At 37.1% G+C, this 245,017-nt stretch overlaps 6 protein-coding genes across 8 annotated transcripts; 5 read left to right on the top strand and 1 right to left on the bottom strand.

The window, feature by feature from the left end:
- Positions 1–25,216: 25,216 nt before the first annotated feature.
- LOC118270408 (uncharacterized) lies at positions 25,217–60,103 on the top strand. 2 transcript variants are annotated; one of them, XM_050697856.1, is made up of 11 exons: positions 25,217–25,430; positions 36,534–36,845; positions 46,324–46,526; positions 47,140–47,267; positions 47,508–47,758; positions 52,726–52,809; positions 55,913–56,080; positions 56,390–56,522; positions 57,644–57,832; positions 58,122–58,260; positions 58,957–60,103. In XM_050697856.1, exons 2-11 carry the CDS (start codon positions 36,601–36,603, stop codon positions 59,100–59,102), a joined length of 1,686 nt encoding a protein of 561 aa, XP_050553813.1. In that variant the 5' UTR covers positions 25,217–25,430; positions 36,534–36,600; the 3' UTR covers positions 59,103–60,103. The 2 variants fall into 2 exon arrangements, with proteins under 2 accessions (XP_050553813.1, XP_050553814.1); XM_050697857.1 differs by lacking the exon at positions 52,726–52,809.
- Positions 60,104–60,201: 98 nt separating this feature from the next.
- On the top strand, positions 60,202–61,351 carry LOC118270627 (uncharacterized). Its single transcript, XM_035585985.2, has one exon. It carries the CDS (start codon positions 60,244–60,246, stop codon positions 61,006–61,008), a length of 765 nt encoding a protein of 254 aa, XP_035441878.1. The 5' UTR covers positions 60,202–60,243; the 3' UTR covers positions 61,009–61,351.
- Positions 61,352–64,074: 2,723 nt separating this feature from the next.
- On the top strand, positions 64,075–73,729 carry LOC118270662 (uncharacterized). The gene is made up of 6 exons (XM_050697858.1): positions 64,075–64,262; positions 65,628–65,759; positions 66,799–67,668; positions 67,999–68,137; positions 72,855–73,099; positions 73,451–73,729. Exons 2-6 carry the CDS (start codon positions 65,631–65,633, stop codon positions 73,715–73,717), a joined length of 1,650 nt encoding a protein of 549 aa, XP_050553815.1. The 5' UTR covers positions 64,075–64,262; positions 65,628–65,630; the 3' UTR covers positions 73,718–73,729.
- A 6,236-nt stretch (positions 73,730–79,965) lies between these two features.
- LOC118270695 (cytochrome P450 4V2-like) lies at positions 79,966–91,140 on the top strand (the record flags this gene model as incomplete). The annotated part of the gene is made up of 19 exons (XM_050697913.1): positions 79,966–80,068; positions 80,682–80,792; positions 81,143–81,328; positions 81,637–81,830; positions 82,228–82,291; positions 82,757–82,949; positions 83,284–83,432; positions 83,815–83,994; positions 84,316–84,466; positions 86,793–86,971; positions 87,319–87,408; positions 87,968–88,078; positions 88,338–88,523; positions 88,679–88,875; positions 89,103–89,169; positions 89,509–89,707; positions 89,804–89,952; positions 90,133–90,315; positions 90,955–91,140. Coding segments are annotated over 19 exons (2,865 nt in total), but the record flags the coding sequence as incomplete, so codon positions are not given.
- Positions 91,141–91,501: 361 nt separating this feature from the next.
- On the top strand, positions 91,502–98,650 carry LOC118270719 (cytochrome P450 4C1-like). The gene is made up of 10 exons (XM_050697860.1): positions 91,502–92,768; positions 93,058–93,147; positions 93,515–93,625; positions 94,146–94,331; positions 94,802–94,998; positions 95,246–95,312; positions 95,404–95,599; positions 97,294–97,442; positions 97,925–98,104; positions 98,372–98,650. Exons 1-10 carry the CDS (start codon positions 92,618–92,620, stop codon positions 98,527–98,529), a joined length of 1,485 nt encoding a protein of 494 aa, XP_050553817.1. The 5' UTR covers positions 91,502–92,617; the 3' UTR covers positions 98,530–98,650.
- Positions 98,651–98,840: 190 nt separating this feature from the next.
- Positions 98,841–226,135, bottom strand: LOC118270366 (cGMP-specific 3',5'-cyclic phosphodiesterase). 2 transcript variants are annotated; one of them, XM_050697848.1, is made up of 20 exons: positions 225,905–226,135; positions 187,510–187,569; positions 156,792–157,511; positions 129,001–129,114; positions 118,721–118,838; positions 110,470–110,596; positions 109,835–109,953; positions 108,361–108,626; positions 107,910–108,086; positions 107,310–107,480; positions 106,936–107,061; positions 106,666–106,783; positions 106,050–106,141; positions 105,274–105,597; positions 104,756–104,909; positions 104,194–104,353; positions 103,436–103,656; positions 102,754–102,934; positions 102,163–102,346; positions 98,841–101,751 (listed from the first exon to the last, which is right to left on the bottom strand). In XM_050697848.1, the coding sequence occupies exons 3-20, from the start codon at positions 157,431–157,433 to the stop codon at positions 101,737–101,739; spliced, it is 3,309 nt and encodes a 1,102-aa protein (XP_050553805.1). In that variant the 5' UTR covers positions 157,434–157,511; positions 187,510–187,569; positions 225,905–226,135; the 3' UTR covers positions 98,841–101,736. The 2 variants fall into 2 exon arrangements, with proteins under 2 accessions (XP_050553805.1, XP_050553806.1); XM_050697849.1 differs by having other exon boundaries at positions 102,163–102,336.
- Positions 226,136–245,017: the final 18,882 nt, after the last annotated feature.

Raw genomic sequence — 245,017 nt, 5'->3', positions numbered from 1 at the left:
CATTTGACACCATAACACACACCTCTATCTGGAAAGCCCTCAAAGTCTGTGGCGTAAGCAAGACGTATGCCAACATCATAAAAAATATTTATTCTAAAAGTACGAGCAGAATCAAAATGGAAAATAAAGGAGAGCAGTTTTCAATAGAGAAAGGTGTCAAACAAGGTGATCCTCTATCACCGAAACTCTTTATAGCAGTACTGGAATGTGTCTTCAGAAACCTTGATTGGAGCCAGAATGGCATATGGGTACTAGGGCATCACCTTAGTCATCTGAGATTCGCAGACGATATTATCGTGTTTGCCAAATCTGCCAAAGAGTTAGAACAAATGATGCAATCTCTTGCATATGAAAGTAAAAAGTCTGGTCTACAAATGAACGCAAACAAGACTAAGGTGATGACAAACAGCATACAAAAACCTGTAAAGGTCTTTGGTCAACAGATTGATTATGTACAAGAATATGTCTACCTCGGAAAACAAGTTTCACTCAACAAAAACAGTAATAAAGAGGAAGTAGACAGAAGGATCAACAGCGCATGGAAGAAGTACTGGCTACATAGGGACATCTTGAAGGGAGACTATCATTTAAAATTAAAGAAAATTGTCATGGATACATGCATAGTTCCAAGCTTAACTTATGGCAGCCAAACATGGACATTCACTAATAAAATAAAAAGCAAAATCATAACATGCCAGCGATCAATGGAACGAAGTATGCTTGGAATAAGGAAAATACAAAAAATTCGCAGCGAAGACATAAGGAGAAAAACTAGGCTTACAGATGCACTTGAACAAGCTCTGCGACTTAAGTGGAAATGGGCCGGTCATTTGTCAAGATACTCAGATAAGAGATGGTCTCTACAAACTACCAAATGGGTAGGACCTGCTGGAAAAAGAAGCAGAGGCAGACCACTTAAACGTTGGGCTGACGACATAGAAGATTTAGCAGGTAAAGACTGGTTGTCATTCTCCCAAAATAGGGACAAATGGAAGGAATTAGAGGAGGCTTTTACCCGAAAGGGGTTCGAATAAAAGAAACGGTTGAAAGATACAAATCAACAATACATAATTATAAACTAACCTAGCCTAAGTAAGTAATCTACTAACACTTTGATATGTAAAAACCTTTATACTGAAATAAATAAGCTTATTATTATTATTATTATATTGGTTAACAAAAACTTGAATAGAACAGAGAAGCAGAAACAAGTCGTCCTTTATTCTCATGACCGTATTCCATGCACATGATGTATTGGAACAGGCACTTCGACTGTCTGACAACTCTAGGACTAAACATAGAGAAAGGCAAATACGAGGCTGATGACACTATATGATGATACTAAATGGTTATTTAAAAATCCCATAGCACTATTTGGCCACCAGTAATCAAAACCATACTTTAGCATTAAGCATAAAAAAAATAAAAAATATATCGTCATTACAATTATTGCATCCTTTTTTTTTTGAGAGGGAAAATCATCCAAAAGCTTTTCTCGCCTTGGGCGAGGCGAGAGGGAGTGTCAGACTCTTACTGATTAAAAACCACCCCGTTCCTACTCCTGCTTTTCGAACCGAAGCCCCGGTAAACCCGCTAGGTAGTCCGCAGCTCCGGATCAGAATTATTGCATCCAAACACTATGTCCCGCTGTATACATAATTAAGCCGACCCTGCTAACCCAGGATGCGTGATGGCGCTGATAACATGCATACACAGTCTCCTATCTGATGATGAGGAGGAGACAGGCGCTACATCAGACAGAGTTACTGCTACAGGACGCAAGTCTCGTAGCCACCATGTCTGGCTTGTTCCAGATTTCGTTTATGTCTACGGAATACTAATTTTGTGTTTGTGGAATATATTGTATTTCTGCAAATATGTGTGGGGTAAGGTAACCGTGTACCTGTTTTCTCTGCCTTTGGGTCGTAGTTTTTGAACGAGCAGTAAACTTCAGTTAACAGTATTTTATCTCACTACTAGTTTTAAGTCACAGAGGGATTCTTCATCATGCGCACGGTGCTGTGCAGACGCGGCGACGTCGTGCATGCAGCCTACATTAGGCTGTATTTTGTGGACTCGAAACAAGTAGAGCTTTTCTTAATATATTTACGAGTGTAAATCTTTGTTCTCACGATAGTTTTTATAAAACTTCTCTATTTGTCGTTATATACCGCCACGCCGTAGGAATATAGGATCGTAAACGAAATGAATATAGTTTGCTCAAGAATGTTTGATGTTTTTAAGTCATTTCACGTCAACTTATAAACACACAACTTATAAACACACAAACATTAAATTATAATTTGACGTCACGCTCTGTAGCATTTCACGCCTCTACTATAATATGGTGTAAGTAGAACAGTAGGTGACATTGACACTCACGTGTTACGGTGTTCATTAAAACTGTAACATGAATCAAATGCTTAACGTTTTATTGTTGCAAGAGTTTATTGTGTGAGGTTTTGACATTACTTTTTTGATAACATTGAGTAAAATGTAGCTAATCTTTCCAGTTTTAATTTCTATTCCATACAGTCGTTTATTTAAAATAAAAGTATTTTTTATGGTTTAAGCCTGTAAACGAGCATACGGATCACCTGAGGGCAAGCAATCGCCACCGCCCATGGACACCCGAAACACTAGAGGCGTTACAAGTGCGTTGCCGGGCTTTTGGGGGTTAGGAATTTAACAATTGTTGAGGAATCGGGGATTGGAAAGATTGGGAAGGTGGGTAATTGGGAATCCGGTAACCTCACTCAAACAATGCCAGCGTTGTTTCATGACAATTTTCTGTGAGGCGAGCCGGCCTATTCGTGCCGAAGCATGGCTCTCCCACACTTAATAAATCTTTTACACAAATGAGTAAAAGAGAGGAGTGGTATAAATAGAGACCGTGGTTATTTTTAAAGGAACTGACTGAAAAATACTACGAGTATAGGACACTAACCTATGGCCTATTGTTTCGTGACTTGATTTAATAATATGTGATGTTATGATAGATAAAGATGTAAATATGTTTGGGTGAGTCATCCCCGCGGTACAGACGAGAAGTGAGGCGCTTTCTACCGCGGGCTCAATAATCCTCGCGGACTGGTTCTAAGTGTGCTATCAATAAAAATAGCTTCGCATTCGTTCAACACATTCCTAGAAACTGTAGTCTTGTAACAGGTAGGTTTTTCCTTAGACAACCAACTAATAAAGCGGTGGTAAGGTAAAGTGTATGTTTGTGAACGCACCTACGAATCAGGAGAAAAACCTAGTGTGGGGCAACGTTAAAAAAAAGTAAGATAGGGTAACTGAGAGGGTAATATCTATTAGCTAACTAGTTTTATTGCTTGCTACTCTGAGACAATAGGAGTGACTTATTTGCACCCATTATATAAGTAAATATTAACTTTGCCAGTTACTTGCATTATAACTATCGTGAGACAATCTAAATTAATTATTACGTTTTTCGGCTTACTCACGTAATTGTTTGTTTAACAAGTAGCTGCGCGACAATCGCCTGGTCAGCGTCGTGTTCCACAATACTGCTCATGAATATGTGAACCCTTGTTATACCTTTAAACTAGTCGAGTTTATCATCAAATAGTAACGTGACTAAGCTCAAAAATATAATAATATTTTACCAGTGACGACATAATTCCAGATTCAGTGCAATGCCTCAAAATGTTCGTCAACACGCTTTTTATCCCCGAAGAGGTAGGCAGAGGTGCACATTATAGTAATGGTTTGAAAATGTTCTCCATGTAATAATGGAAAATGTCAATAAATCGATACTATAGCGTCGTTTTATTGTATGGTGATCGGCATAAAGTACTTTGTAAAGGCGAGTCTCGAGACAAAAGCGAAAGTTGTATGAATATTATGATGTATGGCGAACCATGGTGAACCACGAACCATCGGCTTGTCCCATCGTGTGTTTGGCTTTCCCTCTGCAGGAACTAATGTTTGTAGGTATCTGTGAACCTAGGTACATAGAGGGCTAGATGATATTGTTGACAAGAGATGTTTGTAAGTTCCTATCAGAAGATTAAACTTTTTATATCCAGAAGGATGAGCTGCGTTCGTTCTGCAACACCTACGAGTATGTTTCATTAGTTATTCAGTACATAATTTGGAAATGGCTGACTCGATTAAATTGATTCTTTGTTTGTTATGATTCTCATAGAATAGATTAATACGTTTTTTGTTTTTTTTAAACGTTGCCCCACTCTAGGATTTTCTCCTGTGACGTGCGTTTAGTAACTTACAAGTTCACAAACACATGACACCCAGACCCGAAACAACAATTTGTGCGGGAATGAAGTTTTTAACAATTCTATGAGTTTATACACTCGGTACTCGACTAGGTAATAAGTTTGTATATGTAAAGATGTGAATATTTTCCATAATGGATTCATGTAATTAATTGGAGCGAGTAAGTCATACGCTGTAGCGGGTGAATGTCTGTCGCTACAACAAAGAGGAAGCCAACTGAAAGATTGCACGAGTAAAGTAAAATAATGTAATATTAATAATTTCGAACGAACAATTTTCTTTAGAAACTTCAAAGAAGGAAAGCAATATTTATTATTAATCATGAATACTTAGATAAACCTGCATGTTTTACTGGGGCATACAATCAAAATTAAACGTGAGCAACAGAGTCGGGCCAATAAGTATTAGATTCGTTTAAAAAATGAATCGCTTCGCTCAAAATCTTGTACCACAGATCAAACCAATATTTCTATCATAGTGATAAACTTTCACTTATAATAGCGCGCGGGCGACAGCGGGGGTGAGGTACGGATACACAGATACTACGGAGGGGGGGGGAGCGGCATAGCTGCGATTATTGACATTTTATTTAAATGGCCTCCCAGCCGACACACTTGTCTCACTGGCCAGTGACCTACTCATGTAGTAGTAGTACTATTAAAACTTTAACATAGTTTAAACCTTATTACAAAACGATGAAGTTCATATTCAATTGAAGTAATTTATCAAATTAGGGTAGCTTGATATGCGGTCTGCAGCTATAGGTAATTGATGTTACGAATTGTTTGTATGAGTTTGTTATTTAAGACGTAGAATTTGGGAACATCTTTTTTGGGGAATGTCTAGTTACTGGTATGGGTCAACTGAGTGGATTTTCTAAATGATTTCCTTAGAGAATGCAACAGTACTAGCTAGTAACATATCAATATAACATAACACTACGACGGAGGATTTATAATAATTATAAACAAGTATTCCAGAGCCATACTACACGAAAGGGCCGGCTCGTTTACCATATAAAATGTGTGAAAAAAAAAGCGTTCTGAGAGTTTCAGTAGAGCACTACGTAGCAATGTAAAAGGTCTACGCTACGGAAAACCCGTAGCGGACGAAGCCGCGGGAGACAGCTAGTTAACATGTACCTGAGTACTTGTGGGAACAATAATAGTATGTGCATCCGATGTGCATCTGTCTTTACTACTTTCACAGTACGAAGGTCGTGCGATGGCTCGAGATAACAAGCCGACTGGTACTGCAGGCGAGTTTATAAAACTGCATCTAATATGCATGGGAATATTGGAATGTTTTGAGTGCACACTGATACACACACGATACGTGGCTTGTGTTTGAAATAACATAGGATCGTAACAATATCTAGTGTTATTTGTTTTAGTTTGAAGCAAAACATTGGAGGGAAAATAATGTTATGAGAACTCTAGTTTAATTGTAATATTTCAGTAAAAGTTTTAAGTAGGTTGGTAGGCACCTATTCTATAGACTTTGTTACACGTTCTATACGTCTATATAATAAAAAAAGAATTGCCGTTAGTTAGACTCGCTTAAACTCGAAACGGACTGGACAGATTTGGCTAAAAGGTTTAAATGGTGAGACAAATGAATGTTTGAGGCGGTGCGAAGTTTAGGAAGTAACCATACGCTGAACATAATTACAGACTTTGTTCTGCTATTGTAGAAAATATTTCGAAAAGCCACTAATACAATAATATTTTACATGACTGAATCAAACCCAAAACTCTTTACTCAGCAGTCGTATTTGCGATCACAACATGGCGTATGAGAAAAAAAAACTAATGATTGAATTAAACCAATTAACGATGTTGTCTATAAAAGACAAAGCCCTTCAATAAATAATAAAACATAAACAGGCGTAATGGTTATAAAACACAAACAAGAAAGCCGGCGCACAGTTAGTCTCCGCGCCATCTCAATAATCCGACAATGCGCATAATTACCGATTACAGGGACACGTACGATGGTACTTATGTTTAGAAAGTGGTCAAATTTTGTCACTTTATCAAACCCGCCTCACCAGTAACCAGTGACAGAGAAACCGGTTTGTTATGCAACGTGGTTGATAACCAATCTGGCGATAAGTTGCCGTTACAGCAGTTACAGGTACACTTTGTATCCGCGATCGTATCGTTGTGTGTGTAGATCTCATATCTGCGTGTAGGCAATTATTTTGTCAATCAATATTCACTAATATCTAGATATACGTATAAAATGGAAGGCGAACCATTAATTCTGAACTCCAAACCCACGAAGAGGCTTCCGGTTGTTAGCGTCTCTCATAGACACCGGCAATATCAGAGGATTTACAAAAACGTTGATAGTATTCTAACAAGGACCAGACTCCCTTTCATGAAAGTTTCTAAATTCAATAGGAGTAACAAGTTTCATTAAAAATGCAGCCGTGGACTCCCAACTAGGTACCTAAACGATGAGGATGGAACGGTTGTCGCGTGAAACGATCATGAAAAGATATTGTGATACCTTTATAAACACGTGGGAGCAGAAAAAGGTAGAGGTATTAGCGTTTTTATCGTTTTAAAGAACCCTCTTTAACCTTAAAAATATTCGTTTTACAACATGCATACATAAATGCTCTCATTTTAAAGAGAAATAAATTGTCTTTCATACAACATCAGTTACTAATAAAAAATCTTAAAAGAAAATACTTTTTACAAAAAAATAAACCGACTTCACTAAAAAAGTTCAAAATAACTTTAATTTCGGAAGTCGATGTTTCTCGGTATTAATTGTATGTTACACCGACTTTTTAATTGCGATACTCAGTATCGCAACTAAAAAAGTCGGTTAAAATTCTCTATCTCAATAACTACTTTATTTATTTGTATTGTCACAGTCACTTAATTAACTTTATTGTGATTTCTATGTGAGTATGAAGTTCCATTGGCCATTTCTGGTCTTCTTCATCAGTTCCACCTCTTCAAAGGTTACTTTTTGACTGTAAATGCTTCAATTCTAGATGAATATACCAAAATCACTATATAGTTCCCTATAATATTTGAGGAGTTCCCTCGATTTCTCTAAGATCCCATCATCAGATCCTAACTTGGTGACAATGGGACCACCTCAGAACTTTTACTTTCGAACAAAAAAAGAATTTTGCAAATCCGTCGACAATAGACGGAGTATACGATAAACAAACATACAAAAAAAAAAAAAAAACATACAAACAGCCGAACATAGTACCTCCTCCTTTTTGTGAAGTCGGTAAAAAGAAAACCCCCCTAGGGGCTTCGTATCTTTTTGCTCCCAAGTGAGCAAGTAAATATAGGTATATCATAAAACCAGCCAGTACCAGCTTCAATAGTTCCATAGAGACAGATCTGATCGAACGGAACGGATGACGAGATGCCGTCACGTCACGGTAAACGATGAGTGATGCGTGTGCGCATGCGCGTGCGGCGCTGAACGGACACATTATGTGGTTATGATACTGGACCGTAGGCATTGACATTAGGGCTGATACTTAGTTGATAGGGTTGTTATATTGGTATTATACACTGAGAACTATATAATATAATAATATACTTGTAAATATACAAGGGTTGGGGTAGTTGCTAATCATAGTTATAACTTTATGCTCTGTGCCATTATAAAGATTTTTTGATAAATTCGGATATCATATCCTTGCTTGGTCGTCGCAACTGCGACCACTCTACTAACGGAGCCGGCTTTTGTTTTTAAACAAATAAATCATTACAATAACTGGTCAAAAGGTTGATATATTCAACCTTACCTTAGCCCTACCTTCGGGAAACCTCGGAAACCGTCGTGTGACGTCGTTCTCATGATGTCCCGCCCACACTCCGCATTCTCCACTCAGCACCTGCTTTCCAATCGCTGGCACTTCACACTGAGCAGGTTAAACTAACACCTTTTTATGAATAAGTGTTATACAATTAACTTCCTTATGTGACACGCCTTAACCTACAAAATTGACTGCGTGTAATATATTTGAAAATGTTATCTTCTACGGTAATGGACGTTGTGGATAACAAAGAAGTACAACTTGTTTGATCAGATAATGGTTTTTACTTCAATCTCCTCTACATAAGAATTGAATAGTGGAGATTTAAAAGGTTTATCAGGAAAAAGGATTATCAGAGAGCGCTGCTGCCTGATCTCAGTTACTTTATTGGGGCTTTACGGCAAATCATACCCACAGGAAGAGGAGATAAATGTATCGGCTCTATCACCACTCAGCACTCTGTAATCTGCTCACATCCAAACCCTGGCTAGTCTACTGATGCGGTAGCAAATGTTGCAGTTACACTATTACTCGGTGATCGCGGTGGTTATGCAAATGTCAAGTCGTTTAGATGAGTGGTTCGCACCGTGTTAGCGGTACTTGTAATGGCTGTTCAAAGAAGAGTAGTCTATCTATCTGTTACACAACTCTTCAGAGTTGTGTGCAGTGCATTTTATTTTCCTGTAATGTTATTTGTGGAATGGTCGTTTACAAAAGTAAGGGATTTCGGAATGCTTTTTTATTTGGGGGATGGAAAATCATCCAATGACTTCTCCCGCCTTGGGCGAGGCGAGAGGGAGTGTTAGACTCTTATTGACTAAAAACTACCCCGTTCATACTCCTGTTTTTCGAGCCGGAGCCCCGGTAAACCCGCTAGGTAGTCTGCAGTTCCGGAATTTTAGAATACCTAGGAAAAACTATATTGGGTTGCCAGATTTTCTTAATGATGCACAGAATTTGGAACAACGACTGATGTTACTGCTATCAGCAGTATTATTGCTATTATTTGCTCGCCCTCTTCGCAGAGGACTCACAAAGTATGTGGAGTAAATGTGACGAAACTCAAAGAATTCATAATTACTCTCCAAATAGTCGGAGAGTGTATCAGTCGCTGCCGGCTCATGTCGTGATCTCCGGCACATAATGATGTAGTGGCTACTGCTGCTAGTCGCTAGTCGTGTGTTTATGTCATTACACTTTTTGTTCCACTTACTACTTGAAGGTACATACCTCGGCCGGTGCATGCTTATTATAGTAATTATAGTCTTTGTTTTGGTTTTATGTCTACCTGCTTCCATTATATTGTATCTCTTGCTCTTCATCGTTTCTTGAAACATATCAGTTCAGAAAGAATGATTTGTTACTTTGTTAAATAGTTCTAGTGCGGGGCACAAACAATCGTACTTTAGGGAACAGAGTAAAGGTCAATAAGAAAAGGAGAATCCTCCATCAGTTGTTTATTGGGATTTTCTATCCATGTTCACAGTATTCACATGTAAAGTTCCCATGTGCGATGTAGGATTTTATGACGTCATCCGTTGATGTGTTCGCCGATCGTCTATGTGCGACTTCTGTCATCTGTCACTTTTCATGTGTTCGTATCAATTGTAAATACCTACACATTACAATAGTTACTGGATCACATTGTACTGGCGACACCTTGTGTACCAGCCGATTACCTCGCCACTGAGTCGATTGTACAGTCGAGACATACTTGCATGCATGACTACACAAATAATGCCGATTTCATGTAAATTAAAAATCTAAACTATGGAATCAGTGTGATCTCACCAAATTCCTTTTGTATAGCTAGTGCGTTGCACTCCACACACGCGAATAATCGATACGAAAAGTAAAGAAATCGATTATCGCAAACAATCGTTATAATGGATGAAGTTAATCAATTAGCGATCGAGGTATGTTTGGCTTGTAATGTTTTTTGTTTATTGGTTAGTTCGTTGTTTACGCTTCTTTGGACGAGTGTCAATGACCTTGTGAGTCATTAGTGTACACAACTACACATCAAGCTATACACAACCAGTATAAACTGACCGTTGAATGTACGGGAAGATCATACAAAGCGAGGCCATGATAAACTGGTTTTGTATAGCCGTATGTATATTCAGTAAACTAGGTGCTTATGTATTGTGTATTGTATATGATTTAATATTGCCTACTCGAAAACAAAAGATGATTCAACGAGTGAAAGTGAAATGAATTGAGAACATCGCGTAGCTATACGATATATAGTTTATTATCATCATATATATGTTTTATTTGATAGCTGTATATTTATAGTAGGTATTTATGATGAGTATCATTTACGTAAGTGTACACATGATTAGGTCGCTTGGGTTTCTCTTCTGAATGGATTGTAAATCATCAAATTAGGCTTTAAATATGAATGGACGTGAATAATAAGCTTAAGTATTGGCTTAAGCTGTAAAATTATGCATGTTTTTTTTTTAATAAATAATAAATAATAATAAATAATAAATGAACATTGAATGGTGCAGCAGTTAGGACTTACTTTTGAGATGCCCTATGTGGCGGATCACGGCATGAGCACTTTTTACCTAAGACCTTTATGTAACCTGTGAATCACGAATTTGAATTTGAGATAAGTTGGTTTTTATAATAACAATTGAGTGACATACTATAACTTTTTTCAGTATATTTATGTGAGTAAACCGTTAAATCAGTGTGATCTCACCAAATTCCTTTTGTATTCAGCTTAGTGCATTGCACTCCACACACGCGAATAATCGATACGAAATATAAAGAAATCGATTATCGCAAGCTTATACTTTCATCATCATCTCATGATAGATGTTGGCGAGGGTGTGAGGCTGTACATCTCTAGTCAGCAACCCAACACTGACAGTATAACAGCCACCCATGTCACTAACTAGACAAGCACTTACTGTCACCAGTGACAACTGACGTGTCATCCAGCAATCAGCAATAGCGACAAATGATACAAGAGGAGTGACAGCTGTGATAGACAATGTAATTACCGCGGCGACGCCTGTAATTGTACAAGCAATGCCTGTCTTGTTGCGAACTTGACATTGAATTCTAAGATGACTAAGTATTTACCACTTGACAGGCTATTTGTTCCTTTTGGGACTTTCTCTCTTTTAGTGATGAATTAGGTGTCCATATGAGGTAATGACAACTGGTAAATTAATAAATAAACAAGTAAGTAAGTAAGTACCTTAAACTGAATGATGCAAATTCTATTGTGAACTATTGAAGCGAAAGTAGTTTTTGCACGATTGGTACGGTGGCTGGGCAACTGGCTGCCATGCAACGTGTAACGGGTTCGATTCCCCGCACGGAGCAACGTTTTGTGTGATCCATAAATTGTTGTTTCAGGTCTTGGTGTCACGTGTATGTGAACTTGTATATTTGTAACGTACCCAGGAAAAAATCCTAAGGTGGGGCAAGGTTTAAAAAGAAAAGAAAAATCTTTATGGCTAATTAAAATATCAGATCGCACTTGTTACGTTGTCCATTCTTGGATTGGGTAGAGTCTAGATCTATGTATAAGCTAATTCCAGGCAGTGGTGGGATGAGAAGAGCTGAAGATCGAGCTCTGTGGCGTGCTATTGGGGAGGCCAGCAGTGGTCGAATTCGGATTGATGATGATGATGATGAAGCTAATTCCATGATCAGCGGATTTATTTATCTACTGCCAAAATAAATTGACAAATGGGCGATTGAACGAAGACGAGAGATGAAGTTATTACATGGTACTAATGCACAGACCTCTCTTTTTACGGAAATATCATCATCAGCAACGTTTAGTCCACGCTTCCAGGGGCCTTAGTCTGCTATTACAATTTTGTCAGAATGGTCGATCACTGAGCAGTGCAAGAGGGACGGAGCTATGTAGGTTGTATAGCTCCATCCCTCTTGCACTGCACAGTGATCGACCATTTTGACACAATTGTAAACGCAGACTAAGGCCCCAGAGTGCATGTCCAAACCATCTGCAACTCGGTACCAACGACAGCTGCCAGGGTGGCCACGGCAGTGATGGGTCGCGTATCATCAGCTGGGTGTAATTACACAGCTATGCGATGTGAAAGGTGGCCGCCTACCCGGCTCCCACGGTGGCCACGGAGCAAACACTAATATCTGCAGTACTTTGAATATCATTTGTTAAGATTATAATAAGGAAATTAGCAAGATGACCGACAATTCACGAGACAATGAGAGAAATCTATAATGTGATGAATTCTGTTATTAAGTGTGACTGTTGTGTTGTCCTCTCAATCAAATAATTATATGGAAATACATATTTTAAGTTTTGACAGCTGTAATGGCTTGTTTTAAGAAGAATATTTACAAAAGTTTGTGGAAAACGTCCCTTCTTGGATTGTACTGAAACATTGACATAGATGGAGGATCTCGAGACAATTTAAAACTTTGAAAATAGTAAGGAAATATAATAACCATTCGTTTTAAAGTAGAAAAACACTCTTTAGAAGCCTTTACAGCTTTAGGCTTTACACACACCTGGGTGAAATAATAAAAAATACAGTATAAATATGTGCTCTATTAAAATATTTTGCAAAGAATCCATATCAATTTAAACAAAAGACTGTCAATTTTTGCATGTGTACATGTAGCAATATTAAATAGTTTCAAAGATTGAGTAATGATGGTATGAATATTCATAACTTTTTTTTAACATTGACTGGTAGAGATCACCAGCAGATCCCGTGTCGAATGACCGATTGTAATTGCTGTTGTCTGTTGATGCATATTGCTTCAACTGTGAACGCACTGACGAGTTTACATACGAGGATCTCGTGTTTTTGCAAAATATGACGAGGACATTGCTGTTTATCTTAAGGACTTACTTTTTTCCATTCTGGAATTCAAACCTTTGCAGGCATTAGCTCGAAAGATATTGTTGATTTGTTAAAGTGATTCCATATAACCGGGTATTTAAAGTTTTTACATTATTATAACTAAGAAATTAAGAAACACCAAAGGTTCTCTACCTTTGGAAGTAACCAAAGAGTTTTGCAAATAGGTTACAATGTAAACCTTTTACATGTCAATCTCTTAAATAACTAGATGAAGTTGGCATGGTAATGGTAATGCTTGTAATATTGACAAGACAAATAAAACACAATAATACCACCACGACTGAACTACTAATTATCCTACCAGTCCTACCAGAAGTACCAGTTAGACAGTTGTTGAACCCCCCACTTAATGTCACAGTTAACACATAGTATGACGTCGCCATTTTTCCGCAATCACACACAAAAACATAAAACAAGCGTAGTACCGAGTGAAAGTGAACACACACACACACACACACGGACAGGCGACAATTAATTATAATAATAAATGCGTGGAGTGAAAGGTGATTGATTCGTGATACCGTCGGCGCGACAATGCCGGGCGGGAGACCAACGAGAGATGATGGCTACTGCTTACGACAGTACTGGAGAATGTGGTGATATGATATGGAGCTAGAATGGGCAAAGGAAGGTATATTCCTCAATTTAAAAAAAAAAGTATTGCCCCATGACACCCAGACCCGAAACAACAATTTGTGGATAACACAAAGAGTTGCTCCGTGCGGGAATCGAACCCACTACACATTGCACGGCAGCCAGTTGCCCAGCCACCGCGCCAACCGTGCAGTTGAATTGATAGTCTGCTGTACTTAAAGACATTTGACGATTACTTAAACTATTCCTTAGTGACGATTTTAATCCGAAAACAATTGATAATGGCTAGGTTAACCATCGAATTACCTTGAGTACGGTAACTACCGATATTATTAAACGGTTCTATTTGCCTTTTTGTTTGTTTGGACCTAATTTAGAGATTGGAAATTCTCCCCTTTTCTGACGACAGATTAATCTGATGTTTGGTACACATTGATGATAATTTACATCATAACAGTTTAACATAAAACATCTTTTGGTGTATTACTTGTGGATGAATGTCTTTGAAACTTGTACAATTACTGATTTATGTCATTGATAAACACATATTTTAAAAAAGAACGAACGGAGAATTTCTCTCTCGTTCTGAACGAGCTTTTTTTTTTTTTTTTGAGGGGGGAAAATCATCCAATGACTTTTCTCGCCTTGGGCGAGGCGAGAGGGAGTGTCAGACTCTTACTGACTAAAAACCACCCCGTTCCTTCTCCTGCTTTTCGAGCCGGAGCCCCGGTAAACCCGCTAGGTAGTCCGCAGCTCCGGATCAGGAATCAGCCCTACTGGGCCCCATCTGTGGTGGTCTGATGGCTCTTTGAGGCGCGCGCGGAACGCGACGCGCCGCACGCACGGGTCTGGTTCTGTTCGGGCGGTGAGCTACCCTTTGTCGCCGTCCGCAGGCCCGCACTTACGGTGGCCGGAGATCGTCTCGCGATCCCCGACGCCCGGACTGTCCCTCGCGACGGCTGGGGCGTGAGGAGGTTTGTTCTCTCACGCGCCCCGCCTCCTCCTTAGCTAGCATGACTGCTTCGCAGAAGGAGGAGACGGCATCCCAGTCCCTCTCGCTCCGCACCATGGCCTGAACCAGTGCCGGACGCGAGAGGTCGCCGTCGCCGACCACATCCCTGAGGACTTGGCGGTGCTCAGCCCACGCAGGGCACACCGCCACCGTATGTTCTACCGTGTCCTCCGGGCGGTCCTCACAGTGATGACACCCGGGCGTTTCCTCCCGCCCAATAAGGAACAGGAACCTACCGAAACTCCCATGTCCGGTAAGCACCTGCGTCAGGCGGTAGGTGAGGACGCCGTGGCGCCTCTCTAGCCACTCCTCAAAGAGGGGACTTACCGCTGCGATGACAGCGAGCCCAGCCCTCGGTTGCGACAGTCGTTGCTGCCATTCCGCCATGAGATCGCGCCGGAGCTCGTCCCGCGACGCACTGATCTGGCGCGGCAGTGGAGTTTCGCCCCGGCGACACGCGTCGGCGCGCAGACTGAAGACGCGCGCGAGCACCTTCGCCTCCAAATCCCACGGCGGTAATCCGGCAAGGAGGTTCGCCGCCTCCCCGGAGATCGTGCGATATCCACGGATCACTCGGATGGCCATGACCCTCTGAGACGTGAGCAGCGTCCGAGCTGGCCGCCGCATCAAGTTCGGCGCCCACACAGGGGCGCCGTAGAGGGCCATGGACCGCACGATCCCCGCGTTCTGAACGAGCTTGGAACGAGCACCTAGCTTCACAGACGGACAGACTGATAGACTATTGATTATTTCTTACTTTGTTGACGTTTGATAAGTACCTAAATATTTATGGTTTCATTTAAATAAATTATTAGACTTTGACTTTGACTTGCTAAATAATTTTTCATAGTTCTAAGTTCTAGTATTCAAATTCAGAAACACAATCTGTTACATAACGACTCACTTCTCATTTCTACATCTGCCAACAATACCTATCTCCAACGCCGGCGTCACGTCACGTCATGTGTAGAAACAAGATGGTTTAGATGGTATCTGCAGGTGACAGCCACTTTCATGGCTTCTATACGTAATGCTTTATCTGAACATCCATAAATCAAGCAATTGATGGCACTTGTGGAAGCATTGGCCATTCAATGGTCAGTCATGTTGCGCAATACATACGAGTAGATAGTTATGTACGTATCTATCTGGTCGAGTGGTCGTTAGCGTCAGCTACCGATCATGTGGGTTAGTTTGGGTTCGATTTGTAAGATAAAGACTGAGTGGTATCATTGATTTTCGAAGATTCTCAATAATATTATGGAGTCCGGAATAACGTAAATGAGACGCAATGGGGTCTTTTAGTCTTGTTGTGGACAACGTAACAGGTTACCGGGTCTCCGACTCAAAGCAGGAGAAGGAACAGGGGGTTTTTAGTCAGTAAGAATCTGACACTCCCTCTCGCCTCGCGCAAGGTGGGAGAAGACATTGGATGATTTTTCCCTCTCAACAAAATAGGTCCTTTCGTCTTAGTTTGATTCCTAAATCAGTCAAAGTATTACCAGACCAACCCCCATTGCATAGAAGCTCATAAAATATTTGCTGAATAATGGGTGCAGCATTTCACAGATACCTACATAATCACTTCTGTATACCTGCACCGTTTTGCGTATTAAAAGACTATATAGTGTTTCATAAGCCACATAATACCTATACTCCCAGTACCACAGATCTAATCTCCAGCGGTCGACATATAGAAAGAGTTGCAAGGTACGTCTGTCGTCTGTCGGCGAGTGATTAACTGCTGTTATCGCGAGCTGATCTTGATGTGCACTGACTACCTATATACAAACTATATACTATGTATCTATGTGTAGTGAGGTTATGTACGGTTCAAAATGTAGATGAATGGAATGTTTTAGCTTTGCAAGTGAAACTTTACTCTTTAAGTTTAGATATTGTGCAAAGGTGCTTCATTAGTTAAATTAAATTAGTTAAGTGCATGTGCAATTGGTAAAGGATCAAATAATGTTTCAGAGAAATTGTAAAAAGAAATTACTTTTTTTGAAAAGAATAACGATGGAGTTTCTGCATTCGAAGCTACATTATGGAAAGAGCACCTAAGCTTCACTGACAGACAAATTTGACGGAATTTTTTTATTTAATTTGACGTTTCAAAAGTGCCTAATAAAGAATTAATTGCAATAAATTCTTTGACTTTGACTTTCGTTGTCTAGTAGCTAGGTGTCTCGTAGTTCGTGTTCATCTCTCGGATCGAGCAATACATTTTTAGGATTTGCAATTGTCGAATACTTAAAAGCAAAAGGATTCACAGACGTCTTCCCTGTAAAGGATGATCAAATAAATATATTATTATGTCTCACTAAACAATTAAAACTGCGGAGCACGCACGGTGCAAGAGAGATAAATGAAAGGGTTCGTGTAAACGAGGGCCAATTTTGCATCGTCTTGGTTAGTGAGACATACAGACAACAGTATTATGTAATGTTTATATACCAATACAAAATATAGTGCAAGATACAACTGCAACTTTCCAGTAACTAATACAAATACATATTTTGATTAAACTACAACCACACACACATTCAAATATCATTAATCTTTTTAATCAAGTCTATGGTTGACCACAGATGCATAATCGCGTATCATTTGTCACTGGCGATTAGCACTGAGTCAGTGCAGTGACAGAGATCAGCGCGTTCATTGACTGGGCCATTCACTGTAGCTGCGGATTGACAGCGGTTGCGTAATGAGCTGGTTCATACACTAGTCTAGTCATGGGGTGCTATAGGTCTAGTGTGTATAATTTACATCTACGTTTGATCACTATTTGACTGGATACTTAGATATTTTTCATATTCGGCTTAAAAACTACCTTCTGAAAATACTCACATACATAATCTGGCAAGGTTTAGCGGTTTTAGCGGATGCATCTAGGCATGTAGTGACTCCGGAGTTGCGGACTGCCTAGCGCGTTTACGGCTCGAAAAGCAGGAGTAGGGACGGGGTGGTTTCTAGTCAATAAGAGTCTGATACTCCGTCACGCCTCACCAGGCCAAAAAAGTCATGTAGAGACTAAATAACCTAATCTCAGTAACATGCTGGTGTACGAGTATAATTTGGTATAAATAAACCATTATATAGTATTGTTTATGCTGCGGCTGCGCCTGATCGTCTCTGGAAAGTGTGTGTCGAGAGGTTGCGCGCGCAGCTGGGCGTGTCGTGCGTGACCGAGCTGTTTCCATCCTCTGGTCGGGGTTCCGTATTCAGAAGATTACAGAAGCCAATTAAACATAAGCTTTGAAAATTATTATTTGGCAAAAATTAATAAAAAAAATTTTCAAGTAATTTCTATTTCTAACTCGTTGTTTAAAATCAGCAATAGTTTTATTTAGTGTAGTATACAAACAAATATTTCTTTGCAATTTTCCATTTCGACTGATCCGCCATTCTTCAGCAAAAAACAGCCTACAAAACGTTTGTAGCCATCGTAGATGTGTGTCGCCTACTACAATATAAATAGTTACATTAACCTTTCTTTTATAACAAATGCTTTCTAAGTCCGACATGCATACGGAATCGTACCACCAATAAATAAATGAGTATCTAACGTGTGAGCTGAACCCTCGCTGTGACGTAACGCGCGGTAACCTGACCGCGGTTTGTTGAACGAAAGTTGTCGGTTAGGTAATGTTGGTAACTGACTAACACACATCTCTTGCCCGGCGCTAGGTCCGGTCTACTGCCTGTGTGGCTGTTACCTAACCGATTAGGCTATTATTAGTTATTTATTAATATAAACAAGCTATAATGATGAATTTCCGATTGAATAATTAACTTAAGTGTATTATAATATGTTTCTATTATATCATCCTCAACATGATGATATCAGCCCACAAGCCAAAGACGGCCATGCCATTGCTGCACTGCTGGCTAGTGCTGTGGCTGGGCAATTGGCTGCCTCGTAACGTGTTGCGAGTTCGATTCTCGCGCGATGTAATTCGGTTCGATTCAGTTTTTGTGTGATCCACAAATTGTTGTTTCGGGTCTGGGTGTCATGTGTATGTACTTGTATGTTTGTAAACACACCCATGATACAGATGAAAATCCTAGTGTGGGACAACGTTACATTTTTATTATAGCATACGGTGGCAAACGTACAGTCGGATTCGTGTCACTCATGGGTACTCGCAACACTAACACGATAGAGAAGTTACAAGTGCTTTTAGGGATTGAGAATTTGGTGATTCGGAGATTGGAATTAGGGAGGATTGAGCTCACTACCAAACACAACGCAAGTATTAACTTTGGCCTCTTGTGAATTACCTACATGCATTCGTGGGCAGTAGGCCTTAGTTTGTCAGTCTCACTTGCGGCCACTTAAATTAACACACTTAAAGTAGAACTAGGAAGGTGATGACAAAGCAGCATTGTGTGAGTAAATCAGTTGCAGATCTACTAGATAGTGCTACTAAAGAAGAATGTGAAACAATGTAAGTAGTAGAACAATACCAATTTACGAGCGAGAGATAATGTAAGATAGTGTAAGGCGCGCGGAACAGATGTAAGCCGATACAGCTTTGTGTCAATGTACTTCCGTGACTTGTGGTTAGTATGTACTCTTTACAATTGGAAATGATTATGAATGTAGTCTTATTTTTAGAAGAATTCAGTTTCAAGTTACTTATAAAGAAACTGTTAAAAAGAAAGTAATCTAGGTAAATGCTTCCTTATAATAAACATTTCCATGTTAAGTCAAAGTCAAAGCATTTATTGCAACCAAGTGTGCATATATGATGGTCACAAAATTATTATAGTGCTTAAAGACTCAGCGGCCTTTTACAGATGTTGCAACATTTTAGATAATTACATTCATTGTTATTAATATTGTTGCACTGACATCAATATCTTTAATCGGAAGCTGAACAAGGATTGCTAACTCTGGGTTAATATTAGTTGACACTTTATCAGCGATCAAAGCATCCGCGATGATAATTCTAATGAGGTACAACAAAACTGACAAAGTTTTTGTCGTCTAATAAGTGTACATCCTGTGGCTACTGCCTCCCTGGTAGACAAAACACGATCGGTCACAGGACACGTCTCGCCGTGAAAGTGACTGCATCGTGTCGTGTCCACTGACAGACCGTGTCTGACTAGCTGCAGTTTTTGTCTGTCATCTATTTGTTTGGTCCCGACGTTCACAATTTGTAAACACGCCAGGAAGCAATGACATTTCCTGACTAATCGATTTTTGTTTTTGTAGTTGCATTTTACATCGGTACACTGTACGTCTAGATTATGAACTATTTCCTCGTTGGTTGAGTGATCGCTAGTGGGCCTACCGGATAATGGGGTCTCGGATTCGAATATAGGGTCGGGCAAAGTATTTCTGGGCTTTTAAAATATCTCAGTAGTAGTACGGATTCTGGAATTGTGCCCAGTATATGGCAATAGGCTCACCTCCTATTACATGGGACTTATAACGTGGGTGTAAATTGTACAGTGGCACTACGGGTCGTAATGTGCACCTCTGTCTACCCCTTTGGAGATAAAAGGCGTGACATTGACTTTGATAAATAGTCATTTCGTACGAGAATTTAACTCACCACGACATCTATAGTCGCCGATCAGGCTCCAACTATGTAGACTCAGTTTTAGTAAGACCATCAGACGTTCTTATTTTTGAGTATTTCTAAATCACTGTCAAAATATTTGTTGCCACAAAGTGCTACGTAATCACAACAATACGGATGTGTTCATAGTTCATACGTGTTACAAGTAATTACCCAAAATTGTGACGACGATACGGTCAAGTGTGAAGCCTAAACACATTAACACAACGCACTTCCTATACTTACACAACCTTACACATACTCGAGGATTCACTCAACCGATAATCATCTTTATTAATGATACATTAGTGGCGATTTTTGTATCCAAACCACGTATGATATAACATGGTATTTAGTGGGCAGTGTGCGCGGCTGCTGATGATATGTCGGTCGATTTAAATCACATTATTATTGTTGAAGATACAAAAGCTGAAGTACCTCTGCGGCACACTTTAATAATTACTTTATTCGTGGAATAAAATGGCTAACATTTGGAAACTAGGCAATATGCTGACCTTTTACAAGTGGAAGTCAACAGCGAGTGAATGTTTTATAGATACTCAACTTATGACTGATCAGATAATAGTTCAGTTGGGACTTAAGAAATGACTAACTTGTAACAACAATGAAAAAATTAATGATGTGCCAGTTTTAATTAGGAGTTAGGTACAATTAGTAAAAACTATATAATAAAACACCAGTTTTTGCTACTAACTCTTGGAAGAGATTAACTTATGTGTACATGTCGTCACTTACTACATCTGCAGTCCCATTATAATAAACTGAATGAATTCCCATAAATTATTTTAAGAAGTGCCCATATTTATATGGTAAAAGCTGGTAAACGAGTATACGGATCATGATGATAAGCAATCACCCCTGCCAATAATAAGCAAACACCCGAAACACCAGAGGCGTTACCAGGGCGCGTTGCTGGCCTTTTGGGGGTTAGGAATTTGAGGGTTGTTGGGGAATCGGGGATTGGAAAGATTGGGAAGGAGGGTCATCGGACCTTCGGTAATCTCACTCACACAACGAAAAACAACGCAAGCGTTGTTTTACGTCGGATTTTAGTGAGGACTTGGTTTTACTCCGGTCGAGCCGGCCCATTCGTGTCGAAGCATCGCTCTCCCATGCTGAAAATATTATGCTGAAAAAGTTAATAAGAGTATTATGTTTGCTAATCTTTCCCAATTATTATTTAATTTCCCTAAGTTCAATCATATGATGAACACGTCTACATAAGCGGATTCCCACATTACATGTACATGCAGTACATGTCAGCCGGCGATATAAGTTCACGCCACATTATCACCGCGCGGCGTGTGGCGTGTAATCTCACTTTAATGCGGCTCTTATTACTCACATTAGGTTCGCGGTTACTTGGCTTTGTATCGCGACGTGCTGCAGCCTGCTTACCTGGTAGTGTTGGATGAGTCATCGTGGGAGATCCAACCCATTGATCAGGACCAAGAGGCATAGGGTAGAATGATCAATAAGTTGATGGTCTCAGGATTGAAGGAAGTCGTTATAAGTTTTGAAACTGAAATTATCGCTAGTAATATCATTAGCACCTAAAACTGAATATTTACCATGTTAATTAGTTTTTGTGAGTTTCCGATATTTCGGCACTGTTGCAAGCGCCATGATCACGGATGAACTGGAGTATATGCGGGGTGGATGTTTATGAGCAGACAAATCGGTCTACCCTCTTTATAGTTAGTTTTTTGCTAACGACACCGCTACCACTGTCACTTGTATCACTCATAACTCGATTTGAAGGAAGTCGTGTTTCAATAAATCAATGATAGAGGTTCACGTTCAATAGTGTTTCACGGTTAACGATTTCGATAAACAGTTATTATTTTATACTATAAATGTATTTTATAAAAGGCTAGACCTTTTCAACTAATCATCCATTGACATTTTTTTAAACAAGAACCAGAAACAGATCTTAAAATTTGTTCTTGAAATGGTTTTCATAATTAGATATTGTTTTTCGGCTTACTCAAGTCAGTATTTGACGAGGAACTCGACAAGTTTCAAGTCATGCTAGAGGCTCATATTCATGAGCATTCAAGGTTTAAATAATATACTTATTGCCTTGCAGTTTCGGTATAACAAGATGTATTTCTGTTATTGAAGATGATGCTGATGTTTCATGTTTTTTGTTAACAAGCATTTACTCAGTACTTTTTTTTAATAAGTTTAAGTATTTACAGTTGTTCTCCACGGACTATTGGTCCGCGCCCTTGTCATACAATTTGATTTTACTCAGTACTTAAGGTACATTTGTACAATCTGATCTAGATACTCATATAATTACAAAGTTTTATATTTTCCACCGGATCAAGGAAGCTGAGCGTTGATGTGCGAGCACTTAGCACGCAGTAATTAATTAGTGGCAATGTAAATTTGACCTTGTGGGGAGGCAGTAAGGTCGATATGTAATTACGTTGTTATATAACATTAAGATTTCACGCCTCGTTTGGCTCCAGATATTGAGGTTGAGTATTTTTGTTATTGTTGCTAATAATATGGTAGAGTTTGTGGTAAATATGTAATTACTGTACAAGTGATGGAAGTCAAGGACTTAATTTATAAAAAAAAGTTGCCCCACATTAGAATTTTGTCCTGTGTCGTGGGTGCGTTTACAAACATACAATTTCACATACACATAACACCTAGACCTGAAACAACAATTTGTGAACCACACAAATAGTAGCTCCGTGCGGTAATCGAACCCGCTACACATAACACGGCAGCCAGTTGCCCAGCCACCGACCGCGCCAAACGTGCAGTCAAATTAAATATGTTAAGCGAATTGTGGAGCATCACTTTCTGTCCTCTTATTACGAGTTTGCATTACGATGAGCGAAAACACAACTAAAGAGCGTTCCGCGTTCTGATTGGTTGGTTCATTCGAGCCGGCTAATCAGAGCGCCGAACGTGCTCTCGTTGCATTTTTGGTCTTCGTAATGCAAACTCGTACTAAGGGTACTGTAGTCTAATACACAGAAATTGTTAATTTTTATGTTTACCTATACCTATGTGGTTCTATAGTTATTGGCCAGTGAAGATGTGAGATGGGGACACACAAGTGTAGAAACGATTTAAGTACTGAAGAATAATGGAAATCTTTAAAAGGATAGTCCTATATTGTTTTATCAAACGATTTTATATTTTATGGCCCTGACCTAACCTAAGGGAGCTGAGAGTGGCTTCTAATTGAATGTATTATGGTACTTATGACAATGGGACACACTAGGTACCCAAGTGTATCCGAGTTTTGCTAACATCCAGGCATCCAATGGATGTTTACAATCAGAAGATAGTGTTTGTATGAAATTGTTAGCTTTCATTACTTCCTTCTCTTGTTGTCCAGGTCAATACTGGCTAAACAGTATTTGTTCTATTGTGAAGGTCATGTTTTGCAAACATTGACACCTTCCCTTTGACATAATATATTTTTATTCTCTGGGATCCAATAACATCGGTCTAGTGGCCTGGAGGTTTTAAACGGCTGGCTTCCCATACATGTTTAGGGGTTCGATGCCTACCTGCAAGTACCAATGTGACTCTTTCGGAGTTATATGTAATTCCTAAGATTATTTAGACACCACTGACAAACGGTGAAGGAAAACATTTTAGAGCAACCTAGGCTTATAATTTTTATTTATAAGTCTGAAATCGCCAATTCGCATTGAGCAAGCGTGATGATTAATGTTCAAACCTTCTCCGTGCGATAAGAGGCCTTTGATCAATAGTGGCCACTTATAGGTTGTTGATGTATGGACGTTGGCTCAGGCATTAACACGTTCTATTGTTACGCATCCACTACGTACTTTTGTTCCCACTTCAATAAACAAATGGGATGTAACTACTAGTCATTTTGAGAAGCGTTCCGACTCGGTAATCGAACTGACACCGGGATGCCTCAATCAGGGAGTAAATCATGCGCGGACGCATGGGAAACCGGCGCGGAAGCGAGACCACCTGTCGATAGAGGATGGTATTATGTTGTATGCTAGGAGTTAGAAGTGGATTTTAAAATAATATATTTATTTTATTTTATTTATGTAAATGTTGAACTCACGCTTTGTTCTAATGCACAGTTACTTATATTATTGGATCTACAGAGATAATTTACAATGCAAACTAAGAAGTCAATCGCATACCACAGACAGGTCATAAAGATACTACGAATAATAGACAATGAAACATTCTATAGTAATTTCTTTAAACATTATAATTGTTTTGTATGTGCATTGTGCAGTCAGAAGTCGGGCACTATGTTGTCACACACGTACACACACTTGTAGCAGTGTGCGTGACATTGTTGTGGACACAACACGTGTGTGTGTGAGGTCTACTAGTGTTGTAAACATTGTGACACACTGTGCGTGTGTCCGTGTGTCATACTCGTATGTGCATTGTAGACAAACAATAAAATAATTATTTACTATTATATTTCTTTATTTATTTCTTATACATACTAGTTAATTACATTTTTAATTATGGAAAACAAAAATGTAATAATATAAAAAGCAGTAGCCCTTTAGTAATGGGAGGAATCCAAGCTACCAGCGGCCAGGGCTCATGAGACAGGAATTTCTGGACAGGAGGGGTTTCCACAAATACTGCTTTCTGCATCAGGCCCTTGACCCAATTCTTAGTGAGTTAAGTCTAGAATTGTTTCATAAGTCAGGCTTACTCATACATATTATAGAATTGTTTGACTAGTTAGAAGACTCTATAGGTACTTGTGTCTATAGTTTCCATCAGCAATAGAGCATTGTGACTCAATTTAGGCATCATCATCTTAATATTCATTTCAGTGCACATCTGTTCTTTGTGCATTGTGGTGAAAAGGTTAGGTGTTATCATAACAATCATAATTTCGACGTGACTAATGACATAGATACAATTGGAATAGATGTTCCAACAATAACGTTGAATATGTGAATACAATACTGGTGCCGAATTCTGTAAACAATTAATGATATCACTGGTTTGGTACAGTCACTGTGTTGTAGGATAAATTCTTCAGTAGTGCATGGTATCGTCCAAAAGCTTTCTCGCGTCGCGGCGTCTCGGGCGGGCCGTAAGCTCGTCGCTACTCGCGAGTCGACTCCCGCGCAAGCCGCACGCGCACCGCCGCGCACTACCGCCGACTAATTGTTTTGTAATTAATATTTTTATTTTATTTAAGTACATTATTATCTAACTGTGCACTGTGAACTGAACTCTAAGTGTATTGTGGTTGGATTCTTTAATCAATTTTGGATTTGTCTCGTTAACGCAATGTGAGTATTTATTGTTTATAGAATATTAATTAACTTTTATTTTAATTAATGATGTGTGGAAATTAAGGAAATTAAATGGAAGTGTTGTGGAGAAATAATTATTACTAGGTCACAATTAATAGAATATACCTATAGGTTTATCATTTTAATTATAGGGTCCATTTAGCAAAACTTTCTTCATCTCACAAGTAGGTAATCACTTAACGATTAAACACGATTAATCGTTCCTAGTTATAAGAACAATTGCCGCTTCATCGATTATAGTTTCGCGCGAGTAGAGATCAAGGTCGCGGGTTCGATTCCCCGGCTGTACCGCATCTTACATAGCTTCGATATGAAATTTAATTACAGCCTTTGTTTCAAATGATGCGTTTGATGTATTAGCTCTCTAGATTAGTGTTTCTTATGATGATAGTGGCTGATGAGCACTTAGCATCATCAAGATTGACCATCATTACTTACTCTTCAATTGACTATAAACTTATATAAGATCAACAGGGATACCATTTACTCTGTAGAATATTGTTTACTATTGAATGTTGATGAATTTTCTCAATAATAACCGTGTTATTGGACGAGAGGTCATTCCTGGGTCATGAAGATATTTTCAATTTTGTCATGGTATCTGCTATTAAGCCCGGCTTGTTTATCTCACTTTTGACTGACAGTGACAACAAGAGGTATTGGCTCTGGTTACTCAATCCATCCCTTTGGGATAGTCTTACCATACAATAGCTCTTGTCTTGACTTGACTTCATATCCTATATCCCGCAGTTAAGGCAGAGGCGTCCATTACTGTACTTCATCTCGATAATGTTTATAATGTTACGGTTGCTTGTCCAAAACCGTAAAGACAAATCACTTGCAAACTATGAAACAATAACAATTCGAGTAACGATACACAACCAGCCCATACAGATAATGAAAGCATAGAACATTGAAGTAAAACAGTATCACACACATATAGATTTCCATGTGTTAACGAGTAAAGACGAATGTCCCACACTCGAGACGAATCGAAAGCCCGTCGGGCGGGTCGCAACTCGCAAGCCGCGACGTTTCACCAACACCACTGTTTATACCACTAAAGGGCCTGTTTCACCACTCTCGTATAAGTACCCGATACGTTTAAATGGCAGATAGTTAATATAAAAAAGGTTCTATGTTCAAAATCTGTCGTGGTGACCCGGTGGTTTATGACGCCCGATTCTTATGCATGAGAGTGCGGGGTCGAAACCTACCAACGGCAAGTATCAATGTGATTTTTTTTTTAAATTATTTAGACACCACTGACAAACGGTGAAGGAAAATGTCGTAAGGAAACCTGGGCTTATAATTTCTAATTATAAGTTTCACACCTTTTTCGTGTGAGAAGAGACCCTTGGTCAGCAGTGGCCAATCGATATTGAGTATGTCTGGACACGCGTATGCATAGAATGTGTATGATTTCATACAGCTTCTATAGAAATAAAATATTCATCGGCAATTTCGAGGCTCCGGCTTGTAGCAGGAGTACCAACGGGGTGGGATTTAGACAGTAAGAGTCTGACACCAGACTCAAATGTGACCACATTTGCGACCTGCCTACGGGATACTCCCACAACGAAAGCCTTCGCTTGAAGATACCTGTAGATGTTTCTAGAAAGTTGCCTGATGCTACGGGGTTGTGCCAAGAGCAGCTGATCATGGCAGATACGAGAGATGATTTATTACAAGAGTCGCCACGGGAACTAACAATTTGCATTGTAAATTATAATCGGACTTTGTTATTATCTTACAAGATTATGATCTATGTAGTTAAGACGCTTAGAGAAAACGCTCGAGAGGTTTGCAAATGAAGCGGCGGACTTGTAATTGGTGAATTGGTTAAAGATAAGGCAAAAATAACTCTGAAACCAAACTGACGATAATGGTTTTTTTTTTGTGAGGATATAATCGTACAATAGCTTCTCACCTTGGGCGAGGCGAGAGGGAGTGTCAGACTCGTACTGGCTAAAAACCACCTCGTTCCTACTCCTGCTTTTCGAACCAGAGCCCACATCAGTCCTACTGGGCCCCAACTATGGTGGTCTAGTGGCTCTATGAGGCGCGTGCGGAACACACCGTACCCTACGCACGGGGACAATAATGGCTGGATTCACTTTTGCGAGGAGTGTAAGAGATGACTAAGGCCAAACACAAGAGGATGAAAACTGATTTCTACATACTAATGCTACAGCTTAACTGAAGGACATATACGGGAAACCAGTACTTAGTTATTATCAGTGCTACTACTACGGGCAGTAGTGGATGTATTTACGCAAGGATTCAGTGCATCGGTATGCAATGTGTACTTAAGATTACAAATACTTAAGATACGTTAGTTGTATTACCGTTTGGCTTGTGTTTGTACAGACTATCTTTCCTTCAAGGACATATTAGACTGAAGATAAAGCGAATAATTTAAGGATGAGATGAAGATAAATGTTGAGACGACCAATGGGCCGGCTTCAACCGGAGTGATACCACGGCCTCGAAGAAAACCGACGTGAAACAACGCTTGCGTTGTGTGAGTGAGGTTACCAGAGGCCTAATTCTCCCCAAACGACAAACGTAACGAATAACGAGTTAAAAAATGCCCTAAAACTGACAACAGGTTTAACCAGGAATTAGGTACCATCTAAACAAAGAAGCTGGATGGTAGTCACTTCAGGCAAAATACTGACTTCAACCGAATATCTTAAAGTCGACCTGCGATCTGAGTGTAGTTCAGGAAAGTTCACTCAGCATAAAGGACAATTTCTAACGACACTCAACAACGTTAACTGCCGATAAATTAAATGAGGATATATTTTATTAGGAGTATGCCTTAGTACCGTCTGGTAATTAAATTTCCATAATAACACAGGTGTTAGTTATAAATTACCGACATATCCGACAAGCGAGTTCCCTCGGTATTTCTCTCAATTAAGTTTACTTATAATTCTTGGTCGACGGGATGGAAAGTAGACGAACTATTTAGAGTCATTCCCTTTGATTTAAACTCTCGATTTCTTTACTGAGAATATCCCTTTTTTCCTGTTTTTTTCTGTAACTGTACCTCACCACTTACCTCTCAAATTCCTAATCCTAAAAAGGCCGGCAATGCTCTTGTAACGCCTCTGGTGATTCGGTGGTTCATGGGCAGCGGCGATTGCTCACCATCAGATGATCCGTCTGCTCGTTTACCGGCTTATACCATAAAAAAGTTCATAATATAGATATAAATTGATCACGTATATCTTATATTTTGTTTACAAATTAAGACTATTAATATAGCAAGGTTTCGATTCGAAAAGTTTAATAGTAAAATTACATGGACACAATTCCTTAAAAAGGTTAAGTAAATCTATTTAGTCAAGTTATAATGTTGGAACCACCAACAGAGAATAAAAATTCTGAAATTAAACATAACTTTATTTCAATACGTATATGGTTTAAAATAGCCTTAAACCACATAGACTGTGACACTTACAAACGGGGCAGGCAAGTGAAATCGCGTGACAAACCTAGTGTACCTTTGTTTGAGTGAGTTCGCGAGTATTCCACTAGCAAGACGAGATGGTGTGAGCTCATGCATTATGCATGTCAATGGTCCCAACTAGAACATTAGCAGTGACACCTAGTGCTGCCACCTAAATACCGCGAGGTATCTGCCATGTGAATCATATCATCGCCTACTAATTTGCACCAAAGTTATAGGATCGCCAGTGTTATTGAAAGTATTGAAACGACTGAAGCCGATCGATTAGTATTTATTATTTCTTATTCTACCGCCGTACTTAGCAATTCTCATATCGTCAAAGTTCTGTATCAGATATTTGGTACGTTTAAATTAAGTTCTGCTAGTCCTCAGTCATTCGAAACTACGTTAACATAGTGTAGTAGTGTACGTGCGTGAGTACATTAATGGACAAAAGCTCTACTAATATAATGATAAATTAAATAATTTTTTTTTTCTTTTTAATTTAATATTTAAAAATGTAACAAACAAGTATGAGAAATAAATGAATGTTAAAATTAAATAAAAAATCACAGTTTACGTGTGTAGTATGTGTCACGATAATTATTACAATTGATATGTTTATTGAGAGTTTCTGGAATTATGAAAGTTATAGATCCCATAATTATTATATATTATATAAATATTATGTATTTGGTTAACAGAAATTGTATGCACAAGCAAATATCTATAGAAAACCTTACACCATGAAAGTTTAAACGTTTGTTTTCGCGATAATTAATTGGTCAACAAGTCAACAAGTCAACAAGTAGTCTTGGGTTTGTTTCTATACATTACATAATATGGAAACATAATACGTCACTGTAAAATTGTATGTAACACAGTGATAAGAGGTAGAGTTGGTCAAAAAGTTCTTATTATAGCTAATGATGTTTTTAACCGACTTCAAAAAATAAGGAGGTTCTCAGTTTGACCTGTATGTATGTATGATTGTTATGTGAACCGATTTTCATATGGTTTTCAGCATAGTATTTTTCAGACTTAAAAAAACGGATTCAAAGCTGACTAAAAAAATAAAGGCGATACTAAGAGTTTCCATATAAAAAACATAGCTTAATCCGTAATACGTGTGGTTAAGTAACACATGTTATTGTAATTGAACATAATGACTTGCGTTTTACGAAACGTTACTTAAGATGCGCTTGAGTTTGTTTACAAAAATATGAATCCGGTCAAAACATCTCTCAATGTTTCCGGAAACATATAACTATATAACTAAGGTAGTTAATAATGTGTGTGTATGTATGTTTGTATGTATAACGGAAACGATGTTGTAACGATGCAATTAATTTGTTTATTAATTATGAATGAAATTATCATCGTGAATATTGGGTTGCGTAACTTTATCGTATGCACGCGTAAACGGCTGGTCTGATTTGGATTGTTTTAATACAAAGATAGATGTGATCTTGCAGATGATACATGTGGAAGATAGAACTTGGACTATATAATCTGACGGAAAGGTTTCTGAAAATTTTTAAAAACTTCAAGAGTAATTTGCGATAAATCACTTTTAATTTTAAGGGGGAAAATCATCCAATCACTCTCTCGCATTGGGCGACGCGAGAGGGAGTGTCAGACTGTTACTGACTAAAAACCACCCCGTTCCTACTCCTACTCGTTCAGCCGGAGCCCCGATAGTCCGCAGCTCCGACTCAGCATCATCCCTACTGGGCCCCATCTGTGGTGTTCTGATGGCTCTTAGAGACGCGTGCGGAACGCGACCCATGCATGGAAAGACACAGCAAGGGAAAGAGGGAGAGCAAGCAGATCACGAATTAGGTAGTAAAGTAAAAGTCTCACAATCCATAAAAAAAAACAATAAATGTAATAGTAAATTAAAGTGAGTTAATTAAACACATACATAGTTAGTATACATACAGTTATGCAACCTCTTTAGTACAGAGAGGCAATTCGCACGAAGTACGTGCCGTTCCCACCTACTGTTGGAGTAATTAATATAAATTAATACAAACAGTATCATGTGGAGAGACGTGGACTTCACTCATTGTTACAGTTTCGTAAATATACATATATCAAGTTACTATTGCGTTACTGTTGACATTGGACTGTGGTCGCTATATATTAGACGTTCTTTATACATAATATTGTTTTGGCTTCTAATCATTATGAGACTATTTATAAGTGAGAGTGTATTATATAGGTACAATGTCGTGGTGTACCAGAGGATTAAGATGCCCGCTTCTCATGTATCAGGGTGCGATTTCGATACCTTTTTTTTTGGGCGAGGCGAAAGGCAGTTTCAGACTCTCACTCACTAAAAACTACCCTGTTCTTACTCCTGGTAAACCCGATAGGTCGTCCGCAGCTCCGGGGTTTCGATACCTACCAACAGCAAGAACCGAAATATGCAATACATTAATTTTTAATTTAATTAAATTATTAATTACTTCATTCACTTTATAATAAATTAGAGAAATTATAATTACGGTACAAAGCTGGAACTTATTATATTTTTGTTATAAAAGTCGTGAGCCATGGTCGTGATGGAGGCAAGCTCCTTACCACTCTTAGTTATTCGACTTCTAGTCTGAAATATTATACTTAAGCTAGATACCTACCATTCTGAAAAGTTATTAATAGTGTTTTCTCAAATAGGAAATTAAAACAAACATGCATTTAAAGTGCCTGATCAAGTCAACGTTAAATAATTTGTTTGAGTATTCAAACAAATTATTTATCCAAAATAATTCATTCGATTCGATTCAATCAATTGGGAAATCGATACAGAGGTATCGATTTTTCTCGGTACACTTGTCACTAATAAGGCATTCTACCAAAACATTTGTTTGTTTATAGCTCGTTTAGAAAGACTACTTAAGTAATTAGATAACTACTGATTACGAGTTTAGTCGATTGACTATTTATTTGTACACACATGATGACTTGTATTCTAAGACAGGTACCATTAGCTCAGCGGTTGCGTTAGCGGACATCCGTCGAAATACTTTCACATTTGTTTTTTTGCCTTATAAGATGAAGGTACTGACAGTATTCAATGTGTGACTAGTGATTCAGGAACTCTGTGATAAGGTGCTTGTTCTTCTCCATTCGAAGCTACACTTCGGAACGAGCTTAGCTTCACTGACGGTCAGACTGTTAGACTCCTCCTCCAGTTTATTCCTTCATTTGTTGACGTTTGTTTTGGTTTAATAGGAATAAATGATTTGACTTTGAAGGCAGTGGCAGCAGAAGGTGGTAGGAAAAGATTTGTAAAATTTTACTTAACTAAGGCGAAGACGCTTAACTTTAAAATGGGGCTTATTTAAATAAAGAACACCAAAGCGATGCGATAACCCTGGAAAAAAAATCAAATAAACCTTTTTCGATAATACTATAAACACATCCATGGTTTGAACTTTTAAAGATACGTTTTATTTTAGGTGAAGATATAATTTTTGTGGTAGTCATCATCGTTTTAAGATAAACCACAATAAAACGAGTTCCACTATCATCACTGCTTTAAACAAAACCGTTCCTAGAACTTTCGACCACAAGTCGTCAATACACCCGTTACCATGGCAACGTATAAACTTAACGGTGTGCGCAGTTTGCCGGCTCGTGGACAAAAGTCGCGGCTTCACAACGCACTGACAATGACACTGCTTACAGAATTACGTTTTATGACCAGCCCGGAATGTGTCTACCACAGTGTCTTACGGTACATACATACATACATAACCTCACGCCTGTCTCCCATGGGGGCAGGCAGAGACAATGGAACGCCAATTGCCACGGTTCTTACACACTTCTTTCGCTTCATCAACAGTCATCAGTCTTTTCATGCATGCTCATCGGTTAAAGGTACTTTTAATTTGGCCCTTTTTTAATATATCGCCAATCTGGTCGCTATATGTCCGTCTGGGGCGCCCTCTACCGACGGTCCCACTCATATTCGCCTTGTATACTTCTTTCGTAAATCTGTTTTCATCCATCCTTTCTACATGTCCAAACCATCGTAACATTACGGTATTTTTAAAATATCATTAGATAGCTGGGAGACTAAACTGCATACAAGCATTATGTAGGCAGTACGAGTTGACATAACGTGAGTTGCAAATGTTATACTAACATTGAATGTTGACTTTGTGACATAGTGAAATATTGACTTGCATTACTAAGCTATTTTACGTACTCATTGGAAACTACGGTTTCAAATGATTACTCCGGATATTTTTTGCTTAATAAATAAAATTATCTTTTTTGTTCGGTCATAAAATTATGGATTGGTACTTTTATGGAATAAGTCGGTAAGCGAACAGATGGATCATCAGTCTGATGAAAAGCAATCACCGCCGCCCATAGACACTTGAAATGCATGACACCAGAGGCGTTACAAGTGCGTTGCCGGCCTTTTGGGGGTTACGAATTTAAGGGTTTTGAGGAATGGGGGAAATGGGAATTTAAATATTATTTCAAGTAATCTCTCATAATGATGATTGATGTTGCGCAGTGTAAGCGATTTTCGTCTCGTGTTCTATCGAATCCAAGAAATAATTCCCAAAACAACAACAATTCCAGACTGACTATTACGATAATTATCCAGTATCACAACAGTAGCCGTACTTAATACAGTGCGCATCAGAAGTTCTTCCGACCTCTTCTCCACCGAGGCCCACTTCCTATAAATAACAACAAACTGGTTGGAAACATGATACACCCATAAAGGAGTTCTTATGATACTTTCTTATCGCTCTCAACTAGGAGCGCCTTGTATTAACTCTAGCATCTCTTTCATTAGATTATCAACTTTATCACCAAAACTATAAAGTTGTGATTCTTTTGATGGAGTTTATAAGTTTAGGGTAGCTTGATGTGCTGTCTCAGTGACCCCCTAGCCTCGATAGTATCACTTTCGCGAGGAATCTTATGTCATTATGTTATAGATTATATCCGTAGCCAGCTATTTGCCGACCACCGGGCGGGGCACACCTCGGTGGAACAAGGTGGCCGATTCTAATTGAGATACTTATGTAGGTTCCGATTTCCGAATTGAAATTCCGATAAAAGTGGTCAGTTTATCATGTGACACATATTATTGTTAAGTTTAGTGGTTATTAATACACTATTTTGAAGGCCAGTAAAGATTTAAATATGTGATTGATTGGTGACATTATATTTTAATTATAACTCGTAGTAAACTGCTTACTGCTGCACTTAGATATATTTAATGATCACCTAAACTATACCTTAGCAACGATATTGTGCCAAAAACAATTGCTACAGATTCGGTTAAGTACCTAACCATTAAATGACTCTGAGTACGGCGGTTAATGTAATTTGGCATTAATTGTCTCTTATTAACAAATTAAGTATCGAGTACCGTAAGTGATTAAAGAATAGATGTGTGTGACGTCAGTACTGTCCGAAAGAGGCAAAACATCTTTCCATATACCTACATTAAAATTTACTATCGATTTCAAATCTGATAATGACAGCAATGTATTTCACTGACCTACAGAAAAACAGTCAAAAAACGTGTCTAACATGAATATCTTGGTCGATACAAATCTCATTCGATCGAAGTTAATTACAATCGTTGACCCACAAATTACCGCGGTGGCGCTGCCGTCGCAAATGGAAGACAATCGGCGTAATAGCGAGGAGTCGATACGAGTGTCGATTGTCGATTGTTAGCTGTCATCGCGATACTGTTACATTGGAGAGATGAGTGGTACAAGTTATTAGGAAAAGAGATCTACCGTAGTATTGAACTTACGTATATTAATGCGGTGATTGTACTTTTCTTTTGGTCCGTGCCTAAATAGTACCTAATTCATTTTGTAGTTTATAAGACATTTTATTTAAGTATTAGTCTAGAATTGATTATGTCTAATTGTCCTACTGCTAGACAATTTAGGGCGTTGTCCAACTTCTTCCAAGTTTAGCTTAGGCTTACTTTAGCTTCTGAAGTGTGTTGTGCACTTAAACTGCACGGCACTTGGTAATAAATTAATAACGACTAAGAAATATACATATCAGTTCTATCTAAATCTCTAAGATAATATTGAATTAAAGTGATTACGTAATAGCCACTTTCATTTGAACTAAACTTAATTATTTCTTTCAATTTAACACTCGTACTGGTGCATAATGAAATTCATGAAACGGTTACATTAGTGTACATTGTCCAATGACATTATGTAATCAAGTTGATTAGAAGAAGCAAATCACTGAGGAAATTATTCAGATAATTCTTGAACGTAATTTTATTTAACACCACAATAATAAATTAATTATTATGTTATCGGCTTACTCACGTAACTGTTTCACAAGGAACTCGACTAGTTTCAAGCCATGCTAGAGGCTCATATTCATGAGCAGCATTCCGCGACAATCGCCGCGTCGTGTGTCGCGGAATAAAACCACAATAATACAAATAATTATCAGTATAGAGATGTATATCATCATCATTATCATCATCAGCCGAGAGACGTCCACTGTTGAACAAAGGCCTCCCCTTAGTCCTCCACGTAGAACGACAAGCTGCCACCTGCATCCACTGGCTCCCCGCGACTCTGACTAGATATGTATCATTGCCTGTAAAACCGCGACCTCCCATCACTTGTACCGCACCCTCCAGTTACCATCAGTTACGTTTAGTCACCCTAACACTACATTTCTGTAATTTCTCACAAATCGAACAAACCACTTTTTACACAGCTCATTTTAATCTGGTCAACGGTATTACGAGTTTACGACTTTTTACCGTCCGCCGGTAAATAGATACTCGCACATAAAAACTGGTCTCGCTGTAGGTCACCGAATCACTAGTCGTGGCTTTATTCAATTTTTTTGGAAAAATATTTTATCTAGTGTTTGGAAAAAATACGCAAATTGCAAAAAAAAAGAATGAATGTCGCTAGTTGTAATAACGGTTTGTCTACAAACAGTTGGACGTAACTATTACGATAGCTATTCAATACGACGAGGAATGACTGTTTATTAGATTTAATCCATTTTTTCATTACAAGTAGAGTTTTTTGGCAGATATCTAAGTAGGTAAACTTTGAGAAATCTGGTCATTGCTCTTTTTAACATCCCACTTACATCATTTATTTTTCTGTGTAAGAAAATATTCGGTGTTAGTGTTTTACACTATACGACAGACATTACACCTTGCCTTGCCAATATTACAAGATGACCTTTGGAAATAATTATCACGCCTATTACGCCCACTGGTCAATTTCTTCAATAATTTTATTTTTCGACATGATGTGTAGGTGCGTGCTAATCAAACGCTTTTCTCACATCTATAAAAAGTTAGTTAATTGAGAAATATTTTGTATTTCAGTTCGGTAAGGTACTCTCCATCCTTGAAATATGCATATCTCGTGACCTTCTGTCATTCCATACAATTAAGTAACAATAAGATATGGGCTATGAATTTTTCACACAGTATTTAGCAACAGAGGCTGTGCCATTCGTAATAGTGTTATCCGAAATAAAAAATACAGATTATTATTTCCATAGCGACGTCAGCTTTCATCTGATGACATAACCTCATTGTACTCACAGCTATCAATTTTATTCTTTCACAGATCGAGACGTAACTTCTCAACTTAGTAATACAATGGGCTAGCGCTACTACTGGAACTCGAAGTCAAAATGAACGAAAGTCGAGAGCGAATCCGTCGTGAGCGAGAGAGGGAGAAGAACACATATACCTCTCCTCGTCTTGCGTTGCGTCGCGTGCTGCTATTGGCTGAAGGAAGACAGTTTCGGGAAGCGGCAGCCATTTTGTCCAGACTGGGGCCTGGAGTGCTGCAGAGTGTGGCTTCGGAACTGCCCATAGATTTGTTGGTGGAGGCGCTGCCTCATTCAGCGCATCTGATTGAAACTCTTTTGAACAGGTGAGTTTATGTTTAATGTCGCATTACACTTAGGTATGTAAGTTTGCACCGTGGGGCTCCGGAACAGGTCTATTAAGAGGACCCGGTGGCCCTTACTAGGTGGAGAACCACCTGGTTTTAGTGAGGTAAAAATCCCACACTTCCTAGTTTTTATCCCCAGTGGACGTCTTTGAAGGTCCTCAAAAAAAGGTATGTTAAGTAGAAGTGATTTAATGAGAAAGTCACTCTCGAACTCGATAGGTACTGGTTAGTTCTTATGGTAGGTGCAAATAAATCCATTAATACAAGAAATAAGCATCAAATGACGAATGTACGACAGCAATACAAGTTGTTCCTATCATTGTGTGCACTGCAACAAAACATGGATGACAAGCAACTCACTGACTCAGGTGTTCGGAAGTTTGCGATGATTAACACCCGCGCCCCTTTGTCTCACATTTACATAACTGACTAGTTTACTCACTTTTCTCTTAGCACTTTCTTACACAATCGAACATTATAAAAGTTAATATTCGTAACTTGTACAGCGCATTAACGTAATTCATCGCCCATTCTTCGATTGGCGAGGCCATTACTTCCCATACTCTTTGCTAGAAAGTAGAAATTACAAGTAATATGACACAAGACGAATTTGTAAACGATTTTCAAACAATATTGTGAAGTCATCGACTGTATGGGCAAATAGAATATGTGTGAAATGAATGAAGTAATAGTTTTATTGGATTCTATTATCACTGGATGTAGAAAATTTAACTCAGACCAGTAGTAATATAGCTAACAGTTGCATAATTTAAATAATGACCGTGTAAAGTCTCATTAATTTTGATTTTCGTTGATTTTCAAATGAAAATAATAAGGTACAATACTAAGCCCCTGCATTTGTTTATCATACGTGATGAGTCTACGCAGGTACAAAATTTTCATACACCATTATTGTTTCGACTGCCATATTATGTCATTTTAACGTCAAAGTCAAATCATTTTTTTAATAAAACCTAAAGGTAGGGTAAGGTAGGTAAGGTACTTCAAACTTCTGAAACGTCAATAAGTCAGTCAGTATATCCGTCAGTGAAGCTAGGTGCTCGTTCCAAGTGTAGCTTTTTCGTCTTAATCCTTTACTCTGTTGACATTGAAAGCATATCGATATTGCTTTAAAGCGGAGGGCGCAATATCGAGCCGATTCAGCGGAGTAGTAGCCGAGACGTGACCGTCCGTTATCCGGCGCGGTCGCGGTTGAGAGCCGGTCTCGGTCAGCTGCGCCCGGGCAGGCAGTACCAGTAGGGGGATAGCTTAGGAGCAATATGCTAGGTGGTTTATAGATAATTTGAGTTGGCTGCGTGACGCTGCTCGTGAAAAGGGTGCTTTTCTACCAGAGATGTGCTATGTAGCTATGCTGTGAAACTATGTGACCGTTTCCACTGATACTAAGCTATGTAACGCTGCGAGCAAGATGTACCGCTGCAAGGTAACTGAACGAGGCAGATGTGCAGCTCGAGTATGCAATGTATCGATAGTAGTAGGAATAGGGAAGCCATTAGTACAAGTACGGATATTTCCATATATAAAAAAAAAACATATCTTAGTTGAAGCCGTTTCCATAATGCTAAGCTATGTTTACCAATGAATATGATTGATGCAAGCCAAAAGCAACCTAAGAGTTCCGATGTGATTTGAACTTTTCAACTTCTGCTGATGAACAATGATTTCGGTTATGGGTTTGATTTTTAAATCATATGGTAATGTGAATTATTGGAGAAATAGATAATCAGGATATATCCATCACATGATCATCGCTCAGTAGTTACATTAACGAGCTCCATTAAAATTGAGAGACAGTCAATAGAACTCATAAGTTTGAATAACTATAATTCTATGTTTTTGTGTTAGTTGATCACACATGGCGACGGCAACACATTGGCACGAATCAATAAACAAACCAAACTTAACATTCAACGAGACAGTGACACTAAACTTATGAATAAATTCGCCGAGATTAAGAACAACCAGTTACATATTCATAAGGATAAATCGTTTACCAATTGCGAGCTATCGACACTCGATGCAATTAATTTTCTAACATTAGTCGATTGTCGATAGTATCGCCTCCATTAATATCTTAATACCAGCTAATGAGAACAATCTGTCATTGTAATGGATTCCACGAGTGAACCGCTACAATTTCTAAATTCCTCGTGTCAGTATCATTGTGATCCAATCCAGCTTACCCACTATCTCCGATCTTAGATTACATACATGCTATACTTCAGAACTAACAAACGAAAACAAACTCTAAAACTGCATTATAAAGTTTATTATAACTTGTAACGATAATTGTTTTATATGTTTTTTGATAAATCCATTCAAAAACACTCCTTAATTCTTTGTTTTAAGGTTCAAGGATGTGAACAGGTTAATTTACGGGATTGTGAACGAAAGTGCTGTGGACCGGTCGGTTGGTATTCAGCGTCCCAGACTACTTTCACATGATTTATAACGATAATGACCTTCAAACCGTCGACACTTGAAGGAACGCTGAGAAAGTCCTACGACAGGTTTTAATTCAGCATACATTGCGGAAATTGTGCGGAACCGGTAAACGAAACTGCTGACATTGTTTACAAAAGCTGCAGTGGATATGAAACTTGATAGGTTTGCTAACGGGATTCAAAATATTTTGATGAGATATTCCTACCCTAGGAATATCTACATCTATTTTTAACATCCGGAGCTGTAGACTACCTAGCGGGTTTACTGGGGCTCCGGCTCGAAAAGCAGGAGTAGGAACTAAGTGGTTTTTAGTCAGTAAGAGTCTGATACTCTCACTTGCCTCGCCCAAGGCAGGAGAAATAATTGGATGATATTCCCCCTTAAAAAAAAGAGATTCCTACCCACATATTTGATTGCTAATTAATTCAGTCTAAGTACTTTTTACTTCGAAAATGGTGCAGGATATAATATAAAAGAAATTTAGACGTTAAAAGTAATAGAGAATTAAATTCTCTACAAAATCTGTATACACACAAATGGTATAAAACCCATAGAAAACGAAATATTTGCAATAAATATAATACGAGTATATAGCTTTAAGCTTTTAATATTCATTTTTATCATTAATCTTATGAAGGAAATGCTTACAAACATTCAGACCTGAACAAGTCATAAGAAAACTTGATTAAGTAATAACTTGACGCATTATAACATAACACCTCACGAATCATTACATATATCACAGACATTACATTATGTGTTATTACCGGCATTAAATAACACATTGTTACGCGAGTGATTCAAGAGCAAAGGTCGGAAGCTTATGAGCATATAAGTGCTGTACAATTGTACGTGAGCAATATGATTGATGTACAATACGAATGATGACGGGGTATGAAAATTAAAAATATTACACACGCATTTTTTTTTTATTTTGTCATATAAGATAACAATACTTATATAAAACGAATCAAAGTTTAGGAGTGGGAGCAAATACGTCATTTCTACGTATAAAACGTACCTAGAAGTGATGTCACGCGATATTTATAATCAATATATCTTCGAAAATATTTGTTTCCGTAAGAAAATAAAAAATACGTGTCTAATGTTTTAAAATAAATCGTCTACCTTATTGGTCTATGAAGCGTTCTAAGCGTCTTTGTAAATTTATTACTACATATTACTACAGTAGAATCCGGTTATAACGACTACCAAGGGACCGGTGACATTACGTCGTACTAACCGGAAGTCGTATTAAACGAACAGAAAAAAGTTTTTTTTTATATAACAGATATTACAGTTAAATGCCCGTTTAGGTGATGAGCAGATAAAAAAAAACTCATTTTAATCAAAATAGTTATTTATTAATTATTCAAATTATGTAAGGATGTGTAATGTACGTACATAATGTACCGCTTTCTTATATGGAAGTGTAAATCTATTCTAACAACTTTACATTTAATGCAAATGGTCTGTAATTTTTGTTTATTTCTGGTTTTATTCGCGTTTTATCGCGTCACTTGGATTTACCTACAAATACGTACTGCCATAAAATAAACAGTCAATTTCCAATCAGAGGCGTCGCGCGGGGCGATAGTTGAGATAGCTAATCATTTATTTCATTATTTTCTATGAATTATTTGTAAACACGGCAACGCTCGTCGTTTTGTCGTTGTAACCGGACAATTATGTGTGAAATTCGGTCGTTAAAAGCGGTTGGTCGTTGTAAGCGGAGTCGTAATAAACGAATGTCTATTTATGCAAGTTTATACTAAAACCAAACAAATGCCTAAACTTTCGTCGCTAAAAACGGTTGGTCGCTATATGCGAAGTCGTACTAAAGGGACTACACTGTATGTCTAATTTTAGTACATAGTAATAGTAATTAATATGAAACATTCAATCTGGTAGCTTAGTAATCTCAGCAGTGAGATATCCTGTTATTAAAATGTGGCTAAGTGACCCGTGCACTCTCTTACTCCTTCAATAAATTCATTAATCAACGTCCACATACCTTTAGACGCATCACTAAATAGAAAGGATAATTTAATTTAATAGCAGTCGCAAAATATAATCCGCGCAGCCCAGATATGGGATTGGAAAGCTCAAAAATATTTGCAACTACGATTAATTACATAGCCACGCTCCGATGTCGTCGGATTATTAATAACAATTTATTACGTCTCCCGCCAAAACCCGCCATCTTGTTTTACAGCTGTCTTATAAGATCAAGGCATTCACTTTTACTGCCTAGGTTTTGACAGTTCATATGGTTTCACTTTCGAGAAAGGTCCCTAATGCAGATGATCAGTTTATTGTCAGTTACGCTTGATCGCATGCGTCAGTCTGCATGTTACGAGACCAGTAAATGGCGGATCAAAGTTTTATTTTTATTGGCAGAACATCTGTTATTAGCAATAGTAAACTTGTTTAATGTTTCATTCATTTTGAATAGGAATAATGTTTTAATACTTTTTTTAAGGGGGAAAATCATTCAAAGACTTCTCCCGCGTTGGGCGAGGTGAGAGGGAGTCAGACTCTTACTGTCTAAAAATTACCCCGTTCCTACTCCTGCTTTTTGAGCCGGAGCTCCGGTAAACCGCTAGGCAGTCCGCAGCTCTTAGTCATTTAATTATCAACAAAGATATTATTACAGACATGAGAAAATTGGAAACAGAAACAAATTATGACAAAATAAAACACACTACCCGCACACTGTTTATCCTAAAATTGTAAGCAATTGTCGAAAAAATAAAACTACATGAACAGATAATATTCAATTACCTACAATAACACAAATTGAATAATAATAACATCAAACCACTAATGAAATCGAAGTTAAACACTCTTAATAATCTTACAGTCACCTAATACCACATATAGAACCAAATTACAGCTAGTATTAGCAAATGAACATTATAATTTATACTATAGGAACAAAGTGTTGCCGCCTTTGAGTCTGAGAGTTCGTGAATGGTATCCATAATGGTATAATTATATGTCGGGGTCCGATGGACCCGATGTGGGTGAAAGTGCACCGGTCCAACCTGTTCCCGGACCCTGGGTTTTGGTGGTGCAGTGAAATTTATGGAGCTGCATTGATTGCTTCGGCGTTCTGTTGTTTTGTTCATTATTGTGGCTGGTTTGGGCGGAGATTTATGTGTACCTACGTTACTTTCAGACACTTTTTAAAGATCTCGGTGTTGTTAAGATTTTCCTCGTCTCGACAAAAGTTATGTTATGACTAAATTCTATCTTACTGCCCTAGTCATCATCATCATCAGCCGAGAGACGTCCACTGTTGAGCAAAAGCCTCCCTCTTAGTCTTCCACATACACTCTGCCGTACTCAGTCCTTTAATGGTTACTTAACTCAGTCCTTAGCAATTGTTACAAAATTATAAATCGTTACTAAGGATTAGTATAAGTAATCATTAAACGTCTCTCGGTGCGGCAGTTAATGGTAATATAGTAGCTAAATTCTTCCCAACTACACGTATGTTGGTGAAAAGCGAAAGTGGAAACTGTTGAATGGAACCAAAATACTACACCAGTTAGTAGATAGTAAACTGAAGTGCTAAATACTGGAGTGTGTCATGTAAATCAAACGAGTTGTATTGTCTACACTAGTAGTGTAGTGTAGTGGTTATCTTTTTGGTTAAGTGATTCTGTCAAGACTCTATGGTTCAGAATTAATATATTTTGAGGAAGATTCTTAGTATGTTAGAAGTAAATAAGTAGATGGAAATTGTACTTGAAAAAATCTATATTTTATGAAATACATAACATAACTGGTAAGGTAATATTATAAATGTCAAACATGTTTGTTTGGATGTTTGTCCATCGACCACGCTGAAACTACTGAACAGATTTTGCAGCGGCATTTCAAGTATTTGGGTAGTAGATAGTAGACAGGTAAATGTTGAGTATACAGTCATGGTATACCATAACTTAGGTGATAGGATCGTTAAGATGGGATCGTTATGGTGAAACCGCTGGCAGATAGGTGTAATACTGTTATATATTTGCAATGTAATGTTGTTGTTCGTATCTCAGTAACGTTGTACAGGCCCGCACAACATCGTGGATGTGAATTAGTTGTCCTCCGGAGCGTGACAATGTTGCTGGGGGTTTGGTAACTCGATGGAGATTACTTGCAGTGAGCACAATAAGAGGATCTGATGTCACATGTCGTGATAGGAAAGTAAAAGTAATGCTTGAGCTGTACTTTCGTATTCAAAATTATTATTTTTATTTAATTTTGTATTATTTTCTTTTAATTTCAATGTTGTATTGAGTAATCCAATTACACTAGATTGGATTTTGTATCATTTCATTAAATTAAATTAAATAAATATTTAAATAAAAGTGCCTTTGATACTGTTAACACAGATAACGATAATTGAATAACACAAATGTAATCTGTGTAAAATGTAGGTTTAAAGCTATGATTTGGATCCTCGGATGAGGCTAATGACATAATAAAATTACTAAATAAAACTTTTTTAAAAACGGCCTTTAAGTGTTCAAGTGCAAACCTCCATTTTGTAAGTTGGGTGATATACCTAAAACCTTCTCCTAAGCCTGAAAAATACTATGCTGAAAACCGTAACAAAATCGGTTCAGCTAAACACATAAACATACATACTCGTACATAAATACAGGTAAAACTGCGAACCTTCTTCATTTTGTAGTCGGTTAAATAGCAATGATTAGTTATATCCAATCAATTACAACTAGTAATCGAGGTTTAATAGGAAAACCTATTGAAATGGCATAGGCTATAATGATGACCGTAGTGATAGGTATTTTATCAATAGATGAACTAATGCTTTCACATAATATAGAAATAAGTGATACAACTGCTTATTGAAATAAATCACACAATTATACCGGCGTGACTAATAAAATCAACACTGAAACAACAATAGTTGTGTGAACAGAAATAGAAATTATTGACAATGCTGACAATGACGTGAGAACAGATCGTGTGCCCCGGCTGAACGGTTTCACTCGCCACCACTGAGCGCTGGAAACTAAAAGTATTCACGAATGTGCACGAAATGTGTACGAAACTGCATGACATGATTTATTCGGTTTCGTAGTAATTGATATGGAACGAATGAGAAGTGGAATAAAATGATAAATTGATACTTGTAAGAGCAACTTGTATACAAGTCATTGGGGAGGCCTATGTTCAGCAGCGGACGTCTTATGGCAGATATGATGATGATAATGAATGAAGTGCTGTAGAACTATAGAGAGTTTTGTATGGGTTTGTTTTAAGTTTAACGAGATTGAAATTCGTGCATTCGGCACTCTGTACCCTTAGTACGAGTTTACTTTTGCGTTGAACGAACGAAACGAGACCGCAATCGATATTTTGATTGGCTGGTGCGAAGGAACCGACCAATCAGACCGAGGGCTTAGTACGAGATATCTTTCATTAAACGTAAAGCAAATTCGTACTAAGGGCACAGAACATGAGAACGATCCATGGTAGCAGGTTAGTTCTCAATAGATCTGATACTATAACTATTACCGAGGATATTGTATAGTACAGATTCATTTAATGTTTAGTTAATTTATAAGATGATAGTGACCTCAATTTGCATTTGTTCAAAAAAGGTATGTCGTGGGATAGCGAACGTATTTACAGTAACTACTATCTACATCTGTAGGATAATTATGGTTCCATGAAATACGAAGCATGATTATTAGGTCTTCTCAAGATTTAATCAAAGAACTGATATCTACATAAAGTTTTCCGATTCCCATAAACCTTGGCACAGTATAGCACATCATCCAAGAAGTCATTACCACGGTAACTACACGTAAACAGTAACAGACGAACAATAGACACGCACCGAGATCGAACTAATTGAAACAGACATCGGCGAAGCAAATAAAAACCGCTTCAATTACTATAAACTTTACGTAGAAGCAGTCACATTTCGTACTCACGGTAACACATCAAGTTAAGCAGAACCAGTATAAACTGACCTTCAAATGTGCGAAGAAACCATACAAGGCGAGATCAAGATAAACTGGTTGGGTATAGCTCGATCTGTAGTGTATACTCTCATTGTTAATAGAATATATTATGTGAGAATAGGAGCAACTTTAATGATGTGCATCTGGATCTGAAACCGTTAGACACAGTTATGATGCCACATCTGATGGTGCTTGGTCAATGGGTGGTGTACGTAATGGTGTCTTTGGGACAGACTGTTACTAAAGTGTATAAACGGCATGACATGAGAGTCAGACCGCTAGAGTACGGTAGCCAAGTAATCATGGGTGTTAGTACGACGACTATAATTGTAGGATAACTTTTGTTGATGGCTGTATGAATGAAGACATAGCTGTGGATAGAAGCTTGGAAGATATTTGAACGAAAGATGATGAAAATGAAGACGTGTTTTGATTGAACACTGAATCTGTTTCTGATAGTAAAATTACACACAATAATGTTTACTTTGCTGACTTGAAGGATGTAATAAATGAGTTTGCGGCCATCAAAACCAGTGGCGTGTCCATCCTTGCAACAGCACGGAGTATGCAATATTATAACAAAATTATGTAGCAATGAAGATGCTAGGAATGGGAGCAGCCAGTAATTACTTTACAAAGAATGTTAATGAAGCAGCCGCAATGACTGCGCGTCCTATCGATCCGCCATCTTTTAATATAAGGATGCCCTTAATTTCGAGTTATGTATAATTTGTTTGTGATGCAATATTCGTTTTATAACCCTATTATACGGAGGAAATTTGAACGAAAAGAAAATGCTGGTAATTCTTTACCACGTAACATACATTTAGATTAAACAGATTATAGTTTACACTGCCGATGCTTGTGTTACAGTATAAATACGTTTCCATTTCTTTTGAGAAGTTCTTACAAAACATTGGATCTCTTATCTTAAAGATTGTTCAAGGTCTAGGTCCATGTTATCTAAACTTTTTCTTGATCCTAATTTTTGTCCGCAGACTTATATCCCTGGAAGTAACACCGCGACCTGACGTTCAATGTGAGACGATAGCATGGCGTCTAGTCGGTCTGCTGGGGGCAGACCAGAGTTCTGGCTTAAGAGCCAGGACGTCTCGCCTGGCGAGCTCGCTTGTACACTACACGCCAGACACGAGAGATGCCATCGACGCAAGGAGGAGGCAGCTGGATGCTGCTGTTCAAGGTAACGTGTTAAAGGGAATTGAAACAATATTACAAGCTTTACAAGTAATGAATGCAGTACTTGGGTTGGTAGATAAAAATAAAACGTAAAGAAATACATTTATGATGTAATTGCTCCCATCTAAATAAACCAGCGAACCGTAGCAGATGCTATCATAATATTTAGCCAACACTTCCATGTTAATCGAGGGATGCCGCAAGGTTTGATTCGGAACCGATTAGCTATGAATCAGCCGAGATGGTTGGATAGTGGGCATCCTCGGGCGGATGCCATCATTCAGCAGAACGAGGAAATATTACACTAATTGCGTTTGTTTCCTCTACACCAGCTGGGTCTTTCTCATCGTCCGTGGGTTCTGGTGCGGAACTGTGAATGCACTGTTGTGTTTTGATTTAATGGACTAGCTTCACGTTGTGTTAGTTCAGTGGCAATGTAAACATTAGGTGGAATGTTTACATGTATATTTTCAGTACTGGCATGTTTTAACAAACTTTATCAAAAATCAATAATTTTTGACCTTGTAAAAGATCTGTTTAATTGTATTACTGGTGTTAAATTCAACAATCTGTTAGGCATATCGAGTGATAATTTCCATAAATGTACCTTCCCCCAGGACTCGGCACGCACGGGCTGACAGCCGACGCGAGCGGTTCCTTGATCTCCTTGCACGTGGCCTTGAAGAATGAGCTGCAGCGCCACGTCGATGTCTACAAGCAGGCTCTGCACAAGTTAGAAGAGCTGGTGAGTTCTACCAACAGGACCTTGGGTCATATTAATGTTTGAGTAAAACCTGCTGATAAGGACTTCCTCATCAGCAGGTTTTACTGCCTAGTTTCGGTGACATTAACAATCTAAATGATTTCTAAGTAGCTGCACATTGCTCTCGAATAAATTCACTGTTCTCTAAAATGCCAATATACACGCAATTTACGATTTGCATTGCGATGATTTCTTCCATCTAACACCTGCCATTATTTCCAGTCTCCAGTCACAATCACACAAGACCCCGCAGCATCATCCCACCAGCGTCTCCTGGCGCTATCACACGCTGACGTAGAGAGGCGGTTGATCGACAACAAGTCCCTCCTCACGATCGTCGACAAGCCAGCGCTGAGGCAGCTGCCGACCCTCGTGGATGCCCTCTCTGCCAGGGTCGAGAGTGACAAGGCAGTGCTGGCTTGCATTGGTCAGATTAAGAGGAGTGATCCTACGTTGGACTTGAATGACACGAGGTAAGGTTTTAAACAAAAATCCTCTTACATGGTCTAACTTTGCAGAATTATCAACATTTCAATGCATGGTTTAGGATTGTGGTGTAGAAGTGCATGTTGAATCATCTGATGATGAAAGGATGTCGTAATATCATTCGGGAATTTCACTTTTGTATGCAATCTCATCAATCTTACCATATTCATTACAAATCTATCTTACATTACAAAAACAAATATTGATTCAGTCTAAATCTTTTGCGTAGGAAACCCATTAATCAGTTGACAAAGCCAGTCCTGATTACAATAAAACAGCAATAAATTTAAAATGCTGAACAAAAATCAGTTTCAAAAAAGTTTATTTTTAAATGTTAAATCAAGTAATTATTTTAGAAAGCGGCCGCTCGACTTTCCTTCCACTATATCATTTGTGTGTTGAATTAAATTCTCTCGCGTTTTGATTAAGATCCGTTTGATTTATTTATTGATTATTAGATTACTTTCATCTCGTGCTCTTGTGTCATCTGTTAATGATGTTACGTCATTTTGTTGGCATATTTGAATTGATTGGAAACTAGTTCTTTTCTGATTCGATGGATGTTAGACTCGTCTACTTTTAATTGTATGGGAATCGTAAGTCCCATTTTAATATTAAATTCCCAATTCCGGATTTCCAAACAACCCTTCCTAACCCCCAAAAGGCCGACAACGCCTCTTGTGTTTCAAGTGTCCATATGCGGTGACGATTGCTTACCATCAGGTGATTTACTCGTTTACGGGCTTATACCATAACAGTAGTCACTGTTAATAAATAACTAAACATGTTAAATGATAGTTCTTTTGTCCTAGAGACTTATTCCTGCTTTTATGAGACAGTCACATGTCTTTAAGGAGTGAGTCAGCGAGATATAAACAAAAATTTACTCAGTTTTATATATTTAGTTATGTAAAAGTACATGTAAGTGTAACTGTAAATACCGCTGCAATTTACGATGTCCTTAAGACGACAGTAAAGATCGTTGCAATTAATTGCTCTTTAATTAAAGCCATAATCCCTGATATTTGTGTAAGCGCTTACATCAGTTTTGACGTAACCGTTAACTGTTTAACTGGTTACTTCGATTTTATTTATGGGATTATGAAGTCAGAAAGTATTGTTTTTATTGTAGGAAGAACTTTACGTTACTCCGTATAAGACATCTATTGAAGTGCAGTGTCTATAGGGTCAATGGTTTCTGGTAATGGCTTCTCCTGCCTTAGGCAAAGCGAGAGGGAGTGTCAGACTCTTACTGACTAAGAACCTCGCCGTTCCTACTCCTGCTCTTTGAGCCAGTAACCCGCTAGGTAGTTCGTAGCACAATAATAGGCTTATCAAGTTTGTATGCTTGATTGCATAGTAATTGACATAGTCTAAGCCAAAATAATTAATTTATAAGCACTTTTGTGCTTCAAACAAAATAAAAAGTGTCAGTCCTCTAGTGAAGCTATTTGCTTGATAAGTGTAGATTCCTATGGCGAAGAACCAGTAAGAAACTCCATAGTGGCTATGTAATCGGCTACTAGGCGATCATAAAATACAAAAGCTAGCATTTCTAACAAGGTGCGAACACAATAGTCATACACTTTTTATGAACGGAACAGATATAAGATCAGATACGATTGACAGCCATGCAACAATCGTCGCACTTTCCTCCATTATCTAAGTACAGAGAGACGTAATTTGCTTGGCTAGATACGATCAAGGAAAAGGAAGGCGTTATTTCACACATAATAATATATGTTGTAGGGAAATGTGTGTATGTGTGTGTGTGTGGTGTAATAATTACATGAGCCTTTGTTGAAAATAATTTCGCATTAATTTATTTTTCGAATGAAATGAAATGTTAATTGTTTTGTTTTTTTTTTAAATTTATGTATTTATGTATGTGTGTGGAGTGTCGTTAGTGTTTGTGTGATGTGATGTGATGACAGATAGAGTTATGTAGTCATGTTACGTTTTGAAACACTTTCTAGACACACTTGACTATTTATTTAGATTAGATTTATTTAACCATCTTTGGTTTGATGAAATGTATTTAATCTTTCGATGAAGATATTGGAAAATAAGTCAAAATCAAAGATAAAGTAAAAGCATTTACATATTTCAATTAATCCTTAATTAGGCACTTTTGAAACTACACTACATTTTTGTCAGTGAAGCTAGGTGCTTGTAGATCGTAGAAGTAAGGGAATGCATGTTAAAATTTGAAGAATTTAAAGAGAAAAAAAATGATGATATGAAGACGTAAGAGATGTGATAGTATGACGTCTGATAGATAAAAGAAAAAAAAGAATCGCTTTGCTATTACTAAAAAATATTGAAAAAAAAAAATCACTCAATTTTCAACCCTATTAACAACACAATACAATACATAAAATTAGACAAACCAGATTACAATTAGTGTGGAATGCAACGTTTCATCAATCGACCTCCAATTGCGATGGGTGATGAAAACCAACGAGACTGCTACAATGGCTGCCGTGAGAACATCACAGCGGGCACAATATCACTGATAGCCGTGAAAACTGGCCAATTATGAGTACTCTGTACGTACATACTCCGGTATTTTATGGGAATTCGAGCGATCGTATTGTGTGCACTCCAGTTGTTGTGCAATCTTTGTTTTTGGTTTTAATATCGGTTGGTTAAGTACTTCGTTTTGTTTCGGTTGCTTATAAAGGATGTTAAAGTTGTGAGCCTGAGTTGAAGGTTTGGTCTGTATATTGGATTCTCTGCAACTCATCCTTTATAGATTTACTTAGATGCTAAAACGGTTAGGGTGATTATAGTATAAACATTTTGGACCTTAAACTTATTGTCTACTAGCTAATAAATATAAAGCTAGCCTGTGGCTTCACTCGCGTTATTAGTAACAGTAGTATACCTACAGTTACTTCTTAACTCTTGTCAATATCAGTCCACCAATTTCAGAGATTAGCTATCACAAACAGATAGACACATAGAAAAAATATAAAAATAAGTCATTTTGAGGTTTATAACGTGTGTATGTTCGTATGCATATAGCGATTATTTCAATATTACAAACAGTCATTCCAATTTTATTTAAAAATATGTATAGATTAGGATCAAAGTCCTTAAAATCCATTACTTGAGACTAGGCAGACAAAGACAATTATGATAAACTATTTATTCTACACACAGCACAAAAAAGTATAAGAAAAGGTAACACCATAAAACCATAGTATGTCGTTGTATGTCTATAATAATATGCATATTAACGAGTGAGGTGCAAATTATATGTGAAATGTGAAGCCTAGCAATCATTGTCTCACACAATGAGGTTCCCACATACAATCCACTGTATCATCACATCACACATCACAGACACCACGCATGCGCATACGCATACATTAACGCGGCCATACTTAATATAACGTATCATATCACTACAATTATTTTAAACACCCTGTATCATTTTTAAATTGCCGTCTACCTTCATTGGACTATGAACTTTATTTTGTAGGATATAAAGTTGATATTTGCATAGCATTGTAAATTTTTAAAACTGTTGTTTAAGATTCATTAAACAATGAACTTTATTGAGATTGAAATAAAGTTTGTGGTTTATTAATGTTTTTGAGCGCGTGCATGGAGATGAGTATTTAATAACAGATATCAGAAGTATTATTGTTGGCAATAAAAAACTGATTATGTGGAGCGAATTGTTGAGAGGGTTCTGTATAATTGACGATACTTTAATACGACTGACTGACAAAATAATCGATCAGTTTCGACTCACACTAGGGGCTCATAGCATGAAACATGAAAAGTCTCTATGACCGAGACTATGACAGAGTGATGAGTTAAGCGGGACGCTTTTCGTTAACCGTTTTTTAGCGCCATATCATTATAACAGCTGTTTGGGTCTGCTATTGATTTCAAACCCCGTAACAAAATAAATACTGTAATACAACTAAGTATAGTTGTGGCAAATATATCCCAACTATCCGAGAAGATCCAAAAAGATTGTAGACAGCTACAGTGATCGGACAAAAAGACTTAAAACTACAGTAGAGCCATCTGCCGATCAAAAACAGTACTAACCTTAATTTAAAAAATTTTTAATAACTCTAGGGATCCCTAAATAATTACTTAACACTGACATAAGAGAGAAAGCCAACTGTCGGCACCGTGTGACACATTGCGTCACTTCATCACAAGACGAGTATTTTGTGCGTTCGGTGAAATCTCTCGGAAACGCTAATCATTGATGTTTTGGTTCAAACCTGTTTGTTGCGCGTATGTTTGTTTGTCCATTCATATTTATTATGGGAGGAGGTAGGCAGGGCTGTGGTTCGGTGCTGTGTGTTGTGTAGGGTTCAGGGTGTTTGGTTCGATTTAGGTTGGGGGAAACAAAAAAGCCATGATGTGATTAATATGGAATCGACACAATTAAAGCTCACTAAGTAGGTTCTAAGATCTTTACATACTTCTATACTCTGTATATGGGTTAAAAAAAGTTCCATAAACATCCATAAATGGTCCTATCATTAACATTATCTAACCTACATACCAATCATTCTTTCAACATGATCAAAATCATTTTATTAATTTTAATTTTACTTTCTTTACCATCTTTATTTTATGTATTACAATTTAGACCGCGGTTGCTGGGCAACTGACTGACGCGCAACCTGTAAGGGGTTCGATTCCCACACGGGGCAACTCTTTGTGTGATCTACAAATTGTTGTTTTTCGGGTCTCGGTGTCATGTGTATGTAAAGTTTTCAAACGCAAACACGACACAGGAGTAAATCCTAGTGAGGGACAACACTTTTTTCAAAATTCAAACTGTAACTCAAATGAATGTATATGTAATTAAAAAAAAAATTCCAACCGATTTTCGACTATTTTTAAAACAGTTCAAAATTATTAAAAAATGTATCTATCTGTCTGTATGTATATCTATAAATGAAGTTGTTTAACCCAGCATGGCGGAGTCGGGCTCGAAGGGAGGCACCACCATGAGGCGGCGGAAGAAACTCACAGTAGTCCCCTGTGACTACGACGAGGGGTGAGTGCTACCCCCCCTACCCCCTAGGAGGGATACACGGGGCTCTAACTGGAATTGGGTTCAAAATTTCATTTAAAATTCGATTGGGGATTAAGGGAAGGTCCAAAAGGATACTACTTGTACATTATAGTGTTTCGATCAAGGAATTTGGTTTCACCATTTTATAATTTATTTTTCACTGTATCTGTAGTTTTTGTAAACACCGAAGAAAAGTTTTTAATTTAAACCCGTGGCACTGGTCACTAGATATATTATATACCTAGGTTTGAGTTGATGTGTCCACCAATCGCAGCCCTCACACAGCACGCCACTTAGCTCGTAAACTATCACTTACAAACACATTGCAAATAAATCTCTAACCTTAAACTTTCCACTATAAAAACGATTCACCTATCGGAAAACTCCCACACTTGAAATCAAACCTTACAATCGATATACGAAAGTCGAATTTTCATTAAAACATACGCAGAGAAAAGTAAAAGATGAATTTATAGTGGCATACATCGTATTGTTCGATCGGAAACATGGAAAGTCAGTTTCCACTTTCCAAACTGGTTAGGGAATCACATATAATAATGTAATCTATAGTTTTTGTATATAACCGTCCAAAATAACAATCCAAAATAACAAATACAAATACCAAATCGGTTCAGCCGTTCTCGAGTTTTAGCGAAACCTGTGAGCGAGACTAACGGAGAGCAATTGCTTTTTATATAATTACATAGATACTCGTAGGTGCAATTATTTACGTAAGTTATTTACTATTTTAATAAATACCCAAGATGAAAATACGTCAGGAAGTATCTTTGTACCGTATAACAGTCATTATAAAATTACAAAAACATATTTTATGTAGATAGATTAGTCTTACTATATGTCAACTAAATGGCCGTTTAAGTGTAAACCTTCATTTAGTCATAATATGATAATTTATTGTTCATGTCGAGTGTCGTTTGAGAATACTAATTAGGGAAGGGAAGTAGCTTTGTTACGGAGAGCAGTGGCCACTGTGGCCACTGGCTGGTGGGCAGTAGTGGCCGGCTAATGTGGTGGAGTTAGTTTTAATGACCGACTGGCACGTCCATTAGAAACTTAACAAGTCGTAGTATGTGCTTGTTGTTGTTTAGAGGTAGGAAGAGGGGAAATGATAACGTTACTCCAGTCTTTAAGGTAATTAGTCAAGTTTATAACAAGAATGCTACATAGTAATATTATCTCATGGAAGAAATCCATTAACAAACACAAGAAAATTTAAACACCAGGAATAGAAACTATTAGGCGCCTCGCCCCACCATGGGAGGTCTCCGAGGTTGGTCTACCAAGAAGACCCAGTGCCTCCTTTAGGTGCAGATGGTGGCCACCGGGTAGGGTAATCCTAGGCTATTAAAGGCCGTCAAAAAAGGCCTCTCACCCACTTCGATTTTTTATATCGCACTTCACTTTGTTTTATCTATGCGATATAAAAAGTTTCGCATAGATATAAATATTTAAGTAGCACGTCTGCATCAATACAGTCGCTAAGTGCACATAAAAGTAATTAGGACCAGTAGCGATACTGATAGAGGGGCCTAAGCTGTGAAGCTTAGCATCAATACTTATGATTACAAGATCGTCAATGCAAACCAACCACATGTACCGGTGTCAGTAAGCAAGCCTTTAAAGTGACAAACAACAAAATAAACTGCAATCTCTTTTTTAAGAAGTCGGGGAAAACTCACATAAACCTGCCTCACGTGCACTGCGCCTGCGTCGGAAATGTTCCTATAAACATTACCTACACATACACACGCATGTACTTGTACGCACCTTAGCTTTATATTGCTCAACGTTTTATGAAAGGTTCCGAATGACTTTCGTAATTTAGCGATTTAGTGATTTTATTATGGCAATTAATGAAGGTAGGGTTAAAAGAATAATATTTTTTAGGGAATTTAAACTTTAAAGATTATTTACATTCAGTGATATTCCATCAAAATATCTGGCTTAGTAATAAATCTTGAGATTTTAAACAAATTGCCATCAATACACCATTATGACTTGTTTTTGTCGTACACAAGGGCTTCTCTATTTTCTAAGGAGACATCTCCTTTATTTTTGGCGATAAAGAGACTGTCAGACCCTTACTGACTAAAAACCAACCCGTTCCTTCTCCTGCTCTTCGAGCCGGAGGCCCAGTAAAGCCGCTAGGTAGTCCGCAGCTCCGAGTATAGTACACAAGGGCTGACATGTTCCCAAAACCCACAATTCCCGATGTAAAACCAAACCCCGTTAAACCAACGGAACCACGAAACCAAATTAAAATTCTCCACATCTTATGAAACTCGGGAACAATAAGTTTCCCATACATTTCTCCGTTGTGTAAGTTTTTATAGCCGCAGTGAGCATTGTTAGTGAGTTTACGATCAGCAGCTCGTGGGAACAGGCTAATGCTAGAGTACACTGGCTGACTCAGGTTATATGATGTTTTGGAGGAAAGCTTTGAGAAATGGATGGCATAACTCTAGCTGTTACGAAGAATGGAAGGTGTGGTGCACGCAGTTATCTAATCGTAGATAGAAAATAATGTCTGATTACTTGATTAGTATGTTCGCCTTTATATTACGCACTGTTACTTCCTCCTAAATTGTGTGTTATTGTTTTTGATGATTTTGCAACATTGACGTGTCCATACGACATACGACGTGGGTGGAATTTGTGCAAAGTATGCCACACTGCACGTCGTAGGAATATATTTTTGGGATAGGTTGCAATTTTTCCCAATAGACAAAAGGATGAAATTGATGGGAAATAATATTTTTGAACAAAACATTACTACTTAAACTACTTTTACTTGAACGGTCAGGCTAGAAGTGCACTGCAGACTGCACGGCACGTATCACAAAATATAACATCCACATTTTGCAAGTTATATTATGCATTTCATGCAATGAGGACAAACCTATTGTTCCACACCGAGCACAATTTTAGACACATTGCAACTTACTGCTGATAAAACGCAATAATACTTTGCCCGCCTGGGAAGTCCCAGAGCACATTATCAATTACTTAACAGTCATGCTCAACCAACGGCCTTGTAGATAACCTCATTCCATCTCCATTGCAGGCCAGTAGCTGGTGTGCTGATGACGTACTCCCGAGGATGCGCGGCAGTCCTCAGTCAGATGTGTGAGGACCAGGGCACCAACACAGAGTCCACCACTCCTCGCTCCACCGACTCCGCCAGTGACGGCTACCATTCGGATAGTGATGATTCGCAGCAGCATCCTGACAGGTTAGCAGTTCTTGAATTTGAGCTAGTTACTCCTTGAAACCTAGGTCTCAAGTGCACCAAACTTTGATGGTCCTCATGATCCAGTTAGTATCAGACTGTACAAAGTAAATGAGAGATAAATTCTTGGAGACGGCATGCAGCTGAAACACGAATCAGACTTCATTATGTCTGACTGCGAGGATATGAACATAAGACTAAACGTTCAGCAGTCGCACTTGACGGTTATTGCCAATAACTGACAGTCAAGAATCTGCTATAAAATTATTTAGTGTGTTAAAATTAAGAAGGTTTTATTTGTATGCCTTGCAGAAGTAAGCTAGTATCCCAGTACGCAGCAGTATGGTCCCGAGCAGCCGACGAGGCGATCCCCGCGCTCTCAGCGTTGGAGCCACTGCGCCACACGCCGCACCTCAAGTATAAGATCGTCTTCTCCGTCGTTGTTGTGAGTATATTATATCTGTTTATGTACTAGCTAGTTTAGAAGGTTCCTTTACAAGTAAAAAACGTCCTTGATGAGGGTTTTATAGTGAGGGATAGCGAGAAATATGATTACAATACCATCCAAAGGTAGCATTAGGCCAAGAATTATTTTTTTAAGGTGTAAAAATCGTCCAATGACTTCTACCGCTTTGGCGAGAGGAAGTGTCAGACTCTTACTGACTAAAAAAAAAGTCCAAGAATTCAAAAAACCTTTGCTTGACCTGGGGATCTGAAATCACTTGCTCAGCTTCCTATCATTCCTCAAGGAAGACAGGTCACTTGTATCTCTCTTAAAAGAAGTGTAGATATTCAATAACTATTTATTTTATTAATAAGTAATATCAACTTTCTTTGTGTTATAATCCAAAGGCCGAATTTCGATAAATATATATAAAAATCTATGAATCACCCTCCGAAGCAGCGTCACGTGCGATATCCTTATGTATTGCCTACTTCTATTTGATGATAATGTTTACAAATATGCGTCGGTCATATAAATGCGTCATCGTTTTGTTATTATCAGATACATACGACATATTGTTAAAGCCTGATATATCGATCGAATCCTTTTTCCTTGAGAAGAAAAACATTTGTACTTTCATTTTCATTCGAATCAATAGAGGATCTTTGATTTATGACCGAGGAAGCAGTGATGGTGATTGTATACGGATGGCATTGTTTACTCACACATTGGTACATTGCTTAAAAATCATGGATCATGTATGAACCCAAATAAAGCTCTAAAATTGACCAACTCACAGATATTTTTTCTGTAACCACTTGAGAAAAACTTGAGGAATGTTCAATGTAGTTCGTTACGTAGGAGGCTTGTCCATGCCATTAGGGATAATCATGACAGTCGTGAAGACATTGTCTACCCTAGAAGACAGTAGAACTTCACGTGTGTATGTTTTTGTGAGTTGGCCTTACTAAACTTTTGCAGACAACTTATAACTAGTAAAGCATAAAAAAACAAATTGTATGACAAGGGCACGGACCAAGAGTCAGTGGAGAACAAAAATGTAAATAAACTAAAAAAAAGACTAGTGAAGCATTATGTCAAATAGTCTTTTCCTCTTCCAGTTATCGTTCCGCGCAGTCATCAGTCTCCGCGACCGTCGTCTGAACGAGCTGAAGGCAATGCTGGGAGTGGCGGAGGAGGGGACGCCGGAGCCCTGCGTCACGCGGCTCCTGGCTGCCGCCACCAGGGTGCTGCACTCCACTGCGCACAGCTTCCCGCTCGGAGAAGCTGAGCGAACTGTCATCAATCAGGTTAGCAGGCTTATCACTTGCGTAGATGGTAGAATAGGTGATATTATTGAAAACAGCGATTTCCAAAGAAAACCTAATGGTAACTTTTTGTGTATTGAATTTTAAGGTCATTTACTCCCACAAAGAACGTATTTTATTGTTTAGGATCAAAGTCTTCTTTTGTCTTTTACTGATCCGTCCATTCTTTTCTGATATGAAAACATTTCAACTTTATCTTCATTTCCATACCATTTTATACCCTAATAACCACAATCTTAAAGCACATACTAAATACCCCCCCGACACTCAGGTGGTGAGCACGCTGCGCGAGTACCCGTGCCTGTCGTCGTGCGCGGCGCTGCACGCGCTGGTGGCGGCTGCGTGTCGCGCCGCCTGGACCATCAGCCTGCACTCCCCGCCGCTCCGGATCGACACCGACTTCACACCTGGTGAGACTAATCATATCACTGAAATAGCCAATCATCATCATCATCATCATCATCATTAACATCATATAAGCCATAACACGTCCACTTCCAGATAGGTCGGTTAGAAGCAACCTGCATCGAAATAGCCAATGTTTAAAAAAATAAAAGATTTACATTAATAAGACAAGAATAAGCACTTTAAACACTAAAGCCTCGTATTCATGGTGAACATTTTGCTTAGCGAGAATGCTGCTGGAAACTTTGTTTAAACTAATATAAACTGATGTTTTCCCTCGCCGGGCGTCATATAAGCGCGATCAACAAGACACAAGTCCAACATAGATCAGTTAGAAGAGACATGAATCCAAAAAGCCAATATTAAAAAAAAGTACATTAATAAGACAAGGATAAGCATTTTCAACACTAAAATGAAGATTTGTTTCTGGAGAAAAACAAAATCTACTTGGTTTAAGTGTAAATACGATATTATTTTGTTTTGATGCCTAAAACTGGATTGTTTGTAGGACATAATAAAGTTAATAATATGGGGATATCACTGATTCGTGCAATTAGAAGCTAGTTTTTGCCCTTAAGATAAAGTTTTTAACATGCTCCTCATCTTTGTATAAAACTTTAATAACGTTTATCACTGCTATGAAACTTCATCCTACGCTTTAAGTAAAATATCACCACAATTAATCTATCTCCTCCTTCCAGTGGTGATGAACCCAGAGAAGCACGTGCGTTTCTCGGCGGAGAACCGCGACATCCGCGACCGCCGCTCCGACCTGATCAAGTCGTTCGTGTGGCCCGCCCTCATGGACGGCAACCGCTGCGTCTTCAGAGCCGTCGTCCTCACCTGATACATCTCCACCCAAGCTCTGCTACCCTGGTGACTGATCGACACCATCATTATCCACAACTATTTGGACAGTTTTCCTTTGCAACAGTTTCAATTGTGGATCCTATTGGATTCGGTAACGCTTCCAATGTTTGTGAATAAGAAAACTTGCCTAACGATGTATTATTTAATGTTCTTCGCAATCAGTCCAGTTGTGAGCTCCTGTTTATTGCTAATGTTTACAAAGATATGAGGAACGGATTGGTCTATGACCATGTTCCATTATTTATGATGCAATTTGCTACAAAGCATACAGCCTTGTTTCTTGTCTTCCACGGTACTGACAATTTTTCAAAATTTATTCCAATTAAGAAAAAATGTTAGGAAAATTGTATGTTTTGTCTTTTCGTTGAATTATGTCTACCTTTGTACATTCGTCATTAGTTTCCTTGGTTGTAAGCGGTATTCTTGTGAAATCTAGTCTCATTCAAAGCTGTTCATACAATTTTGTTATTTCAATGAAAACTATTTAATTGTACTTGTAAACAGTTTCTAATATCTTCAAAGATTTTGTGTGAGACTAGATTGACTAAGCACAAAAATGCTGTAAAAGTTGATAAAACAAATATTATTGATGATTCAGAAGAACATTAGTGTCGGAATTAATGACGATGTACACGTGAGTCCAGTGCAGATGACGAAGACAACAATCAGTAGTTCACCGAAACAAACAGGACATACACACCAAATTATCGACACGACAGAATTAGCGTCATTTAGCAAGAATTGTATTATCCCTTGACTAAGCAGCGGATTGTTTGTCTTTTATCAATAACAATAAAATCGTATGACGATTTACATATCGCTAGCTATATTTATATCACGAAGTTTCCTCTTGTACAAAATGTCTTCTAACTTTCTCTAATAAGTGTAAGTGTATCACGTAGCTATTAACTAGGTGTAGTAAATTATTACTTAATTTGTAACATTAACACTGAACAATAAAGAATAATTTAAGCGAAAGTTGTGTTGTTTGATTGGAGTAAGGCGAGCACATGACTCACACACGTATCAGTACGATTAGATAGGAGACACACCAGCTCTGATATAAGCTGTGCACTTGATCGAACATCCATCAGTATTGTGTGAAATACAGTGCAATCATGAGTTATTCTGGATCTGGACATCCCTACGCCTACGGCCCCCCACCCCCCGGTGGCTGGCCGCCACCACCTTCTCAGCCAGGAATGTACCCGCCACCTCCAGACTACGGGTACCCGCCCTCACAGTACCCTCCCCCTCCCTCGTACTACGTGCCTGGTACCGTGATGATCCCCGTCCCAGTACCTCCATCACAGCCACCCCCACCGGAACCCGCTCCCCCACAGTCTACGTACATCACCAACTACATCTACCACGGTGAGACCACTGTCACCCCGTCCGGAGACCAGACGGTGTCGATCGTGGAAGCCCCCGGAGAGTACGACTGGGTGGCCACGACCGCACTAATGGCAGGCTCCTTGACTGGGCGAGCGGTTGTGGGAGGACACGAAGGTTGGGATGGAAGTCCTCTGTGGGTGATCCGCGCTTGGCACAACGGAGATCTGATACCGGGCAAGTTGTCCGTGCGACACAACGCAGCCTCGGTCATGTACGCCGGGAAGGAGATATCAGTGCAGAACATCGAAGTCTTGTGTGCCAGGCCTGAGGATCTGCGCTGGATACCCTCTTCAAATGGCAACGTACCTCCTGGAGCCATTCCTGGAGGTAGGACTTCTTCAGGGGAGACTCTGTACGTCGGCAGAGCCAGGTACCAGCTGTCTGTGACCCCGGGTAAGATCCACCCGAGCCACAACTCGTGTTACATCGGCTTCGCTGGGCAGGAGGTGGCTCACAAGATGTACGACGTGCTCTGCAGGATCAGCTGAGTGACTACTCTACAACTGTGATTCCGGGAACGTGCAACATATGTGATTATAGACTCTAGTACTAAGTGACAAGAACTTGTATGTGTGTATCAGGACCAGTGCCTGATATAGAATGTGTGCTCAAAATATTTTATTTTGCAGCTGATGGAAAAATAATCTTAAAGTTGTGGAGTGTGACTGAGTAACGAAGTTCTCACAATCTAAAATCATTAAACCAGTATACTATGTCATGCAATTACTCTGTTTTGTTTGTACAAAATTACAAAATGATCTTTATTCCCTTCGAGGAAAATTGTGTGTTATATAAAAGTATGAAAAATAAAAGATATGAAGTTTGATAGTATATCGAGTTTTCTTTGTATTGCTGTAAGTAGGTGCCCGATAAGTTATCGCAGGCGGTATCAGATTAGGCGACTATCTGTCGAATAACAATGATAACGACAATCCTATGTGCTGGGTGCGCTCGATTTATTTGCTATATATACATATTTCTATTTCATCATCACATATTTACCAATACACTTGTTTCTCCTGGCCTGCTCCCAATTACTCTAAGGTCGACATTGAAATTCGACTGAACTTCAGGAAGTACATGTTGTGAGTGTTCATATTACACATTGTCTGCACGAATGGGCTGGCTCGATTGGAGTGATACCACAGCCTCACAGAAAATCGACGTAAAACAACGTGAAAATACATTGTGTGGGTGAGGTTACCGGGGGCCCCTTCCTAATCTTCCCAAACCCCGATTCCCCAACAATACTTTAATTCCTAACCCCCAACAGGTAGCAACTGATTACAATCAGGTGATCCGTCTGCTCGTTTATCGGCTTATACCTTATTTAATACTAAAAATATATGTTTTTTACATTGTAGGCAGAGTTAAACCTATTATTAGTATATAGTAAATAAGTGGCAGAGTCTTCTACAACAGGCATTTTTTGTCTAAAAGAGGATTCTCTACACACACACACTATTGTAAAGAAATTTTTGACACAATAAATTATTCTTATTCTTAAATAAAAATTCGTGGCCAGTGACTGAAAGACTGTATTACAGTATTATTGACGTCATTTATTATGTTATGTATTTACCTATACATATATAACAAGCGCCGTCTGCGACAATCAAATATAATGACATCACCTCATCAATTGACTCTCATTCATCACCACAACACACCAATACACCCAACACACTCAATAACCAACCTTACACCAACGGAATAAGATCTATTAAAGCTGCAAAACGATCGTGGTACACCATAAGCAGGTGCACAAAGTTATAGATACAGTTCTGCCAAAGGATTTTACTCTTTATGTCGTTGTGTTAAGGTGAAAGAGTATTGTTATATTTGCAGGTATGTATGTGATATCCAATGACACTATTTGACCCCGTCAAGTGTGTGTGAGATAGGTGCTGGGTTCAGGAGACAGTTTGCAAGCTGCAGCTGTATATTGGGAAACCATAATGCTTGCATTTGGTGGATTTATGATCGAGTAGTTGCCAGATCTACCTTTGAACATTAAAACATTAAACTAGGACACTATTTTGAGGCGCCCATAGACACCCGAAATACCAGAGCCATTGTAAGTGCTTTGCGTTTTGAGGGTTAGGAATTTAAGGGTTGTTGGAGATTTGATGATTGGGAAGATTGGAAAAGGGATAATTGGGCCTCCGGTAACCTCACTTACACTACGAAACACAACGCAAGCGTTGTTTCACGTCGGTTTTCTGTGAGGCCGTAGTGTCGAGCCGGCCCATTCGTGCCGAAGCATAACTCTCTCACACTTAAACAAACAAATGGTACTAAGTGAAAATAGTTAACATTAACTGAGTCGTAGATAGTGTAAATAAGTCCTCAGTTAATACCTACTACTAATCTTTTTTTGGGTGGGGAAAATCTATCAATGACTTCTCCTGCCTTAGGCGAGGTGAGAGAATGTCAGACTCATACTGACAAAAACCACCCCGTTCCTACTCCTGCTCTTCGAACCGGTGCCCCAGTAAACCTGTCAGATCTTCCGCGGCTCCGTACATATTACTAATGCTAATACTAAAACTATAAACAGATAGATAAACGAATGTGTCATTAATAAGTAGGGATCGTCGTTGTAATGACACACGACACGTATGTAAGTATATCTTATCAGTTAATTGATGATTAATCATCAACTATAATAGGGTAGTAGACAGGGTATGAAAATTAAAAATGTAATTAGTCCGTCAGTTACTAAATTAAAAAATATTAGTCACGTATTTTTATATTTTGTCATATAAGGTGACAATACTTAGATAAGGGTGGGAGGTCGTTACGTCATGTTACTGTATAAAATGTAGTAAATCGTGACGTCACATGATATTTCAAATCGATATATCGTCGAAAGTATTTAATTTTGTAAGAAAAGAAAACATCTACCAGATAGACATTAAAAAGAATTTCGATACTAACCCTAATAGGGTAGTATCGAAACTTACATATCAATAGGGTAACCCTATTGATGTGTAAGTTTTCAAAAAGGACAATAAGAAGGTGAAAGAGAGTTTTCCCTGATATGAGATACTTGAAGGGAAGCAATCGTTGTTGTTGTTGTTGAGTTTTCTTACCCAGAATTTTGCTGAGCTATTTCCTTTATTATTATTTATTTGATACCCAAAAATTATGAATTGTGTCATGGACTGTCTTATTTTATTTTTCTGGATGCAGAGCGTGATTCGCATTATAGATTAAATATTTGTTATCCATATTATTGGTACCAGCTATGGGACATTTATCATAAACAAAATGCATCATCTTCATTATCAGCCCGAATTTGTGCATTACTGGGCATACATGAAGAGCACCTCCTCAATGGCACGACCGAACAATGAGCTCCATCAAACCACCGTTAATGGTCACAATACCAATTATCCCCAAATAAACAAAGATAATTTCAATTTTCAATAAACAATAGACGCAGTTCCGAAAATTAAAACTCAAATTCAGATCAAACTGCGAAGTATCCGCGACTCATAACATCTCAACTATACCAGATGACCAATCAAGCTAATTGTGTCCAATCCATTGTGTCACACACGGGTCTGTCGCTTGAGGGTCGGCAGAGAAGCAGGTCGTATCGACCTTACCCACGACAAAGACAGAAATATACAGAAAACTATAAGTGCGAGTGAGACGAAGAACGTTACGTTATTTACCGTGGAAAATCACTTAAGTTGTGAAGTGAAGCAGTGTTTTGTTTTGTAATCTTGTTTTCGTAAGTACTGAATAATATGGAATATTAAATGATCTCGTAAGTCAATACATAGTTAGAGTGTCGCCGACATAATTTATTAGAACATTTTAGGCATGCTGTGTGATACTATAGGAACCAAATACGAATGAACCCAAGAGAGTTATTATTCGTTAGGTTGTTGGTGCAGTTATATGACTTAAGTCTATTAGGTATTAAGTAGAATCATATTATAATATATTTGTATAAGTTTATTTTTCTCCACTCTCTTACATCCCACAAGAAAGCGACCCATACCATGATAAACTAGACACATTTTATTCATATATCCTGACAATTTCATTTCTGTCCGCCGTGGGTTTTTTTCCCATAATATTTGCCATTGACCTTTGATAACATATCAGTTGTCCTCAGTCTTGTCAAACACATACATAATATATATCGACGGTTAAAAGGAAATAGGGTATAAGCGACATTTTGGTCAAAACCGGCCAAGTGCGAGTCGGACTCGCCCATGAAGGGTTCCGTAGCAGTAAGTAGATGCCATAATATAAAACTTATAAAATAACTTGGTTTTACATAGTGTTTGTATGAACGACAAAGTTATATTTGCAGTTTTTGAAAATGTTTTATTTCTTAAAAACTAATGATGGTATCTCGTCCAAACCAATTTTAGTTGAAAGTTTTCATTGAAATCTACAGCATTTTAAAAGATGGGGGGGGGCACTCATTTTTCCACTTTGTAAGCGTCTAACTTACAAACGATTGATTTTGGCGAATGGTTTTAGGAACCTTAATGTCTTTATTTAACCCTATCCATAGACACCCATCAGATATAGGTTAGCTGAAAAAAATTTTTTGAATCATTCTCAAATCAAATTTCTTAATTTTTATTCAAAATCCGAATAGCTGTTACCGAAATACATCATCCTACAAAGTTTCAACTATGTAGGCCCAACAGTTTTGGAAATAAATGCCTGTGACATACGGACGGACGGACGGACAGACAGACATGACGAATCTATAAGGGTTCCGTTTTTTGCCATTTGGCTACGGAACCCTAAAAATGAATTTATTATGCTATCCTACGTAAAGTTCTGCTCTTTCGAATGCGATTACTCTCATGGCTCTACGATGACATTTTAGGCGTATTTACCCTAGCGAGAAAAAAAAAAACATTTCCCTAGTATTCTTACGACGACCGACGAGTTTAAACGGCTCTATTTACTTTTGACCGTCGATATCTGTATGATACCTATAGCAAATAAATTGTTAATACAGTAAGTTCCAATCTTTGACAACAGTTATACAGAATTTAGTCGACAAGAAAATCGAGAAAAGAGTAAATCTGTTTTTCAAAGTAATGGACATACAATGAATGTTTGACAGACAATGGACAAGAAATACAAGCGACTAGAGGAGTTGAATGAAGAAGGAGTGGTCACTCTGTTGGAGAGGTGGGACTTGGAGGAGTTTGTGGAGTTCGCGAGGGAGAGGACTCTGGACGGGAGGAAGCTGCTCGTAAGTAATGGCAGTTAGAAATTCTTAAAGAGCTAATATTAGTTTTAAATCTATACTAATAGATTGATACTAATGTTTGTTTGATTGTTTGTTTGTTTGTCTGTTTGTTTGTTTTAACGCGCTAATCTCCGGAACTACTGGTCTGATTTGAATACTTGTTCTTGTTTTGGATAGTGCATTTATCGAGGAAGGTTATAGGCTGTAAAACATCACGCTACGATCAATAGGAGCTGAGCAGAGCGGTCAATAGGAGCTGAGCAGAGTGAAACCGCGCGGAAGTAGCTAGCGTAGATATAAAAATGTTCATTTAGAAAGCTATTATTCAAAATCGAATAAAGGTATAAGTGGTCTTTAGGCTTAAGGCTCGCTTTGTGAACGCAAATCAAAGAGCTATCAGACCACCATACATGGGACCCAGTAGGGCTTATGTTGGACCTGGAGCTGCGGCCTACCTAGCGGGTACCGGGGCTCCGGCTCGAAGAGCAGGAGTAGGAACGGGGTGGTTTGTAATCTAATCAGTAGAAGTCTAACACCTTCACGTCACCCTAAGCAGGTGAAGTCATTGGATGATTTCTCCCCTCAAAAAATTAGGTTCTCCAAAAGTTGTTTATAAAAAGATATGTTTTTAAAACAACGCGTAAAGAAAATAAGTTTAACTGCAAGCATGACGTCATATTTTTTCATTGGCAGTGTATTATTTATCTGTCATTGGCGTTAGTCATTGTGAGATCAAAGGTTTTTTAAGAACTAATCATTTTCATATATATTATACCTGCTCGTTAGTCATGTAATAAACTTTGAAACAATAAATACGTAGCTTGCGAGGTGGGGCCGTAATTTACGTTATGCAATATGTAATAACTAATAAACAACAATTAACCTGTAACTCCTGTTGGCTGTAGTCTAATTAAGTTAATAAAGTCTAGACCAAACGTTAATTTACGCAAGTATTACAGTTAGGTTTATAAACGTTTATGATTAATATGGAGATAATTTTTCAAATTATTACTAACATGATTTTACTATCTTAATTCCTCAGGATGTCAGCGAAGGAATCGTGAAGCTATGGCGGCCAAAAGCAAATGCTAAGAAATTCATGACATTCATTGAAGACATGAAACTGAATCCAATGAAATATTTGGAAAACAAAGACGATAGCATAACAACGGACAAACTTGATTTGAAAGAAACAACAACAGACATACAAACACAAAATATCTGCGACAAACAGGATATCGAGAGCCAGTACCAAACTGTCACGCACAGGCGAAAGGACGATAATGCACAGACACACTCCATGAGCACAGTCGAAGAACTGATCAGAAGAATAGTCCCAGCCAAGAGCTTCCTATACAGAAACCAACAGAAAGCTGAACGCACACCCTCATACCTGCCTATGGATGCTGGCACCCCCAAGAAGAAGAAACTGTTCAGACTCAGCTCATACGAATACCCTTTCTTCGACATACGAGCAAGATTCTCCAGACAAGAAAGCTCAAACGACAGAGGATACTACGCCATGAAGAGGAACAGCAAATACTACACAGCTAGGTTATACAAGAAATCTGATTCTAGAACTAAATATAAAACTCTATCCACACCAGAGGAACTCAGTGAAAGATGTCCAGAAGACCATTTCTACGAAGACTTGTGTTACAATGAAGTTGATAAAGAAAAAGATAAGCCAGTGGAACCAAGAGTAGTCAGTGTAAAACCTTGCATAGTTAAGATACAAGAACTGTTCCAATCGTTCAAAGTGCCGTTTTTTAAGAAACATGAAATGTTAGAGGATTGTCCTAGGAATATAGAGAGTGAGAAATCGTCGAATATTTATGAGAATGATAGTGTTGCTAACATGTACGACTCGGTACATGTTATTAGACCTGTTGAAGACGAAGTGAAGAATCAAGTAAGTGTGGATTGCAACTCTATAGAATAGGGATGATGACGGGGTGTCAAAATTAACATCTAATAAGTCCGTCAGTTAGGTAATGAAGAATTTTAGACACGTATTTTTTATATTGTCATATAAGATAACAACATTTAAATAAAATGAATCGTTAAAATACGTTATTTCTACGTATAAAAGGTACATAGTATTTGTTTTCCGCAAGAAAATAAAAAAATGTGTGTCTTATATTTTAAAACTGTCTATGAGACGTACATTAAAATAAAAATTAGTCATCTACCCTATTATATTTAAATTCAGACAGGCATTAAATTGTTTCTTCTTCTCCAGACGACGATCCCAGTGGAAGAGTACTTAGAGCCAGTGCAGCTGAACAAAGACTATTGTGATGTCAACTACAAGCAGAAGGACGACTCTCTACTCGGATACATACTCAGCATCTTCGAGAACAGATTCGGGATTCGAAGAGGTAAGGAACGAAAGGAAATATTTTATTAATAGGCTACTTTCCTACTAGTCAAATTCAATACTTTTTTTGAAACGTCAAAAACGATATTTTCTATGAACTTTGTATGAAATACTCTATTATGACGTCATCAGATTTTTACGTCGAATAGCAGACTTATTTCTGGAAATTTAGCTAGAAAACATTTAAAATTAAGTAGTTCATCGAATGTGATTATTTTTGAATATTTTTGACCAAGGATACTACCCAATTAGTAGACGGATTGTACTGCAGCAAGATAAAGGTAATGTAGACTTTAATTATCAAGAATTTAGATTGGATATCGCTTGCAATTCGGCCTCCACAATTCAGAGAAATAGAGATATCGATGAGGAAATTGGTACATTATAATTACCTCCAATAATAGTTCGTGCATAATTTGTACCTATGCCTGTTATGAGGTGTAGACTATAAAAGTTTCAATGTCCAAAACGGGCGTATTTGTGTGATCGCTCTGGCGCTTTTCCGATATAGATATTTAATGGCAATTATGTATCTCATGCTCACAAGGAGATGTTGGGACGAACGTGACACCTATGACAAGGATTGGCCGCAGAAAGCTCTGCACAGAGAGGAGTGGAAGGAGGGTAGGGAGGGCTTTGCCCAACAGTGGGACGACCACGGCTAAAAATAAATAACTGTATCTCATTGAAAATAATGATAATTATTATTAAATATCTATTAAACGAATACGCCCGTTTTGGAGATTGACCCAAAAACATCACCGTCGTAAAATAATTTAGCGCAAGCAAAATATTTTTAACCACATAACCAGTTTTTTAAGTATTAGCAATATAATTCAATTAAGGAAACGGGTCATCAGTTATCATATTAAAGCCGTCACCTAATTTGACAATTGACCTTGCACAGCGCTGCAGCTGCTTATTGCTCAAATACAATGACCCGGTGATGGAGAAATTAGGGCAGTACACGATTTCATTGGAAATTAAGTCGCAAATACGCTTTACGAGTGTTTACAGTTGCTGTCTGTATGTATGTTTGTTACTATAGTACTGCAGATCAGGATACAACTTCATTCAGAAATCATTTGTGAGGGCTTAGTGCGAGTTAGTTTTACGTCCAATGAGATCGAAACGAGAGCGCGTTCGGCGTTCTTATTGGTTGGTTCATTCGCACCGGCCAGTCAGAGAGTCGAACGCAAATGAAACTCGTTCTATGGGTGTAGTTGAATGTATGTAAACCGTACAATCATTCAGATCCCTGAATGAATTTTGATGATGAGAGATGATGATGATGAGGGTTCCATTTTATGTCTATGTGAACTGTCGGCAGCGGTTAGTATTGTTATTCAGTATGGAGAGCACTCATATGATTTAAATGACACTACAAGTAGTACTCGTCCATAGAAGCATAGTAGTACAACTAAATATTAAACTATTATTGAATTTTCAAACAAAACAAATAATGAAATTAATCAAGTATTAAATTCTGTGTCAACAGCTCCATGTTCCTTGACCACAGAAGAGCTGTAATGTTGTAGGTTATCTAGGAATGTTACGGAAGTGCAGCACGGCCACGCACGGCTGTTATAATGCCGTATTTGTAAAAAGTATTCAAGGAGAATAATGCACTTTATGGCTGGACTGGGCCTACTTCGCTCATTTTTCGTATATCGTCAGTCAAGATGATAACAAATATGTGGTTTAAATTAAGTCGTAAGAGGTATATTGATGTCAATGTGTTGGTAATAATAGGTACAATGATACTGGGCGGGTTATACTTTCTCATCACTTTTTTTCTTTTAATTTCTGAACACGTGTTGTGTATGTGACATGTGTGTAGGGATGGGCTACAGCGGTTGTCGATAAACAGGGATCTTTTTCTCTCCGGTTTTTTATGACGAATTTATAGAGTCGGCCTCGTTGGTCGAGTGGTTGCAAGTGCGACTGCCAGACAAGAGGTCTTCGATTTGGTTCCCGGATCGGGCAAAGTATTACTGGGCTTTTCGAAATTTTATCAGTGGTAGCACGGAGTCTGGAATTATGCCTAATATATGGCTATTGCCATTACCAACCGTTAAAAAGATGTTATAATTATTTTGTTGAAACTTAGTGAAAGCTTTGTGTCCATGACGAAAGTAGATATGATCTAATGGTTGTACCAAAATATGCGTTACAGGAAAATCTCATCGATTATTATTATCAGTGAAAGTTATCGGTATCGATAAAAGATTGACTCTGCCTGTTTTATTTGATTACTTCATATGCGCCATGTTCCGCCAATGTGTTTGTTTGTTGAATTCTTAATATCAGTTTATTTTAAATTCTCAACACTGTAATTAAGTATACCTAAGTACTTTTTTATGAAATAAGTAGGAAATGAGCAGACTGTACACCTGTTGTCGTAGATCTACGCGAGACACAATTAGTTTTGTATTGCTATTCATATACCGACAGACAAGAGGTTAAGCGATAAGCGCCTATGGACACCCGCAACACCAGAGAAGTCACAAGTTACAGGCTTTTTAATAACGACTATTGTCTTAAACACAGCAACTTAGAATTCAATTCAACATTCCTAATATTTCCTTATCGATAACTTAATAACTTTCTCATACGAGCATCCCTACGGTATCAAACGAGTGTTTACCAAAATAAAAAAGCTATGGTAGCGTGGAACAATTATTTGTTTACTCCTTATTAGAACCGGAGTTACACCAGACTTAGCTTGTGTCCACGTTCATACACTTACCGCCGTATTCGGAGTCCTTAGCCGTTACTAAGGAATTGTTTAAGTAACCCTTAGATTAGTCTGAGTATGATTTATGATTATAGTAGATAGTGAATTGGTTGTCTTAGAAGATAAATATTTGTGGTGTCCAAGTGATTCTTAAAGTGACAAAGTTGTATAGTTTTCTAATGAAAATTTTGTGCGTAGTTGTTGTGGAGTCGGAATATATTCAGTGTAAAAGTCAGGGTCAATTCGTGTGTTAAATTTAATCTGAATATGCAATGGTTGGTTTCCTCATGAACTATTGGTGTTTTTAGCAGTACCACTATTTATGTTATACTTGTTAAATTGTAATTTTCACAAAAACAGTTTTTTAGCTCAATTGTATCTACGTTATTTCTTGATAGTTGTTCACAAAGAAACGATATTAGTTTTCAGATCAATTCTACGTTATTTATTAATAGTTGTTGATAATACTAATCTGGCAAAAGGTATTAGGAATTTTATTTAATAAATTACTGACTTTTGTCTTCGCGTTCCTGTGGGATAAAAAGTATCCTATCACCCAAGTCAGCTTATACCCTGTCTGTATACCAAATTTCATTAAAATCCGTTCAGTAGTTTCAGCGTGATTGATGGACAAACATCCAAACAAACAAACTTTTACATTAATTATAATATTATAGTGTGATTAAACCGATTCTAAATCCCATCTTAAAAACTATGTAAAGCCAGTTAGTCCTATTTTGTAGTTCCGTAAACTAATACAGATTTTCCATACACAAATCGTTGTTCCTCACGATTGTATTATGTTTTATAACTGGTCCTGTATAGCAGTATCTTATAAACTTGATACTAATGCATATAATTGAATAGTGACAGACTGCGATGGTCGAGACGGTGACTCATGAGCCAAGATATGTGACTAACGTGGTATCATTACAATTGATACTAATTGAACTTCACACGTTAAGTCAGATGTATATATTTAGAGTTTGCGTTTTGCAAATATCCTGCTGTTTTATGGAACTTTTTTGTTAGGGAAATGTTCATTGAAGAGATACAATTTTAGAACAGCTTGTTATCCCTTTTTCCTCGTTGTTGCGGTTTAGTTTGGTTAATCGTCAATGAGATCCATTACTTCATTAAATAGAGAAATGCTTGATAACTTTTTGTTTTTATTAACATAATGTGACCAGATTAAGATGATTTTTTTATACACACAGAAAACAATTTAGCATAATGCAGAATAAACTGTGTGCTAAGTCTCTAACTGTTATACTTTAATTCCTGACACACTGATATCTACTGACACTATCCTACAAGACTATAAAACAAGTTCACCACCAAATCGGTTTGTTTTACTCACACTAAACTCAAAAACTTCTGACCCAATTTACATGTGATTTTCACCAGTGCATAGAAAGACTTTTAAGGAAGGTTTAAGTGTAATAATTCATAGGAATACGAACAGTAGCTTTAATTTGTGATAACATAAGCTTTAAATAGACGAGTGGTGTGAATAGTAACATGAATATGTGCGTGGTATAAAAATGTGCTGGTGGCTGAAAGTGAGCGTCCCTCTGATATACAACCTCGGAGCCAGGGTGGCCACCACCGTGGTGGACCAGTTCTACCATGTCGTGCACTGCCTCACTGACGTGGTCGCAGGTACGGTGCCTAACTGTGTAAATATCATTAACTGTCTGTGGCAGTAGTTCATTTGAAATTAGTTTAATTTTCTGGGTGGTTCAGAAGTGTCTGATAAGGGTCTAATTACCTATAAGATCCGAAAGGCATCTTTCGAATCCTTCCAAATACTAAGTTATAACCAATTGGACGCTAATTCTTTGAAATATTAATTGTACACAAACATGTTAATAGCAATAAAATAGTTATTTATTATACAGAAACTTTAAAGCGAAGAAAAAGCCTTGTAGTAACTAACACCGACACCACAATCCATTAAAGATTGCTGTAAATGTTCCAGAAACAAATGACGATCATCCATCAGAGGAATCAGAAGCAGACTCCCACAAAGCGGAGAGCACGCCGAGCGAGGACGCTCGCAAGTGGCCGGAGCCGCGCAAGTCCGGCGGGACCAACATGGCGGACCGGCCGCTGCCCGTGCCCGTGGAGAATGAGCCTTATTACATGAACGTGGACCGGGCAGAGGCTATCAACTTGTTGAAGGGACAGCCTGATGGCACGTTTATACTGAGGCCGTCTAGTCAGGTAATTGGAACTTTTTAATGGTAAATATTTGTAGGGAAAACAAAAGTGATTCCTTTAGGTGGCTCTACAGCTAACCACTTAGATAATGCCGTAAAACTTAGTAAAAATTGCCTAAAACTTCATGTTTGGGTAGATACCTAATTATTTACTGCGTATATTATAATGGGCTTGGCCAAAGATCCTGGATTAAACTTAGTGTATTATGAGTGCTGTGAAATATCTTAATTTTATCGTATTGGCCAGCTTCTACGCAAAAGGGCTTTATGTGGGTTTCAAGGCACAAGGCAGCAATACCATCCGATTCTTAAATCTGAAACATTATTTTAATGACTTCTTCCCGACCTATTCCAGCCTGACCACGCCTACACTCTGAGCGTGGCGTGCTCCAACGCAGTCCACAACGTGGGTGTCCGCCGCAGACCCGACGGTCGGCTGGCGCTCGGCTTCCCTCGGCGCGGCGAGCAGAGCTTCGTGAGCGTGACGTCACTGCTGCGCCACCATCGCAAGAGGAGGCTCCTCCTGGTGTCCGGCGGTGACGTCATCGGAGCCACCACGCTCAACGAAACTCCTCACTACTACCAGAGCCCTAGTAGTATCCCTGTACCAGTTGCTAATTAAGCTGGATTGATAGATTGGTCACTGGAATGGAAGCTTAAAGACTGTCTATTGTGGTTGAAGACGAGGTGATCCATGACGTCATCACGTTTGTTTTTATCCAACTGCTTCAGAAGGAGGTTTTTGTGTGTTCTTTATCAGGTAAAGGTGATTTCATCAATTAACTGTATGTATATATTTTATCTACCTAGGCCTTTGTTCAGCAGTGGACGTCTCTCGGCTGATGATGATGATGGTACCTCCTCCCCCAAATCATCTAATTGTCAACAATCCTCAAATTTCTGGCTCCCAAACGGGCGGCAACGCATTAGTAACGCCTCTAGTGTTTCGGATGTCCATGGCCGGCGGCGATTGCTTACTTCAATCGTTGGCAGTTTATCCCACAAGAAAATAGTGTACACAATTTCCGATATTTGTGTCATAATAAAACTATAAATAATATAATTATTATACCAAAGAATGCTTTGTAAGTAATTTAGTAAGTTAGTACATAAGATCTAGCCTTGTAGTTATTTATCATCTATCTGGTGTCCCGCCTCTAAGTGTCACTTTTACTATTTTATTCGGTCCATATTGTGAGGTAACCCTTTCCTGATTCCTATCTGTTCAACATTTTGCAATTTATTTTAGTTGTATTGCATTTTGTACTTTTCTGTTAAGAGTTAGGGTTGATTTTACCACTTCTCGATGTTTGGTAATTTCTTGGTTTATTCTGTCAGTGATACTTTCCTTTTTATATTGTCTTGAAGTAAGTGTCGTGTATTGTGGATGTCACGACATCTAAATATGTTTGACTACATCTATATTGATGTACAAAAATAAAAGTTGTACCCACCTAACTAGCATTTTTAATTCAAATTAAGTTAATAAGAATAACTGCTTACCTCGATGGTCGAGTGATCCTAAGCGCGATTGCTCTACAAAGGGTTTCGGTTTCGATTCCCTGGCGAGGCAAAGGATTACTGAGCATTTTTCGGTTTTTCGAAAATTTCTCAGTAGTAGCCGGAATCTGATCCGATTGTGACCAGTATATGGCAATAGCCCCTATTACACGGGATTTATAAAACAAATGGTAAAAAGTGTGTGTACATTGTATAGCGGCATTACATACCGTAATGTGCACCTCTGCCTACTCCTTCGGGGATAAAAAGGCGTGACGTTGTGACGTTGTGTGTAAATTAAAGAACAGTAACATTAACAAATTATGTGACAGTTTAGCAAATGAACTACGCAGACTTACGTGTGTATAATAGTAGACACAGCACCTCGTTAATTACCCAATAAATAGTTATTGAAATCGGATATAACCAATAAGGGCATATTATTTGAAAGTGGATTACTCGCAGTCATAAATTACAACACATACAACACATGCACCAGAGCTGCAGGCAATGTGGAGGATGTTACAACTGCACAACTGCACAGTACTAATGTTGCCTAATTACATCAGCCACGAACAAACAGCAGGAAGTATCTGTTATTAGTATATATGAGGTATTGTTAGCAAATTATCAGTTTCGTCATATAAGTCGTTCGGTATGATTGTTTTAGGGTACCTACTAGGTTATGTTGCCTCATTGCTTTAGTAGGTACCAGCGCAATAACCTAAGCTAAGTGCTGTTTGCTGTAAATTCTGTAAATTTTCTACTTCAGTGGATTCTAAACTAAATATTTTTCCTGTAGTTAAATGGATTTGATGGACAGTGATGACATATGGTACCGAGGTTCTAACTTCGGGCTTTTTAAAGAGACTCAGAGTGGCCCAGGGAGAGACGGAGACAGCTATGCTCGCGTCGCGTTTTTTTGTGCGAAAAAATCCGAAATATGGAGGCTGAAGTGGCAATGGGCAGACCATGTCGCTTGAAAGACTGATGGCTGCTGGGCCAGGAAGCTGATCGAGTGGCGACCGCGAACCTCTTATTAGGTGGACCGATGACATCGCCAGTCGCGGATGACGTGGAACGTGGACTAAAGAGGAGCCGGTGGTGCAGTGGACGTTTGCCGGTTGATGATGATGATGATGACGGATGTGTTTCTGCAAAGTAACGTCTAATTCGTTTCTATATATTAAGTGTTGGTGTGGTATGTGTAAATGCTCGTGTCCAGCAGTTACAGCAGCATATACTTGACTAACGAGCTCTAGGTCAGGAACATGTATGAACACATTCTGATGCACTAGTAACAAGTAGGACAAGTTTAACATTACTTTAGACTGATAGAAGCATTATTTTTGGGACAAGGCCGACACAACCTCCCATACCGCTGGAACTCCTGTAAGCCAGGATCTACAGTAGATACAACCAACAACGGAACATTGATAGAAGCATTATATAAATACACAGTAATTGATGATGCTAATACACAGTAATTGATGATGCTTCCTTATGATATCAACCTCAAAACTACCCCATTACTCATTGCTGAACATAGGCCTTACCAATTACCTAGTTTAAGATCGGTTGTGTTGAAGTGATCTTGCATTTAGCGGCTCCCTGCGATATTCTGTCCACTTTTATGAGTGTATATAACGCTTAATGATGAATACGTCCAAGAAGATTAAGGTACTGGAAGAGTATTATAATATTAATATGATAGAGGATCTCCAGATAGTACTTGAACAATCTTACTAATTAATCCTACCTCCATTACACTAGATCAATATATGCACGTACAAGTATCAGAAATTAATTAGACCAATAAAGAGCAGCATATAAGCAAATATAAGGCCGACACCGGTGACCGCAGCACGTTATGATCCACGCCGCATTACACGCACTGATACACATTGGCTGCAAAAACTGCGCGCACGAGGGAAGTGTGAACATTGTTATAATTAACTTTAGGAAACTGAAAAAATGCTCGACAAATATATGTGGCGCAAGGTTTGTGTGCATAGGGCTAGGGTTATAAGTCTTTCTCGGGTTGGGTAAAGGATTATTATGTATTTTTTCAATTTTATGTGTATGGATGGCTAGTTTTTTGTTAATTTGTTGATGGAGATTTGATTTTAAACGGTTTTATTTAGCATGACCTGTTTGTGTCAAATAGTTTGGGGTCTTTAGTATGTAATTGGAATTCAACTACCTTCCTGACGTCTGCTCGATCTGATATTTGCTGCACATCATCATCTTGATCTTGATGACCATACAACCCGTTTTATACATATCTGTTTATTAATTTGTACCTATATCGAAAACTCTCAAAGTTGTTATAGGAACCTATGAACCAGTCACTGGATCATTCATCAATAGCCCGTTGCAGTTCACTGTGCGACAATGATTCTTCTGTAGTTAAACAAGAAGGTTTGTAATTGCTGTCTTAAATGACGGATTTGAGGTTTATCAGAGAGTGGAACTTCTCGCATGTGTCGTCGCAGTGAGACTGACTGTTTTGTTCAAATTAAATATTCTCAAAGGAAGAAAAATGTAAAAATCATAGAATAGATAAAACATTGGAATATTCATTGTTGTCACCTATGTTTTAGAGGTAAAGTAATTACAATAATGAGAAGCGGCGCGTGGGATTGTTAACACAGTATAAATTGTTACATTGGGGGGATACCCAACTGTTTGGGGAAAGGAGTTAATAATAAAAAATATAATATAATATATTTCGACGATTGCAAGCCGAATCTTAAATAAAAAAAAATATAGCATATCATTGTTAGTTTTATAGCATATCATTGTTAGTTTTATAGCATATCATTGTTAGTTTTATAGCATGTCATGTTTACCACAAAAATGATTGAGAGCTTCCAGGTCTCCTAGTCATTACTGAGAATAGGGATGATGACGGGGTATGAGAATTTTATATCTATTAAGTCCGTGATATTTTTTCATTACCTAATATAATGAAACAATATTAAACACATATTTTTCATTTTGTCATATAAGATAACAATACTTCATTAGATAAAACCATTCGTAGTTTAGGAGTGGGAGCAAATACGTCATTTCTACGTATAAAATGTACCCAGAAGTGACGTCACGCGATATTTCAAATCGATATATGTTCGAAAGTATTTGTTTCCGTAAGAAAATAAAAAAATACGTGTCTAATATTTTTTCATTACCTAACTGACGGACTTAATAGATATTTAATTTTCATACCCCATCATCATCCAAATATTAATCCGGACATTAAAATAAAAATTAGTCAACTACCCTACCCATTACATAAATCGAAAAATCTCCAGAACCCAATGTTTCTTTTTGAGTTGCAATAATTAATACGACACAAGATACTAAAGCTATTTAATTTTACCAAACGTAGTCAGGCACAACCCTGCACGACCGCCTGCCCTTCGGATATATAGCATGTCTTAGGCAATGGCAGTGCAGTCGTATACCTTACCCGGTGTAAATAGGGATATCAAATGATTGGGAAAACTTATCGCCACTTACGAAACTCGGTACATAAGGTAAGGGCTCATACACAGGCTGCTAGCTGGTCCAGTTGGTACTACAGTCGCGGCTGAAATACAATTAGCAATTAATGCAAGATTCCTAATATGTTATTTCGTGTGCAGTTGGATTTTCAACTCTATTGAAAGGTAATAAGTGATGTGGTTTGTGTTTAGTGAAGTGTTTAATATTAATAATTGTGCTGTATTAAATATAGTGTGCGGACTAATGAAGTGTTCCGGTGATATATAAGTATATTGAAGTAAATATCTATTGGTGATTATTTAATGCGTTTAGTATGTATTCATATACTAATTAACATAAATTAAATATTTTAATTGGTTAATGGTGATGTGTTAGAGTTGCCCAATCGTAGTTTGTGTTCATGTGATGTGACATTAACTTTAATTAGGTAATAATGATAGCATAAGTAAATGTGACATTAACTTTAATTAATAATGGTAGCATAAGTGTACTTGGATATAGTTGACATTTATTTATTTATTACTAGCTATTCCCGCGCGGTTTTACCCGTTCTGCTCGGCTCCTATTGATCGTAGTGTTATGTTTTATAGCCTATACATATCCTTCCTCGAAAAGTAGATTATCAAACACATAATTATAGAAAAATAATAATTCAAGTCGGACCAGTAGTTCCGTAGAATTTTTTAAGATTTCACAAAAAGTGAATTTATAAAATACTAGCTTCTGCCAGCAGTTTCGCCTGCATTCCCGTGGGATAAAAAGTATCCTATCACTCAAGTCAGCTAATACCTTGTCTGTATGCCAAATTTCATCAAAATCCGTTCAGTAGTTTCAGCGTGATTGACGGACAAACATGCAAACAAACCAACTTGCATAATTTATAATGTTAGTGTGATAAAGTTACAACAAAATATAAACTAGTCTACAAGTCTTGTAGTGTTACGCTTCAAAAGAGCTAATATTTCAAAATCTAGAGAAGGGCACACTTTGGAAATTATTGCATTTAAACCGAGCAGTATGGCAGAAAAGAGGACTAGTATTCTATAAATTCACTTTCGCGAAATATTGAAAAAATATTTGCAAAATGTTTGGGTGGATTAAGTTACTACTTTAAATTAAGAAATTGTGTGTATGTGATTGCCGCAATGGTCGAGTGGTCACATGCGCGACTGCCGAGTCCTGGATTCGAATCCAAGATAAGGCAAAGTTTCATTGCTTTTTTTTCGTTTCTCAATTTCATATGGTACGAATGGTATGGCAATAGGTTCACTTCCTACGTGTGACGTTATGTTTAAAGATTTGTAAGATACGCTTTAAAGATTATTGAGAAAAACAGGGTAAAATTCAAGTTAGATTTAGTAATAACTTGACCTTATCAGGCGATGAATACCAAGTTCACAGAAATCTTTCCAGAAACTAGAAAAAAGCTGAGGCATCCAGAATGTTCGCGGTGGCGTTAGTGTGCATCGCGTGCGCAGCGTACTGGGCGTGGCTGCGCAAGCGCAAGGCGACCGAGCCGCCCTTCTTCCCGGGAGGATGGCCCATCGTGGGACATGCACCACAGCTCCTGGGAGACAGTTGTAGTAAGTACACTACGTTAACAGATTCACAACTTTAAAGTTTTGTGATTAAGTTCAAAATTCAGTGAAGATACCACAGATGGAGGATTAGGGGTAGTAACTTTCTATTAAGGGGTTTGTGTCTTTTATCTTTACTTTGGAGTTTGGCAGTATATCAAGTTAAGTGATTTCATAATACAAGCTACTTCCGAAAAAAAAACATGGTACATCGGTTACAATAAACACTACCGAAATTAACTTTGACTTAAAGTACTAATTTGGAGCCAACAGTTGAATTGTTTTATATGATTTCGCAGAACTATGGGACGGTATCAACGACCTAGCGCGTCAGAGCTACGACATTGGCGGGGTGGTGTCGGCCAGCATTGGACCGCGCACTGTCTACAGTAAGTATGATTATAATAGGGATATTACCAGAGGTTTCTAATTCCATTTCCTACAACAATATGTATTACTTATTGGCTGCTGACTTCTTCTCAAAAAATAACTACATAATCTAGCCCTGTTCTTTTCATCCCCTGTTCGATGCCTGACACGGAGCTACGTGGGATTCCGGCTCAAAGAGAAGTAGTAGGAACGGGGTAGTTTTTAGTCAGTAAGAGTCTGACACACCATCTTACTTCACCCAAATTGGGAGAAGTCGTTGAATGAATATTCCCCCTCAAAAAAGGGTACAGTGATAGATGATGTAGGAGGCAGAATAAAGTATACAGCAACTAGCAAACCCGCCGAACTCCTTTCCCCATCAATGACTTTCCCTGTTTTCCTTCTTTGCTCTTGATATTTTACCAAAATTTTCTTTCGTGGAAATCGGTTCGTGCGTAGGTACTGGAGTTATAGCGTCAGAAAGGAAAACCCGACTTATTTTTGTATCATAGAATATACGCCACACACAGTGAACTAAGCGACTGAGTACAAAGTGCAAAATGTAAAATACGAAACATTTTTTTTTAATAAATGTAAGGATAAATATAGATATTTTTTTTATATATTTTCCAGTTGTAACGGACCCAGACGACAGTTTCACTATAGCGAACACGTGCCTGGAGAAGGACGGGTTCTACGACTTCGCCAAACCGTGGCTAGGCGAGGGTCTAGTCACTGGGAAATGTGAGCTTTTTCCTTAAGTATAAACCGGCAATTAATGCTATTCTAATTAATGAATTGGATTTTCAACCTTATTGCCAAAAGATATGGTCGGAAATCAATTAGTATAAACTACTAATTTAAGCTACTTTAATTAATGGATTGGATTTTCAACCTTATTGCCAAAAGATATGGTTGAAAATCAAGTTAGGATAGATAGAATACTAAAAATAGAGACACTAGCACGTGTCTCTATTTTTAGTATTTTTCTATCATGAGGTCACTTCCTATTATATCTGCTTCTGAAGCAAAAAAAAACATAATGTATGTCTTAATAAATTACGTTTCCACTGATTTTTATGGGTTCTTTTCAGATTCAATATGGAAGAATCATCGCAAATTCTTGAACCCGGCGTTCAGCCAGATATTGCTGGACACATTCATGGGAGTCTTCAACAGCCAGTCCAGGAAGCTGGTGAAGGAACTGGAGAAGGAGGCTGGCAAGGGTCTCTTTGACCACTGGACCTATACGCGACATAATGCCTTGGAGACCATTTGCTGTAAGGCTGCTATACGATTATGATTTCTAGTTATTGATACACTAGTTCCAAATTGGGATAATGAGTATACTTAACTTGTATTCTATAGAGAGAGCATATGAATTGGTTCTTCTAAGTGTGACTTTGGTATAAATGAGAATCTGGTTCGAATCTAGGGTGGGCAAAAATTTTGGGAAAATAAAAATTACAGATATTTAATGGGACTTAAAACTTAATGGGCGATATTTATAGTATCAAACTGCAATTATATAACATTAAACTCATCAAATTAATAATTACTCACTTCTGGTCTTTCTCCAATGTTTTAGTGACAGCACTAGGAGTGGACTTCACAGACTCCAACCTGAACAGCCAGTACGTGGAGGCGACGGAGGTGATCCTGAACACCATGGTGGAGCGGTTCATGAAGTTCTGGTGGCACAGCCCCTACACCTTCGCCTGGAGCAACGTGAAGAAGAAGCAGGACGCCTGCCTGAAGATATTGCACAACATGTCCAATGTGGTACGGAATATGATAACAACATGTGTAAAGCAAAGAATGAAAACCCATTTATTCCACACGCTAAATAAACAAGTACCTACAGGTTTTTTTATGGAACAAAACAACAAACGGTAAACGATTAGACGTATCACCTGATGGTAAGCAATTGCTGCCGTCCATGGACACTTGAAACACCAGAGGCGTTACAAGTGCGTTGCTGGCCTTTTGGGGGTTGGGAATTTAAGGGTTGTTGGGGAATGGAAAGATTGGGAAGAGGGGGATTAGGCCTCTGGTAACCTCACTCACGCAACGAAACACAACGCAAGCCTTGTTTCACATCGGTTTCTATGAAAGGTATATTCTTAGAAGATTTTAATTGCTAACTAATACTAATAATTCTTTACACAACTTGTTTCAGGTCCTGCAAAAAAGAAAATCTGAGTTCAATGGAAACGTTTGTGCTGAGAGAAGTATAATACCAGGTAAGCTATCTTCGATCATTCGTTATCATCAAACCAGCTACAAGACGTCTGCTCATAGACCACAATTAATTACTTCATGAGCATGACTACCTTGTACGAATTTCTACTAGTCGTAATCTCAGCTCTGAGGAGCGTGGTCAGCATCAGGATTACATCTGAAGCGGATGATCTGCACTTTTGACTTTCATAGAAGCAGCGGTTTCTTGTTGCCTTCTGCCCTAGTATTTTAGAGTTATTTAGACTATAAGACTGCTGTTGCCTCTTCAGTCATTTGATTGATCTAGACAATGGTTAAACCATCATTGTTGGTCTATCATCATCATCTAGCAGGGTGACCAGCTATTGAGGCGCGTGCAGGTGAGGTTGACAATTGGGTGGGGTCAAATCTTATTACCGTTCTCCTCTTCCCTCCCTATTAACAAACAGTTATTTTAATTCAATAATCTGTTTATGTCTTCGTTCCAGGAACCAAGTTCAAAGCCTTCATGGACCTCCTGTTAGAGCTGTCAGTCGAGAAGGGAGTATTCAACGACAGAGAGATCCGAGAGCACGTAGACACAATGATCGTAGGCGGCCATGACACCTCCGCCAACGTGCTCATGTTCACCATGATACTGCTTGGGTCACACCCTGAGGTTCAGGAAAAGGCTTATGCTGAGTAAGTACTTTTCCAATGTAGTTCACACATTGAAAACAAAAATTGCAATATCTTAATGCCAATGTGCAGACATATTTTTTTATTTCTTTAAAACTAACTCAACAGTGGGTGTTTATGTAAACACAGGATTTTGTCAATTGATCTTCAACCTTATGTACTTACACTTTTGATAGTGTTAAGCTTTATGTGGTTTTTGGACCTGGACTGAATAATAATGATGATGATAGGTATACATTTTTGGTAAGATCAATTCTATTCAAAGTCAACAATCCAAAGTTGTTCATTGGTTGAAAATACATTTCTCTAAATATTTTTCCACTTATATTAACTTCAGAGTACAAGAAGTTCTCGGAGGCGACAGAGACGTGGAGAAGACAGATCTGTCCCAGCTGGTGTACCTGGAGGCTGTGCTGAAGGAGAGCATGAGAGTGTTCACCATCGTACCGGTGCTCGCCAGGAAACTCGACAGGGACGTTAAGCTGAGTGAGTTAAATCTAAACGAAAGAAAAAGGTTCAAAGTAAAAAAAGGTTTATTGAAGAGTTAGGCACTTAATATTTTGACTCCCTCGTTGGTCGAGTGGTCGCAAGTGCGACAGGAGGTCTCCGGTTCGCTTTCCGGGTATTACCGAGCTTTTCTTAGACAATTATTAATAGTAGCACGTAGTCTGGAGTTGTGTCCAGTATATGGCGATAGGCTTATCCCCTATTACATGGGACTTATAATACAAATGCTGAAAAGTGAGTGTACATGTATAGCGGCGTGAAGTACCGTAATGTGCACCCCTGCCTGCCCCTTTGGGGATAAAAGGGGTGACGTTGCATTGCATATATTTGCACTCAATATTCAATTCTTCATTTCCCTCAGAAAACTACACTCTCTCTGCCGGGCGCACGTGCTTCCTATTCGTGTTTGGACTGCACAAGCACCCAATCTGGGGCCCAGACGTGAACGAGTTTATACCAGAACGCTGGCTGGAGCCAGGGAGACTGCCTGACAACCCTAATGCGTTCGCTGCCTTCAGCGTTGGGAGACGACAGTGTATCGGTGAGAGACCTTATCTACTTGATATTGTTTGGTAATTTAATCAACAAGAATGAGGCAATTAAAGCTGTGACCCATAAGCAATGGGCTTTTTTATAAGCCGGTAAAAGCAGATCATCCAATGACTTCTACCGCCTAGGGCGAGGTGAGAGGGAGTGTCCGACTTTTGTTGACTAAAAACCACCCTGTTCCTACTCCGGATTTTCGAGCCCGAGCTCCGGAGATGTGTAGGTCAGGTCAAAAGAGTTTCCGAGTCTCAAAACAATGAATTAATTTAACCTACATGGCTTTTCTTAAATATCCTAATTTAGAATGTTTTTTCAGGTAAGGCGTATGCCCTGATGTCAATGAAGACGACCCTCGCTCACCTGATCCGCCGCTATAAGATCAAGGCAGACCACACGAAGGTGAGGCTCAAACTGGACGTCATGTTGAAGCCGGACTCTGGTCACTGTGTCAGCATCGAGAGGAGAACGTAGACTTGAAACCATCGCGCATCGTGATCACGAGACACTTGTCTGATGAACTTAGAACAAATTATTTACTGTTCGATAATCGATAGAAAATTTATAATCGAAATGCTTTGAAGCGTCTTATGTAAATGAACGTGGAAGATAGTACATAATGTCATTATGGTCATCATCATCAAGCCAGCCACAGTCACGCCCATTATCGTCCTGGATATAAAACTCAAGATAGTTACGATATCTGTAGTATCCTCCTGTACCCTTGTACGAGTTTTCTTTATGTTGAATGAAAACGAAACGAGACTACGTTCGGCGTTTTGATAGGTCGGCGCGATTAAACTAACCAGTCAGAGCGCTCTCGTTAAACGTAAAACAAACTCGAATTAAGCCCTCTGTAGCGCGTATATCGTTAACTACGCTAACGTTGTGATGAGTTTTACAAACAGGAAAATTAATGTTTTTCGAATTGTTGAGCCATCCGATTACCTAAGAATAATATTTCGATGCAATAAGTGAACCTTGATGTTGGAAAATCAAATTTATTATTATTTTGGTCAAACATAATTACCTGATTTTAGTGTAATGTTTAGTAAAAATGTACCTAATATTATTAAGATATGTTCAATATGTTAATGTATTAAATAGTTAAAGTTTTGCCATTATATTTTTATATAAGATGGATAATAAAAATAAAGGTTTATTGTACTTATTTTGACTACACTTAAAGGAATGTGTTTGTGTAATAATATATTATGTAAATGTTGATTTTGTCGTAGGCTACGTGTGTCCACAAAAGTATATATATCGTCACGTCATTTATCTCAGAAGGGGTAGAAAGAAGTGCACAGTATGACACGTAATGCGACTGTACTATCTACACCTACTACTTTACAATTAATGTTGACAGTCCCATATAATATGGGGTAAGCATATTGCATACTCCGTGCAACTATTGAGAAATTTTCGAAAAAACTGAAAAAAGGCCCGCCAAAACTTTGCCCACCCGAGAAATGAACCCGAGACCCCTTGCCAGGACAGTCGCACTTGCAACCACTAGGCCAAGGAGGCAGTCCACAAAAGTAAGAGTGTTAAAATAAATATATCAAGAAATAATAATATAAAGATTACTTTATATAACTTACTTTTATTGCAAAAATATTTAAAATAATAATGATTAAACTCGTGTGTAGAAGAGAAACTCAGTATTATTTAAATATTTGATAGTCAACTTATTTATCGAATTGAAATCGACCTTTGATATTTTAACTAAAAACAAAATAATTTTTTGCTTAGACTATTCTGCGTGATTATCTCGCATTTGGCTGAACTGATTTTGATGCGGTATTTAGCATAGTATTTTTCAGACTTAAGATAATGTTTTAGGTAACACTTTCGCTTGTCGCACTTTGACATTTGAAGGTGTTTTTATTTGTTTTAAACGCGCGCTTATTTAAGCTTACGCATGCGGAGTGAGGAGTGAGACACACGGTACACGGTAAAAGTAAAGAACAGTATCATCAGGAAACATTTGGAGATCCACATTGCATTAAAATAAGTTAAAAAGAATGTGGGTCCTAATATACTGCCATGTGGAACCCCAAACGCCCAGGTTAGCTATTCACTAAGAAAATCCCCCACTCTCACCTTCTGTGTCCTATCGGACAAGTAGTTTCTAAACCAGTTCAGAACTGTAGCCCTAACACCTAGGTTTTCTAGTCGAGTCAGTTATATTAAATGGAAGACCGTATCAAATGCTTTCTGCAGGTCCAGTAACGACGCCAATGCAACGCTCACCCTTGAACGAGAAGGTCGACGCTGCTGTTGCCTACTTCAGAACTGCATCTTCAGTAGCCTTGCTAGCCCTGAATCCAAGTTGGTTAGAGTTTATCAGCTTATTTTTTTCTAAATACAATTTTTTTCAAGGATTTTTGAGAGAGTAGTTAATAGTGATATAGGTCTATAGTTTGTTGGGTTAATCTCATCACCAGACTTGGAAACGGGACATACTACATTTCTACACTCAAATTGCAGAGATTAGTGATACGTATAGTGTATACCATAAAAATAATTTTAATGAACTGCTCATTTTCCAAGACCTTGAAGCAGGAACCTATCATTCTATTAATAGTGTATCAATGTATCTTTTAAAATAACCTTAACTATGAGTGACCTTCGAGGGCCTCAATAATTAAGTGTATATAAAACTTGATTAATGTTCTTAAAATTTTAATTCCATTACGACATAGGCCTAGCTATTTTATAAAAAGCAATGGATCAGAGATACTGGTTTGATTCTCAAATTACATCAACTGGTGATTGTGTTGTTAATAAATAAAACTCTGTACTTAATTTCGTATCGACAATGATAGTGACTGTATTAATTTCGTTAGTATGTATATGTTTGGCGTATGTGCTCCTGTGTCGCTGGTACTTCCCAGTGAATGAGCAAGTAGTGACATTTCCAGGGAAATGGCCGCTCATTGGACATGCTCACAAATTCATTTCTTCCGTAGGTAAGTACTTCTCACTTGTCTTGTCATGCTTCTATTGTAGGTAGGGCAGCTACATTAATGTCTTCAATCTCAATTCCACCACTCATAACTTCAAACAACGATGTATTCAGCTAATTCAATTCAATATATTTTTATTTATTTATTAATAAAGGTTTACCAACAGCTTCTGTATAAAAAATATTAAGTGAAGTAAATACATATCTGTTTTGGACTTATACAGTCGCCAGTATATTGTCGAAAAACTTATACCACAGTCGTAGTTGTCCCACACGGATATTTGAAATGGTTTTCTAAATAATAGTCCGAGAACAATATACATGCAACTTAAGACATTTAATTTCTTGCAGAAACTTTTCGAAATATGATAGCGTTTGGGGAGTATTCGGTGAAGATTGGAGACATCATAAAGTTCTACATCGGACCGCAGCCTGGATACGGTTCGTTATAATTATAAGTATTTTAAAACGTAACAACGTCTAACTTTTGATTATCTAATGACTCATCGCTTAGGGTTCACCCATCGAGTGACTTTATAGAAGATCTTGGCACGTTGGTGGTGCTGGGTTCATCAACACTATCAACAACCTATTAGTGTCCACTGCTGGACTGCTACCTAATATTTAAAGAAGGTACTGGCAGGCGGGATGGTGGGCCCCGCACTTAGGCCCCGGCTCCTCTTCTCAGTTGCGTTATGGCGTCGAAGCGTTGTCATTTTTTTTTTATGACAAGGCCCCAATTGTCCATTCCGTCTTCGTGACGGAACGCAGCGTAACGGGCAAGTGGAACCGCGGCCTTAGTCTTACGATGCCCGTGGTGGAACAAATGTATTTTACTCTGCCGTTTTGTCATCGCCTAGGGAGATGTGCCGTAATAAGTTGATTTAAAAGATCCCGATCCCATGTTTTATTGTCTGTCTGTATTTAAAGTAATGGAAGACGGCGGTGGTGGTACGATATGAATGTACCACTGCGCTTAATATGACTAAATATGTTTCAGTTGTGACAGATCCTGAAGACGTCGCTACAGTCCTCAACAAATGTTTGGACAAACTGTTTGTGTACAAATTTGTAAAACCAATGGTAGGCGACAGATTGATTATTGCTGAAGGTAATTTCTTTAGAATAACTATACTAACGGGTGATTTTATAAGTGGTTTAGATTTGATTTTCTTTGAAAAATTTGATCATCAATAGACTTGTAATCCAAATGCTGGCCGCGGCTCTGGTTTAGATGGCATTCGCCCAGCTATGAAATCATTTTGTTTAACACTATTCCATCTAAACATCCTAACTGCGGTGCTGATAACTTATAATAAGTTGATTAAATTGCTCATTAACCTAACATAATATTTTCATAAATTCTCCAGTGCCCGTATGGAAGCGAAGTCGAAAAGTACTAGACCTTTGCTTCAAGCAGCACATATTGGACGACTACCTCCAACTGTTCAATGAACGAGCTGAGCGATTCGTGGAGACGATTGCCGAAGATGTCGGTCAAGGTGAAGTGGACCTTATCCAGAAAATCACAAGGAGTGTTTTAGAAACGTCATGCCGTGAGTATTTTATCGCATGGAATTAACACTTTTCCAACCAAAGATAAAAACGCTAAGGAGTTAAAGTGGATAAAACTCAAAGTGAATCGGAATTTCTTGAGGACAGTTTCGTTTTCAATATGTATAGCATTCAATAATAGTGATTTTTATTCCAGTGACAACTTTGGGAGTGAATCTTGATGGAAAAGATGAACTGAACGATAACTACGCCAAGGCACTCAATGAGTGCTTCCATATTCTCTCTGACAGGATCTACAAACCTTGGTTCATGATCGATGCAATCTTCAACTTGTCCAACGACAAAAGGAGGTTAGACAAGTCTCTCGAAGTCGTGGCAAGTTATACGAAGGAAGTGAGTTTAACAATACAAAACTAACTATCTTGTAATAAAGTGTAAATCTTGGCATTCTCTGCTTGTTGAAACTTTGAGTGATGCAGAAACAAATCGGCAGTAAGACAGCAAGCAAGTACGGTTCAACAATAGATTTGATTGCTCTCTTTGAACACCGATATCGATAGAATATGTGTTTACGTAATGTATAATGAACAGCATGATTAATGATGAAATTACAATTACAGATAGTGCAGCTTAGAAAGAAGGAATATTTACAGCCAGTGCAAGAGAAAGAGGGCTTTAGTTACAAAGGTATGAACTTATCGTTGTACTGTAATGCAACCATCGGTGTTGTTATACCGATTCAAATTAAAGTTAGAAAAGATATCACATATTTTGGCTTTTTTATGGGAGGAAAATAAACCAATGACTTCTCCCGCCTTGGGTTAGGCGAGAGTGTCAGTCTCTTACTGACTAACAATCACCACGTTCCTATTCCTGCTTTTTGAGCCGAAGCCCTGGTAACCCGCTAATTAGGTCGAGCAACAGCCCTACTGGGCCCCATCTGACATATTTTGGCTTAAGAGATACATTCAAATCTGGTTAAGTCTGGTAAGAAAACATTTTAATCTAGTAATTATTTGTTTCCAGGTGGTAAACATCTGAGTGTCCTAGATGTAATTTTAGGAAACTCTGTGTCGGAGACCGACGCACTGTTCACTGATCTCGAGCTCAGGAACATTATGGACACGGTGCTGGTGGGAGCCTTCGACACCACTATCCACCAGATGCTCTACGTCCTGGTCTGCATCGGCAGCAGCTCGGACGTCCAGGACAAGATTATCCAGGAGTAAGTGTATTTAAATTGATTTTCTAACTTCTTCTACTGATCCATGTTATTGTCGAATGTCTCCTTGGTTGGCTTACATGAATTTTAATATTTTAGGATGAACAAGGTTTTGGGTAAAGACGGACAGCTTGAAAAAGAGAATTTATCCCAAATGGTATATTTGGATGCAGTTGTTAAAGAAGTTACCAGATTGTATCCTATCGTGCCCGTGATAGGTCGAGATGTAAAAGCACCCACAAAGTTACGTGAGTATGATTTTGTAAATTATATTTTTTAAGAGATAACACGATAATATGTTAACTTCATTTTGAAACGCCATGTATATATACGGTACACCTACTAATAAAATCTATTTTTGCCAAGACAGCCAACTGTTTCATGATTAAAATATTATTTTGTTTTTAGTCAATTATAAAATTCCTCAGGTAATGTGACGATACCTGCGGGCGGTTCTATCGTAGTACATGTATGGAGTACAAATAGAAACACAAGATATTGGGGACCTGATGCTGAGGAGTTTAGGCCAGAAAGATGGTTGGACTCCACAACTGTGCCGAGCCATCAAGCTGCCTATGCTACGTTTGGGCCTGGGAAAAGGGGATGTGTTGGTATGTAACTTACCTTACTTGTTTAATCAAATACCTCGGTACACGTTGTCACATCTCTAATTTGAATAATTTGGATCTTTTATATGTGGTCATTGAACTGGAGACGTAATATTTTATTTGTCAATACTTATTGGAAGATTACCAAATGACTGGCTGTCGAACATTCTTTATCCGTTAGTGGGTACAAGTCCACGGCCAAGTCACACAACATTGACTACATTAATAAAAAAATCGCAGTTAGGAATTAGGAACCTTAGACTTGTCACGACTAAATTTTATTACTTTTTTAAGATAAATAAGCTCCACCGTTACTGGGCTAGAATGTTTTTGGTAGGGTTTTACTTCTTTTTGTAAAAACATGGGATTAAGCTTGATCCAGCTGAGGGCGCTTCATCAGATACTTCAGACCTCAAAACGAACGGATCTGGCACAGGGTGATCAAATCGGAGCTCTAGGGCCTGTGGCTACTGCGTTCAAACTCCGAATTTGACATTGGCATTTTAGAGATATTTTTAGAGTTTTTCTTTGAATTATTATAAAAAAAAACACCATAACCGACATTCCCCAGAAATCTTTAGATACCTTCCGAAGATATTACTTGAATGATAGTTCCTAAAACAAAATATGTTTCGTTCACAGGTAAAACCTACGCGTTAATGTATTTGAAGGCAACAGTTGTAGCAGTACTGCGCAAGTACAGGCTCACTGCTGACCACACGAACATGAAATTGGAATGCAAAGTAATGCTCAAACCTGCGTCAGGACATTTGGTTAGAATTGAAAAAAGAAATGAAGATGTGCTCATAAACTGATTCTGTTATTTAATGGACGTTTTATTTCGTGTTGTCTACACACACACACACACACACACACACACACACACACACCTGTTATTGATGTAGCGTCAGCGGGAGTTGACGAGTAAAACTCGAAATATAAAGCAAATAAGATAATTGTGTATTATTAAAACAAAATAAACTATAATAAAATGCTGTGTCACCGCCGTGGTAAGAAAGCGAAGTGCGCAGCTTTGTGCGCAGCAATGCCGGCAAGACGTCTTCGTAAAAATGGGTTCAGCGCAGCCTGGTGCGCAGCCACGCCGGCAAGCCGTCGTGATACAAATGGGAAGTGTGCAGTGACGCAGGCGAGTCCAGCGCCTCCAGCCGGTGACAGCGATGTCTTGTTTAGACATACCTATATTTACATGACAATGGCTATACCAAATATTATCACATCATCGAATAAACCCATTTTGTGCAATCATTATCATTATGTCATATTTAATATACATATGTAATATAAACATATGTAATGACAATAGAACATGTTGGTGCTATTAGTCACAGTATTTTATTCGTCAAATCACATCCCGCTTGATGTGTTTATATTTGACAGTAGCTACTGGTACTGCGGAGGCCCAGACTGCCGACATATTGCAGAAGCAACCAACAGGTAGCGCCTGGCATCTTATATAGTATATAGTACAAAGTTTTCCCAAAGTATACCTGTTGAACAGAAGCAACGGAAATTTTCCGCCAACAAAGAACATAAATATATTTGAAGACATTTGAAGGTTTAATTCAAATCCATTATACAGGTTAGCGAGACTTGTAATTCGACGTATTCCTCGGGAGGTGATAAAACAACAGCAACAGCAACAGCTATTTGAAATATTGACGTGTAAAAGTGTTATTTTATAACCTACGACAGAAATAAATATCATTTCATTTCATTTTATCATGTCATGTCATTTCATCATTTCATTTAATTTTATTATTTAATTTCATTTTATCATTTTATTTCATTTCATTTCTTTTCAACATAGTTCCTATAAAATTTGCCCTGAAGTCCCTGCTGCTGCTGCTGCTAGCGGCTCTGCCCGCGTTCCCGTGTCATAGAAACTCTCCTGTGTGGTCTTCCCGACCATAACCTACCCCTGTTATAAATTTCATCCCGTTCCCTTCAGCCGTTTTGAGGTAATTGAGTGATTAAAATTTTGTGAGTTTGTATACAAACTACTATTTATTTTTATGACGTTCATATATCCGCAACATTTACATTAAAAATTACGAATACGAATGCGAATGTAAAAAAAGTACTTATTATGTCAGGATTGTCAGGTCGCCAGAAACCTGATTTGCAATCTAGTATTAGAACTAAAACATTTACCTACATCATGTTCACCGTTTATAAATACAATGGATTGCAGATAATTAATTCAGTCCCAAATTACATGCGCTTGTGAATATTTGTAGAAATAAAAACTTTGTGCATTTTAAGTAAGATACAAAATTAATTGACAATGATAGTGAGTATATTGATCACATCAATATGTGTGTGGCTGGCGTATGTGCTCCTGTGTCGCCGGTACTTCCCAGTGAATGAGCAAGTGGCGACGTGTCCAGGGAAATGGCCGCTCATTGGACATGCTCTTCAACTGATGAATACTAAAGGTAAGTTCAGAGATTAGGGTACACCTAAGTTATAGTAAGTCTGAAAGTGTATAGTAAGTGTTTTGTTTTAATTGCGCGATCGGTGCAGTGGCTGGGCCACCGGCTTCTTGTAAAGTGTCTTGTAAAGATTCTCGCATGATTTTTTTTAAATTTGTGATCCACAAATAAAGTTATTGTTCCGGGTCTTAGTGTTAAGTGTATGTTTGTTAACGCCCCCACAGTACAAGAGACAATTCACGAGTGGGGCAACATTTTTAAAACTATGAAGTATCATTTTTTTTTTTTACAGAAGCAACTCGCAATTTAATGGCGTTTGGGGAGTATTCGGCGAAGATTGGAGATGTCGTAACTTTTTATATAGGACCCATACCTGTCTACGGTTGGTTATATTTTTATATTGAAACTTTCGTGAGACACACTAAATTAATTATTATGTTTTTCGTAATTAGGTATATGACGAGGAACTCGGTTAGTTTCAAGCCATGCTAGTGGCACTACATGAAAGTCGTTCCGCGACACACGACGCGGCGACTGTGGTAATATTGGTGTTAGTATACCGTAACATCGGGTTTCTTTGACCCTAGAGGGTAACTTTGACCCAAACTTTTAGACCAATGAAAAACTAATATACGTTTTGTTCTGGATTACTATTGGTTGTAGAATTTGGGTCAAAGTTACCTCCTAGGGTGAAAGAAACCCGGTGTTACCGGTACTGTGTTATATAGTGAAATGTTCGTGTGTTTCAGTTGTGACGGACCCGGAAGATGTCGCCACAGTCGCCAACAAATGCTTGGACAAGTTGTTCGTGTACAGGTTCATAGAACCAATGGTGGGCAAGGAGATGGTGGCTGCTGATGGTAATTCTTTATCTTTAATCAATTATTAGCTTTCCCCCCGTTAGCAGTACTCATATTTTAGCGAAATATAACGATAGAAATTTTATCCAAGTAACTATCAAAATCAAAAGACAATAAATGTTATTGCTGATATAGAACTATTATCAACACACACACAAAGTCACACCTTTTATCCCCGAAGGGGTAGGCAGAGGTGCACATGCACATTACGGCACGTATTGCCGCTATACGATGTGCACCCACTTTTCACCATGTGTTATAAGTCCCATGTAATAGGGGGTAAGCCTATTGCCATATACCAGGCACAATTCCAGACTCCGTGCTACTACTGACAAATTTTAAAAAAACCGAAAAAAAACCCAGCAGTACTTTGTTCGACCCGGGAATAGAACCCGAGACGCCTTGTTCGGCTGTCGCACTTGCGACCACTCGACCAACGAGGCATAGTAACATGATAGAGACATAGTAACATGAATAATACCGTATAAATAAGATAATCGATGTTGCAAAAATATTTTAGTACCAACGTGGAAACGAAATAGAAAAGTGTTAGACCTTTGCTTCAAGCAGCACATATTGGACGACTACCTCCAACTATTCAATGAACGCGCTGAGCGATTCGTGGAGACGATTGCCGAAGATGTCGGTCAAGGTGAAGTGGATCTAAAGAAGAAAATTTCAAGGAGTGTCTTGGAAACTACTTGCCGTATGTATTGTCATGTACGCGGGCTGTTACATCCCATTTACTACATTGCTGAGTTACAATACGTGATTATGTGATTGTTTGACGGTAGTTATATAAATCCTATATCAGCAATACTGCATACTGCATTAGAAAACTGACTATACTGATACTTTTCTCAAATCAAGTGCAATTTGTCAGAGCTCAGGGTGCTGATATAATAGTGATCTTTGGATCCGCCCCAACCCCGGGTCGATATAGCCTAGGGTATCGCGAAACTGTGAGTCTAGTCCGGGGGAAATACTTAACTTACTTAAGACTGTAGCTCGTATAATTAAAGTAAATAAACTACTGAGTAATCCAAAGGTAAAATTAGGTTTTCTTATAACTGCCGAGTCGCTCAGCATAACAGTGCGTCTTCAGTATGTGCGCCAGGGCGAAACTCCGCTCGAAACCGTGCAGTATAAAAAATAACTTTATTAACATTATTTTAGGAACCACTTTAGGGATTAATCGCGACGGAATGAACGACATTAACGATAACTACGCCAAGGCTATAAACGACTGCCTGGATACTCTTTCTGATAGGATCTACAAGCCCTGGCTCATTGTGGATGCTGTCTTCAACTTGTCCAGCGACAAAAAGAAGTTGGATAAGGCACTGGAAACCATATTTGAGTTTTCCGAAAAAGTGAGTACGATTATTAAAGAAAGTGTTGTGTGCACAGAGGTAAACATTATGTAGATTTAATGATTCTTCTCCTAATTTAAGACAAAATGACTAAGTTTTCTCTGTTAGCCAAATTTTGGGGTTACGATTTATTACCTTTTATTGCAGTGGGTAAAGTATACTAGTATTAGTCATGACGAATATTTTGATGGAAATGTTTTTACAATTCTGTTATATTTAGTAAATATTAATTATATCGATATTGCAGACAGTGCTGCTACGAAAGGCGGAACGCATTCAATGTTTGCAAAAGAATGAGGACTTAAACCACAAAGGTATAAACTTGATCGGTATTTGCACTTTTCGGCTACAAGTGAAGTCTTAAGAGAAAATGTTATCCTTATTCATAATTTCTTTTTCTTTAAGGTGGATTTAAAAGCGTTTTAGACGTAATTTTGGAAAATACAATAACTGAGACCAAGAGCGCATTCACTGACACTCAGTTACGGAATTTAATGGACAATATGCTCCTGGCTGCCTTCGACACCACTATCTACCAGATGAATCTCGTATTGGTCTGCATCGGCAGTAGCTCTGAAGTGCAGGATAAGATTCTTCAAGAGTAAGCATAACTTCATATTGCCTTTCAAAGTCAAAGTCAAAGTCAAAGTCAAAGCATTTATTTCAATTAATCCTAAATAAGGCACTTTTGAAACGTCAAATTGAATTGTCCGTCAGTCTGTCTGTCAGTGAAGCTAGGCGCTCGTTCCAAAGTGTAGCTTCGAATGGAGAAGAACGAGCAAGAAACTCCGTCGTTACTCTTTTAAAAACCGAAGTTTTTTACAATTTCTCTGATACACTATTTATCTATTGTATATATATGTAGGAACAATGTAACTACAATACGTCAAAACTAACGGGACAATAAAACCAATTTGTAAAGAAAATAAAATAGCGGGTTATTTCAAACATAGTGCCCACATATGTACACTTACAATTTTGAAATAATGCTTCTATACAAATAATAATAATATATAATTTAATCTTTCACATAAAAAAAATATCTGCTTGATGCCACAGGATCCCTAGACTGCATTGGAATAAATTAATACTTTAAGTTAACGTGTAACTAGTGATCGTATTTGAGCATTGTCTAGTGTGAGCGAGTGTCCAGTGGAGCCGGACCAACATGCTGCCACGCATTTTTATCCTCAATATAATCTGACAGTTTATAATATGCCTGTTTACACAGTTCACGCTTTATACAAGATTTAAATTTTTTCTCGTTCAGATTCAGTATGGTAGTTGGTAGTTTATTATAACATTTAACACAAAAACCCATGAAGGATTTCTGCACTTTGGACAATCGGAATTGCGGTATAGCCAACTTATTTTTACCTCTCGTATTAAAATTGTGTCTGTCGCTTCTTTTTTAAACAATTGTTGATTTTTTCTTACGTACATAATATTTTCGTAAATGAATTGAGAAGGCACTGTAAGAATATTTATAGTTTTAAAAAGTTCTCTCAAAGATTCACGACGGGGCAAGTTATATATTGCTCGAATAGCTCGCTTTTGCAAAATAAAAATTGATTCTACATCCGCGGCCCGACCCCACAGCAAAATGCCGTAAGACATTATGCTGTGGAAATAGCTAAAATAAACAAGCCTTGCCGTATTTACATCCGTTAGCTGTCTAATCTGTCTGACTGCATAAGCAGCGGAGCTTAGTCTCCCCGAAAGTGCTTTTATGTGGGGCCCCCATTGTAATCTGTCATCTAGTGTGATACCCAAAAATATAGTCTCCTTAACAAATTCCAACTATTGTCCGTTCAAAGCAACATAACATTCGTTATTTTGTACGTTTGGCAAGCAAAATTTAATACATTTGGTTTTCTTCTCATTACGCGCCAAGTTATTAATAGTAAACCAATTATAGACTTGAAGAATGGAGCTGTTTACGTCGTCAAAATTATTCATACGTCGACCTATCTTAAAAATCAATGATGTATCATCTGCAAACAGCACCATTTTTGGTTCATTTTCGAATATAAGTGGCAAATCGTTAATGTAGACTAAAAAAAGAAAAGGACCCAATATCGAACCCTTTACACTAATGTCGTCATTTAATGGTTACTTCAACTAGTCAAAATAAAGAAGTAAGTATTTACTAAGTAAATGTTTTAGGAACAAAATTTTAACTAAGAAATAGTTTAAGTAATCATTAAATGTTTTTGAGTGCGTCAGTATGTCTTTGTTTGGTTTGACGTTTTTCTTGGCTTTTTTTTTTACATACATTTAATTGTTTTCTTTCAGGATGAATTTAATCTTGGGTAAAGATGGAAGACTTAAAGGTGACAATCTATCTCAACTGGTATATTTAGATGCAGTTGTTAAAGAAGCTATCAGATTATATCCAGTCGGACCACTGGTAGGCCGTACCACGACGGCACATACAAAGTTGCGTTAGTAAAAACAGTTTTTCTAAAGCTATCTATTCAAATATAACCCTACCTATATCGCCTACAAACTGCTGCTTACAGCCGTCTACAGACTGCCTCGTTGACTGCTGGACATGGGGTCTCGGGTTCGATTCCCGGGTCAGTCAAAGTATTTCTGGGTTTTTTTCACGGAGTCTGTAATTGAGCCCAGTATGGCAATAGGTTATTATATGGGACTTATAACACAAATGGTAAAAAGTGTGTGTACATTGTACAGTAGCATTATATGCCATAATTTACACCTTTGCCTCCCCTTCGGGGATAAAAAGGCGTGACGTTGTGTTGTTGTCTCGCCTACAAAATATGAATCTTATGGCAGACCCTCTAATTTAGAAGAGGTCCATAGCATTGGACTGTGATGGGACGTTGACGGTGAAAACTATCCACACATTTTAATATAGAATTCTGGTATGTAACAATGAAATGAAATACTTTTAATTTCCCAGGCAATGTGACCATACCCGCTGGTAGTTCTGTAGTTGTGCATATATGGGGTACAAATAGGAACCCAAGACAATGGGGCCCAGATGCTGAAGAATTCAGGCCAGAGAGATGGTTAGATTCAACGATGCCAAAACATCAAGCTGCATTTGCTACTTTTGGACCAGGAAAAAGGGGATGCGTTGGTAATGATTACTTGTATAATTTGCTATACTTAGTTTCTGTAAAGGCTTTTGACAATGTTTCCATTTCTTCTACTTGAAATATAGGGTTAAAAAACATTTGAAATTATCCAGAAATATAACAATTTTCTTATAAACTGCAAGACATTTGTCCTTTTTATGTCAGGAGTTGTCCCTCAGGGTAACATTTTGTTGCCAATATTGTTCGTTCCAAGCGATTGGCTTATAGCTAAGAGATTGTGGACTTTAACGAAATATGTTTGTTTACAGGTAAAACCTACGCGTTGATGTATATTAAAGCAACCGTTGTATCGCTACTGCGCAAGTACAAAATTACAGCTGATCACAAGAAACTGAAACTGGAATGCAAAATCATGTTCAAACCTTTGTCAGGGCATTTGATTGAAATCGAAGAAAGGAATAAATAGTAGAAATGGATCAATAAAATGATGACACTGAAGACTTGGATTAAAGATCATATAATTATGGAGATGCGATTACTATTCATAACCTTGTTATTGTTGAAATCAGATTATTATGAAGACATTTTGTTTTTTGAGATATATTATATTAAAGTTTTTTGTGATAGACAGGTGCACTTTGTCATCATTCGTAATTGATTTTTTTTTGTATAATTTAATATTTGAAAATGTAATTATAAAGTATTAGACATAAATAAATGATTATAATGACAGTGTTTGGTCACAAGTCAACTGGGGTCTGATTAAAACACATAATATTATTGTTCACAATATTTTATTCGTCGAAACACATTCAGAAGGTATTTTATACAAATTGATCGAATCATAACGAACATGTGATTATTGTTCTGAGAAGCGTACTTTGAAGATTTTTCTTTTATGTAAAAGAGGAAATAAAAGAAAATACATATAATAAATTATATAATATTTAAAGATAACACTAACCAATTGTTTCGTATGTTTTTATTGTAACTTTCATGAGACATAGGTACTAAATTAATCATTATGTTATCGGTTTACTCATGTAACTGTTTCGTGCCGCGGATTGCTGCTCGTTAATATGAGCCTCTAGCATGGCTTGAAACTAGTCGAGTTCTTCGTCAAACAGTTATGTGAGTAAGCCGATAACATAATAATTATTAATGTTTAGTATTAACGTCACGCCTTTTTATCCTTGAAGGGTTAGGCAGATGTGCACATTATGGCACCTAATTTATACAATTTTATGGATTCCAGTAAATGATGTTTTAGTTAACGAACATTTTGGTTAAAGCAATCTAAAACTTAAATATAAATTAATAATGAGCAAACGAATGTCACAGAAATAATTGAATCTCAAATAAAATAACACATTAACTAAAGAATTTTAACGAAACATGAATGAACACGATTGTAAAGACATGCATTTTCTTTGGATCACAATTTATTTGAGTTTTTAGTCAAGTAAAGTACTAAATAATGTTCTGTTAATAAAATAGCTAGTAAAGAACAGTCGTAAGTCTAGTTTCATTATATCATAAGTTTAGTCTATTTCACAACATTTGGACTATGTGGCTCCCATACTAGCAGAATGAAGTTTTTGATCAATCACTTTAGCTGTGTCGGCTTCAACCTAGTAGACAATATTACTTTAAAGCTTGACTTTGATTATCAGAGGGGCTAGTATGAGTTTGCTTTACGTTTTAAGTAATCGAAACGAGAGCGCGTTCGGCGTTCTGATAGGTCAGCTCGAATAAACCAACCAATAAGAGCGCCGATCCGTACCCGTAAGACAATCTCGTCTCGTACTAAGCTCTCTGTACCATTGAGTATAGATCAATCGTTACATTCTCATAAATTATTGTATATTCTCTTGAAAATTTGTGATATGAAACAAATGTATCCATTTTGCCAACGTGGGAGCAGATTTCTAAACTATTTTATTTTAACAACAGTAAAAATTGCACATGATTTGACATCCACATATTGTTTCAAAGGCTCTCTTAATATAATTCCCTTCTATAAAAACAAGATAATATATCAAACAGAAACAATCATTCGTTACAACATTCCGGCTATATCATTGGTAAAAGACAAGGTATGATGTTTCATTACAATTATATCTTTAGTACTAAAAGTTTTTATCCAAAAAGATTTACAATTTATTTTAAAATCTTGTGGCTCCTGCACTTGATCACCCACTTTACCGTGCATTGTCGGTATAGTTAAGACGAGCACTAGTAAAGTACATAGTGACCCGTCGATGGAAACAATGTCACGGGCCAGTGCACACGAACTACAACGCAAGCCTCTTGTACTGAAACCATTACACATTAAAAACCCTAACGTATTGCTGACACTTAAACATAGTGGTAATAAAATAATCTCAAATACTTTGTAATTAGTATTTCAATATTGCACAAAACAAGCTTCATAAGCAATTGGACGTAAGTGTACGTTCGACAGTAACAATTATAAATATCTATACAACATAACACACGACTAGCATCATTATACTTTTAGCTCCAATAAATAAAAAAATAATTTAATTGAACGTTTATATAATGTAAAAGACGAAAACATTCGCTTACACACTTAGTAGTTACATACTCCTTATTCACAGGCCAAGAAACGATCATTCTATTTTAAAATATAAACAGTCGATAGATCTTAATGGTAAGTTAGAAAATATTATAAATATAGCTGTTATAGTAGGTACAGAGGAGAGGACAGTGACGTCATCGACAGCTGCTGTACTCCAGCGACACTGCTTAGGACTAGCGATAGGAAATACAACCTCAATCTGCATCTAAGTCTTTTAAACAACGATAAACTACTAATGCAGTGGATTGCAACACAACTCGAAACGTTTCACACTAAAAATACCCACAAACCTTGAATGACATTAACTCGGAATTCCGAGTTAGAAAAACCCGAAAAAATCGATCTCACCTGTTGTTTTTAAAATAGAACATCGTGAAGTAATACTAGATCACAGTCTATGTAAATAATACATTTAATTAGATAAACATTTACCTAAAGTTTGCTTTACAGGAAACATTGTTAACGTCAATAAGACGCAGAGATTAAAATACTAAAAATTACTTTTAGTTTTTAATTTTTTTGTTCTCTAAAAGGTTTTGTTTGACTGAACAAAGTTATTCGAATTAGAATTTATTAATAGACAGACTATTTATTGAGTAAACATTTAGTAGTATGTTACTGTATAAAGGATAAATTACTGGCTACGAATGTCGCTACGTTTCCTACATAAATACAACCTCCAAGGCAGCTAGCGAGAACAATTCCCCAACTTTGTCCAGCCAGTACAAAACGCGAGTTCCACGTAGTCTACTTAATACGAAGTGTCTAACAGTAGAAATGTACAACAGTAACGACTATTAGTAAAACGACGTTTGACTCACGCGAGTCGAAGTAGAGAGTACAACCCAGTCCTCTCACGTCACTTTGTAGAATTCACGTCAACATTTCCGACGTCACAATGTCAAACACGGAACTTTTCACGTCAGCTTGTCTTTGTCGGCAGTTGTGTTTCGTCATTTTCATACTGCTGAAGGGAGGTAGGAGTGACTCCTATAAAGTGACGTTACCCCGTTTGCTTAATCAATCGATTTGGACGGCTTCACTCTGTCCAGCTTTTCAGGTTTCTCTGTACTATTCTGGCTGCCCCTGGAAACATACACACATAAAGTTTTTAAGTAGTATTCCCAAATATTAATTCCTTTTGAATGACAGTGATGGTACTACATTTATATTGAAAAGGTCTAAATAATGCAGAATGTCTACTGAATATATCGCAATGTGTTTTACTAAGAGACTGTAATACACGTACTAAACAAGTCAAGTAGGAAAATATGTGTGGAGAATCTAAAGTTATATAATTATATATACACTTTAGAACGAGCACCTAGCTTCACTGACAGACAATTAAATTTGACGCTTCGAAAGGACAATTAAATTTGACGTTTCGAAAGAGCCTAATTAAGGATTAATTGAAATAACTGCTTTGACTTTACATACATCGGCGCCTATTATTTGGTTGTTGTGCTCAAAATGTCCTTATTTAATCTGCCAACTCACCAGTTGAGGCTCAACCGTCACAACATGTGGCAGAGCCGGGCCCTGTGCTTGGCCTTGGGCGGCAGCTCCTCGTGCAGCAGCGTGGTGTGCTGGCTGTCGCTCACCACGGTGCTCTTCTTCACCAGCGCCGGCTGCTTCTCGCTTTCCCGAGAGCTTGCCGCCGCGTACATTGATCTGAAACATGCTTTGGTTTTATTTTGATTTTACAACTGTTTCTTCTGCTCTTGTGTCTTATGTCTGTTTTGTTTCCTATCTTTGAGTTTAACTTTTGTTTGTTTATCATTTATGTTTCCTCTAAAATTTTCTTTCTAAAACAATATTGAATTTTTTAATGACTATATTACCCACAGTACCAAAAATGTATATTAAACCGTAATAACTATAATGAATAATTACTTAAAATCTGGATACAATCAAATTGCAGCAAAGTAAAGTATATTGACAAACTGCTATAAAAAGCATCATTAAGCATCGCTCAATCACTCAATAAAATGTTTCACAACGCCTAGTCTACAGTTTGCAAAGTAAGTACTTAAGTTCTACAAATGCATTGAAGCCAAGTTATCCAAGAAGCTGTACATCAGTCCTCACCTGGTGAGCTTACTCCTGGCCGGCCTGGTGGTGAAGTTGGAGCTCTTGCCTCTCCTCAAGGAGTGGAAGGAGGTCTTCAATGGCTTCACCAGCGCCATGCTGCTGCTGCTCTCAGGGATCGGTTTCGAGCAGTTCAATGTCTGAACTGTTAGCTCCACGTCTTTTATGGGCTCGTTCAATGCTGGAACAACAAAATCAAAATAGTGTATGTGACTCATTTTTATTCTAATTTCCGTCTTGTAGATTATTTTTAAACACTAGACACATTTTTTTACAGAAACAAATACTTTCGAAGATAATTATATTAATTTGAAATGTCGCGTGACGTCACTTCTAGTTACGTTTTATGTAATGACATATTTGCTCCCACTCCTAAATTTGATTCGTTTTATTTAAGTATTGTTATCTTATATGAAAAAACACTTGTCTCTCACTTGTCAGTAAAGTAACGATTAAATATTTAATCGTTACTTAACTGACGAACTAAATAGATTTTTAATTTTCGTACATCATCATCCCTATTTTATATCAAGAAATAGAAAGTGGTCTTGTGTGACGTATTCCTCGTGTTATAGGGTATCAATCGGCGGCACCAATTGCTTACAATGGGTCTTTGAATGTTTTTCCCTCCTTAAAAAAGAAGGGGATGATAATACACATTATATTCTTTCTACACCCTTACCAGTAAACTCCTCGATCGGCTTATCAATAGTATCGTGGTCGATCCACGTGAGCCCCATCTCCACCTTCTCCGCGAGGTCCTGCCACCGCTGTCTGTTGTCCATGGTGCCGGTGTACAGGGGCTGTATCCAGGGGAACGTGTCTGACAGCACCTTGTACAGCGGCAGGCAGATCATGTCGATGAAGCCGACCTGCATCTGTGGAAGCTCGTCTTTCTTCTCTCTGCAAGTATATTGGAAGTATTGAGATCGGGATAGAGGTATTGAATTAAGAATATTACATAGATATTTTTTAATTGTGATATTTTTATTAACTGTATAAGTTAACACATAAAGTTGTCCCCATCGGAACAGTTTCTGTAATAGATTTGCAACCTTATTGTATGTATATTATTATCGTCACGTCTTTCGTCCCCGAAGGGGTAGGCAGAGGTTCACATTATAGCACTGTACAATATACACCCACTTTTCACAATTTATGTTGTAAGTCCCATGTAATAGGGGATGAGCCTATTGCCATATACCGGGCACATTCTCCGTGCTACTACTGAGAAATTTTCGAAGAACCGAAAATAGCCCAGCAAAACTTTGCCAGACCCAGGAATCGAACCCGAGACCCCTTGCCCGGCAGTCGCAGTTACGACCACTCGGCCTACGAAGCAACCTTATTGTTTTGCAATTAAGTTGCAAATGGCAGTAACAATTAGAGGTAGCTAAAGGTGCTGGCGTTATTACACTTTGGTTTAATAATGGTTAGTACCTGTCCATCATAGCAATGGGTTGTTGGTTTAGCTGCAGTTTCTCCAGGTCTCCCTGGTCGAAGAATTCGTCGGCCACCAGTTTGGCCACCTTGTGCTGCACCTCCCAGGGCTTGGCGATTGCTGACACGTCGCATGCTGTCATCATCATGCCGCAGAGCACTGCATGTAGAAAAGTATTGTCAGTTCACCATTTTGTTGGCCATTTTTGGATTTATTTTTTATATCTTTTTGATTAAATTTCGAGGTTTTTAATCAAACATGATCATACCAGTCTCATCGTACCCTAAAAGGAAAACCGAGCAGGAAAGGAAACATTAGGTTCTCTTTAACTTACGGACATTTTTGAATTAGAAGAAACAGTTTCGATTGTAAATGGAAGGAATGGAATTCCTTGTCGGAATCAGTGTTTCTTATAAAACAAAACTTGGGTGTCTTCAAGTCTCGATTGAATAGGTTGCTCTTAGGTAGTTGTGCTTCATCCTAAGCTACATTATCACTTACCATCAGGCGAGATGTTTCTGTTAAGTATAAAAAAATGTAAAGGAATATCCGTTAACTTACATTCTTTCTTCTCCTGACTCTGCCAGTCGAACTCCCCGTTCTCCACAAGCTCGTGGAACTTGGCTCTCTTCTTGAAGTACATCGCCAGGTCCGTCGACAGGATCGCTGTCTCCACTACTCTCATCACATCTTTGTAGTCCACCGGAGATAGTGCCTGGAAGGTGTTTAAGGAAAAGTTAATTAAGATGTCGTTGATTGGTAAATGGAAATAGAATTTAAGTGTAGGAGAACCGAATGGGCCGGTTCGATCGGAGTGATACCACGGCCTCACAGATAACTGATACGATATCACAGATAACGTTGTATGAGTATGGTTACCAGAAGCCCAATTACCCCCCTTCCCCATGACCGGTTTCCCAACAACCCTTAAATTCCTAACCCCTAACTAAAGGCCAGCAACGCACTTGTAACGCCGCTGGTGTTTCAAGTGGCCATGGCGGCGTTTGCTTACCATCAGGTGATCTGTCTGCTCGTTTACCGGCTTATACCATAAAATTTACAAAAGTTCTTTAACTTACCTGGAAAATATTATTGCTCTCACTGTTAAGAATCATGACACACTGATCGAAGTGGTGATGTTCCATCGTTGAGGTAGAGTACAGTATTGCTAGTGGACTCTCTGTCTTCGTCTGGAAGGCGTTGTTGGTCCCTCGATGGTCCAGGTCGTGGCAGAGACAGGCCACCAGCAGGCCCAGGATCTCCAGGTCCGACATGAACCGCTCCATCTTGCCAGTCTTCAGCATCGCGAACATGGTCTGTGCTACGTTGAGCGCGTGCCTCCAGTTGTGGTACTTCACTGGACGGTAGTTCTTCTTCACGCTGAGTATCCAGCGGCAGAGGACCTGGTGTATAAAGTAAATAATTTTGCATACAACTGCGTCCACTGATTCGCATCATCGGCTACATGCAATGCGTACCGATGACGTCATACGGAATGCGTGCGATGCGTACGATGCGGGTCTATGAACGCTTACGGTACCTTTATAGAGTTGTCTTATTGTTCTTCTCAATACGAATTTGAACTTTGGGATGAATAAACTAGTTCACTAAAGAACCAAATTAAGAGTAGCCTTAACCGACGAGCATGCATGAAAAGACTGATGATTGTTGATGAAGCAAAAGTGGTATGTAAGATTCGTAGCAATTAGCGTTCCATTGTCTCTACCTACCCCCGCAGGACACTGGCGTGAGTTTATGTATGTATTCACTAAAGACAGTCCAGTCTACAAAAAGAGTACATTGATCTGATTGAAATAAATACATTGACTGTCCCTTTTGATGAGAATAGACTTACATCGTAAGGAATGTGGAACTTCTCAACCAGGTTGCACTGTAGGAACATACGTAGTGTCGCTCTGCATGTGTCTTCGTCTGATAGGTCGAAATCTGGAAGGAAATATTTTTTTAATTATTCTATGTATACTTTTCTACGATTACAAACATATAGTGACCTATTCTCTTCTCTTTTCTTCTACACAAGGTATCATCTATTAACCATACTTTTTTATAGAATATAATCATATAATAATATGATCTTCAATGTAACCAGGAATTGTATTGGAGGATGCAGTTTCTTGCTCGTTCTTCTCCATAGGAATCAAAACTTTTGAATGAGCAAATAGCTTAACTATGTAGATTGACGGACAGACTGGTATTTTTAATATTTGTTTTGACGTTGAAAATTTTCTTCACACCCCGTTCCTACTCCTGCTTTGAGTCGAAGCCTCGGTATCGTTGTCCGCAGCTCCGGATAGCATCAGCCCTTGTAGTGGCCAGGCTATTTAAGGCGCGCGCGGAACGCTTGGCGCCCTATACACGGGTCTGGTTCTGGTCGGGCGGTGACCTACCCTTGTTCGCCGTACGCAAACCGCAATATTTTTTATACCTTAATGTTTGCACTAAACCCTCACCATGGAATTGGAAGCTGTACAGATTGTAGATCTCTGCGGAGGGAATGTTGTCGTTGCACAGTTTGCTCGTGTCTTCTGCTGACGCCGTCGCGTGGTACGACAGGCACTCCAGCGCCACCTGTCGAGATGCATTGGTATTAGTTTAAGTTAAGTTAAAGGACAAATGAAACGGTATTTGACCGGTAGTGGTTTAGTAACAGGCTGATGTTTTTGTTATAGTTAATTTTAAGTTTGAAGGGAATTATTAACAGCTGTAGAATTGTATAATACCTTCTGTTTAGCCATGAGTTTGCAAGCGTTTTCATACATCTGTGTATTGTGTATCCCGAGCCCACAGAAAATGGCGAATGCCTCGAATATCGAAATGTCGCCTTCGGTGAACTGACAGCCATTCTCCTGGAATTATAAAGATAATACTATTTAGCTATAAAACAGTAGACACCAGAAGATTATGAATATCTATCACCACTAAAATTTTAAGTTTAAATATACATATTAGGCACATTTAATTTCAGACTTTATTTTATAACCATTAAGATCAATTTTCCAATGCACATACTATTACCAAAAATAGCCAACAACAAACAGAAGAAAAATGAGCAAAACTACTTATAAATTTGAACATAGAATTCTTCTTCACTAACCTTATTGATAAGCTGTGCCACGCCAATAACGTCCTTATTGGCATTGACAATAGGCATACAGAGCATGGTGCGGACAGTGGCAGCGTCGTCCACATCACACGTGTTCATACCGTTCTCCCGCCTCCAATCAGCCACGTCGGAGATGTTCAGCGCTTTGTTTGATTGGGCCACCTGCAATGGACAAAGGTGGAAAAGTTTTTAAAAGACTTTAGATACTTAAGTGTGGGAGAGCCATGCTTTAGCACGAACGGGCCGGCTCGACCGAAATGACACCACGGCCTCACAGAAAACTGTCGTGAAACAATGCTTGCGTAAGAGAGGTTACCGGTGGCCCAATTACCCCCATCCCAATCCCTGATTCCCCATCCCCCTTTAACTGCCATCAGATAATTGTTGAAGGCAAATCCTCCACTAACGTAGATCACCGTTGACCTAGGTAGTGTTTCAGGTGTCCATGGGCGGCGGCGATTGCTTACCATTAGGTGATCCGATGGCTCTCGAGAAGTAGACTCTGCAGCAGGTCGTTACTTATTCCAACCACTTAAATGAAACACTGACTAAAATAATTCCAAACAAACAGTTATCTCTATAACTTCTTACCGCTAATGCAATAGACGCGAGTGTAGACTTGTAGTCGTGTCGTGGTGTGAGTGTGGTCCTGGACTGGTGTGCGCCCAGCTCGAACAGCGTGTGGAACCTGGTGGGGGCTGGTGGGGGGAGCGCCGGCATCGCTGACTTCTGGCCGCCAGGACGCTGGACTATGCGCTCTAAGTGGCTCTGGAAACGGTTGAAATTTAATTTTTAGGAACTTTACTTTTACCAGCAAGTTGATCTGTATTTTTAGTCAAAGTATTTTTAAACAATCGTGATACAGGGGCGTTGCTTCTGTCTTAGAAGACTTTTATCGGTACATAAAAATGAAACATATTTGTCTCCACTATAAACTACACCTCAGCCTACTCAAGACGATACGACGATTGAAAGGCAGCCTCTAGTAACTGATAATTTTTTGACAATTTTAATAAACATTTTCTCATGAATGAATACAAACCGATTCACAATGATCCGTATCCGATATGAAGACGGCACATCGTTCACATTTGAGCAGCTCTCTTGCCTCTGTCATGATCTTTGTAACCAGGCACTCCAGGTTACTCTGCTCCTCAAATATACTCCTGGCCAGGGCCAACAGGATTTGGTTCCTCTTGTACTCCAATACTGAAGACTCGAAGAGTTGAGCGTTCTGAATACCGATGCCGCAGAAGGTCAGGTAACGTCGAAACACTTCCACATCTCTTGGAGAAAATTCTTTGGATCCTGAAATGTGAATGTTATTGATTTTTTTAAAAAGACAGAACATATATTGTTAACTCTAATGAGAAAGAGGTGAGAGACAGTAAACGTAGATGTTGTATCAAGTAACTCTGCCTTCCTCGGTAAAAAAATATGATAACAATATATATTAATAAATTAATATAAGAGTACGTGATTTAAAACTAAATTAAAAACAAGAACCCATCCAGGAAAGTGCTCTCGATAATCCAAAGCATCAAGTTTAAAACTCGCAAAATGAACACAACGCTACGCTGTGAAACTATCTAAAAATAAAAGTTATTCCTTTCAGAATGTAGCACGGAGCGCGGCTTAGTCGCGAGTCTATCATAAATTTAGTTATAACAGTTAGGAACCAACAAAGGCTTTGGAAGTTGCGAGCCCGGGGAACTCCGTGAAAAGTCGATGCTGGGGAATCTACACGAAACTCAAGTACGATCAACTGGAGGCACAGAGATCTATGTAGATGTGCGAGCTTCCAGTATTGGCTGCGGGAATTTAATTTCGAGTTCACTGTTTAGTTTTGTATTGTATTAATTTCGGAGCGGATATTGGGTTCCGAATTAATACGGGGGATGATTGAAACTGTGGGTGACGGAATTAATTTTAACTTTGATGATTTTGAACGCGAAATACGTTTGGAAGATAAAGGCGTTTGTGGAGTGTTCGTTGTAATGAAACTTTAATTAAATTACAGTTATTAATATCGACTTGCTCTATCGGGTTACTATGATAATACTCGTATTGATGAGAAAATTAATTCGTATTCTAAACAAGAATGAAATGTACAAATTGCACGGTTAACGCGGTGGCTGGGCATCCGGCTACCGCACAACATGTAGCGCGTTCGATTCCCGCACGGAATTCTCTTTGTGTGATCCACAAATTGTTGTTTCGGGTCAGAATGCCATGTGTATGTCAACTTGTATCTATATTTGTAAACGCACCCACGACACAGGAGAAAATCTTAGTGTAGGACAATGATCTTCTTTAAAGAAAAATAAAATGTGTCATAAGTTCATCGCATGTTTTTGAGACTGATACTGAACTCGGATAAATTACACATGGCTCATGTTTGTATCATCTAGACAAATATATGAAGTATCCTCTCCTCCTGGAACCTCCTCCCTGAAACTCTTTATGGAAACAAGACGATAATAAACTGTACATGATGCTATAGCAAGTGTACCCACCATCAGTCTTGTTGATGATCTGCGCGACTCCGACGACATCTCCCTCGTAGTTGCAGATGGGCATGCAGAGGATCAGCTCCGTCTTGTAGCCGGTGCGGGCGTCGATCTCGCTGTTGAACCTGAAGCAGTTCATGACATGAACTTGAGAATTATTGCCATGTGGTATAACCAAGGTAATCAATGAATGTTTGGAAATGGCATATTAAACCTTAACTGGATCGAGCAAAAAATTACTGGGCAATTTGCGATTTTCAAAATTTTTGAAGTAGTAGCGGAGTCTAAAGTTGTGCCCAGTATATGGCAATAGGCTCACCTATTACATGGAACTTAAAATACAAATGGAATGGTGAAACTGGTTATACGTTGTATAGCGGTATTACGTGCCGTAATGTGCAGCTCTGCCTACTCCTTTGGGGATAATAGGCGTGCCGTTGCAAAATTTATTCTCCTCAGCATTAGTTAAGTCCATGTTTGTCATAAAACGATAGGCATTTTCATTAAACACGGCTATGGAGTAATCAATTCTACTTATGAGCGAAACTAAGAAAAATACTTCATATTTAGTAGAAGATTCTCTCAGTTTCAAACACAATTAGTGGTTTTGAGCCTTTTTAAGCTCCTCTTAAGCCACATACCTGGGGTCTGCGTAAGCATTCTTGATATTGATAGGGTATTTGGTCTGCGCTGCCAGTCCTGCCACTCCTACGCCGAAAGGGATCTTGATCTCTTGTGACCGCGCTGTTTTTAGGGCGTCCGTCAGTTCTGAAACAACACAAGTCAAATTATGAGTCTTCTTAACTTTGCTTAAACGTTGAAGAAGAGGCAAATTTTTCTCCCATATTTCCAATAAAGATTATGTTCCCTCAAATCTTCTCTATGTAATAAAAATCAATTGCTGTTCGTTAGTCTCACTTAAACTCGAGACCTATTGGACCGATTTGGCTATTATATTTTTTTTATTTAATAAAAACCCAGGCCCGAAACAATAATTAGTGGATCACACAAAGAGTTACTCCGTGCGGGAATCGAACCCGCTACATGTTGCGCGGTAGCCGGTCGCCCAGCTACCACACCAACCGCGCAGTGGCATATAGGTCTTAATATTATTTGTGGAAGTCCAGGGAAAGTTTAAAAGGTAAGAACAAAATGTTTGAAGCCGTACAAAGTTTGCCAGGTCAATTAGTCATAAATAAACACAAATAAGCGAAAAAAAAAAAACTAATTTAAACCACTCAGTTTCCAACAGAAGTTTATTTCCTACAATAGCTGAAAGGTTGTCGACTCCATTAGTTTCAGGTTTCAGCAGTTTTTCAGCCAATTAGCCTAATTAGTGCTCAGTCCTTGGCAGGCACTTTGGTTGTGTTTCAGTGGCCGCGGTGGGGTAAGGCAGGGCAGTAACGGGGTCGGATAGAGTAACTATGACATGAGCTTGTATTTGGTTTTATAATGGAAGGTAAGTGGGATTATTGATACCAAGGTTTTCAGGGCCATAGAACACTTTGTTTTTTAAAAATCTAGATGCTGCGAAGTAAGCTCCTGTAACATCTGCGTAGTTGCCGACTCCGACTAAGATAACTGCTTTTTTACAGCAAAGCATAAGAAATGCATTCCGTATTGTTTAAAAAACAGCTGTCTTTGTGTCAAGCTATGCCGGATTAGTCATATAGCAGGAGGCAGCTAATGCTACGGGCCTCACGTCGCCTTTATTTGGCACTGACTACTAGATAATGCTTTTGGTATTAAGTTCACTCTTTGTAATATTACTTATACATACAAAACGTTGTTTTTCAAAAATAAATAAGTGTAACAGACTGAAAGTACCTAAGTATCTTAACCTAATCAAACCCCACCCCCGAATCACATAACATCATACATTGATGTAGGTATAGGAACGTTTTAGAACGTTTTAGAGTATGTATTTAATTATTTATATTTGGAATGTGAAAAAGTTTACCTAGTAACCGGTGTTTGTGTCAGATAGTGAGTTGTTAAGACGATTTTTTACATAAGACGTTTTGCCTGAACGAATAAAGATTTCTCAAAATTATCACGCGTTCTCTTCTGCAGCCCTATTCCCACAATTTTGGGGGCTCGTCCGGGATATGCTGGGTTGAGACGGTGATAAAACGACGATAAGACGACATTTCGGCAACTACAAGACGTAAGCGAAATTTAAACGACGTAAGACGTATCTACGACGACGTGAGCTACGAGAGTCGCCTCACGATGACTACGAACGACGGATCAGCAATGGTGCCGATGGCATCATTCCTAGACGGAAGTATTGTGCCATTCGACGGTGAAGACAAAACGTATTCTTCTACGAAGTGGGCGCAGGATATAGAAGATAACGCAGAGGTATTTGGCTGGAGCGCCCAGCAAAAACTAATAATAGCACGGAGATCCTTGTGCGGTACGGCAGCGCTTTGGCTAAGGTCGGAAAAAGTGTTCAAGACCTATGAAGAATTGAAAACAGCTTTACAAAAAGAATTTCCAGAGGCCTGTAACACCAAGGAAATGCACGAGTTAATGGCATCCAGAAAGAAAACTAAGGATGAAAGTTTTTTACAATATATGTTGTCAATGAAGGAGTTAGGTAAAAGGGCGAAATTCCCAGACTACGTCGCGATTCAATATATCGTTGACGGCATACAAGACTCCCCGACGAACAAGCTCATCTTGTATGGAGTGACGACCTACAGCGTGCTAAAAGATAAGCTAGCGATTTATGAGAAGATGAAAGCAGAAACCAAGGAAACTCGTTCCGATGTTGGCAGCAGCAGGAAGTCATACTCGCCACGCCGATGTTACAACTGTGGAGAGAAAACGCATGAGTCATCACGATGCCCAAATGGACTCAAGTGTTTCAGATGCAACAAGTACGGCCATATAGGGTCCAGTTGTCCTACGTCAGCATCAACATCGGCAAACAGTCGCGAAGGGAGCAGCACGAAGTCGGAGCGGAACGTGTCGGTAAAGCAATCGGGTACGACGGCACCTGGCATTGGTCGAAGAAATGTTATGTCGATAAAGCAGCAATGCGCAGATGTTCGCGCGTCGACTGAGACGTCATCGTCGGCCAATCATGGCAGCGGACATAATGACGGACATGACAGTGACGAAGTGTCAAACACAGACGGATACGTGTCACCTGACGTTTTGAATGTAAACAAAGATGTAAATAAAAGAAAATACGACGGAAAACCAATTAAAACAATAATACTAGATGGAAAGTACGACTCAGAAGCCCTGATAGACTCTGGTAGTGACGTGAATCTTATTTCCACGGAGTTATATTCGAAGATGTGCCTTCCAGAATGCAATGTCGATGACGGTCTAACTTTAACCGGTCTTGGACGTTCGCGAGTGCAATCTTTAGGCAAAATTACGATGAAAATTATGATCGATGGACAGTGCTACGATGGTGTTACCTTTTATGTAATTAATAGAGACTTTATGCATTACGATGTAATTATAGGCCAAGAGTTTTTGAAGAATGTTATGATGTTGATGAGTGATGGATGCGTGAATGTATTCAAAGACGAAAGTGACTGGTTGTCTAATGTAAATAGTTTTACAGGAGTGTCAGATTCTTTGGTAGAACATGTTAAGGATCCAGTGGTCAAGCAGGAGGCGAATAAGTGTGTCGATACTTACCACCCAGTCCAGGTTAAAGAAGCTCCGCTGGAACTAAAGATTGTTTTGAAGGATGACGTGCCAGTGACTCATCGACCACGACGGTTATCCTATGTGGAGCAAGGTGTAGTGGAAAGGCAAATCGATGAATGGCTTAAAGATGAGATTATTCAGGTGAGTCATTCAGAATATTGTAGCCCTCTGGTGTTGGAGAAAGAAAAAGAAACAGCAGCTACGGTAAGCAACATAAGAGATAAACTCAGTTCCAAGAAGCGAAGGAAGACTCCAGAAAGAGATAGTAAGAGACAGAAGACAGGCGATAAGAGATCTAAGAAGAAAGAAGAAAAAAAAGATGAGAAGCAAGCGTCGGATAGTGATTCGGAGATTGAAGAGAATATTGGGAAAGAGAAAAATGATGCTAGGCAGAAGGAGAAAGAAGGAATACAAAGCGAAATAAAGCAACGACAAAAAGAAATTGATGAAAGGAATCAGAAAATATACCAGCAAACTAGAAGACGGCGAAGAAGAAAATATAGAGCGGCAGATTTAAAACGAATAAAAAAAAGAAAATAGACTTTGTTGATAGCAAAAATTAAGATATGTGTAATAATATGTAATGTGTTTATTTTGTTCATGTTGTTTGATGGAGTATGAGCTTATGTTTAGGAAATGTGTAAAGTTGTAATTGTTTAAAGGTGTTATTTTAGGTTATTATTATTTTATTTTTGTAAGATTTGTTACTATTTACGAATAAGTGGTGTTTTGTTTGCATTTCTTTCGATTGTTATTCTGTAAATGGAAATAAGACGTTATGTTTGTTTGGCTTGTGTTTGTAAAGTCGTTTAAGGTTGCATGGAAGCTGTGGAAGATGAAATTGATGTCTGAGGACAGACATTAGAGCAGAATGGCCGAATGTAGGTATAGGAACGTTTTAGAACGTTTTAGAGTATGTATTTAATTATTTATATTTGGAATGTGAAAAAGTTTACCTAGTAACCGGTGTTTGTGTCAGATAGTGAGTTGTTAAGACGATTTTTTACATAAGACGTTTTGCCTGAACGAATAAAGATTTCTCAAAATTATCACGCGTTCTCTTCTGCAGCCCTATTCCCACATTGATAACATCAAAAGCGTTAACACGAAGAAGAAATACCGACATGAAGTCATTTCAATCAAAAGGGTATATCGTGAATTCGTAACATGAGCCCCAATCAGTTCAGTAGCAAGCCAATCAGTCGGTGACGCGTGCGATCTTGTCGTGTTGATCGGGACACCCCCAGGGTGATAGGAATCCGTTGTGACGCCCATATCGACTACATGTGCTATTTTTAGACCAGATTCTGTCGCTGTAGTAACCCCCTGTATGTACAGTCGCCGGCGATAAATATTGCACATCGAAAAAAATGGAAATTTTAAATGGAACAGATTTGATATTATGATCAGAACAAATTATTTTTTATGAAATACTTGCTATCTACTTCCGCGAGGTTTCACCCGCTCTGCTTGATTCCTTTTGGTCTTAGAGTATTTTTGATAACTTTTACTACTATTTAGCACAAAATTATTTTTTCGTTTGGACCAGTACTTCTGGAGATTAGCGCGTCCAAACAAACAAACTAGGATGAGGTAAACGAGCAGATGGATCATCTGATGTTAAGCGATCATTACTTTTTCCTTTTATTTTTTTATGATTTGAGGTCCCTTCTCGGCCATTTTTAGCGGATTATAATCACGAGCTGTATACTATACGTAGTGATTCTCCCGATCGTTCCTTCCGAGCGATCGATGTGCAATATTTACTGCACGGCACTGTATAATGTTTGTACGTTTTGTGAGTAATACTACGTAATACTACGATCGTGTTTATCAAAATATTTTCTTGTTCTATCTTTATTTGATGTGGCTTCCGCTTTGTCTTTTGTTTTTATTTGGTTTTATATATTTTTCGTATTGTTGAATCGTTGTGTGATTGTGGTAAGGTGCTATTTTTTTTTTATCTTTTATTTAAGGGGCTTTTATTCTAAGAACATGCCAGCCCAAGGTGCTAAATGATTAGATCTTTAGATATTTTGATTTCTCAATTCTTGTATGTTATGAAATTTAAGCCTGTGGTATTTGATAACCCTTCTTCACGTAAGAACTTCTTCTTCCTTTGGTCAGCATTGACTACTTAGAGGATGTTGATATTTTATGTGATGTTTGAAAATAGGATTGTCATCTATTACTAAAGAAAAGTGGAAATTCTGTTAAAATAATTAATTTATTTCATTTTGGATGTAAAGAGACCAACATTTGCATGGCTTTGGCTCCAAACCAGATGTCAGCATGCAAAAATAAAACTTAAATTGAAATCCTGTTTGAACAAGCGAACAAATACTAATAAAATGTTATTACTTATCAATTTTGAATGCTAAACATACGTACAATAAGGTTGAAAACGTATTAATTACAGATGAACAATGATCCGACATCTTAATATAAGGATGATTGTCCATTGAATCGGTTTATTGTGTTGGAATAGTTCGCACAATGGCGCATCAAGAGTAATGTTACTACTTCATATGGTGCACATTCATTACTGCGGTTATTTTTATATATTTTAAGGCTGTTTTGGTAAGGAACCTTGAATGGTTTTCATCACCAATATGTTTATCATAAGGTAGCATTAAAATGTCGACTGCCAGGCAAAGACTTCAAGTTTAAGGTGTTGTTAAAATTATATTGTATTACATTTTTATTCTGACTTTGTCTCAAATTTGTAGATTGAAATCAGTAAAGACTTAAATTGAGTATTCACATACTTGAGTATTCCATAGTAGAGACTACCTAGCGAGTTACCGGAGTTCCGGCTCGAAAAGCAGAGTGGAGTTTTTGGAGAGGAACTGGGTTGTTTTTAGTTAGTAAGATTCTGAAATTCTTTCGCCTCGCCCAAGGCAGAAGAATTAATTGGAAGATATTCCTCCCTCAAAAGAATAAAAAATAAAAATTAAGTATTTAACGTAGAGCAACTATAACACTCATTATACATTTTTGCTACCAGTTAGTTAGATCCAATTTCAAGCTCTTGACATTACAAAACAAATACGTTGTATGTTTGTGTGATAACAACTCAAACTGATTCGTTTAAGAATGAGTTCTGACTTCACAAGTTCAGAAACTACATAACGTCTAGCTAGCCTAGCTTAAGTCTAGCTTAACCTGCGAACGCTTAGTGGCTTAGCTACAGACGTACGGATTAGTCGACACACAGCTACAAAACTACACTACCGTCTGTTCTAATTTGAACCTTCACCCATTCTCTAAAAGCCCTAATTGGCTCGATACGACGTGCAATAAACATTTCGATTCCAAATGTATCGCTTTTATGACAACACTCTCAATTTCATGAATGGTCTCCACTCAAATAATTTTCTCTTTTAGGAATGGACGAGACGTGGGCCGTGTCGGTGTCGGATGGTCCACATTCCGCACGAATAGCTGTCGAAGCGAGAAGGGTTGCTATCGTGACGTAACTTCATTTTTTAACCCTTGAATTTCGACCTTTTTTAACAAACTCCGCTACGGACTTTTTTGTCAAATAGGTTTCCAAAAGATTGGGTGATTGAATTGTTGTATGAAGATTTTTTCTTGTATTTTATTCATGCTATGTTTTCACAACTTTCGTCTTTAAAACTTTTTTTTATGGTGGATAATCATGACTTCTCTCACTTTGGGCGAGGTAAGAGGTGTCAGATTCTTACTGACTAAAAACCACCCCGTTCCTACTCCTGCTCAACCCTGGGCCCTGGTAAACCCGCTAAGTAGTCCGCAGCTCCGTTTTTCAAACGTTGTATGTCGGATGGAGTAAGTGTCTCCAATAGTGTCCATTGAACGTATAAAAATGAAAATGAATGCCAACATTTTTTGAATACCACTCTATTAAATTTTGTTCAATCATACAACTATTATTATTGCATCAACAAAAAAACCTATATGTCGCTAAAATGTTCGCACGAAAACAAAAACCCAAACCGCAAAGGTAAACCTCATTGATAGCGTACGTTAGAACAGTAACCTGTCCCTATTACTGCGATATAGCGCAGGTCACGTCCGCGGGAAATGTGGCGAGCGTGTCATTACATTGTGTACCCGGTTACGAGGAAGCGTCTGTGATTGTACTTTTTTCACGCGTCACCGGCGCTGGTTAGGAGGATACGTTTATGATTGTACTTTTTGTGTAGCATCACTGGTGGGTTATTACTGATGTGTTTTTCTTTATATGTATTTAATTTTGTTAACATTTTGTAGTTTCTTGTTACATTTTTGACATTCGTAGTTTCGGAAAAGGCTGAGCCTGAGTAAAATTTGATGGGAATGTCATCTCCTATTAGATGAGTATCCCAGTATTTGCACCACCTGCGGACTATCTAGCGGGTTTACCGGGGTTCCGTCTCGAAGGGCAGGAGTAGGAACGGGGTGGTTTTTAGTCAGTAAGAGTCTGACACTCCCTCTCGCCTCGCCCAAATCAGGAGAAGTTATTGGATGACTTTCCTTCATTACAAAAAGTATGTGCACCTTCGTTTACTATTTCAAGGAATAACACTTGGAATAATTATAATTATGAGCCCTTTTCTTCAGTTTACACTCTTTTAAAGTAAGTAGAATACAAAAAACGTCAAGTTAGAGTCTAACTCGTTATAAAAACTTAAGTACCGAGGTTCCCACCAATGATAAATGGTGACACTCATATCGTTGACGTTTCCCTCATTTAAAGATTTTTGTTTTTGTCATCATTTTCGGCATTGCCGCTGACACTCGCGTCCAGGGGTGCGACGAAATCGATTGCCGTGTAATTTTCCAGTCGACGGTTGGAATTCATGAATCATAACAATTTGGGAGCGCCACCCCTAAACAAATTGTCTGTTTACTTGTACAAAGATTTTTGGGTTATATAAGTATGGGAGCTATTGATTTTTGAAAAATGGAATGTCGTTTTTTAGGGTTAATCAATAGCATTTCAGGAAGTTCCATCAAATTCTTACAATTTTATAGGTATCTACAGAAAATGATTGTCCATAAAAATTACTTGTAAAGCTAAGCATGATAGGTAAAATTGAACTTTTATTAGTCAGAAAATCAAGAAGTATTAATAGAAACAAAACAAGACTCTAGGGATGTAACAAACACAGAAACAGCCGATTCATAAGTGCCTTAAAAACGTAACGTAGTATTTGTCGGAAGAGAACATCAGTAGCTGACTATATTATGTACCTGTATCTCTGGTGACATCAAAGAGTTTCGCCTGAAGGTATCTATTGGGGGGGATCCCCTTCGCCAGGAACAAGCTGCCTCGGTCCGCTGATGTCAGCAGACACACGTTCACCAGGATCTGAGGACAACCACACCATTATCTATTAATACAAAATGATGATAGTTAGAGGTGCACGTTACGACTTGTAATGCCACTGTACAATGTACATCCACTTTTTACCGTTTTCTGTTATAAGTCCCATATAATAGGGAGTGAGCCTATTGCCATATAATGGGCACAATTCCAGACTCCGTGCTACTATTGAGAAATTTTCGAAAAACCGAAATAAGCCCAGTAATACATTGATTTATTTTTAATAATATTTAAATATTGTATATGTTTTATTGGCTTTGGATATCGCTTTGGGGGAAGTACAGAATATTTCGAACACATTTCACACTAAGTATATATAAAAATAAATACACATACAAGAGATGAGACAAATCGATACAAATCTCATTTGACTAAACCACTTTAGTAATTTACATGCAATGGGATAAAGTAGGGTTCTTGTCTCGGCTTATTGTCAGTGTCCGCTTCGGAACGACCGGCTATTTGCATCCAAACACTTTGTTAAACTTTTCTACTGAGTTTTTTGTCAAAACTGCCATTATACGATTTTGTTTGCAGTGTCCAGATATCTATCAAGGCAATTAAGTTGTATTTTGTATGGCAAGTTACCCTTATCTGTCTTTCTTGAATCGATGTTCAACCTTGTAGCTTTGTCATAAAACTGAAAATCTATTAAATCATGACTGTTATGAGGTAGATTTGTGTGCTTACTGAGGTCTGTACAAAGGCATTTGAATTAAGAAGTTATTAGTTAAGGTATAAACAAAAGGAGGATTACAAGTAATCTCGAAAGAGGTTCCAGTAAACGCCGAAGGTACTTAAGTACCCAGTCCAAGTCATTCTTCCATAGTCTTCCGTCTAAAGGGCTTTCTATTTCACTTAACCTACAAGGGCCCGCATTATGTGGAATAAAAATAGCCTAGCTTGACTTATAGCCGGGAATTAAGGGGCTTTTACGGGCACTAACTTTTGTTAAACAATGCCATCTATTGGAGAGGAAAGTAAATTGGGTCGTATGTTTACGTGATTTACTTAAGTACCGGGCGATAGATGGCGTTAGTTGCTATGCGTATTAACAATTTGAAATTAATGGAGTGTTTGGTTTGGATTTATTTGCTGTCCATATTGTTTGCTACTCTACTTAATTATGAAGAAATCTTGTAAATTATCATAACGACTTCAGAAAGGAGGTCTCATTACTAGAAGAATAAGGGTGCTTTTCCACCAGAGATGTGCTATGATACGTTGATGTGGACGCGTTTGGCTTCCACTAATAATAATTTATTCGGTACACGTAGCTTAGTACTGGGGAAACACACTCAGCTGAGGTATTTTTTTTGCATAAAAAGATGCGTGCTATGGATACGTGCTATAGATGCGTGCTATAGATGTTTGCTATGGATAGTTTTCCTTCTGTCGATACATCGCATACTCGAGCAGCACATCTTCCTTGCACAGCTACACATTACTACCCCAAAGCTCAAACTAGAGCTCTATTCACTACTTCCTACTAGAGTTGTACCTATTCTAGGAAAACAAGAACAGTATTATCATAATTTCTAGAAATAAAAATATTACAACAAACGCAGAAACCTCTAGAGCATCCAAACAGCATAATCTTCAACAACTTTAGGGGAGAAAAACTTAAAAGTTGAGCCATTTTATTTCGTAAACTTCATCAGTACAAGACGGATTACTGCAGAGTACAATTTTGCTTGAAGACATCTTCACTTCAGACGGAAACCTAACAAATTCCTTTATACTTTTAATTAAAAACCAGCTGCTTCTCAAACCTTCATAGTTTTTGTCAAAAAACGTTAAGATAAAATATTTATGGTAAATGAGATTAGATTATGAAGTTAGACGAACAAAAATTTCGAGAGAAACCTCGTTTTGTTTTGAGTTTCTTTATTTGTTTAAACAGTTTTGTAAGAAAATTAGAAGATTTTGTGTCATATTTTGGCTGTTATCTTCATTGGAAAGGTTACTTTAGAATCTCTAGGAATCGAGCCTATTATCTTAAACTAGATTCTGCCGCCTGGTTTCACCTGCTTTGCTCAGCTCCTATTGATCCTAGCGTAATGTTGTATAGCCCATTATGTTCTTCGATAAATAAACTTTCCAACACAAAAATAATTATTCAATTTGGACCAGTAGTAGGGCAGATTAATCAAACAAACATACTCTTTAGCTTTATATATATTAGGTACAGATTTCAAATGAAATACTATCATCCATCCACAAGTGTTCACGTATGGACTATGTGCCTCCTTTACGAACGAGAGATTTGCCATAATATCCATACGTGGCTGGAGGGTTCATCAGTTCATTAGATCTATCAGAGAGCGCTGCTGCTATATGCCAGCTTCTATTTGCTATTACTACTATTTGCTCTACCGTCCAATAGTCCCTAGTTAGCCTCAATAACACCCACAAAAAGAGTTAGGTAACAAAATGTATCGTACCAACACTGAAATCACCACACGACTAGACCTGTTATGTATGCTAGATACATTTATTAATCGGTAGTTACAAATCGTGTCATTTGTCATATGAAGTTAGACTAAGCAGGTTCCAAAACGCCCCCTTATAAAACCCGTACCCTATACCCAAACTCAGCAATTGATTGCATTTCCTCGTCAACCATTTAACTATACGTCAGAGTTCACATCAAGTAATTAGACTATCTTGTTTCCTACTTTGGAAGCAGCTTCACCATCGCGACACTAATTGGATTGTTAACTTAGTTAGCTCGTAACTGGACGACTCAATGCAATTTCAGTGGATCTTGCATTACGTACCATGTGAGCAACTGAGGTTGTTTGGGAGGAACTAAAGATTGGCAATTGGTGTGATGATAGTCGTGGCATATCAGTAAATATAGGTATTGGGACAGAAATCGCCATACAAAATACTATGGATATAATACAGATGAAAGTTTTAAACGAGATTAAAGACGCTACCAACCAGGTAGTCAAACACAGAATAATAAGTACATACTTGTACTTTACAGCATGACGATGTAGAAGATAATATATTGTGTAATATAATTTTTTTTATGAGATAAGCCGTTAAACGAGTAGACTGTAAGCCAATGGACCCCCGAAACACAAGAGGCGTTATAAGTGCGTTGCTAGCCTTTTGGTCAGGTTAAGATTCTGAGATTTTTTGGGGATATTGGAGAGGCAGGGAGTAGATGGGCCTCCGGTAACCTCACTCACATGCCAAAATACAACGCAATGTATGTACAGAAATCATCTTCTTAAAAGTACCAACAACTACATGTTGAATTAGTCACTCAAACGGTTTCAATAAAAGTTCTCAGTAGCTCGAAAAGAAATAAAGATCAGTAAGAGAGCCAATTTATCCCAAAATAAGGAACAGAAGCGACCCAATCGCGAGCTGCAGTAAATTTTAAACAACCATTTAAAGTTGAGACAGAAGGCAACAGCCAAACTATTGAAAACAGACTGTTTTACTTTATCAATAGGTTGTATCATGCCAAAAACCAAAAGTAGCGGTTGTCTAGCCAGGATTTATTGCGACATTGTCAGCCCGGAGTCGAATCTAGATCACATGGTCTGCTCTGATTAAAATTCAGTTGAAAGTTTCAGCTTCGTTATATAAGACCTAGGTATTATATGTGGACCAATGAACTCACTATTTGCAAATTTTCATACGTATACGACTGTCAATCTCTATTAAGACTATTTTGTCTGCGACTTCTAAGATACGGGTTTTCTGCATGGGTTTTCCAAGATTCTAGATAATGGCATAAATATCCGACTTCCAGCTTATTTCTCCAAAGAATCTCACTAATATTATAAATGTGAATGTTGGTTTGTTTGTTTGGATATGTACTGGACGGATTTTGATGAAATTGGGTATACAGACAAGGTATGAGTTGAAAAGTCACGTGGGTGTCACTTGGGTGATAGAATACTTTGATCCCACAGGAACGTGACTGAACAGAACAAAAGCTAGCAATATATAAGGGTTTTATTTTGGTATCTAAAAGAGAGGTCAGTATCCTAATTGCAAGTACAATTATTGGTTTATAATTGGTCATAAAAATAACCATAGCTTAGGAGAGTTAGGAAAAAGTGAACATTAACCTACTTATGTATTTATTCACAGCATAAGTTAACTCAATTCAATAAACTTTAATCGAATTTCAACTTTATTATTTAGTCATAAAGTTGAAATAGTTTGGAATGGCTTCCGATCTAGGCCAATATAGGTTATTGGTTTTATGGCGTGTAAGCCATATCATTCCCAAGAGATGGTAATTGAAGATATGGCGCACCACGGGGGTAGCTTCGGTAATAATCTTGTTAAATGGACATGATAGTCTAGTGCATCAACATCAATTTTTAAGAACTAGGTCATATCAGAGACTATGCTTTATAGTTATATTATTTACCACAAAACAGGGCGCTTAGTCTTGAAACCAATCTCAGTGTCAAAACAACCACAATCGTAGCTGTCAAAATAGTATTCAGAGTATGGATAATAAAGCTAAACTCAATACCAGTTAGTTCATTCAATATCCACGCAATACGGATGCAATGGGCGCTAGTGATGCAACTCAAGAGTGGGAGAATTTACAATATTAATGTCGATCGATCGGAATTGGATTCAAGATTTCAGGTTCCTCAAATAATCTTTGGGACAGATGAAGCTAAATTAAATTAAAGCTTGTAAGAATAACTAAAAGAAGATTGATAAAACTCATAGTTCTAAATTTAGGAAAAGTTAGTTAACATTTTTACAAAATTGAAAATATTAAATTTCACAATCACATAAATAATGAAGCAGGTAGAAGCGCCATCTAAAACCGAATACTCAGCGAATCTTAAAGAAAATAATTTCGAAAGAAGAATAAAATGAAAATATGCAATTTAAGCGTTATTAGAATTTTCCAAGAAACTGTTCTTGCTGCCAGTAACAATTATCCGAGATGACAAGCGCTTAAATATTCTTTCTTTGCCCACCTGACAGGGGGCGCCACCTAGGCACCTACCTCTAGTCCAGTGAACGTGTTTCGCATTTATCAGAAAATCCACGAGTGTCAGACATTTTACTTTTATTTCTTTGTAGTTTACGTTCAAGGAGGAAGGAGTGGGGTGAATGTAAAATAGGATGTGTTGGAGATCTCGTGGCGGTGGCTGTTTCATTGGAGGAAGACGATGAGCGTATTGAGTGTGTGTCCGATATTCTTCTTGAAATATTTAGAAGTTTAGAAAGAAAATTAAATGTCTCTGGGAAGTGTTGTCTGTTTTCTTGGGAGTGAGTAGTCTCATCCGGATTTCATCTACACAGTGTATTTCATTAACTACTATTGTTGGTAAGTCAAGCTTTTCATTACCCGGAGCTGCGGACTGCCTTAGAGCTGGAGCCCCGGTAAACCACCGGGGCTCCAGCTCTAAGGGCACAAGTAGGAACGGGGTGGTTTTTAGTCAGTAAGAGTTTGACACTCCCTCTCGTCTTGCTCAAGACGGGAGAAATCATTGCATGATTTTCCCCGCTTAAAAATACAAAAATCCATGAAAAAGGGATACTTTAATAAAGTATATTAAACGCAATCATATTGTAATGTAATGCAAAACAATAGCTAAACAGATTACAATCTTATAACAAACTTAAACAGCATCCAAGATCGAATTCCTTCAATAGGCAAGCAACACAAATGTATTCGCAACCCTCTTCAAGCCGGCACTCGATTGACCCGTATTTGTTTAATAAGCTAAACAAAAACGTAAGGAAAGGGTTCGATACAACACCCTGATCTAACCGATTTAGCTGAATTGACTCCCCAGGGTACAATGTACCCTATAAACGGGACAGAGTAATATTATCATTGCTTCTCTGGTCCCTGAGGGCTGGTTGTGATGCGACGCCGTTTTTTGTTTTTTATTGTTATTTTTGTGAAGTGGTTGAGGAAATGAGCTTTGTTATGTTATGAGAGAGAGCATGTTATGTTGGCCTGGAGGTTTAAGACACTCACTTCTCACGCATGAAGGCGCGGGTTTGAAACCTACCAACGGTAAAGTACTAATGTGACTTTTTCCGATGTATACGTACTTTCTAAGATTATTTAGACAGCGTTGACAAACTGTGGAGGAAAACATTATAAGAATACCTGGGCTTTATAATTTCTAATTATAAGTTTCGAATCGCCAACTTGCATTGAGTAAGCGTGGTGATTAATGCTTAAACCTTCCCTGTGCGTAAAGATGCATTTGGTCAGCAGTGGTCACTTATAGGCTGTTGATGTGATGTGATATGATTTGATGTTGTTTGTATGACTTTTTAAGTTGGTAAGAACTTAAAATTATGTTAACCTTTACTTAAAGGTTATTATTATTATTAATTTCTAGATTAATTTGTGGTATAGGAAAGTTCCTATACCACAAATTAATCTCGAGTTAAAAAAAATTAAATAAGGGGCATTTTGAAACACAATGCGCCAATTATTTCCTATGGTAATTAAAGGCGAAAGTGTCCTTGGTGTGATAATGAAACTTGAGACCACGGAACGGAGTCAATATTTTACTTAAAAATAAATCAAATAATTAATTAAAAATAGAACTACAAGTAATTCGTACACCACACAAACAGATAACATCTCAACAGACCCTCTCACAAGCCGACCCGGCAGCCATTTTGTGAGAGACGCCATTTTGTAATAACATAAAGTAATTTCTAGAAAATTGTAGAACAAAGGCGAAGGAAATTTCATCATGTTGAAGACAAAACGTAAAACATAATAAGTCAATTTGAAACGTTCCCGTCGCGCTCTATAAAACAGTGAGACTGCGAGACTGCGAGACTGAACAAACAGGGTGGATGTTTTTGTAATTTAAACTGCGTTTTTATAGCGCACGATAAAGTTAGGGGGTGTTCGTTTATTTGTGCGACTAGCTCCCTCTAGTGGATATGTTTGGGCGATGATTTATTTGTTGTTTTCCGCTAAATCGCTTTAAGTGCAGTTCTTTCTCAGATTTAACGCAACAAACGACATATATACTTGTGTAACGGGTTCCTTAATAGTAGGGAGTCGGTAGAAGAATACCGTTTATACAGAATATTTATTATTTTGTGCTATTGATGCTATGTATGTGCTCATTTTGCTAGCTATGAACAAAACCTCTCAACTTTTGAAATGAATATTTTAAATAATTCATGTAAGAAAATTTCAAACTTGTCCAATTACCAAAGCACTCGTTTCGCGAGAACAGCGTAGTAACTAAAAGAAGTTCTTTATCAAGTCAAGAACTTGTGGCAGAACTTATGTGAGTAATAAAATATTCGACTCTGAAAGAAGCTAACAGTTTTGTATATTTAAAATTGTTCTTTCTTGTTCCTTTGTTGTTAGCATCCCCAACTTCTATTAATATAAAAGGAAAACTCTAATTTGAGAAGTTCTGAGAAACGAACGCCAGCGACAATTTCAATTATTATTAAGTTAGACTTTGTCTAGGTGTCATAACAACCTCATAGCGAGGCTCAAGGGGATGTGCCGTGCCAGGCGTCGCAACGTGGTGGCTCCGAGGCAGGTCTATTAGAGGACCCGGTGCCTCTTACAAATGCTGAAGGTGACCATCGGGGTGGTTTTAGTGAGGTAAAAATCCCACACTCCCTTTTTTGGTCTTTTATCCCCAAAAAGCTTGGCGCCTTTTGAATTTCCTCTCCGTCACCAAAAAAAAAACGTGTCATTACAACCTATCTACTTTGATCCTGTTGATTTTCTTACATATCACACTTAATTTGTATTTCGTCTTGAATGTGTTTACAAACATTCATTTTATTTTTAAACAATAATGTTGAACAAACGAATAGAAAACTCGATGTATGAAACTGACATTGGACACTGCCATGCAACAAAATTGTTTCCAAACGGTTGATGTTTTTAAATACTTTTGGACATGTTTAAACAGTTTATTTCTACAAAAAAGGTAAATATTAAATTGAATGTAAAGAAAAATTCAGTAATAATACCTTTACCGAATTTTATAATAGCCATCGTGAGAAAAACTAGATAGGTTGTTGGGTGACGTCGCCACGTCCTGATGATGATGATGAAGTCCTTCTGTGACTCGAAACTAGTTTTTCTCCATTAATATACGTGTGTAAACCGTAATTTTTTCGTTAATATTTACAACTCCTCTAAAATCACGTTGTAGGTAAATTTGTACGAACAAACGGCCTTCCACCATTTCCTCAACTCAGTGGGGGAGATCGTAAACCGAAGTTAGAATTAACAACAGTACTGCTCACCCCACCTCTGTTATATACCATTAAACTTTTTAATGCGTTAGTACTGAAGTTGAATTAATTGTTGGTTTTGTATGAGCGGATATTATGGGGTATAAAAGGTAATGGGAGTAATTTGATCTTTGTGAATGTGGGTGTAATTATAGGACGGTACCGGGGGTAATTTTGGGAACTTGATTCATGACAAAATGCTCCTTGAAGATGGACTTGATGGTCCTTGAAGAATCCCTTGATCTTGGAACTCTACAAAAACCCTTGTCATCTCCAATTCATATTCCCCTTAGTATGAGTTTGCTTTACACTGAACGACAACGTTCAGTTTCAGCGCTCTGATTGGTCAGTTCATTCGTGCCGGCCAATCAGAACGAACGAACGCACGTTCTTTCCGTAACTCGCACTAACCCCTCTGTTTACCTTCTTTGGCATGTCAAACGTTGCTTAACGCCTATATAGTAACTGTAATGTGACTTTTTTATAGTATAAGCACATACGAGTATCTATAATGTTTATACTTAAAAACTTCAATAAATACTCTATCATTTTTGATGATGTTGGCTAAAAATTGTTGATGGAAGAAGAAGAATCGCTGATTTTGAAATCACATTTTGAAAGAATATGCATCTCTATGAGCTAAGCAAACTTTATTCAGAACAACGACACAGGTACTTTATACCATGGTTCTACAGTATAGACACCGAACGTCTAGGCAAAGGTGGGCATTATTATTCTCAGTGGTAGGTAGATCATCATTTGCACCTTTTATCCTCGACGTAAGCGCAAAAACCTTTTAGCAGAGTCCTATGTTGTCAGCCATTTCTTTGTCCAGAGGTCTATACATACTTGGAACAGGGCTAGTATATAGAATGTACACACATCACGTTAAGCTAGCTAGGTAAGCCTATCAAACAGGCAATTTTAAACTTAACCCTGTTGTAATAAAATCTAAAACTGATTAACACTTCAGTATACGTTGACGTGCTGTTGTCCTTTCGTGCAAATCTAAACAGAATGATCGACGTACTATGAAAGTTCGTCAAGTAATTTCGTGAGGTTTACAAATTTTGACAAACACCGACAATGGCGTGGCTCGTGCTGTTGTTTGTAAGTCTGTAGTCGTCTGTAGTTAAATATGTTTTGTGTTCGCAGCCAAATATAAGTTCCTGTGACGCTCTTGTTCGGAGAGAAGCTTTGTTGGTTGTGTTGAGTTTTCAGGACGGTTTTCTTGGTAAGCGAATGTTTAATAGATGCTGCATACACAAAAATAAATAATTTTAAGAAGGTGAGGTTATAATGAAGAGTTCCTCTGTGACTCGAAACTAGTAGAGCTTTTCTCCATTAATTTACTTGAGTAAACCGTGATTTTAGTTAATTTAGTGTGTCTCACGATACATATTATAAAAATATAGTTTACTTTGCATGGAAAAGATAACTTCCTTTAGAATATATGAGTACTAATTATCAGTTTGATCATGTCTACCTGTGTGCTAAACTGGCATTTTATGCAAAATAAATTTAGTAATTTAAAAATTTAAAAAAAAGAAAAGAATACGTAGTTTCTCTTTATCGTTCATGCTCACAACCTTTTAGTTAGTTTATACTAAAAATACTCACGTTTATTCACGATTTACTCACATACATTAATGGAGACTCTTCATCATCAGTAGTAGGCTGCGCGACATCGCCGCTTCTGCGTCTGAGACTCGAAACTAGTAGAGCTTTTCTCCGTTAATTTACGTGAGTAAACCGTGATTTTTAGGTTTCCGTAGCCAAACGGCAAAAAACGGAACCCTTATGATTGGTTATGTCTGTCTGTTTAGTTAATTTATTTATTATGTCTCACGATAGTTATTATACAAATATATAACAGTTAACACATGAATATTCTCCTCACCTTATGACATAGCACATCAATGTCCAGTTCGTTGGCGACATCCTTGATGAGGTCCATGAACAGATCCGCTTCATCCAGCTGCTTCTGCGCCGACCCACTGGGGGACCGGGACCTCTGTAACAAGGGAAATTCAACTTTAACGTCTTGCCAATAAAGCTGTTGATAAAACATAAATTGGTTCAATTGAATTACTTCTGAAGTAAGCCTAGCTATTGTATATCATCATCATGAACATTGCTGTGATTATCAATCCACTTCTGTATACGTCAATGTCACGCCTTTTATCCCCGAAGGGATAGACAGAGGTGCACATTACGGCACGTAATGCCGCTATACAATGTACACCCACTTTTCACCATTTGTGTTATAAGTCCCATGTAATAGGGGATGAACCTATTGCCATACACTGGGCACAATTCAAGACTCCGTGCTACTACTGAGAAATTTTCGAATAACCGAAAAAAGCCCAGTAAAACTGTGCCCGACCCGGGAATCGAATCCGACACCTCTTATCCGGCAGTCACAATTGCGACCACTCTACCAACCAGGCAGTCACTAAGTTTGATTTTCCATTGTTCGTATCATATAATTTTCTAAAGTAAATGAAACTTGCGGACATTCTATTAATAACATACAACTTAAAAACATCTTTAAAAATAAACTAACTTGTTCGCTGCTGTATTCTCTATTGCGCAGTAACAATTTTTAGATAAAAATATTAAAATTTTTAAAAAATATGCGAGCGACTTTCCAATCTTCCCTTGGGACTAGAAAATTCTAGTGAAAAATGAGCAAAATATAGAAGTTTGCCGCGGGAGAATAATAATGTTCGCGTGTGTTCGTGTCGCGTGCTATACAATATTATGAGCCAGTTGTTATGAGATAACAATATCGAGGGAAAGAATGCGACGCCACATTTTTTCATAACGACACTGGAAGTACCCGATGCATTTTCATTTTATAAATTACTCTAGCTCCTGCCAGCGACTTTGCCTCGTGGGAAAAGTAAAAAGAAAAGTATCCTATCACCTAAATCAGCTCATACCTTGTCTGTATACCAAATTTCATCAAAATCCGTCCAGTAGCAGCATGATTGAGACAAACATCCAGACACTTTCATTTCTAATACCTATTAGTGTGATTACATTTAGAATACTTATGACAGTTTCCACCAACCGCTCTTAAACGAGCATAAGTTTTTCAACCGACTTCAAAATTCAATTCAAAAAACAAGCGACAACGAACGCAATTTTCAATTCATCAGAATATTACACACATATAAACTACTATCTGTTCATTTACATAAAACTCATTTATTTATACATTGATAATATTTTTCCAATTGAATAATCAAATTCACCTTTACACAAAGTTAGTCAAAGAGCCATCAATACGTTTTCAATGCGCACGTCCAATTGATTGAAATATTCTTTGTCAACGTAAAAATAAAAATACAGTTTGAAATATAAAATACACTTTTTGAATACGCGCCCATTCATCCAGATGAACCTTTGGTAAACAGTTTTCAACCGTGTAAACGTTCCGAGTCAAAGAGACCACTTTTAAAACAGAGGCGTCATTTTGTATGAACGCGCTGGTTTGCATCGGTTTATACTGGATTTTTCTAGTTCAATATTCTGGATAGTTGACGTATAGGGTTTTTGAACAGATGTAAAGGTAAAGGTGAATAGTTTCAAAGATTTTTGTTTTGTTACTTTCTTTTCATCAATCGACACAGTCTTTTAATATTAAATTAAGAGAGTAACCGCCGTACTCAGAGTCATTTAATGTTTACTTAACCCAGTCCTTAGCTATTGTTTTCAGAACACAATCGTTACTAAGGAATAGTTTAAGTGATCATTCAATATCTCTGGGTCCGACGGTATGCCAATTAAAGTTATTACTTCATTAATTATTTTTGTTATTTCCATGTGATATGTTTAAATACTTTTTGCTTACATTACAAACAGTACATGGTTTTATAAACAACACAGTTAAATAGTATCAAATAATATTTAAAAAAGATACTCATCGATAATCAAAGAAAGTTTTATATTATTATCGTCTCAGAAAAAAATACATTCAGTTTAAGTTTTACCCAAAGCATCAAATACTATGCTTAGGAAACGAACAGATTCAAAAGCAGAGATAATAAACGTATAGATAGATAAATTGCAAGCGTGCAGAGGTACACAACCTGAGGCAGGTTGGTGGCAGGCTGCCAGGTCACCGCTGAATGCGACTGTACCTGGACCCACTTCTGATATTAGATGCTCTATTTTAGTGCAGTTAAAGGAAATTGGAAAATGTTGTGCCACTCTGAGATTAACTTCGATTTATAGACGGACATTAATTTGTAGTTTTGACAAATAGATTGTAAAGCTAGCTACAATTTTCTGGACGACCATTTTCATGGAATAGGAAGCCAACGAGTAGAAGGATCGCATGATGATAAGCGATCAGCGTCGCCCTTAAGTCGTCCGCATCGTACGCATCTCACGCAACGGATTTTAGTTTGTATAGAAACTCATACAACTACTTCCACTGATCCGCAACGCACGGACCGCATCATCGGCAATGCGTACTGATGACGTTATACGGAATGCGTGCGATGCGAGTCTGTCGACGCTTACCTTTAAACACCCCCAACACCAAATGAGTCACAGGTGCGTTGCTGGCGTTTAAACAATATTTTATTAGGATTAAATTCGTATTTAGAGAATAAAACATTTAGTTTTGTCGAACAAAAATAGACGTTATTACCGTCAGATATAAAACCGTTTTTTTTTTGTAGCAAGCTGGAGATTGTTACCCAAAAACAAATACATAATCTTAATCTTTTCGTCCATTTTAAGTAAACTTAATAACTTAAGAGAATCTTGATACAGTCTATTCAGCCATTAGTAAAAGGTTGGAATAAAATATTCTGTTTAATGAAATAGCCATCATCCAGATATTCTATAAATAACAATTTGTATAAAGACAAAAATAATACAAATACAGTTTCGCTTTGACTAAAAAGGTTTCCTTTGATTTTGTTTCAACGGATTATAAAAAATACACGCAAAATAAAACTGAAAGGTTCGTTTCAAGCGAAAATATACTTAAATGAGACAGAAATAGAAGCGATTATTTTGTGAATGAAGATATTTTTTTGGTGTAAAATCTGAAGTAAGGCTTTCATTGATATTTTATTTTTTTAGGGAAAGTTTTTGAAGGATTCATTTCATTGGAGGTCTATTAACGAGATGGGTTTATAGACTTATATACCATACCAGGTCTTGTGGTATCCTTTGTTAAGTACCGCGGTTCTCGTAATGGGTCGGGCACAGCGTCCTGTTTCCAAAGTTAAGATTTACTGACTTACCAAGTTTTTGACACTTTCGTAAAGTATATCAGTTTGTTGAAGTTGCGTTGGTCAAGTGTTTTGCTATGAAAGGGAATATTGCTGTCATGTAGAGGGTGTTTGTTGAGTATTTTGGGATCTTTCCTAGTTTCCTAGGCCCTTAATAAGTTCTTGATTAATGAATTTGTCTTATAATTAAAGGTGAGCGAACGTGGTGAAAAATACTCAAACCTTCTCCGTGCGAAAAGAGGCCACTTATAGTTGATGATGATAGTCAGTTACTTTTAGATCTCGTTTAATATATTCAATTCCCAACGTTTCCCTCACCCTCCCATATTAAGATTATCTCCTGTTACGTGGTTGCGTTCACAAACATACAATTTCAGATACAACAAAATCTGTGGATCACATAAAGAATTGTTCCGAGCGAGAATCGTACCCGCGACACGTTGTACTGCAGCCAGTTGCCCAGTCACGGCGCCAACTGTGCAGACAATCTAACAAAGTTTAAAAGTAAAATATACATGCACCTATATCGAAGTCGAAACCGCTATCATCTGATTGAAACTCACACTTCAATACCCTCAGCTAACAATACTATGAAATTGATTTAATCCGTCTGTGAAACGCCACAGCTGAGCAAGGGTTTGCCAAACGTATGGACGTAGACGGCTTTCCTCAAAGCCACTTCAGTATAACAGGGCACTAGGTTCCCAACAGTCAGTCAATGCTTGATTGCTAGAGGCTTTTAGTGTAGAAGGCAGTAATACCTTTGACTAAATGTTATGTATGTATGTTATAGACAGAAGGAACTGTGCCTATAGGTGTGTTAATGGTACAAAGACTGGTGGACTGATAAACACAATAAGCAAAGCTTGGTTCTATTTAGGTGTAGTCTTTGTTCAGGCTGCAGTGAACACTGTCAAGATAGGAATCGTCTTGAATTTAGTGGAAATCCAATCTCTGAATGCAGTATTGAGAAGTAGGTATGGAGAATTTTAAAGGTACAAAATTCTAAATATTAAGCCGCGTTGGTCGAATGGTCGCAAGTGGTAGTAGGGTCTCGGGTTTGGTTTTCGGGTTGGGCAAAGTATTACTCGGTTATTTTTAATTTTACCAATTATTTACTGTAGTAGAACGGAGTCTGGAATTGTATCCAGTATATGGCAATAGGCTCACTGCTTATTATTACATGGGACTTATAACACAAATGGTGAAATGTGTGTACATTGTACGTTGCCATTACAAGCCGTAATGTGCACCTCTGCCTCAATAAAAAGGCGTGAAGATACAAGATAAACCGGGAGTCAACCCCTAGCTAACTCGCATTTAAAATCACTTATCCATCGACGCAGGCTTTAATACAAATATAAACAAAAAATATCGAGTTCCATCAGGTGGAGTATAAACCGCGGCTATTTCGGCTATTGCCACCTCGCAATCAACGAACCAATTAGCTCTCGACTGGGGTGACCACGCCACACCACGCCACGCGCCCATTCTATTTTAAAACAAATTGCCTGAAATAAAGCTCCAATACTAAATATAGAAATGGTAAATACGAGTAATTATGATTTTGGTAACGTTTTGGTAAGTAATTGGGTAAGAAAATGGAAAGTTATATACATATTTTTATTGGATTTTACAAATTGAGTACCGTAATGAGTTCTACGAATTATTAACACATGAACATTCAATGTTAATGATTCGTATATCACCTATTTGGGGCTAGATTTTAGTTTAGAAGTTTCACCATATATGAAAACTAATAACGACTAAGAAATTGCACAATGCATCTTGAAATCAACCCACTCGGACAAAAGAGTGTGCTTTTGAAAACAAATGAAAATTTTTGGGATTTTATATAAAGAGGTATAAGCTAAAATCATAATATTAACTATGGTGTACACATACACAATACTGATGTCTTCCATTGGATTACTCCAAGTAAAGACAATGGAACGTCAAACGAATATTTTTCTTTTCGATTTTGCAAATCTCTCCTAAAAGTCTAAGCAGCGTGGGTAACCAAACAGACTAGCAATCTGCAGAGAGACGACAAAATTGCATTTCACTTGGCACTGCCAGCGTCCAATTAATAGCATTTACTTTCTATCAATATTTAATGGCAAGCTAGATGATTGCCTCTATTTTTAGGAACCAACCGTTTATAGGGTTTAGCGAAATGAAACCTTATTTGTATTTTAATTGGTTCTGTTATTGAGTAGGTAGTTACTAATATTATATGTAAGTAAGTAAGTATAAAGTAAGTGGTGTGTAATTATAAAAATACGTATACCGCCACAAAAATTATAGGAGTAGTATATACCCATGTGTGCGTAATGGACAAACTTTTTATGCACATTACTATGAAATGACCCACACATGTATATTGCATAACGACAGTTGTGTCGATGTGTTGCATGATATTAGATAATATTGCTTCGTGTACCAACCACAATATATCAGAACGTCAGTAATAGAATTTTTATATTCATTTGAGACTTTAAAAAAGCACTACAGAATAGATATATGATAATAATTGCCCCTAATATTAAGCCTCATTCGATTCAGTAATTGTACCATTTTTAACTTTGCAATACACTAGGATTTCCTCCTACGTAGTTGGGCTTTCACAAACCTACACATGGTATGCAGGCCCGAAAGAACAATTTGTGGATCACACAAATAGTTGCGCCGTGTGGGAAATAAACCCGCTACACGTAGCGCGGCAGCTGGTTGCCCATCCACCGCGCCAACCATCCAGTCAATTGACGAAGAGAAGCAAACAAAACTGAAATATTAAAACAAAAAGCCTATTGACAAACCCCATAAAATCCAAGTGATTTACATGGAAACGTAATTTTCCCTTCAGACAATGATTGTTGTGCACAAAATGGCCGCGAGACTCATAACATTGGGATCTGTGAATCTGATTACAATCCGAATCTGATATTACAAGCACGTACTATCCGAATTTCTTGGAAAAATCTAATTCAATCTGTTGTAGGGACTAATTTAGATGGTCTCCCGGTCCTCTCGGTTCCTCTTGCGAATATTTTGCGAACAATATTTTAATATTCGTATGAGCAATCTGTTTGTTGTTGTGACACTTATATTTGGATTCTGTTTGCCGATGTTTTTGTGAATATATCACGGTTTATGAAAATTATATTTAAGTAGCTGATGATTTAGGATGTGATTTGTTTTTATTGATTTTGTTCAGGATATTTGTTGCTAGTTCTGGTTCTCGTTTATTTATGTAACAAATTAGAAAATTATATTTAAGCTATAGAAAACATTACCACGGGCAAACTTCACGAAAATAATGCATATTGATAAAAAACCTAACACAAACTCACTCAGGCTTCAGCTGCAAATACAAAAATGAACTTTAATAACACCGAAAGCAGAACAGAAATTCCTTTGCAACATCACGAAAGAAATGAAAAATACTTTTCAATAATAACCTTTTATATGTGAAGCCTGAAAAAGCAGGCTTTGTATTACCATAAAAGGCCGGGGCCGTCCTCGGTGCGACACAAAGGAACAACGATTTATTGTTAATTCTGTTACGAAAGCATTTGACTAGAAACTGTATTGGACATTATGCTAAACGCTGCCTATATTTAACTCCGTAATTTATGCTCCATAGTATCTGCGACGGTGGCCTATAATAGACTGGGGACAGTAGCCAGTGACAAAGGAACTGAGAAGGGATGAGAAGTCAGGCGAATAATGGAGTAATGAATTTCCATGTTGATGGATGACCTCTTCCATTTTATTGGTACTGAAATCTTTATTCTTTTCAGAGGAAATTACATGATGTGGAACCCTGTTCTGGAACACGGAGCTGCGGACTGCCTAGCGGGTTTACCGGGGCTCCGGCTCAACGAGCAGGAGTAGGAACGGGGTGGTTTTTAGTCAGTAAGCGTCTAACTACCTGTCATCTCGGCCAATGCGAGAGAAGTCATTGGTTGGTTTTACCCCGTTAAAAAAGGTGTGTCCTAAAATTGTGTTAAAGTGCAAACCTCCATTCTTTTATAAATCGGGTAATATACCTAAAGCCTTTGCCTATGTTTGAAAAAATACTGTGCTGAAAACAGCATCAACATTTTTATGAAGTCGGTTAAAAACTGTTTCACACCTCCATCATTAACTGAACTGAACTCCTGAGAACTCAGCACAATAATCCCAAATTGCGATAAAATGCTGACGATTCATGCAAAAACGGTATGTATGCAGAGTCCTTCAGGATCGTTCACGGCTATCCGATTCCCGGATCCGGCATTCGAAATGGAATATCTGAATTCCGGCTCGGGATATGTCGGAACACATTTTTGTGTGTCCAACGGATATTTGCGCAGTGTAGCTGGATGTTTGGTCATGTGATTTGTATGTTTGCTTATACTTCAAATGGAGCTATCAGTACCAGAGTCGATTTTCAAGTGAAAACGATCTTTTTAATACGATTTTGTGAAGTAATATAGCAAAGAGTAACTCCCGAAATACAAGACTCTGAACAGGTCATGTTTAAACTTCAGATCATGTATGTTAATTAAAGTTAGGTAGGTAAAGTTTTCAGGTGTGGGAGAGTAACAGAAGGCAACAAATTAAATCGTTCCATGAACAATACAGCAGCTTGCCAAACATTGCTACATACCACATCTAATCAAACTTTCCTCGAACTACTAATGTAATTTCTTCCTACGCGCCTTCATCAAGGATCACAAGCTACTACACATGCAAATGCTTCGGGAATTGTCGCAAAACTTCCTTAATAACGATCATTGTAATTATTCTGCGCTCATTAGCAAACTCGTCAACTGGTCTTTGAAACAACTGCCGTTCGTGCCAGCAAGTTGCGAGAACTTGGAGCGCCCCATGTCCTGATCTATTTTTGATGTTCTTCGTTTGCATGACAGATCTCTAAATGATTCCGCAAATAACATTAAAGTTGACCAAGTTAATGTCGCCGTTACCGAAACAAATGACCGGAAAATGCCTCATCTGACGCACAGGAATTTACGCGAAAATGACAAAAATATAACGCAAAAACATTCGAAGAGAAAAAATGAAACCGTACAAGACGTTTACTGCCAAAATTTGCGCAAAGCCGTTCGCAGAAATGTCTCAACTTATTCTCCGGTAATTTCAATCCCAACAAAATCACGTACGGCATTGAATATAGTAAAAAAAAATACATAAAACCCGTCGATCTTCCCCCGAGGGGTACAAGAAACAATATAGGAAGGTAATCGAAAACCTTGCTCCCTGTGTACGTTGTAAAACGGCAGCAGAAGCCATAAAATTTGTATCGACTGCGTGACGTCACAGCATTGTTCACTACTGGCACAAATTGTTGACACGCCGCGCTCATGGTAAGGATTTCAGTTTTATATATCGCACACTTTGTTCAGACTTGTGATTGAGTGATCGCGTTTTTGTTTGAGAGTAAACACCGCGGTGTTTACTGATATTTTACTCTTGATTCATAGAGGACGAGGCTTTGTGAACGTGACACAAAGGAGGACCCAGCACGCCCACAGATGACCGCAGCCTAATGTCTAAGCTAATTATAAAGGGCTTGTTTTGAGACCCGTGTAGGGGTTTAGGCATGTGTTTATACGCTAAAATATTCCAGAAATCTTGTACACGATGTTAGGGCAAATAAGATTTTTGGTCTTTGACTTTAATCCCTAATATTTCCATTCAAGTGTACATTTCACAAGTATTGGATGCTGCGGTCGCGCCACCCTTATCTCATGCTTATCCCTAACAGTGCGATAAACGTCCGAAGTCAGAACACACGAGGTTCCCTGAATATTTCTGGTCACGTCTGAAATATCCATTTTTGTCAATATCCCAATAAATGTGCGTACGTCAAGCTTAGCTCTGGGATTGGAATATTTATTATCCTTAGGAATGTGGTTTGTGTGTTCTCTGTGGCTTTGTCTCGTGTGTAAAGGGAGCACATTGCTGATTCACGTACTGAGCCGATTTACGAGTACGTGGAACAGGTAATCTGTCTGCAGTGTTTTATTCTTTTTTTGTCGACTTATTTCCTTTTGTGCGATATACAGCGGCTTTATGGTTCGGAATTTTGACAAAAATGGTTTAAAATTTTACATTTTGTATTGAAATATGACGACGTATTAATCTATACATATAAATACCAATTTAGTTAAAGTGTACTCTTAGTATAAGTTCTTGAACCACCGTACTCAGAGTCATTTACTGGTCACTTAACCCAGTCCTTAGCAAATAGTTTTAGCATAGTGTTAGCAACAAGATCATTATAAGGAATAATTTAAGTAAACATGACATGTCTCTGAGTACAACAGTAAGGGAGATTTTTAAATGTCAGATAAGCATACTCTTTTATAAAATTAGTTGTGAAAAATACTATCTTCCCCATAATATCTTGCTTCCAAGACGGTATATCATATCGATAACCGGTTAGTTAGACTCCGACCACCTATTTGTGGCTCGTGGAATTGGTTAACGTACCGGCACTACCCGGTGGCGTCCCAACCACCCAATTACGACCAGACGTGCCCCCGAATGGCGGCCGACGTTCAACGTTATTTTTCAACGAAATTCAATTTATTATCGAAGAAATATTTCCTATTATTGCCGTGGTGTTGTCTGTTATTTACCAAATTGTGATAGACTACTGTTTACCTGTAGATTGAGAAGTTTTGTCGTTTTGTTTATTGGTATTTTAGAAATGGTGGAGTTTTATACTGATGAGATAGATTTGAGTTCAATATTGTTGATACACCTTTATCAATTTATCGTGTTTAGATTATTACAAAACTAAGTATTATTGTAGGTAGGCACCTTTCGTACTAATATAAAGTGGTTTATTCAAAACTGTCTTTAATCTTTGATTCTATTCATAAACCAATTATAGCTTTGAAAATCATTTTACTAGCTTTCTAAAATATTGTTTTCATATTGAATATTGTGACATCATATTGACACACAAATCTGTGCGTAGAGAATCACATCACAGACTGCTATTAGTGACAAATCCATGCACAAGCGAGGACATAAGTTAACATCGCCCCGGGGAGTCGATCGCGCGTGCTGAGCGCTGTCATTGCAAAACTGAGCGTGATGAGTTGTTTGTTCTAGCCATTTATATTTCAGTATTTTCATTTAGTGATTCTTCTTTTAATCAGGGTAAGTTTAAGAATTTGATTAGTGGTCATAACACCTGATAGATTATTATTTATTTCTTTACTTGTTTATGTTTGAAAAGTATAATGGTTTAATTGAAATAAATGCTTTGATTTTGACTTTGAATTTAAGTACCTACTAAATTAATATGGCTTAAACACCTATTTTCCCTGTATGCTAAATGTAAAGAATGTGATAGACAGATCAGTTTAAGGTACTCGTGATTTAATTTCACATCTACATCAACAGCCTATTAGTGGCCACTGCTGTCCAAAGGCCTATTCTCGCATGGAAGGTTTGAACATTAATCACCACGCTTGCTCAATGCTGGTTGGCGATTTCAAACATATAATTAGAAATTATATACCTAGGTTTCCTCACGATGTTTTCCTTCACCATTTGTCAGTGGTATCTAAATTATCTTAGAAAGTACATATAACGCTGAAAACGTCACATTGGTACATGCTGTTGATAGATTTCGAACTCGCACCCTCATGCATGAGAAGCGGACGTTTTAAACCACCGCGATATTTCTGAATGAAACATACGAGTATATAAAATAGAGATGTAAAGTTATAACAGACTATAACAGCATTGTGAAGCAGTGCAACATTAATTGCATTCAGTGAACAGCGGCCGCTAAGTGCAGCGAGTGTGTAGTCGGCTGCAATTAGCCGGCTGTGTGGTTCGCGCAAATTGTATTCCACAACTAATGTGGAAATACTCAACTTGTTGTATTATATTGTAATGTTCGGAAATTCGTTATTAATGTGTAGTTCCTTTCTGGCTTCTGAATGTAAGTTTCATTTGGAGCTTTTGGACTATTAGGTATTGTCGTTTTTTATCTACATGAAGTTCGCAAACGGAACTGTTATGTCAATAAGATTTAGTAAAATAATTAATATGATTCTATTCGATTACGAAAACGTTCCCCGGGTTGGACTAAAGTCAATCTGGAAATTTGTTTCCGAACTGCCTTTCGCGCCGGAGCCCCGGCAACCCGGCTGGTCTTCCGGGGCTCAGTATAGCGTATCACCCCTGCTGGGTGTCTGATGGCTCATTGAGGTGCGCGCGATGTTAATAGTCTAACCGAAGTACTCAGAGTCCTTTAATGGTTACTTAACCCAGTCTTTAGCAATTGTATTCGGAACAAAACCGTTACTAAGGAATGGTTTAAGTAATCATTTAATGTGTCTGAGTACGGCAGTAAGTTCGGTTTGACCATAGGAAACCATAATTTACTATTTCTGCACACATGCATGATTGTAGACTACGTAGTAAGTTAGTTTCATTGAACACGGCACACTCGTAGAAGCGGAACAGTTTCCTGCAGTAAGTTAACCCTGCAAGTTGGTTAATTAAAGGCTTCACCTAACAATAGGTGCGGTGGAGCGTGCATGTACTCGTATACACCGACACAGACAGCAGCACGTCAAGCTACACTATTTAATCTAATAATCAAAGACCTTCATTCAAAAAGTCCGCATTTTTGTGATTTTTGTGTAATAATTATCGTGTGCCATAAAACTAAATGGATAAGCCTTAATCACAAGATAATGGCTTATTCACGTGAACAATTTGAAAAAAAAAATAGTTTCACTCACTCTACTCGTCCCACAGACAACCAAACTGTCAACATCACAGGAGCAGCGTCGCGTACGCTGTTCAAGAGTATGCATCCCGACATGACTTGAAACTAGTAGAGCTTTTCTCGAATATTTCTTAAAAGCCGATTTTTTTATAGTTTATCACAAAACAGTGAAGATTGCTCTACCCAACATAGAAATTAATGTCTGTCTTCTTGCCAAGAAGAGAAATATAGCAACCACGCATTGTTACAAACACATTGTACTGTTTCCGAGTCCACGGGGAAATCTCAAATTTTAAAGCAAAAACAGCGACCGAAAGCGTTCAGTAAGAAGAAATAGGGATGTGAAATGTTCACGATGAAGTTGATACTCGATTTGCATGTACTCGTACGTTCACTTAGTTTACCTCAGTGCTCAGGTTGGTACCGCAAAAGTTTAGCCAAGTGATGTTGGTGACTTGAGTGGAACTTGTAAATGAGTTTACGATGTTTAGAAGTTACTGTCGATGATTTTGTAGATTGATAAATTGATGCATAATGTTTAGAAGATTTTGGAGTGACAATGATTAGCAGAAGTGCGTAATATTGTTATTTTAAGTAAGTCATGAAACTGCAGATGGTTTTAAACCAAAAGTAGTTTTTAGTAGTGATGAGTGAATGAAAATTCTTATGAAACGCAATCAAACATTAGACTTTACGAAGAAAGAAACAATGGAATCATTGCAGTCAAAGTTGTTTGTTTAACTTTTAAAAGAATGGATTTATAAAATACAATTACTGTACCATGGTGTTTTAGGTGCCTGTGGGCGGCGCCGATTGCTTACCATCAAGTGACCAGTCTGCTTGTTTATCCGCTTGTAGTTAACATACCAAATCATACTTGCTCCACAATCAAAAAATTATCGACACCAAAATAAAATTTACATCGACCAAACCACATCACTAAACGCGGAATACTTCATTATGAACAGACATACAGTTGTACCGCGTTCTTATGGAACAGGCGTCACACGTAAATGAATTCTTAATGGCCGCAGCTCCTCATTTGGGAGATAATCGCGAAGAAATTGTTCCTCCAGATGTAAGAAGGATATTACGCTAATGTCCTCAAGATTTCATTTCGATTACAAACTTGGTTACTTTTATTGTAATGATTTTGATAATGAATTGTTGCGGTTGTGAGACTGTTTATGGATTTGATGATGGTATCCAAAGAATCTGAAATAATCACTTGTTTTTAAAAAAGAAATCCGCTCTGAATTTTCTTTATCACTTCCATTTTTTAAGCCAAGTACCTAATATCCCTAATTCCGAAAAATACTATGCTGAAAACCGCATCAAAATCGGTTAAGCCAAACGCGAGATAATCGCGCACAAACATACATACATACATACGGGTCAAACTGTGAACGTCCTTTTTTTGAAGTCGGTGAAAAAAAACTTGATTATAAATTAAAATGATTTGGAAACAAAAACATTCGGTGATCTTTCTTTTTTTAAGGGGGAACGACATCCGAATGCCTTCTGTCTTCTTTTGCGAAGCAAGAGAGAGTGCCAGACACTTACTAACTAAGAACCAACCCGTTCCTACTCCTGTTTTTCGAGCTGAAACCCAAATAAACCATGATTTATTAAAAATAATCCAAAGCAATATTGCATCCAATTATAAATCTCATATCTTCACCAGACGTCCTCAGCTACACAATATTCCACACAAAATCTTAACAAAAACATAATAATATTTCGAAAATTACTCCGTAATAAATTCAATGAGGGCCCTTACCTTTCAAATAGAAACGGCTTTAAGTTAAGAAGCGAACCTTTCAGGGCGGTGATTGTACACAATACGGGGAGTAGGCAACCCTTTTGTCATGTAACGAAGTTTATTCTTAGCTCAATGGCCTTTCATACGTAGTCTGTACGGGCACATGGTGCTGTACTGATGGAGCGGCTTTGTGTTCTGATGCCAGATTCCTTTTAAAGATAACTTTATAATTTTCGTTGCTTTTTGATAACTTTTCAAAGTGAAATATTTTGCTGTTGTGTTGTAACTTGTTTTTGAAGACAGTCTTGTGTTGTTGGTAATTGAATGAAATATGGAATGTGAACAGTGAAATGGTTTTTTTTTAAGATAGCTATATGTAGACTTCAGATCGGATTCACGTCTCAGTCTCATTTGAGGAATCTCATAGGAGGCTTAGTAGGAGTTGCTTTTACGTTTAACGAAAACGAAACGAGAGCGGGTCTGATTGGTTGGTTCATTCGCGCCGGCCAATCAGAGCGCCGTACGTGCTCTTTTTCTTTTCGTTTTCGTTTAACGTAAAGCAAACTCGTAATAAGCCCTCTGATTGGTTGGTATTATCATTTACGTAAATGAGGAATTTAAGATTGTTTCGTATAATATCTGTACTGGATATTCTATATTATGATAATTCTATTAAGTTACCCTGAGAACCTAAAACAGGTTATGTCCTAACAATATTACCCCCAATAATAGTTCATATCACCCTATACTATGTATCTAAGAACATACGTACGAGAAAAAATCCTTGAAACATAGAAATAACGTAATACAAAGCGATATACTGAATAATCCTCAGTTTAAGTGCGTAACTACATTATTTCTACGAAAATAAATCACTTTCGAAACAGAGCAAGTACAGTAGGACTAGTACACACAATTTATGGATTTGTATGACTAGAAACCAATTGTGGACTATGTTTATTATTCTTTGTACCAGTTTAGTCTAAATAGGTTTTTTTTTATATTTTATTAGCTTCTGTCAGCGGCTTCGCGTTCCCATTGAATAGAAAGAAGATATCCTGTCACCCAAGTTAGTTCTTACCCTGTATTATACCAAATTCCATCAAAATCTGTTCAGTAGTTTCGGCGTTATTGACGGATAAACATCCAAACAAACAAACTTTCACATTTATAATATTAGGGTGATTAAATTAAATATCAAGCAGTAATTGCTGTTCTTACACATTGTGACTGTTTTCAAGTCACAAAATCAGAATCAAGATTATGATTCTGAAAATTAGTGAGGAAATCTGGTTACTTACTCTTGAAACCAATCATAATAACAATGTCGATCAATCGAAATTGGATTCAAGAGTAAGTCGCCATGAGCAAGCGTGGTGATAGAAGCTCATTCCTTCTGCATATGAGAAGAGTCGCCTGCTTTTTCTTTGCCGAGCAATAGTACCAATAGGAAAGTAATAACTAGTTCTTCTGCAAATACCTCTATCCTACAGTGGGTAAGTACTTAGGCACTCCCTAAATGTATTTAAATGTAACCTTGAGTATTCAAATGAGGTTTTAAGAGCGACTATCGATACATTTAGCTTCAGTCTAGGTCTAGACTGGAAGGCACGGACGCCATTTTGTTTTGTGCTTTAATTTTTAGAGGGTCCTGTACATTTTTGCCAATTATTTTAAGGAAGAGCCTACTACCATATATTAGTTATAATATCAGACTCTATACCAAATGCTATAAAGCTCTGGCGGTTATTATGATTGCAAGTACTCGACCAAGTACCAAAAATAAGTCAAAGTCAAAGAATTTATTTCAATTAATACTGAGCCGGCTCTACCGGAGTGATACTACGGCCTCACAGAAAACGTGACGACGTGAAACAACGCTTGCGTTGTGTTTTGTTGCATGAGTGAAGTTACCGTAGGCCCAACTACTCTCTTTCCCAATCTTCCTAATCCCCGATTTCCCAACAGTTCTTTAATTCTTAACCACCAAAAGGCTGACAACGCACTTGTAACGCATCTGGTGTTTCAGGTGTCTATGGGCGGCAGCGATTACTTGCCATCAGATGATCCGTCTGCTTATTTACCTGCTTATACCATAAAAAACCCTTCCAAACCATCTTATATTCACCAATATCAAGCTCCTCGCTTATAAAGCCGCAACTTGATGGAAATTCCAATTTTTGGCGAATTTGCATTTGTAAGGCGCGCTCCGTACCGTACCCCGTCTAACTGTTTATACCAGTTCATCTATAAAATAATTCCACACCTCTTGAGAGGATTACGTTGAAAGCCTTGGTGAAATTCATGTTAAAAAGAAGAGGCAATTTATTTGCTTATATAAACTGGTGAATATGTCAATAAAAAATAACGTAAACCAAACATTAGTTAACTACTAACCAACTATCGAGTCCTTTAGTATTAGAAAACAAAAGTAAGGTATGATCACCAGAATGACTTGTTTGTTTCCGTGTGTTTCCGAAAATGTATATACATTTTTTCTAGTTTTCGGAAATTCTCAGCGGCAATGATGTGGGAAAAGTATTGAATGGCACATTTCTTTTCCAACAGAAATGTCCTATGCTACGTTGCTGTGGATGTGTTTGGCTTCCACCAATCATATTAATTGATCCACACAGCTTAACACTGGTGGAAACAGACTCAGCTAAGCTGTGTTTTTTTATATGGAAATATGCGTGCTATCAATGGCTCCCTTACTATCGATACATCTTATATTCGAACTGTGTATCTTCTTCATATACAGCTATATAACTTAGTATCAGAGGAAACGGTCACATAGTTTCACTACTTAGTTATTACATCTTCGTAGCACATATAGCACATTTCTGGTGAAAAAGCACCCTTATGGTCTTAAAAATCTTATAAAGCAATAATATAAAAACCAATGAAAATACAAAGAAGAAAGAAATACTTCGATAAATATCTCATTCCATCCTTATTAACAAACTTTGGCTTCGCAGAATAAATAGATTTCAGCTATTTTGAATATTCATACAGTTGCTAAATATTCAGACGAAGGAAACAATGTTAGCAAGTTTTATTTGTTCTACACAGAGGGTAAGCAGAGATGGTACGTTAAATATTTTGGTTTGATGTGTTAGTGTATAAGTTAAGACAATATTATGTGGGTTGGATAGATTTTCAATAATATAGAGAATATAGAGATGTGAAACAAATATGAGGGAATAATACAAAATTAATATCTGCTATTTATTTAGCCTACTGTAAAACTGTAAATATCACTGCTAATGATTTTATATGCTTAATAAATATTAATTTGAAGTGTGGGAGAGCCATGCTTCGGCACGAACGGGCCGGTTCGACCGGAGTGATACCACGGCCTCACAGAAAACTGACGTGAAACAACGCTTGCGTTGTATTTAGTTGTGTGAGTGAGGTTGGTTACCACCTCATAAAAAGTCAATATCTAGAACGTAATCAATTTATTTACTTGCGAAATTTAAAATTATCTTATTCATTTACAAAACGAATGGATAGTTTAGAGCTACAAGAAGAAATTAATGACTTTGAGGTATTTTTCCCCAATCTAATTGTAATTGATGAGGAACAAGGATTAGAGCCTTAATTGATGAATCGTTTCTGTTAAACAGACACACAGAAAAGCTAAGATTAGGGCAATGAGGAATCCGTACCCGAAACACTAGAGGACATCCTGGTTTTTTTTAGAAAAGTGTCCATCAATCGACTTTAAGACCTATTAATATGGGGACATAAAGTTCAATTTCATATTTGGTGAATTAAGAAAAATGTGCAATGTAGATCATTGACAAGGTGTATCAGCTCGGGATTGGTTTCAATTTAGCGAGACTATCTTATCTGGTAATGATAATGTTTTATGGTATCGGAGTGCTGTATATTGACGTGCAGTGGTGAGGATGTGGGAAGCAAATGGTAGAGGGTATTGGATCCTGATAGAAAAGATGGACAACGCACTTTACATAAGTATTGTGACTACTAATTCGAACTGATTTAGTTTAGAAGAGATGCAAGATAAAGTAACGCATTTACATAATAATTGTGACTAAATACTATTTCGAACTGATTTACGAGTAGTTTCATGATAACAATGGCTATTTAGAACGGACCATAAACTTGCGCGCCAATTGGCACTTAAGCGCAACTTAAGAAAAATTACGTAGCTTTAATAAAACTTGAAGTACAGAATTTATATTGATATAAATTATATAAATAAATCACCCGATCGATTTCGATCATAGTGGCTAGTCTGTCTGTGTTAGTCTGTCTAACTAAACTGAGATATTATAGTGCACAAGTGTGTGCGCAAACACAGTTGCACTCTCTGTCACATCACATTCTGAGCCCGATAGCATGGCAGACCGATAAGACCGGAGAGAGGATAGGTGCAGGACCAGCGGCTTTACGTGCTTTCTGGTGAAATACCACCGATCTTCCTGACTTCGGGATAATACTGGTCGTTTTACTCAGAAAATGCCATTACAACTATTTGGCCGGCACGGGATTCAAACCAACGGTGAACCAACTGATATACCTATTATGAGAAAGTTCTGTATCCTTTCAATCTATCAGTATTTTGATATCTATATTTGGCTAGATTTAACACATTTGCGCTCTATAAACTGCAGATATAAACACCTCTCAGTTGAAGTGTCACAGTACATCACAGACTAGACGTACCGCCTAACTCGAGCGCACACTGAACACATTCAGTCTGGGAGCTCACGAACTATTACCATAATTATCTCCATGCAGATCCTACACACACATACACACACACATACATAATTATGATAATGAACTCGAGTCTCGGGCTGAGAATTTGATCAGAAGGTGTTGCTGGGAGTTCGTAGCTGAGCTCTTGTCTAGGTGAGTAATAGGAATATTATAGATTTTGATTATGATGTTATTGAATATTCGTTTTATACAGAAATGTTTTCAGTGAGTATTTGGAAGGTATGAGGTGCTGATAAACACGAAATGGATAGATAGTAAAAAGTAATAGATGTGATAGTTTTTATCAAAAGAAACAGACCGCGCCACAGTGCTTTCTTTCATACGGAGATTATGACAAATTCCTCCTATAAGAGTGATACAAATATATAGAAGGCCCATAATCGAGCTTTGAGCTGTAACTAGTTCATGTAAATTCTAAAAGGTGAAAATAATCAAGTAAAAAAGAAAAATCGCACTAATCCAAATTAACTTAGATATCGTATTCAAAAACTCGACGATGCAGAATATTTAAATATCGATAATGTACAAAATGCAGTTGGTAAAAATTCACACTTAAAATAAAATATAAATTTCTAGCTAACCAAAATTCAATATGAAAGTCAAAGCACCACAAATCCAGTATAAATAGTTTCCACGCTTGTCTAAATGCGGTTCAATTAATTTGACATAGTTCCCCACCGTTCGCAGAGGCTAGAGACTTAGAACCTTTGTTTACATCGACGGGCTCGTTCGTACTGATTGAAAGTAAGTGAATCCTTGTTTCTACATTATTGGATAAAATGGGGGGAGGAGGAGTAAGGACGTCAGGTGGTGTTGGCGGTAAGTGGTTTAAGTTAAAATATTGGCTTTTAATGACTTCATTTATTTGTATCGCTGTCTTTTGTGTAAGTGGTCTCAATTCTTTTTGATCTCCTTTCCATTTGTCTTACTTTATATAAGTATAAATGCAAAAGTTTGTCAGTTTATATGATTGTGTGTTTATTTATTACTCAATCAATTCAAAACTGCTAAAGAGATCGGGATGATATTTGGAACAGGGGTAGATTGTGTTCTGGAAAAACACATATGATACTTTTAATCCCACGAAAAATCGGCAGAAGCCATTTCTCGTAAAAGCCGTCGTCATCTCTTTATTGTTTAATGGTTGTGGGTAAAAACTTCAAAGTTTGGTATCCCCCACTACTATCCTTACTCTTTTTCCTTCCTCCACGTACACCCAATTAGAAACAAGCGTTAATTTATGACGCTGCCCTTTTTAGGACCTACAAAATGATTGATCCATTTGTTGTGTTAATTGATAACATTTTGAAAATGGGTTATAAGGAAAATCATACTTATCGAAACTATTAGGACAATGATCCCAAAAGGCTGGCAACGCACTTGTAACTCCTCCTGTGTTATGGATGTCCATGGGTAGAACTAATTGTATACTATAAAGTGATATTTTGGCTCGTTTGCCGACATATCCCGTAAAAAATGTAACCAGTAAATGACTACATAGTATAAAAGTCGCTTCCTCAGTCCGCAACGGTATGCTTAATTATTTTAAATCTTTAAAATAATTACGCAATGGATTTTGTTGCGGTTTTTTTAATAGAGTGATTTATTATAATACATGCATAATATATCACCATAGCGCCCATGCGAAGCTGGGTCGGGTCGCTAGTAAGAATATAAGTAACAAACAACACACATTTTATTTTAAAACCGCACAGAACTATTGGAACTGAATGAAATTTGAAATATCGAATAAGTTGGTCGGCACGCAACGCAAACAGAATTGACCGCAGGCGTAAACTTCGTTTGGCAAAGAGAAGTGGCGAGTCAAAAGGCTAGCGGCCATGTTTGTTGGACCAGGGCTTCCCAACCTTTCGATGGTCAAGGATCACTTTTATATCATTCTTTTTAGGTTAGGCACCACTATTACTATTACTTTTTTCATTGTAATCCTTAGATTTCCTCATTCAGTCATAAATATAGTGACTTTTGGTTTATTGAAATCAGTTGCTCCTTTCAGTGATTTGAACTTTAACCATAGTGTTTACTGGACAGGGTGTAGTCTTGTATATTTTTATTTCATTTCGCGGACCAGACTTTGTCTTCTGCGGCCCACCAGTTTGGAAGCACTGTGTTAGATCGATGTGAGTTCAACTCACAAAGGGAAGATTGTTCTATTTTGGATGATACTTTATTATGTTAGGAAACTGACAATGGTGACTAGAGGGCAAGAGGCAATAGTTCCAATCAAATACTGATGTCTGGCTGAATTTAGGCCCTAAATCTTGCTAGAGGGCTTAGTACGAGATTGCTTTATTTATAACAAGATCGAAACGAGAGCGCATTCGGCGTTCTGATTTGTTGGTTCATTCGCTCGGGTCAATCAGAACACCGGATTGGTTGAATTTGTTCGTGAACGAAGATTTTTCAAATTGTTTTACTTCGATTTGCATCAACCTTTGTTTTAAAATTGTACATAATTTCCCATTGACATGAGATTTTCCGGTAGGCATTCCTGCTCATTATTATCAAGCCACCGTGACGTAAGTTGACGTGTCATGGTTTTTGTTCACAACTCACATGTTAATTGATAACTTTCAATTTGTTACTGTTTATGACATGGGAATATTATTTCCTCAGGAAAATCTACACAAATATTTTTTGTACTTACCTAAATTATGTATAAACTGGACGTTTAGTATTCGTGACTTACAAATTAAATGGCAATAAGTTTAGTAATAAGCATTGAAACATCTTAAATATGTTTTACTGTAGCAAAAACCGTCAACCTCTTAATAGAATAACTAAATAGTAACAGCGGTAAACGTAGTGGACCCTAACAAAATTATCTACCTCACCTATACAGAACAAAATTTTCAATAAAAATACCGCATCCATCCATTCTGTCCTCTGAACATGACAGGCCGTGCCACAGAGTGGACACAACACTCGAAATGCTTTTACCATATTATCTTTATCGAGTGGTGAGCTTCGCGATTGATATCGATGCCCTTGCTACCTGACTCCGACCGCCACCAACACACCTTGATCCACGGACCACACTAGAACTAACCGCGCAAGTATTACCTTAGCTCCCCAAGTTGGCGTCCAAAAGCGACAGTGGCGCCGCCCTCACGTGGCACGTTACACTGGATGACGGTTATATGGTAATGGAGGGATGGAAGTGTGACGTAGATAAAATAAATTTAAATATCGTTACGCATGAGTGGCGGGAAATGGTAAGGTATTCACGTACTTATCGAATACGATTTCGCTGGAGATGTGAAAAGGGTTAGTAAAGGTAAAATGCCGCTTTATTCCTATGTACTCCTGGATTTTGTAGGTTTATACATAAAAAGTTACGATCGACTCGATGTTACATGTCATTTTATATTTGATACTAAAAACGTTTCGGGTGCGTAATTTCTTTTATTATTTTCTCTGTCATATATTTTGACATTAAATTGTACGTTTTCCGTGTCAACTTTTGTTTTGGTAGCGTGTCATTATTTGTAAACGAATTTACCTAATTTTATTTATTCCTGTTGGACTTTATACTGTGCAGTAGAATGACTGTTTGTTTGTGAAATCATTCAATGTCAAATACGAAACATATTTTTTTATGTTAAAAGTTTTTATTGGGTATGCTCATTAAAAACAAGAGTGTGTACCAAACATCAGATTGATCTGTCATCAGGAAGGGGGAGAAATTCCAATTACTAAACACCCAAACACACAGACAGTTAAACGGTTTTAACTAATTAGCAAATATCTGCTACTTTTCATGCCTAATCGTTTAAAGCAATTTTATAAAATTTCGCACATAGACATAGCATAGATTAAATGGCAAAATTACAAGTTTACTCGAAATAATACAGTGTTATTAGTAAGCTCAGTTAAAATCCAATTACCAAACCAAACATACCAAAAATACCAAATACGTTTGCCAATATTTAAATCAAGAGTGTACAATTAATTTTCCGCGATGACTTCCATACTTACTAATAATCTTATTATTATTAAAATATTACAATACTATGACAGCATGGTACCTAGGTACCTACTATATAGATATTACATCATGTCATTATATATTATCCCATTATGTACATACAGTTATGGTCAGTGCTACCATTGTCAGCTACTAAATTGCTCTTTGTTCACCGATACCCTATTGGTGATCGACAATGGAGCGTTGAACATATATCATCATTTTCGTTATATTCTGTTGCACGGGTTTTCCTGTGTCAGATTTCAAGATGGAACTGTTTTAAAATGGTTATGTTTTAGTTTTTATTGTAAGGTAGGTTCTGCTAGCGGCTTTACGTGCAGTTCCCGTGGGATGAAAAGTGGCTTATGTGTTGACAACTCTGTTCTAAATTTCATCTCGATCTCTTCAGGTGTTTTGACGTGAAGGAGTAACAAACAAATAAACATACAAATCTTTCGCATTTATTATACAGGGTGGCTTTGAATTCGACGTATTCCTCTCGGGAGGTGATAATACAACTAATTTCCTACAAAACTAGCCCTGAGGTCCTTGGGCGGAAAGTGGCTAGTTTATGAGATATTCAACATTTTTGGTTTTGGTAAAAAAATCCCGAATTGATTACAAAAACATCAATAAATAAAAAAATACTGGTTGGATTTTAGTTATTTTAGTTTTAATCAGTTGCCAATACATCAGTTATCATTTATAGATACTAATAATGGCAGAAATATCATTCGTTTTAAAATAGCAAGTAATTTCCTATGAAATTTTGTTTAGTTTCACTAATTTGGTCAATAGATAACTGGATTTATTTCGAAAAAAATATATGACACTAAGCGTACAAACTATTAGAAAAACTTCCTTGGTTTATTAGCTACCCAAAAACGTAAAATTATTTGCAAAATTCCCAAAAACAAATGAATTAATTGATGATAAGTAGAGTGTAAAGAGAAAAGCGTAATTTCAAAAACATCTTAATTTGCAAAATTTTGTTCAAAATGATCTTCCCTACGACGAATACATGCCCGAACACACTTCCTTATCTCTATGACGGTCACTCTTGGACTGAATATGCGTCTTATTTCGTCACTATGTTTTGGAGAAGAATTTCGATGCTCGGCCAATTCCCTCTGCATAAACAAGGGACTTCATGTAAAAATCAACCAGCGTTAGATTCTGGACACCGCGCTTGCCATGTAGTTGGACCTCCATGCCAATATAAAGCCTGGGAACCAAGGTATCCAACCATTTTTTTTCATAATTCTCACCATTTAAATTGTTGGATGAAAAGTAGGGTCCAATCAAATTATTATTTATGATACCCCTGCAAAAATTTGAATTAAAACCGCGATGCGCTAACGATGGTTTACTATTTTCGGATTTTGTTGACTTTTTTGTGGCTAATAATGGATATTGTGATAGTTTATCCAGCGCACTATCGAACTACTGTGGGGCAATGGTTGGATGCTTTGGTTCCCAGGCGTTATATTGGCATGGGGGTCCAACTACATGGCAAGCGCGGTGTCCAGAATCTAACGCCGGTTGATTTTTACATGAAGTCCCTTGTTTATACAGAAGGAATTGGCCGTGTATCGTAATTCTTCTCTGAAACATATTTGAAGATAATTACGAAATAAAACAGCATATTCAGCCCAAGAGTGAACGTCATAGGGATAAGGAAGGGTGTTCGGGCATGTATTCGTCGTAGGGAAGATCATTTTGAACAAAATTTTGCAAATTAAGATGTTTTTGAAATTGCGCTTTTCTCTTTACACTCTACTTATCATCAATTAATTCATTTGTTTTTGGGAATATTGCAAATAATTTTACGTTTCTGGGTAGCTAATAAACCAAGGAAGTTTTTCTAATAGTTTGTACGCTTAGTGTCATATATTTTTTTCGAAATAAATCCAGCTATCTATTGACAAAATTAGTGAAACAAAACAAAATTTAATAGGAAATTACTTGCTATTTTAAAACGAATGATATTTCTGCCATTATTAGTATTTATAAATGATAACTGATGTATTGGCAACTGATTAAAACTAAAATAACTAAAATCCAACCAGTATTTTTTTATTTATTGATGTTTTTGTAATCAATTCGGGATTTTTTTACCAAAACCAAAAATGTTGAATATCTCAGAAACTAGCCACTTTTCGCCCAAGGACCTCAGGGCTATTTTTGTAGGAAATTAGTTGTATTATCACCTCCCGAGAGGAATACGTCGAATTCAAAGTCACCCTGTATAAGTAAGATTTTGAGCAAGTAAAAAGGAAATGCATTTTTTTATTATGTTGATGAAATTTTGTTGTTAAGGTTATTTAATGTTTTAAGTGTGTTTGTTTCACGTGTTACATTATGATGGACGACAAAACACGCTCAAACCATGCTAATATAGGCTGGTGATATGATGTGAAACAATTTCAACCTTAAAGAAATGCCTACACAAGCAGAGCAATCTATTCCAAGAAATAAGGAAAGGTATATAAATATCTTAATTCTAAGTAAACGTCTCATCGTGAGTTTAAGAAAATAATTTCTCTAATTACGTAAAAGTTGACGAAAATTTTCGGATTTACCGAAATAGATGAGAAATATTTATAGACAGGTATTATTACGAAATTGAGACGAGTTTCAATGTAACACTGACTATTTGATAATTATGATACGAAATTATTATCTCAAGGATTTAATTTAAGATCTAAGAACATCTTAAGATTTAGGCGATTAGGTTGAACTACGTCCTGTGAGTGACCTTACCGGAGACCCAATTACCCCTCACCCCAATCTCCTCAATCCCCAAATCCCCAACGAACCTCAAATTCCTAATTCCCAAAAGGCCGGCAATGCACTTGTAACGCCTCTAGTGTTTCGGGCGTCTGTGGGCGGCGTCGATTTCTTACCATCAGGTGATCCGTCTACTCGTTTACCGGCTTAATTATAAATAATCTTATTTATAGTATAATTAAGCCAGAGTACATAGATATGTACTAACAAAATATACATTAGATTATTAAGACTGGATGTATAATAAGCTATTACTTACTAACAATAAAGTACTTGTAAGTTAATTATGAAGATTATTGTATTACCTTGTTAAGTTATAGTTAAGTAGATAACTAGTACATAGAGTAAATACTATGTAGGGTTTCTCACTTAATTATTGTATCCACACGCCCATTTCTTATATAAAAAATAACATTTATTTTAACGATGGTTCAGGGATGGTCATTAGAAACGGTCATAAGTATTCTAAATATAATCACACTTCACACTAATATTATAAATGTGAAAGTTTGGATGTTTGTCCATCAGACACGCTGAAACTACTGAACGTATTTTGATGAAATTTGCTATACAGATAGGATATGAGCTGGCTTTTTTACTTGGGTGAAAGGATCCCACAGGAACGCAGGCGAATTTGCTGGCAGAAAGTAGTAAATGATAAACCTCATTTAATCAGTGAAACATTATTACGAAATAAATATTTCAGGACAAGTACTGAATATAATACATTTAAGTGCTAAAATCCTAATTAGGGCTTAAAGTATTATCATCATTAGTAAAATTAACCGCAAGGGAAAACTTTACTAAACTGTCGTGTGCTAATACGAGTAATTAGGTCATTTATAACGTCATCACTCAACTCAACAACAATCCCTGAAATATTATTCTAAAATGTACATTTTTGAAATAGCGCTTACTTTTCACAAATTATGTAATCAGTCCTATGAAAGAGGAGTTGAATCCATTGCCACGGGACATAATGTCTAACTCCGTGCTACTACTGAGAAAATTACGAAAAACCGAAAACAAAAACTCTGTAATACCTGGCGAGGGAGCCGACCTGGGAGTTTTTTTTTAAGGGGGAACATTATCCAATGAGTTCTCCTGCCTTGGACGAGAGGGAGTGTCAGACTCTTACTGACTAACAACCATCCCGTTCCTACTCTTAATTTTCGAGCCGGAGTCCCGGTAAACCCGCTAGGTAGTCCGCTGACCCGGGCATAAGGTCGTGTATGACCATTTCAATTGTCCCGTAATGATTAGAAATCATGACACAGGCGAAACCACGACTAAAGACACTACTAGTTAAAATAAAATTCATATTATTCGAACATCTAAAGGAAATCCTAAGACATCGATGACAGAGCACAATAAAATAAGAAAAATATCGTCACTGCCAATAAATTCACTTCAGTTTATATTGGCACAGACAGACTAAATTATTTCACGCGTTACATTATTTGTATATTTTCTTTGAGAAAACTCTATATTTTATTTATCAGCTTTCAGTGACATTCTTTATTTATGCGAATATTGAATATTTCAATATATCTTTATCTATGTTATGTAGAAAACAGCCATAGTCCAGTAATGGGCTGCCGGGGGGTTATTGATGAGAAAGAGAAAAATGGAACATTTGAGTAACTGACAATCGGACATGCACGAAAAGACTGATAATGAAGCGAAAGAAGTATGTAAGATGCTTGGCGTGGTGTTACATTGTCTGTGCCTACACTCATGGGAGACAGGCATGAGGTTATGTATGTGCTCGTATGTATGCTTGGCAATCGAACCCGATACTTCAAGATTGACTATAGTTATCATTTGCAACTTTTCGATCAACGCAGCCGTCTTAGTTTTTACTAAAATCAAACTATGAGTAAAACAAGATCTTAAAAGAAAATGAAATAAGAAACATTTTAATTTCCCAACAGTTGTAAAAACACTCCGAGTAATGTTAGCTTCAGATTATTCAAGTTTCATTCTAGAAACACAGAAACCTTGAAAATAAATAACTTCATACTGGAGGGAAATGGAAGAGAAGCATTTAATTGCACCTAATTAGATATCAAAGCAAGGAAGCACAAAGAGAAAATATACGTTACTGTCGGAGTTGCACTAAGAAATGAAAATTTATATTACTGAACTACATTAAAATTGTCTTAAGAAACTGAAGGCTTCCTTGCAGACAACGACTGTATTTCTTCCTTTAAAATAATAATTATAATTTGCATTTAAAACGGTCTGCATCTATAGAACTTCCGTCTGACCAAATTCATTCTAAACTCAGATATTAAAAACATATTAACAACGCATTCGATCATCAACAACATTAGCATCTAAAAGACGTCTTGAAACATTAAAAATGATCACCCACCTTAACTGGAGACGATGACAGCCATAGTTGGAACAGGTCTGACGTCACCGATGTACTCCGAGCCTCGTGGTGTGGCCTTGGAGACAGGGGACCCGACGACGTTAGACTATGAAGCCTCGTCACTTCGTCCGTACTCGCACACTCACGAATATACCTATCCAACACTTTTGGCTTGCCTTCCAATAACTTCTTCAGCTCTAACAAGTCCTCGTCACTACAATCGTCAGGCGACGACCTATCTATAACCTCCTTAAACTCCTCCGCACAGTGCATTATCAGTTCGTTTGTAGCAAGCACGTCGTATACCACCTTATTGCCTAAGTCCTTTGGACTGCCGTCTACGTTAAAGTAATCGTTATCACATTGAGTAGCATTTAGCTCAGCACAACCATTCTGTTCGGTGATCTCCACGATCGTGATCGGTGGGTTCTCTTTCAACATATTGTTGTTTTCTATTATTTCCGGGTTCTTAATTTCTTCGGGTAACTCGTACACTAGCCTCATTAGTTCCTGTGAACGCTTTTGTTTTTGATCCACTACACTTTTGTCCTTTTTATTGTCTGGTATCGCGAAGTTCGCGCACTCATCTGTCTTTTTGGCGTCTTTTTTGGCGACGACATCGATAGGCTCCTCGGATGTCATGGCAGATTAATTTTGGGACACTTTCGTTTCGTTTGCACCTTCGAGCATGTTCGGCATCTCTCGGCTATGTTCGATTACCTGAAACAAACAGAGCACAATAATGAGGGTCGGGTCCAACTAGACTAGACAAATAGTCAGTATTGTTTCAAGTTGTTTGCGGATTCCAAGTTCTGTTGGCTATTCTATTCGGTTGGAGAGCAAACAAAATACTGAGAATAATAATAACCTTTTATGTGGAGCTTTCAATGTCGAATTTAAATTAAATAGATTATTGTTTGTTGAATGTTTTCATCCAAAGATAACTCGAGTTAAAAACAGCTGAATGAACGATAGACTACGGTTGAATTATTTAGTTAATGATGAGTCGGACTGTGATCATGTTCAGCAATCGAACACGAACTAAAACAAACATTCGGACGTCCTGGGCGAGTGGTGGGTAAACATATTTGCTGCCAAATAACTCGCGTATCAATGACGTAAACACTAAATACTAGTATTCCATAACAGCAAACAATGAAGTACACGTAGGCACGCGAGCTGGGAATGCATCAAACAAAAAGGTTCAATTACTGCGATATGTCAGCTATTACAATATTATTCAGTATAGCACTCGGTGGACTATAAATTGTGGCGCGATTATGGTCCCCATGTACAATGACAATTGTTTGAATATTAATGGTACCTAAACATACCACATAATCTCTACACACAGAAGGTTCATTCAAAACATATTTTTCAATAAACGCTTTTCACGGTCATGTTGTTCGCATGTAAACGAGTGAGTCTTCTGTTTTTGATTGTATATCAGTTTTACGGAAACCATAGAATATTATTCCACGAAACCCCATTTGAGTTGGGTGCGGTCCCACCATAATTTGGGAGGGTGATGGATTATCTAGTCATGAGGCTGGTATGGGAGTTTTATTTAAATTTTAGGGTTTAGTTGGACATTACGTGGTTATAGTGCGTAGTCGGATATTGTACATTAGGGTATAACGTAGTAATATGGACGGGAGGTTTGACAATCAAATTATGTAGTGGCAATTTGAATGAATTTATCTACTTTAATAAATGGCTTGCTTAAACGGCAATTTGAACTCTATTTTGAATTTAAAGAAGTCCTTTTTTAAATAGTTCTTATCCTGCTACTATTTCTGTGAAAGTTAGTATTCTTCTGCTAGCTGTTTCGCTTGCGTACCCGTACGGAGCGGTAACAAGTGTTATACTAGACCATAATCTACTTCTGTTCTGAATTTCTTACCGATCCCTTTATGTGGTTCGACCAGATTGAGTAACAAGCAAACACACAAACTCACAAACATAGGCATTTATAATATTAAATTAAGAAAGATATAAGACGAACAAGTCTACACAGTGTCGACACTATAGTGGTACATTAGCGGCCGCTGTACTTGCATCACTGTGGTGTCCGATGTCTTAAAGTAATTTTAAAAGTTCATCTTTTTTTTTAGTCTTTTAAAGGGTAGGTAAGTATACAATGTAACTTATGTAACACTTATTTTACAGCTGTTGTTATGTTTAAAGTCTGTATACATGTAAGAGAAAACTTTTTGAGGTTTGAGGGAGTATAAGACTCTTATGAACTAAAAACGACCCCGTTCCTACTCTTGCTTTTCCTGCCAGAACCCCGGTAAACCCGCTAGGCAATCCGCAACTCCGGATCAGTAGAACGCTACGCGGTCTTCTGGACAGTCCTCGCAGTATATAAAAGGGGACTTTGAGTAATTTTGGAAAACCGGAAATTCGTCAATAATATGCCTATCCGTGAATCCCTTGCCTTGTAGTCCCACTCACTTACCTTGTAAAGGAAATGTCGTATCGACCTTATTATAATTGAATAAATAAACAATAGGAACAACGACAAACTATTTCAGTACTAAGTATATCTTCATCAAAGTCACACAACATCTCCACTTACAGGTCGATATAATGAATGTTTAATGTCGCCATTGTGTAGCCTAACATACCAAACATACACACGTACATACCTAAATACATTATGTATTTATAGTAAAGCTTCAGAGTAAGCGCCATCTTACTAGATACCTATGTAGACAAGACTACATCTCAAGTTACACACAACCAGTTTATCTTGACCTCGCTTTGTTCAATCTGTCGGTACATTCAACGGTCAGTTTATATTGGTAGGTATAGTTTGATATAGGTGTGTGTGTCGTAACATTATTATGTCAATTATACCTATTAATGGTTTAATTGTAATTGACTGTCGTACTAGTTAATATTAAACTCTGATCGTGATTGTCTTAAGGTACCTATGTTTTGTTCTACACGGTATATTGTAGTGCTAATTATTAAAATCAGCGTTTATAACCAATATTTTTTATATGGTATAAGCCGGTAAACGAACAGACGGATCACCTGATGATAAGCAATCGCCGCTGCCCATGGACACCCGAAACACCAGAGGCGTTACAAGTGCGTTGCCTTTTGCTTTTTAGGAATTGAAGGGTTGTTGGGGAATTGAGAATAATACGATGCTCTTTTTATTTCATAGTGTGTTTGCCAACGCATTGTCTTCGTACTTCGTTGGTCAAATGGTAGTATATCTACCCGTGAACCGAAAATCAAAACTAAGCAGCAACTGGTTGCCTGGCCTACCTAATGGCCTACATAATGAGATTAATACGGAGTATCCATCCATTTAAATCTATTTTGGCTTTTGGTGGGATTGATCCTGCTAAAAATAAACTGATCTGAATTTATATATTTTAACACTATATTGTATTTACAAAATATGCAATCATAACACAAACAACAGCAACTTCAAATAATTATCATTACAAATAACAAATAATAACATGCGAAAGCCAAAATATAATTGTAATAATTAAAATTCGCGGAAGTTTAATTTTAACATTGCTGCAACCGAAACCTCATTAAATCCAGTTTCATAATGAAGTGTTTAACCAAAACATGTAATTGTGATATTGTTGCAAGTTCAGGATTATCACTGGCCAGTGTTACACCGTGAATATAGAGCACCCTTTTAGTCAAAGTGTTAATAGTGCTCTTATAATTTTATGCGATCCTGGTACCTTGCTGTATTAAGAAGGGGGTTTTGTATAATGTACATATTAATAAGTAAGTATACCACCTAGTTACCATATTTTTCAATGATAGTGAAGTAAAGACTGCCTCGTCGTTGGTCGAGTGGTCGCAAGTGCGATTGCCAAAAAGGGATCTCGGGTTCGATTCCCGGGTCGGGCAAAAAATTACTTGTGCTTTTTTCGGATTTTCGAAAATTTCTCGGTAGTAGCACAGAGTATGGAACTGTGTTCAGTATTTGGCAATAGGCTCATCCCCTATTATTTGGGACTTACAACACAAATGGTGCGAATATCTTAGTAATGTTTTCCAATTTTCTTTCAAAACACAATTAACTGATTTTAGTGTGGGTGTTAAAAGTTACGCACTTACAAACATTTGAAGTCAAAATAATCATTTACCAATAAATAATAACAGGAAAATGCAAAATAACACTTACTAAGTCTCACCAAAACCATATAAGCCCATTTTTTCTCAACTTTTCCCTACACTTTGGACGTTATTTGTCAAATTATACCCTACGCCGAGTAACTACCGCCAACAGAAATATCACTAACGACTGTTATTTAAACTAAACCGATGTTTGACGTGACTGATCGTTAGCTGTCATCACAATCGTACCGCCATTTGGCAAATCGTTACGTTTACGACAAAGTCGTTAATTTTAAAGATAGTAAGAGATTAGGTTGTGTTTTGAGAGTTTGTCGAGTGGAATTATTTGAATGTTTGTCGTTTTGACGCTGGATAAATGAGTTTTTAAGTTGGGTGAATTGTAAAGGAGTGGTTTTTATATGTAGGTAGGTACATATGTAAGGTTAATCAGCCAAGATGTGGTTTTGATAATTAAGTACTACTTAATTATCATTGTTACACGGTCAGACAAAACATACTAACGTTTTAGCGAGATTGATGGACAAACGTACATACAAACTTTCACATTTTTAACATTGGAGTGATATAGTAGACGAAACATCCAGTACAGAAAAACATCACTAATCCGGTGTATTGTATTATATTGTATAATCATGGTGGAAAACTCTTTCCTCATTTCTTCTCCGTGTGAGAAGAGGCCTTTGTTTTAAAAACTAATAGCCGTAAAAAGTCATACGAATATCACCATAATAAATTAAATTACGAACGTGAATTTAAACCTTTTGGCAATGACCGTTTCCATAATTATGAAATTAGTTCCCCAACGTACACCATTTTAATTTGACCAAATTGAAGTACATGGCAACCAAATTAACCATTAATTTTGGCCAATACATATACATCTAATATATCTATATCCCATAGGAAGTAAATACTATACTAAATAATATATTATATGTCCCTATACACGGAACAACAAGTGAAGTACCTACGTTTTACTGTTCACATGTCACGCAAATGTTAATTCGAATTTTCTGGAAACTTCGAATGTTTTAATTTGTTTTAGTTGAAGCGTTGGTGCCATTTTTCGGCACGAATAGACCGGCTCGACCGGAATGATACCACAGCTTCACAGAAAACCCACGTAAAATAACGCTTGGGTTGTGTTTCGTTGTGTGAGCTTGGAGGTTAGGTTGGAGCTTTAATTACCCCCCTTCCCAATCTTCCCAATCCCCGATTCCCCAACAACCCTTAAATTTCTAACTCCCAAAAGGCCGGTAACGCACTTTTAACGCCTCTGGTGTTTCGGGGTGTCCATGGGCGGCAGCGATTGCTTACGATCAAGTGACCCGTCTGCTCGTTTACCGGCTTATTCCATAAAAAAGCCTGATCATACAGCAAAAGTATGCGTAATATTTAACTTAAAATAGATGACACAAAATGGAAATTGTGATACTGAATAATTGTTTTATTATGAACTGCGAAGCGATCAGACATCAGGGAATATTTAGAATTTATGACGGCTGACAGCTCCGAATGTTTAGAGTGATATAAATGTTTGTGAATTACTGTAATTAGTACTAACTAATATGAAATGATGTACAATAACGACAGTTCACATAAAGTTAACAATTAACTGATATTAACTGTAACCAATTTTTTTTTTTACATTTAATGCGTCGCCATTTGGCCGCTATCTGACCTTATGGTAAGTGATGATGCGGCCTACGATGGAGCACGTCTGCCCATAAGCAACCTATTCACTCGGGCTTTGAAGACACCCAGGTTATTCCCATCAGGAAACACAGACTCATTTCAATTTCCTATTTATCATTAGATTAGATATTACATGAAAAAGCAAATAGTTCCACTAGAGAACTTACTGACAGACAGACATTTTTTTAATATGTTATTTCCTTTGACGTTCAAAAGTGTCTTCTCAGTCTATTTGAAATAAATAATGTTGACTTTGAAAAAAAAAAGTTTAAAAATACTTAAATGCACACGTTGGCCATATTTACTATCCGTGTGTAAACCATTTGGTCTATTGTATCAATTGTATGGTCATTATATAATCTTGACGGAACCTAATGGGGAAAGTGAGGTGACCACCGCCATATAATACGATACATGACCATTATAAGCAATGTCATCGATTTACGGAGGGGTATTAAATACCGACTAGATTCCTAATAGATTAGTAGTTTCTAAAATAACACCAGATGTACTAAGGTGGCATAAGTCTAAAAAGTTATAATTACACTCTACTTCTACATACAAGTCAACTTATCTTATAAGAATCACCTGTCTCTCATCGGGCTAAATTACTACATAGTATAAAACAAAATCTCATTCTCTGTCTCTATGTCCCTTTGTACGCTTAAATCTTTAAAACTACCAAACGGATTTTGATTAATAGGTAGAGTGATTCAAGAGGAAGGTTTATATGTAAAATACATGCATAATATATCACCACTGCACCCATGCAAAGCTGGGGCGGGTTACTACTTTAAGAATAAATTAACCCATCCTTTTCCAATTTCATTAAAAACTTTCCCCCTTTACCCATTTTGCATCGCATCGCAACCAATAAAGAACTTACACAAGCCTATCATATGCCCCACACGTTGCAAGCACGTGTAACTCAAGTGTTAAATAATACCGGCTTCGAATACTAACGACCACTTCCGAATTCTGCGCGCCTGGTACCATGTGATGTAATACGCGATACTAGGGCGCTGTGCGAAGACGGTGCCAGGAGTTTATGTTCATTTTATAATGTACGGTGTGACTGTGATGATCTTGTTATGATTGGTATCTTAGATTTTATGGTGCCCTGGTAGTTTTGAAGCATGTATTTGGTTATATACCTATAAGTATTGTTTGTTGTAAATATATGGCTACTAGATACATTTATCTACTCATGTATTGTGTTAAATAAAGGTTTCGGATTGGTCGTAATTGCGTAAGTAAGAAAAAGATCTAGGATTCGATTCTTGGGTCACCAAACTTTTTTGGTTTCAAAATATAAATAAGAAATGGCACCCACATAAGATTTAAAAAAAATATGCCCCGTTGAAGCGTATACCCTAAAAAGGAATTCAGTAACACTTAGTTTCTATGTGTATATATCTTCTCGTTAATAATTGTAATAGTCGATACTAAATATACAGAATGTCCCAAAACTCAACGATATCATTTGACCCGATGAAAAAAATCGACCATACTTGTCATAAGAAGGCCTTTATATGGTCGATTTTTCCTCCTTCCGTAAAACAGTATAATACTATGTAGTATGTATGGTTGGCAACCCTACTCTCTAAAACCTTCCTCAACATAACTGATGTTACATTAGGTATACTCAATATATGAAACCGTATGTTTACGTCTTTTTGTAAAGATATACCAACAATGTTTATTTTAAAATCAACAAATGATTCACGACATCATTTTTCCATTATTGCAAACAAGAAATATCTCTAACTTTACCAACATTTGGGAAAAAAGAAAATATTATAGAAAAACGACAATAAAACCAGTGTTTTCTTTTCCTTTACGAATTTACACGGGAAAAATTTCGCAATTTTAAACCTTATTGAATGGTGATAAAGATGATCTTGTGCTATGTACTTAAGTCGTTTTTGCACTTATTTTTTTCCTTTTATCGACAATATGGCTGTCGATATGTCAAAATAAATAAAAAATGTTATTTTTTCTTAAGTGCCAGGCTTAGAAATATGGTGGCCTTAGAAAAAGTGGCAGAACAACCGTTTTATCGTAAGTATATTATGCAATTAAGTGATCTACGACATCTATACATATAATAAAATCGTAGAAAAGTGCTGTCTGTACATTGAAAATAAAAATAAAAAAAATAGCAGGGGTTATTGTTATGTCGATGTCGAACCCAAAAATGTAATTAACTTTTTTTTTGTCTGTTTGTCTGTTTGTCTGTTTGTCTGTTTGTCTGTTTGTCTGTTCGTCTGTGCGCGCTAATCTCAGAAACGGCTGATCCGAGTTGGATGCGGTTTTCACGAATATATTGTGGGATGCTTAAATTTACATTTAGTGTTTGTTTCATGTCAATCGGTTCATAAATAAAAAAGTTATGTCAAATTAAAGAATCACGTCGAACATTCTATGCTTATACCATTAATCTCCGCAACTATTTGACGGATTTGGTTGAAATTTGGTACAGATATAGTTTAGAACCTTAGAAAGGACATAGATATATTTTTATTTCAAAAATCAAAAAATAAAAATAAAAATAAAAATAAAAATAAAACAAAAATAAAAATAAAAATAAAAATAAAAATAAAAATAAAAATAAAAATAAAAATAAAAATAAAAATAAAATAAAAATAAAATAAAAATAAAATAAAAATAAAATAAAAATAAAATAAAAATAAAATAAAAATAAAATAAAAATAAAATAAAAATAAAATAAAAATAAAATAAAAATAAAATAAAAATAAAATAAAAATAAAATAAAAATAAAATAAAAATAAAATAAAAATAAAATAAAAATAAAATAAAAATAAAATAAAAATAAAATAAAAATAAAATAAAAATAAAATAAAAATAAAATAAAAATAAAATAAAAATAAAATAAAAATAAAATAAAAATAAAATAAAAATAAAATAAAAATAAAATAAAAATAAAATAAAAATAAAATAAAAATAAAATAAAAATAAAATAAAAATAAAATAAAAATAAAATAAAAATAAAATAAAAATAAAATAAAAATAAAATAAAAATAAAATAAAAATAAAATAAAAATAAAATAAAAATAAAATAAAAATAAAATAAAAATAAAATAAAAATAAAATAAAAATAAAATAAAAATAAAATAAAAATAAAATAAAAATAAAATAAAAATAAAATAAAAATAAAATAAAAATAAAATAAAAATAAAATAAAAATAAAATAAAAATAAAATAAAAATAAAATAAAAAATAAATTTATTCCGGACATACAGCGCCATCTATTGTTCAATTCAATTTCGTACTTATAGTACGGAATTGAACAATGTCGGGCTGTTCCTATACTCCGTAGATAGATGGCGTTGATCGCGCAATGGTGTAATTACAATTGTTCAGTTCATGTTATTGTTTTAATTCATTGGAAATTTGTTTTTACAAAATAGTAAAAAGCAATGAAAAATATAACATAATACAACTTTTAGTACAAAGAAAACGCTCTAACGGAGTATAGATAATTCTATGTCGATCGTTACACGACTTCGGTTCATGTTATTGTTTTAATTCATCGAAAAAAAGTTAACAAATAGTAAAAAGGTATGAAAAAAATTACCTATATCAATATAATTAAACTTTTAGTACAAAGAAAATGCCCGAACGGAGTATAAATAAATAATCCAAGTTGTCTTTATCCTCGATAGATGGCGTTGGGATCGAAATAGATTGCGCTATGGTTTTGTTACAATTATTTGGTTGGGTATCGGCCGAGCGCTTCGGTACTATTGTAGAAAATGTGTATTATCAGTCGTATGATTATTTGTCTGTAGTGGTCCTGCTGTTTCGTATATTCTAAATTGGTTTCGTTGTATTTGTCAATTAATAAGTTTATTTGTTGGGTTTTCCTGGTTTTCTGGTTAAACTTTTTAACGTAGGTTTAGTTTGATATCGATTATTAGTAGTTACTGTAGTTAGTTTTTTTAATAAAATTGTAAGTCTAATTTATAAATTAATTAGATTAGATTTAAGTCGTTTCTTTTAAATTATTTAGTTTAAGCTTGGTTATTATAGCATAAAGGATAGGTTCTAATATAATTTCTTTTTTAATTGTTATAAATTCGTAATTCGTAGCTTTCTTTAGTTTTAAGTTAGTTTTCATCTTAAGTTCGGAAAGATTATAATATTTCTTTAGTTAAAGTCCGTTTTTAAACTATTTTTGCAATGCCCTAAGTGAGTATACATCTATTAAAATCAAACGCAGAGCTCATTATGTTGATTTTTGAAGAGTTCCCTGGAATATCTTCCACATCTCATTTTTGAAAAGATCCCGCGAGATCGGGAACTCATCATCATCATCATCATCATCAGCCTATAGCTATGGGAACTATGTGGTTAAAACCAAAAATTTGCCGGAAGTCACTATTCCACGCGAACGAAGTCGCGGGCAAAAGCTAGTTGAAAATATGGTTCTCTTTGTTTTAACAAGAATCTCACTCTAAAGGGACTTTTCTAAAACAAAGTATATTTAAAGAAAATGAAAATTTTATTATTACTTTTGTGAGACATACTAAATTGTTATGTTACCAGCTTACTCGCCGCGTCGTGTGTCGCGGAATGCTGCTCATGCATATGAGCCTCTAGCATGGCTTGAAACTAGTCGAGTTCCTCGTCGAACAGTTTCGTGAGTAAGCCGATAACATAATAATTAATTTTAGGAAATGAAGAAATTATGAAAATTGGTAAGTTTACTTTTCAATCAAGCATAAAAAATAATCGTTTCAAACATAATTTGCCGGATAAAGATTTTAAGTACCTCCTGAATAATATTTACAATCTATTCTAAAACAACTGAAGCTAAACGAATGCCAAATACATTGCTAATAATCTCAAAGAGATCCCTAACGTTAAAAAAAGATCCCGTGGAAAACAGATCCTATAGCAAAAAAGCAATTTTCTTTACCAAGAACAATTTACAGCAGGTAATACATATTTCCTTGTTTAAGGCTGCTTTTCCACCAGAGATGTGCTATGCTACATTGCTGTGGATGCGTTTGGCTTCCACCAATCATATTAATTGGTACACATAGCTTAGCACTGGTGGAAACGGACTCAGCTACGCTATGTTTTATATATGGAAAGATGCGTGTTATGGATACGTGCTAAGGATGCGTGCTAAGAATGCGTGCTAAGTATGCGTGCTAAGGATGCGTGCTATGGATGCATGGATGGATGCGTGTTATGGATGACTTCCCTACAATCGACAAATCGCATACTCGAGCTCCGCATCTTCCTAGCACAGCTGCATAGCTTAGTATCAGTGGAAACGGTCACATAGTTTCACAGCTTAGCTATAACATCTTCGTAGCATAGCTACATAGTATATCTCCGATGGAAAAGCTCCCTAAACGTTAATATGTTTCGTATGTTGGGATATGTTGCCCTTTTCCAAAGTAGAAAGTAAGTACTTATTTATGTTTCATAATATTGTATGTAGCTTGTAATAACTGAAGTTTACTCGAACAAGTTCAGTCGGTATCTGTGAAATGGTTGGTTGTGTATACGGGGTTTTCGGTGGTTGAAATATTTTTTCAGCTTTTGACAATCACTTAGGTATTTGTTTATAAGTATATAAAAAATACTCTACACTAGGAATTTGTCTTGTGTCGTAGGTACGTTTACACACATACAATTTCACATACACATGACAGCCAGTCCCGAAACAACAACTTGTAGATCACCCCCCCTTGCGGGAATCGAACCCGCTACACGGCAGCCAGTTGCCCAGCCACCACGCCAACGCAGTGCGGTTCAAATAGTAGTGGTATTCACATTATCTCTCAACACCAGATAAAGATACGAATGATTCTAATGAAAACACAGTTTCCAACGTTCCATTCCATTTCACACCCACAGTGAATAAATTAATTTAACAAACACAACCCAAAATAAATAACAACAAACAGGGACACAAACTCCAACGCAAGAAGCGAAATTAAAAAAATATCCCTTCGGTGGTAATCCAAACATAAAAACCGAGGTATAAATCCTATGTTAATTCTAACAAAAACAAAGGTAAGCATGACGTAGGGGGTAAGGGGCTGAGGTAAGGGAGGGGAGGAAACCAAGTGACTTAAATCAGGTGGAATCCCCATTGAGACAGGATAATGTGGTAGGTGTTTTATGTGAGATGAATGTGGCTAGTGGTGGGGAAAAGTATGGTGGTATTTTTGTTTTGGTAGTGGTGAATAGTTTTAGCAGTGGCACTAGAAAATATAATTAGAAGGAATACATATAAGTTTATGAAGCTATTAAAATTAAATGTCATTTAAAAATACATATTTCATCTACACTAAAATATAATGCTGAAGAGTGTTTATTTAAACGCGCTATTCTCTGGAACTACTGGTTTTATTTGACACATTATTTTTGTAATTGGATAGTCCATTTATCGCGAAGGGCGTATCAGAATACCTATACGTTACAAAACATTACACTACGACCAATAGGAGCTGAGCAGAGTGGGTGAAACCGTGCGTATGTGATAAGTTTCAAATATAAAATATTTCATTTCATCTCGGATATTTCTGAATTAAAAAAAAAAACCATATGCAAAATAAATGATAATCATCTTTAATTAAACGACAATAAATCACAAAATCATTCAACAGACTACCACAACTAACAGCAGTAGATCAAGAATGGCACTACGATTACAATAGCAGTCGACTGGCGACTGGCGACACACCGTAATGGCATAATCTGGTCGCCATTGTGCGACCATTGTACTCGTTTGTAAGGAAATATCCTCTATTAGACGTTACACTGGCGAGCACAGATTGCGTGCCTAGCGCCTGTGATGGTTAATTACTGAGCCAACATAACGTGACACCGTGCTTTGTTTTTCCGTTAGTGGTGTGGATAAAGGATTTCTCACACTCGGATTTTTGTGATTTTCGTCTCATACGTGGGTGCGTTTACAAACATACAAGTTCAAATACACACCACACTCATACCCGAAACAACAATTTGTGGATCCAATAGAGTTGCTCCGTGCGGGAATGGACCGCTACACGTTGGCGGCGGTCTGACACTCCCTCTCGTCTCATTCAAAGTGGGAGAAGTCATTGGATGATTTGTCCAGCCAAAGTAAACAGAGTATTGTCTTGTGTATCTTATTTTACCCCTGGTTGTCTACGGACCACCTGATTGGGACCACTGTGTTAGTTAATAATTATAATAAGTATAACAAAACAACACGCACTAGTACAACACGTGACTTTACGAAGGAACTAAAGAAACCATTCCGTACGCGTCGCCATGGCAACGGTGGCATTTACATTTATATGAAAGAGTTAGCTTCACTCTGCCGGTAACTCCTCTCTGTGTAATATTTGGAACACAATACGTCGCTGACACCGCAAAGGGGTGAACCTTTAATAAGAAATTGTGTACGACTCGAGCCTTTGCAGTAACGCATGGAAAAAATTGAAAAAAAAAAATATCGTCCATATTAATTACTGTTTACGTGAATTACATTAATATACACACTAAAATAGCTCTGGTTCGATGCAGGAGTAGGAACGGGGTGGTTTTTAGTAAGAGTTACACTCCCTCTCCCCTTGCCGAAATCGGGAGAAGTCGTTAGATGATTTCAACCACTTAATAATAAAAATAACGATGTTTCTAGTTTAAGCACCTAACTTCACTGACGGACAGACAGACTATGATTTATTTCTTTATTTGTTGACGCTTGAAAAGTACCTAAGTATTTATAGTTTAATTTGAATAAATGGTTTGACTTTGATCGGAGATTAGACAAAATTTAGCGTAAGAAGCAGGTACTTGAGTAGATAAATAAAAAATAATAATAAAAGAAGTAGGTTAGTAATTTAAATATCCACCATAGTCCTTAGTTCATTGTCCATAAACATTAGGAATGTATTGCATTTAAAGCTTCAAAAAAGAATTGAACCAAAATACGTGACAGCATTCAAGTTATTTAATTTATAAATATGAGCTCCAAAATGTTTAGCATCACAGAAAAATAATGAAATTTTCATATGAATGCATTTTTCAGTGCTTCTAACCTGACTTGAATTTCATAGAGAAGGTGTATTAAATTTTTAATTTAAAGATTTTTTATATTATGTTATTTTTTTAATTTTAATTGAGAAATAACATCTTATACTGACTACTGTACTGGTGGCTGGGCAACCCGCTGCCGCGTAATGTGTAGCGCGCGATTCCCTCACGGAACAAGTCTTTGTGTGATCCACATTTTGTTGTTTCGGGTCTAGGTGTCATGTGTATGTGATCTTGTTTGTTTGTAAATGTACCGACGACACAGGAAAATCCTAGTGTTGACCAATGATAAAAAAACAAACAAAACAAATGTAGTTCCAGATTCAATTCAGGTATCCTACTAATATATAATTTTGGAGAATCGAAAACCACAATTTTTACACCACCATTTCACCATTTATCTTATAAGTCCCAGGAATAGGGGATGAGCCTATTGCCATATACTGGACATAATTCCAGACTTCGGCTACTACTGAGAAAGTTTCGAAAAACCGGGAAAAGGTCTCAGTAATACTTTGCCCAACCTGAGAATAGAACCTGAGACCCTTGTCCGGCAATCGCACTTGCGACCACTCGACCAACTAGGCAGTCAATACTACAATATTATTAATTATACTTATTAGTATCGCTACCTTTGATATAGGGCTGATTAATTCCCAGTTAATTAGCTGTTACACGAATCATTGGGTCCGTCATGCTCAGTCAATAAGTGTTTGTATTGATACAGATTGGTATTTAATTAATATATTGAAGTGTATTTCTTCGAGTTATTCGGTGTGTAATAATACAATACAATAGTTTTGTGTATTTGTGATTGTTTTTTTTTTGCGATGTAATTGTTCGTCAATCACGGTAAAACTACTGAATGGATTTTCATTTTGGTGCGTTGCCGGCCTTTTGGGGGTAAGGAATTTAAGAGTTGTTGGGGAACCGGGGTTTGGGAAGATTGGGAAGGGGGTAAATGGACCTCTGTTAACCTCACTCACACAACGCAATGGTTGTTTCACATCGGTTTTCTGTGAGGCCGTGATATCACTCCGGTCGAGCCGACCCATTCGTGTCGAAGCATGGCTCTCCTCGCGGGAACGCGGGCGAAGCCAATGGCAGATTTATAGTAGAGCAACATGAAAAAATATTTCTCGTCACCAAATTGTGTGTTGATTGTGTAAAATTGTTAAAAGAGTCTAATGACAATTAAAAACAAAAATTCTATTATCGATTGTCCACCGCACAGCCCGCTTCTGAAGGACGGTAATAAAAACAATTTATTCCTGGCCATTAGCAAAATAAAGATGAAAAATTAGTTAGCTAAGCGGTCGTTTGAGACGAAAGTGAAATTGAATTTTAAGTTGATTTTCTGTTCGTGTAATTTGAGCGTAATTTCTACGTAACAAAGTCTTTGCTTCTTAACCTTTCTGATAGAAGATTTGGAACTAGAAAGGTTGGATATGTTCCGTTTTCTTATTTGAGGCGTCTTTATTAATTACCTTGACTTACATTTTAAAAATAAATCTGACAATAAATGACTACACGGTTGGTGTGGTGGCTGAGCAACCGGATGCCATGCTGTGTGTAGCGGGTTCGATGACAATGTTTATGGAAAAGCTTTTTTATACATACATTTTCAGTTTTGATATACGTTAGTTAAATTTCTTGTTTATTTTACTATGGCAAATTAGAAATCAGTACCAGGATCACATAACAAGCAAGAAGATGTTACGATCGTATCAATTAAGGAATTCTAATAAACAGCTTCAGCATAAGGTGCACGACCTCGTTGTTTATTAATTTATCGTTCATTGAATACATAAAGTACTACTACTCGTATATAACAACATTGCCTACACTTCGCAATGTTTTTCCTTAAAACGTGCGGTCAGTGCGTCACAGGCCGCAGCATTACGGGAACTATGCCACCTCATACTTTATCGCTTGGAGTTTATGCTCGCCTGGTACCTATAGGTGTTTCCTACCTTTTATGTAAGGACTAACAAAGGTTGATTCGTCATAGTGAACCACGTCTGTGTCTCTGTCTGTGTACGTGTTTGGATCGATTCGTAGAAACAATTAATACGAATTTTAACACTTGTTAGTTTTAGTAGATTTTTTTATGGGAGCTACTGACAAAGCAGACAGATCACTTGTAAGTGGTCAGCCTATCCGGGCTGCGGATTACCTAGCGGGTTTACCAGGGCTCCTGTTCGAAAAGCAGGAGTAGGAACGGGGTGGTTTTTATTCAGTAAAAGTCTGACACTCCCTCTCGCCTCGTCCAAGGCGAGAGAAGTAATTGGATGATTTTCTCCCCTCAAAAAAAGTGGTCAGCCTATGGATACCCTCAGACCGGAGGACTTGAGTAAATAACAAATATGCTGAACTTACTAAAATACCTACATAAAAAATAGAATTCCCTCTACGGGGTATACAAGGAAACTACGCAATTAATTGACACAAAATGTATTGTATCATAGTTAGCCTATGATCACATGGCAAAATGTATCACCTGAAATGTCAACCAGCCTCTTTACAATATCTTTGTAAAGGAGATGTGCACTTGGACCCCACGGCCCATTCTTTTTTTGAGGGGGGGAGAATCATCCAATGACTTCCCTCGCCTTGGGCGAGGCGAGAGGGAGTGTCAGATTCTTACTGACTAAAAACCACCCCGTTCCTACTCCTGCTTTTCGAACCGGAGCTCCGGTAAACCCGCTAGGTAGTCCGCAGCTCCGGACCCCATGGCTCTAAAGTTTCCTCTCCAAATGGTTTGAAAGTACCTATAATTGCCAATCAGACTATTATAATTTCATCAAGTAAAATTGCTAAAACTACAAATCTGCCACGCAAATATGAACCTTATATATACACAAAATAAAGACGTTGTTTAACCGCTGTCGCTGTAGTTACCTACGTTCGCGTTGGTTGTTTGTGCAGACTGCAAGGCGCTGGGTCACTCACTCGCTGCAATTCATAACGATTGCATACCTACTTGGTTGGTTAGTACTCCTGCACCTACTTGTGACCTGAATCGGTGACATCGTTTAGGTTTTATATGACTGTACAATATACAATAAGTAAAATGTGATTTAAAAAATAACAAGAAGAATAAACCGTTTTGTTTAGGAATCGAAGCCAGGTCAAGTTACGCAGCAGTTGGATTTTTTTAACGTTGTCCCACATTAGGTTTTTCTCCTGTGTCGTGGGTGCGTTTATAAACATACAAGTTCACATACACATTACACCCAGTACCGAAACAACAATTTGTGTATCATACAAAAAGTTACTCCGTGCGAGAATCGAACCCTCTACACTTTACGCAGCAGTGCAGTCTTGTTATACAGAAATTTGAAACATTCATTGGGGCAAAAAAATTCAAAACCGACATGATTTTTGGTGAAGTCTTATTCAATTAAATATGACTTTTGTTTGGAACCCGTATACAATTAGTGAGTAGAATAATTAACATTTTCCTCCATTACACAAATTAGCTTTTATAACTAATTCATAGCAATCAATAGCTAGTTAGTTCTCCAATAAAACAAAGAGCAACTCAGCTGTTCCACATGATCAATCGAGTCACAAGCCTTTGTTTTGTAACATAAGGAATTGCGACGCTTACTCACTGACGATCGCTTCTGTTTCATGATCGCCTAGTACTTCGTTTTCCGGGTAAAGAAATTCATTGGTTTGTTGAATCAGCTCAATTCATCATTTGTTTCTTGCATTATTGCTTTATGCTATATTATTTGATATTATTCTATAATGTAAATGTTTTATTGTCCTTAATTTTTACCTGGAAATTCAGATTAGCTATAAGGAAACCTAACATGTATGTATACATATAAGTGTCATTTTCGTACACCTTTTGCTCTAATGGAATAAATCCTTGTTGGACAATCAAGAGTTCGTTAATGGTTGATTCCTAGTCTATTGAGTATTTGGCCTAGTATTATTGAGTTTTTGGCTCGAACAAATATTGGTTAGAACGTTGGACGGAAATGATTGCATCGGTTATAGTAACACGCTTGGCTATAAAAGTATAGGATGAACGGTAAAGTTGTATTTCAATTTAAAATGGGCACCGCTGTCTTCATCGTCATAGCTTTTGTCATAAAACGTTTTCCCAAAACTGCTCACTTCACTACATCTCCGAAATTTTACGACAAACCCATCACATTGAACGTACAAACAGACAAATCGAGTGCGATCTCCTTTTTTGAAGTTTACTAAAAATAAATGAGTGGACACACGACCGGCTATCGATCAATCCGGATAACTATCGCTGTCCGCTTATGTGTATAGGCCTCAATTGTACAAGATAGATGCCCCACATTTTGGAAACTAGAAAATTGGAAAATATAAAATATACCTTATGCTTTCTCTGTTTACTTTGTTACAAAACTTTTTTGTTTTTGTTTGTATTAATGAAAAGTAATTTCTTATTCTTACTTCTGGCATTTTCATTTAAGTTGGGATAAATGTCAGATTTCGCTTTTAGAATTTAAGTAATTCTAAAATTCAGTAATAGCTCTTGTAATTTAAGTAGGTATAAATAGACGAGAGATAACGAAACAAACTCTAATTAATGTTCTTACAATAATCTCCTTAGAGCCGTTCTAAGTGCGTCCTAATTCTTCATCCTTTTATGAAAATTTGACTAGAATACACACAAAGGTTGGCCCTAATTTGGGGGCGAAACTCGTCATTTAAGTTTTAAATTACCTCTCACGGACTTAATTTAAATCCGTGTGCGGTTCGCTGATATGAGCCGGCACCGGTACGGCTGCGGTAACCGTGGCTCGTGTGAAATCACACTTACATTGTTGCGAATTTAAATTGTGGTTAAATTAATATGACTTTAACAGCCGTTGTGAGTTTCGTAAAGTGTTGGATGGTGGCGTCATGTTGATCGTGGTGTTTGAAGTTCGGTATACGTGTCGAGTGGTGTGTAGTACTTAAAGGGTTCTTGATTTGGATTAGAATGGCAAAGTCTTTTTTAAATAAGGAAAATCATCCAATTACTTCTCCCGCCTTGGGCGAGGCGAGAAGGAGAGTCAGACTTTTACTGAGTAAACATCACCCCGTTTTTCTACTCCTGCTTTTCTAGCCGAAGCCCCGGTAAGCCCACTAGGTACTCCGTACTACAGATCCGAATCGGGCATCAGCCCTACTGACCAGTGGAGGTCTGAAGGCTCTTTGGGGCACAAAGTCTGATTTGGTTTCCAGTGTCCCATAAAGCAGAAGACGTTAAGGTTAATCATATTATTTAATTAATTATAAGCACTTTGCGAAAGGTAAATCTAACTAAATATTTCATACCTCGGCCGAAGGTACCAGGCAAGCATAAACCACTAAGCAACTAATTCAAAAATCCCATTAAAGTGGTAGTCGTGTGCAGCTAATGCCACTGAATATGCAGAGAGCGCGGTAATTGAATCGATAGGCCACAGATGCTGCCCTGCTGTGCGCTATGATACCCTGGTACTTGCATATCTTAGAAGGCTAGGTAATTGGCTAATATGACTAAGGTATATTGAATTATGATGAAAATAGATAAGGTGACATATTATAATTATTATATCTTTGTCTAACTTCTGTTTCGTTGGCCGAGTGGTCGCAAGTGCGACTGCCGGGCAAGAGGACTACGTCTATTCACGGTTTTTCGAAAATTTCTCAGTCGTAGCACGGAGTCTGGAACTGACTTATAAATGTGCCATAAATTGAGAAAAATGGGTGTGCATTGTACAGAGGCATTACGTGCCCTAATGTGCACCTTTGCCTACTCCTTCTGGGATCAAAGGCGTGGCGATATTTATTTATTATTACTATTTATTCTGTTTTCTATTAATAGTATTTCTATTAATCTTGTCTCACATTGTCATGTCTTTAACGAAATTAAACCTCGAAGAAAAAGGTACAGACTCATGACATACAATGAAACACACCACATTTCCCTTATAAGCACATAGTAGGGAGTGAGCTTACTGCCAATATTTTCACAATTAACAACAATTAACCACGAAAAACCGCAATATCACCTCTCGAAGTCACATTGGCAACGGCTCGACCAACGACAGAAAAAACAAGATGAATAATGCCTGTCTGTACGTTTCATATGTATGTATGTACATTTAACATCAGTATCGTTAGTCTTCTATAGAAAAAGCGACGTTTTTACCTACACGGAGTTTCCTACACCCCGTCTGAAAGCTTGGGAAGTCTGCCAAGATCCGGGAAAAGTCGGAAGCCGAGTAAAGTAGAGCTACTTTTATGTCAAAGAAATTCGAGAATTTTATTTATAAACCGTTCGAATTAAAAATAAAATAACATTTGTACATTTTCTTGTGTACCTTTTGTGATCAGTTTAACTGGCTGTGGCTTCAGCTGAGTTGCTAACGTAAAAAGTACCTTGTGAATTTATGTTTTTACGTCTATATTTGTATGGAAAATCAAAGAAAATTTATCGTTATAAAACATACGTACGTGTGATAGCGGCTACACTACCTTACGATTTAGCTGTACAGGCGGATTGTACAGATAAATTGTACAATGTACAGAACAGTTGAACTGTACAGTTTTAACTGAATCGAATCAAGAATAGATAAAATTGTACAGTTAAATCTAAATGTGTAGGCCTTGTGGACCTAGGTTTTACCTGTACAGTCCGCCTGCACGGTTAAATTGTAAATTAGACATAGTTAATTTGCCATTTCTACGTAACTATATAACAAACACTAACAATGTATTATGCGTATGCCCACGCTTGGTTCACGTACGGTATCATTCTGTGGGGAAACAGTACGGATGCTCAGTCTCTATTTATTTTACAGAAAAAATTAATTCGTATTATAACAAACATAGAACAAACTGATAGTTGCAAACCTCATTTCACAAGACATAAAATTCTCACCTTAGTAAACATATATATTTTAGAATTATGCAAGCTAGTCCGCAAGTATCCAGACTCTTACAAAAAAAGAGGAGACATGCACACAAATCACTCGCTTCGACACAAAAATAAATTGAATTTGCCACGTTCCAACTTAAAGATGCATGCTTCTAGTCCATATGCTATGTCCATAAAAATTTATAACAATTTACCAGAAGAATTAAGAGAAATAGAAAAAACTAGTGTATTTATAAGAAAATTGAAACAACTCTTAATTAAAAAAAGCTATTACACCATAGATGAATTCCTACAGGATAAATAAATAAGACTACCTACTTGTAACACTAACTTGGCTGGGTAAGCCTAGTCTAACCTAAATAATAAATTACTTATAATATAATAACTAGTCAACACTAAATAAGACTAAATATTACTAAAATACTATACAAAACGAGTTACCATAAAACTAATTATAAAAACATTGTATGATAAATATATTAAAAATAAATACTAAAAATTAACAATAAATATAACATATATACAAATATATAAAAATATAATATAGAACATACATAAATAAATACGAATGGAAGCGAACAAGTATAATTATAATTAATAAAAATATAATAAAGAAGACCTAATATACAGGGTGACTTTGAATTCGACGTATTCCTCTCGGGAGGTGATAATACAACTAATTTCCTACAAAATTAGCCCTGAGGTCCTTGGGCGGAAAGTGGCTAGTTTCTGAGATATTCAACATTTTTGGTTTTGGTAAAAAAATCCCGAATTGATTACAAAAACATCAATAAATAAAAAAATACTAGTTGGATTTTAGTTATTTTAGTTTAAATCAGTTGCCAATATATCAGTTATCATTTATAAATACTAATAATGGCAGAAATATCATTTGTTTTAAAATAGCAAGTAATTTCCTATGAAATTTTGTTTTGTTTCACTAATTTGGTTAATAGATAACTGGATTTATTTCGAAAAAAATATATGACACTAAGCGTACAAACTATTAGAAAAACTTCCTTGGTTTATTAGCTACCCAGAAACGTAAAATTATTTACAGTATTCCCAAAAACAAATGAATTAATTGATGATAAGTAGAGTGTAAAGAGAAAAGCGCAATTTCAAAAACATCTTAAATTGCAATTTTTTTTCAAAATGATCTTCCCTACGACGAATACATGCCCGAACACACTTCCTTATCCCTATGACGTTCCTTCTTGGGCTGAATATGCGTTTTATTTCGTAATTATCTTCAAATATGTTTCGGAGAAGAATTACGATACACGGCCAATTCCTTCTGTATAAACAAGTAAAAATCATGTTAAAATCAACCAATGTTAGATTCTGGACAACGCGCTGGCCATGTAGTTGGACCCCTGTGCCAATATAACGCCTGGGAACCAAGGTATCCAACCATTGCCCTACAGTAGTTCGATAGTGCGCTGGATAAACTATCACAATATCCATTATTACCCACAAAAAAGTCAACAAAATCCGAAAAAAGTAAACCATCGTTAGCGCATCGCGGTTTTAATTCAAATGTTTGCATGGGTATCATAAATAATTAATTATTTGATTGGGCCCTACTTTTCATCCAACAATTTAAATGGTGAGAATTATGAAAAAAAATTAAGGAATGTGCTAGGGTCATTGTTTTAAATTTGAATTTAGAAACAAGATTAATGAACTTATTCTACTTATTTAATTAATTTATTAATTTGATTGACGAATTTATTCCACATGACGATTGTCAAGTGCATTATCGAACTACTGTGCGGCAATGGTCGAAAACATTGATTCTCAGGCATTGGATTTAGTAGGGCGGTCCAACTACATGGCAAGCGCGGTGTCCAGAATCTAACACTGGTTGATTTTTACATGATTTTTACTTGTTTATACAGAAGGAATTGGCCGTGTATCGTAATTCTTCTTCGAAACATATTTGAAGATAATTACGAAATAAAACGCATATTCAGCCCAAGAAGGAACGTCATAGGGATAAGGAAGTGTGTTCGGGCATGTATTCGTCGTAGGGAAGATCATTTTGAAAAAAAAATTGCAAATTAAGATGTTTTTGAAATTGCGCTTTTCTCTTTACACTCTACTTATCATCAATTAATTCATTTGTTTTTGGGAATACTGTAAATAATTTTACGTTTCTGGGTAGCTAATAAACCAAGGAAGTTTTTCTAACAGTTTGTACGCTTAGTGTCATATATTTTTTTCGAAATAAATCCAGTTATCTATTTACCAAATTAGTGAAACAAAACAAAATTTCATAGGAAATTACTTGCTATTTTAAAACAAATGATATTTCTGCCATTATTAGTATTTATAAATGATAACTAATATATTGGCAACTGATTAAAACTAAAATAACTAAAATCCAACCAGTATTTTTTTATTTATTGATGTTTTTGTAATCAATTCGGGATATTTTTACCAAAACCAAAAATGTTAAATATCTCAGAAACTAGCCACTTTCCGCCCAAGGACCTCAGGGCTAATTTTGTAGGAAATTAGTTGTATTATCACCTCCCGAGAGGAATACGTCGAATTCAAAGTCACCCTGTATATTCTAATATACTACTAAACACATATACACTAGAATATTGAAATTGAAATTACCAAATACTTATTTAATTAATTTTAATATGATATTAAATTAACACTAAAAGCCCTTCCTCTCTCCTACGAATTTTATATTTTTTATATTTTGCTGTGCCCGACAGGGTCCATAATTGTGACTAAATATTGTATTTCTAACACCTATGTACATTATGGATGCAATAAATACTTGAATACTTGAATACTTGAATACAACGGTTTGCCAGGCAAGCAGGTTGTAGATGACAGTTTCAAGCTTCTGGTGTATTAGAGAGTTACCCGGTGTCTATCAAATCAAATATATAGGTTTTTTAGTATTTTAAAACCTAACAATAATAACCAATTACTCCATATAAGAAGCCAACGACCTCTCGTTTATTATGACAACTCAATAAGCAAACATTTCATCAATTTCCATTCGGCCATCAACAGATCAACACGTCGAGCCACAACACGTATTGATGTCATTTATTAATATTTCATACAAATATTGTTCCATATAATTATGGAACTGCATTGGAAATTATTGGGAATGCAATAAAATGGAGATCAAAGGCAATGATGACGTCATCAGTCATCACTGAGTTCGGTGTTGTGCTGTGCGGTTTTTGGGTCAAGTTTGCTGCGTAGTGCGTAGGGCTGTCGCGGTGTGCGGTATTTATCGTGTTAGAAAAATTGTGCAAATTAATTTTTATTTTATTTCATTTTGAAGAGTTTTTGTTATTTCCTCCTCTTTTTATAACCTTCTAGTTTTAACTTCAAACAGAGGAGGTTGAAGTCGGCAGGTCTTAGTAGACCTGCTTCTAAGTGTGGTAAACATTTATCAGAAAACCGCATCAAAATCGGTTCGGCTAGTTGTGAGATAATCGCGCACAAACATACATACATGATACAAGTAAAACTGAGAGCCTTCTTCTTTTTTGAAGTCGGTTAAAAAACTAGCAAACTAAGCTGAAAGACCTCCAGATTATTGATTTTTGTCGCAAAAAATTAGCAGATGTGCTCATGCTGCTCATATTATTATTGCCGTTGATTCTACTCGTATTATATAAAAAAAATCAGAAAGTAGTAAAAATAGATCATACAAGGATAATAATTAAATATTAAATCTTTAATGCCATTTTGTCTTGAAAAGGCTATGTTTGATTAATGTTCCTTCCTTTTGTTGGATTTAAAACATTTTTTCATAAAATTTTGATATCCATAGTCAGGTGAGTTATTAATTTTAAATGTATTCAGTAGACATTTTTATTCTCTTTGACTTGACACGAGCCAATCTAAAGTTAGTCTTATATCCTATTTTATAAGGAAGTTTTTGCTTTGAAATATATTTCTTTTCATTAATTTTGAAAATATCTTTTTGTCCAATTTATGCCATTAAATATGCAATGTTTGTACAGTAATCTAAATTCTTTAGATTATTATTATTAAACAACTTTGCCTTTTGACTGCTTCGTTGGTTCTTTCCAAGTAAACCGACTGCCAAATAGGTTTCGAGTTTGATTCTGGTGATGGGTAAAGTATTATTGGGTATTTCCACGGCGTTTGAAATAATGCACGATGTATGACAAGTTACTTGGAGACAAGGACGAAAATTGGAATGTTCATTATAATATGTATCTACTCTTAAATTAATACACTTAACCCCTCTATATACATATTGCCTTCCACGCTCGGAAAATACGAACGGTGACGAAGATGCGCATTATCACCTTTTATGTTGAAATAATAAATATTTTTATATACTTACTAAGAACATCAGGCCAACCCTAGCCAATAAATAGTGGAGAGTCAAGATGCAGGCGGACGCGCGTTGTCAACAAGAGTAATGTCTGTCAGTTAAATGTGGGTCCTCACGCACACTGCTGCATCACACGTATAATTATAAATGTGGGAATGTATTCTATGTGTGGGTGCGTTGCATCGAATGTGGATTTTCGCATTGAATTGTAATGTAAATTGTATAACAAGGGCACGAATTCGAGTCCGTGGAAAACAAACTAATTTGATATTTAAATACTTTTATTAAACTAAACGGAAAAAGCACAAAAAGGTCTAAGTCATAGACTCTAGACTCTAGACTCTAGAACAAAAAAGTAAAGAAATATTACTTAATAACATTCCCATTAACAAAATTAATGGCTGCTACTAAATACTTAGAACAGGTACCTATGTACTAGGTACGTATTAAATATTGAAGTGAAATAACAAAAGCCGGTCTAAGTACAAAGTTTGGGCGACTCCCCACAACTTGTATATTACTGGACCATCGAATATTCGGATGCTGAACTCTCCGACTTGCTTCATTGTGGCGAGATCAATACCTACTTATTACATGCCACTGTACAGCGGTACACAGAAGTATCACCCAAGAAATTACTAAGACCTATGAGGTTCCCTAGCTTATAATTTTCTTTTGGTTCTAAATTTGTATCATAATAGCTTCTGCCAGCGGCTTCGCCCGCGTTCCTGTGAGATAAAAAGTATACTATCACTGAAGTTAGCTCATGTCCTGTCTGTATACCAAATCTGATCAAAATCCATTCAGTATTTTCAGCTTGATTGACGGACAAATATTGTAAAGAAACAAACTTTCACATTTATAATATAAGTGTGGTTCATCGTATAAGACAGAAAACTAAAGATAAAAATAAATAAAGAAATACCTTCTAAGATTGTTTGTAAAAAACAGACGTCATAAACTAGTTGACATTTGATTCCTGTAAGAAGTTAACCTTCTGTGTACTACCCTGCAATGTGGTCACAGAACTGTGCCAATAAAGACGGAGTGCTACCTTTGATATTTTAAGAAAAACGATGAAATGAGAAAAACTTCGCATTTTGCGCCCGAGACTGGGGATTAGGGAGATCTTTCGGGAACCTTCCTTTTTAAGCAGAATCGGTAAATAAAAGGTATATTATGTATGAAGGTATTGTTGCGTGGAAGTCATCATGGGTACTTAACTATTTATAAGTCTCCCAACTTCATCGATTCTTTGCTTAAAAGGTGATCCCTATTACTTATGTGTCGAAATACCTGTTGTAATTTAAATGAACGTTTTTTTGGTTTATTATTTACTAGCTGATGTTCGCGGCTTTATTCGCATAGATTTCGGACGTTGTGACTAATAAAATTCGACTAAGTTACTCCTTAATACATCAACTACTTGCCAATAAAAGGCCCGTAGAAATCGGTATAGTCATTTCTAAGATTAGTCAGAACCTACAGACTGATAGACAAAAAAAATATTTGTAAAAAAATATTTTGGTGCGTGTATCGTATATCGTATATTATGTACAACATTGTACCATTTTGCTTGACATACTTATTCCAAAATGACTTACTTTAAGCATGACTTAGACGCGTCAATCAAGAACTACAAATTTTTAGAACAAAAAGTGTCATGTAAGTAAAATAAAAACCTTCTTTCCACACTTACAATTGCATTTTAACGTTCCAAGTCCTTGTACGCCGTACAACAGGTGGTACCTGCGTCCTTTGTTCCAACGCGACGAGACTTACGATTACTCTCATATTCACTCCACTTAAGTGAGATTTCTTTTAAAATACACCTTTTTGCTTTTTGCACCTTTTTGTGTGGCGAAGTCTTTCGTGTTTAAATTGTTTGATTGTGCTATTGAGATTGGGATGATGTCTTTTCGGTATTATTCATTGTACTAGCATTGTACCTACTATTTCGATTTTAGAAGTGATAGGTAATATACTTTTTACTGGTGTTAAGAGTAAGCTCCGCAGTCTACATGAGGTACATCTAGACTGCGTATAATAGACTAGGTATTGATAAATAAATTAATTGGAAAATAGAGTTTAATTAAGCCAATCAACGCACGCCAGGAGAAAGAATAATAGCAAACAGTCTTAATATGCGGTACAGACACGACACGCTCTATTTTGCTTTAGAAACAATACCAAAATACTGTAAGCGCGCTGTCACTATATGTAAGGCCAGTAAACGAGCAGACGGGTCACCTGATGGTAAGCAATAGCCGTCGCCCATGAACTTCCGAAACACTAAAAGCTTTACAAGTGCGTTGCCGACCTTTTGGGGGTTAGGAATTTTAGGGTTGTTGGGGAATCAGAGATTGGGGAGATGGTGATGATGAGATTGGGATGGGTGGTGATTGGGCCTCTGGTATTTAAAGCTTCTCGTCATGATGTATTTGAAGTAGACGCTTAGAAGAACAACAAAAAACAAAAACTCAAGAGTTAATGCTATTCTTGATGTGGAACTTGATCTATCCAAAAACTATCTTAACTTTCAAGAATGAGCCATAGAAGAGCGATACCAATGCCTATCTTAGTAAAAGCATCTTGTTTGTATGTAAATGAGCCACGTTCGTTATACAACCGACTAATCAGTCGTTCATTACCAAACGGGCCGGCTAACCGGGCTTTAGCTCCGGACACGGATAATTGGAACCGGATACTAAGTATTGCCGATCCGACAGATAATCTCCTTTTTAGTTTATTGATATAAAAGACTTTAAAATATAAGACGTTGTATTTAATTAAAAATCTTCTATTTTTTCTTCGTGAGTTTGGTCTATGGTCCTAGTAAACTCACGAGGAAAAAATAGAAGATTTTTAACCTAGTAATTAATAACGTCATAATTAATGTTTTTTTTTGTAAAGATGTGGTTTATCTTAGAATAATAACTATCGTGAGACATACTAAAGTAACTAAAAATCACGGTTTGCTCACGTAAATTAATTCAATAAAGCTAGTTTCGATTCACAGAGGGACTCTTCAGCGACGCGGCGACGTCGCGCTGCCTACAACTAGTAGACCATTTTTTTATTAATTTACGCATGTAAACCGTGGGTTTTAGTTACCTATTCTCTTCTCTTTTGTCTAGTTTTTTGGAAAAATATCACACAGTATTTCATTAAACCGAGAGCAAAATTTATCAAAAAAACATTCATTAATTTAGGAGATAAAGCAAACAAAAAGAATAAAAGACAAAAACTATCACATTAATTCTCACGTAGAAACAGTACCCACTATACAAAGGTAAATAACTAACTCCTTCAACTACAACACTCCATAACTTAATCACTCACACATAATTAAACACTACAACGTATAATTAATAAACCTAACACACACACACACACACACTCACACACACACACTCACACACACACACAGTGAGAGAGAGAGAGAGAGAGAGAGAGACAGTCTCATACTCCTAATTAAACCTAGATCATGAATTTACAAAGCGCTGTAAGTCGCCTGTTAATTACAGGAAGACAGTTAGTAGCTACTAATCAGGGCTCGTCACGGCGGATTAAGGGTTGCTCCGTAATGCCAGTGCGGAATACCGAACTAAGGATAATCCCTTACAATGACAGTAACTGAATACCAAAGCGGTAGATGTAGACAGGCCTTTAAAATGAACTAGGTAAGTGTAGACAGGCCCTTAAAATGAGCTAGGTACACTGTTTTGTTGTAGTTGATCGGTGTGGGTCGGGTTGTGTAGGAGTTTTTGATCACTCCTACACTTGCATGATAAATGATAGACGACTGCTGCCTATGATATAGGCAGAAGGACTCAACCTTCTCCGATATTTGTTTAAATTATACTTATTGATAGAAATTATAAGGTGCAGTGCTGACGCGCGTCGCGGCCCTCATTATATGTGTATGTAGTTATATAAATTAAAATTAAACATGTACAGTTGTCTGTACAGGTTGTGTATGGTTTAGGATTTATTTAAATTTCGGCAATATAGGATAGAACATTATTATAAACATATTTGCTTAATGTTGGTACGGTATTATTTCAAAACTGCTACGAATGTTGCTTTCGTAGCAAACTGCTACGCCGTAGCACAAGTTACTAAAAATGTATTAATATTATGTTGAATAAGGAGATGACCTTGAATATTGATATTTGCAGATTTATTTATTTACTGAATTATTATCAAATCATTGAGACTTTCCTCAACGATACTATCTGTATCGTACCCTAATATAAGCTCCATAAAAATAAATTCTTAAGTACAACAAAATATAGTTATTACCTAAACAAGTGAACACCCAATAAAAATACCAACACATCTCCAGTTTAACAAACAAATACAAGATAATATAATTACTACAAATAGCTATAGCTATAGAAATTTATTACAATTTCCTTCAGAGCACGCGAGGCGTTACAGGTTCCTAATAAATTAGCCTCCCACTGCTGAAGACGATCATTTTCAGGCTGAAAACCTTTAGACACCGACAACCTGTGCGGAGGTATTAATTAACTGGTTAGGTTGTATTTGTCGACGGAGTTGGGTTATGTAGAGTTAAGTTATGTTGGCTTCATTTGTTCAATGTTATTATTGTGTGACTGAAAAAATATTTTTTGAAAATATTGGGCTGAAAACGCAATGTGAACTTGCAACTAACATTAGCAGCTACTACTTATCTTCACGGGCAGCCTTTTGTAATGTTGCCCCACACTAGGAATATCTCCTGGGCCGTGGGTGTTTACAAACATACAAGTTCACATAACAAAGTATTACTCTGTGCGGAAATCGAACCGGTGATACTTTGCATGGCAGCCAGGTGCCCAGCCGTGTCAACTTAAAGAAATAAATGATTGACTGATTTCTTTAGTTATTTACGTTTCAAAAGTACCATTAATGGTTTAATTAAAATAAATGCTTTGGACTCGACTCGACTTGAACTCTTACGCTTTTCACAAGACGTAGCGATTCGCATACACAGCACACATTTAAAGAATCTCACTTTAAGACATGTCCCATTTTAAACCAAGTTTCCATTTACCATGCAACTTGTAACCTCTTTACAAGATTAGATATATTCTCCAAACGTCCTCAGTTCTTGGGTAACGGTTTAAAATCTAGGGTTATCCGCGCGTTATGTAAGATTGGAATTACTTATAGTTCAGCGAAGCAGGTCACTGACCGATGTGAACTTTGTATGGTATTCTTTATCGAATAGAGAATATTTGGATTGAGGACATTGTATTTTGTTGGGAAAATATTACATACATACATAACCTCAAGCCTGTCTCCCATGGAGGTGCCTAGACAATGGAACGCCAATTGCTACGAATCTTACATACCTTTTTCGCTTCATCAACAGTCATCAGTCTTTTCATGCATGCTCGTCGGTTTAGGGTACTTTTAATTAGGCTTCTTTAATATATCACCAATCTGTTCGATATACATATGTTCGTCCAAGGCGTCTAGAGAAAATTCTGTTGGAATTTAATATTAAACATGATAATATTATGTAACTCATGTTTTGCAATCCCCCATAGCGAAGACAGAATTATTGTATCACTTACGTTTCCCTCTCTTTGCCATTTAATGAAGTAATTGGAAGTCGGTGCAGGAACTGTCTTACCCTGCAAAGAAAGAAAATACACATATTAATGCCAACATTTTTTTCTTAATGGTGGTATTTATGTATAGGTAAATATTGTGTAAAATCATGGCATACTTCCTAACTTCATTTTTTACACCTTCGTATAAAAACTGCTACGAAAATAGTTCAAGCGCTGTTATGAAAAAATCATACGTATTGAAGGAACGTTTAAAAAAAAATATACTCCCACGACCATGAAGTCAAGTGTTCGACCACCTGGATCTAGTACAAATAAAAGTAAAATCTCAAAAATAAACTATATTTTTCAATTAGTTTTTAATATATTACATTTATGTTGTCCTCCATGATAGTTAGCCACACAGACGATGTGTATATGCCATAGAAACCCATAACTCCATAATATCTATTCAAAGATTTCAAGAACCTTCTATTCGTTATCAACCATTCAATTATAATTTATACAATGACCACCAGCTCGTCAAGCTACCCTACAATCCTCATTGCATTTTTCACTATATGACAAAATAAATAAGGTTGGAAATCCATTAAAGTTGAAGGACCTTCTTCGTATGACGCTAAGCTGCGATCACCTACCCGACTTAACCTTACAATAGAGGGATTGGGGACAGATCCAGAATAATATTACACATGATAATAGAATACACATTTTTTGTAAGCTGTATTAAGTGATAAAACATCTTATTTGTAAGGTAATAAGGTCTTAAATTTATAGTTAGGGTAGGTCGAATCATTTATTATTATTGGTCAATCTGAATTAAGTGATGTGTACCATGTTAATATTATCAAACGATTATAACGAAGGACGAATTCGCTTCTATTTTACTAATTGTATTTTACTAAACTAGAAATTGTAATATCTGCAACAAAACTTAATATCTTGATATCAAGTCATTGCATAAGACTAGTGTATCTAGTGAATCTAGGGTGATGCTGCTTAGAACCGAATTTACTTCTTATCTTAATAATAGTATAGATGCGAACGTTTGTGTGTATGTTTGTTACACAATCACGTCAAAATGGCTGAAGGGATCGGGATGGAATTTGGAACAGAGGTGGATAACATTAGAACTTAAGACGGGATATTTACTATGTTTATTTTTGTCTATGAGTTTCCAATAGTTCTGAACATGTTCATCCGTGAAGGGGCCGTATTATGAACTTTTAAACATCCATGCAAGTTCCAGGCAATTCACTTCACGCCCGTAAACTGCCTGGCTAAAATTCGTATTATGACATACATTTATTAGGCCGCTTTCTGAATTGTTCACTTGGTCTATGGCTGGTTTGTAATATTTGCCGGCGACGTTCGGAAGTATACATTTTTTATTTTCGGTAAGTTACGGTTTTCTTTTAGTATTGAAACATAAGATAATATATTTCCAAAACAGAAAATATCATAAAACAATACGTACAAAACATAGTGAAATATAAATCAAATAATATTGAGCTTGGATAACAATTTAAATTGGACTTGTACGTTATGTGATATAGATATAGTTTTCGAACGCAGCTTAAGCTTATTTTCGATACAAATGCGCGGCACCGGCGCGTTTAAAAAACGTGCTGTACATAGGCCATTAGAAGCAGTAGGCACTAACCTTTTAAAAACTAAAAAAGGGACAGGAGGATATATAAATAAAACACCAATATTAGTATAAAATTTGTATTATTCATCTTCAATAATTAGGAGAATGTCATCTTAGAATTGTGTAGGGGGTCGGGGTACGTATATTTTTTTAGTATCTTTCCCAACTGAGATACCATATTATACAGGCTGAGATGCACGCCACTGTCGAATAACTGATAAAATCGCCTCATCTTCCAAGACTCTTCTGCCAATAGAGTTACTGCGACCAGTCGCAATCGTACAATTTACACAGCGATCCATGTCGTCAATATCTGATTGATAGGCTTAAACAGTTGTCCAAAATAGAGAGTCAGGTAATTTAGAGATGCAAGGTCCGTCAAAAGTCCTTTATAAAGCCTAGGTCGTGGGGTTAAACAATAAAACATGGAAAATACGTGCGCACTCAGAACGAAACACAATGAACGAGTGTCATCTGTCAATCGGTGACTGACTGATGTCAGACAGAAGTGTTGTAAGAAGTTTAAATCACAGAGTACGTTATACATAAATGATTATTTAGTTTTATATTATAACTTAAGTTTTCTCGCTTCCTAGATAGAAACAAGGTACCATATTTTGTGATTACCCTTAGAAAAATATGACGATTTTTTTAATATACATTTCAACTACACTCACAGGCACATTTAACCGCCCACCTTGATTTTCTTAATTTTCTCATACACTACTTAAATCTGGGTAAGTTTGATATTTTTTTTTAAAACTAGACATATTATGTTAATTAAATACTGTGAAGTAATGTTAAAATCCGCATTTATTCATCACTTAAATTTAAAAAAATCATTTTTAGAGATTTCTGTAGAAAACTCTTGTTTGACAATATTTGTTATTTTTCAGTTTCTGGGCTCATTTATTGGTTTTTAGTACTGGGTGTTACCTCTTCTGGCTCTAATGACTTCTTGCAGTCGGTTTGGAACGCCATCAATGACATCTTGGATGTCTGATTGAGGGATGTTGTGTCACTCCTCAACTGCAGCAATCTTGAGCTCCCCAATCGTCGTTGGTGCGGCAACCCTCGCTCGAACTCATGTTTTAAGGTTGTCCCAGATGTGTTCAATTGGATTGAGCCCAGGACTGCGTGCTGGCCACGGTAATATTCGTATACCGACCTCGTCCAGGTACTGGGTCACTGTTCTAGCGCCATAACTTCGTGCATTAACGTGCATTAATTGAAAATTTTCACGAATAAATGGTGCAAATGTCACGACATGGTCTTGAAGACCCTCTTCCAGATCCCTGTATGCAATAACACTACACCTATCAAACCCTACAAGATCGGTACGAGCGTCGTAACTGATGCCGCCTCAAATCATTATTGAACCTCCCTGATAACCACAGTTTCCAATATCGTACACGGGGCAAACTCTCATTTAGTCATCTGTACACTCACTGACGCCCATCTGGACCTCATAGGGCTATTCAGCTTTCGTCTAAAAACAGAACGTTATTCCATTGGTCTGTGGACCAGTTTGCGTATTCTCGCGCAAATTGAAGTCGCGCTCTACGGTGCTGTGTGAGCAATTCTGGGGCGCGTGCTGGACGAAACGCAGTTTGGTTCCTCTCTGCCAACCCTCTGCTCACCGTCTGTTCACTTACGCTGACATTTCTCATTTCAAATAGGCGAGATCTAACCTCGGGAGCTGTGGTAAAGCGATTTCTCAATACATTGTTCACAATGAAACGATCGTCCCGAGCCGATGTGCATCAATGACGGTCTTGTCCCGGTCTCCGCGTGTAGGAACCCGTCTCCCAAAAGCGTGTGATAGCATCCCGCACAGTGATTCGAGGTACACCAAGCATCCGAGCATTGTGACGTTGGCTGTACCCTGCTTCGGCAAAAGCTACGGCTCTTGCAGCTCCAGTTGCATCCAGTGGCACTTTTATTCGATTAAAATAATTAAGGGGGTGTAGTAAGTTAAGCAAAATGTAATCACACCAAAAAGAGCAGGATAACCAGGTTAAAACTCACACTAACCCGATCGCTGAGAATGTAAAAATTTCAACTAAGTTACAAAAATGCATCTGAATGCAGGAACTTCTAAAAAAACAAGGATCAAGTGTTTAATTTATTGCCAAAGTAGCCACTTGAAACATAACAGCCATCGGGATAAACATTCCTTATCGCAAACTAACGCGGTGACGTATTTCTAAGGTGGGCGGTTAAATGTGCCTGTGAGTGTAGTTAACTGCTGGGCCCAAAAGCCCCTTCTCCTTTATTTGCAATTTTATTCGGTTGCAACAAGTACTTGTTGAATTTTTATTTTCGATTTTCAATTTTTAACCGACTTCACCTGCACCTGCATCTCTTCCTTGGTAATGCCACATCACCCACGTGAACATTCATGCCTGAGGTGGTATATTCTCCATTGTAGTTTCGGATTTCGTCAGACAATAAAAGCCTCTTCTGTCGATGTCGATGGGAAGACATCTTCTGGATATTTTTGCAATTGATGTTTTTGATGTTTTTTTTGATGTTTTTTGCACAGGCATGAGGTTTAAGCACATCGCAAAGATTCGCACTAAATCTTCGATAAGCCTATACCTTTTAACCAATTCACGGTCTTCGATCGAGAATGGGTCACATTGTTAGCGTATTTTACAATGTATGGCCATTTGGCGCCTCGGCTCCTCGTCAATACTTGCCAAAAAATCAAATATGACCAATTTCTCACACATTATGTTAAAAACACTAAATAAAAACCCTAAAACAAACTTTTCAAAACTAAGCAATTCAGTTTAAGCTGCAAGTAAGGCGCTTTTATTGAATTGTTTTGAAAGTCGTAATTTGACAACTAACATGAGAATTGAAACGTCAAAATAGGGTTCATAATACGCGTAACGCCAGCCAGCCAGCCAAAAGTCGTGCAGAAATCGGTTTGTATTGTCACGTGACCACTGACTGGCTGGCAGTAGTGTTCATAATACGAATTAGCCGGGCAATTCATTTCACGGCGTAAACTGACTGGAAATAAGAGTTCATAATACGGCCCCAGGGCGCTTGCAACAGTGCCGAAATATCGGAAACTCATAGACATAAATAAACATGGTAAATATCCTGTCTTGAGTTCTAATGTTAGTGTTAGTGACCATGTCAGTTTTAAAACTTATAGAGTTCGATAATTAATTATTATGTTACCGGCTTACTCACGTACTGTTTTGACGAGGAACTCGACTAGTTTCAAGCCATGCTAGAGGCTCATATTCATGAGCAGCATTCCGCGACACACGACGCGGCGATTGTCACGCTGCTACAGTACGTGAGTAAGCCCATAACATAATTAATTTAGTATGTCTCACGAAAGTTACAATAAAATAAGAGTTCGATAATGTTGAATGATAATGTTCCTGAGAACACATAGAATACTTTTTATCACACGGGAACGCGGGCAAAGCCGTAGGCAGATACTAGTAAACTGACAATTATAAAGGAACAAGCAAGTAACTTGGGCATTTTGTGTAAAGCGTTGTAGGTACAGTTCATAAGTGGTATTATTATAATGAGATTCGGAGGACTTAACGCGAGCGAGGTACGAAATTATGTACGAGGGGCAACTTTACTAAATTGTTGCGTTGCTATTGTTGTGTGCTATTAAGTTTTCGTGGAGAGATTTTTATTGCATTTTGAGGTAAATATATAATGGTTTTGTATTTTTTCGAAATGTGACGAGTGACTCGTTTAGTTTCTGGTATTGTTGGTTGGAATTGTGTCTGCTTATCCCTATTACCTATAAATGGCACATAGCGTAATCAGTGGTCCAGAGCTGCGGACTACTTAGCGGGTTTACTGGGGCTCCGGCTGGAAGGGCAGAAACAGGAAGGGGATGAGAAAGGTTTTTAGTCCGTAAGAGTCTGACACTACCCCAAGGCGGGAGAAGACATTGGATGATATATCCCCCTTAAAAAATAAAATGCGTAATCGGTGAAATACTAATCTAGGTCACAAATTCAGACTTCATGTTATCCCATTACGAAGAATAAAAATAAACCCAAAACGTCTTTATTTATAACTTCAGCAACCACTCGATTTAAAAGACAGACAAAGAAAGAAATATATACTCAACAACATTTATTTTACCTACCCCTTTAAAAATTCCACTTTCATAATTGGAGTAATATTAAACATAATAATTTGAACAGGCGCAGCGGTAGGGCGACCACAATTCACACGCGCCGGCGGGACCGACCAGCGCGGCCACGGTTCATTCAATAATAAACGACCTTGTGGTCAAACTTAACTTGAAATCATGTTGGTTCTGGAAATTATTGTAAAACCAAACATTGTTGAGTTTAGGAAATTAATAAAGTTATTGGAGAATTCTGATGATATGATATGAAGTGTTCATTAGTATTGGTGTTTGATTCGGTCGATTAGTTTGGCTGGTTTTAATCGTAAATTAAATAGAAAGGAAAGTTTTTAATTAATGACTAAAATATTAAATCTCAACTAATATAATCTACTGTGTAACCTCGGCTATTTTTTATTGTATAATATAACGTTTGCCGGCTTAGGCCCATGACCAACGTTATTTCACATCGGATGAACCGGCCCAGCAGTGCCGAAGCATGTCTCTGCAACACTTACCCAATTTGTGATTTTCAACCGCCAAGCATAGAGATCATAGTACAAACTCGTATATAGAGGAGACTTATAATAGTCCAGTAGTGTACCTACTGTTTAAGGTTGTTGATTACGAATGAAAACACAATCAAATTCGCCCACATCAGTAATAAAAGTCAGTACAAAGCATGGAAATGTTTACACCGCATAATTTACAGCTTCTACTCATTTCATCTTTTATAAGCACAACTCCATCACCCATACTCATTTCTTCAAAGCATTTATGGCAAACAAACTGTAATTGTGGTTGTTGGAACTTTCCCATAAAATTGAGAAGGAGGGTCCATCTAGTCGGCTAGTGTGCAAAATAGTGTTTTTGAAGTTTAATGGCGTTTTGTAGTGTTTGCTGTAAATCTTTGATTTCTTTGATGAATGTGGCGTTAATTCGTCTTGTTTTGGTTTTGATTTAAAAGACTTTGTGTTGTGTAGTGTTGGAGAGTAAGAATAGTTTAGAAGTTTTATTGTACCCATTTTACAGGCAGACGGATCAACTGATGGTAAGCGATCGCCGCCGCCCACGGACACAGTACGTAGCCGGGTGTTAGGAATTCAAGAGTTGTTGGGCAATCGGGGATTGGGAAGGAGTAATTAGGCTTCCGGTAATCTCATTCATACAACGAAACAGACCGCAAGCGTTGTTTCACGTCGGTTTTCGGTGAGGCCGTGGTGTCAGTCTTCTCTTTAGGTTCTAGTTGAATCTGACTTTGAGAAATGTTTTTTATGCAATTATTTTTAAAACATGCTTAGTAAAATTTAATTTAATCAAGATCAGTGCCTAATTTTCAATTTTGATATAAGAAAAATATACATAGGCAATACTTTAATAATTAAGTTTTGTTTTCCTTCTCGTGTTTAATATTCATTCATACATCACATCACGCCTGTTGCCCATTGGGGTTGGCAGAGACTGTGGAAAACCAATTCAATATATAATAAAGCAATAAAGCATTTTACCATTAATCGTTAGTATAATCAGGCAGAAAAATGCTCTGAAATAAGCCAAGTTATTATAAAAAAGGATCGTAATTTTCTTTTGTAATTAGTTAGCGAATTAATTCGATTCGAGGCAAACTCAACTCGATTACTCACGAGCAAATGGCGAGCACTTAAATAAACTCCATACTTCTAAAAAGCTTTAATCAACGAGGAACTGAATTTGTGCTAATTGCCACTCGTTCATCGCCGCACATCAAGGTAACCAAATATTTTAACTTTTTAATGGAATCTCAACTCTATTTGCAAGACGTTAAGGTTGAATATAGAGCTAAGGTGTTGGCGTCTGATACTTCTTATACTGCTACTGATACTTCTTCAGTATATTTATTCTCAAAGCACATCAAGCTACCCGACATTTTTAACGTTTTTAATGAAAACTCAACCTTGTTGCAAAACCTTAAGGTTGAAAACCGTGCTTTAGGTTTGTACTAGGTGGTAGTGACACCTCTTTATTATACTTATTTGTCTTCTAATAAGCAGCTTCTAGCACAATCAATAGCCTTTTGATCAGTTTTTTCAAGGACCAACTTCCTATTTATTCGTGTTTAGCATAGTTTTAACAAGATTTTCACCGAAATGAAAAACCATGCAACATCAGGCCTTTTTCCCTGAAGGAGTAGGCAGGGGTGCACATTATGGCACGTAATATCGCTATACAATGTACATCTACTTTTCACCATTTGCATTATAAGTCCCATGTAATAGGGGGTATGCTATATACAGGGTACAATTCCAGACTTGGGAATCGAACTCGAGACCCCTTGTCCGGCAGTCGCACTTGCGACCTCTTGATCAACGAGGCAGTCTGAAAAACCATCTGTTTGTGTTAAGCACAGTTTAAACGATTGGACCCAATTTCCTAAAAAAAAGAAAAAGAAGCAATAATATTAAAAAAGAATAGTTAGAGAAACAGTTACATACTACTAAAAATGTAAGAAGTCCAAATAAACATACAATATTTTATTTCTTCGGTCAAACTAAATATAATATTCACATCATAAAAAAACTACGAACTACCAGGCGAACATAAGCATAACGTAGGTAACATACTACCTCGAATCAACTATAAACACCGTTTCAAACTACGCGAGTTTCGCTACAAATAATTTCCAATAGTTTTATGAACGCCTGGTACATGCTCCCGGGGGTCGCTCGAACGTATATTATTATTTATGTATGTATTAAGGTTAGTTATGGGCCAGTGACGTCAGCAGGGAAAAGATAGTGCAGGAAGATATTGGAGTAAAAGTTTAGTAATTTAATTAATTTTGATGTTATTTTCTAAGGGACCGTTTGGCCTTCGTGCTGAGAATTACTCGTATATACGCCCGATGTAAAAAATTCAGTGGAGTTGAAGTGAAATTTATTAAAATATTTGGGGAATATTAGACACATGAATAGTTAGACAGAATTTTTAGCTCAATGGTAAGGCGATGGGCTATGGAGCTTTCATAGGTTATACTCGATGGGTTTTTTTAATGGTATAAGCCGGTAAACGAGCAGATGGATCACCTGATGATAAGCAATCGCTACCAATAGGCCGGGTGTCCAAACACCCGAAACACCAAAGGCGTTACAAGTGCATTGCCGGCCTTTTGGGTATTAGGAATTATAGGGTTGTTGGGGAATCGGGGATTGGGAAGAGGGGTAATTGGGTATTGTTCTTGTAACCTAATTCACACAACGAAATACAACGCAAAGGTTATTTTATGTCGGTTTTCTGTGAGGCCATGGTACGTATCGCTCCGGTCGAGCCGGCAAGCAACCATGCTTGTGATTTATTAATTATAGTTGTAATAAGTTACTCTCGACTAAAAAAAAAAGAAAATTCTAGTATAGAACAACTTTTTTCATTACCTTTTAAACAACAGCTGAACAAAATTACAAACAAAAGACCAAAATAACTGAGTTTTGGATTCCTTCGAAACAATTAATTTAAGTAAAACAAAAATAAATATCCACTTAAACTTATTGCAATGAAATCAGCAACAATGCCCAGCGGTACGTAAGCAAAGTAATATTAAATTAATTGCAATAAACTTTACAGACAGACTTTGTTCTTTTATAAAAAAAAAATTTTCATCAACGCAACGAAACGCAATTACTTAATAATTCATCTGACACTTAATTTATTTTTACTCGATAAACTTAGCGTTTACTTCAATGTAATTAACAAGCCCAATTTCTTTAGTTTTAATTAAATTTACGATGATAAAGAAAAATCTGTTTTTAGGCTGCGCTGTAGTGGTAGCGGCGAGCGGCGCGGAGGCGGGAGCGGGCGGGGATTTTACGGTGATCAATGTTTTACCCATATATAATCCGGAGTTGCGGACTACCTAGCGGGTTTACCGGTGCTCCGGCTCGAAAAGCAGGAGTAGGAACGGGTGGTTTTTAGTCAATAGAGTCTGATACACCCTCACACAACCACAAGAATCATTGGATGATTTTCCCCCCTTAAAAAACCCGTATATAATCACAGTTAGTGACAGTTTTCCTGTAAGTTAAAGTCATTGTATCTCTTGTTTTATATTTCCTGCTATAAAGTATCTATAATTTAAAGGTAAGTAATAGTAATAAGTATTACAAAATTGTGTAAGCTATGCAATCAACAAAGAGCAGTCAAACAATAGCTATAGTTTATAGATTTCCTGGTTGTGTAATGTAAAAGTTAACTAGTTTCCTAACAATCTGATGAGCGATATCTTTGTCTAGAAATTTCATAATGTTGGCGTGTATAAGTGCTGTTTTGTAGCTTATTTATTTACAAAAAAAAAAACTAATTCATTATTTCAAAGACTTAAATGGTGGTATACAAAAAAGTCGAAATGCTTAATACAAATATGCAACAAACTGGCATCGATGGTAGATATTAATATGAATTTCCATATCAGTCACTATGTAGTGATTATACATATAGCATAGTATAAAAAAGTAGCTTTCTCTGTCCCTATGTCCATGTATGTGTGTTTATATGTACAATACATGCATTATAAATCACCATTGCACCCTTGCAAACCTTCGGCGGGTCGCTAGTATACTATATTTCAAACCTTTTTTTGGACGGAAGATGGGACGAAGGATTTATAAGTGTAAATATCAGTCAACCTTACAGAATATAGTCAATAAGTACTCGTCAGCCATTCTAGTATTGCTGCCCCTAAAAATTCACATTTCCCAGATTTTCTTCCCGCTAGGTTGACTTTGTAGCCGAGGGTGACTGGCCTTTTAGCCGCCATATTATCAATTCGCTTTTGAGTAGAACACCGAAAGGAAGATAATTAATTATCAGTATCTTTACGTTTATTGGTTTTCGTAATAAATTTTATTAAGACGTTGAATTGATGAATGGACTGCAGAGCGACGCTGTCAAGGGAAAAAGAGCTTTCATGTTTTGTAAAAAAGTGTATTTTTGTAGCAAAGTGACTCCTTGCTGTTGCTTTGCATATTTTACGAACTATTAAACTGATGGCAATAGATTACGTTGTTTTGTTCGCCCGTTTAGAAACAATGACAAACAATACAATGATTTCTTTTCCTTTTATATATGTAGGATTACTAGGTTTGATTCAAAATCTGATTGAACCATTTTTGAGACCGTTTTATTTTTTTATTTATCAACTATTGGACATTTTTTATCTCAAAAATAACCAACATTTAAACACCAGAAAAAAATTCAACCATAATTTTATATTGAGCAAAAATCAAGCTTACTAACTACAAAACATCTTTCCAAAATACGATCGAGCCGCCATGTTTACCAACATAGACCCCGCCCCCTGATTACCGTTAGATCCGACGGCTACCAAAACATCCGCAGTCACAAATATGATGGCAACAAAGAAACCGCTATCCATCTTGCTTAGCTGCTCATTTACTACATATGTATTTATCTGTTATTTACCAAGCCAAGGAAATATTTATTGGTTTGATGTAAAAATGCTTTTAAGTATTTTTAGCATAAGGTTTAAAATAGTTAGGTGATTTATTTATTTATTGAATATTGGAAAACTAACTGGGGTAGAGTGGCTAGGTAGGAGGCTAGTTCAGAAATGGCTGTCTTGAGGCTAATGTGATGATGATTATGAAGATAGGAAGTAACTCCCTAGTTGGTTTGTAATTTTAAGTGGCACAACACAGTCTTAGTATTATCACACAGTCTTTTCATTAAGGGGGGAAAATCATCACATGACTTCTACCACCTTGAGAGAGGCCAGAGGAAGTATCAGACTCTTACTGACTAAAAATCACGCCGTTCCTACTCCTGCTTTTCGAGCGCGAGTCCCGGTAACCCGTTAGGTCGTCCGCAGCTCCTAATCATATCCAGTACATGGCTAGCCTTAAAAGAATTAAAGATAAAAATATAAACATATCTTTAAATTACTCGTAGAATCAATAAAAAAAGAAAATAACACATAAACATTTCTCAAGATCAAAACAATAATGTCACTATAGTAGTGTTAAAATAAGGAAAACTCAGTTTTATACAAGTACAAGTAAGTGAGGGCCGAATTAATAATAATATTGCATTTTCCTCGATTGCAGATGTGATGCATTATTGATGAGCTAAAGGTCGATTTGTTGGGAAAACGATTAAAGTGTAAATAAATACTGTAGTATTATTGTAATATTATTCTATTGAGTAAAGAATTGTGTCATAGTTAATTGTAGTGTAACCCGTTGTATGTCTGAACATAGATCTACGCTAAACACAATGTGAATCGGACCAGTAGTTCTGGAGTTTCAAACAAACAAACTTTTCAGCTTTAAAGAATTTAACAGATAAAATCTCTATACACCAAAACCGAAGAGGTGTAAAATTATGAGTATCTATTAAACCAATGATAATCAGTAGCATTGGGACTTGTACATTGGTAATCAATGTAGCTTACCGCTGTACACACTCCTTAGCAATTGTTTTTGATACAAAATCGTTACTAAGGAATAGTTTAAGTAAAATTATTAGGTAAATGTCTCTCAATGCGGCAATCTTTACTATCTTTACAATTCCCCTTTCCATTTTCTGCTCACATCTTCGGATTAAAATCTTCAAAAAACGTTCTTCTCGACGTTTCCAAAACATCGTCATGAGTGTAAATCTCCTGTAAGCTAGCGACTTTATAATTAAATCCATTAATTAAGCGATGTATTAAGTTCCACCCTTTAATTACTCCACTGTGTGTGTGTGTGTGTATGATAATAATTACAAATTCCTCCATGTTTGAGTAATTGCGCTCCGAATTGTTGAAGTGGTAACGTGTTGAGTTACCAATCGGTGTCACCTTATGACCTTATCATACAGCTCATGTGTTTATTGGTTAAGTAAAATTTGGTTGCTGTTCTTAAGTAACTGAGCACTTCATATACCTAAGTGTAATTTGTCTATCTTCTGTTTAGTGTTTTAAGGCTTATAATACACCCGCGTTCCTGTGGCATAAAAAGTATCCCCATGTCACCTAAGCCAGCTCATGCCCTGACTGTATACCAAATTTCATCAAAATCCGATCAGTAGTTTTAGCGTGATTGGCGTACAAAAATCTAAACACCCAAACAAACTTTCACATATTTTAAAGTCTGATTTCTTACTTTTTCGTAACCTACCTTCGTGTATGGTGTACAAACCCTTTGAAGACTTAGCTAAAATTAAAAACTGAAGTTGAATAAAATTCTGAACTCCACCAAGAGCCGAAATAGCATCTAATTATAAATCGGTTCTTTAAAATCGAAATAAATTCCTAAAATATTATCACCTATATCAATCCCAATTTACCTAACACAAAACGACATCTCTCACAATTTTCCAGCAAAAACCTAGCAACAATAATTTAGCAGCTGTAGGCACACAAAAACTGACAATTCTGACCTTTTGTCTCTTAGTTCCTAGTAATTGGTTGAGGTTAGCCAACACGTCCAAACGTTCAGATGTCAACATGTCCTCAGCCAGTAGATTAGCAGGTTCACCAACACTAATGAACTACAGTGGGTGGCACGTGGGAGGAGTGGAGATTTTCACCTTTATCCTTTTGATATAACGTCGAATTTGCAATGGAAAAATTGACAGGTTGGAGTAACTTAACCTGCTTGTGTATGTACGTGGGAAAAGTGTAGGAAGCGGCAGATGTTGTTGTTTTTTTTTAAATTGGTTAGAACAGTTTGAGGGTGAAATTATAAATAGATTTTGTGTGGGATTTTGGGTGTTTTAATATTTTTCTAATGTTGTTGATTATATTACCAAAAATATCACAATTAACTTAATAACGCAGCCTACTACTGGCTGTCAGTAGTAGGCAGATCCGAAACTAATAGAGCCTTTCTCCATATAATTATGTATGAGAATAAACCGTGATTTTTTGTGCATTTAATATATTCAACGATATTTATTATAAAAATATGTTGTTGATTATGTTTTCTAATTCTTAACCTGTTTAAATTTCTTATAGAATGTAAAGAATTAGTCAGCGTTAGCTGATGAAAGCCAAAATACAATAAAAACTTTACCTGTATAAAATCGAATGAAAAAGAAACAAAAAAATTCCATCCCCAAAAACACAATAAACTAACTTTATACTTATCTGACTTACACATCTCTATTCAAAAATCCTATCCGTTAGACATTGACATTGACAGCTGGGCGGCCATATTGTTTATTATGTCAAAGGTTCCCGCTTCGATGAAAGCTGGCAGGCGTGGCTAACGCTCACAGACAATTTGCTTGCTTTATTATTACTCAAGTCAAAGGAACTGAGGTCAGCATTTTGACAGGGGATTCTTAGTGTAAACGTTTATTATTATTATATTTGTATTTTATCGGGAAATTAGTTTGTGTTTGGAATTTCTTTTAGGTTGTTATGGGTGACAGGTATTATTTGTAAAGATGTATGATGTCTGTTTTATTAGTATTTTTTTATTTTGGGTGAGGAATATATTATTTTAAAAACGCAAGCAAAGCCATGGGTAAAGAGCCAGACCACCTCAGATGGGGCCCAGTAGGGTTAATGCCTGATACGGAGCTGCGGACGAAGTTACCGGGGCTCCGGCTCAAAACAGGAGAAGGAACGGGGTAGTTTTTAGTTAATGAGAGTCTGACACTCCCTGCCGCCACACCTAAGGCGGGAGAAGACATCACTCAAAAAATAGAAGGCAAAGCCATGGGTAAAAGTCTTATTATTACCAAATTCCAGCAAAATATTTGATTTGTTTGTTACACTATAATATTCGATAATTCTTTGCTCAATTTAAAGTATAAAGAGATTTTGAAAATGCCATTTATTTCCTTTGATAAATAATTAACTAAGTCTTACTGAGTCATTAGATGTTATTGTCTTGTATTAAAATATCCTAATTAATTCTCGTCTTTGCTGTAAACGAATCCCTTTGTCGTAATTTAATTACATTGCCAATGTTTGTGTCAATTTCTAATTATCTATTGTTGTGTGTGTGTGTGACTTAGTTGAGTAAATAAATACAAGTTGATTATACGTAGATTCAACAAGAGAGTGACCATCAAAATTGAATAATGGCAGTGTTTTGATAAATTAAAGTTTTTTTGTTCGAAATCTATGATATAGTGATTATTATGTTATGAGTATTATGTTAGTAAAACTACTTCCACCCTTTTAGGGAAATAGGAAAATAGAATGAGAGAAACAGTAGCCTAAGTCACTCTCCATCTCAATCTCACAATCCACAATAAAAAAGGTCGTTGTTTTATATTGCCGTGAATTTTGTAATATTAGTATGAATTTTCGTTCTTGTATATGAAATAGGTAGTCTAGAAAAATACTTTGTATTTCAGATTAGTTGTATAGTTATGCAAACATATATTAGGCGAAAAGTTGTGACTCCGGTCTAATATAATAATGGCCATTTTACTCAGAAAATGTCATTATCGAACCTGCTACACGTTGCATAGCAACCAGCCACCCAACCACTGAGCCAACCTTACAGCTTTTTCATCATCATAATATTAAAGTGACATATACAACGTGTAACAAAAAGGGGGTATACATATCAATTGCACGGTTTCTAGATAACATAACAAATGATACGGGAAGGGTTTTTTAAAGTTATGTTTTCATGGTACCAAGTTATGAATTTGTCAAATCGCGCCGCCGCCGTGCGAATCAAAATTAGGTAGACAGGTACTAGGCGACCAGATTGACAGAAGAAATGTTTCATAATATTAGCGAGTGATCCCTGTAGTGTTGTGACACGTTTGTATGATTTGAAATCAAGAACTGTGCGATACCACGTATTTGGTACCAATTTTTTTTCAAAGATATTTTGAGCTGAAACTTTGTGTAAAGATTCTATTCAACCTGTATTCATCAGGGCTTCTTGATGTATATGGGTATTTTGTTACACCCTGTATATACACATGACTCACAACAGCCAACTATCTAAGCGACACAAAATGCTCATGTTTACATCGTTCATTTTTCACGACTGTCCTGAAAGGCCCTGAAAGATAATTAATATTCAGGCAGGAAATCGACGCGTCCATAATATATCTCCAACACGTGTAAGTCCGGGATATGGGGGTAAGTCCCGGGATTGTGTCCCGGGATCGAAAATTATTTTTAGCTCCTACAAGAAGTTAGAAGTGAGGAAAGGATTTGTTACGTTATTTTTATATTCATTAGGGGAGTATTCGCACTGAGATGGTTTAAGTTTTTTGTCTGGTATTTGTAGGTATGTTATTATAAAGAAAATGATAATAATAGGTAGATAAGTGAAAAGCAGCTGAATAGAGAGTATAAAGATGCTTATTTCCCTTCTCTTTGGAGTTATGCGTATTTATTTTTAAGGTATTTGATCGAAAATTTTGTTTAAATAAAAAATAGTTTTAGTTGAGTACTTTATATTAAGAAACCTTTATTTAGATTTTTTTATGAAATAGGAGGCATACGAGCCTGCGGGTCACCTGATGATAAGCGATCAGCGCCGCCTATTGACACCCGTAATACCAGAAAAGTCACAGATGCGTTGCCGGCCTTTATTATTAGTTTAAAGTTAGTAATATTATATTATCATTTTAAAGATGACAAATATTTTTATCAATTATATTAAACAACTGACAATTCGCTCTAACTTCCTAATTATCTCGAGTCACAAAAATCATCACACAACATGAAAGAACGACAAACAAACAAACAAACGAACACGCTTTCCTATACTACTAAGGCTACTTTAATCCACCAATACAAGCACAGGCCTTGGAAGGTTACTTCCAACCGCGGCCGACAGCGAGTGCATGCAAATCTACAACTTTGCCTATTCGGACGAGACTGGGCACTTTGCATACAGACGCTCATTGTGTCTGCGGTACATACAAGGTGTAAAGTTCATCGGTTGTGTGGTCCCGTGTGTGTCAGTACTTATTAAGGGGCCGTTCACACAGACCGGCGAGGAGAGGAGAGCGATTTTTGTCACGTTAAAAATTAGACATTTACGTATTAGTATAAAAGAAATACATAACACTTTTTTTTAATGGGCACTGTTTTTGTCATTAACAATGCTTGACGGAGCTCAGCCGATTGGTGCCGATTTTTATTCATTTATTAAACTTTTTGCATGTTTATATACAACGGTGGCCTTAATGCCATAGGCATTCTTGCTAGCCAACCTTTAGGTGATGCAGTGATTGCGGGCTTTTTTTAGCTCGCGCAGCCGATAGGTACCGATTGCGTCCTCTTTCTTGCTCACGCAGCCCATCAGCTCCGAGGGCATCCGCTTCCAGTCGGTCTATGTGAAATAGTTGGCGACTCCGCTGCGGCCGACTCCAAGCGTATAAGATCCGGTCTCTGTGAAAAGAAAAATGCGCGCCGATGCTCTCCGAGCCGGTCTGTGTGAACGGACCCTTAATGTACTGTGGACATAATATATCGGTAGGTACGAATGAAAATAATTTATTTGAGACCACGTGCATGCAATGTAAATAGATAGCTAAGTAGAATAAGAATGAATATAGCTAAGCAATCGGTGGATTTGTCTCGACTAGTTTCAAGCGGCGACAGGGGCTCATATTTATGACGACGACGTGATGCAATGACGTCACAAAACCAATTGTGTTTATATTAGCCCAAACTAGTCATGAATATAAAGCCTCTAGCATTGATTCCATGATATGATGGCATTACGTAGCGTGATGTACAACCTACCCCTTCGGGGATAAAAGGCATGACGTTGCATTTCATTGCATGGCTTGAAAACGGTCGAGTTCCTCGTCAAACAGTTAATAAATAATTAATATACTGATTCACTCAATAAATCTCTCGATTAATTATTAAAACATAGCATTTAAGCAAATATAATCCTTCTTCAGTTAGAATTAGAATTGAGATTCATGTTTATTTGACTAATTATACAAACAAACAGCGGTATTACGTTTGTCCTCCAAGGCTGAGCAAGGGAACTAAGATATTCATAGCAGTCACATCTTACACCACTTGAGTACCACAACAGTTAGGGTGCCTTTCCACGAGAGATGTGCAATGTAGCTATGCTGCGAAGATGTAATAGCTAAGCTGTGAAACTATGTGACCGTTTCCACTGATACTAAGCTATGTAGATGTGTGAGAAAGATGCGCCGCCGCAAAATAGCTATGCGAGGAAGGTGCTCAGCTCAACTATGCGATATACCGATAGTAGGGAAGCCATCCATAGCACACATGTGTAGCACGTATCTATAGCACGCATGCATATCATGCATTTATAGCACGTATTCATAGCACACATCCATAACACACATCAATAGCATACATCCATAGCACGCATATTCCATAAAAAAATAACACAACTTAACTGAACCCTTTCCACCAGTGCTAAGCTATGTGTACCAACGAATATGATTAGTGGAAGCCAAACGCATCCACAGAAACGTAGCATAGCACATCTCTACTGGAAAAGCAGCCTTAGTATCTAGATTCCACACATTACAACAAGAGATTAGATGACAAAGCGTGTGTATGTTGTAGTATTCTCGCTTTAGTTGTGGTCGCAGCTAATGTGCATCTCTGGCCGAGCTACTAATTGAAAGATTAACATACATTATGTGTGCATAACCACCACGTTCATTGCTCATATTTAATGTAACTACGGTATTTAGTGTTATGTTATAAGTCCTGTTGATGTATGAAATACGTGGTAGATGTATTACCGTACATCTGATACAATTTATAAATCCCTGCTTTTTTTGAGGGAGGAAAATCATCCAATGTCTTCTCCCGCCCTGGTTGAGGTGAGAAGTGTCAGTCTCTTACTGATTAAAAAAACACCCCGTTCCTACTCCTGCTTTTCGAGCCGGAGCCCCGGTAAACCCGCTAGGTAGTCCACAGCACTGGATCAAAAAATGTCTGCTTTAGATATATAAAAATTATCAAATAAAATATTTTACCTGACCTAGTCATGCAGTGACGTGCTGTTAGAAAGTCATGTGTTCTATCTCACATGAAAAGATCAAATAATGAAATAAGTGAACTTGATAACTCGACCAATCAAACACGCGACCACAACACACTGCAAGAAAGATAAGTATTAAAAAAACCCTTTTAGCAAAAACCTCTTAATTTGAAGCACACTACAAAACAAACCTGCTCATTGTAACTCGACTAGATATTACTATTTACCATGTGATAAGCGTGATAACATGTAAATACAATGAACAAACCGAACAAGAGTCCATACAGTTATAATTATGTGGCGCCCTCTATCTTATCAGTATGCAACTATCGATTGCATTCGATTTCACGCCTAGATACGGACGGACTGATCACTGAGATGTGAAGCTATGTTATTGATGTTTATAATATTTATATTATAAAGACTTAGCATGGAGTCTGGAATTGTGTCCAGTATATGGCAATAGGCTCACCCCCTATTACAAGGGACTTTTAGCACAAATGGTGAAAGTGGGTGTACATTGTATAGCGGCATTATGTGTCGTAATGAGCACCTCTGCCTACCCCTTCGGGGATAAAAGGCGTGACGTTGCTTTTATTATAAAGATGTAATAACTAATAATAAAAGGTCGTGATGGCCCGGTGGCTTAAGGCTCACGCTTCTCATGCATGAGAGTGCGGGTTCGTAACATAAATATGGCTAGTACCAATATGACTTTTTCGAGTGTTTTCCGATTGATCACCACGCTTACTCAATGCGGGTTGGCGATTTCAAACTTATAAAAAATTAAAAGCCCAGGTTTCCTCACGACGTTTTTCTTCGCCGTTTGTCAGTGGTGTCTAAATAGTCTTAGAGAGTAGATATGACTCGGAAAAAGTCACATTGGTACTTGCCGTTGGTAGGTTTTCAACCAGCACCCTCATGCATGGAAAGCGGGCGTTGTAAACCTCTGGGCCACAACCACATGTTTCGAGACCACGAGTAATGATTATATTATTATTATATTATAGCTTTTGCCCGCGACTTCGTTCGCGTGGAATAGTGACTTCCGGCAAATTTTTGGTTTTAACCACATAGTTCCCGATCTCGCGGGATCTCTTCAAAAATGAGATGTGGAAGATATTCCAGGGAACTCTTCAAAAATCAACATAATGAGCTCTGCGTTTGAATTTAATAGATGTAGTTATACTCACTTAGGGCATTGAAAAAATAGTTTAAAAACGGACTTAAACTAAAGAAATATTATAATTTTTCCGAACTTAAGATGAAAACTAACTTAAAACTAAAGAAAGCTACGAATTACGAATTTATAACAACTAGTGCCTAGTGGTTGAAATTCAACCATACCACTTAACATACGTTCAAGGATAATTTTTATTTAACTCAAACTCAAACAAACTCTTTTATAAAACTCTATTCATATGAGACGTCAATATCATCGCAATGTCTATCGATTTTGACGTTTTGTCAAATACGATCAGATACTATGCATGTGTGTGTAATGTTTTATTTATTGATTTAATGTACTTTATAAGCATTATTTTTGAAAAATATTAGCGTTCTGGACTTCTCCTACACATATACTATAAGTGTACCAAATTTTATGCTCCTACGTCCGCGCAATTTTCGTAAAAAGCGGTCCAAAGTTTTTGCATCACGTATTAATATATAGATTAAAAAAGAAATTATATTACAACCTATCCTCTATGCTATAATAACCAAGCTTAAACTAAATAATTTAAAAGAAACGACTTAAATCTAATCTAATTAATTTATAAATTAGACTTACAATTTTATTAAAAAAACGAACTACAGTAACTACTAATAATCGATATCAAACTAAACCTACGTTAAATAATTTAACCAGAAAACCAGGAAAACCAAACAAATAAACTTATTAATTGACAAATACAACGAAACCAATTTAGAATATACGAAACAGCAGGACCACTACAGACAAATAATCATACGACTGATAATACATTTTTTCTACGATAGTACCGAAGCGCTCGGCCGATACCCAACCAAATGAATGGAACGAAACCATAGCGCGATCTATTTCGATCTATCGAGGATAAAGACAACTTGGATTATTTATTTATACTCCGTTCGCGCATTGTCTTTGTACTAAAAGTTTAATTATATTGATATTATTATTTTCATACCTTTTTACTATTTATTTACTTTTTTCGATGAATTAAAACAATAACATGAACCAAAGTCGTGTAAAGATCGACATAGAATTATCTATACTCCGTTAGAGCATTTTCTTTGTACTAAAAGTTGTATTATATGTATTTTTCATTGCTTTTTACTATTTTGTAAAAACAAATTTCCAATGAATTAAAACAATAACATGAACTGAACAATTGTAATGACACCATTGCGCGATCAACGCCATCTATCTACGGAGTATAGGAACAGCTTTTTGAAATAAAAACTATCCTATGTCCTTTCTAAGGTTCTAAATTATATCTGTACCAAATTTCAACCAAATCCGTCAAATAGTTGCGGAGATTAATGGTATAAGCATAGAATAGTGTTCGACGTGATTCTTTAATTTGACATAACTTTTTTATTTATGAACCGATTGACATGAAACAAACACTAAATGAAAATTGAAGCATACCACAATATATTCGTGAAAACCGCATCCAACTCGGATCAGCGGTTTCTGAGATTAGCGCGCATAGACAAACAGACAAATAGACAAACAGACAAACAGACAAAAAAGAAGTTAATTAAGTTTTTGGGTTCGACATCGCCATAACAATAACCCCTGCTATTTTTTTATTTTTATTTTCAATGTACAGACAGCATTTTTCTACGATTTTATTATATGTATAGAATAGATAGATTATGATGTATTAATATGATGGAAGCAATTGAATTTTACATCGACTTTTAACTTTTAACCATAAGAATTTATTGACACGTTTATGATAACGATAATTTACAGTTAATCTTTAGCAGTAAAAGTAATAAACATTCATTCAACAATAAAAATCACTCAGCCTTTAAAGTAAGGATCTGTATAAGGCAAGCAGGTGCAGTTGCATCACCATTTATTTATGTATACGAGTAGTCTACACTAGCTGTGCCTGTGGCTTCGTCTGCTTTGTTGGTGAAAAGGATTCTGCCTAACTTAGACAATACATCAATGAAATGTACTGGAAACGTCACGTCACACACAACGTCACGCCTTTTATAAGGTGTAAGCAGAGGTGCACCTGAAAATTACGGCACGTAATGCCAATGTGCACCCACTTTTCACCATGTATTATAAGTCCCTAGTAATAGGGGGTGAGCCTATTGCCATATATTGGGCACAATTCTAGACTCCGTGCTACTACTGAGAAATTTCCAAAAAACCGAAAAAAGCCCAGAGTTACTTTGTCCAACTTGGGTTTCGAATCGAAAAGACCCCTTGCCTGGCAGTCGCACTTACGACCAGTCGATCAACGAGACAGTCAGTGCAGGCATGTATTGGAAACTTGATTGAAAATCCATCCCTATTCTGATCAAATACGTATTTACAGACAAGCGACAGATTGATACGATGAGGTTACATCAATATTACATGTATAATATGTATAGCTAATATGTATGTATATTATTACATGTGTAATTGTATATGTATAGTTAATATGTATGTATGTATATTCTCAGTTGGCTCAGTAACGTATAGGTTACATGAGCCTGTTGATGTAAGTGTGTCATTAACATTGATACATGTTTCTACTTGTATAGCATGTTACCTTATATGGTTAGGGACAATTTTTGACAGATTTACATATGTGCTGATTGTGAATTAATTTTGGCCAACATTTAATGTTTATAATGGAACATCGATTGAGATTATTGGTTAACGTAATCAAGAGATTGAATATTCTAAGTGGTGTGTGTAATTATTTTTGTGTTAACTTAGTGGGCAAAATCATCCAATGACTTCTCCCGCCTTGGGCGAGGCAAGAGGGAATGTCAGACTCTTACTGACAAAAAACCATTCCGTTCCCACTCCTGCTTTTCAAGCTGGAGCCCCGGAAAACCCGCTAGGTAGTCCGCAGCCCCGGAAAGTCATTGGGTAGGCTGATGTTCAACATGAACGCATTGTAACTAATATGATGATAACAATGATGTAACAAGCAGAGATGTGATAGAATTATATGAATAACAAGCCAGACATTATAATTAAAATAAAAGTTTCATAATGACGACGTAGACAACTCTCAAATTACTAATTTTAATTAAAGAAATTCAATCTACAACAAAATTACTTCAATTTAAATCTGAAATTAAGTGCAATTTGATATAAACAAAGAAATTGTGCACGAGACAGATGCGCTACTCACGAAAGCGACAGCAGCAACGAAATCCAATTAACCAATGGGAGAGCTGCAACAGAATTGAATTAGCCAATCCAGTGCGTCTGTACAGTGTACACGCAATGTATGTCCTGTGGCAGGCTGACAGCAAGTGGTATCGTTGTTGGCTGATCCGTGAACACACAAAAAAAAAACAACATTACTGTGTATAAAACATTTTATAGCAAAATGTTTGGATTGTGCGCCATGGAACCAAGTTACGTTTGACCATTTCTATCTTTCACCACAAATTCGATATTTTGTATGATTTTTTTTTTTTTATTAGTACAATCCCAATGTGAGTCTGGTCGCCATTTCTTTTGACTTAATTTAATGTCTCTGTTAGCTTCAATGAATAATATTATATCTGTTTAACTGTCTAGACATCTATTTTATTTTACATACAATAACGGTGACTCAAAGTTCCGAAGTTCTATCTCTCAATTTTATATTATAACTTCCAATGCCTCTTTGACTATCTTTTCCTATAATTTATGATAGTATATTTTTATTGCAACTGTGATTATTTTCTCATCTACTTTTATCTCCTCTGCTTTTTTACCAACATTGGTTTCATCTAGATTCTAATTTGGGTTTTTATTACACCAGAATCAAGGACTAAATCTCATTTTCACATCAACCGAAACTGTCTAAATATCAAAGTCAATTTTAGAAATTACTACACATACAAATTGGACAAACAAAGGACAGGACAATATTTGTTACGAAATTGTTTTTTTTTTTTCATCTTATTACGAGCAACACTCGTAGGAATAAATTACAATTACAAAGATCTCCATAATTTTCAAATGAACAACAAAATTTCATCAACATACAACATACATCTTTGTAATCCCAAAGATTAAATTATACAGACGCGGCATCACACTGGAGTCGCCCCATTTCTGCGTAACGACCAGTTGATAGCCCTCAGCGATGAATCCCACAACTTTAACCCATTAATCTGACAACACATTGCCATTTAAAACTTGGAGCTTGACCAGCGAACGATTTTCATGGCCCTACTTAATCTATGAGTTTATGAAGCCCTGGGGACTTGATGATCGGGTTGACAAAGGTTGGGTATAAAAAGTTCTGATCGAGTTATTGAAGGGTTGGAATACTTCCGCGAGGACAAACGTGTTGGATCAAACATTTCATTCCAAACACTGTTTTAGCAAGTAAAAATTAAAAAAATATAATAAAAATGATTTGATTTAGAACACCACCAGATTAAAGACACTGAACTAGGCTATCTTTCCGATACTGCCACCCTAAATAATTATGTATGTAATCCTTTGCGTGTGTAAAAAAATTACCGATTAATTTATATACATAGGTAAGTACTAGCTGAGCCGGCAAACTTCGAACCGCCTCAAAATCCCCTTTTTTGACCTTTTAAACCTTCCTTGGTCTTACACAAATAATTCAAGACGTCTTTGTGTCTTGTCTGTCTTTTACAACTCAAAAGGAAAAATTGCAAATAAAAATGTAATCCTTTGCGTTTTTAAAATCGGTTCTTTAACCTTTGAGCTCGCGTCCCTTTTTCCAGCTGACTGCTTTGATTTCTATGATATTATATATTCTGGATAAGCTAAAAGTATCGGACATGAAATAAATAAAAGGTTGTTCCATTAAATGGACAAAGCACATTATTTAATTCCTTTTTAGTTATTTAGTAGAAGATAATAATTATATGTTAGGCAAATTAAAAACGGTAGTATTTATCTCAGGTTAAGGTTTTGATAACTTGGGATAAGAGACTGCCTCATTGGTCGAGTGGTCGTAAGTGCGACTGCCAGAAAAGAAGTCTTGGGTTCGATTCCCGGATAGGACAAAGTATTACTGGGTTTTTTTTTGAATTTTCGAAAATTTCTCAGTAGTAGCATGGAGTCTGGAATTGTACCCAGTATATGGCAATATAATCACCCCCTATTACATGGGACTTTTAACACAAATGGTGAAAAGTTGGTGTACATTGTATAGCGGCATTACATGCCGTAATGTACACCTGTGCCCACCCCTTTGGGGATAAAAGGCGTAATGTCGGGGTAAGTCAGTTTAATGTAATACAAAATGGAATACCCTGTGGAGTAAACCTCGACAATGTATGAAACCTGCAATGTTGTACCACATTAAATTTTATCTAAATACAACATTATAAACTATGGTCTCATAGAGACAGTATCGCTTTATATTTCTTCAAGTGTTTACGTCGGTTTTGTACAAAACCACTTGAGATTAGATAAAGGTTTTCATTACAACCATTGTTTGATTGACACGGTTCTTATTGTACTTGACAGATGGGTTTCCGTGTTCTTGATCACGCTACGTACTTACGTGTCTAAGGATTTTAGGATTTAAGGAAATTATTTTTATACATACGAGATTTGGGTTAGGCTTTTGATACTGTTTGCTATGTTGTTACGTTGTTCTATAGTGTCATTGTTGATTGAAAATATTGTACATTTTAGTATCACTCCGTGTCTTGATTTGAAAATAGATTTATACTGTCATTTAAGGATTAAAGTCTTGAAAGAGCTAGAATAAAGATAAGGATACCTTAGGGCTCCATTCTAGGACCACTCTAATTGTTTACTTACAACAATGTTAATAGATAACTAAAGTGCCTTTGTGACAATACCGACAAGTTACTATTCTTTACTTTTCTACATATTAGTGTGCTATTCTTACAAATTCATATATTTATTATATATTTTTTTATATTTATCAGAAATATTGTGGATAATAATGTAGTATGGAATACTACCAACTAATCATAGTGATATGTTAAATTTGACATTAATGGAAGATCATTCAATAAATCATTAGAATAATCAATCAAAACCGAACTGATACTACTGACAACTAATTGATAACAGCGACAAAAAAACATTTGTTGACACACAAAAAGCCACAATTGGAATGTAGTTTAATGAATGAATGAATTATACTCGGAATACGAACAAAAACATTAATTTTATCAAGTTTCATAACTTTTTGTTTAAAATATAATCATGTCATTATTTAATGGTTTTATTTTCTTTATGTAATTTATCTTTAAAAACAATAATAGTATTTGTCTAATAAATTAATTTAAATGATTCTTGTGGTTTGTTCATCAGTAATATTAAACAGAACATGTTTTACTTATAGGTAAAACATGTTTAATACTACTTAATTTATAACCTGTACATGTCACTTGTTTATTAGCATTTGAAATAAAATTAATACCATTTATCAGATATTACAAAATTTTGGAAAGTAATCTACCAGTACTAAGGTGCTAAGAAATGTTTATCGACACCCATTTTGATCCAATTCAACCAATAACAGTAATTTTCTCCATTGTTTCTTTTCTAAACATAATGCGGTATAAAGTATTTGTTTAACCAAGTCACGGACAGAATATTAAACAGCAACACGTGGGGCCAGTATAGTATGCTTGTTTAAACTTGTCCGCAAGAAGAAGTTTTCTAATTTCCTGCACTAAGTTCACTGTCTAGTTTACATTGTGTCTGTTATAATAAAATTCATAATGAAAAAACCTCAGCTTTTCCTATACCTATATCTTATAGTTTATGATGCAAGAACTTCTTTACTTGTTGGTTATTTAATCTTATTTCTTGGCGTTAATATAATCTTGCTAAGACCCAGGTGACAGTAAACTTGTCACTATTCCTACTCTATTCGTGTGTGTTCTAAAAACCATAAATGGCAACTTCTGACCAAAGGCCTCTTCTCAGCCGGAGCAGGTTTGAGCATTAAAAGCAGTTTGGTGATTCTAAGCTTATAGTTAGAAATGAGTAGTCCAGATTTTCTCATGATGTTTTCCTTCACCGTTTCTAAATAAAGTCATATTAGTACTTGTCGTTGGTAGGATTTAAACACGCACCCTCATGCATGAGAAGCGGACGTCTTAAACCTCCGAAAACAGAGGGAAACGGCGTTGTCTTAAATCCTAATCTTACAAATTTGATCTCCTTAACTATACGGATATAAACTTTTTGCCTAATCTCATCAATCTAAGTCACAAACCCATTTTACCTTAAAAAAAAAAAACTTAAATCATTTCAATCGTACTTAATGTAACAGAAGTAATTGCACTTTCATTGTCACTACTTTTTATACTTCATTACGCAAAGTATTCTTTGCAGTAATTTCCGAGAGCGCTCAGATGGATTTAACGCCATCTGCCGGAAGAAATTAGCTTTCTGATTAAGTGTTCCAGTGTCTTGATGGAGAGACAAATTGTTACATTGATTCTTAAGAAGTTATTTTAATGTCATTAATTTTAAGTTCTTTGTCGTTCTTATAATGTGAGTTTTATTGTCATATTCATAATTAGCCGGTTAAAGTATTGTGATAAAAATAAAACTCTTGAGTATACAAAAATGTTTCTTTGGGAATCAGCAAGGATGAAATATTAATTTTTTTTTTTTTGTAAAGCTTTGCTCCATCTAAGGTGGATTTTCTCCTGTATACGCAAACATACAATTTCACATACACAAGACACCCAGACCCGAAACAAAAATTTGTGGATCACACAAAGAGTTGCTCCGTGCGGGAATCGAACCCGCTACACGTTGTACACAACTAGCTACAGGTTGCCCAGGCTTCGCACCAACCGTGCAGTTCACATTGCACGGCAGTTAGTTGCCCAGCCACCGCGCCAATCTCTTCTCCAGAATCATGAAGCGTGTGAGATAATGCGATGTATAAAATATTCGCTTTGAGAATCTCACAAAATTTCTTTTTAAATATTGATGGAATCATCGAAGCGGAAACCGATAGCCTACAGAACGGAGTGCGTCATAAAACAAAATCCCATCAAGCAGTAAATCCAACAGGATTATAAGGAAGACTCTCATATTCCTCACATTATGTCAACGCTTTTATCTAAGACATTCCAGTCCATGAATGACTAAGAATTATTATGACTTTTATACCTCTTTGTCACTTAATAGTAATATTTTATTCATGCTGATGTCGTATAGAGCTAGAAAAATAGACTAAATTATTTTAGACGGCAAACTAACAGAAGGATTGCCTAACAGTAAGCAAACGGCGTTGCCGGATGACGCCCACTAAAAACACCAGTGGAGTTAAAATGACCATGCCAGTCTTTTCGGGGTTGACCTGCGAACTACCTAGCGGCTTTACCGGGGCTCTGGCTCAAAAAGCAGGAACGGGGTGGTTTTTAGTCAGTAAGAGTCTGTCACTCCCTTTCGCCTCGCCCAAGGCGCGAGAAGTCATTGGATGACTTTCCCCCCCTAAAAAAAAAGTATTTTCGGGGTTAGATATTGAGAATTGGAGATTCAAGTATTGGGATTATACAAACAAGTAAATTGAACAGATACTCCACAAATTCCAAACAATATGGCAAATTATTCTGTTATTTCCATTTCAGCATTTAACCGATGCATAATAGAACGGAAAACAACGTGTACTTTTAATTAGACTTCATATAGAATGTCACGTTTTTGCATAACAATGTCCATATGAGTAAGTTAATCTTCAACAATAACCCACTTATAAGTTGTTGTAGTAAAGTGTGTCAGTATATCTCATCCAGTTCAGAAGCCGGCGCTATGAGATGACCCACTTATGTGACATCCATAGTTCACAATTAATTATTGTCTTGCTCCATGTCTTAGTCTAATTCCTAGACGTTCTCTTTTAAATCGTTTATATCGGTTTAAGTTGCGTTTTTATTTTCTTTTTATTAAAAAGGGTTGGATTGATTCCTTTTTATTTTTATTTTTTGTATTTTGTTCAGAACTAAACTTTTGATCATCAAATCAAAGAGACAATTTTGGTTTCCGATCTCAAATCGAATGCAAAGAATTGTCATTTGCTTTTTTCTTTTTAAATTTTCCTGTAACTCGAGTGCTATATAAAAAGTTATGTGTAGTTTTTGTCAATAAACATTTATTTATTTTGTGTATAAAGAAAGATTGTTCATTAGCTACTGACCCAACCAAGGAATGTAACCCAGAACATAGTCGATGATAATAATCATAACGATTACGTCTCTTTTACCAACAAAACAAACAGCTACTTCATTTACATGTAAATAATAGTCTTTCGGCTTATCTTCAGTCAACACAACGTGCGACACATGGACATACATAATTATATTTATGTGGCTACACGTTGAGCCATGCAAAGCCAATATATCATGGTCTGTCTTTGAATGCTCTTTCTTCACGTTCGAGGGTCATTTCAAACTGGTTATGTATAGCTTTGTGTGGTGCCTTGTGTATGCTGTATAAACATACATGATTGTGTCGTTTGTATTTGTATTTGCACACGCAACTTCATTCTCACCCCCCCTCTCCCACTCTGCTGCATCATTGGCTATCTCCAGGTTATCTCTGATAGTGATCTTGATTAGATTTTGATGCTTTTTGTCAGTGATGCGAATTGTTTCGTTGGTTAAAATGCTGTTCATTTTTGTAGTTATGATTTGTATTAAAAATATTTCTGTTGTGTTTGGATGTTTTGGAATTATGAATACAAAAATTGAGATCTGTATAGCTGTATGTAAGCTGTACATTTTGTTTTCAATAATGGTAAAATTTAGAATTACTACTCAAGATTAATGCAGGATTTGAAGTTGCTAGAATTTAATATATCAAGTATGCAGAATTCACAACAAATGAAATCAGTTTCAACATTCATGTTGTAGAGTGCCAATTTGATCACAGCATTAATTCAAGAGCAAATATTAAAATTAAATTAGCAGCTGCCGAAAAACATTCCCAAAATCCACATCTAACTCTGAGAATTTATTATTTTCATCCAAAACTACGAGTACTTAGTTGAACATCACAATTATATTATTAATATTAAAAACAGATTCGTTGAAACTAAACTCCACCTTTGAAACTTCATCAAAGTTTAAATAGAATTAAGGGGTCGTTGAACTAGTAGATGCACTCACAAAGAATCATGATATTAGATATATTATTATCTAGTTTTGAAACAGTCCACTGAAAACAAAGTACAACAAAAGTTTCGAGTTCATGAACGTTTGTTTGTTGAGCTATCAATCATCAGTCCACCTGCATTGGTGTGACCGACCTTATTGTTATGAGTCAGCTTTCCACATACATACATAACCTCACGCCTGTCTACCATAGGGGTAGGCAGAGGCAATGTTCCTAGCTTCCTACGTAGCCTCTTTTTAGTAAGCCGAGAAACATTATAATTAAGTTTAACATTGATTGAAAAGGAGTATGTCAAATTCAGCAAAACGTTTATATTTTACAATTTAATTTCTCATTCAACGAATTTGTTGACAGTAATACCTTGATTAGTGCTAAACACTACATAGTCGTATTGATTACATTTAAAGCCTATAACATTTCACATCGCAAGGATTAACTCAAATACTTTATCAGTGTCCAGTAGAGGTTTATCAATACCTAAATGCGGTAGCCTCTGTCAGATAGAACTATCAGTCAGACTACCACAATGCCCAATCGGAGCCTACATTTGGATTAACGACCGATAAATAATCATTATAATTATCTCTTCACCTTTTCAATCAGGATTATCAACACAATCATAAAATTGCTTTACCTAGATTTGCCATAATTTACTTAAAGGATTTATTTTTATGCTACTATGTCTTTTTTTGGGACAAGCCTACCACAGAGGCCATGGCACAGCCTCCCAAACTTCTGCAACTTCTATAAACCAGGATCTTTTCTTCTGCGTACAATCTAAGGTGTTACCGGTTTCCGGTTCTCCGTCTCGAAGAACAGGAGTAGGAACGAGGTTTCACTAAGTCGAGAGTCACTAAGAGTCTGATGCTCCCTCACGCCTCACCCAAAGCAGGAGACATTGGATGATTTCCTCCCCTTAACAAAGGCAAAGTATTACAGGGGCTTTTTTGAAAATTGACATTAAGCAAGGATGTGTCCATTACAATACATGGCAATAATTATGTTCATCAATTATAACTGATAAAAAAAATGGTATTAAAATGATTGTGTCAACTGCCTACCTCTCGGGGGATTTACAGGTGTGATAATATTACGCTAAGTCTATAAAATCGAGTGTTATCGATGGAAAACTGAAATGTCTCTGTTGACAGTATCTTAGAGATTATATCCGAAGATATGGACTTCCTTGTTGAGGGATAAGGAAATAAATCAATATTTTGTTGGCTGATACAAAGAACGGTGTAAATATGTGTAGTTGTGACCATTGTTAGAAAGATGTAACATCTACATCTCTTACTTAGGGAATATTTTTGTATATTTAGCATCCATTTACATTTTTCAACAAGGATTTATTACTAGTTGCAATGTTTATGTTTGTGCTGATTTTACTTAGATGACTTAACTTTTTTATTTAGTGGTTTCATTGTATTGCCTTAAGACATAAGAGAATAAACTCTAATAACGCCATTAATGTCACATACAAATGAAATCCAAAAAGGGCTGCTTCGTACGGACATCGAACCCGCTACACGTTGCGCGGCAGCTGGTTGTCTAGCCACCGCACCAATCGTGCATATTAGTCCCTGAATTTCATTAACCAGAAATCTTAGTTTCATATTGGTCTGTAAATACCAACAATAAAAAACCAACTTAAAAAACCAAAATAGTAGCTTTTCATAAATTTCCTATTTGTCAGATTTTCCCTGTAATATATCACCATCGACTTTCCTGAAGTAATCCTGAAGGAAAGCCTTGCCTTTATCTTTCGCTTATCTCTCCCCGACTACTAGGAGGCAACGGAGAGGAATGAGTTATGGCTTGAGGAGCAGAGTTTATGGTCACTAAGTTTTGACTGCGGCTTCGTCTATATTTTATACATACATACATACATAACATTACGCCTGTCTCCCATGAGGGTAGGCAGAGACAAAACGCCTGTTGCTACGAATCTTACATACTTCTTTCGCTTCATCAACAGTCATCAGTCTTTTCATGCATGGTCGCCTATATTTTATTTAAAAAAGTATTTGTTTAGTTAAGTGATCGTTGGTAGAGGATTTGTATTTGATTATTATTTTTTGTGCTATCTATTAATCCTTTGTTTAGTACCTTTAGTTTGAGTTTACGTTTAAAATAATCGAAACGAAAGCGAGTTCGGCGCTTTGATTGGCCGGCTCAAATAAACCAACCAATCAGAACGCCTTCTTCAGAATTACTTTACATACTAAGGGTACTGTAGCCAAAGTTGCATTTTCTATATCAATATATTTTTTAAGAAAATGATTTGTTTCATTCATCCTCTTTGTATCTGAAATCTAGTATCAATTCTATTCGAACAAGGTCACAGTATCAGTACGTTATCAGTTGTTTTATCACCCAATGAGATGTACCTAGACTCCAAATCTTGAAGATCTTAGCAAGATAGTATTGGATGCGGCACTTTGTTGACAAATATTTTACACTCTTATTATTTTATAGTAGATGTTAATATTGATTGATTTAGTTGTTGTGTCGCTGTTTCTTTTAACTGTGTAGGTTTTAGTTTTGACTCTAATGAAGTAGGTAAAACTTGTTTTGGAGGTATTTGAGAGGTAGTAGAGGTAGTGAGTTTTATAAATTATATTTTTATAAGTATATGTATACATTTTCATGTAGGTATGGAAGTTTAGTTTAATTGGTTACTTTGTCGCAGTGGACCTACGATCCGTAAATTGAATATGTGAAATAAATAAATAACTTATTTTTAAAAGATTTACTATTGAATACTATAGTAACACATAAAAAACTTCCTTATAAAGTATTGATTATTTTACATTATCCTATAATTTGACTAGAGATACATTAGAACTTTGATACATAAATAAGTGCAAAAGAAATACTTTGAAAACCAACCTCAATTTTCCTTTAAAAATCAGAAACAATCTCTGGAGACACAAACCATATTACCTAACCACCAGCTACACCGGAGCCCATTCAACATTTCTCGTGAACACAAAAGGTGATATTCTTTAGAAAATATCGCGAGAAACGCCACAAACGACCAACAATTCACTTTTACAATAATAAAACTTCTATCTCAAAACTTTTCGCGACATGATTTATGTTCTCAAGGAAAGAATTCAAAGTAAAAACGTATTATATAATCGCTTTTGAGGTCAAGTATAGAGTAGAATCATGGGTTTAATTTTTTTCTTGTGCTTAGTTGTTACACTCTTAGCAGAGTGGTAGTTTGTAAACAGTAGGTATGATGGCAAGATTTACAATCACCCTAATTTGCCAGTCACCCTAATTCTTTTACATTGGGAAATTGACTCTTACAGTTATATATAAAATGTCGGGTTTTGCTTCTTAACGCTATAACTCCAGGACGCACGAACCGATTTCCAAGGTTTTGCATTCGTTGGGAAGGTTTCGGGCTCCGTGAGGTTTATAACAAAGAAAATTTAGGAAAAATTCAAGAGAAATGGAGTTCGCCGGGTTTGCTAGTATCCCATAATAATACAAATTCTGTAATAAACTCAATTTGCTGTGACGAAGAAAATCTAATGGATCGACGTTTGGCGTCTTCCTTATAAATGAATTTATTACAAAAATTGTTTGAAACCACGAAACCAATAATTGTGGAATTGTTTACAATAACGTCTTGACTTGTTTTAAGTAAGTAGATGTGCCTATATACGTAAATACCTACAATGTAATATTGTTGCCGTACCCTAACCGGGTTTCATGTTGAGACAAATGCCCCTAATTATATATTATCCAAATGTACACTTAAACGCAATAAATAATTTGAGTTTGAAAAAAAAACTCACTTTTCACTAATAGGGTAATAGATATGTCTGTCTGTTTCAATTAGGTATTTGAAAACCTTAGACACGTATTTTTTCTTTTCTTATAAAAAGAAATACTTTCGACAATACATCGATGTGAAATATCATGAGACGATTGTTGAAGAATTGGGGATTGGGAAAATTGGGGACGGGGGTAATTGGGTCTCCAGTAACCTCTCTCACAACACAAGCGTTGTTTCACGCCGGTTTTCTGTGAGGCCGTGGTATCACTTCAGTCGAGCCGGCCTATTCGTGCCGAAGCATGGCTCTCCCACACTCTATCTGTATACTCTTTCAAAACACAATGGAACTTGTTTCCAAGTTTATCGAGAACTTATGATTTCATTGAATACGATTGTTAATGAGGAAACAATTCAATGGCTCGGAGTTTTCCTCATCGCGTGACGTGTCTCCATGACCGGTACATTCCTTGTAAATTGACAGATATTTAGCTTGTAGGGATATTGGTACATTAGCTCATATAGTAGTCAGTTAGGATGTTGAAGTAAAGTTTAGTGCTGTTTTAATTATTGTGTGATAAATCGTGACGTCACGTTAGAATCCCCGAATGGAGGAAGAGAGGCACATGATTGTATATTAAATAAAAAGTCCCACACACTTTTCACCAATTATGTGATTACGATCCATTTGCCTTTAGGTATTTAATTGAATCCGAATATCACATATTTTATGGCATAGGCCCGCAAACACGCATGCATACATTACCAAATGGTAAGCAATTAGTGCGCTCCTTGGGCGACCATATACCAGTGACATCAGATGATTTAGGTACTAGTAGTATTTAGGGAATTCGGAGATCATTAAATTATTATTTCTTTTTTCGGGACAATAGTGTTTATAGTATCGCAGAACTTCAGCGCTACTTTCATTGGTCTCTATCCAAACAACCTTAAGCTTATTATGCCACCATAGGACTAGAAATAAATAAAATAATATAACCTTTAATTCTGCATATAATTAAGCGGCAACAAGTCTCCATGAAATAGAAATAAAAAGTACTGACACGTTTATGAATAAATGAATAATACGGACATTATTACAAGTTTTATTACAAGTTTATTACTGTAATTATGGAGATATCTACTTGATTACGAGCTGAGAACTCATTTGCGTTTTATTCAAACATGTAATGTGTTGAACTAGTCTCTATGGACTGTATAGATTGGATATTAGTGTCTCGTTGGCCGAGTGGTTGCAAGTGCGACTAGCGGGAAAGGAATTGGGCTTGATTCTCGGATTAGGCGAAGAATTGCTGGCCTTATTTCGAATTTTCGAAAATTTCTCAGTAGTGGCACAGTGTCCGGAATTGTGCCTAGGATGCGGTATTATGCGCTTTGAACATTGCTTTAAAACCATTGGTTGAGCCAGATTCACATATTTGATGCAATCATTACGTTATAGAAACCAGTACATTTAGGGATCAAATATCATAGTTATCAATATTCCAAAGTTTGGACACCTACGATTATTTAGGCATATTATTACCCCATACACCTAATCACAAATACAAAACCAACAAACAGCCAAACATATTATTATTGAACAAGCATTTACTAACTTAACATGAAAACATGAAGCCATAACTCGATTTGCATACAGTAACGATATTGTTATGATATCCAATTATAACGTTCCCCTGTAATCAATTCAGGATATCCATGCTGATATGTTGAGGATAGACATGTTGACCATGTCTATGGAAAAGTGGTGTAGGATAAAAGTAGGAGGGGGAATAGAATATACCTTAGTTAAGTAGTTTTTGGAGTAAAACTAAATTATGGCAATAGGCTCACCCCCTATTACATGGGACTTATAACACAAATGGTGAAAAGTGGGTGTACATTGTACAGTGGCATTACATGCCATAATGTGCACCTCTGTCTACTCCTTAGGGGATTAAAGGCGTGATGATATAAAAATAAAAAAAATAAAACTAAATTTTGATTGTATTTCGCCGTGTGAGTGAGGTTACCAGTAGCTCTTTGCTCCTCTTCCAAAAAACAGAGCAGAATTTGAGGGTGTCCATGGGCAGTGTCAATTGCTTACTGTCACCGCACGGTATAACTCTGTATGATCCACAAATTGATATTTTGGGTCTGTGTTTGTAAAATTGTATGTTTATAAACGCTCCCACGACACAGAAGAAAAAACCAGACCCGAAGCAATAATTTGTGGACCATACAGAGTTACACTGTGCGGGTATCGAACCCACTACCCGTTGCACGGCCAGCCACAGCGTTAACCGTGCAGTTAAATAGTAGCAGTATCGTGAGTTTAAATACAAATAAAATAGAACTCTAGAAAACCAAAATAATGATCATAGTCGTTACTTAGTCTAACGTTATTCAATAAATAGGTACAGAAGTAAAAGCAAATAGTGCCTACAGTAAAACAAGTATGTTGTCACATCAGGATAAATTGGAATCGAGGGATTTTTAGTGCGTGTGTAGTGGTGTACGTGACATTTGACTGTAATAGCTGTTACATAAACGATAGGGAATTCCATAACGGGACAGTGCGGGAAACTGGGTTATTTTATTGTTTAGTGGTTAGGTAATTATTATATCGACTGCCTCGTTGGTCGAGTGGTCGCAAGTGCGACTGCCGAACAAGGGGTCTCGGGTTCGATTCCCGGGTCGGGCAAAGTATTACTGGGCTTTTTTCGAATTTTCGAAAATTTCTCGGTTGTAGCACGGAGTCTGGAATCGTGTCCAGGATATGGCAATAGGCTCACCCCCTATTACATGGGACTTATAACACAAATGGTGAAAAGTGGGTGTACATTGTATAGCGGCATTACGTGCCGTAATGTGCACCTCTGCCTACCCCTTCAGGGATAAAAGGCGTGACGTTGTGTGTGTGTGTGTAATTATTATAATGGCTTTTCACAAGTTTTAGTGACACAAAATGACAAGAAGTATGAAATGTTTTCTCTGCTATGGAAAAAACCTTAGATATCCTTGAGGTAGTTAATGCAAAAATTGGACCAACAAAATCCCAAGAAACGAATTCAGATAACAAAAACTGCATTCCAAAGAACAAAAAGAAACCAGGTCACACAACACAAAACGCTACAGATGACAATTGTAAAGAAAAACATAAGGTGTCGGTTACTAGCGAAGCCGCAAGTAGTATGAGTCAACTAAAGGAAATTGGTCATTGTGGTCACTATGTATTTACGCTCAGCGATCTAACCAACACGTTTACTTGCCTTTGAGCCAACCACTTAGATACAGTTCACACATCACTGTCATGGAAATATAGACACTCTATGTGCTAATATCATACTCAATTTTAAAGGAAAATAATTCAAGGTTAAGGGCGATAATTGCGCTAAACTCCATTCTATGTATTAATAATTTAAACAAACTTTAGAACAATGTTTTTGGAGCAAAATGATATAAGACCGTCATCCGAATATTTGCGGTACCTTCATTTGGAAAATAGAGGGAAAATAAAAACAGTTCTCGTGACTGTCACCCCGGCGTGACAAGGGTCAACTAGAGTTGGTTATTGTGATCCTTGGTAAACGTTGGACCAACAATTTGTCATAATTCATCCGAGTGGTTTCAGCCTTCAACCCTGCTTTAGAAGATTTAAATCTTAACTTAAATAAATGATATCAAAGCTTATACATCTCACTAAAATATATCTCTCTTTCTTAACTCTGATAAACGATTTCTACTTCCCATTATTTATTTGCCAAACAACTTCAATTTTCATCTCATTCGAGGATATTGTCAGAGAGAAATGAATGGAAATTATGTTAAACCCACCCAATAAATCAATGTTTTGGTAACAAAAGAATGTTAAGGTAGGCAATTTCAAGCAATCACTCAATGCTTATTGGATTCGGAATTTCATTTACAATCATTGACATTTTAGCGGTCTCAGCTGTGATTTGGATCACATATTGGAGCTGATCATGGATGATGATACAACGACATTATCAATGGGCTAAAGGGAAAGTAACAAAGGAAATTTTCGGCAGTTTGATGATCACCTAATAACTGTCTAAAGAGGTAAGACTCCTGGCTGACCCTTAGCAAATAACGTATCACTACTATTGTTATCGTCAGTGGCCACTAATGTTCCTATTGTCTCTACTACAGTGTAGAAGTAAGGGCTCAAAATAAACGACATTCTTTCATATTTGTCAAAGAGATTTACAGCGGTTTGGTCTTTGCTTAGGCCGCTCTTTGTGTAATTAACGAAGCGACCAAAACTCCAAATTGTAATCACAGTAATTTTAGTGGTAGACTGTTATATATTGAGGATTTTCAAACGTGTTACGTATTATCCAATTTTGGAAGTGCAAGTAAATAAACAACAGATCAATATTTCGGTAGACAGTTCAATATTCTTCACATAAACCTCAATTCCTCCAGCGTCACTCCTCCAGCTGACATAAAATACTTGGCTCTACTCATCGAAGAAGCCAACTACCTAAAAGCAACAGTCAATAAGCACTACCAATCATATAATAACATCTACGATCCGTCTACTTACTTCTACTGAAAATACTGTTTAGCCGTCGAACATTTGGATACAATCGCCTTCGAACTTAAGCCCTCGTCTGTGACGTCACTGGGCAGGGAACAAAACACTACCCACCAAATAGGTTTACACTAGCAATTTAATTTAGCAATCTTTATTTTCAACACGCGGTTTGGACGTGAGAGGTGTGTGGACGGGCGACGTGCGCTCGGTGTCGCGTCCCGCGCCAGACTGAAGGCTCCGAGGTGAGCTGGGCCAATAGAGCCCGGTCCCCGCGCGCCCCGCCCGCCCAGGCACACGCGCCGCGCTACCACACCGCACAGACTAGATAATGCAGATGTGATAACTGCTGAAAGACCTTGGTGGTCAGCGAATCAACATTACACATCACACACTTTTCTACGTATTCAAAGGACAGATTTTATTTGTTTTGTTAATTCCAGCGATGAGTATGGGAAACAAGTAGGTGATTGCTCTCTGCGATAGCATTGTAGTGTCCTTGAGTGGGTGCTATCAATGATTACTTGATTGATGATCTGAAGACTTACACATAATCTGTTTATCTTGTCATCGAAGATTATGATTGTAAGACACGCACAAGTGCGTCGTATGCTGAAGATGTATCAGCAATTATGGTAAACGTGACTGGAACGTGCTCGCACTTTTAATGCTCTTAAGTGGATGTTGAATGTAATCACATTAATTATATTATTACTATACTGCGTCACTATTATAATTTGAATTAAATATGAATTTATTTTTTCCTGTTTCTAAATTCCTGTGTGGTTATCTACATAAGATTAAATATTTTTTTCCTCTATATTGTGGTTAGCTACGGAAACAAAATCGAATAAATTAATTATACAAGTATGTCACTTGATAATAATTACTAAAAGGTCTCCTTTAAAATAAAATTCATGGCACTTCTAGAAAGCCCCCAAAAATAATCCTAGGTAAAAATCCTCAAGTGATGTCATGGCTACTCAAAAATCAGTATCATGCCATCATTGCAATCAGTTTCAATATTTTTCCTTTTGTCATTGTCATTACATAATTCTTCGAAGTTCCTTTAAAAACAAACATCTTGCCCCTCTGCATCTTAATCTTTGCCGTCTTCTAACACCCACCGTTTTTGATCAGACTCAAAAGAATGTTACATTCATGAAACAATTAGCTTTATGTGATTATTTTCAAGAAAACTCCTTAATATTACATTCCAAGGCACCGCTGCGTGCCATTTTCTATATTGAGAACATTCTGCTATAGTGAATACTAGTTTTTGTCTATTTATACCGAATGTTGTCGCTATTTTCAGTTAGGGTTCGTCTGCCTGTCTGTCTGTATGTCTTGTCCTTTGCATGAGTTAATTGACTCGTTTAGTTTTTCATAATATAAAATTTCAAACCCGAAACATTGCAGTTCGAGATCTAGATCAAATCTATGACCTACAATCATAAACTTATTTGTTTAAAAACGCTAATGGCTTCACTTATTACCCAAGCCCAAGTTAGTTGAACATGTATCAATGTTACTTGTTCAATGCACCTGTGACTCCGCTGGTATTGCGTGTGTGCATAGGTGGCGCTGATCGCTTACCATTAGGTGACTCGTCTGCTCGTTTGCCCTCTTCTCATAAAAAAGCAGATAAATCTTTACCAGCCAAATTTGTGGACTACGTAGCGGGTTTATCAGGGGTTCGGCTCGAAAAGCAGGAGTAGAAACGGAGTGCTTTGTAGTGTGTAAGAATCTGACACTCCCTCTCGTCTCCGCCAAGACGGGAGAAGTTATTGAATGATTTTCCCCCTCAAAAAGCCAAAATGTTTCCACTTTTTTTTTACCGGGGCTCCGGCTCGAAAAGTCGGAAAAGGAACAGGGTGGTTTTTAGTCAGTAAGAGTCTGACACTCCCTCTAGCCTCAGTCAAAGCAGGAGAAGTCCTTGAATGATTTACCTCCCCAAAAAACCCATAATGTTTCCACTAGGTATGCAATAGCAGTATGTTTTTGTACCATTTATCCCGTACACCCAAACAATGGCAGCCATTATCCCTCCCTTATTTCCTTAGATTTATGGCAGACACAATAATTTTGTTATGTTCTCTTCGTTTGTTTTTAGTCCTATAGCCTTCCGTATTTTCTGCCATTTAGTTTTAGTTCCTCCTGTATGGTGTGTCTGTGACCAGTCTTCTTTTTCTTATGTGTTTCTTTAGTCTTCATCGATTTTATGCTTCGACATAAATGTGACGGCTCGATCAGAGTGATACTACGGCCTCACAGAAAACCGACGTGGAACAACGTTTGCATTATGTTTAATCGATTCCCTAACAAGCCTTAAATTCCTCACCCCCAAAAACCCGGCAACGCACTCATTACGCCTCTATTGTTTCGGGTGTCCATGGGCGGTGCCAATTACTTACCATCAGATGATCCATCCGCTCGTTTATCGACGCATCCCATAAAAAAATTGAGATACCCAATTCTTATCTACTTACCATTATCCACTTAAAATTTTCAATGTCCTAAGATTTTACTTTTCGTATAAACATCCTAATACATTATTATTATGTTTTAAAGAATATTGTGATGCTAGTTTTTGTGTACAGAAAGATTAAATGATGAAGATTTTGGTCTATCTATTGCCTTCGTCTATGTGTACTCTAACCAGTAAAACTGCAACCACAACCTTCTTTGTCATATAAGTACCTAATAATATAGTAATGTAATGTTTTCTCACGGAATTTTCTTTCTCATCATACAAGATTAAGTTGAAAACAAGTTTCTACGTAGGTATGTGAGAAAATTCCTTACACTGTTGTTACCTTAATACCACCTTCATCTCCTGAGGGGTATACCTCGGCAAAATTATTTTTCCGTCGCCAATCTCATCTCTGCAAATCTCATGGGTAAAATAAGTGATACATAGTTGATATAGGGGAAACTTTTGCAAAGTCATTATATTCTGCGTCCTGACACTATGCCTTAGGGAACGGGTGTGACGTCACTGTTATCACTGGCAAGTTTTTAAATTATATTGTTGGCTGGTACCTTGTTGGATTGCGTTTTATAATCGTGTTAAATGTTTATTTTCTCATCAACACTGTAATGAGTATTATCAGAGGGATCACAAGTGCATTACCGGGCTATAAGGGCTAGCTTTGAACCATAGCTTGCTGGAATTGTAGGAGACATATTTTTGTGATAAATAGAAAATATTAATTTCATAGCCTTTAATTCATAACTCATTTCACCATCGAGAATCACACTTATATTATAAATGTTAAAGGTTGTTTGTTTGGATGTTTGTCCGTCAATAACGCTGAAAGTACTGAACGGATTGTGATGAAATTATGTATACAGACACGGTGATAGGATACTTCTTATCCCACGGGAACGCGGACGAAATCGCTGGCAGAAGCTAGTTATCTACATGGAGCTTAACTCCAACTTCCACTTGTAGAAAAAAATAAAGAACATTTCACCAACAACACGTCATACCGCGTACAACATAAAATGTGAAATTTGGATGTACATTGTACAGTGGCATTACTTGCCATAATGTGAACCTCTGCCAACCCAATCTGGGATTAAAGGCGTAACGATATAAGAAAAAATCATTCTACCATTAGACCCACAAAACCTGTAGTCAAAAGGCAAAACAAATAGCCTCTATTTACAAGCACTTTCTTTAAAAGTGTTACCTCAAGGAAGACAAGTTCCTTTGAACACAAATTCTGTGGTGAACCAAGTTTCCTATCCAAACAGAATGTGTTGTTTATCCTCGGCTATCGAACCTGTGACCTCAAACAAATAGGTACTATTTTACCACACAGTACCCTTTACCAAGTTTGTGAAGGTATTCTGAAACTGAAAGAAAGGAAATACTAAAACTTGGCCATTTAATAACTGAAAATGTTCATTATTATGTTGTCACGTAGATGTTTAACGAGAAACTCGACTAGTTTCAAGTCATCCTTTTATTTTAAGGGAATAATCCCGTCTTGTGCGAAACGAGAGGGAGCGTCAGACTCTTACTGACTAAAAACCACCCCGTTCCTACTCCTGCTTTTTGAGTGAGAGCCCCGGTAACCCGCTAGGTAGTCTGCAGCTCCGGATCAGGCATCAGCCGCCCACTGGGCCCCATAAGCAGACGTCACAAGACGCTAAAGTTACGATAAAATTACAAGTTAAGAAATGAAAATGACGCAAGAAAAATATTTTTAATTTGATCCAGAAACGGAGTTATTGCCGAGGGTATCAAAAACTAACCTAACCTTTAAACACAAAGATCACACGACCTAAAAATCGAACTTGACATGAAGCTCAGTCTACATTCCTACGTAAAAGATTACATAAAAGAATTGCGTTAAAATGTTAATAATGAATGAAAAAGGAAAAGCGAAGACATCGACGGTGACGCTCAAAAATGGTGATTTTCAGCGAAATTTGAATAAATGATTTTTGTCTTTTGATTATTATGTAGATTATGTGAATTTATTATGTATTCAGTGTTTGCTTATTTCATTGAACATTTTGACCTTTTGATGTGAAGAGAGACGATTAAAATTAAATATCTTTGTGATATTAAATATTCTCGACTTGTTTATAGGAATTTTGTTTGGTTTAAATAGGTTACGAAGATGTTTTATATTATTATTTATTCTAATTCTTGATTGATTTACTGATTACAATTTTGGAGACATAGGTACTTTCCTCCTACATTCAAGTGTGGGAGAGCCATGCTTCGGCACGAATGGGCTGGTTCGAACGGAGTAATAACACGGCCTCACAGAAAACCGATGTGAAATAACTTACGTTGTGTTTCATTGTGTGATTCCCCAACAACCCTTAAATTCCTAACCCCCAAAAGGCCGGCAACGCACTTATAATGCCTCTTGTGTTTCGAGTGTCCATGAGCGTCGGCGATTGCTTACTACCAGATGACCCGTCGGCTTCTTTCCCGGCTTATAATATAAAATACAAAAAAAAAAACATGTCACCTACATAAAATAAAATTCGCAGCTAATTTAAAGAAGCGTGGTACACATAACGTAAACCAATCTATCCGGCTAAATAAAAGTGCTCGTAAACCAATGTCCCCTGTTCAATGGTCCGCGGTAATATATTCTCCGACACGGACATAAAGTTCACAATCGTATGGCAGATAAAACAAGTGAAGAATTTCATCGAATTTTACGTTCAGACCAGTGCAAGGTACCTCTGCTATTGTGATCGGTTTCAGCACTTTGCTATTGTATTTTTCTTTGGAATATGAGGAGATTGATGGAGTGAAAGAAGTATGTCAGAATTGGCTTATGGTGGTTCCATTATCTTTATCTAAGTGCTAGCAGCTATAGAATATAGGCGTGATGATAGCGTAGATAGACTGAAAACAACCGTACACACGAATCGAAAATCTGATATCGATTAACATGACATAGACTGACATGTAGTAGAGACCTAGAATTGAGTTTCAAATTATTTTCAACGATCTATATGTGTTTTTTTAAATGTATATGTATGTGTATCTCTGCCTACCCCTCTGGGGATTATAACCCTTTATAAGACGAGACGTTATGTATGTCATTAGGTAAAACTAATGTCAAAATTGTATGACATTTTTTTTTTGAGGTGCGAAAATCATCCAATTACTTCTCTCGCTCTGGGCGAGGTGAGAGGGAGTGTCAGACTCTTACTGACTAAAAACCACCCGGTTCCTACTCCTGCCTTTTGAACCAGAGTCCCGGTAAACCCGTTAGGTAGTCCGCAGCTAAAATTGTATGACATACAAGTCGACTACACTTCTTAATTTTTCTATCACAAAAGTTGGATTTTATCTCTCTTTTGTTAAGTTTTTATATAGCTGTAAGTCTTCCATGGTGTAATAAATAAATAAATAAACTATTATACGATTATTTTTATGCAATTATAGGCAATGGAAAATCAAACCTATATCTTAATCAATAAGATTGCAAATTACTAATCTAGGCTAGTAAGTACAAAGGTTTGGTCTACGAAGAACATTGACCCCTCAATCAGCCGTCTATGATAAGACATTAATAGCAAATTCCAACAGTGTATAGTTAATGAAACGCTGGAATACTAGGAACGATTCTACCGACAGTGGATACATCATTATGTCTATTTGAGAACCCAAAACTTTTAATTGGACTTCTATTTGTAGTATTTAGTCAATTGTTATTTATTGATTGAGTGGACGGTTGCTTAGGAAGGTTTGGTTCCCGGGTCAAAAATAAAGTAATGTTAGGGTGCTGTTTGTCGATAATCCTATTTCAAAATCTAAAGTTATGCCCGGTGTTTGGTATTAGGAATGCATAAATATTAAATAATATGTTTCAGCCTTTTCAGAAATGATATGTTATGTTTTGCCTTTCAGTTCAAGTTCCTGCCTTTCAACAAGTTCATCATGTTTTTAAAGATTTCAAAGGAAAAATATATTTCTTTTAGGTTGTTTTTTCTATATGTGCTATCCTACGTTGCTATGGATGCGTTTGGCTTCCACCAATCATATTCATTGGTACACATAGCATAGTACTGAGATGTGCTATCCTACGTTGCTATGGATATGGTTTGGCTTTCACGAATCATATTCATTGGTACACATAGCATAGCACTGGTGGAAACGGATTCGGCTAAGCTATGTTTTTTATATGGAAAGATGTGTGCTATGGATGGCTTGTCTACTATTGATACATCGTATTTGAGCTGCGCATCTTCCTCGATCCTCGCACAACTACATAGCTTAGTATCAGTTACATAGTTTCACAGCTTTGATATTTCATTTTTCTAGCATAGCTACATTTTCTCTTGCCCTGGACGAGGCGAGAAGAGTGTCAGTCTCTTACTGAATAAAGACTACCCCATTCGTACTCTTTTCGAGCCGGAACCCCGGCAAACCCTCTAGGTAGTCCGCAACTCCGGATCACCCTTAGTCTAGGACCATAACTTTCAATACAGCACATAAATAGTTCAATCACCAGTCAAAAAGGTTATAAAGATGTCGGCGCAAGATCCGAACTCATGCAAATTTTATATTGGCGACATTCCAACTAAGTTTATGTGGAAAAATAAATAGGTTGGTACATTTGTTTTATTGCCAGACTGCCAATTTAGTTCCTAAGTAGAGAATTGTTAAATTAAGAAGTAAATTGTGGTAGTTATTTGAAAATGGCAAAGTAATTGGAGTCTTAAGTATGATTGTATATGGTAAAAATTTCTAAAACAGGTGAAGTGCAGTTGTTACATAGCTAGAATTTGACTGCACGGTTGGCGCGGCAGCTGGGCAACTGGCTGCCGTGTAACGTGTAGCGGGTTCGATTCCTGCACGGAGCAACTCTTTGTGTGATCCACAAATTGTTGTTTCGGGTCTGGGTGTCATGTGTATGTGAACTTGTATGTTTGTAAACGTATCCACGACATATGAGAAAATCCTAGTGTGGGGCAAAGTTTTTTTAAATAAGAATAAGAATTTCTTAGTTCATACTTTAAAGTAATCGACACAAGAGCCCGTTCGGTCCTCTGATTGGTCGGCTCGAATAAACTAACCAATGATTTGCTAAAAAAATTAACAGTAAAGTACCACAAAACAATAATTCTTCGTTCGACAAATCATTTATTTTATTCTTCGAGGCTTTTCCCAGAGACTCTGGGGTCAATATTATATCTCAATCAGATTCCACTGGATATTCGTATTCTACGTGACTGACATTTGTAATCCTACGCTCTCTGGGGATGCTGGGTCTGTTCCTAGACTTGTAGTGTAGGTAAAGTTTCAAAACTATTCAACCTAGATGTCTAGAGGAAAAATTTGTAATATAGTTATTACAAATTTTATATGTCTACATAGTTGTAGTTGAACCTTTTTTAATGTTGTCGAGCAAAACTATCCAGTGTTGCGTTTATCATAAGACTTAATAAAAACATACTAATTAATAAAAAAAGCTAATTGAAAAAACAGAAAAACCTTGCCATGAACAATATCATACTTTTACGTGCTACGAAAAATTCGTAGCGTCGTAGCAGCGTAGCAAACATTTTCAGGCGTACCAAAAAATGTTTTCACATGTTACATGTGTAAGTTTATTAAATAGATTTTAATATTTTATAGACAGTATGTTAAATAATAATTCATTAATATATAAAATGTAAATGTAACTCATTTAATAAACAAAGATATTTTTTGAGTAAACCATTAACAAATTCATACTAAGCAACATCAGAGATCGTAGTAAGACAGTTTTACTACTTTTTTTTGGAACAAGCCCGCCACATCCTCCCATATCGCTGCAACTAGTTTGTTTAGAAAACTAGTTTCTGTCAGCGGCTTCGCCCGCGTTCCAGTGGAATAAAAACCAAAACCTAAGTCAGCTTATAACCTGACTGTAAACCAAATTTCATCAAAATCCGTTTAGTAGTTTCGGACGAACACACAAACCAACAACGTGTCATAAATTTAAGTTTTCTGTGGGTGTAAAGTTATTTATTTTTATGTCGATACAAGTGCGTCTCCCGACTGCACGCGGAGGGAGATACTCCTCCCGCCTTTTATAGCCATTTTACGAGCATCCAACCTTTACCGGAATTTCTTTCTGATAGTTAAGAACAATCTATAGAGGAAAAGTTTCGCTATTCCAACTTTTAAAATGGGATACCGTTCCAAGAATTTTTGCGATTTATTTTTGCTACTAGAAACGATGGACGCTATCGATTGGTCCAGGAGTTACTGAGCATGATGTCTGCTCGGAAGATTGGCCGATGTGTAGGATGGATATCAAGTGTGGAAGAGCCTTGCTTCGGCACGATAGGGTCGGCTCAGCCGAAGTTACTACGGTACGACACACTTGTTACACCTCTGGTGTTTCAAGTGTCCATGGACAGCGCCAAATGTTTGCCATCAGGTGATCCATCTGCGCATTTACCGACTTATACCATGAAAATCTAGTAGTTACTTTAAGGGAACAATCCATGTGTTGATAATTACAATGATACTTTTAGAGGAAAGCCATAGTCCAGCAGTGGACTCTCACGGGTTGTTATGTATAATTTTGTTGTACCTACATATACATACATATATACCTTCCACATATTACTAATATTTCAGCATAATAAACATGTTTACTCACAAGGAGACACTATCGTCACATAACTATTTACCTGCCTTAGCTAGTGCGTTACAAAAAAATATGTTTTGCACGTAAGTTCTCAGTACTTGAGCACACACGGCTGCAATATATACCAAACCAGTTTACCATGGTCTCGCGTTGTATGATCTCTCCGCACATTCAACGGTCAATTTATACTGGTAGTGTATAGTTTAATGTGAAGCCATGTGTACTGTGTACATAGCACATTAAACCCACGCTATGTGAAACTCGCAAAGGGATTGAAGATTGTTTTGATCCACAAATGGCACCCACGCATGTAGCGAGGTTGTATTCGTTCTATTTTCTCACACTTTTTGTGCAAACGAAGAAAACTTGTAAGTCTAAAATTAGAGGGTCAATATTGATAGTGTTAAAGGGTTAAAATAGAATAAAGTGGGTAATGTGATGAATGAGTTTAGAGGTGTGTTTTATAAATAATAAATAAAAGTGACGTCCCTGTAGGCCGGAGGCCTCCAACATGCGTGAGCAAAAAGTAAAAACTTTCCAATTTTTATATAATTTTAGAAATTACAAATGTCTTTTATTCTTAAGAGACAGGGCGGGAATAGTAGTTGAATGATTTTCCATCCTCAATGAAAACAGAAAAATGGAAGCCCCCAAATAAATTTTTATAAGCGGCTCCGCAAATACACGCTACGCTACTGATAAGGAATAAATCGCGTAGATAGAATATAAATATATGCACCATCAGTAAACGATTAATTGACCCAAATAAGAACACAGGAAGATTCCAAGAAACACATTAAAATCTTCACAGTAAAAAGTACAAACTCCTCAGTTATCGATAAACAATTCACGTGCTAATGACTTTGTAACTTTTCCATTGAAAAGTTTGTAGCGACGGCAATTATCGAACGTCATTACCAGCTGTCGTTCTACCGGTAAATGTGGGTTATAGGAAAACCTTTGAAAATTTATTGTTTTATTTATTGGAATGGTGTCTTGGTTTTGGTAATCCAAAGTGTGATGATGATAGAGTGGAATGCTTCTGTCACCAGGGACTACAAATTGACTTATTCGTCAACTCGGCCGCAATAAACTCGACTGCGAGGTCGAGTCGGGAAATTCAAACATTAATATTTTTTTTGTTATGCATCTCGGCCGAACAACGTGGTCGAGTTGATGAAGCTATTTATTCGTATCTTTTATTCGTCAATATCGAGCGACATTGAAAATATGAGGCATTATTGTACAGTGATATACCAAAAGTGTTTCGTTTCTAATTAAATTTTTGTTCTTCTGGGTATATTATATAATATAAAATAACTTAAAATTAGAATTAAGGACAGATAAAAAGATGTTTTTCAATCAGGCATTGCTCAGTTGAGTATTAGGTTCATTTCTTTCCACCGATAAAAATTCCAAATTGGGAAAGAGAGACAAAACTATTTTAACTCATCAGGATATATGTAAGGTCACGATTAAAATGCTACATTTTACAAAACTAAAGAGTGATTCTAATGAAACATCTACAATGTTTGTGTTAGCACAGCACGCATTTTAATCGGCTAAACAAAATAAATCTTTCCATGATATGCCTTAAACATTTTCTACTCAAATGTATATTTTGTACTCGGTCGAGATGACGAATAAAAAAAAATCACAAAAATTAGCCGGGTTGACTCGACCGCATAGTGAATGTTCCTACGGTCGAGATGCACAATTAAATAATAGGTAGATTTAAATCTTCCCAACTCGACCGCGCAGTCGAGTTTATTGCGGCCGAGTTGACGAATAAGTCTACAAATTTAACAGAGATTTCGCAGCAACGTTCTTGGTTTTTTTATGGTATAAGCTGGTAAACGAGCAGACGGACTACCTGATGGTAAGCAGTCGCCGCTGCCTATGGACACCCGTAACATTAGAGGCGTTACAAGTGCGTTGCCGGCCGTTTGGAGGTTAGGAATTTAAGGTATGTTGGTGAATCGGGGATTGGGAAGGGGTATGATTGGACCTCCGGTAATGTCACTCACACAACGAAGTACATTGCAAGCATGACTCCGTTCGAGCCGGCCAATTCGTGCCGAAGCATGGCTCTTCAAAAAGAAAGAAAAGCATTTTCCCATCTATTATCTCTACCCGGAGCTGCGGACTGCCTAGCGGGATACCGGAGCTCCAGCTCGAAAAGCAGGAGTAGGAACGGGTGGTTTTTAGTCAGTAAGAGTCAAGACATTTAAGAAAGCAACATTATTATTGAAACAGTACGCTGTAGTTGATCTTATGTTATTTTTATAGGTCAAAATAAAGGTTAAGAATCGACGATAAAACAAAAAGTTAAACCGCATTATTTTTCAAACCATTACCTATTGGTATAGAGACCAGTTTTTATGAGCGCTGTGTTTCCCTGAAATGACACTGTAGTACGTGTGTTTCAGGTGTTCTCATGCAGCGCAGTTATAAAATGTCGCGGTAGGCGTAATGTTTTATGTATGGCAAGCTTTAACTTTAGCACCCACGTTGAAATCGTGAGCTATTCACTACACCTTGGAACTAAAAAGTGACTTCATTGTTGACTCTTTTCTGTGGAAATGTAAAACTAGCATTCATTAGTAGCTGTTATTTCAGTAAATCACGTTGCACTCTCTTTTGCCATTTCAGTTTTTGCTACAGTTGATAATTTCTTGTTACAAAACGAAGATTTGTACTTAGGATTAGAATAGTCTAGTGTAGACTTGCTCATGTTTAAACCTGGATATCCTTATGCACGTTTACGGAAATTGGTTAAACTGTATGCATCGACATACGGTGTGTCGATGAGTGTTTGTAATCAATTTAACTCTTCTTCTATCTTTAAAGCAAAACATGTTACCCGCATGAATATCTACTTAGTGTTTCAAACATTAAATGAAAAGGCTCACTCTTGCTTTTCATAGTACTAATAACATAACTGGAAACATAATATGTGTTATTCTATGCCTCAAACATCGCCAACCCCTTAAATTCCCCGAACCGTAACAATTCCTTTAAAATCGATGAATCTTTGCTGTTTAGCCACGAGTTACCCATGAATCCGATTGACGTGAAATCTGACGTAATACCACGCCCTCATAACAGGGTGTTAGCAGAGTTCTATATTTAGAACACAAACAATAGTCTCGCGGAAGGTTACCTTGTATTCAGCGAAATTGAGTGTCCTAATTTAATGGGATTATTGTAATACTAAAGTTGTAGGGCAAGTCAATATTGAAGATTGTGAGTGGAATTGCTGCCACGTCTATTTATGGTGTTCATATTTTTGGATTTTAGAGATTGAAAGGATTTTGGTTTTGATTTCTTTTTGAGGGAGAAGCATCACCATACGTCACGGAATTCCTACTCTTGGTACGAGCCGAATCCCCAGTAACCCCTTTATTGAGGAGGGGAAATCATCCAATTACTATTTCTGCAAAGTCGATAGGCAGTGCCATACTCTTACTGCAATAACCTCTGAGACCATACGCAGCTCCGGTTCTGATTTGAGGCTGCCGCAATGATAGAGTTGAGGTAAGTGCGACTGTCCAACTAGAAAAATTGTTTTGAAATACTATAGAACCTGAAATTCGAGTTGGGGACGACGTGCGCCATTACAGCTTAACAGAACTGGTGAAAATTTAACCTTATTTGTTGAAAGATAAACGGTGTAAAGCGTTCTTGAGTTAGAACCGAGAAGCAATAAAACTTTCAATATATCTTACACAGAGCTTTATCTACAAGATGACTAGTGACATTTTCACCACTTTTATAACCAACATTCTGCTTGACATTAATCTAAAATTTATCCCCAAGTTTCTGCTGCAATTCACACTTAAAACTCACGTTGGAAGCAGTAAAACGACTCCGATATTAAGAAAAACATTAATGGTCAGAAGTTATATGGAATCGAGAATTAGTCGCCGCCCACACTGGCCAGTGGGCGGTCTTTAAGCTTCAACAAACAGTGTCCAACGTTTTAAATTAATCTATAGAGAAATGGTGGAAGTCACAGAACACAGAGAGTAGAATCTGTGTTCTATGGTGGTATAGGCTGGCAAATAAGCTGACTGATCACCAGATCTGATCGGCACCGCCCATGGACACCCGCGATCACTTGATCTGATGTTCACCGCCCACACCCGCAACAAAAGAGACATGTGTTGCCGTCATTTTTGGGATTAGGGGTTGGAGATCAGGCATTGATGATTGGGATTGGAAATCGAGGATCGAGATCAGAAAAGGGAATTGGGGATTGAGGATTGAGGATTGGGGATTGGGGATTGGAGATTGGGGATCAGGGATTGGGGATTGGGGCTTGGGTATTGGGGATTGGGGAGTGGGGAGTGTTGGTAGAAGATCGGGGATGGGCTATTGGAGATTGGGGATTGGTATTAGATTAAAGGGGTTACAATTTCGCTCTCGGTAATCTCACTTTCACGGCTTTGTTTCACGTCTATTCTATTAGGCCCTAGGAGGCCTATTCATGCTGAAGCATGGCTGTTCTATATTTTGTGACTTCCACCATTTCCTGCTAACAATAGGTTGGCCTTTGAATACCAGCATCAAAGGCGAGTCGATGAATCATCACAGCGGACGGTATTGATACCGACAGGCGATCGCGCCCTTTGTCCGAATTTAAATATATTTTATTAATGGAATGATTCTTTGCATGAGCGAATTTGTGGAGGCGTTGTTTTGTTTAACTTTTATGTTACCTACATATTGTGTAGGTAGGCCAAATAAAGAAAAAATATTTATCATGCCATTGATTTTTTTATTGGTTATGGGTATGGCTTGAACCTCTATGTCTCCTGGTCGTAAGCTATGATATGGCCCACGATGGAGCACGTCTGTAGAAACTTACTTAGATCACTTAAAGACACTCAGGTTGTACCCTTCTGAAAAAAACTTCAATTATTTTATTAATTATATGATTTACTCCTACCAAATATATGTAAAAGGTGGCATTTTTTTCGGTCGTATTTACGGTTTTTAAAGTTATCATGATATAAAGAGTCATAATTAAATCATATTTGTAAACTCCTTTGATTAGGTATGAAGGATAAAGAAGTAAGAAAAACTAAATATTATCTTTGTTTATAAGAACCAAATATTCATTTAATATTATGCACACATCACATAGCTACCTATGAATACAAATAAACGGTTTATGGGTAACATAAATAGCTGCTTCAGAGGGGAACTCTCGAGGGAACTAAATAGTGCATATACATAATACAGCCAGCATCATCAAGCTAATGCTATTTAAGTGTAGGAGAGCCGTGCTTCGGCACGAATGGGTCGGTTCCACCGGAGTGATACCACGGCCTTACAGAAAATCGACGTGAAATATCTCTAGCGCTGTGTTTCGTTGTGTGAGTGAGGTTACCCGAGGCCTAATTCCCCAACAGCCCTTAAACTCCTAAACCCCCAAAAGGATGAACGCAAATGCGAATGCTAAGAACTCTAGCAAAAACTACTGTCTCCGACTATGGACCTCTAGCAAAAGCTGAAAGGATGCAATCGAAAATAGATAAATAATGCAACAACTTCTATTTTTATACAATAACAAACAATTACCCATCACACCTTCCCTGAAAACCATCAAACATTCAACAAAAGCAATAACAAACTCAAGGAAATCATTAAATTAGGTAAAGGTAACTCGTAAACCAAGACTTTTACATCTTCAGAGATTTATTTTACGCCAGTAACTAGATGTTCTAATAAAGACTGGATCTCAATTGGCTGGTAAATCAATTTGACGACCCTCTTCCGTTTACTGACTTTTAGTAGGTAGCTGCTGTTTACTCCGGGAACAATGAGACGGATCTTGATAGACTGGTGTGAAAGGACTTCTAGATTGATTCAGTTTTACATCTTTGTGTTTAAAGTAGAGTAAAGTCGTCACGTGACGATGTGACTTTTTCAGGTTTATATGTAGGTACTTTCTAAGATTATTTAGACAACACTGAAAAACGGGTAACGGGTTCCATTCCCGCATGGAGCAACTCTTTGTGTGATGCACAAATTGTTGTTTCGGATTTGGGTGTCATGTGCATGTGAACTTGTATGTTTGTAAACGCACCCAGGACACAGGAGGAAATCCAAGTGTGGGGGGCAACGTTTACTTAAAAAAAAAATGTATTATCACTTTATGCTGAACCTGAATTTTGACCGCACGGTGGTTACGTAGCTGGCTGCCATGCAACAACCCATTGTGTGATACACAAATTGTGGTTTCGGATCTGGGTGTCATGACCTGTATGTGAAATTTTATGTTTGTAAACGCACCCACGACACAGGAGTAAAATCGTAGTGTGAGGCAAAGTTATTGTGTATGGTATAAGTATGGTATGGTATAGGTACCTGGTACCCAGTAGAAAAATCGTTGTGTGGGGCAATGTTTAAAAACAAGAGTTCAGAAATAAGTGGTTATTGTCGTTACCTCTATGCGAAATGAAACTATAAAAATGAAAACTTTAAACACAGTCCACAATTTTACCTACAACAATGTAATCGTGAAAATGTCACAAAAAATACAAGAATATACGAAAACTTGTGGATTCCCCTCACAATTTCACTTCGTTCATATTTCATTGTTATAAAAACTGAAATAAAAATATAATGGCGCAGCTTTGTCTTAAAAATTCGCGACCCGTTTCTTTAGCCGTCGTATCTGCGGTGTCTTGCAATATAAATGTTTGGTATTTTGAGTTTTTATGGCATCTGTACCTTTTTTATGGTATAAGCCGGTAAACGAGCAAACGGATCACCTGATGGTAAGCAATCGCCGTTGCGTTGGTATACAGACAGGGTATAACCTAACTTGGGTAATAGGCTATTTTTTATCCCACGGGAACGCGGGCAAAACCGCTTGCAGAAATCAGTAGCTATAAAGAAACTGAGGCCAATCTGAGATTCGCACTCGAGACCCTTTGCTCGGCAGTCGCCAATTGACCAACGAGGCCACAGAAGATGTTCGGCATCTTGGTACTTCACTTATTTTCTTCAAGTATGATGTCGGATCTCATGAGGTTTTCATAAACCATTATATGAAACTGTATTCAACAACCTCATGAAATTTTCAATACAAAATGTTAGAAGGAATATTTACTTTTTTATCTAAGTACATCTTATGAATACTTTATAAGTATTTTTCCAGTTCAGAACAAATTATTCTACGTTATTTAGGAAATAGACTACTGGTTGTCTTAAATTGTAACAATCAATCTGTAAGTCATCATGACCTGGAGCTCAGACCACCCTGCGGGTTTACCGGAGCTCCGGCTCGAAAAGCAGTAGTAGGAACGGGGTGATTTTAGTCAGTAAGATCTGATACTCCCTCTCACCTCACCCAAGACAGGATAAGTCAGTGTCACGCCTTTTTTATCCCTGAAGGGTTAGGCAAAGGGATAGCCACATTACGGCACGTAATGCCGCTATACAATGTACATGCACTTTTCACCATTGGTGGTATAAGTCCCATGTAATAAAAGGAGAGAAGTCATTGATCGTCCAATGACTTCTCGGCTCGACTTTCTCTTTTTCCCCCCTTAAAAAATGAGTTTTTCTGTTTTTAGGTAAGTTAAGAATAATATTGTTAAATATCTCTGTTTACCTATAACAAGAATAACTTCGAGTCGTCTACTGTGCATTGTCTCGAAGAAATATAAAGAAACCGAGTCGAGAGAAAATGGCCACAAACTTATTAATATTAATACCCACAGTTTGAGAACACGTCTGCTGTATTAGAGTATGAATAAGATAAATAGCGCGTCCAACTTTTTATTTTTTAATTCGAGTAGAGACTGTGGAGACTCGACAGTGTTGCTTTATGCTGAGTGATGAGTGATGATCGGTTTGCGATGCTTTGTCATGTCATTTAGTAAAATTACTTTTTGATAATAATGTTTGGAAAATGTTGTGTGATTGACGAAGTGACTGAGAGACGGGCTGCTGCACAACGTATTATATACGACCCCTAAAACTATTAAGAAAAAAGTGTAGGTGCTTCCTTTTTAATCCTTACAACGAATTAGTGCCTTGTCTAGTGTTAACCAGAGAGGTACTTAACTTGGCATCAGGTTTGGCTTGGCCTTTGCTATCATCATATGAAAAAATCGCAATTTCGATTTGCGGATGCTAGTTATCACATATCTGTATGATCCACGAATTGTTCTGTAAATGGTGTTACGAAAACTTAGTTTTCTTTTCATCTTGGAAAATATTTGAATTTGTAAATTAGTAGGTAAGTAGATGGTGCTATTGTAGGTAGGTATTATTAATACTCCGACGTAGAAAATTTTCTTTGACATAATAACTTTTTTATAATCATACCCCTCGCCCACTTGCCGTTTCAATGTTAAAACTTCAAAATTAGGTACACATACCTACTATAAAATATCTACCTAGGTACCAATAATTTGTTGTTTGGTTTTCATTTAAGTTTTTAGTAACAATTCCAAGACTTTTTGTTTTCGACTACCTACATTGCTGTGATCTGTTAATATTATAAGCTGCTATGCTAGACGAGGTTATTAAGTATCGTTTGGCTTGGCCTTTGCTATCATCATATGAAAAAATCGCAATTTCGATTTGCGGATGCTAGTTATCACATATTATCTGTATGATCCACGTATTGTTTCTTCATCAGCTGTGATGAAAACACAGTTTTCTTTTCTTTTTGGAAAATAAGTATTTGAACTTGCAAATAAGTAGGTAGGTAGATGGTGATATTGTAGGCAGGTATTATTAATACTCCAAAGTAGAAAATTTTCTTTGACATAATAACTTTTTTATAATCATACCCCTCGCCCACTTGCCGTTTCAATGTTAAAACTTCAAAATTAGGTACCTACACATACCTACTATAAAGTATCTACCTACTAATAATTTGTTATTTGGCTTTCATTTCAGTTTTTAATAAAAATTTCCAAGAGTTTTTGTTTTCGACTAGACTACCTTTATTGCTTTGATCTGGTAATAAGCTGTTTTGCTAGACGAGGGTTTAAGTATCGCTATTATTAAATTACTATAATCAACCTTACTGCCAAGGGTGGAGGTTCCGTTAAGAGACAAATGCGCCTTACTTACTCAACCACTGCAACTCTTCTAAGCCAGGATCGAAATATTGAAGTATAGGTAACTGTCTTGGATCCCCTAACAAATTACCTACCAAAGTTAGAAAATATATCCGGATCTGCGAACAACTTAACAAGTTACCGGGGCTCCAGCTCAAAGCAGGAGAAGGAACGGGGTAGTTTTTAGTTAGTAAGAGTCTGACACTCCCTCTCGACTCACCCAAGGCGGGATAAAAAGAAAAAAATATAAATACGAGTAAATAAAGGGTGGAAGTTCTGTAAAGGGACAAACGCACCTTATTTACCTAACCCCTGCAACTCTTCTAAGCCAGGATCGAATTACTGAAGTATAACTGTCTTGGATCTCCCAACGACCAATATAATACCTACCTAAGTTAGAAAATATCAAAAGCAGAGGAGAAAAAGACAAACTTCTCTTGGTTTTGTTTAGCTACAAATATAAAGATTATAGCAAACCCGCAGAAGTTACCTACAAAAGGGCCATTATTCAGCAAGGGCCCTGTGAACAGCTGTTGATGATGATCATTGATCATTCCATCCCCAAAACCTATTACAATCTTCAATCTTTGAAGTCACATTGGCATATGACACCCAGGACCCCGGTTAAGTAATAACCCCATGTAATTAGACCCCATAAACGGAATGTTTACGATCTCTCCGGGAATAACGCGTCGGCTCGTATTGCCGTCACTCGTAAAGCCAATTGTTTTTGTTTATTGCCATTGTAATGACTTACTTTAGCTCTGCCGTTGTTTGACTTGTCTCCGAATGGGGGATGCTGAGATGTTTGTCTGTTTTTGTCATGGAGATTGTTATAGGAACAGGGAATCGGTTTTCCTTACTTTATATTATATTGTTTTTATTAGTAAAACAGGTAATACTAGTTCTTA

Source organism: Spodoptera frugiperda, chromosome 13, assembly GCF_023101765.2.
Source record: "Spodoptera frugiperda isolate SF20-4 chromosome 13, AGI-APGP_CSIRO_Sfru_2.0, whole genome shotgun sequence".
Taxonomy (NCBI): Eukaryota; Metazoa; Arthropoda; class Insecta; order Lepidoptera; family Noctuidae; genus Spodoptera; species Spodoptera frugiperda.
Note: the sequence above shows the minus strand (reverse complement) of the source record. Positions and strands in the feature narration are given on the sequence as shown.

Bases quoted from the DNA above. Each gene is read 5' to 3' on its own strand.
- LOC118270662 (XM_050697858.1), top strand. From the start codon at position 65,631: ATGGACAAGAAATACAAGCGACTAGAGGAGTTGAATGAAGAAGGAGTG. The intron at 67,669-67,998 runs GTAAGTGTGGAT...CTTCTTCTCCAG, and splicing joins AAGACGAAGTGAAGAATCAA to ACGACGATCCCAGTGGAAGA. The intron at 73,100-73,450 runs GTAATTGGAACT...GACCTATTCCAG, and splicing joins TACTGAGGCCGTCTAGTCAG to CCTGACCACGCCTACACTCT.
- LOC118270719 (XM_050697860.1), top strand. From the start codon at position 92,618: ATGATAGTGAGTATATTGATCACATCAATATGTGTGTGGCTGGCGTAT. The intron at 94,999-95,245 runs GTGAGTACGATT...TCGATATTGCAG, and splicing joins TATTTGAGTTTTCCGAAAAA to ACAGTGCTGCTACGAAAGGC. The intron at 97,443-97,924 runs GTTAGTAAAAAC...TTAATTTCCCAG, and splicing joins GACGGCACATACAAAGTTGC to GCAATGTGACCATACCCGCT.
- LOC118270408 (XM_050697856.1), top strand. From the start codon at position 36,601: ATGAACGAAAGTCGAGAGCGAATCCGTCGTGAGCGAGAGAGGGAGAAG. The intron at 56,523-57,643 runs GTGAGTATATTA...TTCCTCTTCCAG, and splicing joins TCGTCTTCTCCGTCGTTGTT to TTATCGTTCCGCGCAGTCAT. The intron at 58,261-58,956 runs GTGAGACTAATC...TCCTCCTTCCAG, and splicing joins CGACACCGACTTCACACCTG to TGGTGATGAACCCAGAGAAG.
- LOC118270627 (XM_035585985.2), top strand. From the start codon at position 60,244: ATGAGTTATTCTGGATCTGGACATCCCTACGCCTACGGCCCCCCACCC.
- LOC118270366 (XM_050697848.1), bottom strand. From the start codon at position 157,433: ATGACATCCGAGGAGCCTATCGATGTCGTCGCCAAAAAAGACGCCAAA. The intron at 106,142-106,665 runs GTGAGGGTTTAG...ATTTCCTTCCAG, and splicing joins GTACAGCTTCCAATTCCATG to ATTTCGACCTATCAGACGAA. The intron at 104,910-105,273 runs GTAAGTTAAAGA...AACACCTTCCAG, and splicing joins AGAGCAATAATATTTTCCAG to GCACTATCTCCGGTGGACTA.